Source organism: Oncorhynchus keta, chromosome 2 (genome assembly GCF_023373465.1).
Source record: "Oncorhynchus keta strain PuntledgeMale-10-30-2019 chromosome 2, Oket_V2, whole genome shotgun sequence".
Taxonomy (NCBI): domain Eukaryota; kingdom Metazoa; phylum Chordata; class Actinopteri; order Salmoniformes; family Salmonidae; genus Oncorhynchus; species Oncorhynchus keta.
In genome coordinates, this window is record NC_068422.1 from 55,206,734 (window position 1) to 55,495,091 (window position 288,358).

At 43.1% G+C, this 288,358-nt stretch overlaps 2 protein-coding genes across 4 annotated transcripts; both read left to right on the top strand.

Annotated features, from left to right (window-relative positions):
• The first annotated feature begins 13,720 nt into the window (after positions 1-13,720).
• On the top strand, positions 13,721-212,642 carry kif6 (kinesin family member 6). 3 transcript variants are annotated; one of them, XM_035800834.2, is made up of 21 exons: positions 13,721-13,888; positions 23,085-23,194; positions 26,175-26,249; positions 45,066-45,213; positions 46,213-46,322; positions 51,135-51,264; positions 71,083-71,289; positions 71,664-71,807; positions 73,099-73,185; positions 105,869-105,972; positions 109,747-109,852; positions 119,434-119,593; positions 130,273-130,464; positions 160,376-160,478; positions 161,832-161,887; positions 187,431-187,481; positions 188,450-188,534; positions 190,006-190,141; positions 195,297-195,388; positions 206,668-206,783; positions 211,995-212,642. In XM_035800834.2, the coding sequence occupies exons 1-21, from the start codon at positions 13,727-13,729 to the stop codon at positions 212,009-212,011; spliced, it is 2,391 nt and encodes a 796-aa protein (XP_035656727.2). In that variant the 5' UTR covers positions 13,721-13,726; the 3' UTR covers positions 212,012-212,642. The 3 variants fall into 3 exon arrangements, with proteins under 3 accessions (XP_035656727.2, XP_052334755.1, XP_035656733.2); XM_035800840.2 differs by lacking the exons at positions 13,721-13,888; positions 23,085-23,194; positions 26,175-26,249 and adding an exon at positions 26,827-26,971; XM_052478795.1 differs by lacking the exons at positions 187,431-187,481; positions 188,450-188,534; positions 190,006-190,141; ... (1 more) ...; positions 206,668-206,783; positions 211,995-212,642 and adding an exon at positions 164,247-166,729.
• Positions 212,643-236,834: 24,192 nt separating this feature from the next.
• Positions 236,835-265,384, top strand: kcnk17 (potassium channel, subfamily K, member 17). The gene is made up of 5 exons (XM_035742321.2): positions 236,835-237,050; positions 244,929-245,043; positions 245,537-245,703; positions 250,691-250,859; positions 264,669-265,384. Exons 1-5 carry the CDS (start codon positions 236,835-236,837, stop codon positions 264,878-264,880), a joined length of 879 nt encoding a protein of 292 aa, XP_035598214.1. The 3' UTR covers positions 264,881-265,384.
• The last annotated feature ends 22,974 nt before the right edge of the window (positions 265,385-288,358 follow it).

Consider the following 288,358-nt stretch of genomic DNA (forward strand, 5'->3'; position numbering starts at 1 on the left):
AACAAGAACATGCTAATCCATAGGCTGCGCTCCTAGTGGTCAGTGATTTGAATGCATGATAACAAATCCGTTTTACCTCATTTCTACCAGCATGTTACCTGCGCCACTAGAGCAAGAGGGGGGGAAAGTACGGCCCGCCGCGCACTTCAATCCGCCCCGTGAGACATTTACAAAAATCCCTTTTTCTCCCCAATGTCATGGTATCCAATTGGTAGTTATAGTCTTGTCCCATCGCTGCAACTCCGTACGGACTGCTGAACCACTCGGGAGGCCCCCGCAAATGGATTTGAACAAACAATTGGTCCCCCCAAAAATGCGGACCCTCCGTTGAATTTAAAAATGACGATGTTGCCCTCAAGACAAAACGTTTGCCCACTCCTGCACTAGAGGGATAAAAACTATAGTTCACCTTTACTCCACATACAGAGATGGATACGAAGCTCTCCCCACCCTCCATTTGGCAAATCCAACCAAACCTCTATCCTCCTGAATCCTGCTTACAATCAAAACTCAAACAGGAAGTACAAATTACGCACTCAAAATGGAAGTGGTCCGATTAAGCTACAGGACTGTTTCGCTGGCTCAGACTGGAATATATTCCGGGATTCATCCGATGGCTTTGAGGAGTTTACCACATCAGTCACCAGCTTCTTTAATAAGTGCATCGACAATGTTGTCCCCACAGTGACCATATGTAAATATCCCGACCAGAGGCCATGGATTACAAGCAACATTCACACTGAACTAAAAGCTAGAGTTGCCACTTTCAAGGCAATATATTTAAAAAATCCTGCTTCGACCTCCGATGAACCATCAAAAAGGAAAAGCGTCAATAGAGGACTAAGATCGAATAGTACCAGACCGGCTCTGATGCTCATCGGATGTGGCAGGGCTTGCAAACTATCATGGATTGTAAAGGGAAACCCAGCTGAGAGCTGCCCAGTGACACAAGTCAACCAGATGAGCTAAATGCCTTCTATACTCAATTCGAGGCAAGCAACACTTAACCATGCGTGAGATCACCGTACACCTGGAGCTGTGTCAGCGTTCATAAGCCGAGCCCGCCACAGGAGTTGCTAGAGCTCGATGGGACAAGGAAATCTTGGCCTGCCAAACCCTCTCCTAACCCGGACGATGCTGGGCCAATTGTGCGCCACCTCATGAGTCTCCCAGTCACTGCCAGCTGTGACACAGCCTGGGATCTAACCCGGGTCTGTAGTGACGCCTCAAGCGTTCCAAGCGACTGTATGATCACACTATCCATAGTCGATGTGAGTAAGACCTTTAAACAAGTTAACATTCACAAGGCGCAGCGGTCTAAGACTCTGCATCCTAGTGCTAGAGTTGTTAATACAGACCCTGGTTCGATCCTGGGCTGTATCACAACCGGCAGTGACTGGGAGTCCCTTAGGGTGACGCACAATTGGCCCAGTGTCGTCCGGGAGGGTTTGGCCGAGGTATGCCGTCAAAAAATATGCCAAGTTAACCTATCTAGATGACTCCTGGCCCATTGCACTCACATCTTTAGCCATGAAATGCTTTGAAAGGCTGGTCATGGCTCACATCAAAACTATCATCCCAGAAACACTTGGCCCACTCCAATTTCGCATACCGCCCCAACAGATCCACAAATGACACAATCTCTGTTGCGCTCCACACTGCTCTCTCCCACCTGGACCAAAGGAACACCTACATGAGAATGCTGTTCATTGACTTACAGCTCAGCGTTCAACACCATAGTGCCCTCCAAGCTCATCACTAAGCTAAGGACATTGGGATTGAACACCTCCCTGCGCAACTGGATCCTGGACTTCCTGACGGGTCGCCCCCAGGTGGTGAGGGTAGGCAACAACACATCCGCTAAGATGACCCTCAAAACGGGGGCCTCTCAGCAGTGTGTGCTCAGTCCCCTCACCCATGACTGTGTGGCCACACACAACTCCAACACCATTATTATGTTTGCTGGCAAAACAATGGTGGTAGGCCTGATCACCAATGATGACGAGACAGCCTATAGAGAGGAGGTTCAGAGACCTGTGGTGCCAGGACAACAACCTTTCCCTCAACGTGCGCAAGACAAAGAAGCTTATCGTGGACTACAGGAAACAGAGGGCCGAACACCCCCCCATTCACATCGACGGGGCTGTAGTAGAGCAGGAAGTTCCACATCACTAAGGACCATTTCATGGTCCAATCACACCAACACAGACGTGAAGAGGGCACGACAACGCTTTTTCCACCTCAGGAGGCTGAAAATATTTGGCATGGGACCTCAGATACTCAAAAAGTTACACAGCTGCACCATTGAGTGCATCTTTACTGGCTGCATCACCTGCCTCTGCTGTTCAGGTGTCTGCTGTTCAGGAACAGCTTCTGCTGTAAGTCTGCTGAACAGTTAATGAAATGACTTCCCGGGCAATTTACATTGACCCCCTTTATTATTAATTTCTTTATCATAATTGTTTTGCATTGAATCCCTTGCACTGGCTCTATGCACATTCTGTAGACGCTACCCACACACTCTCACATACTACACTGACAGTCCATCATACACATGCTCACACACGCTCACACACACATACATGCATATTGACGCCACACACTCACACAGACACACTTTACATAAACAGCTGCTATTATATACTGTATCCTGAATGCCAAGAATGTGCAAAGCTGTCATCAAGGCAAAGGGTAGCTACTTTGAAGAATATCAAATATAAAATATATTTGAATTCGTTTAACACTTTTTTTGGTTACTACATGATTCCATATGTGTTATTTCATAGTGTTGATGTCTTCACTATTATTCAACAATGTAGAAAATAGTAAAACTATAGAAAAACCCTGGAATGAGTAGGTGTGTCCAAACTTATGACTGGTACTGTAGGTGTGTGGTTCTAAGGAAAGGCAAACAATGGATTAGGATCCATTATAAGATTTTAATACATACTAATACATCATGCAACTATGGTAAAGAGATTACAAGCAACATGTGGCATGCTGTTCTTACAATGGATGTATAACATGCAAACACTCAGATATTCACACAGCAGGAATACGTTTACAAAACATTAGGAACTGCATTTTCCATGACATACAGTATACTGACCAGGTCAATCCAGGTGCAAGCTTTGATTCCTTATGAATGTCACTTTTTTTAAGCCTTGAGACAATTGAGACATGGATTGTGTATGTGTGCCATTCAGAGGGTGAATGGGAAAGACAAAATATTTAAGTACCTTTGAACGGGGTATGATAGTAGGTGCCAGACGCACCAGTTTGTGTCAAGATCTGCAATGCTGCTGTTTTTTTCACGCTCAACATTTTCCTGTGTGTATCAAGAATGGTCCACCACCCAAAGGACATCCAGCCAACTTAACACAACTATGGAGAGCATTGGAGTCAACAGGGTCCAGCATCCCATTCGACAGTAGAGTTCCAAAGGTTGGGCCAAAGTTCCAAAGGCTGGGCCTAATATAGTGTGTAAGAGGTCATACAATAAGTTTTGTAGTGATTCCTATGTTTTTGATGTGAAGATTATCTGTTGGTCCGTGGTGTGTAATGAGGACCAAACAGACAATGCACGTGACACATTTATGAAACTGCTTATTCCTCTTGCTAATAAGCAGGCACCCTAGAAGAAAGTGAATTGTAAGGCATTGAAAAATGGTATGGTTGAGAGGGATGAGGCACAACCGATTGGCAAACTTATTGCAAATTGAGAAATCATGTGACTAAACCCAATAAAAACAATAAGAAACTACACTATGAAACCAAGATAAATGAAATAAAGAATGACAGCAAAAAGCCTTCGAGCACCTTAAATTAAATTCTGGAAAAAAGGCAAACTCAGCTCCATCATTCATTGAAACAGATGGCTCATTAATCACAAAACCAACGGGTATTGCCAACTACTTAAATTATTTTTTTATTGGAAGATTAGCAAATTTAGGCATAACATGCAAGCAATAAATGCTGACACTACACATCCAAGTATAACTGACCAAATTATATATTCTGTGAAGTTAGTGTGTGAAGTTTTTGTTGTCTATCAACAATGGCAAGCCACCGGGGTCTGACAACTTGGATGGAAAATTACTGAGTATAATAGCGGACGATATTGCCACTACTATTTGCCACATCTTCAATTTAAGCCTACTAGAATTTGTTTGCCCTCAGGCTTGGAGGGAAGCAAAGGTCATTCCACTACCTAAGAATAGTAAAGCCCCCTTTACTGGCTCAAATAGCCGACCAATCAGCCTGTTACCAACCCTTAGTAAACTTTTGGAATAAATTGTGTTTGACCAGATATAATGCTATTTTATAGTAAACAAATTCACAACAAACTTGCAGCATGCTTATAGAGAAGGACATTCAACAAGCACAGCACTTACACAAATGACTGAGAGAAATTGATGATATAAAGATTGTGAGGGCTGTTTTGTTAGACTTCAGTGCGGGATTTGACATTATCGATCATAACTTTATCATAACTACCACTAAACCTTGTATGTTTAGTGGTAGCACCTGTTCATGTTAATTAGCTTGTCTTTATTAGACAGCCGGCCCGCCTGGTTGTTGTGCGGGATTATTTCATTGTAACCTTCGGCTCTGTTGTAAAGGTACGTGTTTGTGATTTTTTCCCATTGTATTTTTTGATTCCCTGTGTTTGGGAACGTAACTTTTGTGAGCACCCTGTGGTGCGTTGGTGCTATTAAAAGACGCACAGCATTGAACTCTGTCTCCTGCATTTGACTCCACACCCACGACACCCGGAGCATTACAACTTGCTGCTGGCAAAACTAAATAGTTATGGCTATATTGTGGAGAAAGAGTTACCTGTCTAACAAAACACAGAGGGTGTTCTTTAATGGAAGCCTCTCCAACATAATCCAGGTAGAATCAGGAATTCCCCAAGGCAGCTGTCTGAGCCCATTACTTTTTTCAATATTTACTAATGAATTGCCACTGGCTTTGAGGAATGCCAGAGTATCTACGTATGCAGATGACTCATCACTATACTACAGCAATTGAAATGACTGCAACACTGCAACAAAGAGTTGCAGTTAGTTTCAGAGTGGGTGGCAAGGAATAAGTTAGTCCTAAATATTTCTAAAACTAAAGACTAAACCTCAAGTAAATCTTCTAATAAATAATGTGGAAATTGAGCAAGTTGAAGTGGCTAAACTGCTTGATGTTAGCCTGGATTGTTGATACAACAGTAACTAAGATGGGGAGAAGTACAGTATATCACAAAAGTGAGTACACCCCTCACATTTTTGTAAATATTTGAGTATATCTTTTCATGTGACAACACTGAAGAAATGACACTTTGCTACAATGTAAAGTAGTGAGTGTACAGCTTGTATAACCTTTTTGGATTTAGGGGCGCTATTTTAATTTTTGGATGAAAAACGTTCCCGTTTTAAACAAGATGTTTTGTCACGAAAAGATGCTCGACTATGCATATAATTGACAGCTTTGGAAAGAAGACACTCTGACATTTCCAAAACTGCAAAGATATTGTCTGTAAGTGCCACAGAAACCCAGATAAAAATCCCACCAGGAAGTCCTGCATTTTTTGAAACCGCCTCATGCCAATGACTCCTTATATGGCTGTGAATGAGCTACGAATGAGCTTACGTTTTCCACGTATTCCCCAAGGTGTCTACAGTATTGTGACGTCTTTTTACGCATTCCCATTGAATAATAGCCATAAGGGAGCATATTTAGCAAGTGGTCACATGGTGTCTCCCGCAGAAAACCTTGCGTAAAATACTGAGGTAGCCATTTTTCCAATCGCTTCTTATGAGAAACCAATTGCCTCAAAGGATATATTATCGAATATATATATGTTAAAAACACCTTGAGGATGGATCCTAAACAACGTTTGCCGTGTTTCTGTCGATATTATGGAGTTCATTTTGAAAAAAGTTTGGCGTTGTAATGGTAGCATTTTCCGGTCGATTTCTCAGCCAAGCATGATGAACAAATGGGAGCTATTTCGCCTACAAAAATAAATAAAAAAATAGAAAAAAGGAACATTTCCTATCTAACTGGGAGTCTCCTGAGTGAAAGCATCCGAAGTTCTTCAAAGGTAAATGATTTATGTCACGCCCTGGTCTTAGTATTTTGTGTTTTCTTTATTATTTTGGTCAGGCCAGGGTGTGACATGGGTTTATTATGTGGTGTGTTTAGTCTTGTTTTTTGTTGTAGGTATTGTGGTATAGTGGGGTTTTCTAGAAAAGTCTATGGTTGCCTGAAGTGGTTCTCAATCAGAGGCAGGTGTTTATCGTTGTCTCTGATTGGGAACCATATTTAGGCAGCCATATTCTTTGAGTGTTTCGTGGGGGATTATTCCTGTCTCTGTGTTAGTTTGCACCAGTATAGGCTGTTTCGGTTTTCACGTTACGTTTCTTGTTTTGTATTGTTCGTGTTTATTCGTTCATTTAAACATGTATCAAAATTACCACGCTGCATTTTGGTCCGATCCTTCTACACCTCCTCTTCAGAGGAGGAGATAGAAGAAAACCGTAACAATTTAATTTGGTTGCTTTTCTTATTTTCCTGAAAATGTTGCCTGCTGCCAGCAGAGCTAGCATAGCATTATGCCATGATAAACTTACACAAATGCTTTTCTAGCATTGGCTGTAACGCATATTTTGAAAATCTGAGATGACAGTGTTGTTAACAAAAGGCTAAGCTTGTGTTTGAATATATTTATTTAATTTAATTTGCGATTTTCATGAATAAGAAAAGTTACTAGGGGTATTTATGTCCGCTGCGTTATGCTAATTTGTTTGAGGCTATGATTATGATCCCGGATCCGGGATTGCTCGTCGCAAGAGGATAACAGTGTAAATTTGCTCGGCCCTCAAAATAACTCAACACACAGCCATTAATGTCTAAACCGCTGACCACAAAAGTGAGTACACCCCTAAGTGAAAATGTCTAAATTGAGCCCAGTTAGCAATTTTCCCTCCCCGGTGTAATGTGACTCGTTAGTGTTACAAGGTCTCATGTGTGAATGGGGAGCAGGTGTGTTAAATTTGGTGTCATCTCTCTCACACTCCCTCATACTGACTGGTCACTGGAAGTTCAACATGGCACCTCATGGCAAAGAACTCTCTGAGGATCTGAAAAAAAGAATTGTTGCTCTACATAAAGATGGCCTGGGCTATAAGAAGATTGCCAAGACCCTGAAACTGAGCTGCAGCACGGTGGCCAAGACCATACAACGGTTTATCTGGACAGGTTCCACTCAGAACAAGCCTCGCCATGGTCGACCAAAGAAGCTGAGTGCACATGCTCAGCGTCATATCCAGAGGTTGTCTTTGGGAAATAGACGTATGAGTGCTGCCAGCATTGCTGCAGAGGTTGAAGGGGTGGGGGGTCAGCCTGTCAGTGCTCAGACCATACGCCATACACTGCATCAAATTGGTCTGCATGGCTGTCGTCCCAGAAGGAAGCTTCTTCTAAAGACGATGCACAAGAAAGCCTGCAAACAGTTTGCTGAAGACAAGCAGACAAGAGGACATGGATTACTGGAACCATGTCCTGTGGTCTGATGAGACCAAGATAAACTTATTTGGTTCAGATGGTGTCAAGCGTGTGTGGCAGCAACCAGGTGAGGAGTACAAAGACAAGTGTGTCTTGCCTACAGTCAAGCATGGTGGTGGGAGTGTCATGGTCTGGGGCTGCATGAGTGCTGCCGGCACTGGGGAGCTACAGTTCATTGAGGGAACCATGAATGCCACCATGTACTGTGACATACTGAAGCAGAGCATGATCCCCTCCCTTCGGAGACTGGGCCGCAGGGCAGTATTCCAACATGATAACGACCCCAAACACACCTCCAAGACGCCCACTGCCTTGCTAAAGAAGCTGAGGGTAAAGATGATGGACTGGCCAAGCATGTCTCCAGAACTAAACCTAAGCTCTGTGATGTCGTCGTGGAGGAGTGGAAGAGGACTCCAGTGGCAACCTGTGAAGTTCTGGTGAACTCCATGCCCAAGAGGGTTAAGGCAGTGCTGGAAAATGATGGTGGGCCCAATTTGGACAATTTGGGCCCAATTTGGACACTTTCACTGAGGGGTGTACTCAGTTTTGTTGCCAGCGAATTAGACATGAATGTGTTGAGTTATTTTGAGGGGACGGCAAATTTACACTGTTATACAAGCTGTATACTCACTACTTTACATTGTAGCAAAGTGTCATTTCTTCAGTGTTGTCACATGAAAAGATATACTCAAATATTTGCAAAAATGTGAGGAGTGTACTCACTTTTGTGATATACTCTATGTATATGATAAGACGCTGCTCTACCTTCTTGATAGCACTGTCAATAAGGCAGGTCCTACAGGCCCTAGTTTAGGCCCTACTGTTCAATCGTGTCGTCAGGTACCACAAAAAAGGACTCAGGAAAATTACCATTGGTTCAGAACAGGGCAGCATGGCTGGCCCTGGAATGTACAGAGAGCTAATATTAATAATATGCATGTCAATCTCTCCTGGCTCAAAGTGGAGGAGAGATTGACTTCATCACCGCTTGAATTTCGGAGAGTTGCATGTTGAATGCAGCGAGCTGTCTGTTTGATCTACTGGCGCACAGCTCGGACAACCATGCATACCCCACAAGACATGCCACAAGAGGTCTCTTCACAGTCCCAAGTCCAGAACAGAGTATAGAAGGTGCACAGTACTAAATAGAGCCATGACTACATGGAACTCTATTACACATGAGGTAACTCATGCAAGCAGTAAATCTAGATTCAAAGAACAGATTCAAAAAACACTTTACGGAACAGCGGGGACCGTGAAGCCACTCAAACATAGGCGCACACACACACACACACACACACACACACACACACACACACACACACACACACACACACACACACACACACACACACACACACACACACACACACACACACACGATAGCATATGCACTATACACACACATACACATGGATTTTGTACTGTATATACAGTATGTGGTAGTGGTGGAGTAGGGGCCTGAGGGCACACAGTTTTAATGTATTGTTCTGTTTTAAAAATTGTATAAACTGCCTTAATTTTGCTGGACTCCAGGAAGAGTAGCTGCTGCCTTGGAGCTAATGGGGATCCATAATAAATACAAATACCTGGAATGCATTTCAATAACAGGTGTGCCTTGTCAAAAGTTAGCTCGGTGGAGAGCTGGCACAGGAAGCACTGGGCCGTGGAGGCGCACTGGAGGTCTGGAGCATAGAGCTCACACAACGAGTCTTGGATGAATACCCCCTGTAGCACGGAAAGTGCGGGGAGCTGGCACAGGCCGAGCTGGGTTGTGCTGGCGAACTGGGGATACCGTGCGTAGAGCTGGCGCAGGATATCCTGGACCGAGGAGACGCACTGGAGACCAGGACCGCTGAGTCGGCACAATCCGTCCCGGCTGGATTCCCATTCTAGCACAGCAAATGCGAGGAGCTGGCACAGAGCGCACCTGGCTGTGAATGCGCACTGGAGACACAGTGTGCATCACCGCATAACACGGTGTCTGACTGGTCACACACTCCCCACGGTAAGCACGGGGAGTTGACTCAGGACTAAACCCTGACTCCGCCAATCTCCCTGTGTGCCACCCCCCCATTTATTTTTTTTGGAGCTGCCTCTTCGGCTTCCGTCGATGACTTTACACCTCGTATCGTCGCCGTTCCACTTTTGCTGCCTCCATCTGCTCCCTTGGACGGCGATACTCTCCGGCCTGCATCCAGGGTCCTTCTCCATCCAGGATTTCCTCCCATGTCCACTCCTCCTGGCCACGCTGCTTGCTCCGTTTTTGGTGGGATCTTCTATAATGGCTCTCGTTGGTAGAATGAAGAGTGAGTGCTGCCAGCATTGCATGATAGGCGTACATCGTCTTTCTATTGATGACACCAAAACAAAATAACAAAGACAAAAAAACGAAAGCGCACAGGTCTGTAAGGCTAAGAAACTAAACAGAAAACAAGATCCCACAACCTAATGGTGGAAAAAAGGGCTGCCTGAGTATGATCCCCAATCAGAGACAATGATAGACAGCTGGCTCTGATTGGGAACCACACTCGGGCAAAAACAAAGAAACAGAAGACATAGAATTTCCCACCTGAGTCACACCCTGACCTAACCAAACATAGAGAATAATAAGGATCTCTAAGGTCAGGGCGGGACATTCACAGAGTTCAAGTAACAGACATCTCAACATCAACTGTTCAGAGGAGACTGTGAAGCAAGCCTTCATGGTCCAATTGCTGCAATGAAACCACTACTAAAGGACACCAATAAGAAGAGACTTGCTTGGGCATTAGACTGGTGGAAATCTGTCTTTTGGTCTGATGAGTCCAAATTTGAGATTTTAGATTCCAACCGCCTTGCCTTTGTGAGATGCAGAGTAGGTGAATTCTGATCTCTGCGTGTGTGGTTCCCAACGTGAAGCATGGAGGAGGAGGTGTGATGGTGTGGGGGTGCTTTTCTGGTGACACTGTCTGTGATTTATTTAGAATTCAAGGCACACTTAACCAACATGGCTACCACAGTATTCTGCAGCGGTACACCACCCCATCGGGTTGCTCTTATTGGGACTGTAATTTGTTTTTCAACAGGATAATGACCCAACACACCTCCAGGCTATGCAAGAGCTATTTGACCAAGAAGGAGAGTGATGGAGTGCTGCATCAGATGACCTGGCCTCCACAGTCACCCGACCTCAACTCAATTGAGATGGTTTGGGAGGACCACAGAGTGAAGGAAAAACAGCCAACAAGTGCTCAGCATACGGGGGAACTCCTTCAAGACTGTTGGAAAAACATTCCAGGTGAAGTAGGTTGAGAGAATTCCAAGTGTGCAAAGCTGTAATCAAGGCAAAGAATCTCAAATATATTTTGATTTGTTTAACACTTTTGTGGTTAGTACATGATTCCTTATGTGTTATTTTATAGTTTTGACGTCTTCACTATTATTATACAATGTAGAAAATAGTCAAAATAAAGAAAAACACTTGAATGAGTAGGTGTTTTCAAACTTTTGACTGGTACTGTACATGTGAAAATAGTAAATGTTTTAATTACGTCACTTCTTTTTTGAGCCGACTTCGCCGTCGGTCACACACACGCACGCACGCACGCACGCACGCACGCACGCACGCACACACACACACACACACACACACACACACACACACACACACACACACACACACACACACTAACACACACACACAGTGACAGTAACAATGGTATTATTGGTGCTACCACTGGTGCCACGTGCCAAATAACACCCTATTTCCTACGAGCCCTATGGGCGCTGATGAAAAGTAGTGCGCTATATAGGTAATGAGGTGCCAGTTGTGATGCAGCTTGAGTGGTAGCTAGCTTCCTGGCAGGATATACTGTATTTGAGAGGCATCCAGGGTTCAGGTGAAATACCAAAATCATCAATTCAAACACTGAAACCGGAGATGGAAATGTGTCAAGGCTACAACCAGACATACTGTAGTAACAACACATTTACACAAACACACACCAATAGTTGTTCCCCTCAAATGTCATACTTTAAACAATATACTGTATGAAGTCAAAACAGTCATACTTCCCCTGATTCTAAAACTATATTCTCAACTTTGCACTATCCCAAAAATGTACAGAATCAAATCAGGCACAAAGTGTTTAGGAGATCCAGAATGGCTGGTCACGGTTCTTGTCGATGACTGAGTAAGAGGGACTTAATCGGTTGGGTACAAGGCTGCGACCTCATGGTTTCTCTTTGCATTCAACAGAGTATATATTTGTTCAGTGCTCCTCTTAGGTTTTTTTCTACACACAAAGGTGGTAAGTAGCCTAGAGGTTAGAGTATTGGGACAGTAATCATAAGGTTTCTGGTTCAAATACCTGAGCCAACAAGGTGAAATATCTGTTGATACATCTTTGAACAAGGCACCCTAATTTGCTCCCTACTACTATGGCTGACCCTGTAAAACAACACATTTCACTCCACTTATCTGGTGTATGTGCAGGCACCTCAAATTCACATGAAATGAAGCAAAACCAGCTCTCTGACAATCTCTGACCTAGTTCAAGCATCCTGTTCCCAGGATGCATGAATTAGTTCCATTCACAATAACCGAAGCATAGCCCAGGGAGTTGGGTGATGATGAGGTAACAGAGGGGTGGGTTAACAGAATGCCACATTTATAATGCACTGAAGATTAATTTAGTATAGAAATCCTGGGGAATGTTTCGAACAACCCCATAACAACAATGTTTAGCCAGTATATTTGTTAAAACAACTAATATACCTACATTTGCACACCACCTGCTGTTTCACTACCAGAAACCACACTTTAAAAATGTGTATTGCTAAGTGAATACATTGTGAAGTATCAGGTGAGTAATGTTAACACTACGTTATCTCCTCATCATCCATATGCATCATTATCCTTTGAATGAGTCAGTTCAGCCTGTTCACAGACACTAAATAGACAATATCCTCACACATAAACAAAAATAGAAAGGTAGTCTTGTCGCACTATTCTCTTATATCACACAGCTTATCAACATAACGCAGTTTAACATAGTGCACTTTGTTTTAACACATTTGACAGGTTTTGCACTCATTCATCACTGCTTGCTCTATCAGAAAGTAGGATGGCCCTCTGACTAAACGTAGGTCGAAACATGTCATTTTATTTATTTGTAAAGCCCTTTGCAAAAACCCACATTACTAGAAATCTTTACTAACCCATAGAAGTAGAAGTTGCCATACCCAATCGCAAGGATGGCTAACTGGAAATGATGAATATTGCTCCAGTTCTCTACAAATGTATGTATTGGTGCATTTCGGGCAGTTCAGAGTGTTGATTGAGGACCTCTGCTGAGGAATGTGCTTGTTTTTTTTATTTGTTGTATTCTCTTTTTATAAAAGTTAGGTTTGATGAGATATCCTGTAAGAGCTTTTGTGCACAAGCCCCTTCAGTGTCATAAATGTAAAATATTTGGTCATGTGTCAAGTGTGTGCAGAAGGGAAGAGTATTTTATGGCAGATTAAGTGAAATGCTGCAATTGTGGAGGTGAACATGTGCCTGAATTCCTGGAGTGCCATGTTAGGGTGAAAGAGACAGAGTTGGCAAGGGGTGGGGTGTCCAGCATGTCTCCTATCTGGAGGTGTGAGAAGATTGGAAGGAACGAGTGGCGGGGAAGTAATGGTAGGAGAGCCACCACGACTAGTGAAGGTTTCTCATCAACCAGGGGAAAGTGAAACGCTACATGTTAAAAAGGTGGACTTTGTATTATTTATTGCAATGGTCATAAACTGTACAGTACAAGCGGAGAAGTATAAGAAAATTGTAATTATTGTGAACGCAGCTGAACATTTTTGGCGTCTTCGTGATTTCAGTCGAATGTTCTGCCATCACAGGAGCCTGAGGCTGTATAGGGATCTATTTTGGAATGGACTGTATTGAAGATGTGGGATGTTTTTTGTTAGTTGATTTGTCTAATTTCGTATGATGTCGTTTTCCCCAATACAATGGTTTTTATTTTCACATGTAATACCCCGTCCAGCTGGAGGCGGTAATGCACCATTAACGTTTGATACCATCCGCCGTTAAACCCGATTGAAGAAGATACAGATGGCCAATCACATTCCCTGTGCATTGCCCCTCGACATCACGTGACTCCTCACCTGGCAACAACCGCGACAACAAATGTGGAGCAGTCATCATACAAGTTTGTTTACCCAGACGTTATCCAAATGTGAATGCGTTTGCATGAAAACATATGATTCCCAGATCACAGTTGAAGAGAAAATGGTAAAACAGAGCATCCAGATCTTTGCCCGCGTAAAACCCACTAAGAAACCGGCCTCGGTAAGTGCATCTTATTTTGTGCAAGGTTAATTTGGGTCACAGCATAGGCTAATTTGTGAAGTAACGCGTTACTTCGTGGAGTTGAGTTTAACAGTAATTGACTATGCATAGGTCAGCTTGCTTTATCCCTCTGCGGTATTCACATGGTTACTTAGCCAAGCCAGCTACTTAGCTAGCAAACAGGTTTACCAGTCAGTCAGAATTGCCTGTTTCTGCTCAACTTCGACTAACATGGATAAAGGCAGGCTAACGTTATAGTTAGTTAGCTAATTAATTTGCTAGCTATCATACAGTAGGCGTATGTTAATAATTATATATTGAATATAAGTAGACATGCACTCATAATTGACTGTAGCGCAAATAAAGAAACCACAAGCTACCGGTGGCTGAAAACACAATCATCGTGGGATGAACAAGTGACGAATTTCCGGCCAAGGGTGGTCCATTTAAAAATCATTCCTCGCCCCGTGCCCTGCAAGTGTTTATCTTTATTTTTTAATATTAACACCAATCAATACAGGAAGTATATGTGGGAACAGGAGTGTGTATACTCGCCAGACATCATGAAACGTCATCAGAAGTGTTCACTTAATTTGAGGGGATAGGGTGTTGGGATGGGCATTCCGGCTCTTTTCAGTGAACCGATCCGTTCAACTCAGCTCACCAAACGGCTCCCAAACGGCTCTTTAAAAAAATTGTTTTTGTATTTTTTCAAGTCAAAGTTTGCGATAAGTTGACTATGATTGGTGTTAAAACAATTCTCATTAAAATATTAAATGAAATCATACTCTACTTTAACCACAATGTTTTTAAAAATGCATTTGTTTGTTATGAAAAAGAATGCTATTAAACCTTTGCATTTAAAGTATAACTTTTTAATGTTTTTAAACAAAATGCATAAAAATCCAACCATTCAAAGCAATTACAATCTGAACAGCATAATAGAATATTGCACCATATCAAAGAAAAATAAATAACAATGCTCAAAACTTCAGCATCCCACTTAAAACATTAAACTGGCCCCTCTTTTCTCTCTCTTCTTTATTGCCATGTTATAACCAGCAGCACACAGCAATGCTGACCATATTTTGTTTTTATGAGAGATTTTACAAGCTGCCTCACTTTCGAGGGGATGTTGCAGTTTATTCTCTCAGTAATTATTTGTCCTCTCAGAGGGAATGGATGTGGACACTGCAGTCTCCCTTTCACGACTTTAGTAAGCCGTGAGAAGACAGAGGCCTTGTTCTTCCACCAGCTCAGAGGATTTGCAGATCTTTGGAGGAGGGGCTCCTCCAAATAGGATCAGACCTCCATTATGGCATCTGCTGAGGGATTCCTTCGTGGTGCATCCCCAGTTGCTCTCTCGTCAAACAGCATCCAAACAGCAGACATTTGTGGCACTACTGCTGGTGCTTCTGCTCCATCTGCTCCCTCTTCTTCCTGTTGCCCTAGTGCCTGAGCCAGCTGACTGCTGGGGCTGACCCTCCCTGCTGCTGAGGTTATTCTTTGAAGAGCCTCATCAATCGCTCTGGTTTCACTGAAGGCTAACTTATTAAACCTGTGGTGAAGTGCAGCAGTTTCTGATAGCATGTGATTATATTCCATTCTGTGGAACTTTCTGTCCATTGATGAACGTAGGGTGTCCGTCAACTCTGTCACATGTCCTGTGGTTACATCTGCTTCTCTCTGGTGGCTGGCTGTGATTTGCTGCAGACCCTTTACACAGGAGTATCATTTTTGAGGCTGTCACATAGCTGAAAAGAGAGAACAGTAACTTATTAGTTCAAGTTCATGTTTTGTCTACTGATACTACATTCTCATCTACTGCTCATATACATATATAATACTGGATTAAATAATGATGTAGTAATAACTGCTTACTACTCTCCACTGATCTCCACAGTGACCTGCTCAAAGGGTTCCAGGACTCTGCACACCTCCTCCACCACCTCCCATTCCTCTTGGGTCAGAGCATCAACAGGTGCATTGACAATGGCCAGGGTAGATATGATGGCATCCTTTGACTCAAGAAACGGCTTCAACATATATAATGCTGAATTCCACCTTGTAGTGCAGTCTTGTTTAGTCCTCAGCGCAGGCATCCCCATCTGACGTTGTGTAGACTTGAGTTTTTCAGCACCTACTGTGCTGTGGAAGTATTCCACAGCTGCTTTCACTTTGTCCACAGTGGGCTTCATCACCTTCAGACCATCTCTTACAATCAGGTTGATTGTGTGGGCAAGACATGGATGATGGGTCCAGTTGAACATTTTCATGGCTTTGGTTATGTTAGCTGCATTGTCGCTAACACAACAGACCACTTTTCAACCTACTTGCCATTCTCTGGCCACTCTCAATAGTTCCTCTGCCAAGTTCTCTGAGGTGTGTCTGTCGCTGAACTCAAAGCAGTCCAGAAGACAGCTAGACATCGAAAAATCTTCAATGAAGTGACATGTAACTGACATGTAAGAAGAAGTTACCCTTGATGTCCAGCAGTCAGTGGTTAGGCAAACTGCAGTAGCTTTTTGGACTCTTTCCCGCACTGAAGCCTGTGTGCTCTCGTACAGTTGTGGAATAAGTGCAGTTGTGGAATAAGTGAAAACCCCAGGGAAGGATACCTTCCTTCCTCACTCTGCCTTAGCCCTGCAAGTGTAAACTCATCAGATGTCATGATAGGTCATCAGAAGTGTCCACTTAGTTTGAGGGGAGAGGGTGTGTCTGTTAAGTTTTTGGAATGCAGCCCTTGTCTCATACTGTCACGGTTCATGAATCCACTGCCTCTCTTTCTCTCTCTCTCTCTCTCTCTCTCTCTCTCTCTCTCTCTCTCTCGTTTGTGTGGGCGTGGTTCCCAATCTCGGCCTGATTGTCTGCGCCAGCTGGAACCACTTATCTTCCCTTTATATGTTCTGTAACCAGTGTTTCTTGTTGTCAGATCTGTTACTTCCCTGAGGTTGTGTCGTGTGTCTGTGCTCTTCTCTCGCCGCCCTTGTGTGGATTATATGCTGTGCTCCTTCCTACCCATCCGGACACACTCCCCTGGATTTCTCAGCACGCTATCATTGGAAGATGCGCCCTAGTCCCTGGGTCGGATTCCGTCTGAGTACAGTCTGTCTGTCCTGTTGCTGTTGTAACTGTATTCATTAAACCATCGTTGCTTGCATCTTGCATCCGCCTCTGTATTGTCACAGAACGATCTGACCATACCATGGATGCAGCGAGTTCAACGAGTCTGACCGAATTCATTTCCCGCAGTATCACGAGAATGGATCAACAAGAGGAGAACATCTCCAGCACAGATCGGGCAGTACAAGCCCTTGCGACGCAGGTATCCCAGCTGATCCAACAATTACAACATCTGAGGGGTTCCGCTGCGCCACCTACACCGGCAGTTCAACCCGCCCCGCCAGAGCCGGATTCCCAGCTAGAGCCACGGCTACCGACACCAGAGGGTTATTCAGGTGATCCTGACTATTGCAGAGCCTTTCTTACGAGATGTTCCATGCATTTCTCGTTGCAGCCACGGACCTTCAACCGTGAACAGTCTAAGGTAGCATTCATACTCACACTGCTATCAGGCAAAGCGGCTCTTTGGGGAACGGCGGTGTGGGCGAACCAGGACCCATGCTGCACCTCTTTCCAGACACTCTCCGAGGAGATGAGAAGGTCTTCGATCGGGCCGTGGCGGGTAGGGAGGCGGCCAGACTACTCGCTGACCTTCGCCAAGGAGACCGTTCAGTATCGGAATACTCCATCCAATTCCGCACTCTGGCCGCAGAGTGTCAGTGGAACGAGGAGGCGCAGTGGGACATGTTCCTGCATGGGCTGGAGGACCGGATCCAGAAGGAGATTTATGTTCTGGACCTTCCCAGGAGTTTAAATGGACTAGTGGAACTAGCCTTGAGGGTCGACGCTCGTCTGAGTCGTATTGGCCGCCGAGCATGCCCTAACAGACCATATAACGACACGGAGGGCGGGCATGCCAGCGGCGGGAACACGGCCAGTTCAGCCTCCGCTCACAAACCCATGCAGCTGGGGGAGAGCTCGCCTCTCCCGGGAAGAGAGGGAGAGGCGGAGATCCCAAGGACTCTGTCTCTACTGTGGTAGAGCGGGCCACTTTATCCACTCCTGCCCGGTAAAAGATCAGGCCCGGTAGTAAACATGAGGCTACTATCGGGTGGTGTCACCACAGAGAAGACCTCATCATCTACTCTCCTCCCGGTAAGACTAAGATGGGCCACCCACACGCACGACACCCAAGCCTTACTGGACTCAGGAGCAGAGGGTAATTTCATGGACTTCAAGCTCGCTCACAAACTCCAGATTCCTATCACCTCACTCACGCACAAGATATCCGTCATCGCTCTCAATGGTCAAGAACTCCCCAACATTTCTCACACCACTGAACCTATCACACTCATCACTTCTGGCAATCACACTGAGACACTATCATTTCTACTCATGGACTCACCCCTTGCACCATTAGTTCTCGGCCACCCTTGGCTCACCCAACACAACCCCAGAGTTGACTGGGGTCATAATTCTATATCCATGTGGAGTAACAAGTGTCTTGAGTCCTGTTTAGTGTCTGCCTGTTCGTCTGTGTCTGATTCTGTGTTTCTAGAGGAGGCAGTGGATTTGTCTAACGTGCCCGTTGAATACCTCGACCTGAAGGAGGTGTTCAGTAAGTCCCGTGCTGCTTCTCTTCCTCCGCATCGTCCCTATGACTGTGCAATAGAATTATTGCCAGGTGAGTCTCCGCCTAAAGGCAAGTTATATTCACTCTCTGTTCCTGAGAGGGAGGCTATGGAGAGATACATCTCTGATTCTCTGGCATCTGGATTCATTCGTCCTTCCTCTTCTCCAGCGGGGGCGGGGTTCTTCTTTGTGGGAAAGAAGGACGGATCTCTGCGTCCTTGCGTTGATTACCGTGGGTTGAATAACATCACAGTGAAGAATACCTATCCCTTACCGTTGATGTCCTCAGCCTTTGAAAGGTTACAGGGAGCATCCGTGTTCACTAAGTTGGATTTACGTAATGCATATCATTTGGTTCGCATAAGGGGGGACGAATGGAAGACCGCGTTTAACACCCCAGAGGGCACTTCGAATATTTGGTCATGCCTTTTGGGCTATCCAACTCCCCAGCGGTTTTCCAGGCACTCGTCAATGACGTGCTGAGAGATATGATTGATCAGTTCATATATGTTTACCTGGATGACATACTGATTTTTTCTTCTTCTCTCCAGGAACACGTTCAGCACGTCAGACGAGTGCTTCAGAGGTTGTTGGAGAATGGACTTTTTGTCAAGACGGAGAAATGCATTTTTCATGCACAATCCGTTCCATTCCTAGGTTACATCGTCTCGACTGAAGGTATTCGCATGGATCCTGACAAGGTTAAGGCTGTGGTGGATTGGCCAAGCCCAGATTCCCGTAAGGCCCTACAGAGGTTTCTGGGATTCGCCAATTTCTACCGGCGTTTCGTTCGCAACTTTAGTCAGATAGTCGCTCCTCTTACCGCCTTAACCTCCCCAGAGTGCCGTTCAGGTGGTCCGATACAGCCGAGGCTGCATTCGCCAAACTCAAGAGCCGCTTTGTTTCGGCTCCCATCCTCATAGCTCCCGATCCCTCGCGTCAGTTCGTAGTAGAGGTGGACGCTTCAGAGGTGGGGGTAGGTGCGGTACTTTCCCAACGTTCCTCTTCTGACGACAAGATGCACCCTTGTGCGTTCCTTTCCCATCGGTTATCACCTGCGGAACGCAACTACGACATTGGCAACAGAGAGTTGTTGGCAGTGAAGTTAGCACTGGAGGAGTGGCGCCATTGGTTAGAGGGTTCGGGGGTACCTTTTATAGTTTGGACCGATCACAAAAATTTGGAATATATCAGAACCGCCAAGCGACTCAACTCCAGACAGGCGCGGTGGGCACTCTTTTTCGGACGTTTTGACTTCTCTCTCTCGTATCGCCCGGGTTCCAAGAATGTCAAACCCGATTCCCTTTCTCGCATTTTTGACCATTCCGAACGCCCATCCACTCCCGAGTGCATCCTACCCGGGACCCTAGTGGTATCCACACTCACATGGGAGGTTGAATCGAGGGTCAAAACGGCCTTAGAAGGGGTAACGCCTCCGCCCGGTTGCCCGCCTAATCGGTTGTTTGTGCCGGAGGGGTGTCGGTCCGATGTTATTCGGTGGGGGCATTGCTCCAACGTAGCGTGTCATCCAGGAGTCAGCCGCACTAGCTTTTGGTTAAGCAACGCTTTTGGTGGCCACTGATGGCTCGTGACATTCACAGTTTTGTCTTGGCTTGCTCGGTTTGTGCCACTGGGAAGACTTCTAATCGACCCCCAGATGGGTTACTCCAACCGCTGTCGGTCCCTTCGAGACCCTGGTCCCACATCGCGCTAGATTTTGTTACCGGCCTCCCGCCCTCCCAGGGCAAGACGGTGGTGTTGACCGTGGTGGACCGGTTCTCGAAGGCGGCTCATTTTATTCCCTTGCCTAAATTACCATCTGCCAAGGAGACAGCGGTAGCTGTCGTGGATCACGTCTTTCGCTTACATGGCCTGCCGATGGACGTAGTTTCTGACAGGGGGCCCCAATTTGTGTCCAAGTTTTGGCAAGAGTTTTGTAGGTTACTGGGAGCGAGTGTCAGCCTGTCTTCAGGGTTTCATCCCCAGAGCAACGGTCAAACGGAGAGGGCCAACCAAGATTTGGAGAGAGTGTTGCGATGTTTGGTTTCTAAGAATCCCTCTTCCTGGAGTCAACAACTCTCTATGGTTGAGTACGCTCACAATTCGTTGCCAGTGGCAGCTACGGGTCTCTCTCCGTTTGAGTGTAGTTTAGGTTACCAGCCACCTATCTTTCCCAGTACGGAGTCCGAGGTCACTGTTCCTTCCGCTCACGCTTTCATCCAGAGGTGCCGTCACGCATGGAGCAGAGCCCGTGAGACTCTTCTCCGGGTGGGGGCGCGCACCAAGGCTAAGGCCGATCGCCACCGGTCGAAGCCTCCGGTATACGTTGTTGGCCAAAGAGTGTGGCCAACAACGATTATTGCAACTACCCACAGTAATTGTGTGCTGCTCGTTGAGTAGGCCATCAAGCCTTAAACCACACAACAAACATTGCCCTGGATTTGAGTATTCAATGGTCTTCCCCATCAGTGTTCTCCCCTAATCACGAGAGTGCCTTTTATGTCCTTTAGACGTTGTGTGTGTGTGTGTGTATATTTTGATAAAAATACTTTGAATAGAAGTGTGTTTTCATTCCAATAAGTTAGCTAGGCCTATTCATTTTCTCTTTACATTCCAATTCTGGCATGTCCCATGTTTGTGTCTAATTTCTAGGAAGATTTGAACTCAATTAACCTTACATTTTCACCATCATTGTAATGGACTAGTTAGCTAGCCCATTTAGTTGATTAGTGATTCATTTACATTTGTCTCTCAGGGAAAAAGGGCAAGCCTGTAATGAGAACTGACATCTGGTTTATAATTTGGTAAATCTATACAATTATTTTCAAAATAAACATTGAACATCTGTCGTCAAATCATAAAAGCAGGTGAGCTGGTTCTACTCTGGCTATTTTCTGGTGTTTTTGTGGTGGAAAACTGAGCGCGTCAAGCATTACACGCCAACCCTGTTACCCATAGATAGGCTAGAAATGGATAACAAGTTCAATTTTGGTATTTTGTTAAGCTTGCATTCAATTAGCTTTCCATGTTCCACACAACAAGCTTCCATTCATCCTGTCACAAGAGGAGTTATGGCTGATTTAAAGAATAAGTCGTCAACCCTTTCACTTTAATTGTCCCCTTTTAACCTCTTGAGATGGGAAAACATGTTTATGGCAGAAGGTGACATACAGTGTCTTCCTAAAGTATTCAGACCCCTTGAGTTTTTCCATATTTGTTGCATTACAGCCTTATTCTAAAATTGATTAAATAAAACAATCTACACACAATACCCCAATTTAAAAACAGGTTTTTAGAAATGTTACCAAATTTATACAAAAAATAGAAGACCGATATACCTTATTTACATAAGTATTCAGACCATTGCTATGAGACTCGAAATTGAGCTCCGGTGTATCCTGTTTCCATTGATCATCCTTGAGATGTTTCTACCTGTGGTAAATTAATTTGATTGGACATGATTTAGAAATGCACACAACTGTCTGTAAAAGGTCCCACAGTTGACAGTGCATGTCATAGCAAAAACCATACCATGAGGTCAAAGGAATTGTCTGTAGAGCTCAGAGACAGGATTGTGTCAAGGCACAGATCTGGGGAAGGCTACTAAAACATTTTGCAGCATTGAAGGTCCCCAAGAACACAGTGCCCTCCATCATTCTTAAATGGAAGAAGTTTGGAACCACCAAGACTTCTTAGAGTTGGCCTCCTGGCTAAACTGAACAATCGGGGGGAAAAGGGCCTTGGTGAGGGAGGTGACCAAGAACCCAATGGTCACTCTAACGGAGCTCCAGAGTTCCTCTGTGTTGATGGGGGAACTTTTCAGATATGAATTACACATGCTACCAAAATGTGACTTGCAGCACTGATGTGGCCTGTAAACCAGGAGTTTCAGACCATTGCATTAGGGTGTAACTAAGCCTTAAAATAATTGCCTAATGGTAATGTAGAGACTCACTTGGTGAAGGCTACAGGACTGAAAAGCCAATGAATACAACAATCACATCTCTTTTGCTAACAATACAGTTATGGATGGTAATAATTCACTCGAAAGGCAAGGCACACTGGGAAATATACAAACAAGGTCCAAGAAATTCTCAAATTGAATTGTATGTTCACTCAACCTAAAATTCAAAGTTGAGTGAACATATAATTGAACTTAAGAATGAGGCCTGTGTTGGTTCAGCTATATAAAATATTGAGCAAACTCACAATAGACTCACAATTGTACATTGAATCAACCCACCCACGTAATGTATAAATGCCTCATGAGTTTAGTACAACCGCTTTAACCTAAACTTTTCCATTGTTTGTTTTTGTCATCATTTGAGTCTACACTGCATGTGGGGACAAGCACTGTGTGACCACAATGCATTTCTATTCTCTGAAATAGCCCTATGTCTATTGTTAACAAGCTAGCCTTGCAACAACTGTTTAGGCCTAGCTACAATACGTAATGATGTCTGACAACGCAAGAATAACAAGCTAACACTTCTTCCTTCAGGTATACTGTGTGGACAATGGGGAGCCGGCGGGTTCCATACTGGAATTCCTTGTACCCAAGGACCTGGCTGACGGCTTCATAAACAACAAGAAGGAGACCTACAAGTTCAGGTGAGCATCGGGCAAACACACATCACATGCATCATGGATCATGGTATTTCTATTGTCATTAGGCTTAGAACCTAAAGGCTCAGGTGTAGGGGCTTAGGTTATGACTTTCAACATGTTTTCTACTACAGCGACATGCTGTGGTAGAATGAAGTTGAATGAAAATGCATTTTAGCTGACACTGATATATGGTTGTCACTGTATGGTCATGTTGGGAAGGATTTAACCACTAGCTCTAACCCTACCCCTGCGTTTAAGCCTCACTCTAAATAGTTGCTCATCAATTCCTTCTGGTTGTTAGCGGGATATCCACAGAACTACATAAGGGCAGAGTGTCTGTGCAAAAGCATTTGCCTGGCTACCAAAACTCCTTGGTCTGGCCAAACGCTACGCCACGAACACGGATGTTAGTTTCTTCTTCGCAATGAGTCTGGATCTGAGTACCTCCCACGACCCTTCACCGAATGCAAAAAAAAAATATATATATATATATATAGTCCGTCAGATTGGTCCAGAAAACAATGGTTTGGCTTTGATCATTGGCTTTGATACTCTGATTGGGTCGTCTTTAACCAATTGCAAATGACTTTGTTTTGTAAAATGCCCCTCGTCACCACAAACAACTTCAATGATGACAGTCTCAGACTAAAGTATATAGTGAACGACAGAGCAGTGGAATAATTTAGTGTGTGTAACAGGCAACAAAAGCATAGACATACTTCTCTTTTCACATAGGCCTACCTAATGGCAAAGATACAATGTCTGATTCACTGTGGCGGTGAAGCCTGCTGTCCTTATAATACAGGGAGAGCCCTTCATGCCACGCTTCCAAGCCCTCAATTCAAAGTTCTGTAGTCAGCCGTGGCTATTGAGAGGCCTCTTAACCACAACAGCCTTTTAATAGATTGCGGAAGTTCCCTTGCGCCTGTTGGAATAAAATCCCTCATGGAAGAGCATTAGGGGCGGACTGCTCCCGATAGATCTTTCCCATCTTCCCAGGGACATTATTTGGGGTGTGGCTGGCTTTGAAGATGACTTAGCCTAACTATGCCCACAGTTTGGAAAATAATTTAAAGGGGTAAATGAGATTGCTACAATGATTTTGGGACTTTTATATAAGTAATATGTTTATTCTTGAATAATATAAATTAGAAATACACTGTATAAAGAAAAGTATGCGGACACCCCTTCAAATGAGTGGATTTGGCTATTTCAGCCAGACCTGTTGCTGACAGGTGTATACAATTTTGCACACAGCCATGCAATCTCCATGTACAAACATTGTCAGTAGAATGGCCTTACAGTGACTTTCAATGTGGCACAGTCATAGGATGCCACCTTTCCAACAAGTCAGTTAGTCAAATTTCGGACCTGCTAGAGCTGCTCTGCTAAACTGTAAGTGCTGTTTTTGTGAAGTGGAAACATCTAGGAACAACAACAGCTCAGTTGCGAAGTGGTATCCCCACACAAGGTCACAGAACGCTACTTGCACACTCATCTTCTGCACATCTATCACCCCAGTGTTGAATTTGCCATACTGTAAAAATTTTGCCACTATGGTCTATTTATTGCCTCACCCCCCTTATCCTACCTCATTTGCACACACTGTATATAGACTTTTCTATTGTATTTATTGACTGTATGTTTGTTTATTCCATGTGAAACTCTGTGTCGTTGTATGTGTCGAACTGCTTTGCTTTATCTTGGCCAGGTCGCAGTTGTAAATGAGAACTTGTTCTCAACTAGCCTACCTGGTTAAATTACGGTGAAATAAAATAAAAAATAAAATGGGACCGCCGAGTGTTGAAGCGCGTAGTGTGTAAAAATGGTTGTACTTGGTTGTAACACTCACTACCGAGTTCCAAACTGCCTCTGGAAGCAACATGAGCACAAGAACTGTTCGCCGGGAGCTTCATGAAATGGGTTTCCAAGTCCGAGGAGACCCTCACAAGCCTAAGATCACCATGCTCAATGCCAAGCGTCGGCTGGAGTGGTGTAAAGCTTGCCGCCATTGGACTCTGGAGCAGTGGAAACGCATTCTCTGGAGTGATGAATCACAGTCTGACAGAGCAATCTGGGTATGGCAGATGCCAGGAAAACGCTACCTGCCTGACTGCATAGTGCCAGCTGTAAAGTTTGGTGGAGGAGGAACAATGGTCTGGGGTTGCTTTTCATGGTTCGGGCTAGGCTCCTTAGTTCCAGTGAAGGGAAATCTTATTGCTTCAGCATTCAATTATATTCTGTGCTTCCAACTTTGTGGGAACAGTTTGGGGAAGGCCCTTTCCTGTATCAGCATGACAATGCCCCCGTGCACAAAGCGAGGTCCATACATAAATTGTTTGTTGAGATCGGTGTGGAAGAACTTGACTGGCCTGCACAGAGCCCTGACCTCAACCCCATCGAACACCTTTGGGATGAATTGGAACGCCGACTGCGAGCCAGGTCTAACATCAGTGCCTAACCTCACTAATGCTCTGGTGGCTGAATGGAAGCAAGTCGCAACAGAAATTTTCCAACATCTCATGGAAAGCTTTCCCGGACGAGTAGAGGCTGTTATAGCAGCAACAGTGGCATAGCTCTGTCTATGAATTTTAGAGTGGTTACATTTATCTATCCCCATCCCTCAGCTGTTTACCAAATCAGCGGCTGGTGACCGATTGCCCCTTAAGGAGTACGTTCTTCAGTTCACGTTTTGGGTTTATTTAATAAGATATTTGTCTCAAATATTGTCTCAAAATCCTTTTTTTGCTTGTCCTTTGTATTGGCCTAATGGAGATCATGGGCTGGTTTCCTGGACTTCGATTAAGCCTACATCTGGACTAAAAAGCATGCTTAGAGGAGAATCTCTACTGAACATTATTTTCAGTCCAGGCTGTAACCCCGGCTCAAAGTGTTAATTTACTGCTGTGCATAGAAGTAATGATTTCTCCTCTATTTAAAGTACAGTGTGTGGAAACTCATTTATTTTCCCACTTCCCTTCAGGTTCCAAGAGGTGTTTGATCAAACAGTCAAGCAAGAGGACATATTTGAAGCCATCGCCAAGCCAGTGGCAGACAGGTGAGACACCCTTTAACTTGTTTTAAACTTCAAGTTTAGAGTGAATCTTTGAAATGTTTTGTTCTAATTTCATGCTAACCACTTTAACAAGCTACTGTGTTGGATATCTGACATTCTTGAAGGTAGACCTAATAACTGGACGACCAAAAGAAAACTACCAACAATTGTAGGCAGGCACTGTTTTGGCAGTGTGAATCCCTATTGGGGTTTTTCAACACAAGTACAGTTGCTTTCTCCATTGTCTGTGCTCCATTCTATTCTACACTGTGCTTCCCAGTCAAGATTACTACTTAGACTTATAGATACAGGTGAAATGTTTAAGGTGGGCCTAACTTCTCCACCAAAAAGAGGTTGAAAACCGACAAAAAAACAACTGAAAACCACTAATGACAGATCTAGGATCAGCTTCCTTTACCTCAAACCCTAAAAAATGAAAGGAAAACTGATCTTGAGACAGTGCTCAGGAACAATGTTCACCTACACACCATTTGTTCACCCCTAGGGCCTCTCTTCAATGTTGCAGCAAGGCCCGGACCACACAGACTTCTCCAGGCTTGTTGACGGGTAGCATGTTGCTCTGACCGTAAGCTGAGCTAGTGCGGAGATGAAAATGAAGGGAGGCTGGGATTTTTGGTCCAAACCACAAAGTGGTGAACTAGCAGATGGGGTCGCACACTCTGCTATCCTGTGCATGCGAGAAGCCTCTCGCCGCAATGCAGCAGGTATCCTTCGCCGAAGCTCATCATCATCATTTTTGCGCTACTATATGTAGATTTCCCAGTTTTTGGGCTACCCCTCCCTAATTTATAGTGCTCTTCAGTAATAGTTGTGACTAGGGTTGCAAAGGGAGGGTATATTACAGGAAATGTTTGACGTTTACCAGTAAACTACCATTTCTGTACTATTTTTCACATCGTTTGTAACATCTGTTTTTATTTATCTTGTACATAATGTTGCTGCTTCCGTCACTTATGATCGAAAATAACTTTTGTGATTACTCACCTCGAACTGGACAAAGATTCTTTCTTTAACGAGTCCGACGCGAAGGAGATACTGCTTTCTCGGGAAAGGGTCCAAATCCCCATCATTTGCGTGAAGATAAGACGGAGAAAAGGGGTCGGAGGTTGGGCTGCCTTCTGAGAATTTGTAGGCGAGTGCGTAAACCCCTCTACCATCAGTCCTATTAGCCAACATGCAATCATTGGATAACAAAATGGATGAGCTCTGATCAAGGATATCTTACCAATGGGAAATGAAAAACTGTAATATATTATGTTTCACAGAGTTGTGGCAGAATGACGACATGGATAACATACAGTTGGCGAGGATTTCGTTCCTTCGGCAAGATGGAACAGCTGCGTCCGTTAAGACAAGGGGTTGTAGTCTGTCTATTTGTTAATAACAGCTGGTGCACAAAATCTAATATTAAGGTTTTGCTCACCTGAGGTAGAGTACCTCCTGATAGCTGTAGACCACACTATTTACCAAGACGTTTCATCTATATTTTTGAACAATCCGATGCTGGCACTAAGACGGCACTCAACAAGCTGTATAGGGCCATAAGCAAACAATAAATGCTCATCCAGAGGCGGCGCTTCCAGTGGCCGGGTACTTTAATGCATGGAAACTTAAATCCGTTTTACCTAATTTCTACCAACATGTTAAATGTGCAACCAGAGGGAAAAAAACTCTAGACCACCTTAAATCCACACACAGAGACTCGTACAAAGCCCGCCCCCCATTTGGCAAATCTGACCGTAACTATCCTCCTGCTTTCTGCATACAAGCAAAAACTAAAGCAGGAAGTACCATTTGACTCGCTCAATAAGGAAGGGGTCAGAGGATGCAGATGCTAAGTTACAGGACTGTTTTGCTAACACAGACTGGAATATGTTCCGGGATACTTCCGATGGCATTGAGGAGTACACCAATTCAGTTACTGGCTTCATCTGAGGAACCATCAAACAGGCAAAACGTCAATACAGGGTTATTGAATTGTACTACACCAGCTCCGATGCTTGTGGAATGTGGCAGGGCTTGCAAACTGTTACGGACGACAAATGGAAGTACAGCCGCAAGCTGCCCAGTGACACAAGCCTACCAGACGATTTATAAATGACTTATATTCTCTCTTCGAGGCAAGCAACTCTGAAGCATGCAGGAGAACATCAGCTGTTCTGGACGACAGTAGCCGATGTGAATAAGACCTTTTAAACAGGTCAGTATTCACAAGGCCGCAGGGCCAGACAAATTACCAGGACGTGCTCTCTGAGCATGCACTAACCAACTTACAAGTGTCTTCACTGACATTTTCAACCTCTCCCTGACCGAGTCTGGAATACCAACATGTTTCATGCAGACCACCCTGTGCCAAAGGTAACCTGCCTAAATGATTACCGCCCCATAGCACTCACGTGCGTATGGCCCAGTACATCACTGGGGCCAAGCTTCTTGCCATCCATGACCTATATTCTAGGCTGTGTCAGAGAAAATGTTTTTGTCAAAGCTTCCAGTCATAGACTGTTCTTTCTGCTACTGCACGGCAAGCGGTACCGGAGTACCAAGTGTAGGACCAAAGGGCTCCTTAACAGCTTCTACCCCCAAGCCATAAAACTGCTAAACAATTATTCAAATGGCCACCGGACTATTTACATTGACACCGCCCAACCTTTACCCATACCTACATGTACAAATTACCTCGACTAACCTGTACCCCTGCACTTTGACGTTACCCCCTGTATATAGTCTCATTATTGTTATTTTATTATTACTTTTAATTTTTTACTTTAGTTTATTTAGTAAATATTTTCTTAACTTGAACTGCATTGTTGGTTTAAGGTCTTGTTTGTAAGCATTTCACGGTAAGGTTGTATTCGGCCCATTTGACAAATACAATTTGATTTGATATGTAATCATGTAGTAAGCAAAAAAGTGTAAAACAAATCAAAATATATTTTCAATTCTTCAAAGTAGGCACCCTTTGCCTTGACAGCTGTACCTACTCTTGGCATTCTCTCAACCAGCTTCACCTGTAATGCTTTTCCAACAGTCTTGAAGGAGTTCCCACATGTTGAGCACTTGTTTCCTGCTTTTCCTTCACTCTGTGGTCCATCTCATCCCACACCATCTCAATTGGGTTGAGGTCGGGTGATTGTGGAGGCCAGGTTATCTCATCAAATCACGTGCGCCGAATACAACAGTGAAATGCTTACTTACAAGCTCTAACCAATAGTGCGAATAAAAGGTGTGTGTGTGTGTGGTGTGTGTGTGTAAAGAAATAAAACAACAGTAAAAAGATGTTTGAAAATAACAGTAGCAAGGCTATATACAGACACCGGTTAGTCAGGCTTATTGAGGTAGTATGTACATGTAGGTATGGTTAAAGTGACTATGCATATATGATGAACAAAGAGTAGCAGTAGCGTAAAAAGAGGGGTTGGCAGGTGGTGGGACACAATGCATATAGCCTGGGTTGGCCAATGTGCGGGAGCACTGGTTGGTCGGGCCAATTGAGGTAGTATGTCCATGAATGTACAGTTAAAGTGACTATGCATATATGATAAACACAATGCAAATAGTCTGGGTAACCATTTGGTTAACTGTTCAGGAGTCTTATGCCTTTGGGGTAAAAACTGTTGAAAAGCCTTTTTGTCCTAGACTTGGCACTCTGGTACTGCTTGCCATGCAGTAGTAGAGAGAACAGTCTGTGACTGGTGTCTTTGACAATTTTTAGGGCCTTCCTCCTTTTTAGTTTCCTGAGGGGGAATAGGCTTTGTCGTGCCCTCTTCACGACTGTCTTGGTGTGTTTGGACCATTCTAGTTTGTTGTTGATGTGGACACCAAGGAACTTGAAGCTCTCAACCTGCTCCACTACAGCCTGCTCCAACCTGCTCCACTACAGATGACAATGGGGGTGTGCTTGGTGCTCCTTTTCCTGTAGTCCACAATCATCTCTTTAGTCTTGGTTATGTTGAGGGATAGGTTGTTATTCTGGCACCACCCCGCCAGGTCTCTGACCTCCCTATAGGCTGTCTCGTCGGTGATCAGGCCTACCACTGTTGTGTCGTCTGCAATCTTAATGATGGTGTTGGAGTCGTGCCTGCCAAGCAGTCGTTGGTGAACAGGAAGTACAGGAGGGGACTAAGCATGCACACCTGGGGAGTTCCGGTGTTGAGGATCAGCGTGGCAGATGTGCTGCTACCTACCCTCACCACCTGGGGGCGGCCCGTAAGGAAGTCCAGGATCCAGTTGCAGAGGGAGGTGTTTAGTCCCAGGTTCCTTAGCTTAGTGATGAGCTTTGAGGGTACTATGGTGTTGAACGCTGAGCTGTAGTCTATGAATAGCATTCTCACATAGGTGTTCCTTTTGTCCAGGTGGGAAAGGGCAGTGTGGAGTGCAATAGAGATTGCATCATCTGTGGATCTGTTTGGGTGGTATGCAAATTGGAACGGGTCTAGGGTTTCTGGGATGATGGTGTTGATGTGAGCCATTACCAGTCTTTCAAAGCACTTAATGGCTACAGACGTGAGTGCTACGAGTCTGTAGTCATTTAGGCAGGTTGCCTTTGTGTTTTTGGGCACAGGGACTATTGGTGGTCTGTTTGAAACATGTTGTATTACAGACTCATTCAGGGACATGTTGAAAATGTCAGTGAAGACACCTGCCAGTTGGTCAGCACATGCCCGGAGCACACGTCATGGTAATCCGTCTGACCCCGCAGCCTTGTGTATGTTGGCTTGTTTAAAGGTCTAACTCACGTCGCCTCACGTCGCCTACTCTGTGTGTGGAGTACAGGTGATCTTGTGTTTTTCCCTCTGGTTGCACAGCCCAGTGCGAATGTTGCCTGTAATCCATGGCTTCTGGTTGGGGTATGTACATACAGTCACTGTGGGGACGACATCCTCAATGCACTTATTGATAAAGCCAGTGACTGATGTGGTGTATGTCATTGGAAGAATCCCGGAACATGTTCCAGTCTGTGATAGCAAAACAGTCCTGTAGTTTAGCATCTGCTTCATCTGACCACTTTTTTATAGACCAAGTCACTGGTGTCGTCTGCTTGAATTTTTTCTTGTAAGCAGGAATCAGGAGGATAGAGTTATGGTTGGATTTACCAAATGGAGGGCGAGGGAGAGCTTTGTACGCGTCTCTGTGTGTGGAGTACAGGTGATCTTGAATTGTTTTCCCTCTGGTTGCACATTTAACATGTTGATTTGGTAGAACTGATTTAAGTTTCCCTTAAGTTACCTCTTCTTCTTATTGGTGTCCTTTAGTAGTGGTTTCATTGCAGCAATTCGACCATGATGGCCTGATTCACGCAGTCTCCTCTGAACGGTTGATGTTTCTGTTACTTGAACTCTGAAGCATTAATTTGGGCTGCAATTCCTGAGGCTGGTAACTATTATCCTTTGCAGCATAGGTAATTCTGGGTCTTCCTTTCCTGTTGTGGTCATCATGAACGGCAGTTTCATCATAGCGCTTGATGGTTTTTGCGACTGCACTTGAAAAAAAATTCTAAGTTCTTGAAATGTTCCATATTGACTGACCTTCATGTCTTACAGTAATGATGGTCTGTCATTTCTCTTTGCTTATTTGAGCTTTTCTTGCCATAATATGGACATGGTCTTTTACCAAATAGGGTAAAAGACTGTGTACCCCCCTACCTTGTCACAACACAACTGATTGGCTGAAACGCATTAAGAAGAAGGAAAGAAATTCCACAAATTAACTTTTAACAAGGCACACCCATTAATTGAAATGCATTCCAGGTGACTACCTGGAAGCTGGTTGAGATAATGCCATGAGTGTGCAAAGCTGTCATCAAGGCACAGGGTGGCTACTTTGAAGAATCTCAAATATAAAATATATTTTGATTTTAACTCTTTTTTTTGCCTACTACATGATTCCACGTGTGTTATTTCATAGTTTTGATGTTTTCACTACAATGTAGAAAATAGTTAACATAGATGAATAGGTATGTCCAAACTTTTGACTGGTACTGTATATATAATCTCAAAGTGGTCTGAGAAGAACAACATTGGCAGGGCAATTCAGGTGTAGCCAAGAAATATATTGGGCCTATTTAGCCTAGTGCACAAACCTCAACATTAGCCAATTAACCAGTTTTTAGTTGGTTAGTATTGCTTATGCTTTTTAAGTCATGTTTTTAAAATTCAATTCGGAGGGGTAGATCTCAGCTTTCATTTGGACTTAAAGTGATCTTGACTCAGAAAATGTTGGTAACCACAGATGTAGGCTAGCCTATTAGATAACTGGCTTGTTTTCATACGATATATGTTACAATTTGGGAATTGGACAATTTAGAGTATTATCAATGACTCACATGAACTCAGCAAAAAAGAAACGTCCTCTCACTGTCAACTGTGTTTATTTTCAGCAAACTTAACATGTGTAAATATTTGTATGAACATAACAAGATTCAACAACTGAGACATAAACTGAACAAGTTCCATGGACATGTGACTAACAGAAATGGAATAATGTGTCTCTGAACAAAAGGGGGGGGATCAAAATCAAAAGTAACAGTCAGTATCTGAGCCTGCAGGAAGGGTGAGGGAGGAGGATGCCACCAGCTGCATTAAGCACTGCAGTGCAACTCGTACAGGCAGTTGTTGTTGCCATCCTGTACCTGTCCCGCAGGTGTGATGTTGCCGGATGTACTGATCATGTGCAGGTGTTGTTACACGTGGACTGCCATGCCTACAAGCCCTCAGTCCAGCCTCCCTCAGCCTATTGTGGCAGAGCAGGTGTGATGTTCGGATGATCAGCTTTCCGTCCTGTCTCTCTGTAGCGCTGTTTTAGGAGTCTCACAGTACAGACATGGCAATTTATTTCCCTGGCCACATCTGCAGTCCTCATGCCTCCTTGCAGCATGCTTTTGGCACGTTCACGCAGATGAGCAGGGACTCTGGCTAACTTTCTTTTGGTGTTTTTCAGAGTCAGTAGAAAGTCTTATTTCGTGTACTAAGTTTTCATAACTGTGACCTTAATTGCCTCCCGTCTGTAATCTGTTAGTGTCTTAATGACCGTTCCACAGGTTCATGTTCAGTAATTGTTTATGGTTCATTGAGCAAGCTTGGGGAAACAGTGTTTAAACCCTTTACAATGAAGATCTGTGAAGTTATTTGGATTTTTACAAATGGTCTTTGAATGACAGGGTCCTGAAAAAGGGACGTTTCTTTTTTTGCTGAGTTTAGATATTTTTAATTGATGGCACACTTAGTGGTCAAATCAGCAGAATTACCGCTGATATAAAATGTTATTCTTATCATTGTCAATCTCTCAAATCAAGTATTTTCAAACTTGGCAGAGGTTGGCTACTCTTCTTACATGGTGTCTGAGCGTTTTTCCCTTGTCCTAAGGTTAGGCTAATTCAGGGTTTGCTCCCCAAGGGAGAAAGGCAAAGACTAGAGCATTTAATTGGAATTTTCTGCGATCAAATGTAGGTCTTGATTTTGTTATCTGAAAGATGTTTCTCTCTCTCTTCCTTTCTCCTCCCCTGCCCTGCTCAATTTCTCTCTCTCTCCCTTGTGCTCTCGTCCTAATTCCACCTCTTACTCATAATAGGGGTATTTATGGAATATGCAAGTGCTTTTAATTATCGTCAGCATTAGGAGACATAAACAACGTGTGAGATGTCTGTGTTGACTCAGGGCTCAAATATCTTTGACCTGACTCAGACCATAGCCTTCTGTCTTCGGTTACTCTTCAAAAAGTTACCAGCATATAGATTCTGGCTTCAGGGCGAGGATGTAGCCCCATGTCATTCTGGGGCACTGATTCAAACCATGGGTTGTCTTTCTCCAATGTGAGACATTTCTTCAGCTGTTGAATTCAAATTTTCGATTCACATTTACAGCAATCTAATGGAATATTCTATATTCCTGAAGGTCTTAACCTTTTTAAATCCAGTCTCACCAGTGTTTAAATCAGAGGTGTGAGTAGCCCTGTTGATGTATTGCCCCCCCATTGGTGATGAATGGTGATGGAATAAGAAAATGATGACAATGTATGGACACATTGAAGTGGTCAGCAAATTCATTAAGTGTTGAAGAGCCATGGATGACACAACATACGCATTTTCTTACTTCATATGTATCACACCTACATTTGGATGCGTTTTTACTTCTCATTTCCAGAATTGGTAAACTAGGCTATTGCTGAGAAGTGTTTCTCTCAAGATTATTACATGTAGCCCCCAAAACACATTTTTTTTTACAGGTGGAGGTGGAGTGGTAACGTTCGCCACTAGAGTAGTACCCCGGGGTTCAATCCCCAAATCCACCCTTCCTAATGTTCTCCCACTTGCCTGTCTTCCCCTCTGTTTCCAACTGTCTAAATAAAGTTTAAATGTAAAAAGGAATATACAGACCAAGAGGATGGATGGTCACAAGCCATCAAACAAAGCCGAGCTGCTTGAATTTTAGCTCCAGGAGTGCCATAAAGTCACCCAACATCAATGTGAAAGACTGGTGGATAGCATGCCAAGACGCATTACATTTACATTTAAGTCATTTAGCAGACGCTCTTATCCAGAGCGACTTACAAATTGGTGCATTCACCTTATGACATCCAGTGGAACAGCCACTTTACAATAGTGCATCTAAATCTTTTAAGGGGGGTGAGAAGGATTACTTTATCCTATCCTAGGTATTCCTTAAAGAGGTGGGGTTTCAGGTGTCTCCGGAAGGTGGTGATTGACTCCGCTGTCCTGGTCGTGAGGGAGTTTGTTCCACCATTGGGGGCCAGAGCAGCGAACAGTTTTGACTGGGCTGAGCGGGAACTGTACTTCCTCAGTGGTAGGGAGGCGAGCAGGCCAGAGGTGGATGAACGCAGTGCCCTTGTTTGGGTGTAGGGCCTGATCAGAGCCTGGAGGTACTGAGGTGCCGTTCCCCTCACAGCTCCGTAGGCAAGCACCATGGTCTTGTAGCGGATGCGAGCTTCAACTGGAAGCCAGTGGAGACAGCGGAGGAGCGGGGTGACGTGAGAGAACTTGGGAAGGTTGAACACCAGACGGGCTGCGGCGTTCTGGATGAGTTGTAGGGGTTTAATGGCACAGGCAGGGAGCCCAGCCAACAGCGAGTTGCAGTAATCCAGACGGGAGATGACAAGTGCCTGGATTAGGACCTGCGCCGCTTCCTGTGTGAGGCAGGGTCGTACTCTGCGGATGTTGTAGAGCATGAACCTACAGGAACGGGCCACCGCCTTGATGTTAGTTGAGAACGACAGGGTGTTGTCCAGGATCATGCCAAGGTTCTTAGCGCTCTGGGAGGAGGACACAATGGAGTTGTCAACCGTGATAGCGAGATCATGGAACGGGCAGTCCTTCCCCGGGAGGAAGAGCAGCTCCGTCTTGCCGAGGTTCAGCTTGAGGTGGTGATCCGTCATCCACACTGATATGTCTGCCAGACATGCAGAGATGCGATTCGCCACCTGGTCATCAGAAGGAGGAAAGGAGAAGATTAATTGTGTGTCGTCTGCATAGCAATGATAGGAGAGACCATGTGAGGTTATGACAGAGCCAAGTGACTTGGTGTATAGCGAGAATAGGAGAGGGCCTAGAACAGAGCCCTGGGGGACACCAGTGGTGAGAGCGCGTGGTGAGGAGACAGATTCTCGCCACGCCACCTGGTAGGAGCGACCTGTCAGGTAGGACGCAATCCAAGCGTGGGCCGCGCCGGAGATGCCCAACTCGGAGAGGGTGGAGAGGAGGATCTGATGGTTCACAGTATCGAAGGCAGCCGATAGGTCTAGAAGGATGAGAGCAGAGGAGAAAGAGTTAGCTTTAGCAGTGTGGAGCGCCTCCGTGATACAGAGAAGAGCAGTCTCAGTTGAATGACTAGTCTTGAAACCTGACTGATTTGGATCAAGAAGGTCATTCTGAGAGAGATAGCGGGAGAGCTGGCCAAGGACGGCACATTCAAGAGTTGTAGAGAAAAGAAAGAAGGGATACTGGTCTGTAGTTGTTGACATCGGAGGGATCGAGTGTAGGTTTTTTCAGAAGGGGTGCAACTCTCGCTCTCTTGAAGACGGAAGGGACGTAGCCAGCGGTCAGGGATGAGTTGATGAGCGAGGTGAGGTAAGGGAGAAGGTCTCCGGAAATGGTCTGGAGAAGAGAGGAGGGGATAGGGTCAAGCGGGCAGGTTGTTGGGCGGCCAGCCGTCACAAGACGCGAGATTTCATCTGGAGAGAGAGGGGAGAAAGAGGTCAGAGCATAGGGTAGGGCAGTGTGAGCAGAACCAGCGGTGTCGTTTGACTTAGCAAACGAGGATCGGATGTCGTCGACCTTCTTTTCAAAATGGTTGACGAAGTCATCTGCAGAGAGGGAGGAGGAGGGGGAGGGGGAGGAGGATTTAGGAGGGAGGAGAAGGTGGCAAAGAGCTTCCTAGGGTTAGAGGCAGATGCTTGGAATTTAGAGTGGTAGAAATTGGCTTTAGCAGCAGAGACAGAGGAGGAAAATGTAGAGAGGAGGGAGTGAAAGGATGCCAGGTCCGCAGGGAGGCGAGTTTTCCTCCATTTCCGCTCGGCTGCCCGGAGCCCTGTTCTGTGAGCTCGCAATGAGTCGTCGAGCCACGGAGCGGGAGGGAGGACCGAGCCGGCCTGGAGGATAGGGGACATAGAGAGTCAAAGGATGCAGAAAGGGAGGAGAGGAGGGTTGAGGAGGCAGAATCAGGAGATAGGTTGGAGAAGGTTTGAGCAGAGGGAAGAGATGATAGGATGGAAGAGGAGAGAGTAGCGGGGGAGAGAGAGCGAAGGTTGGGACGGCGCCATACCATCCGAGTAGGGGCAGTGTGGGAAGTGTTGGATGAGAGCGAGAGGGAAAAGGATACAAGGTAGTGGTCGGAGACTTGGAGGAGTTGCAATGAGGTTAGTGGAAGAACAGCATCTAGTAAAGATGAGGTCGAGCGTATTGCCTGCCTTGTGAGTAGGGGGGGAAGGTGAGAGGGTGAGGTCAAAAGAGGAGAGGAGTGGAAAGAAGGAGGCAGAGAGGAATGAGTCAAAGGTAGACGTGGGGAGGTTAAAGTCGCCCAGAACTGTGAGAGGTGAGCCGTCCTCAGGAAAGGAGCTTATCAAGGCATCAAGCTCATTGATGAACTCTCTCCGAGGGAACCTGGAGGGCGATAAATGATAAGGATGTTAAGCTTGAAAGGGCTGGTAACTGTGACAGCATGGAATTCAAAGGAGGCGATAGACAGATGGGTAAGGGGAGAAAGAGAGAATGACCACTTGGGAGAGATGAGGATCCCGGTGCCACCACCCCACTGACCAGAAGCTCTCGGGGTGTGCGAGAACACGTGGGCGGACGAAGAGAGAGCAGTAGGAGTAGCAGTGTTATCTGTGGTGATCCATGTTTCCGTCAGTGCCAAGAAGTCGCATGAAAGGTGTGATTGAAAATCAGGGTTATTCCATCAAATATTTATTTCTGAGCTCTTCCTAAGTTAAAACACTTATTTTCTTTGCATTATTCAAGGTCTGGCAACACTATCTTTTTTTGTTATTTTGACCAGTTGTCATTTTCTGCAAATAAATACTCTAAATAACAATATTTTTATTTGGAATTTGGGAGAAATGTTGTTAGTAGTTTATAGAATAAAACAAAAATTATAATTATATCCAAATACATACCTAGAAATAGTAAAACCAGAGAAAGAGCTATATACAGTTGAAGTTGGAAATTTACATACACCTTTGCCAAATACATTTAAACTCAGTTTTAGACAATTCCTGACATTAAATCCTAGAAAAAAGTCCCTGTCTTAGTTCAAATAAAAGACCACCACTTTAGTTTAAGAATGTGAAATGTCAGAATAATAGTAGAGAATTATTTATTTCAGCTTTTATCACATTCCCAGTGGGTCAGAAGTTTACATACACTAAATTAGTATTTGGTAGCTTAGCCTTTAAATAGTTTATACACCTGCTGGAGCGCGTGCTCTGGATGGGTGTTGCCATCGTGACCAGTGAACTGAGATAAGGCGGAGCTTTACCTAGCATGGACTTGTAGATGACCTGGAGCCAGTGGGTCTGGCGACGAATATGTAGCGAGGGCCAGCCGACTAGAGCATACAAGTCACAGTGGTGGGTGGTATAAGGTGCTTTAGTGACAAAACGGATGGCACTGTGATAAACTGCATCCAGTTTGCTGAGTAGAGTGTTGGAAGCAATTTTGTAGATGACATCGCCGAAGTCGAGGATCGGTAGGATAGCCAGTTTAACTAGGGTAAGTTTGGCGGCGTGAGTGAAGGAGGCTTTGTTGCGGAATAGAACGCCGACTCTTGATTTGATTTTCGATTGGAGATGTTTGATATGAGTCTGGAAGGAGAGTTTACAGTCTAGCCAGACACCTATGTACTTATAGATGTCCACATATTCAAGGTCGGAACCATCCAGGGTGGTGATGCTGGTCAGGCGTGCAGGTGCGGGTAGCGAACGGTTGAAAAGCATGCATTTGGTTTTACTAGCGTTTAAGAGCAGTTGGAGGCCACGGAAGGAGTGTTGTATGGCATTGAAGCTCGTTTGGAGGTTAGATAGCACAGTGTCCAAGGACGGGCCGGAAGTATATAGAATGGTGTCGTCTGCGTAGAGGTGGATCAGGGAATCGCTCGCAGCAAGAGCAAAATCATTGATATATACAGAGAAAAGAGTCGGCCCGAGAATTGAACCCTGTGGCACCCCCATAGAGACTGCCAGAGGACCGAACAGCATGCCCTCCGATTTGACACACTGAACTCTGTCTGCAAAGTAATTGGTGAACCAGGCAAGGCAGTCATCCGAAAAACCGAGGCGACTGAGTCTGCCGATAAGAATATGGTGATTGACAGAGTCGAAAGCCTTGGCAAGGTCGATGAAGACTGCTGCACAGTACTGTCTTTTATCGATGGCGGTTATGATATCGTTTAGTACCTTGAGCGTGGCTGAGGTGCACCCGTGACCGGCTCGGAAACCAGATTGCACAGCGGAGAAGGTACGGTGGGATTCGAGATGGTCAGTGACCTGTTTGTTGACTTGGCTTTCGAAGACCTTAGATAGGCAGGGCAGGATGGATATAGGTCTGTAACAGTTTGGGTCCAGGGTGTCTCCCTTTGAAGAGGGGGATGACTGCGGCAGCTTTCCAATCCTTGGGGATCTCAGACGATATGAAAGAGAGGTTGAACAGGCTGGTAATAGGGGTTGCGACAATGGCGGCGGATAGTTTCAGAAATAGAGGGTCCAGATTGTCAAGCCCAGCTGATTTGTACGGGTCCAGGTTTTGCAGCTCTTTCAGAACATCTGCTATCTGGATTTATGTACAGGAGAACCTGGAGAGGCTTGGGCGAGTAGCTGCGGGGGGGGGGTCGGAGCTGTTGGCCGAGGTTGGAGTAGCCAGGCGGAAGGCATGGCCAGCCGTTGAGAAATGCTTGTTGAAGTTTTCGATAATCATGGGTTTATCGGTGGTGACCGTGTTACCTAGCCTCAGTGCAGTGGGCAGCTGGAAGGAGGTGCTCTTGTTCTCCATGGACTTCACAGGGACTATTCGATGCTATTGCAGTCCGCCACAGGATGTTTTTGTGCTGGTCGATTGCAGTCAGGTCTGGAGTGAACCAAGGGCTATCTATATCTGTTCTTAGTTCTGCATTTTTTGAATGGAGCATGCTTATCTAAAATGGTGAGGAAGTTACTTTTAAAGAATGACCAGGCATCCTCAACTGACGGGATGAGGTCAATGTCCTTCCAGGATACCCGGGCCAGGTCGATTAGAAAGGCAATCTACACACAATACCCCATAATGACAAGAAAAACAGATTTTTTTTAAATGTTTGCAAATGTATTAAATATTAAACCCAGAAATACCTTATTTACATAAGTATTCAGACCCTTTGATATGAGACTCGAAATTGAGCTCATGTGCATCCTGTTTCCATTGATCATCCTCGATATTTCTTCAACTTGATTGTAGTCAACCTGTGGTAAATTCAATTGATCGGACATGATTTGGAAAGGCACACGTGTCTATATAAGATCCCACAGTTGACAGTGCATGTCAGAGCATAAACCAAGCCATGAGGTCGAAGGAATTATCCGTAGAGCTCCGAGAATGGATTGTTTCGAGACACAGATTTGGGGAAGGCTACCAACAAATGTCTGCAGCGTTGAGGTCCCTAAGAACACAGTGGCCTCCATTATTCTTAAATGGAAGTTTGGACCAGGCAGTCCTGAGGCATGGTCCCAGGGCTCAGATCCTCTGAGATGGGAGAATTAGAGGGAGCATATCTAAGATCTCACAGGAGAATTACACCAGATTTGACAGACTGACCCTCGCAGCTCAGCAAATAGACTATTGCAGCTTAGATACAGGAGACTGAGATAGGGGGGCTAGGTTACATCCACAATTAGTCCCGCACAGGGACAACTAGGCAGGAAACCCCAAACACCTTGACAAAGCACAGCCCCCCACACCAACGGGCCACAAACTTACTACCATGCGACAAGGCCGAGTATAGCCCACGAAGATCTCCCCGCTGCACGAGCCCGAGGACAGGAAGGTTGGAAGAGCGAAGAGCAAGCCAGTGAGTCAGCCACCGTAATGGGCTCAGAGGTAGAGAATCCCAGTGGACATAGTTGGCCAGGCAGAGATCGCAAGGGTATTTCGTCATTCCACACGGCATTTCACAACGACTGACGTTAATGCCACATGACGATAGTCATTCAGCTCCGCTGGATTGTTCTTTTTTAGAACGTGTCGGGATCTCAGATGTCTTCAAGAGTGAGGGAACCGTGTGTTCTGATAGGGAGTTGATAGGGAGTTGTGTACAAAAGATGTCTGCCAGCTCATCTGACCATTCCTTCAGTAGACTTTGTTGGATTTGCTTCTCTTGAAGACCTGTCTCACCTCCTCCTCCTCAGCACCCCCACTCCATCCAGGGACTGGAGCTCCAGTTTTTCCATCAGGCTTTCTGTTACAGTGGAGAAGTCGTGATTATCAAAACAGATAAAAGTGATGAGTTCATTGACAAACTGTTCCTCTTCCTTCAAGTTTTTCCCGGTGGTTTTCTAGACTTTGCTAGGCCTGCCTGAGATTCCCTGTGTGGAACATGTTTTCCACTTTCTTTTTGTAGTTGTCCTTAGCCTGGGCTATTTGTTGTTTTACTCTCCTCTACAAGGTTGTCATGTCCTGTTTGTTGCCAGCAGAAAAAGGTGTGTGTTTAAGCTCTGCAGAAATGGCTTGTTATTTGGATAGCATTTCACCATCTTTGTAGGGGCTAACATGCCCTCAGAGAAATGGATATAGACAGTCACTACTCATACTGACTCAAGGGTATAATCCATTTTAAAACTGTCCTAGTTTGTACAGGACAAACAGATTTGCAGGCTTTCTCTTACCATATCTTGACTGCCCTTTCCTTAATCTTTTCCTGTTTCACTTTCTTTGAATGTTGGCAGTAATTGAATAGTGGTCCGATGTGCTCACTGGGGGCTTCAGTAACTTATATGCCCCTTTTCATTATTGCCGTAACACAAATCCAATTGATCTCCCCATGGGCTACAAGTGACATTGTTCATAGTTCGGTAGGACAGTGTGAAGTGAGAAGGAGTTAAAATACAGTATAAATAAAGAGGTGTGGAGGAAAATAGAGAGAGTAGAGAGGAGCAGGTCTAAGGGATGGTGAAGTGCCCTAAGAAGGGCTTTGTCCGTCTCCAGGAAGACCGTCGTGTAAACAGGAAGAAGTGTTTGGAAACACCCAGGCTTAAGTGGTTGAGCCCAGGCCGCATCATTAGGCCTGTCGTTATGACACAGAACCAGTGTCCGTCTTTCCTCTTTTCCCCATAGCAGGCATGAGTCACTCTTGTTAGGGATAAGCTGTTTCTATTTATTGCCTCTATTTCCTATTTAGTGCACTACTTTTGACCAGGGCCCATAGGGTTCTGTTCAAATGTAGTGCACTTTATAGGGAATAGGGGGACACTTGGAACGCAGACCATAGTGTCTGCCCAACAACGTTCATCCCAGCCAGAGCAACCCACCCTTCTAATGAATGAATGGATGTATTTTTTTGTATTGACTGATGAATGAGACAATTTTTTCCTTTTTTGTAGATGGTACAGCATGTTTTCATAGAAGGCGTACAGGAGCGGAAGAGCTAATGCTCAACGCTCTAAAATAAGAGTTTGAATGTCCCAAACAAAACTAGCTTGAGGCTGAAATCTTTGGAAAGATTTCAATTCAATGATTCAGAGTGTAATACTGTTGCTATAGGCCTATAAAGCGTATTAACTGATATATGGTTTCTTACATTTGACATCATGGAGAGGACAGAATGTATGCCTTTGCAGTCATTTGTAATTTCGCAATGAAGAGCCCGGTTTTCTGCCAACCTACCCCAGACCTTTCTTTCCTTTCCACGGACCTTCATTAGCAATCCATTTGGAATTACATTTCATTCAATTACAGGTTCCCATTCCATGTCGCTTTTCTGCACGTGTGGTGTCTTGTTGAATGCCAAACCAAAATATAGTCTCACCAAGACACCAACCAGACACAAAACCCTGCTGACTGGGTTTGGGCCCTCCTTCACTCAACCAAGACATTCCTGCTCACCGGCAGATCAGTCTGTCTGTGGCCATCGCTGTGTGTCTTTCGCTACAATATTTTCCTGTAGATTTATAGTGTCAGCTTCAATTCAATCAAGTGTCGGGGAGTTTTAGGTTGGTTTCCTCTTAACGGTGGGATAACGTTGGCTTGACAGGGATGGTCCCTCCCTATCTGCCACTTAAACCAACGTGTCTTGAGTGCCTGAGGCTGGTCTAGCGGGTAATGCCACCGCCTGCAGCACATACAGATTTATGATCTTAATTTGAGCCAATTTGCTACAGCAGGAAAATAATCCTGCAGGAACAGTGAATTATTATGTGGATTATAATTAATGGACATTTTTGTAGGGGTTGATACATCCAAGCGGAAATTACAAACATCAGAAGCCTTTTTAAACCTCAAATGTACTAAGTTTTACACTACTGTTCAAACGAGTGGGGTCACTTAGAAATGTCCTTCTTTTTGAAAGAAATGCACATTTTTGTCCACTAAAATAACATCAAATTGATCATAAATACTGTGTAGAAATTGTTAATGCTGTAAATGACTATTGTAGCTGGAAATTGAATATCTACATAGGCGTAAAAGGCCCATTATCAGCAACCGTCACTCCTGTGTTCCAATGGCATGTTGTGTTAGCTAATCCAAGTTGATCATTTTAAACGGCTAATTGATCATTAGAAAAGCCTTTTGCAATTATAGTAGCACAGCTGAAAACTGCTGTGCTGATTAAAGAAGCAATAAAACTGTCCTTCTTTAGACTAGTCAGTATCTGGACTAGTATCTGGAGTATCAGCATTTGTGGGTTCGATTACAGGCTCAAAATGGTTAGAAACAAAGAACTTTCTTCTGAAACTCGTCAGTCTATTCTTGTTCTGGGAAATTAAGGCTATTCCATGCGAGAAATTGACAAGAAACTGAAGATCTCGTACAACACTGTGTACTACTTCCTTCACAGAACAGCGCAATCTGGCTCTAACCAGAATAGAAAGAGGAGTGGGAGGCCCCGGTGCACAACGAGTGTCTAGTTTGAGAAACAGACGCCTCACAAGTCCTCAACTGGCAGCTTCATTAAATAGTACCCACAAAACACCAGTCTCAACGTCAACAGTGAAGAGGCAACTCCTGGATGCTGGCCTTCTAGTTCTTCTGTCCAGTGTCTGTGTTCTTTTGCCCATCTGAATCTTTTATTTTAATTGGCCAGTCTGACATATGGCTTTTTCTTTGCAACTCTGCCTAGAAGGCTGTTGAAGTTGAGACTGATGTTTTGTGAGTACTATTTAATGAAGCTGCCAGTTGAGGACTGTCGAGGCGTCTCTTTCTCTGTACTTTATAGAATAGTTACACCATTGTATTTGCATCTCATAATGGTGGGCAAATGTTTATTTGGGTTCTGTTTTACCTGCTAGTTAAAAGAACATTACACTTTCGATCTAAAGTTTGTGAGATGTTTTCAGATCTCCAAAGTTGACGGATGTCAAGTTGAAACCACGTCCCATCACATTGGTTGTGTAGATCCATGTAGCCTATTTGTTTCAATCCCAAATGAATGGAAAAAATAAGGACCACATTAAACTAGGAAATTAGAGAGCACTCATATTTTCAATTTAGTGGTTAAGTGAGGCATATAGCTCGATCTACACAATCAATGTCATTAGATGTGGTTTCAGCTTGACATTAGTCTACTTTTGAGGTCTGAATACATCTGACAAACGTTCATTTTTTAGTGAAATGCCCCTTTAAGTTCTCTCTCCAGAAGCCAACTTGAGCTTTATGTTGTTTTTTGTTTGTCTGGGCAGTATGTGGGCAGGATACAACAGTATCAAATCAAATCAAATTTGATTGGTCACATACACATGGTTAGCAGATGTTAATGCGAGTGTAGCAAAATGCTTATGCTTCTAGTACTGACAATGCAGTAATATCTAACAGGTAATCAAACAAAATCACAACAACTTCCATATACACACAAATGTAGGGATGAATAAGAATATGTATATATAAATATATCAATGAGCGATGGCAGTGCGCCATAGGCAAGATGCAGTAGATGTTATAGAATATAGTATATACATATGAGATGAGCAATGTTGTACCACAGTATAACAACACCTTGCTCTTTCCACTCTTATGATTTAAAGTCACCAGAATAGTATTTTGTATACGATTACCTGAATAGTTACTGTGAAGTGTGTTTATACCTTGTTCTTGATCTTTCTGGACAGTGTATTGTCGGGATACAATGGTACCATCTTTGCCTATGGCCAGACTGGTAGCGGGAAGACCTTCACCATCACAGGAGGCGCTGAGCGCTACAGTGACCGGGGCATCATCCCTCGCACGCTCTCTTACCTCTACCAGCACTTCAGCCAGGTCAGCCGTGTGATGTGCCTAATGCTGTGTAATTTTGGATTATGCAGATTTATTCCTTTAGGGGAAACATTTTCCTTCTACTTACATTTTCACTTTGGACAACATTTTCCCCACACAAAAAAAGCTGTGCTGTGAGCTAACACACTGAAAAATTCTAAGTAGCGGGTGTTTCGATACTGTACCTCGCGATTTGCATTGTGTGTGGTGCATGTAATCTCTTGTGGACAGAGGTAGGTAACATAAATTATATCTAATGTGGAACTTTTATTCGGGTGTAGTGATTTTTTTTTTGACACTGATCATTTGGACAAATCACGATTTCGCCAGTGCTTGCATCTTTCAAATTTTGCAAGGAGAGGGGACATGTGACCCATAGACTTGCCCAAAACTTGCAGAGAGAGGGGGTGGAGCTACCTCCCTACTTCTGCTCCTTGTTCTAGTATCACGTCTCCCCCAGAACATAAATTGAGCTTCTGACGCAATTATGCAAGATTTTAGTTGTGAGTTGCCAATATTAATCAGTCTGTAACTCCAGTTGAGACTGCTTTTATCATATAACTGCTTTGGGTGCCTGTAAATAAAATACACCCATTTTCAGTCAAGTTTAGGCTATTGCACACATTCACTAGTGTGTAGGCCAGCTTTCAGCCAGAGGATGTGAGTGACATAAATGCAGAAAATGGCATGATATCCAATTTAATCATACCAGAAGAAGCCAAGAATTAACTTGTTAATTTGCTTTTGATATATTGCCTCTGTAGCTAGATAAGAGAGAGATACAAATCTAACAATCATTACTAACTTATATTTGCAACTAAATGAGTTTGGATATCCCATACACTATAACAATTTTATTAGCAGTGGATAATACTTTTCATTTTTTATTGTTTACATACCTATATTATGTATGGCTTATGAATGCGTTATGTCCGTATCAAGATCCCTTCAAATGTGTTACCATAACCACCATAATGGGTCATTGTATTGTCTTGTCTACAGGACAGCAGTATGGTGTACACCACCCACATCTCTTACCTGGAGATCTACAACGAGGTGGGCTATGACCTGCTGGACCCCCGGCACGAGGCCTCTCGCCTGGAGGACCTACCGTCAGTACCTCCTTCTTTCCTTTACTTTACTCTAATTAGGCTTGTACACTTAAAGAAGTCCTCCAGGTGATTTTTGAACTTTTCCTGTTGATAAGTATAAATACAGTAAAGTACACACACGAAAGGGTAAAAATGTTTTTTGAGCAAAATAGTGTTTTTTTTAGACACAACTGCAAACTTCATGGAGTAGGGCATTCAAGGAGTTGGGCTGATGGGAAGACGTGATGTCATTGAACTCCCCACTTGCTTAACAAACAATAGAAGAGCAAAGAAGAACAAAAGAGGGAAGGCCCAACCTCCCCACTTGTGTTATGTCATGACTTACCTAGACCACCTATTGAGATGTCCCCTTTGTTAAGTCAATCAGGTGTTAAAAAAGGTGAAAAGAGACAGGAGTGCCATTCAATACAGGCTTGGTACATCCATGACCTTTACATTTATATTTAACCATTGAGTCTTGAAGAATTTATAAATGCCTCATGAGCTTTGTTCAACTGTCATATCCCATCAGATCTCAAAATGTACACCTGTTTTAGTACATTGTTTGTAAACAATGCAATTGTAAGCAAACACTGTCGGCTAAAACAATACTTTTCATCTCATGGACGGGCAGTCCTTGTATCCATAGCTCTGTCTCTGAATTTGAGTGGTTACATTTATCCATACCTCTTGCTCGTCTGTTTAACAAAACAGTGGCAGTGGACCGCTTTGTTGTTTTCCCAATTCCAGAATGCCCCTTTAATACAAACTATACATGTCTACCTAACATCTACTATACTGTGTTCTCTTTCTCTATTAGGTTATTGTGTGTGTTTTATATATATATATACACACACACACACACACACACACACACACACACACACACACACACACACACACACACACACACACACACACACACACACACACACACACACACACACACACTACCGTTCAAAAGTTTGGGGTCACTAAGAAATGTCCTTGTTTTCCATGAAAACATACAAGAAAGTTGTTGCAAAATGAATAAGATGTATAGTCAAGATGAAGACACGGTTATAAATAATGATTTTTATATTGAAATAATAATTGTGTCCTTCAAACTTTGCTTCCATCGAAGAATCTTCTATTTGCAGCAACTACAGCCTTGCAGACCTTTTGACATTCTAGTTGTCAAATTGTTGAGGTAATCTGAAGAGATTTCACTTCTTACGTACCATACGGTCAAGCTGCTCCCACAACAGCTTAATAGGGTTGAGATCCGGTGACTGTGCTGGCCACTCCATTATAGACAGAATACCAGCTGACTGCTTCTTCCCGAAATAGTTACTGCATAGTTTGTAGCTGAGCTCATTGTCTTGTTGTAGGAGGAAATTGGCTGCAATTAAGCACCGTCCGCAGGGTATGGCATGGCGTTGCAAAATGGAGTGATATCCTTCCTTCTTCAAGATCCCTTTTAAACTATACAAATCTCCCACTTTACCACCGCCAAAGCACCTGCAGACCATCACATTGCCTTCACCATGCTTGACAAATGGCGTCAAGCACACCTCCAGCATCTTTTCATTTTTTACGCGTCTCACGGATGTTCTTCTTTGTCATCCGAACACCTCAAACTTAGAATGGTCTGTCCATAACAGTTTTCTCCAATCTTCCTCTCAAAGATTGTACTTTTTGGAGAAATGTCATCTGGTTTGATGAAACAAAAATAGAACTGTTTGGCCATAACGACAATCATTATGTTTGGAGGAAAGAGTGTGAGGCTTGCATGCCGAATAACACCATCCCAAACATGAAGCACGGGGGTGGCAGCATCGTGTTGTGGGGGTGCTTTGCTGCAGGAGGGACTGGTGCACTTTACAAATTAGATTGCATCATGAGGGTGGAAATTATGCGGATATATTGAAGCAACATCTCAAGACGTCAGTCAGGAAGTTAATGCTTGGTCACAAATGGGTCTTCCAAATGGACATACATTTTCTACAGGATTGAGGTAAGGGGCGTTGTGATGGCCACTCCAATACCTTGACTTTGTTAGCCGTTTTGCTACAACTTTGGAAGTATGCCTGCCAGAGCCGCTGTCTGTCCGGAGCTGCCAGAGCCACCTGTCTGTCCGGAGCTGCCAGAGCCGCCCGTCAGTCCGGAGCTGCCAGAGCCGCCCGTCTGTCCGGAGCTGCGTGAGCCGCCCGTCAGTCCGGAGGCGCCGGAGCCGCCCTTCACTCCGGAGCGGCCAGAGTCGCCCTTCACTCCGGAGCGGCCAGGGTCGCCCTTCACTCCGGAGCGGCCAGGGTCGCCCTTCACTCCGGAGCGGCCAGGGTCGCCCTTCACTCCGGAGCGGCCAGGGTCGCCCTTCACTCCGGAGCGGCCAGGGTCGCCCTTCACTCCGGAGCCGCCAGGGTCGCCCTTCACTCCGGAGCCGCCAGAGTCGCCCTTCACTCCGGAGCTGCCAGAATCGCAGACCCTCAGTCCAGAGGCTCCCCTCAATCCAGAGGCGCCCTTCAGACCAGTGGCGCCCTCTACGAGGGTCTTCAGTCCAGGGCCCGCTGTCAGGGTCCCCGCTTCAGATGCGCCACCTAAGTGGGCCAAGACTGAAGTGGAGCGGTGTCCACGTCCCGCACCCGAGCCGCCGCCGTAAAGAAGGCCTACCCGGACCCTCCCCTTTAGAGTCAGGTTTTGCGGCCGGAGTCCGCACCTTTGCGGCCGGAGTCACGCCCTGGCATCTATTTTGGTTAGGCCAGGGTGTGACAAGGGTGGGCATTCTATGTTCTTTTTTCTATGTTTTTGTATTTATTTGTTTTTGGCCGGGTATGGTTCTCAATCAGGGACAGCTGTCTATCTTCAGACGAAGAGGAGAGTTGTTATAGCATGTTCTAACAGAAACCGCATTATATTGTCAGCTCATATCTGCATGAAGCTGGATTCAATGCTCTCGTCTGCATTAAAATCAAATATCTACGTAGGTTGGATGTGACCGCAGAGATGAGGTGCGCACTGTCGACCACACCCCTTGACTTTGAGAAGCTCCTACGAGACATGCATCAAGCACACCCATCTCATTAGTGGTGGTGAGAAGATACATTATGTTAGACTAATTTGCAATTGACTGTCATAGCCCCACATTAGAAATATGTGATGGTGAGTTGAGAAGACAGAAATACTGTTAGATTTCAATTGACTACCATAGCCCCAAATAAAATAGTTAACATGGGCTTTTAATTACACATTTTTTTCACATGGTTGGGGTTGTGTTAATTTTCAGATACTCTATCAAAATGGGGTCGTGGGCCAAAAAGGTTTCGGAAACCATTGTCCTACAGTGTTCGCTGTCATTGCATTCTGACTCAGTATTCATGTCCATTTTGACATTTGTGAATGTTTTAATGAAGAATCAAAATGCATTTCACAAGTGAAACAAGGTCCCGCAATGAAAACCCATTTCCAACTATTTCCAAGGTACGATCATTGATTGGTGTCAGCAAGCATTGGTTGGAGGTACTATCCACTATCGGGACACAGTAATATCCAGTGGGAGCTAAGAAGGATAGCACCCCAGTAAAGTCATCATGACCGTTGATGACCGAACATTAGCAAGGAAGGTCAAGAACTATCCTATATTACCTACCTCATCCCCATACTGTACTGTATCTCTACTTGCTCATTCATCTTCTGCACATCTACCATTCCAGTGTTTAATTGCTATATTGTAATTACTTCTAAACCATGGCATATTTATTGCCTTAACTCACCTCATTTGCACTCACTGTATATAGACTTTTTGTTTTCTTTTGTTCTACTGTATTATCGACTGTATGTTTTGTTTATTCCATGTGTAACTCTGTGTTGTTGTATGTGTATGTATCTTGGCCAGGTCGCAGTTGTTCTCAACTAGCCTACCTGGTTAAATAAAGGTGATTTAAATGTTTTATTTTTTTTTATTGTGTGACGTTGTATTAACAACATGTCAATCACCCATTTGCATGATTTCAATCTTTCACTCAGCCCTCTCATCCTCTTCGACCCTGTCAGTCAATCAATCCTGTGGGATGTTTTTGCTGGTTGTGGCCTAGGATGTGACACCCAGCATCTGTACGAGCCATCTCTATTTGATGTCACTTGATGTGGGCAATAACTCATCACTGTTTGTTTTTCAGAGGCTGCATCCGAAATGGCACCCTGTTCCCTACATAGTGCACCCATAGAGCTCTGGTCAAAAGTAGTGCAGTATACATTAAAGGGAACATGGTACCATTTGGAACGCATACAGATTGTGTCTGTCTATCACATTAGAATCTGGGAATGGGGTAGATACAGCATGTGTACAGCAGGCTAGGGCACTGGGCTGTAGCTGTAGCCCAGTGACTTGGACTGTGTTCCAAATGGCACCCTGTTCCCTATGTAGCACATTACTTTTGAACCAATAGTGCACTATATAGGGAAAATTAGTGTACTATATAGGGAGTAGGGTGCCATTTGGGACATAGCCTTGCAGATGCAGTTTGTTTGGATTGAAGGCTGGCCTCTGGGAGGGGGGAATGATGTAACCTTATTAAATAGCCTCAATGTTGAGTTATTGTCATTAGGCCAATTTTTTATGATGTATAAATCACAGCTACTTAAGATATCACAAATTCAAATAAAGCTAAAATTACAGTAAGCAAAAAGGAATATGTTATATACTCACATTACTCACTATGGATCCCTTTTGGAGTTTGAGTTTTGAACAGATATTATGAACAAGCCCTCTTTTGTTGATTGGAGGCACTTTTTTCGTATAAACATTATCTCAGGCTGGTGAAATTTGTGTGTGTGCTTGCCATCTTGACTCTACAGGAAAGTTACCATCATGGAAGACCCGGACCAGAACATACACCTGAGAAACCTGTCACTCCATCAATCAGCCAATGAGGAGGAGGCTCTCAACTTGCTCTTCCTGGGAGACACCAATCGCATGATTGCAGAGGTAAGGAGTTGGAAGCAAGGGCTTGGAGGACGTCATGGGATAACGTCTCGCCAAAACCCTAAAAAGGCCTTTTCACAATGCTAGCTAGCCTGTGGTCACACAAGAATTTATTAACCCTGGGCTAAGGATTCACACTTGTATTCCAAAGTCCTGGACACAATGTTATAAGTAATGAGACTTTTATTAGCACCTTATTTCCTTTTGCTTCTAGCCTAGCATTTGATTTCCAACATTGATAGTTTGTGTAAATCTTGCTGTCTGACCTACGAAACAATGTTTCACTTTTGAAATTCGATCAGAGAATACAGAGAATGCTGACCACAAACGAAACATCAATACAACTTTTCTGATCCAGGTGAAATCTTGCAAAAATATTTAATGGATTTATCCAATTAAATGTAAATAGAAAAGTTATAAAAACAAACAAATGGTGTGTTTGCCCCCCTTCCAGAGAGTTTGTAGCTTTATTTGGCTAAATTAGAAGACGTTAGCCAGCCTGCACAACAACCATTTTTGTTAGGCATTGCAACCAATATTTTTGCACGGATGAAGTAGTATGAATTTACTTAACAAAATAACTTGCAGAATGCATTACAGGCATCACCAATATATGTAAATTAGGTGACAGTGCAGCATTTTTGATTGGACAGGGTGCTTTCTGGGCATTGTTCTTAACCCTGTTTCACACTGGCTATTTCGGCACTGTGTTTCTGGGGCTAGCCCCGAAAATCCGGTGCTAACCCTGCTCTGGAGCAGAGCTGGCTAGCCCTGGGCTAAGGTTGGCGCAAGCCCATTTTAGAATGTGAACACTCGCTTAGTTGCGGCCTAAAATCTCCCTAAGCCCAGGGCTACGGAGGTTCTTAGCCCTGGGATAAGGTGCAGTGTGAATATGCCTAAAGGGACCTAATAGTAACGTTGCCTAATGTCTTTAGGACCATGGAATTACATTTGTGACTTAAAATCAAGCAAACTTTTTTAATTTGAGAACAAAATTCTTATTGCAATCCAAAATACTGATATAGAAAGCAAAACATTAACCCAAAAGTATTGATAGCCAAATAAATAATGTTGCAAGGAAATATTTTTGAAAGGCAAGAACAAATTAATTATAAATTAATGCAAAAATATATATCTTTGAAACCTTTTAAATGATAATGCAATTGCGATGAAAAGCTTCCATCGTTGCTTTTTTTTGGTTATGTTACCCTGCCCTTTGCTTTCGCTGCCTTCTCTTTGCAAAGTTTTCACACATTAATTGATGCAATGACAGTTCATCCTCATTTTTTAAATCCGAGCTAGCGGCTTAAAATGATTGGCCAGTACACCTAAACTCAGCAAAAAAAGAAACGTCCTCTCACTGTTAACTGCGTTTATTTTCAGCAAACTTAACATGTGTAAATATTTGTATGAACATAACAAGATTCAACAACTGAGACATAAACTGAAAAAATTCCACAGACATGTGACTAACAGAAATTGAATTATGTGTCCCTGAACAAAGGGGGGATCAAAATCAAAAGTAACAGTCAGTATCTGGTTTGGCCACCAGCTGCATTAAGTACTACAGTGCATCTCCTCCTCATGGACTGCACCAGATTTGCCAGTTCTTGCTGTGAGATGTTACCCCACTCTTCCACCAATGCACCTGCAAGTCCCCGGACAGCCCTAGATGCCTTCAATTGCCGAATTTATAGGCATGCCCAATTTAGGCATATTTTTGGACAACGTGATATTTCGCTCCAGAGTCAGAACTTGAAATATAATGTAGGTCATTAAATAATCGAAAGAAAAACATGTTTATTTATTAGCGCAGTGGTTATAAGTATTTGTGAAATCATTGTCAAATGCACAAGAGTTACTGTTGCATGTAGGTCTAGATTATTTATTGATCAACTCTAAACCATTTGCAAGTGGCGTAGAAACCACTGACTCCACTGACATTTTTCTATTATCGCCACACCTGCTGGTAACTCTTAACTGGTTTTAATAAAGCTCATGAGGTGTCATAAATATCTGTCGACTAGGTGAGACTCACGACTAAAGAGGCTTCATGCATTGTTTTTTTTTACCCATAGGAGTAGGAGTAAAATGTCTCTATTCTCAGTATTTTCAACCAATTTTCTACTCTGAGACGCTTTGTGGATTCTGGCCTTGGATTGTGCAACATTTGCCCACTATTTTGCACACCATGTCATGCCCTGACCTTAGAGATCCTTATTAGTCTCTATGTTTGGTTAGGTCAGGGTGTGACCCTGTAGTCATGGCTCTATCTAGTACTGTGTGCCTCCCATAGTCTGTTCTGGACTTAGGGACTGTGAAGGGACCTCTTGTGGCATGTCTTGTGGGGTATGCATGGGTGCCAGTAGTTCAAACAAACAGTGCATTCAACATGTCAATACCTCTCACAAATATAAGTAGTGATGAAGTCAATCTCTCTTCTACTTTGAGCAAGGAGAGATTGACATGCATATCAATGTTAGTGCTCTGTGTACATCCAAGGGCCAGCCGTGCTGCCCTGTTCTGAGCCAATTGCAATTCTCCTAAGTACCTCTTTGTGGCACCTGACCACACGACTGAACAGTAGTCCAGGTACAATGAAACTAGAGCTTGTAGGACCTGCCTTGTTGATAGTGTTAAGAATGCAGAGCAGCAGTTTATTATGGTCAGACTTCTCCCTGTCCTAGCTACTGTTGTATCAAAATGTTTTGACCATGACAGTTTACAATCCAGGGTTACTCCAAGCAGTTTAGTCACCTCAACTTGCTCAATTTCCACATTCATTACAATATTTAGTTGGGGTTTAGTGAATGATTTGTCCCAAATACAATGCTTTTTGTTTTTGAAACATTTAGGATGAACTTATTCCTTGCCACCCACTCTGAAACGAACTGCAGCTCTTTGATATGTGTTGCAGTCATTTCAGTCACTGTAGTAGCTGACGTGTATAGTGTTGAGTCATCCGCATACATAGACACACTTATTTTTACTCAAAGCCAGTGGCATGTCATTAGTAAAGTTTGAAAAAAGTAAGGGGCCTAAACAGCTGCCATGGGACATTTTTTATTGTACCTGGATTTTGTTTGAAAGGCTTAAATTGAAGATATGGGAAATAGGAGTGGCGACATCGAAAAATTGACAAGAAACTAAAAATCTCGTACAAAGCTGTGTTCTACTCCCTTCACAGAACAGCGCAAACTGGCCCTAACCAGAATATATATAATAATAAATAATATAACAACTCAGCGACACAATGGTAGGGATTAAAAGATCTGTACTTGGGTCACTGATAAGTCATTGTATCAACGCATCCTTAAAATGCTGTGAAAGGATCCAGGAACCCAAATTATTTGGGTGGATCCCATCCCCCTTGAAATGTGAGCTTTGTTTCCAGAAGGTATCAAAATTGTAAATAAATGTTACACCCACAGAGCTGCAATGGTCTCTTAGCCAGTTATGGAGGGTTGAAAGTCTGCTGAACCGTTCAATGCCACGATTTAGTGTGGGCAGATTTCCAGATATTATGGGGCATTTGTTGGTGTCAAGTAGTGACCCAATCAGTTATTTTAAAATCAATCTCCAGCTATTCTCAACTGTCCTTCATAATGTAATTCGACCCCACATCAACCATGACAGTATCAGCCCCCAGTGACTGACGCACAGCCCCAAGTACAGATACAGTGGGGAGAACAAGTATTTGATACACTGCCGATTTTTGCAGGTTTTCCTACTTACAAAGCATGTAGGGCTCTGTAATTTTTTTTATCAAGGGACACTTCAACTGTGAGAGACGGAATCTAAAACAGAAATCCAGAAAATCACATTGTATGATTTTTAAGTAATTAATTAGCATTTTATTGCATGACATAAGTATTTGATACGTCAAAAGGCAGAACTTAATATTTGGTACAGAAACCTTTGTTTGCAATTACGGAGATCATTCCAAGATGGCGTAGCAGTAAGTCGTCCTGTCGTATCGTCTCTCTGTATATATCGTCTCTTTTTCGTTTTAGATATTTTTCTTCGCATATCTTTAAAAACATTTTTCTAAACCTAAGCTTCCAAATACTCTCCTGCAACCCGCCTCACCCAATGTAGCTACTTTTCCTAAAGTATTCATATTTACTTCGGAACCGGAACCCCTCAACTGAAGCTAGCCAGCTAACCACCAGCTATGCTAGCGGTCTTCAGCTAACCGGTCATCAGCTAACCTTTAGCTCGGAAAGCTCTCGCCAGTTCGAACAACGCGACGCTAACCAGAGCATAACGGACCTATTTATTTTTTATCCCCGGATTCCCACCGCAAACGGAACATTTTTCAGCTGGATCTTCACAACTAGCTATCGAGCTAAACCGCAACCCTGGTTGATTACTCCTGGCTAGCGTTTCCACCCACGTAGCTTGAAGCTAGCCCGGCCAGAGCTCCTGTGCTGCCACCGTAGCATACTCCTGGGCTACAATACCAGGACCCACGACCGGTCTATCGATGTCACCGCATGAAGAGGAATAAACAGATTCACCCCATCGCGACGTCCCCCAAAGGCTAACTCTCTAGCCCTCGCTATCTCCTTGCTTGCTAATTCGGCATGCTAACTGCTAGCTTGTTTAGCCCAGGTCCGCTAACTACTACCTTGTTTACCCCGGCCTGCTAATCTGGTAGCTTGTTAGCACAGGCCTGCTAACTGTCTGCATCGCCGCGTCCCAAACACACAGTGGCCCATATGTACTTTCTATCTCTTCCCGATAAAAAAAAAAAAATGTTTATACCTTCCGGAAACCTGCCTCACCCAATGTGATACGGAATCGCTATTATTTTTAATTTTTAGAACACACTCAAGAACCTCCAGAAGCTAACCAGCTAACTAGCTACAAGCTATTTAGTCATTGTTAGTTTTTTAACCTGGATAACACTCGCCAGTCCAGCCCCCCTGCCCCATCCATCGCTGCCCCCTGGACTCTGATCACTTGGCTACATAGCTGATGCACGCTGGACTGTCCATTAATCACGGTACTCCATTCTGCTTGTTTGTTTTATCTGTCGGCCCCGTTGCCTAGTCAATGCCATTTTACCTGCTGTTGTTGTGCTAGCTGATTAGCTGTTGTCTCACCCACTGTTTTAGCGAGCTTTCCCAATTCAACACCTGTGATTACTGTATGCCTCGCTGTATTCGCCGAATAGCAGCACTGTAGAAACTATTACACTCAACGGAACGACTTGATTAGTGTAGTGTCAACAACGCAGCCACTGCCAGCTAGCCTACAAAGTCAACAACGCAGCCACTGCCAGCTAGCCTACTTCAGCAGTACTGTATCATTTTAATCATTTTAGTCAATAAGATTCTTGCTACGTAAGCTTAACTTTCTGAACATTCGAGACGTGTAGTCCACTTGTCATTCCAATCTCCTTGCATTAGCGTAGCCTCTTCTGTAGCCTGTCAACTATGTGTCTGTCTATCCCTGTTCTCTCCTCTCTGCACAGACCATACAAACGCTCCACACCGCGTGGCCGTGGCCACCCTAATCTGGTGGTCCCAGCGCGCACGACCCACGTGGAGTTCCAGGTCTCCGGTAGCCTCTGGAACTGCCGATCTGCGGCCAACAAGGCAGAGTTCATCTCAGCCTATGCCTCCCTCCAGTCCCTCGACTTCTTGGCACTGACGGAAACATGGATCACCACAGATAACACTGCTACTCCTACTGCTCTCTCTTCGTCCGCCCACGTGTTCTCGCACACCCCGAGAGCTTCTGGTCAGCGGGGTGGTGGCACCGGGATCCTCATCTCTCCCAAGTGGTCATTCTCTCTTTCTCCCCTTACCCATCTGTCTATCGCCTCCTTTGAATTTCATGCTGTCACAGTTACCAGCCCTTTCAAGCTTAACATCCTTATCATTTATCGCCCTCCAGGTCCCCTCGGAGAGTTCATCAATGAGCTTGATGCCTTGATAAGCTCCTTTCCTGAGGACGGCTCACCTCTCACAGTTCTGGGCGACTTTAACCTCCCCACGTCTACCTTTGACTCATTCCTCTCTGCCTCCTTCTTTCCACTCCTCTCCTCTTTTGACCTCACCCTCTCACCTTCCCCCCTACTCACAAGGCAGGCAATACGCTCGACCTCATCTTTACTAGATGCTGTTCTTCCACTAACCTCATTGCAACTCCCCTCCAAGTCTCCGACCACTACCTTGTATCCTTTTCCCTCTCGCTCTCATCCAACACTTCCCACACTGCCCCTACTCGGATGGTATCGCGCCGTCCCAAACTTCGCTCTCTCTCCCCCGCTACTCTCTCCTCTTCCATCCTATCATCTCTTCCCTCTGCTCAAACCTTCTCCAACCTATCTCCTGATTCTGCCTCCTCAACCCTCCTCTCCTCCCTTTCTGCATCCTTTGACTCTCTATGTCCCCTATCCTCCAGGCCGGCTCGGTCCTCCCCTCCCGCTCCGTGGCTCGACGACTCATTGCGAGCTCACAGAACAGGGCTCCGGGCAGCCGAGCGGAAATGGAGGAAAACTCGCCTCCCTGCGGACCTGGCATCCTTTCACTCCCTCCTCTCTACATTTTCCTCCTCTGTCTCTGCTGCTAAAGCCACTTTCTACCACTCTAAATTCCAAGCATCTGCCTCTAACCCTAGGAGGCTCTTTGCCACCTTCTCCTCCCTCCTGAATCCTCCTCCCCCTCCCCCCTCCTCCCTCTCTGCAGATGACTTCGTCAACCATTTTGAAAAGAAGGTCGACGAAATCCGATCCTCGTTTGCTAAGTTAAACGACACCGCTGGTTCTGCTCACACTGCCCTACCCTGTGCTCTGACCTCTTTCTCCCCTCTCTCTCCAGATGAAATCTCGCGTCTTGTGACGGCCGGCCGCCCAACAACCTGCCCGCTTGACCCTATCCCCTCCTCTCTTCTCCAGACCATTTCCGGAGACCTTCTCCCTTACCTCACCTCGCTCATCAACTCATCCCTGACCGCTGGCTACGTCCCTTCCGTCTTCAAGAGAGCGAGAGTTGCACCCCTTCTGAAAAAACCTACACTCGATCCCTCCGATGTCAACTACAGACCAGTATCCCAGTATCCCAGACCAGTATCCCTTCTTTCTTTTCTCTCCAAAACTCTTGAACGTGCCGTCCTTGGCCAGCTCTACCGCTATCTCTCTCAGAATGACCTTCTTGATCCAAATCAGTCAGGTTTCAAGACTAGTCATTCAACTGAGACTGCTCTTCTCTGCATCACGGAGGCGCTCCGCACTGCTAAAGCTAACTCTCTCTCCTCTGCTCTCATCCTTCTAGACCTATCGGCTGCCTTCGATACTGTGAACCATCAGATCCTCCTCTCCACCCTCTCCGAGTTGGGCATCTCCGGCGCGGCCCACGCTTGATTGCGTCCTACCTGACAGGTCGCTCCTACCAGGTGGCGTGGCGAGAATCTGTCTCCTCACCACGCGCTCTCATCACTGGTGTCCCCGAGGGCTCTGTTCTAGGCCCTCTCCTATTCTCGCTATACACCAAGTCACTTGGCTCTGTCATAACCTCACATCCTATCATTGCTATGCAGACGACACACAATTAATCTTCTCCTTTCCCCCTTCTGACGACCAGGTGGCGAATCGCATCTCTGCATGTCTGGCAGACATATCAGTGTGGATGACGGATCACCACCTCAAGCTGAACCTCGGCAAGACGGAGCTGCTCTTCCTCCCGGGGAAGGACTGCCCTTTCCATGATCTCGCCATCACGGTTGACAACTCCATTGTGTCCTCCTCCCAGAGCTCTAAGAACCTTGGCGTGATCCTGGACAACACCCTGTCGTTCTCAACTAACATCAAGGCGGTGGCCCGTTCCTGTAGGTTCATGCTATACAACATCCGCAGAGTACGACCCTGCCTCACACAGGAAGCGGCGCAGGTCCTAATCCAGGCACTTGTCATCTCCCGTCTGGATTACTGCAACTCGCTGTTGGCTGGGCTCCCTGCCTGTGCCATTAAACCCCTACAACTCATCCAGAACGCCGCAGCCCGTCTGGTGTTCAACCTTCCCAAGTTCTCTCACGTCACCCCGCTCCTCCGCTCTCTCCACTGGCTTCCAGTTGAAGCTCGCATCCGCTACAAGACTATGGTGCTTGCCTACGGAGCTGTGAGGGGAACGGCACCTCAGTACCTCCAGGCTCTGATCAAGCCCTACACCCAAACAAGGGCACTGCGTTCATCCACCTCTGGCCTGCTCGCCTCCCTACCACTGAGGAAGTACAGTTCCCGCTCAGCCCAGTCAAAACTGTTCGCTGCTCTGGCCCCCAATGGTGGAACAAACTCCCTCACGACGCCAGGACAGCAGAGTCAATCACCACCTTCCGGAGACACCTGAAACCCCACCTCTTTAAGGAATACCTAGGATAGGATAAGTAATCCTCCCCCCCTAAAGATTTAGATGCACTATTGTAAAGTGGCTGTTCCACTGGATGTCATAAGGTGAATGCACCAATTTGTAAGTCGCTCTGGATAAGAGCGTCTGCTAAATGACTTAAATGTAAATGTAAATGTAACAGTATTGAGTCAAGCAACAACTTTGTCAACTCTCCCCAAGGATTAACACAAAGAATGTTAAGGAAATGTCATGTCCATCTTCTGTCTCTTCAAACTTTACAAATAAATATAACTTGGAGCTATTGTTCTTGGCCATATATGCATAGATTGACGTGCTTAGAAAATGTTTGTTTTTGCTTTGGTTATGTTGCACTGCAGCTATCTAGAAATGACCACATTAAATTGTGTGACTTGCTACCTAGCTTCTTAGCCTGTTAGCTAGCTAACATAGTTAGGTGCTGAAGATAATAGTTCAGGAGATACAATTGACACATTTAACTTCTGAAATTAGCAATCAAGCTAGTTTATATAGTAACAAACAAGTTGCTAGCAAGTTATCCAGCCCACTCTGGGTCTTCCATTCCTGTGGCGGTCCTCGTGAGAGACAGTTTCATCATAGCGGTTAATGGTTTTCGCGACTGCACTTGAAGATAATTTCAAAGTTCATGAAATTTTCCGTATTGACTGACCTTCATGTCTTAAAGTAACGTTGGACATTTTTCTTTGCTTATTTGAGCTATTCTTGCCATAATATGGACTTGGTCTTTTACCAAATAGGGCTGGCTATCTTCTGAAAACCCCTCCTAACTTGTCACAACACAACTGATTAGCTCAAACACATTAAGAAGGAAAGAAATTCCACAAATTAACTTTTAACAAGGCACATCTGTTAATTGAAATGCATTCCAGGTGACTACGTCATGAAGCTGGTTGAGAGAATGCCGAGAGTGTGCAAAGCTGTCATCAAGGCACAGGGTGGCGATTTGAAGAATCTCAAATATAAAATATATTTTGATTTGTTTAACACTTTTTTTGGTGTTATTTCATAGTTTTGATGTCTTCACTATTATTCTACAATGTAGAAAATAGGAAAACGAAAGAAAAACCCTTGAATGAGTAGGTGTTATACATTTTTGACCGGAAGTGTAACCAAATAAAAAATTATAGGCAAAGAGGGAAGCGTTTCATCGCAATCATTGCAATGGTTTCATTTTTTTTTTTTTGCATTCATTTGCAATTAATTTGTTTTAGCCTTTCAAAATGATTTATTTGCAATATTTAGCTCTCAATACGTTTGAGTGAATGTTTTTCTGTCCATCAATTTCTTTGTTTGGAGTACTAAGAATTTTCTCATTCAAAAGGTTTGCTTGGTATTAAAAGGACAAAAGTAATTCCATATAGGACGTCCACTGTTTGCTTGGTGCTGCCTGATATTAAATTGCATTATTTTCGCCCGCTGTCTACACAACCTACCCCACAATTTCAAAGTGTATACTACATCGCTAGTGAATAGAATTAGCTAGTGAATTTCTGAAACAAATGTCTGAAAGCAGTGTAACTCAACCTCAGAGCAAAACCCCTGAGCAAGCCTCTTCTGTATCCCAAATCAAAATAACATTTTAATTCATCACATGCACCAAATACAACAGGCGTAGGCTTTACAGTGAAATGCTTACTTACGATCCCTTCCCCAATTATGCAGAGTTAAAAAGTATAAAAATTAGAGGAATAAAAACATATATTTTATAAAATGATCACATAGGGTATATGGGTGTCATTTGGGACACAATCTCTGACAATCATTATGAATCTTCTGTATTATTGACAAATGCACTATGTATACCTTATGACAGTGTCGTATAGTCTAATTTTAGATGCTCTGTAGTCTCTGGAATCACTTTTTCCTTAGCAAAAGCCCTGAGGTCCCACTGTCCTTATGTTCACAACCTGTTGGACCTGGGTTTCGAACCGGAAACCTTCTGGTTGCTGGTCTGCTTCTCTAACCTCAACAAACTGGCTATGGGGGATTACTGTATTGGGGAACTCATATTGGGCACAAGGATACTCTTTCAGTGTTCCGAGCTCGACAACCTAGAGTCACTGTCTTAAGTTGTAAAATTCATTGTTTCTTGTTTTAGTCCTCTGGCGATCAAGCACAGCTGGGGAACACTGTGTATAACCCATGTGTCCATTCATAACAGTCCACCCACACACATAACCTTTTGTTAAAGGTTCCTCTTTGGGGCTTGATCCTTCATTAGAAGCCCCTCGTGCTTCAAGGAACCCAAATAATCGCTGACATCAATTTATCCACATCAGACCACTGTGTTCCAGTTCCTCAAATTCTTTCTTTCATTCTTTATTTTCGTTCCCTTGTTCTCTCACTCTTGAGTACTCGCGCTAACACTCAGAAGACCATGATCTCATTGGCTCTGAGATTTGGTAGCTACATTTTTTTATTTTTTACATCGGATATGAAATACACATTTTAACCACCCTCCACCCCACCAGGAAGTCTTTCCTTTCATCTGTTCTCTGTCCGTCCCTCTATCCCTTCGTCCCTCACCTCTGGTCAGCCCACATGCGGGCCTCGCACCTTTAACGCCATAATCACTCCCCCTCACTGCTAGTAGGATTTACTGTTCAGTACTCTTCTCCTGGTGATCCTCACAAGCTGCATGCTGTCAGGGGGTCCTGCTCTTGTTTTTTAAAATATTTTTTTTACCCAAGCCCAAAGGCCCTCATTCACAGCTTGCCGACTCAGACCCATGCGCTCCATGTGTGGTCGACGTGTGGTCAGTGTTTGGTCAATGTGCGGTCAGAGGCACACAGAGGTGGTGCAGGGTCAGCTCGCTAGTGGACAAACATACATTGGTCTGGTGGGTTTGAGTCATCCCTTCGTGTTGCTGTTTTCCAGGAGAGGAGATATATTTGGGTAAAATAGGAGGTATAGAGAGGGGGGAATAGGTGAGAGAGAGTGGAAGAGGGAGGGAGTAATGAGTTAGTTATGTGACATTGGAAGAGGGAGATTGGTGAGGGAGTGGAAGAGAGACTGAAGATGATGAAATCGAAATTACCTTCCAGCTAGAGATATGGCAATGGATTGGGCAAAGAGACAGAGAGGCAGTTCCTATCCTTTCCTATTTTCTATAGTGGAGAGAGAGTGTGATAATGCAGTCAGTCGGAGTCAAACCAATGTTTGCAGTGGTATAATCTAGCGGTCGATTTATGATTTTTCAACACAGATGCCGATTATTGGAGGACCAAAAAAAGCCAATACCGATTAATCGGACGATTTTATATACAGTGCCTTGCGAAAGTATTCGGCCCCCTTGAACTTTGCGACCTTTTGCCACATTTCAGGCTTCAAACATAAAGATATAAAACTGTATTTTTTTGTGAAGAATCAACAACAAGTGGGACACAATCATGAAGAGGAACAACATTTATTGAATATTTCAAACTTTTTTAACAAATCAAAAACTGAAAAATTGGGCATGCAAAATTATTCAGCCCCTTTACATTCAGTGCAGCAAACTCTCTCCAGAAGTTCAGTGAGGATCTCTGAATGATCCAGTGTTGACCTAAATTACTAATGATGATAAATACAATCCACCTGTGTGTAATCAAGTCTCCGTATAAATGCACCTGAACTGTGATAGTCTCAAAGGTCCGTTAAAAGCGCAGAGAGCATTATGTTTGAAGCATGAAATGTGGATAAAGGTCTCAAAGTTCAAGGGGGCCGAATACTTTCGCAAGGCACTGTGTATATATATATTTGTAATAATGACAATATTCAATGAACAATGAACACTTATTTTAAAGTAATATAATACATACAGTTGAAGTCGGAAGTTTACATACACTTAGATAACACATTTCTTGTTAACAAACTATAGTTTGGCAAGTCGGTGAGGACATCTACTTTGTGCATGACACAAGTCATTTTTCCAACAATTGTTTACAGACAGATTATTTCACTTCACTGTCACAATTCCAGTGGGTCAGAAGTTTACATACACTATGTTGACTGTGCCCTTAAACAGCTTGAAAATTCCAGAAAATGATGTCATGGCTTTAGAAGCTTCTGATAGGCTAATTGACATAACTTGAGTCAATTGGAGGTACCTGTGGATGTATTTTAAGGCCTACCTTCAAACTCAGTGCCTCTTTGCTTGACATCATGGGATCATCAGTAAAAATATTGTAGACCTCCACAAGTCTGGTTCATCCTTGGGAGCAATTTTCAAACGCCTGAAGGTGCCACGTTCATCTGTACAAACAATAGTATGCAAGTATAAACACCATGGGACCACGCAGCCGTCAAACAGTTCAGGAAGGAGACGCGTTCTGTCTCCTAGAGATGAACATACTTTGGTGCGATAAGTGCAAATCAATCCCAGAACAACAGCAAAGGACCTTGTGAAGATGCTGGAGGAAACGGGTACAAAAGTATCTATATCCACTGTAAAACGAGTCCTATACCGACATAACCTGAATAGCCACTCAGCAAGTAAGAAGCCACTGCTCCAAAACTGCCATAAAAAAGCCAGACTACGGTTTGCCACTGCACATGGCGACAAAGATTGTACTATTTGGAGAAATGTCTTCAGGTCTGATAAAACAAAAATAGAACTGTTTGGCCATAATGACCCTCGTTATGTTTGGAGGAATACAGGGGGAGGCTTGCAAGCCCAAAGAACACCATCCCAACCGTGAAGCACAGGGGTGGCAGCATCATGTTATGGGGGTGCTTTGCTGCAGGAGGGACTGGTGCACTTTACCAATTAGATGGCATCATGAGGCAGGACAATTATGTGGATATATTGAAGCAACATCTCAAGACATCAGTCAGGAAGTTAAAGCTTGGTTGCAAATAGGTCTTCCAAATGGACAATGACCCCAAGCATACTACTAAAGTTGTGGCAAAATGGCTTAAGGACAACAAAGTCAAGGTATTGGAGTGGCCATCACAAAGCCCTGACCTCAATCCTATAGAAAATGTGTGGGCAGAAATGAAAAAGTATGTGCAAGCAAGAAGGTCTACAAACCTGACTCAGTTACACCAGCTCTGTCAGGAGGAATGGGCCAAAATTCACCCAACTTATTGTGGGAAGCTTGTGGAAGGCTACCCGAAATGTTTGACCCAAGTTAATTAATTTAAAGGCAATGCTACCAAATACTAATTGAGTGTATGTAAACTTCTGACCCACTGGGAATGTGATGAAAGAAATAAAAGCTGAAATAAATCATTCTCTCTACTATTATTCTGACATTTCACATTCTTAAATTAAAGTGGTGATCCTAACTGACCTAAAACAGGACATTTTTACTAGGATTAAATGTCAGGAATTGTGAAAAACTGAGTTTAAATGTATTTGTCTACTGTGTATGTAAACTTCCGACTTCAAATGTTAATAAAATCAATTTGGTTCAAATAATGAAAAAACAGTGTTGGAGAAGAAAGTACAAGTGCAATATGTGCCATGTATAGAAGCTAATGTTTAAGTTCCTTACTCAGAACATATGAAAGCTGGTGGTTAAATATTCCCAGTTAAGAAGTTTTAGGTTGTAGTTGTTATAGGAATTATGACTCGTTGACTATTTCTCTCTGTGCCATTTGTATTTCATATACCTTTGGCTATTGGATGTTCTAATAGTCACTTTAGTATTGCCAGCCTAATCTCAGGAGTTGATCGGCTTGATGTCATAAACAGTGCTGTGAATCAAGCATTGCTAAGAGCTGCTGTCAAACGCAATAAAGTTAGAATGAATGTTTACGAGCCTGCTGCTGCCTTCCACCGCTCAGTCAGACTGCTCTATGAAATATCTGTCCCGACTTCTACCGGCGGTAACTCCTCTCCCTGTTCGGGCGGTGCTCGGCGTCGCCGGTGCATGTACCCTGACTCTGCTTGCAATAAACGCAAGAGAAGTGACACAATTTCCCTAGTTAATATTGCCTGCTAACATGACATTATTTTAACTATGCAGGTTTAAATATGCAGGTTTGAAAAAATATATACACTGCTCAAAAAAATAAAGGGAACACTAAAATAACACATCCTAGATCTGAATGAATGAAATATTCTTATTAAATACTTTTTTCTTTACACAGTTGAATGTGCTGACAACAAAATCACACAAAAATTATCAATGGAAATCAAATTTATCAACCCAACGAGGTCTGGAATTGGAGTCACACTCAAAATTAAAGTGGAAAACCACACTACAGGCTGATCCAACTTTGATGTAATGTCCTTAAAACAAGTCAAAATGAGGCTCAGTAGTGTGTGTGGCCTCCACGTGCCTGTATGACCTCCCTACAACACCTGGGCATGCTCCTGATGAGGTGGAGGATGGTCTCCTGAGGGATCTCCTCCCAGACCTGGACTAAAGCATCCGCCAACTCCTGGACAGTATGTGGTGGAACGTGGCGTTGGTGGATGTCCCAGATGTGCTCAATTGGATTCAGATCTGGGGAACGGGCAGGCCAGTCCATAGCATCAATGCCTTCCTCTTGCAGGAACTGCTGACACACTCCAGCCACACGAGGTCTAGCATTGTCTAGCACTGACCGTTTGAGCAGACACATGTACATTTGTGGCCTACTGGAGGTCATTTTGCGGGGCTCTGGCAGTGCTCCTCCTGCTCCTCCTTGCACAAAGGCGGAGGTAGCAGTCCTGCTGTTGGGTTGTTGCCCTCCTACGGCCTCCTCCACGTCTCCTGATGTACTGGCCTGTCTCCTGGTAGCACCTCCACGGTCTGGACACTACGCTGACAGACACAGCAAACCTTCTTGCCACAGCTCACATTGATGTGCCATCCTGGATGAGCTGCACTACCTGAGCCACTTGTGTGGGTTGTAGACTCCGTCTCATGCTACCACTAGAGTGAAAGCACCGCCAGCATTCAAACGTGACCAAAACATCAGCCAGGAAGCATAGGAACTGAGAAGTGGTCTGTGGTTACCACCTGCAGAACCACTCCTTTATTGGGGGTGTCTTGCTAATTGCCTATCATTTCCACCTGTTTTCTATTCCATTTGCACAACAGCATGTGAAATGTATTGTCAATCAGTGTTGCTTCCTAAGTGGACAGTTTGATTTCACAGAAGTGTGATTGACTTGGAGTTACATTGTGTTCCCTTTATTTTTTTGAGCAGTGTATGTTTTTCCCCTGTCTGTTTTTGTATGTTTATGGGGTTGGTCTGGTCTAGATGTTTTAATGTTTATGGTTGCCTAGATTGGTTCTCAATCAGAGGCAGCTGTTTATCGTTGTCTCTGACTGGGGACTATATTTAGGTAGCCATATTCCTTGGGTATTTCGTGGGTTATTGTCTATGTGTTGTTGCCTGTGTCAGCACTCAGTTTATATAGCTTCACGTTCGTTTTGTTATTTTGTAAGTCTGTTTAGTGTTTCTTCGTTTTATTAAAAGAAGAATGTATTCAAATCACGCTGCGCCTTGGTCTCCTCCTTACAACAAACGTGACACGGAGATTGTTTGTGTGTAATGTGCATGTATAATGTTGGTGTGCGACGGGTTTTGTACCCACTTTTGTATATTTTTGTTTTTGGAGTTTTATCAGCATTTATTAAACAACTCTGTTTTTACCAAGTTCATTCTCCTGTGCCTGACTTCCCTGCCACCAACACACGGCCATTACATATATGCAACACAGGACAAGATAGTGCCCCCTAGCTTCAAGAGGTTTTAACTATTTTTATGTTTGGAAAAATAACCTTCCCAAAGTAAACGGCCTACTTCTCAGGACCAGATGCTAGAATATGCATATAATTGACAGATTAGAATAGAAAACACTTTAAAGTTTCCAAAACTGTCAGAATATTGTCTGTGAGTATAACAGAACTGATATTGCAGGCGAAACCCTGAGTAAAATCAAACCAGGAAGTGGCTTCTATTTTGAAAACTCCATGTTCCATAGCCTCCCATTGCTCCATTTAAAGGGATATCAACCAGAGATCAACCATTTTCCTATCGCTTCCTCAAGGTGTCAACAGCCTTTAGACATAGTTTCAGGCTTTTATTTTGAAGAATGAGCGTGAATTGTGTGAATTGTGCGCAAAAGAGAAAGGTGGCCATAGTTTGTCCCGGTCCTAGTGAAAAGCCAACTGTCTCGGTTGATATATTATCGAATAGATATTTGAAAAACACCCTGAGGATTGATTATAAAAAACGTCTTGCATGTTTCTGTGGACATTATGGATATAATTTGGAATTTTTGTCTGCGTTGTCGTGACCGCTCTTTCCGGTGGATTCCTGGGCATAACGCACCAAACTAACGGAGGTATTTGGATATAAAAAACATCTTTATAGAACAAAAGGAACATTAGACAACAAACTGGGAGTCTCGTGAGTGAAACCATCCGAAGATCATCAAAGGTAAACGATTCATTTGATTGCTTTTCTGATTTTCGTGACCAAGTTACCTGATGCTAAGTGTACTTATTGTTTTGTCGAGCGATAAACTTACACAAATGCTTGTATTGCTTTCGCTGTAAAGCATAATTTCAAAATGTGAGACGACAGGTATTGCACCTGGGATTTCATGAATATGAATATTTTCTAGTAATATTATTTGAATGTGGCGCTATGCTATTCAGCGTTGCTGATGACAATTATCCCGGATCCGGTATGGGTGGTTCAGAGGCGTAGTAATATCATCAATCATGTGTAGGTTGTTAACTAGTAATTATGTGAAGATTAATATTGTTTATGTGGTAAGTTTAATGCTAGCTAGCACCTTACCTTGGCTCCTTGCTGCACTCGCGTAACAGGTGATCAGCCTACTTCACAGTTTCCTCGTGGAATGCAATGTAATCTGCGTCCATAAATGCTGATTACCGATTGTTATGAATACTTGAAGTTGGCCATAAGCAGCGGCTTAGACCGCTGGTGCACCCCTGGTGACATGAGGAATATTTTAACTGGTGTGCTGGTTTTTGCATCACTGATTATTTGGACTAATCACAATTTTGTGGTGGTGTACCTACATGTACACTCTTTGACTTTTGGAAAGGGGAGGGCTTAATTCGGCCCATGGACTTGGCTGAGATGATATCAGAGTGGGTGTGGGTGTGGACTCCAAAGAGGATGGTTCCACCACTTGCACTAGGCCAAACTGTGTCTGTCTGTCTTGTCTTGTTCCCTGACTCTCTGGGCCCACCGCTATTTTTAACCCTCAGAAAATCACCCTCAGCATTTTTGTACATCCCCAACCAGATGTTTATTGCTCGTCATTCACACATGTCAGGGCTTTGATGTTGTCCTTCCCACTGAGGGGAAAGGAGGGATAGGGAGAGAGAGCATGCCCTTGTGGTGATGATGTACTAGCTGGTGTATACACTGAGTATACAAAACATTAGGAACACCTTCCTAATATTGAGTTGCGCCCCCTTTTGCCTCAGAACAGCCTCAATTTGTTGGGACATGGACTCTAGAAGGTGTTGAAAGCGCTCCACAGGTCAACAATTCCTTCGACCCCACAGGTCAACTGCTTCCCGCAATTGTGTCAAGTTTGCTGGTTGTCCTTTGGGTGGTTGACTATTCTTGATACACACGGTAAACTGTTGAGTGTGAAAAACCCAGCAGCGTTGCAGTTCTTGACACAAACCTGTGCGCCTGGCACCTACTACCATACCCTGTTCAAAGGCACTTCCATGTTTTGTCTTGCCCAACCTCTGAATGGCACACATACACAATCCATGTCTCCATTTTTTTTTATATATTTTACCTTTATTTGACCAGGAAAGTCAGTTAAGAACAAATTCTTATTTTCAATGACGGCCTAGGAACAGTGGGTTAACTGCCTGTTCAGGGACAGATTTGTACCTTGTCAGCTCGGGGGTTTGAACTTGCAACCTTCCGGTTACTAGTCCAACACTCTAACCACTAGGCTACCCTGCCGCCCCCAATTGTCTCAAGGCCTAAAAATCCTTCTTTAAGCTGTCTCCTCACCTTAAACTTCACTGTTTGAAATGGATTTAACATGCGAAATCAATAAGGGATCATATCTTTCATCTGGTAAGTCTATGTCATGGAAAGAGCAGGTGTCCTTAATTTTTTGTATATAGTGTAGATTACGGAGGTATAATAAGAACTGGAGCCTGCATTCAAGATGTCCGCCCATTGTTTGCAAGGTAATCTACTCACGTTCGCATATGCCGATTCATGGACCGTCTATATACGGGTTGCATCCGGTTTATTCGGACCAACATCACATGCCCATTAACACTTGGGAGCTGCAACGACATCATCATCCAAAAACTAGGCAGACATTAGATACATTTTTAAGGTTGATATCTGTGAATGATGAAGAAAAGTAATCGGCCTCTGCGACAGTTATAATTCATTGGATGTTTTGTTCACAAAGATGATGAATAAAGTGTTTTATTAGGAATTTTCTAGTCTGACTTATCTATGTGGCTGTGAATGGAAATTGTCTTTCTGGGCTGAGCGTCAGTTGAACTGCAGTACCGAGGCAAAACTGTAGGAGCAGTCGAGACCATGCTTCTCGACCAGAACCCTGGTCCCTTGATATAGACGGGGAAATACACCGTCCCCTGTCTTTTGATCTGGTATAAGCAGAAGTCGTCTTTGTAATGTCAAACTGATTTGCTTTCATGGAGGACTGGCCTGAATTGTGAGGATGACCATGGGTGGCTTTTGACAAACAAAAAAATATTCCTCATGTCGTACTCCGGTGGGAGAAGTTTGATCCAAATTGGATGTTGGTACTTTACCGTATTTTTTGAATATTACATTAATCCTATACATTTAAATTGCCAATTTTGGTGCAATCAATTATCTTAATTTCTCCAAGAAATTAACTTAATTAATTAATTAATTACATTTCAGCAAAATAATGTTTCAGGAATGCAAATCTTACCAATTTCATAGCAATCTGAGATGGTGGGTGTTGTGGCTTGATGAAATGACATGGGAATGTCTGTAGTAAGATGGTAAGATACCTCTTTCTCAATTCGTCTTTCTGCGATTCCTCGCTCTTATCTCCTTGCCTCCTGTTTAACCATATTGGAGAAGGTCCAATGTCCCTCTACGCAGAACTTCTCATCAAATGCCTTTTGTAAAGGAGGTTAGGAGAGAGGATGCAAAGAATTGAGGAAAGATGAATTTAGAAAGAGCTTGTGTCAATGTCTGGACAGTCATTTCAGGCATTTCGTGTTGTGGGGGTGTTTTTCGACAGTACCTACTAGAGAGCACATTGCAGAAATTATTGGCGTTTAGGCCTAGATGCAAAGTGTGGGTACCATCACTATGCCTGCCTCTCTCTCTGTCTCCCTTCCCTCTATCTCCTCTCTCTCGCCTCTTCTTTCTCTGTGTCAGTTTGCATACCTTTTATTTTGATGAGGAGTAAATACTTATATTGGGTATACAACCACTCTACCTCCCCCTCTCTGCCCCTTTTCTCTACTTCTTCCCTCCCCAGACCCCTATGAACCAGGCATCCACGCGTTCTCACTGCATCTTCACCATGCACGTGTGTGGCCGTGAGCCAGGCTCGGTCACCGTGCGGCGTTCCAAGCTACATCTGGTGGACCTGGCGGGCTCAGAGCGGGTGGGCAAGACAGGCGTGTGTGGGCAGCTGCTCACAGAGGCCAAGTACATCAACCTGTCACTGCACTACCTGGAGCAGGTCAGAGTTCAGAGGTCACATGGGGTTTAAATAGGGAGGGGAACAAGGTCATACAAGGGGGAGAGCAGAGAGGAGGAGGAGGAGGGTTGTTGTGGGTTTTACGCATACTCCCTCACAGACATAGAAGATGTGTCCAGGTGTCGTAGAAAAGTTCCTAGCCATTCTATGTTTGATGTCATCCTTCTGAATGCACCTTAAATCTCTGAACAATTCATAGTTGGAGTATTTCTGTCCATCAGCCGAAATGCTTGTTTTTGCACTTGTTGCCTCTTAATGAATAAAATAGCATAAAAGAATGCGGAACCTGTATACGTCTGATCTAGTACTCAAATTCCTCTTCGTCTTCCCCTTTCTTCCCTCTCTCTCTGAGTCAGGTCATCATTGCTCTCTCAGAGAAGAACCGCTTGCACATTCCCTACCGAAATTCCATGATGACGTCGGTGCTGCGGGACAGCCTGGGAGGGAACTGCATGACCACCATGATCGCCACTGTGTCTGTGGACAAGAGAAATGTTGATGTAAGTGTTCCCCATTCACCATGGGCCAAATCCTATAGTTTGTAACCAGCGAACATTTGGTGCAGATTTCGCATTGACATTAAAGACCCAATTCTTTATTCTGAAAAGCGTCTGCACCTTTAATGCATGATTTATAGAAGTCAACCTTTTGGATTTCAAGTTAGGTTGTGGAAAAAAACATGGAAACAATTGGGTAAACGAGGGACAACAAAATGACAATGCCTTGCAACATTTACCTGGAGCTAACTCTGCAGATAGCACTACTGGGTGATTTGAAAAGTCATAGTCAATCAATCAATATTATAATAATACTTTTACCAAAAATGTCAATCTATAATTTACAATCTGTAGAAACTCTGAGAATAGAAAGGTTATTTTGTGAAACATCATTTGAAAAATATATGGCTAATAGAAATCCAATATGGATGGTGTTAAGAGATATAGATGGGGGGGGGTTGAATGGAGCTGAAGGGCAGGACTAATAACAACAAGATAACTAATGTAAAATGTATATTGGTTCAGAACGTTTGTGAAACAGCACAGTTAAAAATATATGGCAACTTGAAATCAAACTGGATAGTCTTCAGAAATAGATTGGAGGGGTTGAAGGTAGCGGAAGGACAGGAGTAAAAACAAACAAAATATAACAATTGTAAAATAGATTGTGTCCTTTAAATGTATATAGTATGCATAAGCTGGAAGTAAGTGTTGTTGTTCATTAGTTTACTCCAATTAGTGGAGGGGTTGTAGGGTTTGTGGAAAATTGTAAAGGAAAATATATTTACATTTATAAAAACCTGTTTTCGCTTGGACATTATTGGTTATTGTGTGTAGATTGCTGAAAAAATGATTAAAAAAAAAATATATATAATTATAATCTTATTTTAGAACAAGGCTGTAACGTAACAAAATGTGGACAAAGTCAAGGGATCTGAATATATTTACTTTTTCTATGGGGGTTTGGAAATGATGCAGACCATTACGATGATAGAAGTTACAATCTATCTACAATATTAAAGCTGATCTACCCCCCCACAAAAAAAAATATATGACAATGCCTCCATCTACAGAGCATAGTATTTATGACCTTAAATGCTGTCGCAGGGACAGTTTTTGTCTTTAGTTGGATGGGGTTAAGATCAAGTCTGTGTTAGGGAAAGCTTGAATTATTTGTTTAGTTCATTAAGGAACTGTAATTGGAAATGAGGAAATTATAGCCATCCAGATTCAACTATCTCACCGTCTCTCTCTTTCCCTCCTCTCTTCCTCTCCTCTTTCCTCTGTCTATCAGGAATCCATCTCCACATGTCGCTTTGCCCAGCGGGTCGCCCTGATCAGGAACGAGGCTCTGCTGAATGAAGAGATGGACCCTGCCCTGGTCTGTCTGTCCGTTCATCCGTCTGTCTCTCAGTATTTGTCTGGTCTGTCTGTCTGTCTGTCTGTCTGTCTGTCTGTCTGTCTGTCTGTCTGTCTGTCTGTCTGTCTGTCTGTCTGTCTGTCTGTCTGTCTGTCTGTCTGTCTGTCTGTCTGTCTGTCTGTCTGTCTGTCTGTCTGTCTGTCTGTCTGTCTGTCTGTCTGTCTGCCCATTCGTTAGTCTGTCTGTCACTGTTGGCCTGTCCATCCATCCATTCTTACATTTGTCCATCCTTACATTTGTCCTTCCTTGTGTTTGTCCATCTGGTGTGTCCTCTCCTGGCCTCCGTCACCCAGGATGAGTCCCCCCTTCCTCGTCTGTGTGGTATTTAGACTGTTGCACAGGGCTGTTTGTGTTCTAGTGCTGTGTGTATGCTAGAACGCATTTTTCAGCCCAATACCTCAAGTCACAACCTTTTCTTTGGATATAGCCAGTTGGTGAAGGAACATACTACAGCGTGTGTACACATGAACACACACACACAGGCTTGCCGCTTGATGAAGATTAATTAGAGGCCATATTTTCTGGTGGTGCTGTTTCAATGACAAACAGATGTATGAAAAGAGACAATGTGCGCTCATTGATTGCTTTTCGAAAAACCTTGAGGGGATATTTTGGTGCTCCAAGTAAAAAAAAAAAACTGTACAGAATTATATAGCAATTCAAGTCTTCTTTCTGTGGAAACAGTAGGTCAATTGGGGTACTGTGGATGATCTGTGCTCCCCCCACAACCTTGAAACTATAAGTATATTTTCAACCCTCTCTTTCTCTCATTTCCCTCTCTTCCCCCTCCTTCCCTGTTTCTCGCTCTCTATGTTGCCCCTGTGCTTAAAACAATGACGTCAATTATGCATCTTTAAATAGGCATATCTGTTGGCAGACCCGGTTGTCTCTTCATAGGCGTCTGCACCCTGCCCAAAGGACAAACCTGGAGGAAACACTGACCATGATATCCCCTCCTGTATGCTATGAGGATATAGCTGTGTGTATTATTGTACGGGGCTTGGCTGGCATTACCAAACCCTGCAGAGGTATTTTTAAGAGAGTCTGCGGCTGTCCGTTAATTGAGCTGGTGTCTGGGCTGGCTGGTTTAAGTTGAGTAGTAGCTGCCCTTTCAGCTCTGGGTAGTAGTGTACTACTCTGCAGGTCTTTTCTCCAGAGAAAGCTTTCTCACTCACTCACTCACTCACTCACTCACTCACTCACTCACTCACTCACTCACTCACTCACTCACTCACTCACTCACTCACTCACTCACTGGCTGGACACACTCACTCACTCACTCACTGGACACACTCAATCACTCACTCACTGGACACACTCACTCACTGGACTCACTCACTCACTGGACTCACTCACTCACTGGACTCACTCACTCACTTACTCACTGGACTCACTCACTCACTGGACTCACTCACTCAATGGACTCACTCACTCAATGGACTCACTCACTCATTCACTCACTGGACACTCACTCACTCACTGGACACACTCACTCACTCACTGGACTCACTCACTCACTGGACTCACTCACTCACTGGACACACTCATTCACTGGACACACTCACTCACTGGACTCACTCACTCAATGGACACTCACTCAATGGACACACTCACTCAATGGACTCACTCACTCACTCACTCACTCACTCACTCACTCACTCACTCACTCACTCACTCACTGGACTCACTCATTCACTGGACTCACTCACTCACTGGACACACTCACTCACTGGACTCACTCACTCGCTCACTGGACTCACTCACTGGACTCACTCACTGACTCACTCACTGACTCACTCACTGGACTCACTCACTGGACTCACTCACTGACTCACTCACTGGACTCACTCATTCACTCACTCACTCACTCACTCATTCACTGGACTCACTCACTCACTCACTCACTCACTCACTCACTCACTCATTCACTGGACTCACTCACTCACTGTTTTCACTCACTGGACACACCCACTCTCTCACTCACTGGACACACTCACTCACTAGACACACTCATTCACTGGACTCACTCACTCACTGGACTCACTCACTCATTGGACTCACTAACTCATTGGACTCACTCACTCAATGGACACACTCACTAAATGGACACACTCACTCACTGGACTCACTCACTCACTCAATGGACTCACTCACTCAATGGACTCTCTCACTCAATGGACTCACTCACTCAATGGACACACTCACTCAATGGACACACTCACTCACTGGAGTCACTCACTCACTGGACTCACTCACTCACTCACTGGACTCACTCATTCACTCACTGGACTCACTCACTGGACACACTCACTCACTTACTCACTGGACACACTCACTCACTGGACACACTCACTCACTGGACACACTCACTCACTGGACTCACTCACTCACTGGACTCACTCACTGGACTCACTCTCTCACTCACTCACTCACTGCACTCACTCACTCAATGGACTCACTCACTCACTCAATGGACTCACTCACTCACTCACTGGACTCACTCACTCACTCAATGGACTCACTCATTCACTCAAGGGACTCACTCACTCACTGGTCTCACTCACTCAATGGACTCACTCACTCATGGGTTACTCACTGGACTCACTCACTCAATGGACTCACTCACTCAATGGACTCACTCACTCAATGGACACACTCACTCAATGGACACACTCACTGGACACACTCATTCACTGGACACACTCACTCACTGGAAACACTCACTCAATGGACTCACTCACTCACTGGACTCACTCTCTCACTCACTCACTCACTGGACTCACTCACTCACTCACTCACTCACTCACTCACTCACCACCACACACTCACTCAATGGACACACTCACTCACTCACTCACTCACTCACTGGAATCACTCACTCACTGGACTCACTCACTCACTCACTGGACTCACTCATTCACTGGACTCACTCACTGGACTCAGTCACTCACACTCACTCACTCACTGGACTCACTCACTGACTCACTCACTGGACACACTCATTCACTGGACTCACTCACTCACTGGACTCACTCAATGGACTCACTCACTCAATGGACTCACTCACATTCACTCACTGGACACACTCACTCACTGGACACACTCACTCACTGGACACACTCACTCACTGGTCTCACTCACTCACTGGACTCACTCACTCACTCACTGGACTCACTCACTCAATGGACTCACTCACTCAATGGACTCACTCACTCATTCACTCACTGGACATTCACTCACTCACTGGACACACTCACTCACTGGACTCACTCACTCACTGGACTCACTCACTCACTCACTGGACTCACTCACTCAATGGACTCACTCACTCAATGGACTCACTCACTCATTCACTCACTGGACACTCACTCACTCACTGGACTCACTCACTCACTGGACACACTCACTCACTGGACACACTCACTCACTGGACACACCACTCACTGGACTCACTCACTCACTCACTCACTCACTCACTCACTCAATGGACTCACTCACTCAATGGACACACCACCTCATGGACTCACTCACTCACTCACTCACTCACTCACTCACTGGACTCACTCACTCAATGGACTCACTCACTCAATGGATTCACTCACTCATTCACTCACTGGACACTCACTCACTCACTGGACACACTCATTCACTGGACACACTCACTCACTGGACTCACTCACTCACTGGACACACACACTCAATGGACTCACTCACTCACTCACTGGAAACACTCACTCAATGGACTCACTCACTCAATGGACTCACTCATTCACCAGGCACTCACACTCACTCACTCACTGGACTCACTCACTCACTCACTCACTGGACTCACTCACTCACTCACTCACTCACTCACTCAATGGACACACTCACTCAATGGACTCACTCACTCACTGGACTCACTCACTCACTGGAATCACTCACTCATTCACTCACTCACTGGACTCACTCACTCACTCACTGGACTCACTCATTCACTGGACTCACTCACTCACTGGACTCAGTCACTGGACACACTCACTCACTCACTGGACTCACTCACTGGACACACTCATTCACTGGACACACTCACTGGACTCACACTCACTCAATGGACTCACTCACTCAATGGACTCACTCACTCACTGGACACACTCACTCACTGGACACACTCACTCACTGGACACACTCACTCACTGGACACACTCACTCACTGGACTCACTCACTCACTGGACTCACTCACTCACTGGACTCACTCACTCAATGGACTCACTCACTCAATGGACTCACTCATTCACTCACTGGACTCACTCACTCACTGGACACACTCATTCACTGGACACACTCACTCACTGGACTCACTCACTCACTGGACACACACACTCAATGGACTCACTCACTCACTCAATGGACTCACTCACTCAATGGACTCACTGACTCAATGGACTCACTCACTCAATGGACTCACTCACTCAATGGACACACTCACTCAATGGACACACTCACTCACTGGACTCACTCACTCACTGGAATCACTCACTCATTCACTCACTCACTGGACTCACTCACTCACTCACTGGACTCACTCATTCACTGGACTCACTCACTCACTCACTGGACTCAGTCACTGGACACACTCACTCACTCACTGGACTCACTCACTGACTCACTCACTGGACACACTCATTCACTGGACACACTCACTCACTGGACACACTCACTCACTGGACACACTTACTCACTCACTCACTGGACTCACTCATTCACTGGACTCACTCACTCATTCACTCACTCACTGGACTCACTCACTCACTCACTGGACTCACTCATTCACTCACTGGACTCACTCACTGGACACACTCACTCACTCACTCACTCACTGGACTCACTCACTCAATGCACTCACTCACTCAATGGACACACTCACTCACTGGACTAACTCACTCACTGGACTCACTCACTCACTGGACACACTCACTCACTCACTACTCACTGGACTCACTCACTCACTCACTCACCACTCACTCACTCAATGGACACACTCACTCAATGGACACACTCACTCACTGGACTCACTCACTCACTGGAATCACTCACTCACTGGACTCACTCACTCACTCACTGGACTCACTCACTCACTGGACTCACTCACTGGACTCAGTCACTGGACACACTCACTCACTCACTGGACTCACTCTGACTCACTCACTGGACACACTCATTCACTGGACACACTCACTCACTGGACTCACTCACTCACTCACTCACTCAATCACTCACTGACACATTCACTCACTGGACACACTCACTCACTGGACACACTCACTCACTGGACACACTCACTCACTGGACTCACTCACTCACTGGACTCACTCACTCACTCACTGGACTCACTCACTCAATGGACTCACTCACTCAATGGACTCACTCACTCATTCACTCACTGGACATTCACTCACTCACTGTACTCACTCATTCACTGGACACTCACTCACTCACTGGACTCACTCACTCACTCACTGGACTCACTCACTCACTGGACTCACTCACTCAATGGACTCACTCACTCATTCACTCACTGGACACTCACTCACTCACTGGACACACTCATTCACTGGACACACTCACTCACTGGACACACTCACTCACTGGACACACCACTCAATGGACTCACTCACTCACTGGACTCACTCACTCACTCAATGGACTCACTCACTCAATGGACACACTCACTCACTGGACTCACTCACTCACTCACTCACTCACTCACTCACTGGACTCACTCACTCACTGGACTCACTCACTCATGGATTCACTCACTCACTCACTCACTGGACACTCACTCACTCACTGGACACACTCACTCACTGGACACACTCACTCACTGGACTCACTCACTCACTGGACACACACTCAATGGACTCACTCACTCACTCACTGGACTCACTCACTCAATGGACTCACTCACTCAATGGACTCACTCATTCACTGGCACTCACTCACTCACTCACTCACTCACTCACTCACTCACTGGACACACTCACTCACTCACTCACTCACTCACTCAATGGACACACTCACTCAATGGACACTCACTCACTCACTGGACTCACTCACTCACTGGAATCACTCACTCATTCACTCACTCACTGGACTCACTCACTCACTCACTGGACTCACTCATTCACTGGACTCACTCACTCACTCACTCAGTCACTGGACACACTCACTCACTCACTGGACTCACTCACTGGACACACTCATTCACTGGACTCACTCACTCACTGGACTCACTCAATGGACTCACTCACTCAATGGACTCACTCACTCACTGGACACACTCACTCACTGGACACACTCACTCACTGGACACACTCACTCACTGGACACACTCACTCACTGGTCTCACTCACTCACTGGACTCACTCACTCACTGGACTCACTCACTCAATGGACTCACTCACTCAATGGACTCACTCACTCATTCACTCACTGGACACTCACTCACTCACTGGACACACTCATTCACTGGACACACTCACTCACTGGACTCACTCACTCACTGGACACACTCACTCAATGGACTCACTCACTCACTCAATGGACTCACTCACTCAATGGACTCACTGACTCAATGGACTCACTCACTCAATGGACTCACTCACTCAATGGACACACTCACTCAATGGACACACTCACTCACTGGACACACTCACTCACTGGAATCACTCACTCATTCACTCACTCACTGGACTCACTCACTCACTCACTGGACTCACTCATTCACTGGACTCACTCACTCACTCACTGGACTCAGTCACTGGACACACTCACTCACTCACTGGACTCACTCACTGACTCACTCACTGGACACACTCATTCACTGGACACACTCACTCACTCACTGGACACACTCACTCACTGGACACACTCACTCACTCACTCACTGGACTCACTCATTCACTGGACTCACTCACTCATTCACTCACTCACTGGACTCACTCACTCACTCACTGGACTCACTCACTCACTGGACTCACTCACTGGACACACTCACTCACTCACTCACTCACTGGACTCACTCACTCACTGGACTCACTCACTCACTGGACTCACTCACTCAATGGACACACTCACTCACTGGACTCACTCACTCACTGGACTCACTCACTCACTCACTCACTCACTCACTCACTCACTGGACTCACTCACTGGACTCACTCGCTCACTCACTGGACACACTCACTCACTGGACACACTCATTCACTGGACACACTCACTCACTGGACTCACTCACTCACTGGACACACACACTCAATGGACTCACTCACTCACTCAATGGACTCACTCACTCAATGGACTCACTCACTCAATGGACTCACTCACTCAATGGACTCACTCACTCAATGGACACACTCACTCAATGGACACACTCACTCACTGGACTCACTCACTCACTGGAATCACTCACTCATTCACTCACTCACTGGACTCACTCACTCACTCACTGGACTCACTCATTCACTGGACTCACTCACTCACTCACTGGACTCACTCACTGGACACTGGACTCACTCACTCACTGGACTCACTCACTGGACTCACTCACTGGACACACTCATTCACTGGACACACTCACTCACTGGACACACTCACTCACTGGACACACTCACTCACTCACTGGACTCACTCATTCACTGGACTCACTCACTCACTCACTGGACACACTCACTCACTAGACACACTCACTCACTCACTGGACTCACTCACTCACTGGACTCACTCACTCATGTCACACTCACTCAATAGACACACTCACTCACTGGACTCACTCACTCAATGGACTCACTCACTCAATGGACACACTCACTCAATGGACACACTCACTCACTGGACTCACTCACTCACTGGACTCACTCAATCACTCACTCACTCACTGGACTCACTCATTCACTCACTGGACTCACTCACTGGACACACTCACTCACTCACTCACTGGACTCACTCACTCACTGGACTCACTCACTCACTGGACTCACTCACTCATGGACACACTCACTCACTGGACTCACTCACTCACTCACTCACTCACTCACTCGCTCACTCACTGGACACACTCACTCACTGGACACACTCACTCACTGGACACACTCACTCACTGGACTCACTCACTCACTCACTGGACTCACTCACTGGACTCACTCACTCACTGGACTCACTCACTCACTCACTGGACACACTCACTCACTGGACTCACTCACTCACTGGACTCACTCACTCACTGGACACACTCACTCACTGGACACACTCACTCACTGGACTCACTCACTCACTGGACTCACTCACTCAATGGACACACTCACTCACTGGACTCACTCACTCACTCCACTCACCACACACTCACTCACTCACTCACTCACTGGACTCACTCACTCACTCACTGGACTCACTCACTGGACTCACTCACTGACTCACTGGACTCACTCACTGACTCACTCACTGGACACACTCACTCACTGGACTCACTCACTCACTGGACTCACTCATTCACTGGACTCACTCACTCACTGGACACACTCACTCACTGGACTCACTCACTCACTGGACACACTCACTCACTCACTGGACACACATTCACTCACTGGACTCACTCACTCACTCACTGGACTCACTCACTCAATGGACTCACTCACTCACTCACTCACACTCACTCACTCACTCACTCACTCACTCACCACACACGCACTGGACACACTCACTCACGCACTGGACACCCTCACTCACTCACTGGACACACTCACTCACTCATTCACTGGACACACTCATTCACTGGACACACTCACTCACTGGACTCACTCACTCACTCACTGGACTCACTCACTCACTCATTCACTCACTCATTCACTGGACACACTCACTCACTCACGCACTGGACACACTCACTCACTCACTCATTCACTGGACACACTCATTCACTGGACACACTCACTCACTGGACACACTCACTCACTGGACTCACTCATTCACTCACTGGACTCACTCACTCACCACTGGACTCACTCACTCAATGGACTCACTTACTCACTGGACTCACTCACTCAATGGACACACTCACTCACTGGACTCACGCACTCACTCACTGGACTCACTCACTCACTCACTCACTCACTGGACTCACTCACTCACTCACTACCACTCACTCACTCACTCACTGGACTCACTCACTCACTGGACTCACTCACTCACTGGACACACTCACTCACTGGACACACTCACTCACTGGACTCACTCACTCACTCACTGGACTCACTCACTGGACTCACTCACTGACTCACTGGACTCACTCACTGACTCACTCACTGGACACACTCACTCACTGGACTCACTCACTCACTGGACTCACTCATTCACTGGACTCACTCACTCACTGGACACACTCACTCACTGGACTCACTCACTCACTGGACTCACTCACTCAATGGACACACTCACTCACTGGACTCACTCACTCACTCACTCACTCACTCACTCACTCACTGGACTCACTCACTCACTCACTGGACTCACTCACTGGACTCACTCACTGACTCACTGGACTCACTCACTGACTCACTCACTGGACACACTCACTCACTGGACTCACTCACTCACTGGACTCACTCATTCACTGGACTCACTCACTCACTGGACACACTCACTCACTGGACACACTCACTCACTGGACACACTCACTCACTCACTGGACACACTCACTCACTCACTGGACACACTCATTCACTCACTGGACTCACTCACTCACTGGACTCACTCACTCACTGGTATCACTCACTCACTCACTCACTCACTGGACACACTCACTCACTCACTCACTCACTCACGCACTGGACTCACTCACTCACGCACTGGACACTCACTCACTCACTCACTGGACACACTCACTCACTCATTCACTGGACACACTCATTCACTGGACACACTCACTCACTGGACACACACTCACTCACTCACTGGACTCACTCACTCACTCATTCACTGGACGCACTCATTCACTGGACACATGGACTCACTCACTCACTCACTGGACACACTCACTCACTCACTCATTCACTGGACACACTCATTCACTGGACACACTCACTCACTGGACACACTCACTCACTGGACACACTCACTCACTGGACTCACTCATTCACTCACTGGACTCACTCACTCACAAACTGGACTCACTCACTCAATGGACTCACTCACTCACTGGATCACTCACTCACTCACTCACTCACTCACTCACTCACTCACTCACTCACTCACTCACTCACTCACTCACTCACACACACGCACTGGACACACTCACTCACTCATTCACTGGACACACTCATTCACTGGACACACTCACTCACTGGACACACACTCACTCACTCACTGGACTCACTCACTCACTCATTCACTCACTCATTCACTGGACACACTCACTCACTGGACACACTCACTCACTGGACTCACTCACTCACTCACTGGACTCACTCACTCAATGGACTCACTCACTCACTGGTATCACTCACTCACTCACTCACTCACTCACTCACTCACTCACTCACTCACTCACTCACTCACGCACTGGACACCCTCACTCACTCACTCACTGGACACACTCACTCACTGACGTTCACTGGACACACTCATTCACTGGACACACTCACTCACTGGACACACTCACTCACTCACTGGACTCACTCACTCACTCATTCACTCACTCATTCACTGGACACACTCACTCACTGGACACACTCACTCACTCACTCACGCACTGGACACAGTCACTCACTCACTCACTGGACACCCTCACTCACTCACTCACTGGACACACTCACTCATTCACTGGACACACTCATTCACTGGACACACTCACTCACTGGACTCACTCATTCACTCACTGGACTCACTCACTCACAAACTGGACTCACTCACTCAATGGACTCACTCACTCACTGGACACACTCACTCACTGGACACACTCACTCACTGGTCTCACTCACTCACTGGACTCACTCACTCACTGGACTCACTCACTCAATGGACTCACTCACTCAATGGACTCACTCACTCATTCACTCACTGGACACTCACTCACTCACTGGACACACTCATTCACTGGACACACTCACTCACTGGACTCACTCACTCACTGGACACACACACTCAATGGACTCACTCACTCACTCAATGGACTCACTCACTCAATGGACTCACTGACTCAATGGACTCACTCACTCAATGGACTCACTCACTCAATGGACACACTCACTCAATGGACACACTCACTCACTGGACTCACTCACTCACTGGAATCACTCACTCATTCACTCACTCACTGGACTCACTCACTCACTCACTGGACTCACTCATTCACTGGACTCACTCACTCACTCACTGGACTCAGTCACTGGACACACTCACTCACTCACTGGACTCACTCACTGACTCACTCACTGGACACACTCATTCACTGGACACACTCACTCACTGGACACACTCACTCACTGGACTCACTTACTCACTCACTCACTGGACTCACTCATTCACTGGACTCACACATTCACTCACTCACTGGACTCACTCACTCACTCACTGGACTCACTCATTCACTCACTGGACTCACTCACTGGACACACTCACTCACTCACTCACTGGACTCACTCACTCACTGGACTCACTCACTCACTGGACACACTCACTCAATGGACACACTCACTCACTGGACTCACTCACTCACTCACTCACTCACTCACTCACTCACTCACTGGACTCACTCACTGGACTCACTCACTCACTCACTGGACACACTCACTCACTGGACACACTCATTCACTGGACTCACTCACTCACTGGACTCACTCACTCACTGGACACACACACACTCAATGGACTCACTCACTCACTCAATGGACTCACTCACTCAATGGACTCACTCACTCAATGGACTCACTCACTCAATGGACTCACTCACTCAATGGACACACTCACTCAATGGACACACTCACTCACTGGACTCACTCACTCACTGGAATCACTCACTCATTCACTCACTCACTGGACTCACTCACTCACTCACTGGACTCACTCATTCACTGGACTCACTCACTCACACTCACTGGACTCAGTCACTGGACACACTCACTCACTCACTGGACTCACTCACTGACTCACTCACTGGACACACTCATTCACTGGACACACTCACTCACTGGACACACTCACTCACTGGACACACTTACTCACTCACTCACTGGACTCACTCATTCACTGGACTCACTCACTCACTCACTGGACACACTCACTCACTAGACACACTCACTCACTCACTGGACTCACTCACTCACTGGACTCACTCACTCAGTAGTCACACTCACTCAATAGACACACTCACTCACTGGACTCTCTCACTCAATGGACTCACTCACTCAATGGACACACTCACTCAATGGACACACTCACTCACTGGAGTCACTCACTCACTGGACTCACTCACTCACTCACTCACTCACTGGACTCACTCATTCACTCACTGGACTCACTCACTGGACACACTCACTCACTCACTCACTGGACACACTCACTCACTGGACTCACTCACTCACTGGACACACTCACTCAATGGACACACTCACTCACTGGACTCACTCACTCACTCACTCACTCACTCACTCACTCGCTCACTCACTGGACACACTCACTCACTGGACACACTCACTCACTGGACACACTCACTCACTGGACTCACTCACTCACTCACTGGACTCACTCACTGGACTCACTCACTGACTCACTGGACTCACTCACTGACTCACTCACTGGACACACTCACTCACTGGACTCACTCACTCACTGGACTCACTCACTGGACACACTCACTCACTGGACTCACTCACTCACTGGACTCACTCACTCACTGGACTCACTCACTCAATGGACACACTCACTCACTGGACTCACTCACTCACTCACCACTCACTCACTCACTCACTCACACCACTCACTCACTGGACTCACTCACTCACTGACTCACTGGACTCACTCACTGGACTCACTCACTGACTCACTGGACACACTCACTCACTGACTCACTCACTGGACACACTCACTCACTGGACTCACTCACTCACTGGACTCACTCATTCACTGGACTCACTCACTCACTGGACACACTCACTCACTGGACACACTCACTCACTGGACACACTCACTCACTCACTGGACACACTCATTCACTCACTGGACTCACTCACTCACTCACTGGACTCACTCACTCAATGGACTCACTCACTCACTCACTCACTCACTCACTCACTCACTCACTCACACTCACTGGACACACTCACTCACTCACTGGACACCCTCACTCACTCACTGGACACACTCACTCACTCATTCACTGGACATACTCATTCACTGGACACACTCACTCACTGGACACACACTCACTCACTCACTGGACTCACTCACTCACTCATTCACTGGACGCACTCATTCACTGGACACACTCTCTCACTCACTCACGCACTGGACACACTCACTCACTCACTCATTCACTGGACACACTCATTCACTGGACACACTCACTCACTGGACACACTCACTCACTGGACTCACTCATTCACTCACTGGACTCACTCACTCACTCACTGGACTCACTCACTCAATGGACTCACTCACTCACTGGACTCACTCACTCACTGGACTCACTCACTCAATGGACACACTCACTCACTGGATTCACGCACTCACTCACTGGACTCACTCACTCACTCACTCACTCACTCACTGGACTCACTCACTCACTCACTCACTCACTCACTCACTGGACTCACTCACTGACTCACTCGCTCACTCACTGGACACACTCACTCACTGGACACACTCACTCACTGGACACACTCACTCACTGGACTCACTCACTCACTCACTGGACTCACTCACTGGACTCACTCACTGACTCACTGGACTCACTCACTGGACTCACTCACTGGACACACTCACTCACTGGACTCACTCACTCACTGGACTCACTCATTCACTGGACACACTCACTCACTGGACACACTCACTCTCTGGACTCACTCACTCACTGGACTCACTCACTCAATGGACACACTCACTCACTGGACTCACTCACTCACTCACTCGACTCACTCACTCACTCACTCACTCACTGGACTCACTCACTCACTCACTGGACTCACTCACTGGACTCACTCACTGACTCACTGGACTCACTCACTGACTCACTCACTGGACACACTCACTCACTGGACTCACTCACTCACTGGACTCACTCATTCACTGGACTCACTCACTCACTGGACACACTCACTCACTGGACACACTCACTCACTGGACACACTCACTCACTCACTGGACACACTCACTCACTCACTGGACACACTCATTCACTCACTGGACTCACTCACTCACTGGACTCACTCACTCACTGGTATCACTCACTCACTCACTCACTCACTCACTCACTCACTGGACTCACTCATTCACTCACTGGACTCACGCACTGGACACACTCACTCACGCACTGGACACCTCACTGGACTCACTCACTGGACACACTGGACTCACTCATTCACTGGACACACTCACTCACTGGACACACTCACTCACTGGACACACTCACTCACTCACTGGACTCACTCACTCACTCATTCACTGGACGCACTCATTCACTGGACACACTCTCTCACTCACTCACGCACTGGACACACTCACTCACTCACTCATTCACTGGACACACTCATTCACTGGACACACTCACTCACTGGACACACTCACTCACTGGACACACTCACTCACTGGACTCACTCATTCACTCACTGGACTCACTCACTCACAAACTGGACTCACTCACTCAATGGACTCACTCACTCTCACTCACTCAATCACTCACTCACACACTCACTCACTGGACTCACTCACTCACTCACTCACTCACTCACTGGACACACTCACTCACTCATTCACTGGACACACTCATTCACTGGACACACTCACTCAATGGACACACTCACTCACTCACTCACTCACTCACTCACTCATTCACTCGCACTCACATTCACTGGACACACTCACTCACTGGACACACTCACTCACTGGACTCACTCACTCACTCACTGGACTCACTCACTCAATGGACTCACTCACTCACTGGGACTCACTCACTCACTCACTCACTCACTCACTCACTCACTCACTCACTCACTCACTGGCTGGACTCACTCACTCACTCACGCACTGGACACTCACTACTCACTCACTGGACACACTCACTCACTCGTTCACTGGACACACTCATTCACTGGACACACTCACTCACTGGACACACACTCACTCACTCACTGGACTCACTCACTCACTCATTCACTGGACTCACTCATTCACTGGACACATTCTCACTCACTCACTCACGCACTGGACACACTCACTCACTCACTCATTCACTGGACACACTCATTCACTGGACTCACTCACTCACTGGACACACTCACTCACTGGACTCACTCACTCACTGGACTCACTCATTCACTCACTGGACTCACTCACTCAATGGACTCACTCACTCAATGGTACACTCACTCACTCACTGGACTCACTCACACACACGCACTGGACACACTCACTCACTCATTCACTGGACACACTCATTCACTGGACACACTCACTCACTGGACTCACTCACACTGGACTCACTCACTCACTCATTCACTGGACTCACTCATTCACTGGACACACTCACTCACTGGACACACTCACTCACTGGACTCACTCACTCACTCACTGGACTCACTCACTCAATGGACTCACTCACTCACTGGTATCACTCACTCACTCACTCACTCACTCACTCACACTCACTCACGCACTGGACACCCTCACTCACTCACTCACTCACTGGACACACTCACTCACTCGTTCACTGGACACACTCATTCACTGGACACACTCACTCACTGGACACACTCACTCACTCACTGGACTCACTCACTCACTCATTCACTGGACTCACTCATTCACTGGACACACTCACTCACTGGACACTCTCTCACTCACGCACTGGACACAGTCACTCACTCACTCACTGGACACCCTGGACTCACTCACTCAATGGACACACTCATTCACTGGACACACTCATTCACTGGACTCACTCACTCACTCACTGGACTCACTCATTCACTCACTGGACTCACTCACTCACAAACTGGACTCACTCACTCAATGGACTCACTCACTCACTGGACACACTCACTCACTGGACACACTCACTCACTGGTCTCACTCACTCACTGGACTCACTCACCTCACTCACTGGACTCACTCACTCAATGGACTCACTCACTCAATGGACTCACTCACTCATTCACTCACTGGACACTCACTCACTCACTGGACACACTCATTCACTGGACACACTCACTCACTGGACTCACTCACTCACTGGACACACACACTCAATGGACTCACTCACTCACTCAATGGACTCACTCACTCAATGGACTCACTGACTCAATGGACTCACTCACTCAATGGACTCACTCACTCAATGGACACACTCACTCAATGGACACACTCACTCACTGGACTCACTCACTCACTGGAATCACACATTCACTCACTCACTGGACTCACTCACTCACTCACTGGACTCACTCATTCACTGGACTCACTCACTCACTCACTGGACTCAGTCACTGGACACACTCACTCACTCACTGGACACACTCACTCACTGACTCACTCACTGGACACACTCATTCACTGGACACACTCACTCACTGGACACACTTACTCACTCACTCACTGGACTCACTCATTCACTGGACTCACTCACTCATTCACTCACTCACTGGACTCACTCACTCACTCACTGGACTCACTCATTCACTCACTGGACTCACTCACTGGACACACTCACTCACTCACTCACTCACTGGACTCACTCACTCACTGGACTCACTCACTCAATGGACACACTCACTCACTGGACTCACTCACTCACTCACTCACTCACTCACTCACTCACTCACTCACTCACTCACTGGACTCACTCACTGGACTCACTCGCTCACTCACTGGACACACTCACTCACTGGACACACTCATTCACTGGACACACTCACTCACTGGACTCACTCACTCACTGGACACACACACTCAATGGACTCACTCACTCACTCAATGGACTCACTCACTCAATGGACTCACTCACTCAATGGACTCACTCACTCAATGGACACACTCACTCAATGGACACACTCACTCACTGGACTCACTCACTCACTGGAATCACTCACTCATTCACTCACTCACTGGACTCACTCACCACTCACTGGACTCACTCATTCACTGGACTCACTCACTCACTCACTGGACACACTCAGTCACTGGACACACTCACTCACTCACTGGACTCACTCACTGACTCACTCACTGGACACACTCATTCACTGGACACACTCACTCACTGGACACACTCACTCACTGGACACACTCATTCACTCACTCACTGGACTCACTCATTCACTGGACTCACTCACTCACTCACTGGACACACTCACTCACTGGACACACTCACTCACTCACTGGACTCACTCACTCACTGGACTCACTCACTCAGTGGACACACTCACTCAATAGACACACTCACTCACTGGACTCACTCACTCAATGGACTCACTCACTCAATGGACACACTCACTCAATGGACACACTCACTCACTGGAGTCACTCACTCACTGGACTCACTCACTCACTCACTCACTGGACTCACTCATTCACTCACTGGACTCACTCACTGGACACACTCACTCACTCACTCACTGGACTCACTCACTCACTGGACTCACTCACTCACTGGACTCACTCACTCACTGGACACACTCACTCACTGGACTCACTCACTCACTCACTCACTCACTCACTCACTCACTGGACACACTCACTCACTGGACACACTCACTCACTGGCACACACTCACTCACTGGGCTCACTCACTCACTCACTGGACTCACTCACTGGACTCACTCAAGGGACTCACTGGACTCACTCACTGACTCACTCACTGGACACACTCACTCACTGGACTCACTCACTCACTGGACTCACTCATTCACTGGACACACTCACTCACTGGACACACTCACTCACTGGACTCACTCACTCACTGGACTCACTCATTCAATGGACACACTCACTCACTGGACACACTCATTCACTCACTGGACTCACTCACTCACTCACTGGACTCACTCACTCAATGGACTCACTCACTCACTCACTCACTCACCACTCACCACTCACCTCACTCACCACACACGCACTGGACACACTCACTCACGCACTGGACACCACTCACTCACTCACTGGACACACTCACTCACTCATTCACTGGACATACTCATTCACTGGACACACTCACTCACTGGACACACTCACTCACTCACTGGACTCACTCACTCACTCATTCACTGGACTCACTCATTCACTGGACACACTCACTCACTCACTCACGCACTGGACACACTCACTCACTCACTCATTCACTGGACACACTCATTCACTGGACACACTCACTCACTGGACACACTCACTCACTGGACTCACTCATTCACTCACTGGACTCACTCACTCACTCACTGGACTCACTCACTGGACTCACTCACTCACTGGACTCACTCACTCACTGGACTCACTCACTCAATGGACACACTCACTCACTGGACTCACTCACTCACTCACTGGACTCACTCACTCACTCACTCACTCACTCACTCACTCACTCACTCACTCACTCACTCACTCACTCACTGGACTCACTCGCTCACTCACTGGACACACTCACTCACTGGACACACTCACTCACTGGACACACTCACTCACTGGACTCACTCACTCACTCACTGGACTCACTCACTGGACTCACTCACTGACTCACTGGACTCACTCACTGACTCACTCACTGGACACACTCACTCACTGGACTCACTCACTCACTGGACTCACTCACTCACTGGACACACTCACTCACTGGACACACTCACTCACTGGACTCACTCACTCACTGGACTCACTCACTCAATGGACACACTCACTCACTGGACTCACTCACTCACTCACTCACTCACTCACTCACTCACTCACTCACTCACTCACTCACTGGACTCACTCGCTCACTCACTGGACTCACTCACTGGACTCACTCACTGACTCACTGGACTCACTCACTGACTCACTCACTGGACACACTCACTCACTGGACTCACTCACTCACTGGACTCACTCATTCACTGGACTCACTCACTCACTCACTGGACACACTCACTCACTGGACACACTCACTCACTGGACACACTCACTCACTCACTGGACACACTCACTCACTCACTGGACACACTCATTCACTCACTGGACTCACTCACTCACTGGACTCACTCACATTCACTGGATCACTCACTCACACACTCACTCACACACTCACTCACTCACTCACTCACTCACTCACTCACTCACTTACACACGCACTGGACACACTCACTCACGCACTGGACACCCTCACTCACTCACTCACTGGACACACTCACTCACTCATTCACTGGACACACTCATTCACTGGACACACTCACTCACTGGACACACACTCACTCACTCACTGGACTCACTCACTCACTGGACTCATTCACTGGGCACTCATTCACTGGACACACTGGACTCACTCACTCACTCACGCACTGGACACACACTCACTGGACTCACTCATTCACTGGACTCACTCATTCACTGGACACACTCACTCACTGGACACACTCACTCACTGGACACACTCACTCACTGGACTCACTCATTCACTCACACTGGACTCACTCACTCACAAACTGGACTCACTCACTCAATGGACTCACTCACTCACTGGTATCACTCACTCACTCACTCACTCACTCACTCACTCACTCACTCACTCACACACGCACTGGACACACTCACTCACTCATTCACTGGACACACTCATTCACTGGACACACTCACTCACTGGACTCACTCACTCACTCACTGGACTCACTCACTGGACTCACTCACTGGACGCACTCATTCACTGGACACACTCATTCACTGGACACACTCACTCACTGGACTCACTGACTCACTGGACTCACTCACTGACTCACTCACTGGACACACTCACTCACTGGACTCACTCACTCACTGGACTCACTCACTCACTCACTCACTCACTCACTCACTCACTCACTTACACACGCACTGGACACACTCACTCACGCACTGGACACCCTCACTCACTCATTCACTGGACACACTCATTCACTGGACACACTCACTCACTGGACACACACTCACTCACTCACTGGACTCACTCACTCACTCATTCACTGGACGCACTCATTCACTGGACACACTCACTCACTGGCCACACTCTCTCACTCACTCACGCACTGGACACACTCACTCACGCACTGGACACCCTCACTCACTCACTCACTGGACACACTCACTCATTCACTGGACACACTCATTCACTGGACACACTCACTCACTGGACACACTCACTCACTGGACTCACTCACTCACACACTGGACACACTCACTCACTGGATACACTCACTCACGGGACTCACTCACTCACTCACTCACTCACTCACTCACCACTCACTCACTCACTCACTCACTCACTCACTCACTCACTCACTCACTCACTCACTCACTGGACACACACACACACACACACACACACACACACACACACACACACACACACACACACACACACACACACACACACACACACACACACACACACACACACACACAGTGGTGAAATAAAGGTTGTAGTGGACTTTGCCTCGCAGATGATCAGAATGTTGTAATTTGTGTTGGTTAGAGCTACCTTTTTGGCCCTACTATGCCCCTTCAGACACGTTGCAAGTTGGACTCTCCTATCTGTTAAGTGCAGTTATACATTGTGGGGAATAACCTGCTTTTGTACAGTTGACAGTTTTGTACAGTTCCATGTATTTTAGTGAAGGGATGGAACCCAGGATTTACTAGGGGATAATTGAAAGGCACACATTTTGGTGTTGGAAATGGTGGGCTGCGAGTTGGAGAAAGCAGGACAGTTTAGACAGTAACTTTGGCAACCCAAAACCAAATCTTATGTAAGTGATACTTGGACTAATGCAAGTGGTGGATCCTCTTTGGTTGCAGATAAGTCCATTCCCCCATCGTGCTTACTGGTGAGAGCCAAGAATAGTCTGAGAATTAAGTTAAGGTTAAGTTAATACCTTCAGAAATTATTCATACCCCTTGACTTATTCCACATTTAGTTATGTTATAGCATGAATTCAAAATGGATACAAAATGTTTTTATACATCTCACCCATCAACACAAAATACCCCATCATGACATGTTTATATAATCTTTTTGCCAATGTATTGAAAATAAAATACAGAAATTTACTGTAATTTACATAAGTGTTCACACACCTTAGTCAATACATGTTAAAATCACCTTTTGGCTTCGATTACAGCTGTGAGTCTTTCTGGATAAGAGCTTTCCATACCTGGATTGTGCAATATTTGCCCATTATTACGTTCAAAATTCCTAAAGTTCTGTCATATTGGTTGTTGATCATTGCTAGAAAACCATTTTCAGATCTTGCCATAGATTTTCAAGACAATTTAGGTCTAAACTATAACTAGGCCACTCAGAAACATTCAATGTCATCTTGGTAAGCAACTCCAGTGTATATTTGGCCTTGTGTTTTAGGTTAAGGTGAATTAATCTCCCAATGTCTGTTGGAAAACAGACTGAACCAGGTTTTCCTCTAGGATTTTGCCTGTGCATAGCTCCATTCCATTTCTTTTTCATCCTAACGATTACAAGCATAACATGATACAGCCACCACTATGCTTGAAAATATGGAGAGTTGCAGTCAGTAATGTGTTGTATTGGATTTGCTCCAAACATACTATTAAGGAGAAAAAATGCTCTGCCATATTTTTTGCCCTCTGTAATGGGACTTTTTTTTAAAGTCACCATTGGCCTCATGGTGAAATCCCTGAGCGGTGTCCTTCCTCTCCGGCAACTGAGTTAGCAAGGACGCCTGTATCTTTGTTGTAACTGGGTGTTGTCATACACCATCTAAGTATAATTAATAACTTGCTCACAGGGAAATGATAGGTCTTCTGTTTGTTTTTTTCCCATCTATCAATAGGTGCCCATCTTTGGAAGGCATTGGAAAACCTCCCTGGTCTTGCTGATTTAATCTGTGTTTGAAATTCACTGCTCGACTGGTGGACCTAACAGTATGTTTGGTAGTCTTGTAACAGTATGTTTGGTAGATAGGTAGTCATTAAAAAATCATGTCAAACACTATTATTGCACACCGAGTGAGTCCATGCAACTTAGTATGTGACTTAAATACATTTTTACTCCTGAACTTATTTAGGCTTGCCATAACCAAAGGGTTGAATACTTATTGACTCAAAACATTACATTTTTTATTGATTTGTAAACATTTCAAAAAACTTAATTCCACTTTGACATTATAGGATACTGTGTGTAGATCAGTGACACAAAATCTCAATTTAATCCATTTTAAATTCAAGTTTGTGACGCAACAACATTTGACAAAAGTCACGGTGCGTACTGTCATTGTGGACATGACGTCGTCGACGCACTTATTAATGAAGCTGGTGACTGATGTGGTTAACTCCTCTGTGCCATCGGATGAATCCCAGGACATATTTCAGTCTGTCTACTTCAGAAACAGTCCTGTAGCTTAGCATCTGCTTCATCTGACCACTTCCGTATTGAGCACGTCACTGGTACTTCCTCTTGGAATTGTTGCTTGTACGACCTCCCGAATGGTGCAGTGATCTAAGGCACTGCATCGCAGTTGCTAGCTGTGCCACTAGAAATCCTGGTTCAAGTCCAGGCTCTGTCACAGCCGGCAGTCGGGAGACCGATGGGGCGGCGCACAATTGGCCCAGCATCGTCCGGGTTAGGGGAGGGTTTGGCCGGCTGGGATGTCCTTGTCCCATCGCGCTCTAGAGACTCCTGTGGCGGCCCGGGTGCATGCACGCTGACACGGTTGCCAGGTTCCCGGTGTTTCCTCCGACACATTGATGTGGCTGACTTCCAGGATTAAGCGGGCATTGTGATTGGGTCGTGTTTCGGAGGACGCATGACTCTCCACCTTCTCCTCTCCCGAGTCCTTACAGGAGTTGCAGCGATGAAACACGACTGTAAATACCAATTTGACACCTTGAAATTGGGAAGAAAAAGGGGTAAAAGATAAAAATAATTGTTGCTTGTTAGCAGGATTCAGGAGGATAGAGTTATGGTCAGATTTGACAAATGGAGGGCTATGGATTGTAAGATGTGATATATGGTTAAACCACATTTTAAGATCGTAGATATTTTACACATGAATATATGTGGCATGTTAAATATTATTAGACTACATTTGTAAGATCATTGAAGAGCTCTTGCACATATGAACATAATTCTATCCACTGATGCTGCAGACATACATTTCCATTCAAAAGTTTGGGGTCACTTAGAAATGTCCTTGTTTTCGAAAGAAAAGCAATTTTTTGGTCCATTAAAATAACATCAAATTGATCAGAAATACAGTGTAGACATTGTGTTGTAAATGACTATTGTAGCTGGAAACGACAGATTGTTTTCATGGAATATCTACATAGGCCCATTATCAGCAACCATCACTCCTGTGTTCCAATGGCATGTTATGTTAGCTAATCCAAGATTATAATTTTAAAAGGTTTTAAATTTAGAAAAGCCTTTTGCAATTATGTTAGCACAGCTGAAAACTGTTGTTCTGATTAAAGAACCAATAAAAGTGGCCTTCTTTATACTAGCTGAGTATCTGGAGCATCAGCATTTGTGGGTTGGATTACAGGCTCAAAATGGCCAAAAACAAAGAACTTTCTTCTGAAACTCATTAATCTATTCTTGTTCTGAGAAATTAAGGCTATTCCATGCGAGAAATTGCCAAGATACTGAAAATCTCGTACCACCCTGTGTACTACTCCCTTCACAGAACAGAGCAAACTGGCTATAACTAGAATAGAAAGAGGAGTGGGAGGCCCCGGTGCTCAACTGAGCATGAGGACAAGTATATTAGAGTGTCTAGTTTGAAAAACTCACAAGTCCTCAACTGGCAGCTTCATTAAATAGTACCCGCAAAACACCAGTCTCAACGTCAACAGTGACGATAAGATTGCCGTTTTTCTTTGCTTATTTGAGTTGTTCTTGCCATAATGAAAACTTGGGCTCCCGAGTGGCGCAGCGGTCTAAGGCATCACTGGGTCGAATCTGACACCCTGGTTCGATTCCAGGCTGTATCACAACTGGCTGTGATTGGGAGTCCCATAGGACGGCGCACAATTGGCCCAGCATCGTCTGGATTTGATCAGTGTAGGCTGTCATTGTAAATAATAATTTCTTCTTAACTGACTTGCCTAGTTAAATAAAGGTGAAATAAAATCAAATATGGACTTGGTCTTTTACCAAATAGGGCTATCTTCTGTATACCCCCTACCTTTCATTAAGAAGAAAAGAAGATGAATTTTTAAGAAGGCACACCTGTTAACTTCTTCGATATAGGGGGCGCTCTTTTAATATTTGGATAAAAAAACGTTCCCGTTTTAAACAAGATATTTTGTCACGAAAAGATGCTCGACTATGCATATAATTGACAGCTTTGGAAAGAAAACACTCTGATGTTTCCAAAACTGCAAAGATATTATCTGTGAGTGCCACAGAACTGATGCTACAGGCGAAACCAAGATGCAATTTCAAACAGGAAATGCCCCAGATTTTGAAGGTGCTGCGTTCCAGTGTCTCCTTATATGGCTGTGAATGCGCAAGGAATGAGCCTACACTTTCTGTCGTTTCCCCAAGGTGTCTGCAGCATTGTGACGTATTTGTAGGCATATCATTGGAAGATTGACCATAAGAGACTACATTTACCAGGTGCTCGCTTGGTGTCCTCCGTTGCAATTATTGCGTAATCTCCAGCTGCGTGCATTTTTCCATTTGCTTCAGAGGAGAAACCCAACTGCCACGAATGACTTATCGTGGAATAGATATGTGAAAAACACCTTGAGAATTGATTCTAAACAACGTTTGCCATGTTTCTGTCGATATTATGGAGTTAATTTGGAAAAAAGTTTGGTGTTGTAATGACTGAATTTTCTGGGTTTTTTCTTAGCCAAACGTGAACAAAACGGAGCGATTTCTCCTACACAAATAATATTTTTGGAAAAACTGAACATTTGCTATCTAACTGAGAGTCTCCTCATTGAAAACATCCGAAGTTCTTCAAAGGTAAATGATTTTATTTGAATGCTTTTCTTGTTTTTGTGAAAATGTTGCCTGCTGAATGCTAGGCTTAATGCTATGCTAGCTATCAATACTCGTACACAAATGCTTGTGTAGCTTTGGTTGAAAAGCACATTTTGAAAATCTGAGATGACAGTGTTGTTAACAAAATGCTAAGCTTGTGAGCCAATATATTTATTTCATTTCATTTGCGATTTTCATGAATAGTTAACGTGGCATTATGCTAATGAGCTTGAGGCTATGATTACGCTCCCGGATACGGGATTGCTCGACGCAAGAAGTTAACCTCTAGCCTCGAGCAATCCCGTATCCGGGGTGTCTGGAATTGTAGCTGTCACATGGTTGTGAGTCTGGGTGGTAGATGTAAATGAGGAGAAATGGAGTGACATGTTAAAGTGGATATTGTCTGTCAACACCTATTGAAAAGCTGGTATGGTATGTCTTTGGCATAAAAATGGGTGTAATTGTCCCACTGAAAAGGAAAACTATCCCTTAGGTATTCCGAAGACTGAGACAGGGTTTCCTCTAACACAACAGATATATTTTATTTTTGGCCTAAATTAAAAACTACATGATTGGGTCAAATCCAATACAACACGAATACATAGTGAAACCTTCTGTATTTTCAAGTATTCTAGTGGCAGATTCATGCTATGGGTATGCATGTCACTGGCAAGGACTGAGGAGTTTATCAGGATCAAAATAAAATAATGAAATGAGCAAAGCCTAGGCAAAAGCCGAGGAAAACCCTCCTCAGTCTTCTGAAAATCTAACCCTGGGATAGTTTTATTTTTCAGCGGGACAATTACAAAATGTTTTTTTGTCAAAGACACACCTGAATGGCTTTCCAAGAGGTGTTGAGTATTTCTGAGTGGTCCAGCCTCCGTCCTCACTTACATTTGCTTCATAATTTTAGACAAAGTTTGAATATTGCTGTCCATCAATGACTCTCATACAGATGTACTGAGCTTGAGCAAGTTTGACAAAAACAATAGATAAATCTTGTCCTAAGAGTTGTGCAAAGTTAAAACTCACAATTGTCCAAGTGTTTGCCTCTTAGATTTTCACCTTTTCACTTTTCTAACTCTGTTTCCACGTTATTCCCAATTCCATCCCTGGTTATAAAGCTATGTATTTTATCGATATACGTATGAGATGTGCGTTATTGGTTCTTCATGAGAGAGGATTGTGTCCAAGACAGTTTTCCCCTCTGTGGTGGTCACTCAAGTTCCTTTTTATCTTAGTTTACCTATCAGCAGTCAGGCAGTAGCAGCATTCCGTTCCCCTCCCCCTGTCTGACCAGAGAGGGGTGATTTGCACATACCCATAACTCAAACAACCAGCCCTGCAACCAGACCTGTGTTCAAACACTACTTGAAATAATTTCAACTACTTGAAATAATTTCAACTACTTGAAATGGTTTTGATTGAGCTATTCTGTTGCAATGAAATCAATAGAATACTCACAAAACTGCAAACCCTGCCCATCTGGCATACGAGGGAGGCTAAAATATAATCTACAAGTATTTGAAAGATGGAAAGTAGTATTTGAACCGAGGTCTGCCTGCTACAGTCAGCCAGAGAGAGAGAGAGACATGTGTGGGAAATGGGTGTTAAAAATTCCTGAAGTTCCCCTCGTCTCGCCATCATTAAAGAAGGGAGGGGAAACGGACGATAGTGCTTGTTGGTGATGGATTCCGGGGTCATATTCATTATTGAACACGTAGCAAAAACATTTAGCAACCGGTTACAAAAAGTTTGTTTTTGTTTTCCAAGTTCAGGAAGTCCTTCTCCGTTTCTGTCCGTTTTTCCATTTTGTGTTTAGCGAACACGATCCAGTACAGGGCAGCGAAGGACATACTCAGCGTCATTGTCTGAAGGGTGGTGTTCAGTAGGCACAAAACTGAGTGAAACATGCCAGTTTGTTTGAAAGTGTTCCCATAATAGCACCTTACAGGGAATTTGGGGGGTGTAGCCCAACATGTAGCCATTATACCAAGAGGCTCGGACCCCAGTTGAGGTCACTGGTTGTTGTACTAAGGTCACTACAATACTGTGATTTGATCAAATATTATCCCATAGGCCTATCACAAATAACACATAGATGTGTATGTACAGTCGTGGCCAAAAGTTTTGAGAATGACACAAATATTAATTTTCAGTCTGCTGCCTCAGTTTGTATGATGGCAATTTGCATATACTCAAATGTTATGAATGAGTGATCAGATGAATTGCAATTAATTGCAAAGTCCCTCTTTGCCATGCAAATGAACTGAATCCCCCCAAAAACATTTCCAATGCATTTCAGCCCTGCCACAAATCAAAATCAAATGTATTTATATAGCCCTTCGTACATCAGCTGATATCTCAAAGTGCTGTACAGAAACCCAGCCTAAAACCCCAAACAGCAAGCAATGCAGGTGTAGAAGCACGGTGGCTAGGAAAAACTCCCTAGAAAGGCTGTGCCGGGTGGAGATTATAACAGAACATGGCCAAGATGTTCAAATGTTCATAAATGACCAGCATAGTCAAATAATAATAATCACAGGCAGAACAGTTGAAACTGGAGCAGCAGCACGACCAGGTGGACTGGGGATAGCAAGGAGTCAACATGCCAGGTAGTCCTGAGACATGGTCGTAGGGCTCAGGTCCTCAGAGAGAGAGAAAGAGAGAAAGAGCGAATTAGAGAGAGCATACTTACCGTAATTTCCGGACTATAAGCCGCTACTTTTTTCCCACGCTTTGAACCTCGCGGTTTATACAATGACGCGGCTAATTTATGGATTTTTCCCGCTTTCACAAGATTCATGCCACCAAAAAACTGAGCACCGTCACATAATGTGACGTAAATCAAACTTCCCATCATTCTGATTACGGTAGTCATTTTGTCACCCTTATCATGGCAAAGACACGGAGAAATGCATATGATGCAGCTTTCAAGTTGAAGGCTATCGATCTGGTTGTTGGAAAAGCAAATAGAGCTGCTGACAGAGTGGAGCATTGTCAAGAAATCCACTATCATCAACGGGTTTTGAAAGGCTGGACTGCTGCGTGTTGAAGAGGGCAGCGATCCAACATCAGATGAAGCAATTCTGAGGCTATTCAACTCTGACACCGAAGGAGATGACTTCAGTGGTTTCAGTGCACAGGAGGAGGAAGATAGTGACCAATGACTACTGTTTACTGCTATTTTTCTATTATTTTGTTACAAGCCGTGTTTCTTTTAAAGGCTGTGTAAAGTTAATTTGTTTCAATGTACCGGTAGGCACCTGCGGCTTATAGACATGTGCGGCTTATTTATGTACAAAATACATATATATTTTTTAAATTAAGTGGGTGCGGTTTATATTCAGGTGTGCTTAATAGTCCAGATATTACGGTAAATTCACACAGGACACCGGATAAGACAGGAGAAGTACTCCAGATATAACAAACTGACCCTAGCCCCCCGACACACTACTGCAGCATAAATACTGGCGGCTGAGACAGGAGGGGTCAGGAGACACTGTGGCCCCATCCGATGATACCCCCGCACAGGGCCAAACAGGAAGGATATAACCCCACCCACTTTGCCAAAGCACAGCCCCCACACCACTAGAGGGATATCACCAACCACCAACTTACCATCCTGAGACAGGGCCGAGTATAGCCCACAAAGCCCACAAAGATCTCCGCCACGGTACAACCCAAGGGGGGCGCCAACATCAGTGACTCAACCCACTCAAGTGACGCAACCCTCCGAGAGACGGCATGAAAGAGCACCAGTAAGCCAGTGACTCAGCCCCTGTTATAGGGTTAGAGGCAGAGAATCCCAGTGGAAAGAGGGGAACTGGCCAGGCAGAGACAGCAAGGGCAGCTCGTTGCTCCAGAGCCTTTCCGTTCACCTTCACACTCCTGGGCCAGACTACACTCAATCATATGACCCACTGAAGAGATGAGCCTTCAGTAAAGACTTAAAGGTTGAGACCGAGTTTGCGTCTCTCACATAGGTAGGCAGACCATTCCATAAAAATTGAGCTCTATAGGAGAAAGCCCTGCCTCCAGGTGTTTGCTTAGAAATTCTAGGGACAATTAGGAGGCCTGCGTCTTGTGACCCTAGTGTACGTGTAGGTATGTACGGCAGGACCAAATTAGAGAGATAGGAGCAAGCCCATGTAATGCTTTGTAGGTTAGCAGTAAAACATTGAAATCAGCCCTTGACTTGACAGGAAGCCAGTGTCGGGAGGCTAGCACAGGAGTAACATGAGGACCAGCTGACATCATGTACATTGCCCTAAATATTTCACCTAACCTTACACCTGAGTAACTGTCACTGAAGTTACTTTCTGGCCACTTGTGTGCAATTTCTGTATAACACTTTTAGGCTGAGTGCATCAAGTTTCAAAGAGTGTTTGCATGACAATAGCCTTCTGTTGCACCAGCCTGACCTAGTGATATGTAGCTATGTGCTGACATCATGGATGACATGGCCTCGGCCAGGCTTTATTCTGGGCCTATGGGAGACGAATTTGGCCTTGCGGTAGCAGCGTGGGTTCAGGCTCCGAAATAGAACCAAACCATTCCCAGTGACCAATGACCAGTGGTCAAGCTTTGAGGGCACAGCTGGGAATATCACATAAGCTTAATGGGTAAAAAGAGATTGGGAGCGGCTTTTGGTTCTCTTGTCACTTTGTCTGACCGTCTGGTTTCCTCAGGCTTTTGTAAGATGTCATACTGCTTTATTAAGGTCTGTTCATCTGACCTTTGCCCTTCACTTTCAATGACCCTAGGCTTCTGATAACTGTCGAGAGCAGTTGCAAAATTGTCAAATAGTTGTTGCTCTTGATTGTGTTTCTCTACTGCTGCTGGAATAGTTAGTGTCTGAATCTGCCTTGTGATTTGGGTCACACTTTATTTGGATAGCCTGAATTGCTCTACAGATGGTCATACTATCAACAAACTATCTGTTGATAAGCAACTGCTTACTAAGGTTAGGGTAAGTAGATAGTTGAAGTCTGTAGAGCATCTACAGATGGACTATCCAAATAAAGTGTTACCGTGATTTGTCCCCAAAGACTGGTCACACACACACACACACACACACACACACACACACACACACACACACACACACACACACACACACACACACACACACACACACACACACACACACACACACACACACACACACACACACACACACACACACCCATCCGCTGGAGATTACACTGTCTAGATATTATTGCTTAGCATCAAAGTTGAAGTCATGTCTAGCCAGGTCATCCCTGACCCTTAATAACCTCTTAGCCCCTGCAATAGACCAGAAGATTCAGGAGATTTATCCCTAATCGCCCAGGTTGCCCTAATGTGGAGGCCTGGGCTGAAGCACAGATGGGAACAGACTGTAGAAATAGAATAGTAATAAATGAGGAATGCCCTCCATGTGTTTCAACAAAATAGTGCTGAGTGATAAGTGCTTTTTTTGGTCTGTTTTTGTTTCAGTTTGATTATTGAAAAAATTATCACGGTTTTTGATTTCTGTTTCCATTATACATTTTTTTACACTAAATGCACATATCGGGGGCAAACGACCTGCCCTCCAGGACACCTACAGCACCTGACGTCACAGGAAGGTAAACAATACCATCAAGGACAACAACCACCCAAGCCACTTTCTGTTCACCTCGCTACATAACCCTACACCTTAGAGGCTGCTACCCCATATACATAGACTTGAAATCACTGGCCACTTTAATGGAACACTAGTCACTTTAATAATGTTTATATATTTTTGCTTTACTCATCTCATATGTTTAACATGTTTTCTATTCTACTCTATTTAGTCTATGCCACTCTGACATTGCTCATCCTAATATTTATATATTCCTCAATTCCATTCTTTTACTTTTAGGTTGTGTGTATTGTTGTGAATTGTTAGATATTACTGCACTGTTGTAGCTAGAAACACAAACATTTCACAATAACATCTGCTAAACATGTGTATGTGACAAATACAATTTGATTTGATGCATTATGTGAGTTGAATGCTGTAACAACACAGAATAAACCCACTTATAAAAGTCCCATGATGTTAGTGACTGCCCATTACTGCTTATCACTTATTAACAATCATTTATTCACATTACTTTAATAAAATATTTCAGTTGTGTATATATTACATTTGTTTTATTTGATTACTTTATTTTAATTCCAAGTCATCTCATCTCTATAAAGCTGCTGCCTATGCTGGGGTTTGCTATTTATTTCTGAAATATAGCTGACGATAGCTTTAACTAATAATAATCAAGCCAAACATGCAGCCTTTGCTATCACAGCTAGTGCAAATTTCAGGAAATTAGGTAATGCAACAGGAAGTAGATTCCACTTGATCCTTTTTGATTTCTGCATTTTGTGACGTCTGAAAAATATTGTGGATACGTTTAAAGATTCGAATCAGTGTTTACATTATATTTATCCCATTTTCAGTTGTAACAATTAGACGAGGAAAAGTCCTGTTCTTTTGCAAATGAGAGAAGTCTGGTCCAAAAGGTGGTTTGAGAAGTCATGTCTCTACATAGCGAGAGATTTGGCCTTTTTATATTTAGAGTGTGTCTCAAATGACACCCTATTCCCTATATAGTGCAGTACTTTTTTACAAAAGCCTTGTGGGCCCTGGTCCAAAGTAGGGATTAGGATGCCATTTGGGACGCACACGTATAGCACCAGCCCAGTCAATGTTTCCTGAAGGCAAGCGGCACATAAGCGCTGTCCCAAATGGCACCATATTCCCAACATAGTGCACTACTTTTGATAAGAGTCCTATGGGCCCTGGTCAAAAGTGGTGCACTATATAGGGAACAGGGTGCCATTTGGGTCATAACCATTGGCTCCGCAGGCTTTGACCAAACGCGTGCAGACCGAAACAGGAGATTTTATGTGTTGTCTTTCTCCCGTAATAGGTTAATGCTATTTTATGTTTTGGTGAGGTATCAGAGCTTCCTGTGCTTTCTCGCTAGAACATCCAGTTGTCTGGAATTGGTTAGACTGTCCTTAAATAACATGTCACCACAAGTTCATTTAAGTTTATTCTGTCATCAATTGGCAGTGGCAAAATGTTGTGTGTGTATGGGCCAACGTGGCTCTATTTCTAAGTGGGTGAATGAGCTATCTCCTGCTCTGACAAAAATTGTGTGTGTATGTTCTCCTGCTGACCTGTGTGTGTGTTCTTTTGTGTCTTCCAGCTAATTGTGAGTCTGAAGAGGGAGATCCAGTGCCTGAAGGAAGAGCTCTCTATGGTGACCGGGGAGAAAAGAGAGGACCAGCTAACTCAAGAGGAGATTCATAAGTACGCTCCATTCATACTTGCCTAGAGTCAATTATATGTCATTCAAATCCACCGAATGAAAGCCTCATAGACTAAAATCATAGGCTGCCTCCCAAATTGCACCGTATTACCTTTATAGGACCCATAGGGCTCTGGTCAAAAGAAATGCACTATATAGGCAGGGCTCTCCCACTCTGTTCCCCAGTTGTAGCTAACCTGATTCAGCTGATCAACCAGCTATTTATTAGAATCAGGTGCGCTAGATTAGACTTGGAGTGAAAACTTACAGGACTGTAGCTCCCTAGGAACAGGGTTAGAGAGCCCTGAAATAGGGAAAAGGGTGCTATTTTCGATGAGTCCATGATGTTTAGGGGTGTTCATAGCATGTGTCTTCAACTCAGAAAACTATAGCAGGAATTAAATCGAACCCAGCCTAGAAAAGTTTACACAGTTTCTTAGCTTACACATTTAGAGTATCATGGAAGAAGAAAAAATGCTCAATGTTGCAAAATACATTTACAAAGTTCTGGAGAATGCAGCATCAGGCATTCGGCCAGTGCCGCATTGGTTGTGTGTCTGTAATGATCTGAGCAGCAGTTAGACCTCACTGAGGCAGTCATCTCAGGACAGTGAGAACAGGAACAGTGCTGTGCTGGCCTCTGTCCTGCTTCCAGGATGTTTACACCACGCACCAGACAGAGAGAAATTCTTATTTTACACAGCTATTTATTCTAGCGAGTTTTAGCCGCACAGTATATGATGATTTTGACTGTTATTTGGGACTGTTCAATAGTGCCAATGTAGCTAGTAGTTGCCAAGATGTTAAAGCCACATTATCTTCTGCTTACTTTGAACTTCAGGAGTTCCCCCAAAGGACTGTTCTTGGCAATCTGGGCCGGGTTTAATAAAATATATTTATGGGTAAATTGTTTAAGTTAAGGAAACGTTTAAAGTGACCCTAGCGCTCTCAACAGCAGGAAGACCTGGGTAGTGTTCATTAGGACATGCGCAGATTTGATTTTTTATGCTTTGGAATGTAAAATGAAAATGAGTTTCTTAATGGTTGAGTCCGGGTATTTTCGCGATGTGCTCCAGTCCGCTTTTTTCCATTTGGTGCCTAATGAACTCGACCGTGGACTGGGCCCAGTGTTCAGACCCCAAGGGTTTCACCTAAACTCCTGGCAACACTTCCCTCCTGTTCTGATCTCTTTACCTCTCCCAGCTTCCTCGATCCAATGTTTTTACAATTTCCCTTCTCTCCTCGGCTGATTATCCCTGATTTCCCCTATCTGTGGTCAAACTCACGCAGGGGGAAACGTAATGATGTCTGCTGTGACCGCACCAACCGACGGCTACCTTTTCATTTACTTGTTTCTTCACTTATTTCTGCATTAAATTGATCCGCCCAAGTCAAATCATCCTCCAAGCAAACTTTTCCTGGCTTTTTTGTTGTAACATTTCCAGATCTACGAGCATACAGTTGAAGTCGTACGTTTACATATACTTTAGCCAAATACATTTAAACTCAGTTTTTCACAATTCCTGACATTTAATCCTAGTACAAATCCCTGTCTTAGGTCAGTTAGGATAACCACTTTATTTTAAGAATGTGAAATGTCAGAATAATAGTAGAGAGAATGATTTATTTCAGCTTTTATTTCTTTCATCACATTCCCAGTGGGTCAGAAGTTTACATACATTCAATTAATATTTGGTAGCATTGCCTTGAAATTATTTAACTTGGGTCAAACATTTCGGATGGCCTTCCACAAGCTTCTCACAATAAGTTGGGTGAATTTTGGCCCATTCCTCCTGCCAGAGTTGGTGTAACTGAGTCAGGTTTGTAGGCCTCCTTGCCCGCACACGCTTTTTCAGTTCTTCCCACACATTTTCTATAGGATGAGGTCAGGGCTTTGTGTATGCCACTCCAATACCTTGACTTTGTTGTCCTTAAGCCATTTCACCACAACTTTGGAAGTTTGCTTGGTGTCATTGTCCATTTGGAGACCCATTTGCGACCAAGCTTTAACTTCCTGATTGATGTCTTGAGATGTTGCTTCAATATATCCACATAATTTCCCTCCTCATGAAGCCATCTATTTTGTGAGGTGCACCAGTCCCTGCTGCTGCAAAGCACCCCCACAACACGATGCTGCCACCCCCATGCTTCACGGTTGGGATGGTGTTCTTCGGGTTGCAAGCCCAAGTCCAAACATAATGATGGTCATTATAGCCAAACAGTTCTATTTTTGTTTCATCAGACCAGAGGACATTTCTCCAAAAAGTGCGATCTTTGTCCCCATGTGCAAACTGTAGTCTGGCTTTTTTATGGTGGTTTTGGAGCTGTGGCTTCTTCCTTGCTGAGCGGCCTTTCAGGTTGTGTCGATAAAGGACTCGTTTTACTGTGGATATAGATACTTTTGTACCTGTTTCCTCCAGCATCTTCACAAGGGCCTTTACTGTTGTTCTGGGATTGATTAGCAATTTTTTGCAAAAGTATTTTCAAAAGTATGTTCATCTCTAGGAGACAGAATGTGTCTCCTTCCTGAGCGGTATGACGGCTGCATGGTCCCATGGTGTTTATACTTACGTACTATTGTTTGTACAGAAGAACGTGGTACCTTCAGGCATTTGGAAATTTCTCCCAAGGATGAACCAGACTTGTGGAGGTCTACAAAAAAAATTCCTGAGGTCTTGGCTGATTTATTTTTTTGATTTTCCCATGATGTCAAGCAAAGAGGCTCTGAGTTTGAAGGTAGGCCTTGAAATACATCCACAGGTACACTTCCAATTGACTCAAATTATGTCAATTAGCCTATCAGAAGATTCTAAAGCTATGACATCATTTTCTGGAATTTTTCAAGTTGTTTATAGGCACAGTAATCTTAGTGTATGTAAACTTCTGACCCACTGGAATTGTTGATACAGTGAATTATATGTGAACTAATCTGTGTCTGTAAACAATTATTGGAAACTTGTGTCATGCACAAATTAGATGTCCTAACCGACTTTCCAAAACTATAGTTTAACAAGAAATTTGTGGAGTGGTTGAAAAATGAGTTTTTATGACTCCAACCTAAGTGTATGTAAACTTCCCGACTTCAACTGTTTATTGGTCATACTGTATGGTTGCTGGTGTGACACCTTTCGGTTTCTCAATACATAAGCACATGTACACATCATGCAGTACTAAGTTAGACCAAGGATGATCTTTTGCTCCCTTCAATATTAGCATTTGCATTGAGGAACATTCTGAAAATCCAGTTTGAGCTTAGCACTTAAAATATATGTGATGACTTGCAGGGCCTTCAAATAAGAGCACCTGGTTTGTTTTAGGTCCTTACACCTATGAACTTTGCAGGTTTTTGCAAAAGCAATGTTTTAGCGGAAATGGAACTGTGCATTGTCTTGAGTACATTGGATCTTTGCCCCGCGTCTTTTCCTGTGGCCAGTTCCAATGCTTGACGAACCAATGTTTGGACTATCATCTAGCGATGGTTTATCCCAGTGGAACTGTTGCACACATTTAAGTAAATAGTTGTCTTTGACTCTACCCAATCTTTAAACATAGCTGTTGAGCTCAAACATAGATTTTAACCCTTTGATTTGCTCAAGTTTTAAAAGAAACTAATGGAGAACTTGGAGAAAGGTTGCGAAATGCTTTAGTGCTGTAAGCGTTTGTAGTATTGTGGTAGTATTGGGTGTGTTTGCGTCAACATGTATTCTTTGTGCACACGTGCGTGTGTACATTTTGTTCTTTATGCTGTTCTTCCATGTTTTTTTTATTTCTCCCAGGATGGAGGAGCTGGTCAAGGTCTTTCTGGAAGACCCTGATTGTGAGGTCACACTGGCATTGGGACCTGACATGAGAAAAATCCATTACTGTTTCTCTCTGCTAAAGGTACTTTTAACTGGTTATTTGTGGCTGGATATAGGCAGGCAGTCTCTCTCTCTCTCTCTCTCTCTCTCTCTCTCTCTCTCTCTCTCTCTCTCTCTCTCTCTCTCTCACACACACAATTTCTCTCTGCTCAGCATTTCTCGTCACCCACTTCTTTTAGTCTTAAACTCTCTTTTGATATGTTTGTATTACCTCATTACATTTGTTCTCTCCTCCTCCCCCGCCCCCCACACAACCACTATCATCATGTATCTCACAGTGTATACCCATCATTATCATTCCCACAGGGATGTTTCCTCAGGTCTACAGTCGTGCCCAAAAGTTTTGAGAATAACACAAATATTAATTTCCACAAAGTTTGCTGCTTCAGTGTCGTTAGATATTTTTGTCAGATGTTACTATGGAATACTGAAGTATAATTACAAGCATTTCATAAGTGTCAAAGGCTTTTATGGACAATTGCAAAGAGTCAATATTTGTAGTGTTGACCCTTCTTTTTCAAGAGCTCTGCAATCTGCCCTGGCCTGCTGTCAATTAACTTCTGGGCCACATCCTGACTGATGGCAGCCCATTCTTGCATAATCAATGCTTGGAGTTTGTCAGAATTTGTGAGCTTTTGTTTGTCCACCCGTCTCTTGAGGATTGACCACAAGTTCTCAATGGGATTAAGGTCTGGGGAGTTTCCTGGCCATGGACCCAAAATATCGATGTTTTGTTCCCCGAGCCACTTAGTTATCACTTTTGCCTTATGGCAAGGTGCTCCATCATGCTGGAACAGGCATTGTTCATCACCAAACTGTTCCTGGATGGTTGGGAGAAGTTGCTCTCGGAGGATGTGTTGGTACTATTCTTTATTCATGGCTGTGTTCAAAATTGTGAGTGAGCCCACTCCCTTGGCTGAGAAGCAACCACACACATGAATGGTCTCAGGATGCTTTACTGTTTGCATAACACAGGACTGATGGTAGCGCTCACCTTGTCTTGTCACCTCGTCATCAGAGAAAATGACTTTACCCCAGTCCTCAGCAGTCCAATCCCTGTACCTTTTGCTGAGTGTCAGTCTGTCCCTGATGTTTTTCCTGGAGAGAAGTGGCTTCTTTGCTGCCCTTCTTGACACCAGGCCATCCTCGAAAAGTCAGATGGTAAGGGTAGGCAACAATACATTTGCCATATTGATCCTCAACACTGGGGCCCCTCGGGGGTGTTTGTTTAGTCCCCTCCTGTCCTCCCTGTTCACCCATGACTGCGCGGCTAAACACGACTCCAACACCATCATTAAGTTTGCTGACGGCACAACTGTAGTAGGCCTGATCACCGACAACGATGAGACAGCCTATAGGAAGGAGGTCAGAGACCTGGCAGTGTGGTGCCAGGACAACAACCTCTCCCTCAATGTAAGCAAGACAAAGGATCTGATTGTGGACTACTGGAAAAGGCGGGCCTACAGGCCCCATTAACATTGACTGGGCTGTAGTGGAGCAGGTAGAGAGATTCAAGTTCCTTGGTGTCCACATCACCAACAAACTATCATGGTCCAAACACACCAAGACAGTCATGAAGAGGGCACAAGAACACCTTTCCCCCTCAGGAGACTGAAAGGATTTGGCATTGGTCCCTAGATCCTCAAAAAGCTGCACCGTCGAGAGCATCATCACCACCTGGTATGGCATCTGATCGTAAAGCGCAACAGAGGGTTGTGCGTACGGCCAAGCTTCTTGCCATACAGGACCTATATACTAGGCGGTGTCAGAGGAAAGCCCAAAACATTGCGAAAGACTCCAGTCACCCAAGTCATATACTGTTCTCTCTGCTACTGCACGGCAAGCAGTACCGGCGCACCAAGTCTAGGACCAAAAGGCTCCTCTTAACAGATTCTACCCCCAAGCCATAAGACTGCTGAACAATTAATCAAATGACCACCCTGATTATTTTACATTGACCCCCCCATTTATTTTTACACTGCTCCTACTCACTGTTTATTATCAATGCATAGACACTTTACCCCTACCTACATGAAGATATTACCTTGAGTACCTGTCACCCCCCACATTGATTCGGTACCGGTACCCCTTGTATATAGGCTCATTATTGTTATTTTTTTGTGTTACTTTGTATTATTTTTTACTTCCGTTTATTTGAACTGCACTGTTGTATTCGGCGCATGTGTCAAATAAAGTTTGATTTGATCAACACCATCATCCCAGACACCCTGGACCCAGTCCAATTCGCATACCGCCCCAACAGATGCACAGATGATACCGCCCCAACAGATGCACAGCAATCTCTATTGCACTACGTACTCCGCACTGACCTTTCCCACCTGGACAAAAGGAACACCTATGTGAGAAAGTTGTTAATTGACTTCAGCCCAGCGTTCAACAGCATAGTGCCCTCCAAGCTAATCACTAAGCTCGGGACCCTGGGACTGAACACCTCCTTCTGCAACTGGATCCTGGACTTCCTTTTTGGCCGCACCCAGGTGGTGAGTGTAGGCAACAATACATCCACCATGTTGACCCTCATCATAGGGGCCCCTCAGTGGTGCGTGCTTAGTCCACTCCTGTACTCGCGCATGACTCCAACGATATTGTTACGTTTGATGATGACATGACGTGGAGGAAGTTAGTGAGGAAGGGAGCAAGTCAGTGACCTGCAGTGTGGTGGAAGGACAACAATATTTTCCTCAATGTCAGCAAGACAAACAAGCTGATTGTGGACTACAGGAAACAGAGGGTCGAGCCCACCCCCATCCACATTGACATGTCTGTAGTGGAGCGGGTTAAGAGCTTCAATATCCTCCCTGCCATCTAGGAACTCTATATAAGGTAGAGGAAGGCTCCCAAGTCATAGACTGTTCTCTCTGCTACAAAACGACAAGGACCCTGAACAGCTTCTGTGTACATACATTATATATACAAAAGTATATGGACACCCATTCAAATGAGTGGATTCTGCTATTTCAGCCACACACGTTGCTGACAGGTGTATACAATCCATGCAATCTCCATAGACAAGCATTGGCAGTAGAATGGCCTTACTGAATTGGTCAGTGATTTTGAACGTGGTACCTTAGTGGAACGTGGTACCTTTGTCAAACGAGAGATCAGGATCTAGAATAAAGCCGAGGTCCTTCACAGTTTTTTTTGAGACAACTATACAACCATCAAGATTAATTGTCAGATCCAACAGAATATCTCTTTGTTACTTGGGACCTAGAATTAGCATCTCTGTTTTGTCCGAGTTTAAAAGTTAACACTTTTCCGCCATTCCCTTCCTTATGAAAGGAAAGTTAACATTATGTTTCCGAATGACGTCACCAAGAGGTAAAATATATAGTGAAAACAATAGTGGTCCTAAAACCGAACCTTAGGGAACACCGACAATTTGCAGAGGACAAACCATCCACAGAGGCAAACTGATATCTTTCCGACAGATAAGATCTACACCAGGCCAGAACTCGACCAATTTAGGTTTCCAATCTCTCCAAAAGAATGTGGTGATTGTTGGTATCAAAAGCAGCACCAAGGTCTAGGAGCACGAGGACAGATACAGAGCCTTGGTCTGACGCCATTAAAAGGTAATTTACCACCTTCACGAGTGCAGTCTCAGTGCTATGATGAGGTCTTAAACCAGACTGAAGCGTTTCGTATACATTGTTTGTCTTCAGGAAGGCAGTGAGTTGCTGCACATCATCTTTTTCAAAACTATTTGAGAGGAATGGTAGATTCGATACAGGCCGATAGTTTTTTATATTTTCTGCGTCAAGGGTTGGATTTTTCTAGAGAGGCTTTGTTACTGCCACTTTTAGTGAGTTTGGTACACATCCGGTGGATAGGGAGTTGTTTATTATTTTCGACATAGGAGGGACAAAACTTGAGTGTCTCCCTTGATCCTAGGTCCTGGCAGTGTTGTGCAGACTCAGGACAACTGAGCTTTGGAGAAATACATCGATTTATAGAGAAGTCTGTAATTTGCTTTCAAATGATCATGATCTTTTCGGCAAAGACGTTCATGAATTTATCACTGCTGAAGTGAAAGCCATTTTCTCTTGGGGAATGCTGCTTTTTAGTTAGCTTTGCAACAGTATCAAAAATAAATGTTGGATTGTTCTTATTCGACTCAATTAAGTTGGAAAAATAGGATGATCGAGCAACAGTGAGGGCTCTTCGATTACTGCATACTTTCCACGCTAATCGGAAGACCTCCAGTTTGGTGTAACGCCATTCCCGTTCCAATTTTCAGTTCTCAGGTATTTTCTGTATACCAGGGAGTTTCTTATGACAAATGTTTTTTGTTTTTAGGGGTGCGACTGCATCTAGGGAATTACGCAAAGTTCAGTTTAGTTCCTCAGTTAAGTTTTTAACCAATTTTTGTACTTGGGTAGGTGGAGGGAGGGCATCTAGGAATCTTTGGGTTGTCCGAGAATTTGTAGCACGACTTTTGATGAACCTTGGTTGGGGTCGAGCAGAATTATTTGTTGCGATTGCAAACATAATAACATAGTGGTCCGAGAGTCCAGGAGGAAAAAACAATATTTATTCCACGGGACAACACTAGGTCCAGAGTATGACTGTGGAAATTAGTATGTTGGACAAAACCCACTGGGTCAATGATTGCTTCGAAAGCCTTTTGGAGTGGGTCTGTGGACTTTTCCATGTGAATATTAGTCACCAAAAATGTGAATATTATCTGCCATGACCACAAGGTCCGATAGGAATTCAGGGAACTCAGTGAGGAACGCGGTATATGGCCCAGGAGGCCTGTAAACAGAAGCTATAACAAGTGATTGAGTTGGCTGCATAGATTTCATGACTAGAAGCTCAAAAGACAAAAATGCAGTCTTTTTTTTTGTAAATTAAAATTTGCTTTTGTAAATGTTAACAACACCTCCGCCTTTGCTGGATGCGCGGGGGATTTGGTCACTTGTGTAACAAGGAGGAGGGCCTCATTTAACACAGTAAATTCATCAGGCTTAAGCCATGTTTCAGTCAGGCCAATCACATCAAGATTATGATCAGTGATTAGTTAATTGACTATAACTGCCTTTGAAGTGAGGGATCTAACAATAAGTACCCCTATTTTGAGATGTGAGATATCACAATCTATTTCAATAATGACAGGAATGGAGGAGGTCTTTATTCCAGTGCGATTGCTAGAGCAAACACTGCCATGTTTAGTTTTACCCAACCTATATTGAGGCACATACATGGCCTCAATGGGGGTAGCTAAACGGACTACACTGACTGTGCTCGTGACAGACTCCACTAAGCTGGCACTAAGCTGGCAGGCACCCTCGGCCTGGGGCTCCATGCAAGATCTCACCTCGTGGACTTGCAATGATCATGAGAACGGTGAGGAATCAGCCCAGAACTTCACGGGAGGATCTTGTCAATGATCTCAAGGCAGCTGGGACCATAGTCAACAAGAAAACAATTGGTAACATACTATGCCGTGAAGGACTGAAATCCTGCTACATCTGCAAGGTCCCCCTGCTCGAGAAAGCACATATACATGCCCATCTGAAGTTTGCCAATGAACATCTGAATGATTCAGAGGACAACTGGGTGAGTGTTGTGGTCAGATGAGACCAAAATGGAGCTCTTTGGCATCAACTCAACTCAACTCGCCGTGTTGAGAGGAGGAGGAATGCTGCCTATGACCCCAAGAACACCATCCCCACCATCAAACATGGAGGTGGAAACATTATGCTTTGGGGGTGTTTTTCTGCTAAGGGAAGAGAACAACTTCACAGTATCAAAGGGACGATGGACGGGGGCCATGTACTGTCAAATATTGGGTGAGAACCTCCTTCCCTCAGCCAGGGCATTGAAAATGGGTCGTGGATGGGTATTCCAGCATGACAATGACCCAAAACTCACGGCCAAGGCAACAAAGGAGTTGCTCAAGAAGAAGCACATTAAGGTCCTGGAGTGGCCTAGCCAGTCTCCAGACATTATTCTCATAGAAAATCTGTGGAGAGAGCTGAAAGTTTGAGTTGCCAAACGTCAGCCTCTAAACCTTAATGACTTGGAGAAGATCTGCAAAGAGGAGTGGGACAAAATCCCTCCTGAGATGTGTACATACCTGGTGGCCAACTACAAGAAACGTCTGACCTCTGTGATTGCCAACAAGGGTTTTGCCACCAAGTACTAAGTCATGTTATGCAGAGGGGTCAAATGCTTATTTCCCTCATTAAAATAAAATACTTTTTTTAACATTATAGCGTTTTTCTGGATTCTTTTGTTGTTATTCTGTCGCTCATTGTTCAAATAATCCTACCATTAAAATTATAGACTGATCATTTCTTTGTCAGTGGGCAAACATACAAAATCAGCAGGGGATCAAATACTTTTATCCCTCACTGTATGTGAATCAGTCCGTCATGGTCAAATTGCTGCAAAGAAACCACTATTAAATGACACCAATAATAAGAAGAGACTTGCTTGGGCCAAGAAACACGAGCAATGGACATTAGACCAGTGGAAATTTGTCCTTTGTTCTGATGTGTCCAAATTAGAGATTTTTGGTTCCCAACCGCCGTGTCTTTGTGAGACGCAGTGTGGGTGAACGGATGATCTCTGCATGTGTATTTCCCACGTAAAGCATGGAGGAGGAGGTGTTATGGTGTGGGGGTGCTTTGGTGGTGACACTGTCAGTGTTAGAATTCAAGGCACACTTAACCAGCATGGCTACCACAGCATTCTGCAGCGATACGCCATCCCATCTAGTTTGGGCTTAGTGGGACTATCATTTGTTTTTCAACAGGACAATGACCCAACACACCTCCAGGCTGTATAAGAGCTATTTTACCAAGAAGGAGAGTGAAGGAGTTTGAGAAACAGATGCCTCACATGTCCTCAACTGGCAGCTTCATTAAATAGTACCTGCAAAACACCAGTCTCAACGTCAACAGTGAAGAGGCGACTCCGGGATGCTGTCCTTCTAGTCGGAGTTGCAATGAAAAGCCATATCTCAGACTGGCCAATAATAATAAAATATTTAGATGGGCAATAGAACAGACACTGGACAGAGGAACTCTGCCTGAAAGGCCAGCATCCCGGAGTCGCATCTTCACTGTTGACGTTGAGACTGGTGTTTTGCGGTTACTATTTAATGAAGCTGCCATTTGAGGACTTGTGAGGCGTCTGTTTCTCAAACTAGACTCTCTAATGTACACTGCTCAAAAAAATTAAGGGAACACTTAAACAACACAATGTAACTCCAAGTCAATCACACTTCTGTGAAATCAAACTGTCCACTTAGGAAGCAACACTGATTGGCAATACATTTCACATGCTGTTGTGCAAATGGAATAGACAACAGGTGGAAATTATAGGCAATTAGCAAGACACCCCAATAAAGGAGTGGTTCTGCAGGTGGTGACCACAGACCACTTCTCAGTTCATATGCTTCCTGGCTGATGTTTTGGTCACTTTTGAATGCTGGGGGTGCTTTCACTCTAGTGGGAGGATGAGATGGAGTCTACAACCCACACAAGTGGCTCAGGTAGTGCAGCTCATCCAGCATGGCACATCAATGCGATCTGTGGCAAGAAGGTTTGCTGTGTCTGTAAGCGTAGTGTCCAGAGCATGGAGGCGCTACCAGGAGACAGGCCAGTACATCAGGAGATGTGGAGTAGGCCGTAGGAGGGCAACAACCCAGCAGCAGGACCGCTACCTCTGCCTTTGTGCAAGGAGGAGCAGGAGGAACACTGCAAAATGACCTCTAGCAGGCCACAAATGTGCATGTGTCTGCTCAAACGGTCAGAAACAGACTTCATGAGGGTGATATGAGGACCCGACGTCCACAGGTGGGGGTTGTGCTTACAGCCCAACACCATGCAGGACGTTTGGCATTTGCCAGAGAACACCAAGATTGACAAATTCTCCACTGGCGCCCTGTGCTCTTCACAGATGAAAGCAGGTTCACACTGAGCACATGTGACATAGTCTGGAGATGTCGTGGAGAACGTTCTGCTGCCTGCAACATCCTCCAGCATGACCGGTTTGGTGGTGGGTCAGTCATGGTGTGGGTTGGCATGTCTTTGGGGGGCCGCACAGCCCTCCATGTGCTCGCCAGCGGTAGCCTGACTGCCATTAGGTACCGAGATGAGATCCTCAGACCCCTTGTGAGACCATATGCTGGTGCGGTTGGCCCTGGGTTCCTCCTAATGCAAGACAATGCTAGACCTCATGTGGCTGGAGTGTGTCAGCAGTTCCTGCAAGAGGAAGGCATTGACGCTATGGACTGGCCCGCCCGTTCCCCAGACCTGAATCCAATTGTGCACATCTGGGACATCATGTCTCGCTCCATCCACCACAGACTGTCCAGGAGTTGGCGGATGCTTTAGTCCAGGTCTGGGAGGAGATCCCTCAGGAGACCATCCGCCACCTCATCAGGAGCATGCCCAAGCGTTGTAGGGAGGTCATACAGGCACGTGGAGGCTACACACACTACTGAGCCTAATTTTGACTTGTTTTAAGGACATTACATCAAAGTTGGATCAGCCTGTAGTGTGGTTTTCCACTTTAATATTGAGTGTGACTCCAAATCCAGACCTCCATGGATTGATAAATTTGATTTCCATTGTTCATATTTGTGTGATTTCTTTTTGTCAGCACATTCAAAAATGTAAAGAAAAAAGTATTTAATAAGAATATTTATTTCATTCAGATCTAGGATGTGTTATTTTAGTGTTCCCTTTATTTTTTTGAGCAGTGTACTTGTCCTCTTGCTCAGTTGTGCACCGTGACCTCCCACTCCCCTTTCTATTCTGGTTAGAGACAGTTTGCGCTGTTCTGTGAAGGGAGTTGTACACAGCGTTGTACAAGATCTTCAGTTTCTTGGCATTTTTTTGCATGGAATAGCCTTCATTTCTCAGAACAAGAATAGACTAACAAGTTTCAGAAGAAAGTTCTTTGTTTCTGGCCATTTTGAGCCTGTAATCGAACCCACGAATGCTGATGCTCAGATACTCAAGTAGTCTAAAGCAGGACAGTGTTATTGCTTCTTTAATCAGCACAGCAGTTTTCAGCTGTGCTACTATAATTAAAAAAGGTTTTTCTAATGATCAATTAGCCTTTTAAAATTATAAACCTGCATTAGCTAACACAACGTGCCACTGGAACAGTGATGGTTGCTGATAATGGACCTCTGTATGCCTATGTAGATATTCCATTAAAAAATCTGCCCTTTCCAGCTAAAGTAGTAATTTTCAAAATTAACAATGTCTACACTGTATTTCTGATCAATTTGATGTTATTTTAATGGACAAAAAAAACGCTTTTCTTTGAAAAACAAGAACATTTCTAAGTGACCCCAAATTTTTGAACGGTAGTGTAACTTAGGGTTGAGTTTGAGATGGTTAATAATGTGAAGGGTTTTCAGGAGGTATGGGGGTCAGGGTGGATTGAGAATGTACTGCTAGAGAGTGCGGGTTGAATGTACATTTGTGTTTGGATTGTGGAATGTGTCTTGCAGTTTATTGAACTGTGTAATGTGGTTGTGTTGATGTTGGGTGGTGTGCAATTCGTTTTTAGAGGGGATTAATTTTGTGTTTTTGTTATTTGTGTCCCCTTCTACAGGTAATGATACGAGAGAGGTTGTCTATTGGAGACGAGGGAGGCGACCACCCAAGCCCTCCCCCACCTGTGGTAGTCCCCGACCAAAAAGACAGCCCCCAGGTCCAGCCTGCAGACCTGACCAAGCTGAGGGAAATGTTGACTCAGCGCGATAACGAGATCAGTATCCTTCCTATGCTGTAAGTTCATCTCTGTCATCTGTTTGTGACTACGAATTGGAGAATGTTCTGGCAAGCACATTTTCTATTTCTGTTGAAGTCATTATTGTTGAGCCAATCAAAAAACAATTAAGCTCAAGGAAAGGCCACTTTCTCCCCGATCACCAAAAGGGTCCACCTGATTGTGGACACCCAGTTCCTACTTTTCACGTGCTTACTCTTTGCTGCTAAGTTTATTTAGTTATTTGGCATTTATTTAGCCTTTATTTAACCAGGTACAGTGCCTTTAGAAAGTTTTCATACCCCTTTATTCTACATTTTGTTGTGTTACAGCCTGAATTCAAAATGGATTAAGTAGATTTTTAGATTAAGTAGTTTTTGTCACTCACCTACACAAACTGAAATCATGTGTTTAGAAATGTTTGCACATTTATTGTACATTAATACAGAAATATCTCATGTGCATAAGTATTCACACCTCTAATTCAATAAATGTTAGCATCACCTTTGGCAGTGGGTAAGTCTCTAAGAGCTTTGCATACCTGGATTGTACAATATCTGCCCATTCTCTCAAACATTCTTCAATCTCTGTCAAGTTGGTTGTTGATCATTGCTAAGACAGCCGTTTTCAAGTATTGCTGTAGATTTTCAAGCCAATTTTTAATCCTCTAGGATTTTTCCTCTGCCTTGCTCTATTCCGTTTTACCCCATTTTTCTCCCCAAATGTTGATATTTTCTCATTGCTTCAACTCCCCAACGCTCTCGGAATGTGAAGGTCGAATCCTGCGTCTGTTGAAACATGACCCGTCAAACTGCGCTTCTTAACACCCACCTGCTTAACTCAGAAGCCAGTGGCACCAATGTGTCGTAGGAAACACTGTTCACCTGACGACCGAGGTCAGCCTGTAGGCACCACAAGGAGTCGCTGGAGGGCGATGATTATGCGCCGCCCTATGGGACTCCTCATCACGGCCATTTGTGATACATCCCGGAATCGATGTCTGGTCTGTAGTGACGCCTATAGCACTGCGATGCAGTGCCCTTGACCATTGTGCACCTTGGGAGGCCTATTCCGATGACAAGTATACCCATAACATGATGCAGCCACCACCATGCTTGAAAATATGAAGTGGTAGTCAGTGATGTGTTGTGTTGGATTTACCCCAAACATAACGCGTTGTATTCAGGACATAAAGTTAATTTCTTTGCCAAATGACTACTTTAGTGCCTTATTGCAAACAGGATGCATGTCTGTACAGGCTTCGTTCTTTTCGCTCTGTTATTTAGGTTAGTATTGTGGAGTAACTGTCACGACCTTCTGCCGGAGTCGGTCCCTCTCCTTGTTCGAGCGGCGTCTGGCGGTCGACGTCACCGGCCTTCTAGCCATCGCCAATCCACTTTTCATTTTCCATTTCTTTTGTCTTTGTTGTCTACACACCTGGTTTCAATTCCCCCATTACATGTTCATTATTTAACCCTCAGGTTTCCCCCATGTTTGTGTGCATGTTTGTTTTATTGTTCATGCTGTTACTGACGGCTGGTATTTTTTTGCCGGGTTTTGTTATTACGCCCGTTTATGTCGTGGTACTGGTATTTTTCACGCACCATAGTATTGTGTTTATACTGGTGTTATCTTGTATTCAATACCTTGTCCACACATCTCAGCTCTCCTGCGCCTAACACCTTTCAGCAGTTACCCACAGCCTTGACAGTAACTACAATGTTGTTGATCTATTACAGCCATTAAGCTCTGTAACTGTTTTAAAGTCACCTTAGAGCCCCACAGTGGAGGTGTGATAATACCCATAAAACCTAGCGGTCAAACAGGGATATGGTTCCAAACTTTTTTCCAACATACATTTTTTAGAAACACTTAAAATAAAGGCTGTGTTTCGTGTAGGTTTACCATGACGTGATGTTTTGATAACCATGTAAACCGACATCGGTCAATTTGTTGTTTAATAACCCAATAAACAAGAACTAAATGTTTTTTTTATAAAACATTTTTTATTTATCCTTTATTTATACAGGTTTTTCTCATTGAGAAAACATCTCTTTTTCTAGAGAGACCTGGTCCATCCAAAGTGTAATGAATAACTTCACCATTCTCAAAGGGATAATCCATCCTCCCTGGTCTTTGTGGTTGAATTTGTGTTTGAATTTCACTGCTCACCTGAGGGACCTTAGAGATAATTGTATGAGTGCGAGATGAGGTAGTCATTCAAAAGTAATGTTCAACACTATTATCAAATCAAATTTTATTTGTCACATACACATGGTTAGCAGATGTTAATACGAGTGTAGCGAAATGCTAGTGCTTCTAGTTCCGACAATGCAGTAATAATCAACGAGTAATCTAACCTATCAATTTCACAACAGCTACCTTAAATGCAAATGAGAGCATGTTCTCAGTCAACTTACCTGGTAAAATAACGAATAAATAAAATACACACAAGTGTAAAAGAATGAAGAATATGTACATAAAAATATATGAAGGAGTGATGGTACAGAACGGCATAGGCAAGATGCAGTATATGGTATCGAGTACAGTATATACATATGACATGAGTAATGTAGGATATGACTTTGGAGGATACCATGGTGTTAAATGCTGAGCTGTAGTCGATGAACAGCATTCTCACATAGGTATTCCTCTTGTCCAGATGGGTTAGGGCAGTGTGCAGTGTGGTTGAGATTGCATCGTCTGTGGACCTATTTGGGCGGTAAGCAAATTGGAGTGGGTCTAGGGTGTCAGGTAGGGTGGAGGTGATATGGTCCTTGACTAGTCTCTCAAAGCACTTCATGATGACGGAAGTGAGTGCTACGGGGCGGTAGTCGTTTAGCTCAGTTACCTTAGCTTTCTTGGGAACAGGAACAATGGTGGCCTTCTTGAAGCATGTGGGGAACAGCAGACTGGGATAAGGATTGATTGAATATGTCAGCTGGTCTGCACATGCTCTGAGGACGCGGCTGGGGATGCCGTCTGGGCCTGCAGCCTTGCGAGGGTTAACACGTTTAAATGTTAGACTCACGTCGGCTGCAGTGAAGGAGAGTCCGCAGGTTTTGGTAGCGGGCCCTGTCAGTGGCACTGTATTGTCCTCAAAGCGGGCAAAGAAGTTGTTTAGTCTGTCTGGGAGAGAGACATCCTGGTCCGCGACTGGGCTGGTTTTCATTTTGTAATCCGTGATTGCCTGTAGACCCTGCCACATACCTCGTGTCTGAGCCGTTGAAATGCGACTATACTTTGTGTCTATTCTGATGCTTAGCTTGTTTGATTGCCTTGCGGAGGGAATAGCTGCACTGTTTGTATCCTGTCATGTTTCCGGTCACCTTGCCCTGATTAAAAGCAGTGGTTCGCGCTTTCAGTTTCGTGTGAATGCTGCCATCAATCCACGGTTTCTGATTTGGGAATGTTTTAATAATTGCTGTGGGTAAGACATCGCCGATGCACTTGCTAATGATCTCGCTCACCGAATCAGCGTATTCGTCAATGTTGTTGTTTGACGCAATGCAGAACATATTCCAGTCCACGTGATCTTGAAGCGAGGAATCAGATTGGTCAGACCAGCGTTGAACAGACCTGAGCATGGGAGCTTCCTGTTTTTGTCTCTGTCTATAGGCTGGAAGCAACAAAATGGAGTCGTGGTCATGTTTTCCGAAGGGAGGGCGGGGGAGGGCCTTATTTGCATCGCGGATGTTAGAATAACAATGATACAGGGTTTTACCAGCCCTGGTTGCACAATCGATATGCTGATAGAATGCATTCTCATTTGCTTACCAAACGAGATACCTTGAGCTTATAGTGACACTGGCCTCCTTATATTACCCTCATGTACTTTAGTATGAAGCAGAAGCCAGGTTTGTACCTTTTCTATATTTTAGTAATCTACATCCCTCTGTACAATGTGTTCACACATTTTTGATAGTCGAAGAATTCCACGTACTATTAGAGATATTTAACATTAAGTAAGTCTGCCAGTCTTTAACTGTATGACTGTCGTTAACCTACAGCAATATTTCCACAAACACATCTATAATCAAATCAAATATATTTATATAGCCCTTCTTACATCAGCTGTTATCTCAAAGTGCTGTACAGAAACCCAGCCTAAAACCCCAAACAGTAAGCAGGCAGAACAGTTGAAACTGGAGCAGCAGCACGGCCAGGTGGTCTGGGGACAGCAAGGAGTCATCATGCCAGGTAGTCCTGAGGCATGGTCCTAGGGCTCAGGTCCTCCAAGAGAGAGGAGGAAAGAGAGAAAGAGAGAATTAGAGAGAGTATACTTAAATTCACACAGGGCACCGGATAAGACAGGAGAAGTACTCCAGTTATAACAGACTGACCCTAGCCCCCTGACACATAAACTACTGCAGCATAAATACTGGAGGCTGAGACAGGAGGGGTCAGGAGATACTGTGGCCCCATCAAATTATACCCCAGGACAGGGCCAAACAGGCAGAATAAAACCCTACTCACTTCGTCAAAGCACAGCGCCCACACCACCAGAGGGATATCTTCAACCACCAACTTACCATCCTGAGACAAGGCCGAGTATAGCCCACAAAGATCTCCGCCATGGCACAACCCAAGGCAGGGCGCCAACCCAGACAGGAAGATCACGTCAGTGACTCAACCCACTCAAGTGACGCACCCCTTCTAGGGACGGCACGGAAGAGCACCAGTATGCCAGTGACTCAGCCCCTGTAATAGGGTTAGAGGCAGAGAATCCCAGTGGAGAGAGGGGAACTGGCCTGGCAGAGACAGCAAAGGTGGTTCGTTGCTCCACAGCCTTTCCGTTCACCTTCACACTCCTGGGCCAGACTACACTCAATCATATGACCTACTGAAGAGATGAGTCTTCAGTAAAGACTTATCCTCTCTGGGATATTCAGGACGGTAGCGGACGGTAGCGCCCACCCCGCCAACAGCCAGTGAAAGTGCTGGGCGCCAAATTCAAAACAACAAAAATCTCATAATTACAATTCCTCAAGCATACAAGTATTTTACACCATTTTAAAGATTAAATTCTCGTTAATCCAGCCACGGTGTCTGATTTGAAAAAGGCTTTACAGCGAAAGCACCACAAAGGATTATGTTAGGTCACCACCAAGTCACAGAAAAACACAGCCATTTTTCCAGCCAAAGAGAGGAGTCACAAAAAGCAGAAATAAATCAAATGAATCACTAACCTTAGATGATCTTCATCATTTGACACTCATAGGACTTCATATTACACAATACATGTATGTTTTGTTCGATAAAGATCATAGTTATATCCAAAAATCTAAATTTAAATTGGGGTGTTTAGTTCAGTTGTTCCAAAACATGTGTTGATTTTGCAGAGAGACACATCAATTTAAAGAAATACTCAATAAACATTGATAAAATATACAACTATTATTCATGGAACTTTAGGTACCCTTCTCCTTAAGGCAACCACTGTGTCATATTTCAAAAATACTTTACAGAAAAAGCATACCATGCAATAATCTTATTACGGTGCTCAGAGACAACACCAGCCAAAGAGATACCCGCCATGTTGTGGAGTCAACATTAGTCAGAAATAGCATTATAAATATTCATTTACCTTTGATGATCTTCATTTGAACGCACTCCCAGGAATCCCAGTTCCACAATAAATGTTTGAATTGTTCGATAAAGTTCATAATTTATGTCCAACTACCTCCTTTTGTTAGGGCGTTTGGTAGACAAATCCAAACGTGCGTTCAAGTTCACCCAAAAGGTCGGACGAAATGTCCAGAAATGTATATTACAGGTCGTAGAAACATGTCAAACGATGTATAGAATCAATCTTTAGGATGTTTTTATTATAAATCTTCAATAATGTTCCATCCGGAGAATTCCTTTTTCTGTAGAAAAGCAATGGAACTCCAAGCTAACTTTCACTTGACCATGCGTCACGAGCTCATGACAATCTGACAGACACCTGGCTCAATCCCCTCTCATTTGGCCCCACTTCACAGTAGAAGCATCAAACAAGGTTCTAAAGACTGTTGACATCTAGTGTAAGCCCTGGGAAGTGCAAAATGACCCCATAGACACTGTATATTGGAATGTCAATGAGTTGAATAACTCCAAACCTCAGATTTCCCACTTCCTGATTGGATTCTTCTCAGGTTTTCGCCTGCCATATGAGTTCTGTTATACTCACAGACAAATTTCAAACAGTTTCAGAAACATCAGAGTGTTTTCTATCCAAATATACTGCATATTCTAGCTTTAATGGCTGAGTAGCAAGCAGTTTACTCTGGGCACCTCATTCATCCAAGCTTCTCAATACTGCCCCCCAGTCACCAAGAAGTTAAATGTTGAGACCGAGTCTGCGTGTCTCACATGGGTAGGCAGACCATTCCATAAAAATGGAGCTCGATATGAGAAAGCCCTGCCTCCAGCTGTTTGCTTAGAAATTTTAAGGACAATTAGGAGGCCTGCGTCTTGTGACCATAGCGTACGTATAGGTATGGACGGCAGCACCAAATCGGCAGGACCAAAACGGAAAGATAGGTAGGAGCAAGACCACGTAATGCTTTGTAGGTTAGCAGTAAAACCTTGAAATCAGCCCTTGCCTTAACAGGACTACGATAAAATCGATGTCCGTGTCCTGGTTTAGTACATTCGGGAGCAGCTTAGTAATGTCATTTACTCGAACTCCAGGACAACTCATAGGGCATTGTTTTTGCATCAGGAACAGTAACATTATTACCATGGAGCTACCCAAAATCACGCCTGGCAAGAAGGCTGCTCATGTGGCTGCTGATTTTTTCCAAGAAAGAGACAATATTTTGCGAATACTTATCAGTAATCCTCCACCGCATGTTTACATTATCAGCGAGATCTCAAGGATTCCCTCAACTACCCTACTAATTGTGTAATATTTACTTGCACGTCAAGGTGGTGATTCCCTGTCTTCTCAGTAATACCCCCCATCGTATTGGCAGGGCTGTGAGTGACACAGTCCAGTCAGTCCACTCTGTTTCCATAAACTCCACAGTGCGTTCCCTCATGCTTGGAGCTCATAGGATATAGTGTACTGTGCTCTCGAAGATTTGTATGCACTTTGCTTTAAAGTGAAATGTGATTTTTTTGGAAGGGGTTAGTAAAGTGGGTTCTGACTTTCCCTGAGAATGTCGAAGAGAGCTTTTTCCAATAATGGAATTTGTTGTGGAACCGGTCAAGCGAGTGTAAGCATACTACATCAGACACCATATAAATAAAGGAGACAAATGGATTTCACTTTGTGTTTTTTAATCCTGGTCCTGGGGACCGAAAGGGGTGCACATTTGAGTGTTTTGCTTAGCACTACACACCTGATTCCACGAACCAAAGGTTTGATGATGAGTTGATTAGTGGAATCAGGTTTGTAGTGCTAGGGTTTCTGAGCCCTTTCCTACTTACTGTTGACTTGCACGGGTGACTTAGTCTGGCAAACGCTTGTCTTGTCCCCTCCTGGTGACCTTGTAAATGAACCATACTGACACTATCCACAGAAGCCACTTGTGAAAAGTGGATTTTGGCTCTGAGCTTTTTGATGTGTATTTGCTTTGCCCGGCAGCGTGTCCTGGAAGTTGGGGATTCATTGGTTTCAACAGGTATTTAATAAAATCAAATTTTTTTGGTCACATAATTCAAGAGCAGCAGTAAATTAACAGTAGCGAGGCTATATACAGGGGATACTGGTACCAAACCTCTGGTACAGCATTTAATTGAACTCGTAATGCGGCTTTCCTTTATCTTCAATTGATTATATCGGGGACTATGTTGTTAGCAATGATTTAGGTGTGTTGATATGAGATTCTGTTTGACCATTACTCATTGTAGTTGAGTTACGTTCAGGTCCATGAGAGTTATGATACTGTTTTGGTTCCATTTAATTTGTTTTACACTGTTGTTCCCGATTACATCTACATGACAGCTAAATGAGTAGTACATTGCAGACGCCCTAAATAGGGGGCCATTTATCATCCTGACATAAACCTGGACATTTAGATAGACGATTTACATCTCTCAATCAAACAAGCTATCTATGTAGACTAACCTAATTTTGGTAGGTGTGAAAACAAGATGTTTGAAAATCTGATGAGGCAAAACTAGAACGGGCTCAGGGAACCAAATAATGTGGTGACTGTAAATTACTGGATGTCATCCCAGGCATCAACAGCACAGTACTCTTTTGTTAAACCACAGGCAGTTTTTGAAAATAAGCAATTTTCCTTGTGTACTTTACTACAAGCCTTTGATTAAATCGGCCTAGTGGTTAGAGCGTTGGACTAGTAACCGAAAGGTTGCAAGTTCGAATCCCCGAGCTGACAAGGTACAAATCTGTCGTTCTGCCCCTGAACAGGCAGTTAACCCACTGTTCCTAGGCCATCAATGAAAATAAGAATTTGTTCTTAACTGACTTGCCTAGTAAAATAAAGGTAAAATAAAAATATTGAATGTATATTTTGATGGAATGCAACCTGGTGCTTGTGTCGTTAAAAAAAAGGACAGCGCCTAAATCTTGGAAGATCTTTTTATTTTTTGCTTTAGTCTTGAGTTATTTGAGCAGTCAGCACTTTATAGGTTAAAAAAAAGTGTACTTGACAGTCTGTATTTTATGGATTTACCTTCCCTGGCCCTGTTTCCTTTCTTTTTGGCAGTGCAGGGAACAGATGTGTATTCCCGTTGTGCAGTAAGCATGTCAGCCTATGGACAACCATTTCATTTGGCAAATCAAGGGGCTTGGGTTTTTCTTTTCAAGGACAGCCATTAAAAATAAAAATGAATGTATTGTTCATTTTGCATCTCTGTGCCTGTATATGCATAAACTACATATAGACTGTCAGCTTACAGTGTGTAAGTGCAAGGTTCTCCAAAACATTTGATTGATCCCAATGGATTGGGTTTGAAGCAGATGGGACAGAGGGAAACCATTACAGTAAATTTAACTAATGGGTTGAATAAGTTTGTGCTGTTCTGTTGCCAGGTGGAACATGTCGTGGGATTGGAAGTGTGAACAGGATCGGCGTGTTTTTGTCTTTCACTCCCCACTCTTTTGCACTCACTCACTCACTCTGTCATACACACACACACAAATGTGCGCACACACACACATTTGTACGCAAACATACACTCACAAATGTGCGCACACACAAATGCACTCATGCACAAATGTGAAGAAAAAAAATACTCTCATCAGGAGAAGAGGCTCTGGAATCTTGACACGCTCTCTCCAGCCTTCACGGCTCCTATTCTCTCCGGTAAGTCATACCAGACAAGGACTGCATCCCAAATTTACATTTAGATTTGAGTAATTTAGCAGATGCTCTTATCCAGAGCAACTTACAGTTAATACATTCATCTTAAGATAGTCTCAACTAGCTATCACATCACACATTTCCTCCAGTCGTAGTAAGTACATTTTTCTCAATAAAGAAGTTATCAGCAAAGTCAGTGCTAGTGTAGCAGTATAGCTTCTGTCCCTCTCCTCGCCCCTACCTAGGCTCGAACCAGGGACGCTCTGCACACATCGACAACAGCCACCCTCGAAGCACCGTTACCCATCGCTTCACAAAAGCCGTGACCCTTGCAGAGCAAGGGGAAGAACTACTTCAAGGTCTCAGAGCGAGTGATGTCACCGATTGAAATGCTAGTAGCACTGAAAGTGACAGACAATCCTAACTAGCTAGCCATTTCACATTGGTTGCACTAGTAGGAAAAGACCCGTGCAAGTTAAAACTGTTTATCGGGCAGAATAAGACTGAGATGTCTTATTTAAGATACTCTTTGACGAGGTAGGTTTTCAGATGTTTTCACCCCCCAATGGTGCACCAAAGACCAGGGGTGGCAGAACGGAGTTCCCAAATGGCACCCTAATCTTTTGGATAATATTGACGGTCCCAAATAGCACCCTATTCCCAGGACATCTCACTGAGCCGGTAAGGTCAGAGAACGCATGTGTCAGCCTGGCCCATATTAAAGACGACAGCGTGCTCGTGCCATTTCCTCCATGTCAAAGGAAACCATTGTTATTGCCCCTGTTGTCTTGAAGTATGTGTTGTAAGGGGAGCCGCATGTCATCTTTATCTTCATGTGATGTCCCTCACAGTGCAAGGCAGACCGACAAAATATGTTTTGTCCTTTTCTGGAAACGTAATTTCGTTTTTCTGTGATATATTGACAGATGGAAGTTCCCTTTCTCTAAGACAGAATGACTTGTACCATTTGTGTTGAAATTGGAGTATCTATTTTGTCCCATTCCTTACCTCCAAATGCCATATAGGCCTATACCTTGACTTTAAACCTGACTGTTATCTCTACCTCAAACCAGACTGATGAGATATTTTGTTACACATTTGTGAGGATAGACATTTCCTCTCATGGCTCAGACACACTACGGCGATGAATTGATAAAACCAGCTGGTAGCCATCAGCTTGCAGTGTGTTATAGCAACCACCTGCTGGATGTCAACAAATGTGAAAATTAACTGAAAGTGACAGACAATCCTGGTCAAAGGCACTCAGCCCGTAGCTCTGGGGTGTTTCTTCTCTTACTTGCTATGTATGGTACCCACCACCCGGCTAACTCAGGTGTGCGATTTCAGTTTTTTTGTTTAAGTTACCCATTAACCATTTCTTCCCAAAGAGGATGTCTATACATGTTCTTTAACCTAAGCATCACAGATATCCTGGTGAGCATTCTGAAGAAGGAGAAGAGGAGATCTAAGGACGCTGCTGCTCAACTGGCCAACATCTCCAATGGCCGTTCCTTGGACCCCCAGAGTCCTTTGAGGTTATACACAGCGTCACTGGCAGGAGACACAGAGGCAGTTGAGAATGACCATGGAGTGCCACCCACTCTTTATGGGGAAAGAGGTATGCTGATTCACTGTCACCATCAGGTCAGGATGCAAATCCAGAAGTATGATAATTCATTTAAAAATATATGATTGTTTTACCTTATGACTGACCATAACCTTACATGATATTTACATTTGTTTTTTATAAATGTTCACTTCCCAGTATAGCCAATTTGTACTTTGCAAGTTGGCCATGTAGTGGGAATGCTTACTCGCATTCTAACAGAGACTCATGCTTACATGGTGTTTTTAACATGCTTTTATCACACGCACATTTGTGCAGAGAAACGAAACAGTTGTACGATTTTGTGTATTCCTTTTAAGTTCGTTTTAAGTTTTATTAGAGATATTTACAGGATAGGCATGGTATACATCGAAAGGCTTACTTGCAGGTTCCTTCTCAACAATGCAACAAAAATAAGAAAATATAAGAATACGAACGTGATGTAAATGACGGTAGAATAGAATAATTATATTAGCATAAGTAAAATATAGGAAGGCACAATTTATAGTCCAATATTTCCATGTGTATAAATTGAGCAGTATAATTGCAGTCTGGTAGCAGCAGTTGTGATGTGTGTGTGTGTGTAGCACTGAGTGTACAAAACATTAAGAACATAACGTAAACATGACATGGACTGACCAGGTGAAAGCTATGATCCCTTATTTAAGTAACTTGTTAAATCAACTTCAATCAGTGTAGATGAAGGGAAGGAGCCAGGTTAAAACATTTGTTTTAAGCCTTGAGATAATTGAAACATGGATTGTGTATGTGTGCCATTCAGAGGGTGAATGGGCAGGACAAAATATTTAAGTTCCTTTGAAAGAGGTATGGTAGTAGGTGCCAGGCACACCGGTTTGTATCAAGAACATCAACGCTGCTGGGTTTTTCACACACAACAGTTTCATGTGTGTATCAAGAAGGACATTCAGGCCAATTTGACAGAACTGTAGGAAGCATTGGAGTTAACATGGTGCAGCATCCCTGTGGAACGTTTTTGACACATTGTAGAGTCCATGCCCTGACGAATTGAGGTTATTTTGAGGGCAAAAGGTGAAGGTGTTCCTAATGTTTGGTACACTTTGTGTGTGTGTGTGTGTGTGTGTGTGTGTGTGTGTGTGTGTGTGTGTGTGTGTGTGTGTGTGTGTGTGTGTGTGTGTGTGTGTGTGTGTGTGTGTGTGTGTGTGTGTGTGTGTGTGTGTGTGTGAGTACATATGTGTGATGAATCAGAGCAGGTGGCCAGTCCAGTTCAACTGTTCAGCAGTCTGATGGCTTGTAGATATAAACTTGAGGTTCTTTTGAGGGCAAAAGGTGAAGGTGTTCCTAATGTTTGGTACACTCAGTGTGTGTGTGTGTGCATGAGTGAGTACATATGTGTGATGAATCAGAGCAGGTGGTCAGTCCAGTTCAACTGTTCAGCAGTCTGATGGCTTGTAGATATAAACGGTCTCTTAGCCTGTTGGTATCAGACCTCATGATCCGATACCGTCTGCCCGATGGGAGTGAACATCTCGTGGCTGGAGTGTGTGTGATGCTGTTTTTGTTTTTGTTTTGTTGACGTTGAGTTAGAAGCTGACTCATCATTGTTGGTTATCAGGCCTACAACTGTGGTGTTGTCAACAAACTTGATGATGGAGTTGGTGTCGTGCAAAAATCGCACAGTCATGGGTGAACAGGGAGTACTGCAGAGAACTGAGGTCTCACAATTGGGGGCCCGTGTGTGGAGTCAGTGCGAAGGAGGTGTTGTTGCCAATCCTCCTGTGGTCTGCCCGTCAGGAAGTCCAGGATCCAGTTGCAGAGGCTGGTGTCGGGCTTGGAGGGAACAATAGTATTGAATGCTGAACCTGTAGTCAATGAATAGCGTTCTCACATAGGTGTTCCTCTTGTCCAAATGTGAATAGAAATGGAAATGGCATCTTCTGTGGATGTGTTGGAGCGGTAGGTAAATTGGAGTGGTTCCAGTTTGACTGGCATGTTGGCCTTGATGTGGGCCATGACCAGCCTCTCAAAGCACTTCATGATGACCAAGGTGAGTGCAAGAGGTGATAGTCATTTGGGCATGTCACCTTGTTTTTCTTGGGCACTGGGATGATGTTGGTCTCCTTAAAGCAGACTGCAGCCGGGGACAGGGACAAGTTGAAGATGTCCGAGAAGACGCCCGCCAGATGGTCAGCACACACTCTGAGGACGCAGCCAGGTACGCCATCTGGGCCAGCTTGCTTTGTGACTCATCACTCTTTTGAGAGTTTTCCTCACGTCAGCCTTGGAGACCGATAGCACATAGTCATCCAGAGCAGTGATAGTCTTCCTGGATGGCTCAGTATTGTTTGCCTCAAAGCTAACATAGAATGTGTTAAGGTCATCTGTTAGGGAGGCTTCAGTGGGCACCGCACAGCTGGATTTGCCTTTGCAGTCTGTAATAGTCTGTAGTCCCTGCCGAATACGACGCGAGTCTGAGTTGTCGATCATCAATTCAAGTTTGAGTCTTTTTGCATCCCTAATGGATTTGTGGAGCTCGTACCTGCTTGACTAGTACTCCATGTGCGCCACCGACATTGAATGCTGCAGTACTGGCTTTCACCAGTACACACAATACCCTATAATGATGAAGCAAAAACAGGTTTTTAGACATTTCTTTACATGTATAACAAAAAGAAAACTGAAATATCACATTTACATAAGCATTCAGACCCTTTACTCAGTGCTTGTAGCACCTTTGACGCTACAAGCTCGGCACACCTGTATTTGGGGAGTTTCTCCCATACTTCTCTGCAGACCCTCCAAAGCTCTGTCAGGTTGGATGGGGAGTGTTGCTGCACAGCCATTTTCAGGTCTCTCCAGAGATGTTAGATGGGGCTTAAGTCCGGGCTCTGGCTGGGCCACTTAAGTGACATTCAGAGACTTGTCCCAAAGCCACTCTTGCAATGTTTTGGTTGTGTGCTTAGGGTCGTTGTCCTGTTGGAAGGTGAACCTTCGCCCCAGTCTAGGGTCATGAGTGCTCTGGAGTAGGTTTTCATCAAGGATCTCTCTGTACTTTGCTCCGTTCATCTTTCCCTCGATCCTGACTAATCTCTGTTGCTGAAAAACATCCCAACAGCATGCTTCACCGTAGGGATGGTGCCAGGTTTCCTCCAGACATGACGCTTGGATTTCAGGCAAAGAGTTCAGTCTTGATTTCGTCAGACCAGAAAATCTTGTTTCTCATGGTCTGAGAGTCCTTTAGCTGATTTTTCTCCAAGTGGGCCTTTTACTGAGGAGTGGCTTCCGCCTGGCCACTGTACCATAAAGGCCTGATTGGTGGAGTGCTGCTGAGATGGATGTCCTTCTTGAAGGTTCTCTCATCTCCACAAAGGAACTCCGAAACTCAGTCATAGTGACCTTCGGGTTCTTGGTCACCTCCCTGACCAAGGCCCTTCTCCCCCGATTGCCCAATTCGGCTGGGCAGCCAGCTATTGTAAGAGTCTTGGTGGTTCCAAACTTCTTCCATTTAAGAATGATTGCGGCCACTGTGTTCTTGGGGACCTTCAATGTTCAATTTTTTGGGGCAGCCTTCCCCATATCTGTGCTTTCGACACAATCGTGTCTCAGAGCTCTACAGACGATTCCTTTGATCTCATGGCTTGGTTTTTGCTCCGACATACACAGTGTGTGGGACATAATATAAAGACAGGTGTGTGTCTTTCCAAATCATGTCCAATCAATTGAATTTACCACATGTGGACTCCAATCAAGTTGTAGCAACATCTCAAGGATGATACATGGAAACAGGATGACCCGAGCTCAATTTTGAGCCTCATAGCAAAGGGTCTGAATACTTATGTAAATAAGGTATACGTTTTTTCTATTTTTCTATACATTTGCTAAAAAATGTAAAAACCTGTTTTCACTTTGTCATTATGGGGTATTGTGTGAAAATTGTATTTATTATTTATTTAATCATTTTTAGAATACAGCTGTAACGTAACATAATGTGGAAAATTTCAAGGGGTCTGAATACTTTCCAAATTCATTGTATATTCTGCAATATTGATGGATGATTCCTGAGAGGATGAATGTTTGAACATGTATTCCATTCAGTATTCTCAAAACAATCCTGCAGCATTAGGTCTGCCTTCTCTGTCCAGCGCCTCACTATTCTCTGTGTCGGTGGCTCCCTCTTGAGCTGCTGCTTGTAGGCAGGGAGTAGGAACAGAGAAACATGATCTGATTGGCCAAAGTGGGTGCGGGGGATGGCTTAGTACGCATTACGGATGTTTGTGTATACATGTTCAAGCACGCTGGATCATCTGGTGGATCAGGATACATGTTGGTGATATGTGTTTTAGACAGGGTTGGTTAATGTCACACAGCATTCCCTGATGTCCCTCTGCGATTGAGGCCTTGCTCTGAGTTCACAAAGTTTAATTTCCAGAGATTGGACATGAGCCATCAAAATACAAGGAAGAGGTGGCCGAGTTTACCCGTCTTTTCAGTCCAGCTTGGAGTCCTCCTTTCCTTCCTCTTCTTCGTTGCCGGCGTTGCCTTATGTCATTTCGTCCAGGAGCAACAGTTTAGCCCACTGTGCTTGAAACAAAGGAGTGAATGAAGTATTCCAGATCTGGTAAGCTGGGAGATAAGTATGTAGCTTCCGATTCATGATCCAGAACTATTTGTCGGTTGTAGGGAATTATTGCACAAACATTCTGGGCAGCAAAGTAATAATTAATGCAAAAATTGCCATAAAAAAGCTAATGTGCTGACCACACTGCCCGTGTCGCGTGCGTGAGTGTTGCAAAATAAATGTACACGTACATGTTATTCAATCATTGCATCCATACTGTTCGGGCACGTCAACGATCGTCTGCATAGCCAGACGCTAAAGTATAACTTGGATCTATTTGTGTTGATTGACGCGCTGCAAATCCTGAGGTTCACACTCCAGTCCAGTTGATGGTCGTAATGCACCTTAAAGTTGTTTGCCAACCTCCATATAAAGTCTAAAGAAGAAGAAGGAGTGAAACAAACTCGGTTTACCCTTTTATCTGTGGATAAATTGTCGGAGTAGAGGACCTTGTGCATTTCAGGTAAAATAACACATTGTTTACATTCTAGGACAAATTAGCTAGCAACAGCAAGCTGTCTAGCTAAATTGCCATGCATGTTTAATGCTTTTCGACCTGTCCCCAAATGAATATAGTTGTTTCAGAGTTTGTTCAACCTGTGTGTTCTGATCGTATCTGGTTATGGGTGGACAAAATCAACATGCGCGCAATGGCGCACACAGACGCATGTGCAGACGCACGTGCGCCCGGTTTAGCCAGCATGTAAGTCAAGCAGGAAACAGTAAGACACACGCCCTCCTCATCACCACCATCTTAATTTTATGGGAAGAATGCTGCTGTATGTTATGAGGACTATCAAAGGCATTCCTCACCAAGTGGTACTAGTTAAAGCTCTGCATGACCCTATCACAGATAAAGTCTAGCTGAAGTTTGTAGTGACTGTTTATAGCAAACCAAAATATGGATTACAGTTTCTCCTGGTCCATAGACTACTTTCAGGGTGATACTGAACATTCCCTTTAATTTCTTTCCTATTTCTTAAAAATTTTGTCACTTGAGGGAGACTGGCTCAGTGCTAGTGCTTCAGTCCGACAGGCACACATTGCCAAGAACGGCATGGGATCGAATCCTGCCCCATACACCACTTTCCTCCTGTTATCCCCTCTATATCTGTAACCCACTATACTTTCCATCTAAGTAACTGAAAAAAAATTGCAAGGATGGTGCTCCGTAAAAAAAACAAGAAGACTATTGTAAAATCACAAAAGTTGCCCATTGAGCAACCTGTTAGTGTTCACCTCAAGAGATTTTAGATGTTAAAGGTATCCAGTCAGACTAAAGATATTTGAGGGCTTTTCACACAACTGAGCTGAACTGAGCCGATCCAAACCAAGCTGTACTGAGCTGCCCTAGTTACGCATCCACCGTTGTTTTTGGAACTGTGCTGAAAAGATCAATGTGAAAAGAAAATATCAGAGCCAGCACAGTTTGGTTCAGGTCAGCACAATAGTGCCAATTGCTCCTTACCATATCTCTGCAAGTATAAACGGGGCACATGCTGACCCATAACAGGGCTCAGATGCATGATGTCGCTATATACAACTCACTGTCTAGCCAGCCAGCTGGCCTAGTGGCTAAGCCCACTGATTTCTGCATGATAAAGGAGGCTCTTGTGATCATAATGAACCATTGAAGCAAATATAACATCACAGTTCCATGGAGGTGAACTCTATTAAACGGGATGCTCTGTATATTAAACAGGGGACAGGAAATGAATAGGACATAAATGTGGTCTCGCTGATTGTCAGTGTGCCTGTCGAGGTTGTCTTTGGAGAGACGTTAAATGCATAACAAATCCTCTTCTTCAGGATTTACTGTATGGCGAACAGTCAACCACTCAACGTCCCACCGCTACACTATATATAAATAGTGTCATCAGACGGATCACATTCATGCATGAGGAATTTCCTCTTTGGAATTAGCATGCTTTGGAATTAGCATCTGAGTTTATCCCAGATTTCATCCTATTCCCTGTATAGTGCACTACTTTTGAACTACTTTTTGAGGTCAAAGGTAGTGCACTATATAGGGAATAGGGTGGCATTTGGAATGCACACCCATAATAGGTAGCCCAGACCCAGTAATGATTTTGCTTTCATTGGACTGCAGTTCTGCCTATAGATGGGTTAACTAATACCGGGGGAATTAAAACGGGGTGGTTGCCTAAAGTCGAGCTATTGAGCTTCTCCTTAGGAGAGCTCCCTCCTCGCTGGTGGCAGGTTTGTTTGGCTTTGCCTGTTTAATTTAAGTTTAGCGGTGACTTTAGCGTGTTGATAAAACTGAGCCTCGATAATAACTGTGATCATAGCCCTGGGTGCCGCATGCGAGCCAGCAACTCATCAAACTGACTCAGAGCTCCTGTCTCCACAAACTGCAGCGCTGTCTCATTGGGCTCCTCATCACCATTTTTGAGTAATGATCCTTGGTAATAGGACCATTGAGGGTAATTGCAAACAGGGTTCTTGAAAGAAGAGCCTATTCAAAAACAAACGCATCTTGTTAGGGAGAGAATCAATCACTCATTGAGGAGCGATCAGTGTATATGAAGTGGTTGATAAGTAATGTCTGTGTGGCACGCTGAGCTCTCAGAACAGCATGCGCTCTAACTCGTATTACCTCAGATTTGACTGGTAGAGCTCAAGGCAGACCTCGTTGCCCCCGCTCCTCTGCCCTTTTGACCCCGTTATTGGCGTTCTCCATTGCTATGAGAAACGATGACCCCTGTTTATATTTAATTGACCTGTCACATAGACACTTGCCTGACTCTCAAACTGCATGTGCAACTGCTTCGAGAACCACATTCTCCCAAAACGTTCAGCTGAACTGTCTTTTGGTGGGAGGGAGGAAGAGAGAGAGGAGTGGCGGTTGAAGAGTATTTGATAGAGCTGTCCACTTATGGTGGGGCTATCTGCTCAAGTATTTACATTTTTGTCTGTGTAGGATGTTTTAGATGGAGGCCATAAAATCAACTAAAAAGGTTTGTATCCATCAGTGGATCTCCAAATGTAGCCTAGGGCTGTGGCGGTCATGACATTTTGTCAGCTCTGATTGTCAATTAAATGACTGTCGGTCTCACAGTGATTGACCGTTAATTAAAATAAATACATCTGGCAACTCCTGGCTTCCACATTTCCGACAAGCCACTGATGCAGACTTTTGGAACATCTACATTTTAAAAAGTCTAATAAATCCATGTATTATCACCTTCACCATCACTATACATCCAATATTTATTTTAGACCGGTCTAAAGAATTATGATATGAAGAAAATGTAGCCTGTTTCAGAAGAACAGAATAGCATACTCTGAATTGTCCTTGTTAGGTCCTGATCTGCCCATGCCAAATGTGACTCACCACCTGGATTCAGTCTTATGTAGCAACATTTGAAATTGTGTTTTTACATTGTATAAAGGTAGAGTCTCAGAGCTACAAAATGGTATATCATAAACTGCATTTGTGGAACAATGGGAAAGTAATTTGGCTTTGAAAGTTGATCAACTTGTAAACTCACTTTTGAAAAATGGCCTTTGAATGTTTTGGTTTCTAGTGAAAATCTCCTCTTTGTCTCCAACCATTCAACATCGTCCACACCCTCTTAAACTTTAGCCCCACATATCTCGTTTCGCTCTCGGAGCGCACACTTGACGCTATGGCCAATAATTTGTTGACCTCTGGATATCAACAGCCTAACCAGCTCTGCTGGCAACAATTTCATTACGCTTTTTTGCAGATGTATACTGACACCGGCCATATTCAACGGGTGTTGTACACACGTCACGTAACGTTAGCTAACGTTAGCTAGTTAAACAACAATGAACAGTTCCAACAGTGCCACAGTGCTGGGAGCTAACCAATCAGGTTAAATTTTAGCTACCTAACATTAGGCTCTAACTAGAAAAGCAAACGGCTCTGGAAAACAAATTATAACGTCAGCTAGCTAGCAAACAGGAAACTTCAGCTTAAGACATATACAATGAACCTAGCTCGGTAACAACGTTTAAGATCACACATGTCATGTAACGTTAGCTAACTAGCCCGCCAGCTAACGTTAGCTAGTTAATCAATAATGAAGTACCAACAATGCCTTAGTGCTGGGAGCTAACCAACCAGGTTCAATGTTAGTTAGCTAACATTAGGTTGAGGAAGGCCATAAAAATTGTCAGACTCCAGCCACCCTAGTCATAGACTGTTCTCTCTGCTACCGCAGGGCAAGCAGTACCCAAACGAAAAGTATATGCATTACGGATGCATATCCCTGTCAGGAATGCCATACCATGGTTGCCCTTAGTTTGAAGATGTAATCCGAAGACAGACAGGTGTTTTTTCCATCTCTTTAGCTATCATACTCTTATTTCCTCTGATTTCAAACCTTGATCCTCCAGGAAAGTGGAGAGCAACCCTTATGCAGTTCCACTACACAATACATTTTTTGAAAATCCGTGTTTATCAGGATTACTAATACCGACTGATGAGCTCAAATAGACAGAAGCCTTCTATATGGCAGACCAATCCGAACTCCTCCCTTGGCATGTCCAGCCCACTCATTATCTCAGCCAATCATGGCTAGTGGGAAGGTTGCTGGCTTTTTCTGTGGCTTATCCAACAAGGCTCGTAATTTAACAATTGTATTTGTATTTACAGATGGCATACACGTTTATTATTAAGGCATATGAAAGTTCACATGTTCAAGAAGGCATTTCTGCCAGAAAACACATTTTGATAAAAACATGTTTTACTTTCAAATGGCTCTCCTGTGAAGTCCAGACTTGCGACATATGACTAGTTTCCTGAAATGAGTCACAAATGGCTGTGGCTACACTCGTTCATTTAGCAGACAAGATTTGCTTAGATTTCTTTGGCATTATTGTATTGTATCAAGAATAGAATTAAAGCTGAATAAAATAGAAAGGATATTTTCTCCAAACTATTTGAAGGAGTGCACACATGCAGCTGTTCTGTGTTGAGCGGTTATCAAATAAATAAGTACTCCTATATGCTTAATTTACTCCTATATGCTTAATGTAAATCTAGTTGTTCTACAAACGTTTGGCTATACATTTGGATTTTTAATACATTGTAAGGCTACATGATGCAACACTAATGATGATTTGAAAAAAGTCACTTGAAAAGGTATGAGCTGTGCACACTTCATCAGTCTCCCATTCACAATTTAGCAAGCACTTGATATTCCCTTACATTTTACGGCGGCATCCCCTTTGTGTGGCTATAATGCATCCTAAAAAAGTCCATGCCTTTTGCTGCGTTGTGCACTTCGCCCTGAGTGCTGCACGCTCCGAAGCACCTCTCAATCACATGGCGCTCCATCATGTAAGCGGGTCTTTCTCACAGGCTACAAGTGAAGACAGACACATCGGGGACGCAACTCCACGCGTCCTTATTCAATTCCGAGGTGCATATTGAAGATATTGGATGATCTGTCCACATTTAGTTTTTGTCAGCCAACAAAATAAGTAGAACTAACTTTTAAAGGCAGTTAAACGGTCCTTAAAAAAAGCAGCAGCTCGCATTCACTCCACCAACATGCATGTTACACCTGATTTTAAACTGTTGCTGATCATTTACATAAGAAGCAACCACAATTAATTAAGTGCTACAGCTTGACTGATATAGGCCAAATGTAATTAAACAGTTGGATTAAATGAATTGTACATTTCAGCAATTAGCTTCTTGAGGTTTGACAATGACAACTCATCCTTTATTTTGAATCCAATGAGAAACAAATAAAAATATTTTCCGCCATGAAACCCATGGCTAAAATGTTGGCACAATGCATACGATAGATCAGGAAATACAGTGTATGTTCATGCTAACAAATAGTGTACCCTTATGTGCTATAGTGTTACACAGTAATATTTACAGAAGGGAGCTGTGTACGGCTGGGAGGCCCCACCATCCGACAATATAAAGAGCCAACATTAAAATTACTCATACACTGACTATACAAAACATTAAGAACACCTGCTCTTTCCATGTCACTTGTTAAATCCACTTCAATCAGTGTAGATGAAGGGGAGGAGAGCGGTTAAACAATGATTTTTAAGCCTTGCGACATTCAGAGGGTGAATGGACAAGGCAAAATATTTAAGTGTCTTTGAACAGGGTATGGTAGTAGGTGGAGCACCGGATTGTGTCAAGAACTGCAATGCTACTGTTTTTTTGTTGCATTCAACAGTTTCCCGTGTGTATCAAGAATGGTCCACCACCCAAAGGACATCCAGCCAACTTGACACAACTGTGGGAAGCATTGGAGTCAACATTGGCCAGCATCCATGTGGAACGCTTTCTTCACATTGTAGAGTCCTTGCCCGGACTAATTGAGGCTGTTCTGAAGGCAAAAGTGTAGTCTTTGGTTTGAGATGGCAATTCTGTCTGAGATAAATGGAAAAATTAATTGTAAAATATATCTAGGAAAATAGAAATACTGTATCAACAACATAAAACTATAGGTTAAATGTGCATACTGTGGCATTATAGCTTACAAATGTTGTATTAAGTAGTTATATGGGATTTTTATTGGCAAGTAAAGACTCATCTATAATGTAACTTGTTGCGAGCATAATCCCTTTGACTTGGCTGCAAGACATGGATCGCTTAAAGACGTACAGGGCTTTTTTTGCCATTTACATGCAAACTCCCCCCTTTATATTCAATTTTGAGATACACTTCCTCTTATGTTGAGTAATAGATATTTACATGTTGTGGCCCACTCAAAGTGAATGGAAAGTGTTTTACCTGAAGGATTCCACTGATTATAATATTATTGTTGACTTTATACTAATCCTGTTTTTGTATACTCAGCAAAAAAAGAAACGTCAACTGCGTTTATTTTCAGCAAACTTAACATGTGTAAATATTTGTATGAACAGACATGTGACTAACATAAATGGAATAATGTGTCCCAGAACAAAGGCGGGGTTACAATCAAAAGTAACAGTCAGTATCTGGTGTGGCCACCAGCTGCATTAAGTACTGCAGTGAATCTCCTCCTCATGGACTGCACCAGATTTGCCAGTTCTTGCTGTGAGATGTTACCCCACTCATCCACCAAGGCAGCTGCAGTCCTGTGCAGGTGTTGTTACATGTGGTCTGCCACTGTGAGGACGATCAGCAGTCTGTCCTGTCTCCCTGTAGTCTCCCTGTAGCGCTGTCTTAGGCGTCCCGCAGTACGGACATTGCAATTTATTGCCCTGGCAACATCTGTAGTCCTCGTGCCTCCTTGCAGCATGACAGGCAAGTTCACACAGATGAGCAGGGACCCTTTCTTTTGGTGTTTTTCAGAGTCAGTAGAAAGGCCTCTTTAGTGTCCTAAGTTTTCATAACTGTGACCTTAATTGCCTACCATCTGTAAGCTGTTAGTGTCTTAGTGTCCACGGGTGCATGTTCATTAATTGTTTATTAATTGAACAAGCATGGGAAACATTTCCGCTCCCTTACTTTATTCAATTTGAGAATACACATAACTGGTAAAACTATTTATGTGAAATTAATTCTGATCAATTCTAAATAGACTATGACCACAAAAAATGACCACAAAAATTCCATGATAAAATAATAGAATGACAAACCAAACAAATATGTATAGCAGCCTAGAGGTAGGTAAATGGTGGTTTCTTCCCTGGGTTCTCTGACGGTGGCGAGAAAAATTAAGAATTGCAGGCTACGTGTGTGCACTGCGGAGTCCCGTCGGAGGCTTGACCACTTCGGCCAATCAAAACATCTTATGCATTGTGTCTGTCTTGACGTTCATAAAACTCCACGGACCCCCTCTTGTGCAGTGGAACAAAGAATGATTATATGACCACTTGCACTTGGTTATGGCAACACTGTTCTGCTGAAGACACAAACCAGAGTGGACACCGCAAAGCCCAAGGAGCCTGACCCGCTCTGGCTATTGGTTGAGACGCAGGGCCCGTAATAGCTTGGTATGTCAGGGTGGGAAATTGGAAATGTGAATTGGGCCAAGTTGGAGGTAATAATTAATTTAGGTTATAGTTTATTGAGCTGCATGAAAACACCACCAATAGCTTTATTTATAGCTGCTATAAAACAAATGTTCCTAAATTCTACATAGTAATGATTTATGTTTACTACTTGGTCAATTGATTTGATAGTATGTTTAATCTACGCAAATACATTTTATGATTTGATAGTTCACCTCTCTGTTTTCTTTTATTCTTGTCAGGATTTGGCCAGGGTTGTTCCGGTTTTTGGTCACTAGATGCCCCCATTGTGCTTTTTGACCTTTTGTTTTCCCTTGATCCCCATTATTATTTGCACCTATGCCTCGTTTCCCCTGATTGTATTTAAACCCTTAGTTTTCCTCAGTTCTTTGCTCTGTGTTTGTATGTTAGCACCCATCCATAGTATTCTGTGAACTCTTGTTGATCCCGGTGGACTCTCTTGTGGAATTCTGTTTTTTGTTCTTGTTTATTTATTTTTGAGTATCTTTTGAGGCTTTTTATGCTATACCTACCACCTTGTGGATTTACCTTTTTGTCTTGGAGGATTACCTTTGTTCTTGTGGAATTCCTTTTGAGATTGTGGAGTTACATGTTTTCCTGAAGGACTTCACTTTTTTACTTCATTAAATACACCGTCTCAAGTACTGCTGTGTCTGCCTCATCTTCTGGGTTCTGCCGACTATTCGTGGCTCAGTTGGTTAAGTGACTGTTTCTCACTCCGGAGACCCGGGTTCGTAACCGGGTCCTGACAATTCTGTCATTTTGCGTTTAAATAACGCAAAAACAGTGTTGGATAAGAATGTTCAAGTGCAATATATGCCATGTAAAAAATGTAACGTTTAAGTTCTTTGCTCAGAACATGAGAACATATGATAGCTGTTGTTCAATATCCCCAGTTCTTCGATATTCCCAGTTCAGAAGTTTTAGGTTGTAGTTATTATCGTAATTGTGACGCGTCGACTGTTTCTCTCTATACCATTTGTATTTCATATATCTTTGACTTTTAGATGTTCTTATAGGCACCTTAGTATTGCCAGCCTAATCTCGGGAGTTGATAGGCTTGAAGTCATAAACAGCCCTGTGCATCAAGCATTGCTAAGAGCTGCTGGCAAAACACAGTAAAGTGCTGTTTAAATGAATGCTTATGAGCCTGCTGCTGCCTAACACCGCTCAGTCAGACTGCTCTATCAAATATCAAATCATAGACTTAATTATAATATCATAAATACAGAAATACGAGCCTTTGGTCATTAATATGGTCAAATCCAGAAACTATCATTTCGAAAACAACACGTTTATTCTTTCAGTGAAACACGGAAGCGTTACGTATTTTATCTATTGGGTGGCAACCCTAAGTCTAAATATTGCTGTTACATTGCACAACCTTCAATGTCATGTCATAATTATGTAAAATTCTGGCAAATTAATTACGGTCTTCACACAATTCGCAACGAGCCAGGCGGCCCAAACTGTTGCATGTACCCTGACTCTGCTTGCATTGAACGCAAGATAAGTGACACAATTTCCCTAGTTAATATTGCCTGCTAACATGAATTTCTTTTAACTAAATATGCAGGTCTAAGAATATATACTTCTGTGTATGTTAAGCGGAATGACACAGGGGAACCCAAGAGCTGACTCAGATGAGGAAACAGAGATGAATGAAGCAAAATATTTATTGTTACACAGAGATATGGAGTGCAATTCCGGGGGAAGCTCGGATGAGTTGCAGAAAAAACAGGTGTGGAGACTGAGGTTGGAGTAGAACAGGATAAACAGGTCCTGAGGGGAATCCAAGGTGGTTGGGTGGTGAGATGTGGAATGGGAGACAGGACCCAGAGACAGAGCGGTAAACTGCAGTGAGAGGATAAACGATGTCAGGCAGGGAAGCAGGCACAGCAGAGTAACAGGATCTTGAATAATCATATATGGCTAGAATCATGAACTGACTGAGCAGAGATTAAGATCTGGCAGATTGGAATTGGCAGGACTGAGTATTTGTAGAGGTCTTGATTATGGGACGAGTTGTAGGTGGAGGAGCGCGTCCAGGAGCATGCAGTTATACTTCTCCATCTTGGCGTCGCCATGGATTGCGTTGTCCAGACAATGGACCGCTGGGAGAGACAGGGAGTTCTTCAGGCGCCTCCTGGCAGTCTTTGACCACCCGCCCGAGGACAGAGCGGCGGGTGAGCACCTCTACCATCTGAGGCAGGAGACGAGGAGCGCCCAGGAGTTCGCCCTGGAGTTTAGGACCCTGGCTGCCGGCGCGGGATGGAACAACAGGGACCTGATCGACCATTACCGCTGCAGTCTGCGCGAGGACATCCGTCGGGAGTTGGCCTGCAGAGACACCACCCTCACATTTGACCAGCTGGTGGACCTGTCCATCCAGCTGGACAACCTGTTGGCTATTCATGGACGTTCAGATTGGGGTCTGATGGTTCCATCCTCCCGCACTCCCTCTCCGATACCCATGGAGCTGGGAGGGGCGGTGGTCAGGGAGACCGGAGGGGGTTCCCGCTCGTGCACCATCTGTGGCCGCAGAGGTCACAGTGCCGGTCAGGTTGGTTCCTCTGGGAATCGAGGCAGCAGGCAGGGCGCTCTGGCATCACCCCAGGTGAGCCGGCACCATTCTCACCCAGAGCCCTCTGTTGCGCATATGTTTTTGTCTATTACGTTTCCTGAATTTTCCCCGCATTCCCAGCATAAGGCACTCGTCGATTCAGGCGCGGCTGGGAATTTTATTGATAGTGCTTTAGCCTATAGTTTAGGGATCCCTATTTTTCCTGTGGATGTGCCCTTCCCCGTGCATGCCTTAGATAGTCAACCATTAGGGTCAGGGTTAATTAGGGAGGTCACCGCGCCTTTGGGCATGGTGACGCAGGGGGGTCATACGGAGAGAATTAGTCTCTTCCTTATTGACTCCCTTGCATTTTCCATGGTGCTGGGTCTACCCTGGTTAGCTTGTCATAACCCCACTGTTTCTTGGCCACAGAGGGCTCTCACTGGGTGGTCGCGAGAGTGCTCAGGTAGGTGTTTAGGGGTTTCCGTTAGTGCTACTACGGTGGAAAGTCCAGACCAGGTCTCCACCGTGCACATTCCCCCTGAATTTTCCCGATACTGACTCTCTTTTTTGTGAAGGAGGGAGGTCTATGCCCGAATATTGACTACCGGGGTCTGAATCTGATCACTGTGAGGTATAGTTACCCACTACCGCTCATAGCCACTGCGATAGAGTCAATGCACGGGGCACGCTTCTTCACTGGTGCGTATCCGAGAGGGAGAAAAGTGGAAGAAGGCTTTCAGTACCACCTCTGGGCACTATGAGTACCTCGTCATGCCGTACGGTTTGGTGAATGCGCCATCAGTCTTCCAAGCCTTTGTAGACAAGATTTTCAGGGACCTGCACAGGAAGGGTATAGTGGTGTATATTGATGACATTTTGATATACTGCGCTGCACGCGCAGAGCATGTGTCCCTAGTGCGCAGAGTTCTTGGTCGCCTGTTGGAGTATGACCTGTACGTCAAGGCTGAGAAATGCCTGTTCTTCCAACAGTCTGTCTCCTTCCTAGGGTATCATATTTCCACTTCAGGGGTGGAGATGCAGAGTGACCTCATTGCAGCTGTGCGTAAGTGGCCGACTCCCACCACGGTAAAGAAGGTGCAGCCGTTCTTAGGGTTTGCCAACTACTACCGGAGGTTTATCCGGGGTTTTGGTCAGGTCGCGGCTCCCATTACTTTACTGCTGAAGGGGGGCCGGTTGCGTTTGCGGTGGTCAGCTGAGGCAGACAGGGCTTTTAGTCACCTGAGGGCTCTGTTTTCCTTGGCTCCCGTGTTGGCCCATCCGGATCCCTCTTTGGCGTTTGTAGTGGAGGTGGACGCGTCTGAGGCTGGGATAGGAGAGGTGCTCTCTCAGCGCTCGGGTATGTCATCTAAGCTCCGCCACTGTGGCTTCTTCTTCTCTGCCACACCCTTTTCTCATCTGGACTGACCACTGCAATTTGGAGTACATCCGGGTGGCGAGGAGACTGAACCCTCGCCAGGCAAGGTGAGCCATGGTTTTCACCCGTTTTGTGTTAACCCTTTCCTACAGACAAGGCTTTCACAACGTTAGGGCAGACTCATTGTCCCGGCTGTATGACACAGAGGAGCAGCCCATGGATCCCACTCCCATACTCCCGGCTTCTTGCCTGGTTACACCAGTAGTGTGGGAGCTAGACGCGGACACAGAGCCCGCTCCCCTTCAGTGTCCGGCTGGGCGTCTGTACGTGCCGTTGGCTGTCCGCGACCGGCTGATCTTTTGGGCCCACCCTCACCCTCCTCTGGTCATCCTGGTATCGGTCGGACGGTGCGCTGTCTTAGTGGGAAGTACTGGTGGCCCACTTTAGCTAAGGACGTGAGGGTTTATGTTTCCTCCTCGGTGTGCGCCCAGTGCAAGGCTCCTAGACACCTGATCAGAGGAAAGTTACAACCTTTACCGTTCCACAACTGCCATGGTCGCACCTGTCGGTGTATTTCCTGACTGATCTTCCTCCTTCACAGGGTAACACCACGAATCTGGTCGTTGTGGATCGTTTTTCTAAGTCCTGTCGTCTCCTCCCGTTGTCTACGGCCCTACAGCCTGCGGAGGCTCTATTTACACACGTCTTCCGGCACTACGGGGTGCCTGAGGATATAGTGTCTGATCGAGGTCCCCAGTTCACGTCGAGGGTCTGGAGGGCGTTCATGGAACGTCTGGGGGTCTCGTTCAGCCTTACCTCAGGTTTTCACCCCGAGAGTAACGGGTAGGTGGAGAGAGTAAATCAGGATGTGGGTAGGTCTTATTGCCAGGACCGGCCGGGGGAGTGGGCAGCGTTCATGCCCTGGGCAGAGATGGCCCAGAATTCGCTCCGCCACTCCTCCACTAACCTTTCTCCCTTCCAGTGTGTATTAGGGTATCAGCCGGTTCTGGCTCCTTGGCATCAGTCAGAACGAGGCTCCTGCAGTGGACGACTAATTCCGGCGTGCGGAGGAAACATGGGAGGCCGCCCATGTCTACCTTCTGCGCGCCGTACTGCGGCAGAAAGTTGGCGCAGACTCAAATCAAATCAAATAAAATTGTATTTGTCACATACACATGGTAAGCAGATGTTAATGCGAGTGTAGCGAAATGCTTGTGCTTCTAGTTCCGACAATGCAGTAATACCCAACAAGTAATCTAACTAACAATTCCAAAACTACTGTCTTATACACACACAAGTGTAAGGGGATAAAGAATATGTACATAAAGATATATGAATGAGTGATGGTACAGAGCGGCATAGGCAAGATACAGTAGATGGTATCGAGTACAGTATATACATATGAGATGAGTATGTAAACAAAGTGGCTAGTGATACATGTATTACATAAAGATGCAGTAGATGATATAGAGTACAGTATATATGTATACATATGAGATGAATAATGTAGGCTATGTAAACATTATATTAGGTAGCATTGTTTAAAGTGGCTAATGATATATTTTCATTTCCCATCAATTCCCATTATTAAAGTGGCTGGAGTTGAGTCAGTGTCTTGGCAGCAGCCACTCAATGTTAGTGGTGGCTGTTTAACAGTCTATTGGCCTTGAGATAGAAGCTGTTTTTCAGTCTCTCGGTCCCAGCTGTGATGCACCTGTACTGACCTCACCTTCTGGATGATAGCGGGGTGAACAGGCAGTGGCTCGGGTGGTTGTTGTCCTTTCCTTGATGATCTTTATCGCCTTCCTGTAACATCGGGTGGTGTAGGTGTCCTGGAGGGCAGGTAGTTTGCCCCCGGTGATGCGTTGTGCAGACCTCACTACCCTCTGGAGAGCCTTACGGTTGTGGGCGGAGCAGTTGCCGTACCAGGCGGTGATACAGCCCGCCAGGATGCTCTCGATTGTGCATCTGTAGAAGTTTGTGAGTGCTTTTGGTGACAAGCCGAATTTCTTCAGCCTCCTGGGGTTGAAGAGGCGCTGCTGCGCCTTCTTCACGATGCCGTCTGTGTGGGTGGACCAATTCAGTTTGTCTGTGATGTGTATGCCGAGGAACTTAAAACTTACTACCCTTTCCACTGCTGTTCCATCGATGTGGATAGGGGGGTGTTCCCTCTGCTGTTTCCTGAAGTCCACAATCATCTCCTTAGTTTTGTTGACGTTGAGTGTGAGGTTATTTTCCTGACACCACACTCCGAGGGGCCTCACCTCCTCCCTGTAGGCCGTCTCGTCGTTGTTGGTAATCAAGCCTACCACTGTTGTGTCGTCCGCAAACTTGATGATTGAGTTGGAGGCGTGCGTGGCCACGCAGTCGTGGGTGAACAGGGAGTACAGGAGAGGGCTCAGAACGCCCCCTTCTGGGGCCCCAGTGTTGAGGATCAGCGGGGTGGAGATGTTGTTGCCTACCCTCACCACCTGGGGGCGGCCCGTCAGGAAGTCCAGTACCCAGTTGCACAGGGCGGGGTCGAGCTTAATGATGAGCTTGGAGGGTACTATATGGTGTTAAATGCGGAGCTGTAGTCGATGACAGCATTCTCACATAGGTATTCCTCTTGTCCAGATGGGTTAGGGCAGTGTGCAGTGTGGTTGAGATTGCATCGTCTGTGGACCTATTTGGGCGGTAAGCAAATTGGAGTGGGTCTAGGGTGTCAGGTAGGGTGGAGGTGATATGGTCCTTGACTAGTCTCTCAAAGCACTTCATGATGACGGAAGTGAGTGCTACGGGGCGGTAGTCGTTTAGCTCAGTTACCTTAGCTTTCTTGGGAACAGGAACAATGGTGGCCCTCTTGAAGCATGTGGGAACAGCAGACTGGGTTAGGGATTGATTGAATATGTCCGTAAACACACCAGCCAGCTGGTCTGCGCATGCTCTGAGGGCGCGGCTGGGGATGCCGTCTGGGCCTGCAGCCTTGCGAGGGTTAACACATTTAAATGTTTTACTCACCTCGGCTGAAGTGAAGGAGAGGCCGCATGTTTTGGTTTCAGTGCCAATGTATTGTCCTCAAAGCAGGCAAAAAAGTTATTTAGTCTGCCTGGGAGCAAGACATCCTGGTCCGTGACGGGGCTGGTTTTCTTTTTGTAATCCGTGATTGACTGTAGACCCTGCCACATACCTCTTCTGTCTGAGCCGTTGAATTGAGATTCTACTTTGTCTCTATACTGACGCTTAGCTTGTTTGATTGCCTTGCGGAGGGAATAGCTACACTGTTTGTATTCGGTCATGTTTCCGGTCACCTTGCCCTGATTAAAAGCAGTGGTTCGCGCTTTCAGTTTCACGCGAATGCTGCCATCAATCCACGGTTTCTGGTTTGGGAATGTTTTAATCGTTGCTATGGGAACGACATCTTCAACGCACATTCTAATGAACTCGCACACCGAATCAGCGTATTCGTCAATGTTGTTGTCTGATGCAATACGAAACATATCCCAGTCCACGTGATGGAAGCAGTCTTGAAGTGTGGAATCAGATTGGTCGGACCAGCGTTGGACAGACCTCAGCGTGGGAGCTTCTTGTTTTAGTTGCTGTCTGTAGGCAGGGATCCAAGGTTTTGTCAGCCCTGGTTGCTCAATCGATATGCTAATACAATTTAGGGAGTCTTGTTTTCAGATTAGCCTTGTTAACATCCCCAGCTACAATGAATGCAGCCTCAGGATGTATGGATTCCAGTTTGCAAAGAGTCAAATAAAGTTTGTTCAGAGCCATTGATGTGTCTGCTTGGGGGGGATTATTTACGGCTGTGATTATAATTGAATAGAATTCCCTCGGTAGGTAATGCGGTCGACATTTGATTGTTAGGAATTCTAAATCAGGTGAACAGAAGGACTTGAGTTCCTGTATGTTTTTGTGACTACACCACGTCTCGTTAGCCATAAGGCATACGCCCCCGCCCCTCTTCTTACCAGAAAGATGTTTGTTTCTGTCGGCGCGATGCGTGGAGAAACCAGCTGGCTGCACCGACTCCGATAGCATCTCTCCAGTGAGCCATGTTTCCGTGAAGCAAAGAACATTACAGTCTCTGATGTCCCTCTGGAATGCTACCCTTGCTCAGATTTCATCAACCTTGTTGTCAAGAGACTGGACATTGACGAGAAGTATACTGGGGAGTGGTGCACGATGTGCCCGTCTCCGGAGTCTGACCAGAAGACCGCTTCCTTTCCCTCTTTTACGAAGTCGTTCTTTGGGTCGCCGGCTGGGATCCATTCCGTTGTCCTGGTTGAAAGGCAAAACACAGGATCCGCTTCGTGAACGTCATAATCTTTGTCGTACTGATGGTGAGTTGACGCTGCTCTTATATTCAGTAGTTCTTCTCGACTGTCTGTAATGAAACCTAAGATGACCTGGGGTACTAATGTAAGAAATAACACGTAAGAAAACAAAAAACTGCATAGTTTCCTAGGAGCGCGAAGCGAGGCGGCCATCTCTGTCGGCGCCGGAAGACTGTCACCGCAGTGAGGGTCTGGCTATCGACCCGAATTCTGCCACTCCTCCTGCCCTGTCGGTCGCTGGATCTGCGGTTTGTGGGGCCATTTAAAGTCCTGAGGAGAGTGAACAAGGTATGTTACAGGTTACAGCTTCCCCCCGATTACCGCATCAACCCCTCGTTCCATATGTCTCTCCTCAGGCCGGTGGTGGCTGGCCCGCTCCAGGAGTCTGAGGTGCGGGATGTTCCTCCGCCCCCTCTGGACATCGAGGGGGCCCCGGCGTACTCCGTTCGTTCCATACTGGATTTGAGATGTCGGGCGAGGGGCTTTCAGTACCTCGTGGACTGGGAGGGCTATGGTTCGGAGGAGAGATACTGGGTCCCGGTGGCGAACGTGTTGGATCCTTGTATGCTGCCAGATTTCCACCGTCTCCATCCGGATCGGCCTGTGCCTCGCCCTCCGGGTCGCCCCCGAGGTCGGTGCCGACGTGAGGCAGGGAGGGTGGGGTACTGTCACGACTTCCGCCGATGTCGGTCCCTCTCCTTGTTCGGGTGGTGTTGTGCATTCGACGTCACCGACCTTATAGCCCTTACTGATCCGTTTTTCATTTTCCATTGGTTTTGTCTTGTCTTCCTTCACACCTGGTTCCACAATCCCATCAATTACATGTTGTGTATTTAACCCTCTGTTTCCCCTCATGTCCTTGTCAGAGATCGTTTGATTGTATGTGATGTGCAAATATTATGTTGTTGTGCGACGGGTTTTGTACTTTAGTTATTTTGTATATTTAGTTTTTTTAAAGTTTATTCAGCACTTGTTAAATGATTCTGTTTATATTCTGCGCCTGATTTCCCTGCCACCAACACGCACCTTTTACAGATTATGTGAAGATTGATTGTTTTTTATAAGATAAGTTTGATGCTAGCTAGCAACTTACCTTGGCTCCTTGCAGCCACAAGTTCCTTTTTACGCTGCACTCGCGTAATAGGTGGTCAGCCTGCCACACAGTTTCCTCGTGGATTGCAATGTATTCGGCCATAATCGGCGTGCAAAAATGCAGATTTCCGATTGTTATGAAAACTTGAAGTTGGCCCTAATTAATCGCCCATGTCGATCGGCCATCGGTCGACCTCTAGTAGTGTCCAGATGGAAGTCACTCCTCAGTAAAAGGGCCATGACAGCCCGCTTGGAGTTTGCCAAAAGGCACCTAAAGACTCTCAAACCATGAGAAACAAGATTGGTCTGGTCTGGTCTGGTCTGATGAAATCAAGACCGAACTCTTTGATCTGAATGCCAAGCGTCAGGTCTAGAGGAAACCTGGCACCATCTCTACGGTGAAGCATGGTGGTGTCATCATCATGCTGTGAGGATGTTTTTCAGCGGCAGGGACTGGGAGACTAGTCAGGATCGAGGGAAAGATGAACAGAGCAAAGGTACAAAGAGAGATCCTTGATGAAAACCTGCTCCAGAGCTCTCAGGATCTCAGACTGGGGCTAAGGTTCACCTTCCAACAGGACAACAACCCTAAGCACACAGCCAAGACAACGCAGGAGTGGCTTCTGGACAAGTCTCTGAATGTCCTTGAGTGGCCCAACCAGAGCCCCGGACTTGAACCCGATTGATTATCTCTGGAGAGACCTGAAAATAGTGGTGCAGCGACACTCCCCGTCCAACCTGACAGAGCTTGAGAGGATCTACAGAGAAGAATGGGAGGAACTCCCCAAATGCAGTTGTGTCAAGCTTGTAGAGTCATACCCAAGAAGACTCAAGGCTGTAATCGCTTCCGAAGGTGCTTCAACAAAGTACTAAGTAAAGGGTCTGTATACTTATGTACATGCAATATTTCTGCAGTTTTTTTTTATACATTTGCAAACATGTCTAAAAGCCTGTTTTTGCTTCATCATAATGGAGTATTGTTTGTAGATTGATAAGGCTGTAACTGAACAAAATGTTGAAAAAGTCAAGAGGTCTGAATACTTTCCGAATGCACTGTATATGAGTGCATTCTAAGGGAAAGAATGCCCTCATGCCAGGGAATCTTCTACTCAACCTCAACTACCTCAGTGTGTGCTGTATTACACCTGTGTGCTGTATTACATCAGATGGCTAACATCTTCCTGTTGTGTGTAAGAGAGCACACCGGTCTCTTGAGCAGCAATATATCACTATTAACAGTCTGCAGTCACATGCAGTGTTCCATAGGGGTCAGTGTTGGAGCCTTTTTAATCTATATTCTTTCGATTGCAGTCACATACAGTGTGTCGCCCACATACAGTGTGTTGCTGAGTTACAGTAGTTCACTTCATTTTTGTGTTGTTTTGTATCCATTTTCTTATAAATATAAATTATTACTGTCTTATATGTAAAACAGAATCCCACAATTTGATGTGTACACTTCTTCACGTGATTTCCTGCTTCTTAATAAAACCTAATTGAAACGAAACTGCCAGAGAGGCAGTTTTTACATTATGAAATTGACAACTAACGTGTGCTTGGCACTTATGCTGATTTATAAAATATATATAATCCACCCAGTCTTTAATTGACTTCAAGCCATGAAAAAGTCAAATTCTAACAAAAGGAAAGAATAATTAATCCCGCACAAAGATTGTGACCTTCGGTTATGTAGTAGAGGAACATGTTTGTTTCAGGTCGTGTATTCTGTTGTACTATTTTCGTCCCCCGTGTTTGAGGCAGTTTGGTTGTGAGCACCCAGTTTTGCGTTTAAGTGCATTAAAGAGCACAGCATTGCACTCTCTGTTTCCTGCGTCTGACTCCACACCCACGACACCTTTTTTTTTACTGTAGATGTTGATTTCCTTTAACCAATGCTGGTTTACTGTTTCATATGATTGAAAACCAAGCCCTGTGTAGGCTACCTTTATTTTAGGCCTATCATGTCGGTCTCCTTTCTTCAGCTGTCATCAGTAATAACACCTCTAAATATGCGGTGAAATTAAGTGCTCAGTCATTCCCATTAGACAAATATATAACATTAAATTAGACAGCATAACAAGCTGCTAAAGCCCCACCCCCCAACTACAATAACAAATAGACAAACATTTAGTATTGATACAGTTGTAACATCCATCGAGTGGTGAAACTGTACCTGACCTCCAGGAACGTAGGTTTCTGTGTTTTCAATTGCAGTCTAGACCCTGCGATCTGTTCTGAGCTGTCATACGCTTGGCCCCTTCTTACCTTCTACTCCGGCTTAATTCGTCTTTTAAGCAACATACGACTGTATCTTCTTCCGCGCCACCCATATTGGTTTTATAGTGCATGAAGAAGAGAGATGGACAGACGGGGTGTTCCTGCTATGTGGCAGGATTATGATGACTTGCGGTCTCTGCCTGCTGGGATGTCATGACATTTCAGAGAGTGGAATTACATCTGCGAGGCAGGTCCATTCTTTGCTCTAAGCCCTGCTCGCATGTAATAGCAGGTACCGATTAGCAGGTATAATATGATATTGTTGCCATCTAATGCACATTGAAATGTAATAAATCAACACTGCAGAGCTCTCCCTATCCTCTGTCGTGCCTTGATTGTATTACTGTTCATGATATCTGGAGATGTGCATGTACACCCTGGCCCATCTACTGTTGCTAGCACCAATTCTGACTTGTGCTCTGATATCTGTTTCACTGATTTCTGCTCTCGTAAAAACCTGGGTTTTCTGCACGTTATACTAGAAGCTTATTACCTAAAATGGAGAAATTGAAGGTGTGGATTCATAGCTCCAATCAAGATGTTTCGGTCATTTCTGAGACGTGGTTAAGAGAGTGTTTTGCATACTAATGTTAACCTTTCTGGTTATAAACTTTTTCCGGCAAGACAGATCTTCCAAAGGTGGGGAGTGACAATCTTTACCAAGGATCACCTTCAGTGCTCGGTTGTCTCCACAAAGTCTGTCACCAAACAATTTGTTCTGCTAGTTTTAAACATTAAACTTTCAAATAGCTCTTCATTGTCTGTTGCTGGGTGTTATCGTCCTCCATCAACACCGGCCTGTACCCTACCTGCCCTAAGCTCTCTCCTGGCCCCTTACACAAAGTCAGAATTTTTCCTGCTAGGTGACCTAAACTGGGACATGCTTATACCACTTGACCAAGTCCTATAGAAATGGGACTCCCTAAATCTTTCTCAGATTTGTACCAGTCTCACAAGGTATGACTCCAAACACCCAGAAAAGGCTACTCTCATCGATGTTATCCTCACAAATAATCCTGATAGGTATCAGTCTGGTGTTTTCTGTAATGACCTTAGTGATCACTGTTTTACAGCCTCTATTTGTAATGGCTGCTCAGTGAAATCACCTGTCCTGATTTGTCATAGATGCTTGCTAAAAAACTTTAATGAGCAAGCCATCTATCCTTCATGATCTGGCCTCAGTAAATTGGTACAGAATCAGCTTGATCCCTGTCTCTGTCGAAGACGCTTGGACCTTCTTTTTGATACAGTATTTTCAGTGGTATTGTTAACAAACAAGCCCCTATAAAGAAAATGAGAATTAAAAACAGGTTCAGCCCCTAGTTTGACTGTGGTCTAACCCCAAGAAGTTCTGGAAAACGGTTAACCTCATAGTCCGCCCCATCTTAATGTTGATGATGTGGTTGTTTCTGACGCACTTCATGCGGTCAGGCTATTTGACTACAGCCTCAAGCTCATTACCATAACGACTAACGTTAGCGATTTCTAAAAATCGCAAATGAAATGAAATAAATATGCCTGCTCTCAAGCTTATCCTTTTTTCTTAACAATCATGTCGTCTCAGATTTTCAAAATATGCTTTAGAACCAGAGAAAATCAATAATTTGTGTAAGAGTGGTGATAGCTAGACTTTAGCATTTAGTGCGTTAGCATTTAGCACGCAACATATTCACAATTTAAAACCAGCAAAGGGATCAAATAAAATAATTTACCTTTGAAGAACTTCAGATGTTTCAATGAGGAGACTCTCAGTTACATAGCAGATGTCCAGTTTTTCCTGAAAGATTCTTGTGTAGGACACATCGTTCTTCGTTTGTTACTATGCATTTGGCTACAGAGCGAAACTAACCGAAAATTCAGTCACCTACAAGTCTATAGAGAAGAAAGTTAGAAGAAAGAGAGAAGTTAGAGAGCACTCTTAAATTTACACAGGACACTGGATAAGACAGGAGAAATACTCCAGATAGAACAGACTGACCCTAGCCCCGACAAATAACCCAACTTTTTTCCGAACTTAACTCCATAATATCGACTGAAACATGGAAAACGTTGTTTTAATCAATCCTCAAGGTGTTTTGTCATATATCTCTTCATTGAAATGGCAGTCCTAGAAGCCTTCTTTGTTCTCTGATTCGGATGGAAAAATACTGGTAGCTGGTTTTTGCGCACAGCAATTTCCACGCAGACACCGTGCGGGACACTTGGCAATTGTAGTCTCTTATGGTCAATCTTCCAATGATATGCCTACAAATACGTCACAATGCTGCAGACACCTTGGGGAAACACTAGAAAGTGTCCGTTCATTCCTGTCGCATTCACAGCCATATAAGGCGATCATGGAAAACGTACCTTCAGAAATCCTGTTCATTTCCTGGTCGCTCAAACATCTTGGTTTTGCCTGAAGCTTTTGTTATAAGGCACTCACAGTGAAAATCTTTGCAGTTCTGGAAACGTAAGAGTGTCTTCTTTCCAAAACTATCAATTCCAAGCATAGTCGAGCATCTAGAACTGGAGTAATATGATCACATTTTTTGGTTCTAGTCAAGATTCGTGACAAAATATTGCGCTTAAAATGGGCACGTCTTTTTATCCAAAAATGAAATAATGCCCCTAGTGGACTAACAGGTTAAAGACCTGGAGAATAAACGCTCCTTCTCACAGCTACCCATGTCCCTTAATGTTGATGATGTGGTTGTTTCTGACAAGAAGCACTTCATTAAGTCAGGGTTCCACTTCATTAAGTCAGGATTCCTATTTGACTCAGCCATGCCTCCTTGCCCGTCCAACATTTCCTTATCTCCCACCCCTTCTAATGCGACTAGCCCCGATTCGCCTCCCTCTTTTCCCCCTTGCCCCGCTACAAAGTTTCTCCCTGCAGGTGGTCACCGAGTCCAACGTGCTAAAGGAGCTCCTTAAACTTGACCCCCAAAAACATCTGGGTAAGATGGTTTAGGAGGGCCAAGCACGACCCTTTCTTCTTTAAGTTTGCTGCCCCTATAATCGCCAAGCCTATCTCTGACCTTTTTAGTTAGTTTTTTTAACCCGTCTCTCCTTTCTGGGGAGATTCCCTAGGAATCTTTGTGTTGTCCAGAATTTATGCACAACTTTTGCTTGGAAGGCAGCCATTTTGCCTTGTTTATCAAAAGTGAGTAAGAGTATGACTGTGGCTGTGAGTAGGTCCGGAGACATGTTGGGCAAACCCCACTGAGTCGATGATCGCTTCGAAAGCCTTTTGGAGTGGGTCTGTGGACTGCTCCATGTGAATATTAGTCACCAATAATGTCAATATTATCTGCCATGACTACAAGGTCCGATAGGAATTCAGGAAAAAGTTATGAACGCTGTATATGACCCAGGAGGCCTGTAAACAGTAGCTATACAAATTTATTGAGTAGGCTGCATAGATTTCATGAATAGAAGCTCAAAAGACGAAAACGTAAATGTTTTCAACACCTCCGCCTTTGCGGGATCCGCGGGGGATATGGTCACTAGTGTAACCAGGAGGTGAGGCCTCATTTAACATAGTAAATTCATCAGGCTTAAGCCATGTTTCAGTCAGGCCAATCACATCAAAATTTTGATTGACTATAACTGCCTTGGAAGTGAGATCTAACATTAAGTAGCTCTATTTTTAGATGTAAGGTATCACAATCTCTTTCAATAATGGCAGGAATGGAGGAGGTCTTTATTCCATTGAGACTGCTAAGGCGAACACTGCCATGTCTAGTTTTGACCAAACTAAGTCGAGGCACAACACGGTCTCAATGGGGATAGCTGAGCTGACTACACTGACTGTGCTAGTGGTAGACTCCACTAAGCTGGCAGGCTGGCTAACCGCCTGCTGCTTGGCCTGTACCCTATCTCATTTTGGAGCTAGTGGAGTTAGAGCCCTGTCTATGTTTGTAGATAAGATGAGAAGCACCCCTCCAGCTAGGATGGAGTCCGTTACTCCTCAACAGGCCAGGCCTGGTCCTGTTGGTCCTGTTTGTGGGTCAGTTTCAGAGAGAGGGCCAATTATCTACAAATTCTATCTTCTGGGAAGGGCAGAAAACCGTTTTCAACCAGCAATTGAGTTGTGAGACTGCTGTAGAGCTCATCACTCCCCCTAACTGGGAGGGGGCCAGAGAAAATTACACGATGCCGACACATCTTTCTAGCTGATTTACACGCTGAAGCTATGTTGCGCTTGGTGACCTCTGACGATTTCATAGTAACATCGTTGGTGCCGACGTGGATAACAATATCCCTATACTCTCCAATTTTAGCTTTAGCCAGCACCATCTTCAGATTAGCCTTAATGTCGGTAGCCCTGCACCCTGGTAAACAGTGTATGATTGCTGGATGATTCTTTTTAAGTCTAATACTGCGGGTAATGGAGTCGCCAATGACTAGGGTTTTCAATTTGTCAGAGCTAATGGTGGGAGGCTTTGGCGTCTCAGACCCCGTAACGGGAGGAGTAGAGACCATAGACGTCTCAGCCTCTGACTCCGACTTGATGTTGGCGACTCGCTGTCTGTGAATTATATATTCACAGTGTGGTAGCATATCATACTGATTTTACTAATTGCATTAGTACTTTACAAAGTTAGAGGTGCTCTATTTGATAGATTCCCCCGCTCCCCCTACCTCAGTATTCTAGTGGGGAGACCTGTGGTCAACCTACCCCTGCCCCCCCTCGCCATCACGTACTTCTTAGTGGGAGACCTTCCCAGGCAGTAGCCTGCCTAGCTCACAAACTAGAATCAGAGCGCCCACTCCGACAAGGTTAATTAACCACAGTCCCACATAGTCACATGATATCATTGGCGTGACATGCAAATGAGCAATAGAAAACCGATTGCGCAAATATCACCGTTACAATTGTTTTGGTGCCGGTTCCCCATGCCGCCCCCGGCAAGATGCCGCCCGGGGCGGCTGCCCATGTTGCCTAATACCTAAATTCACCAATGGGCGACATATTCTAAAATGAAAACAATTTGCACATTTTCCCACCAGAGATATATTTTCATCAAATTGACTTTTGCAGATAAAAAGCTGTGCGCTATGACATAATGCACATAAAAATACCTTTTGCGGTTAAATTCCTGAATAAAAAAAAATACAAGTTAAATGGGTTTCCATCGCATTTTCAACTCTACTGATGGTTTTGTCATCAAATATTGTGGTATATAGCGAGTGTGCCCACTCTGGTATTGACACGCGTGCTCTTGCCAACAGCTCGCAGATACTGTATAGTCTACATGAGATTATTATGGACAAAAGAGCGAGTTTATTTTTATTTGTCAAATGGGCAGCCTAGCGTTCAGTGATCATGTCACCAGAATAAGACCCGTGATATTTTTCGAAAAAGAACATCAAGCTCATTTCACCACCCTGTGAAATGTGTCATCATTTATTTAGTCTGTAGCCTAAAAAACTGCATGCGTGACCTGAACTTTACTTCGATATGATTGTTATTATATTAATATTTGCGCATAAAAGTATTTCCACTGACATTTCAAGCATTATTGAATTTAGTTTTGTCGACATTTCATTTACCGACCAATGTTCTGTTTCCACCAAGCCTGTCGTGAATTTTTTAAATCAGAAGTATACTTTATTCGCATAAAAAGGTTGGATGGAAACCTGGTTAGTGACTATGACTGCCATGTGGGTATACTGTTTAAAAATTATGGGCATTCATGATTCTTTCTCCCTCCATTCTTCTTCAGCGTCCAAGCTGTCGATGGGCAAACAGGAGGCTTTTGAGATCTTCAGGAGAGACCATGAAGACCGGCTGACCATCGAGGACAACAAGGCCCTGCTCAAACAGAGGTCAGAGGGCAAGGGGAGGCCTTGTTGGGAACGTCAATTTCAGTTTACCAGTTGTTCCTAGTTTTTAATCTGAAAGTTTGCTACGGTTGATAAACCCTGAAAATAGATCGATAGCACTTGAACAGACTTTGAACTTATCCTATGTGCATAGAAATTGATAGTAACTTTATTTGTCCTCTTGTGAACTGAGTTGTACCTCTGTGAAACGTGAGAAATATTTTGAGTGTACCAGGATAACAGTAACCAAACTAATTTGCAGAATGTTGCTGGGTAGCGTGCTCAAGGACAGTTTAGGTCTGTACAAAACAGAGCAATATGCTTTTGGAGATGTTTTGCTGTCTGTCCACTCTGTTTGGGGTCATTGGGTCAGGATATACTCCCCTCCATATGTATTTTGACAGTGAAGCTAACATTTTTATTTTGGCTCTATACTTCAGCATTTTATGTTCGAGATGTATCAAATTAGTCAATAGTACAGAATGTCACCTTTAATTTAAGGGTATTTTCATACAAATCTGTTTTACGATTTAGAAATGAAAGCACTTTATGTATCTAGCCCCCCATTTGAAAAGTTTGAAGTGTTTGGACAAATTGACTTATAGTCTATCAAAGTAGTCAAAAGTGTAGTATTTGGTCCCATAGTTCTTGCAAGCAATGACTACATCAAGCTTGTGACCATATGAAATTGACCAAATTAAACATTTGCTCTCAAATCCAAAATTATGCATAGAGACAAATGTAAATGTTTTGCCTCACTGTCTAAATACAGGGGGAGTGTACATGAGTTCACTCATCTTGTTGATAGACAAGGACACTGAATAGTAGGCCCATACCTCCAACGGCATATCTTTTAGTTTTTCATTTTCTCTCCTCGCCGATCCCCCATTTTTGGTACAGACATGAATTGAAGGGGAGCGGAGCCCTGTTAAATGTGATGGTAATGGCTTTCTGTGTTCTTCCCTTCACAAGCACATTCTCTCACATATAGTCAAACTCACAGACACACACGTTTGTTTTACTGTCCTTGTGGGGACCAAACAATTGATTACCATTCAAAATATTTTTTTTCCTAACCCCTAACACTAAGCCTAACTCTTAACCTAACCCTAACCTTAACCCCAAACCTAACCTTAACCGGAGACTCCAACTCCTAAACCCTAACCCTAATAGTAACCCTAAACCTAAACTAGACCTTTTCCTTATAGGGACCGGCGAAATGTCCCCACTTTGTTTTACTATCCTTATGAGGACTTCTCATGAACTATCCCTTTATCCTGACATGGCTCAGGTACAGAAAGAGAAACAGGGTTTTGCAAGAAATGTTTGCCTACTGATATCTTTGTTTCTGTGTAGGTTTGCTGAGGCTAAAGCATATGGGGAGGAGGTGAATGAAGCCAGAAACGGAGTCAGTAAGTCACATACAAGCACCATATGCTAGCACAACCTTATAGCCACTCATTAAAATATTATTCTTGTAAGTCATGACTCACCGCATACAAATTCGATGTATACGTACACTATATAAACAAAGTATGGACACCCCTTCAAATGATAGGATTCGGCTATTTCAGCCACACCCGTTGCTGACAGGTATTTAAAATCGAGCACACTGCCATGCAATCGCCATAGACAAACATTGGCAGTAAAATGGCCCTACTGAAGAGCTCAGTGACTTTCAATGTGACACCGTCATAGGATGCCACCTTTTCAACAAGTCAGTTCGTCAAATTTGTGCCCTGCTACAGCAGCTCCGGTCAACTGTAAGTGCTGTTACTGTGAAGTGGAAACGTCTAGGAGCAACAACAGCTTGGCCACGAAGTGGTAGGCAACAGAAGCTCAAAAAATGGGAATACCGAGTGCTGAAGCGTGTAAAAATTGTCTGTCCTCCGTTGCAACACTCACTACTGAGTTCCAAACTGCCACTGGAAGGAACGTCAACACAATAACTGTTCATCGGGAGCTTCATTAATAACCTGTTATGGTATAGGGGCAGCATTTTCACTTTTGAATAAATAGCGTGCCCAATTTCAACTTCCTGCTACACATGCCAGGAATATATGATATGCATATTATTAGTAGGTGTGGATAGAAAACACTCTGAAGTTTCTAAAACTGTTTCAATCATGTCTGTGACTATAACAGAACTTATGTAGCAGGCAAAACCCTGAGGACTTACTGTTCAGATTTTATTTTTTGCCTCTGACCGTTCCTTCTGATGTCTTTGCCAAGGGATATTTGATAGGAACCATTTTACAGTTCCTACGACTTCCACTGGATGTCACCAGTCTTTGGAATTTGGTTGAGGTTAATAATTTGTGCAACGAAGAAGAAGCACATCCTGGAACAAGGTTACACTGTTGAGAGTTGCGCAAGACGAAAAAAAAGGATAGTGGTTTGTTTACTTGCTGTATTGAATACAGATTGCCCGTCTACAATTTGTTCAATTATAAACGTTTAAAAATACCTAAAGTTGTATTACAAAAGTAGTTTGAAATATTTTGGCAAAGTTTATAGGCAACTTTTGAAATGTTTTGTGTTTTGGTAAGCAGTTTTTTTCTGGATAAATGGATGGAATTAATCGGAAGAAATGGACCAATTGTGATGTTTATGGGACATATTGGAGTGCCAAAAAAAGAAGATCAAAGGTAATGCATGTTTTATTTCAGCGTTTTGTGTAGCGCCTGCAGGTTTGAAATATGCTACCCTCTTTATTGACATTGTGCTATCATCAGATAATAGCTTCTTAATGCTTTCACTGAAAGCTTTTTAAAATCTGACATTTTGGCTGGATTCACAACGAGTGTAGCTTTAATTGAGTATCTTACATGTGTGATATAATACATTTTTGATTTTATATCATTATTTGAATTTGCCGCACTGCAAGCGTCCCCTATACCATAACAAGTTAAATGGGTTTCCATGGCCGAGCAGCCGCACAAAAGACTAAGATCAACATGTGCAATGCCAAGCATCGGCTCAGTGGTATAAAGCTGGCCTCCATTAACCTCTGGAGCAGTGGGTTCGCATTCTCTGGATTGATTAATCAATCACGCTTCACCATCTGGCAGTCCGACGGACGAATCTGGGTTTGGCGGATGCCAAAAGCGTACCTACCTCAATGCATAGTGCCAACTGTAAAGTTTGGTAGAGGATAGTAATGTTCTGGGGCTATTTTTTCATAGTTAACGGGCTAGGCCCGTTGTTCCAGTGAAGGGAAATCTTAACGCAACATTCTCGATTACAATGACATTCTAGACCCGTGGTTCCCAAACTTTTAACATAGTCCTGTACCCCTTTAAACCTCCATTCAACCTCCAGCTGCCAAACTGTAACGTTTGTAGAGGGGATACACCACATAAAAATGTGATTCACATTTCTTTTCTATTTTTGTATATATATTATATATATATATTATATAATGACATATGTAATATGGTTCCCAAATTTAATATATATATATTATATATATATAATATATATATATATTATATAATATATATATATAATATATAATATATTCTTTTATATATATATATATTTATATATATATATATATATTACATATATATATATAATATATATATATATATATATATATATATATATATATATATATATATATATATACAAAAATAGAAAAGAAATGTGAATCACATTTTTATGTGGTGTATCCCTGACGGCATTGTACGCGTACCCCAGTTTGGGAATACCTGTTCTAGACCATTCTGTGCTTCCAATTTTGTGGCAACAACCCCTTTCCTGTTTCAGCTGTTCACAAAGCAAGATCCATACAGAAATTGTTGGTCGAGATCGGTGTGGAATAACTTGACTGGCCTGCACAAAGCCCTGACCTCAACCCCATCAAACACCTTTGGGATGAATTGGAATGCCGACTGCGAGCCAGGCCTAATCACCCAACATTAGTGTCCGACCTCACTAATGCTCTTGTGGCTGAATGGAAGCAAGTCCCCGCAGCAATGTTCATCTATTTGAAAGCCTTCCCAGAAGAATGGAGGCTGTTACAACAGCAAAGGGGGGACCAACTCCATATTAATAACCATAATTTTGGAGTTAGATGTTTGACGAGCAGGTATCCATGTACTTTTGCTTATGTTGTGTGTTTGCCCTGATTTCATGCTCTTCCATTTGGGAATATAGCATTTTTACATAGCACTTTTATACTATTTATGATTGCCAAGTGCATCCTCACTTGCATGCTAATAGTACCGTTTTGTTGGTAGAAAGACCTTCTGTGTGTGTGTGTGTGCGTGCGTGCATCTGTGCAAGTGTGTGTGATTGCTGCCATGCATGTTTCTGAGAGGAAGTGAGTGTGTGGACTATGCTGCCTCCATAGCATATCCAGGGGTTGATGGTTCAGAGTGCATACTATAAATTGCATGCCGGAAATCGTTTTACAGTCAGTGTTTCATTGTCACCACTACCATTATCCTAATAGTAAACATGTCCCTGATGCAGGCTCGTGTAACACTGTTAATTTACCTTTACATGAACTTTCCTGGAAACCCCAAGACACTATCCATGTTACGTACCAAATGGCACCCTATTCCCTATACAGTCCACTACTTTTGACCAGAGCACTATGGGTCCCGGTTAAAAGCAGTGAATAGGGTGCCATTTGGGATGCAGCCTATGATTCCTAATAGTGAACAGAAAAAAACAGAACATTCTGCTATGGGGGCCCTGTTTCTCTGAAGTGTCCAAGTGTCGCTCAGCACATTCCAGAACTTTTCCAGGACTGGCGAGAAAGGGTGGCTCCCCTGAAGGCTGTTTTATGAGAGCTCAGTTAAGCACGCCCCTGCCTTCTCTGGGTTATGTCCCTGACAGGTAGGCTTCGGGTGCCATAAAGCTCCCTGGCACGGTCCCCGCTTTTTAATATCCATTTAATATCCATTTTCCTCTATGTAGCTGGAAAAGTACTAACAACCCTCTTTTTCAAATGGTCCTTAGCTGCACCAGATGCCAGACACCAAGTCCGGCATCTGGTGCCAAGGAATCCACCCCAAGTTTTAGAGCACTTTTCTTTCCGTAATCCCTTGGAAATGGATTACCTCAAACCTGTTCAAACAGCCACGAGCTACTGTGTGTTTTTATGACTTACTTTTGTCACAGTATAAAACATAAAACCTACTATGTGGTCTAAAACGTGTACACACAACCCTGTTCTAGAATGTTGGACCATTGGCTTTCATATTATTCAGATTCTAAACTATTCCACGTAGACATACTATTGTGGCTCGGTAGCTATGGCTGTGTAGGGTGAAGTTGCACCTGAACACTGATCTTGGGTCAGATTTGCATTTTCCCCACTAAGGGTCCAGGATGAGGGGAAGCTGATCTTAGATCTGTACCTAGGGAAACTTCACCCAGCAGTGAATTGGGCTTTACACCACACAGCCAGCAATGATTTAGGAGTGATGACCGGAAATGAAAGGGATGCCGAGTTTCAGCACCAACAGCATCCTCTTCTCCAGTATTAATGCAGTGTGATTGCCTCACATTTACAGTGCCTTCAGAAAGTATTCACACCCCTTGACGTTGTTGTGTTACAAATTGGGATTAATGTCAAAGTGTAAGAAATACCCCCAAAAAAGGAATATTGATTAGATAAGTATTCTACCCCCTGAGACAATACATGTTAGAATCACCTTTGGCCTCATGGTGAAACCCCTGAGCGGATTCCTTCCTCTCCGGTAACTGAAGAAGGACACCTGTATCTTTGTAGTGCCTGGGTGTATTGATGCACCATCCAAAGTGTAAATAATAACTTCACCATGCTCAAAGGGGTATTCAATGTCTGCTTTATTTTTATTTTTACCTACAGTATCTACCAATGGGTACCCTTCTTTACAAGGCATTGGAAATCCTCCCTGGTCATTGTTGTTGAATCGTTTTTTTAAATTTGATGCTTGATTGAGGGACCTTACAGATAATTGTATGTGTGGGGTATAGAGATGAGGTAGTCATCTCAAAAATCATGTTAAACACACAGAGTCCATGCAACTTTTTATGTGACTTGTGAAGCAAATTATTACTCCTAAATGTATTAAGGCTTGCCATAACAAAGGGGTTGAATACTTATTGACTAACGCTGAGCAATTAGTGCTTTTTGAGTTCGTTTTGGTTAGATTATTAAAAGATAATCACTGTAATAAAAAAAGAAGACAAATGCACTTTGCATTATGTGGGTTGAATACTGTAACAACACAGAATAAAACAATTAATAAAAGTCCCATGGTGTTAGTGACTGCCCATCATTTATTTAACATAATTTATTCACATTACTTTATTTTAATACAATATTTGTTTTATTTGATTACTTTATTTCAGATCTTTACCACCTTCAGTGCTCGGTTGGCTCCCCCAAGTCTGTCCCCAACCAATTTGATTTGGTGGTTTTAAGCATTTCAAATAGCTCTTTGTTGACAGTTGCTATCGTCCTCCATCAGCACCGGCTTGAACCCTACCTGCCCTAAACTCTCTCCTGGCCCCTTACACTAAGTCTGAATTTGTCCTGCTAGGTGGCCTAAACTAGGACATGCTTAATCCACCTGACCAAGTCCTAAAGCAATGGGAGAGTTCTCTTGAGAGATAATATGGTCGGCATTTGATGGTGAGGAATTCTAGGCCAGGTGAACAGAAGGACTTGAGTTATTGTATGTTGTTACAATTACACCATGAGTGGCTAAATCATGAAACATTCACCCCGCCCTTCTTCTTACCAGAGAGATGTTTGTTCCTGTCAGCGCGATGCACTGAAAATCCCATTGGCTGTACGGACTCCAACAGCATGTCCCCAGCTAGCCTGGTCTCCGTGAAAGAGAGTATGTTACAATTCCGGATATCTCTTTGGAAAGCTACTCTTGCCCTGATTTCATTGACTTTGTTAACTAGGGACTGGACATTAGCAAGTAATATACTCAGAAGTGGTGGGTGGTGTGCGTGCATCCAAAGCCTCACTAGAAGAACGCTCCGGCACCCTCTCCTCTGACGGCGTTGTTGTGGGTCTGTTTCTGGAATCAGTTCAAATGCCCTTGGTGGTGCAGACAAAGGATGCGCTTTGGGAAAGTCGTATTCCTGGTTGTAGTGCTGGTAGTCCTGGTAAGGTGACATCTCTCTGATATCCAATAGTTCTTCCCCGCTGTATGTTATGACACTTAAGGTTTTCTGGGCTAACAATGTAAGAAATAATACATTTAAAAAACGAAATACTGCACAGTTTCCTAAGGACTTGAAGCAAAGCTGTCATCTCTATCAGCGCCATCAATATGCAAACATAACACACCCACATCAAACCACACCCCCAAGTCAGGTCTCGTTTGCTTTCAGTCATGGCTACTAGCATTTCTGAAGGAGCAATCTTCAAAACGAGACCAAGTCAGGAACTGCAGTCGGCCTTTAACATAGTTTAGTTTAGTTTAGTTAGAGCATAGATGTGATCTAATTGTTAAATTGAGTTCACACACATTATGTCCGAAAGTAACTGTCGAGTGTTTCCAGATTCATATGAAATATGACCAATAATGAATTACAATATTTAAATAGTTTTTCTTCCAAGAAATGGTAATTAAGTAGTAAAAAGCAGCTTTTCTGTGTTTGAATGTTGGCGGTGCACCCCAACAACAGGAATGATGTGGGCGTATATCTTTCATAAAAAATATTAATAACAAGTTAACAGCTGATTGGCTCAGCCAATGAGCCAACCTCGCATCACACATATTTGAAAAAGTCTGTTTCAAGTTTGAGGTGGGGTTTTGGAATAGTTTTTTTTTTCTCAAATCTATGCTTTGGCCACAAATACGAGTATAGGACGAGTCAACCAAATTATTTGGGTATGAGTTAACAGAATATTAGCTTTTATATATGGGTCGTTCTACAGAAGTGGTGTACATTGGGGGTTGGAAGAAAATGTAAATGTGTTTCCTATTTCTCCCAAATTTTCTGCCAAACCTCTTCGAACACTACCATCCTGAATTATTGGCACCCTAGGAAAATATGAACAATAAAGGCTGTGAAAAAATGTAATCGTTGTTTATCAGCTGAATTCCTTACCACGCAAAATGTCTTCACAACTGAAACACATTGAAAATTTGCAATAAAGGGAGAACCATGCAGAGCAGTGATACTTCTGATTAACCTTATATTACAGGTACATTTTTGAAAGTCTATTTTCATACCAAATTTAACAAAATAGTCAAAACATGATTTTTATTTACCAGATTTTCCAAACTTTAAATTTAATTTAGAGAATTATAATCCCTATTGCTTTCAGTAAAATGTTAAATGTATAAATCAAAAAACTTGTTGATTGAATTACCTATGCATCTAATTAAATATATTGTTAGGTGTTTTAATGAGCACTTTAATTATCTTTATGTTGGCAGAATAAAGATAGGTAAAGTGATTTTGGTGTGTGTCAATCATAGAGATAATTTAAGCACTCTAGATGGTTATAACTTGTTTTATACTGAGAAAAAATATAAACGCAACATGTTTTATGAGCTGAAATAAGTGATCCTTGACAAATCACAAAAAAATCTATTTCTCTCAAATTTTGAGCACAAATTAGTTTACATCCATGTTAGTGAGCATTTCTCCTTTGCCAAGATAATACATACCAAGAAGCTGATTAAACAGCATGATCATTACACAGTTGCACCTTATGCTGTTGTCAATAAAAGGCCAGTATAATATGTGCAGTTTTGTAACGCAACACAATGCCATAGATGTCTCACAATGCCATAGATGTTTTGAGGGAGCGTGCAATTGGCATGCTAACTGCAGGAATGTCCACCAGAGCTGTTACCAGAACATTACATGTTTATTTTTCTAACATAAGCTGCCTTCAATGTCATTTTAGAGAACTTGGAAGTATGTCCAACCGGCCTCACAACCACAGACCACGGGTAACCATGTGCAACCGCTTCTAGGAGTAGTGGGTGGAGGAGTCAGGCGCAGAGAGCAGGTAGTTCAGAACGTGGATCTTTATTCCAAAGACAGTGGAAACGGACATGCCAAACACAAGGGCGCATAAAATACCCAGTCCAAACAAACAGGACTAAACTGTCCGGAAAAATAGAATCCACAAATAATCCAACACCATGAACAGAAAACAAGCCCACACAAAAGTTGGCGGGCCTAGTGCCCTTAAATAGCCCACAAACAAAACTAAACTCAAAACAGGTGTAACCAATCAGACCAACTAACAGAAACAAAAAAGGGAATCGATGGCAGCTAGTAGGCCGGCGACGACGAGCGCCGAGCGCTGCCCGAACAGGAAGAGGCACTATCTTCGGCGGGATTCGTGACACCATGCCAGTCCAGAGCCTCCACATCAAGCTTCTTCACCTGCGGTATCATCTGAGACCAGCCACCCGATTAACTTTGGGTTTGCACAACTGAAGAATTTCTGCACAAACGGTCAGAAAGTACCTCAGGGAAGCTAATCTGCGTGCTCGTCGTCCTCACCAGGGTCTTGACCTGACTGCAGTTTGGCTTTGTAAACGATTTCAGTGGGCAAAATGCACACCTTCGATGGCAATTGGCAACCTGGAGAAGTGTGCTCTTCACACATGCATACTCACCAGACATGTCACCCATTGAACATGAAGATCCAAGAAGGCCCAACCAGAGCCCGGACTTGAACCCGATCGAACGTGACTGGAGACGCTCCCCATACAACCTCCTCATACAACCTGAGAGTTTGAGAGGATCTTCAGAGAAGAATTGGAGAATCTCCCCGAATACAGGTGTGCAAAGCTTGTAGCGTCATACCCAAGAAGACAAGAGGCTGTCAAAGGTGCTTCAACAAAGTAGTGAGTAAAGGGTCTGAATACTTATGTAAATTTGATATTTGAGCTATTTATTTTTTATAAATTAGCAAACATTTCTAAAAACCTGCTTTGTCATTATGGGGTATTGTGTGTAGAGTGATGAAGGGAAAAAACAATTGAATCAATGTTATAATAAGGCAGTAACGTATCAAAATGTGGAAAAAGTGAAGGGGTCTGAATACTTTTCGAATGCACTGTATATCGAATTGGCACCACATGCTAAAATATCACAATATTTATTTTTAAAGGAAGTATACTGCTTCTCAAATTATGTGGGAAACTTTGATGGGGGATGAGGGCCACAAAAAAAGTAACTCATCATGAGCGGCCGCAGTGGTTCGTGGGCCTGCGTACCCACATCCATACCAATTATTACAAGGTTAGATATCTGGCCGCTAGACTAACTTACCAATCTAAAAATGTAACTGACATGGGCTAATTGAGTGACTGCTGATGCACAACCAAATGTCTAAATTGCATATTGTGTAATTCTATTATTCTAACTCTCAACAGTAAGTTGAGACCCCGACTGAGTTCCAAAAAACAAACAAAAAAACAATTAAATTATTATTTGTATTTTTTTGTTGTCCTGCTGGTGTAGACTAATGCATGCAGTGTGGAACAAGAACCTTGAATATGACAATAGCTAAGTTTGCATGTGTTCTCACACAATAGCACAAGAAGCAAGTTTGCCATATCTCCAGTACACTCCTATACAGTTTGATCTTTGTAGCGTTTGTGTGTGTATGAGTACAATGGAATATTTTTTTGTTTCTCTCTCTGTATGCGTGCGTGCCCTGATCAGAAGGCAGTTCACCACAAACCCGCTCTTTGGCTGTGCTGAAAGTCACCTGCTAGGGTTTGGTGGCATGCACCCATCACTCACTCTGAAGTGCCAGTGTACACTTAGCACCCTGGAATTTGGGGGTATCATCAGCGTTTTACAGTGGTTTTTCTGAGGTGTTGACACAGCTGTACACCAGAGGCGTCAATCACAAAAAAAATATTGTGATCTTGTCCAATGACGCCATTATGGAATTTTAAAGTTTGAAACATAGACAGTAGAAGCTAAGTTTCTTGGCTAGCTGTGTTGCAAAAATCATCCAGGTAGTTGGATAATCTGGTTCAGTCTGGATGACTTTTCAGGCAGGTTTATGGTCAGAAATGAACAGGTTTTGCCAAGCCACTGCACGTTTCTAAATCAATTCTATCCAAAACACCCTGCTGTGCAAATCAAACACACTGAATTGAATATTGGCCTTTGTATTGGTATTTCATCAACTAAGGCACTGAATTCAAAAAGAATCCTGTCCCACGACCCACATTGTATTGCAATTGTGTAAAAATATATTATAAGAATTACTCAAGACAAAAAAGACCAAACAAGGGGAACAGAATTAGATATTCTCACATGTTATTATAATATTGGAATTGCATTTTCCTACATGAAGGGCAGTGTTTATAGTGGAATGTAGTTACTTGCTTCTCCCTAACGGAAATGTGTGCCATAATATATTTAGCTCTGTGTGTTTTCCTTGCCGTTGAGGATGAGGAGCCGGGACATTTTAGACTACCTGTGCCTCATTGTGGATGCAGAACAAAGAAAAAACGTAGCATAATGTAGAAAGAGGCTTGGGTAAGGTTCGCCTCATGAGTGTACGTGGCGTGAGGGTCAGTTACGGGGAGAAAAGAGTGAGGAAGAGATGTAGCTAGCTGAGACAGGGGTGCCTCAAGATTCCCCGGTTACCGGTGTTGTTCTTGGCCACAGCAATGTTTTTTTCTGGAATCAAATCCTGCCAGAGACACACATGTTCCAAGCCCCCCGGCCCCAAAAGCACGGGGACAAAGCTCTATTTTGAAGAGGGGTGGGTGATGTATGTCTTCTGAAGGAGAAGAAAAGGTGCGGGCCAGTCGGAAAAAAAACGAGCGTCCCCCGATCTCTTCGCCAGATGTGTAGGGATTTATGTGGTGCTCTCCTACTTTGCAGTAGGACAAATCCTATCTGCCCCCATCCTCTCCCACTTCTTGCGCCAAGGGGGTAGTGGCTCTATGTTTTTTGGGGACAGATCACAAGATATATCAGGAGAGGAATGCAACATCATGTCAATTGTGGCCCCCGCTGCTGTAGTCTCTCCTCAACATTTTACAATCTTTTAATATGGATAAATGATCCTCTCAGCAGATTTCATGAAATGATCTACAGTATGTTTGATGTTAACGTAACTTACTGTCATGTTATGAATATTGTTATGTATTGTCTTGAAATAGAAATAGCTTCCAGGCTTCTCTTGGAAAATCTTGGAGATGTAAATGTATGCACTGACGCAAATGCCCCCATTGACTTATGCATCTGTGATGAATATTCAAAGCTTTGTAGGCCTATGTGTGCATGGTGTTGGGGCCAATAACTCACTGTGGTCTTTCGTGCGGCTGTTCACCTTTAACCTCCAGGCCACAGGAATTGGCAAATATTTGTGGAGACTTTCAGCTGGTAAGCTGTCCTTTATGATGACTGCGCGTCTCCCGACACGGCAAGGGGACCATGCAAGGGTTTGGAAGGGGCCCTGGTGCTTTTCAGGCCCATGTACAGCCCCAAATCTGGCTGGGGAGGGAAGTGGAGGAGGGGGATGAAGTTTGCCTCTTTAGGCAGCCAAGTGGTTTTTTCAGAAATATAAAATCTCATCATTGTGAAGAACCAGGGACAGCAAAGCAGTCTGCCTGTTAATGGAACACTGAAGAGTCCACACACTGTGTATAACACAGAATTATACACAGCTAAAAACGTCAGTCAATCTGTGTAAATTATTGATTTTAGCTTTTTCCACGTCAAGTAAAGAGGATGTTCTTATAGCCACTTACACACAGAACACAAAACAATAGTTCCTCAAAATATTTAGTCGGCAGAAACATGAAGATTGTCATCATTTGTTTATTTTTTTTCTCAAAACTGCTATCTCTTTCCCAGTGTGCAAAGCTGGTTGAAATAATGTCATAATGACCAGAAAATATGCAATTACAAAGAGATTACAGTACAACTGTTTGGAATCTGGTTGTAACGACGTCATTGCAACTAGTTTTGCCTGCTGGGCTCCCTTTTTCTATCTTGGTGTAGTGTTGCAGGATATTAGATAATCACTTGACCACTTTACTCTTATTGACCTGAGAATCCCTGATTGATTCTCAGATGCTCCCCGCCATACAGACTCTTAAGCAATTTAACTTGCAGTAGGCTATTTGCCTGTTTGCATTTTGTAGCATTTCACGTCGTTGTCAACACCATCTTCTTAACCTGTGGTCGTATGGTCTACTTACTCATTGATACAGCCTGTATAATGGATCTTGAAGGATGACTCAGCCTCAGCTGTGTAGGAGTTGTTGATGCAGTAAGCGCAATGTGTTTCAAGAGCACTGTGCTACTCTGCTTTATATCTTAAAATATATCTGCTGTACAGTATATTATATAGCTATCGGTAGGCAATTTAGTCACAAACCTCTCTGATAAATCCCAAATTCCATTATATATTATTTGAAATGTACACTATTTGCAAAGTAAATTGTTACTTTTTCTCTCAACAAAAATGTATGCCCGCATGCATGACTGTAGTCACTTTGGATGACAGCGTCTGCTAAATGGCATATGTTATATGTCAGCATGCTACTGTATCCAACATAGTAAGACCTCCCTACTCATCATGTTGTTCTCAGTGCGTGCAACATGTTAAATCATTCATTGATGAATGGTATGTGTTGTGACTCCTACTTTCTGGACTCTACAGCTAAGACGGGCTGACTTTTAACCCCTATGGATTTTGTATTACCTTTGAAGGAATTATTGGTCGTGTTCCTCAGACGAACACATGCCAGACCTTATAACGCCTGATAGGTAATTTTGCGTATCAACTAACCACATAATTTGTTATAGCAATCTGGTACCCGATGGCACAGTCGATAACATGGCATGCAACGATTGATGCATTCAACATCTGAGCAGGGGAACACGACCATTACCTTAATTACGAGTCATGAAAGGTTTGCGCTTCAGTAGGAATCCTAATTTTAAGCACTTCAGCAGTGTTTTATTTATGTTTCTCATCTTTGCCCCGTACAATGGCTATTGGATGGTGGAGAGAATTATATCATGGAGACAGGGAGGCGACTCACGCACCTGTATGAGGCCTCTTGGACTTCGGTGAAAACCTCAAGCCAAAGTCCTCTCAGCATAGCAAATACCATTATTTCCATTCTTCCTCTCTCTTCTTCTTTCTGTCACTGCTCTTTTCCAACAACCTCTGCATGAGTCTTATCTAAAGCCATATCTAATTCATTTCATACACCGCTATAAGCTCAGTGTGAATTTGGAAATGCGAGCTCCTCTTCTTCCTCTCTTTCTCTGTGGAGAATGATATAACTTCTCATCCCTCTGGCTATATTTCCCATAGTACCTGTCAGATAGGGATGTCGAGGTGTAGAAAAAGTTAGTAAACGAGTGCTTAACGTCACTTGAGATGACTATTAGCGAGTACATGAACTAATTTTGCATAATGTTTGCGTTGATGTTCACCATATACATATACATACTGTACAGGGGTGGCAGGTAGCGTTGGGCCAGTAACCCGAAAGGTCGCTGTTTCAAATCACAGAGCTGACTAGGTGAAAAATCTGTTGTGCTCTTTGAGCAAGGCACTTAACACTAATTGCACCTGTCGCTCTGGATAAGATGACTAAAATGTGATAAATGATTAAAACGTAAACAAAGGTGTGTAAAAAGAGCTTACGTGTGCTACATCCCCATGCAAAGCAACACACTACAAATACAGTCGTGGCCAAATGTTTTGAGAATGACACGAATATTAATTTTCACAAAGTCTGCTGCCTCAACTTGTATGATGGCAATTTGCATATACTCCAGATTGTTATGAAGAGTGATCAGATGAATTGCAATTATTTTCAAAGTCCCTCTTTGCCATGCAAATGAACTGAATCCCCCAAAAACATTTCCACTGCATTTCAGCCCTGCCACAAAAGGACCAGCTGACAACATGTCAGTGATTCTCTCATTAACACAGGTGTGAGTGTTGACGAGAACAAGGCTGGAGATGCGTGCAGTACTGATTGATGCGTGCATGCTGATTGAGTTTGAATAACAGACTGGAAGCTTCAAAAGGAGGGTGGTGCTTGGAATCGTTGTTCTTCCTCTGTCAACCATGGTTACCTGCAAGGAAACACATGCCGTCATCATTGATTTGCACAAAAAGGGCTTTACAGGCAAGGATATTGCTGCCAGTAAGATTGCACCTAAATCAACCATTTATCGGATCATCAAGAACTTCAAGGAGGGCTGTTCAATTGTTGTGAAGAAGGTTTCAGGGCGCCCAAGAAAGTCCAGCAAGCGCCAGGACCGTCTCCTAAAGTTTATTCAGCTGCGGGATTGGGGCACCACCAGTACAGAGCTTGCTCAGGAATGCCTCACTGCACGCACAGTGAGGCAAAGACTTTTGGAGGATGGCCTGGTGTCAAGACGGGCAGCAAAGAAGCCACTTCTCCCCAGGAAAAACATCAGGGACAGACTGATATTCTGCAAAAGGTACAGGGATTGGACTGCTGAGGATTGGGGTGAAGTCATTTTCTCTGATGAATCCTCTTTCCGGTTGTTTGGGGCATGCCTAAGAACACAGCCATGAATAAAGAATGGTACCAACACATCCTCCGAGAGCAACTTCTCCCAACCGTCCAGGAACCGTTTGGTGCCTTTTCCAGCATGATGGAGCACCTTGCCATGGCTCAGGGAACAAAACATCAATATTTTGGGTCCATGGCCAGGAAACTCCCCAGACCAAAATCCCATTGAGAACTTGAAGACAATCCTCAAGAGGCGGGTGGACAAACAAAAACCCACAAATTCTGACAAACTCTAAGCATTGATTATGCAAGAATGGGCTGCCATCAGTCAGGATGTGGCCCAGAAGTGAATTGACAGCATGCCAGGGCGGATTGCAGAGGTCTTGAATAAGAAGGGTCAACACTGCAAATATTGGCTCTTTGCATCAACGTCATGTAATTGTCAATAAAAGACTTTAACACTTATGAAATGCTTGTAATTATACTTCAGTATTCCATAGTAACACCTGACAAAAATATCTAAAGACACTGAAGCAGCAAACTTTGCGGAAATTAATATTTGTGTCATTCTCAAAACTTTTGGCCACAACTGTACACTCCTCTCTTCACCATACTGAGCACCACGTAACCCAAACTCTTACCTTACCCCTTACCCTAAACTGGGTTCATATCCTAACTACAATCTCACCCCTTACCCTAAACCGGGTTCGTATCCAATCCCCAACCCGACCCACCCCATACACTGATGCAGCACACTATTCCCCTTCCTTGAGCCCAATTCCACCCATTATGATTTTGTTTAGTCCGATGTTATTTTGTTTTGACTCCTTTTTATATCTTTTCCTACAATTGTTAAGCGACTTTGGGTCCTTGAAAAGGGATATATAAGTCCCATGTATTATTATTATTCTTCAGTAGCGGAGTTGGTGTAGAATGAGTTCAACTGGCAAACCACAACACACAGTACGAATCTGTATACTTGTTCTCCTTTTCATTTGCATTTTATTCCTAATCCTCCATACATCTCTATCCCATTTCTATAGTCCCAATAAACCACTAAGTAGTTTGAGGGGGATGGTGGAAAATATTGAGCAAAAAAACAGAACGCAAGTGAAAACAAATGTGTTGCCCCTGTTCCGCTGCCACCAGCGAGGTGACGACCTGTCCTAAGGGGCACATTCAAACCTCCTGCAGGTTGAGTTCAATAACTACAGGCGTATGGTGAGATTCTGGGGGAAGCTTTGAATCGGTCAGTAGCCTTCAGAGTAATATGAAAATAATGCTATTGCTAAATTGATTTAGATATTATAAAGTGTTTTGATAACTTTCAAATGGAATAACAGATCCATGCAGGACGAACAACCCTTTACATGATACCATAGAAGCAATGTACTGCTAATATAACAATGTGCACCTTTAATTTTTCATTGTCATTCCCTGCCGAAACAGATACTGTGCCTATCGGAGCATGGCGTTTGTAACGCCAGGGTAGTGGGTTCGATTCCCGGGACCACCCATACGTAGAATGTATGCACACATGACTGTAAGTCGCTTTGGATAAAAGCGTCTGCTAAATGGCATATATTATTATTATATTATTACCTTGGCAAACATGTCAGAGTGGTTATACCTTCCTGTGTGGTGTCCAGTTTACGACAGGAGTCCCGTATACAACAGGAGTTCAATGCTCTTGGTGCAGAATTCACAGGGTTTCTCCCTCCGGTTAAATGCGGAAGACACATTTCAGTTTAATGCATTCAGTTGCACAACTGACTAGGTATCCCCCTTTCCTCTTTCCCATGTTGACTGATACCTTTCAATAATATAAAAAGACTACAAGTAAAAGTTGTGTCTAGTAAAATTGTAATGCACATCAAGTTTCCCTGTGCTGGCTCCATACATGTTTCTGTGAACACATACACACACAAAGTAACTTTTCTATTACCATTGGCAATTAAAATATAAATAAAATCCAGAAAATCACATTGTAGGATTTTTTATGAATTTATTTGCAAATTATGGTGGAAAATAAGTATTTGGTCACCTACAAACAGGCAAGATTTCTGGCTCTCACAGACCTGTAACTTCTTCTTTAAGAGGCTCCTCTGTCCTCCACTCATTACCTGTATTAATGGCACCTGTTTGAACGTGTTATCAGTATAAAATACATCTGTCCACAACCTCAAACAGTCACACTCCAAACTCCACTATGGCCAAGACCAAAGGACACCAGAAACAAAATGGTAGACCTGCACCAGGCTGGGAAGACTGAATCTGCAATAGGTAAGCAGCTTGGTTTGAAGAAATCAACTGTGGGAGCAATTATTAGGAAAAGGAAGACATACAAGACCACTGATAATCTCTCTTGATCTGGGGCTCCACGCAAGATCTCACCCCGTAGGGTCAAAATGATCACAAGAACGGTGAGCAAAAATCCCAGAACCACACGGGGGGACCTAGTGAATGACCTGCAGAGAGCTGGGACCAAAGTAACAAAGCCTACCATCAGTAACACACTACGCCGCCAGGGACTCAAATCGTGCAGTGCCAGATGTGTCCCCCTGCTTAAGCCAGTACATGTCCAGGCCCATCTGAAGTTTGCTGGAGAGCATTTGGATGATCCAGAAGAAGATTGGGAGAATGTCATATGGTCAGATGAAACCAAAATAGAATGTTTTGGTAAAAACTCAACTCGTCGTGTTTGGAGGACAAAGAATGCTGAGTTGCATCCAAAGAACGCCATACTTACTGTGAAGCATGGGGGTGGAAAAATCATACTTTGGGGCTGTTTTTCTGCAAAGGGACCAGGACGACTGATCTGTGTAAAGGAAAGAATTAATGTATCGTGAGATTTTGAGTGAAAACCTCCTTCCATCAGCAAGGGCATTGAAGATGAAACGTCTTTCAGCATGACAATGATCCCAAACACACCGCCCGGGCAACGAAGGAGTGGCTTCGTAAGAAGCATTTCAAGGTCCTGAGGTGACCTAGCCAGTCTCCAGATCTCAACCCCATAGAAAATCTTTGGAGGGAGTTGAAAGTCCGTGTTGCCCAGCAACAGCCCCAAAACATCACTGCTCTAGAGGAGATCTGCATGGAGGAATGGGCCAAAATACCAGCAACAGTGTGTGAAAACCTTGTGAAAATGTTTGACCTCTGTCATTGCCAACATAGGGTATATAACAAAGTATTGAGATAAACTTTTGTTATCGACCAAATACAAATTTTCCAACATAATTTGCAAATAAATTCATTAAAAATCCTACAATGTAATTTTCTGGATTTTTTCCCCATTTTGTTGTCATAGTTGAAGTGTACCTATGATGAAAAAAAAATGTGTTGGAGAACTTGCACAATTGGTGGCTGACTAAATACTTTTTTGCCCCACTGTATCTGACAAACAAACATATATAATACATTGCCTTCGAAAAGTATATAAGTCCATATAAGGTCCCACAGTTGACAGTGCATGTCAGAGCAAAATCCAAGCCATGATGACGAAGGAAGTGTCCGTAGAGCTCTGAGACAGGATTGTGTCGAGGCACAGATCTGGGAAAGGGTACCAAAACATTTCTGCAGTATTAAAGGTCCCCAAGAACATAGTGGCCTTCATCATTCTTAAATGGAAGATGTTTGAAATGACCAAGACTCTTGCTAGAGCTGGTTGCGCGGCCAAACTGAGCAATCGTGGGAGAAGGACCTTGGTCAGGGAGGTGACCAAGAACCTGATGGTCACTCTGACAGAGGTCTAGAGTTCCTCTGCGGATAATCTTCCACAAGGACAACCATATCTGCAGCACTCTACCAATCAGGCCTTTATGGTAGAGTGGCAAGACAGAAGCCACTCCTCAGTAAAAGGCACATGACAGCCTGTTTGGAGTTTGGCAAAAGGCACCTAAAGACTCTCAGACCATGAAAAAAAAGATTATCTTGTCTGACCAAACCAAGATTGAACTCTTTGGACTGAATGCCAACCGTCACATCTGAAGGACACCTGGCACCATCCCTACGGTGAAGCATGGTGGTGGCAGCATCATGCTGTGGGGATTTTTTTCATTGGCAGGGACTGGGAGACTAGTCAGGATCTAGGCAAAGACGAACAGAGCAAAGTACAGAGAGATCCTACATGAAAACCTGCTCCAGAGTGCTCAGACTGGGGCGAAGGTTCACCTTCCAAACGGACAATGACCCTAAGCACACAGCCAAGACAACACAGGAGTGGATTCGGGACAAGTCTCTGAATGTCCTTGAGTGGCCCAGCCAGAACCTAGACTAGAACCGGATCGAACATCTCTGGAGAGACCTAAAAATAGCTGTGCAGCAACGCTCCCAGTCCAACCTGACAGAGCTTGAGAGGATCTGCAGAGAAGAATTACATTTGCAAACATTTGTAAAAACCTGGTTTTTGCTTTGTCATTATGGTGTATTGTGTGTAGATTTATGAGAGGTATGAAACGATTTAATCAATTTTAGAATAGGGCTGTAACATAACAATGTGGAAAAAGTCAAGGGGTTTGAAGTCACTGTATGTTGAAGTTTGAACAGGTCAGACTAAACCTATCACATTCTGTATGCCTCATCGACGACCGTTGGTAAGCAGGCTAAAGGTGAAGCTGGAGGTGAGGTCTTTTCCAGAGCCCAATTCATGGGCGTAGCAGCGTAGATCACTTTTCTAGCCCTTCGTCAAAGATAGTGGTTACACACACATTATAATGGTGGTAATGATTAGCCTGGTGGAAGCAGCTTGATCGCTGTGTTCAGCTTTCTATTTCACACGCACAAAATAAGCATCAAATCATGTTAGTTTACATAAATTATGTTTCACAATTGGGTTATCAAATATATAAAAAATAATGAAGTGGGTTACCTTCTGTATTTGTACAAATAATGAGCCTGTGAAAGCTGCTAGCCAGATACTTGCCAACTGACTGTTCCATTCATAGGAATGCTCACAGAGAGAGCATGTCTACATCATGCTGATGAAGGCCCCTTGCTGGTCTGCTCTATGCTGCATGTTCGGCTACAAACTGGACATCTCTCGAACAGCTTTTTGCCTTTATTTAACTAGGCAAGTCAGTTAAGAACAAATTCTTATTTACAATGACGGCCTACCCCGGCCAAACTCAGACGGTGCTGGGTCAATTGTGCACCGCCCAATGGGACTCCCAATCACGTCCGGATGTGAAACAGCCTGGAGCAGGCAATCTCATGAGATGGTGTTGACTGGGAGGGCATGTGACAGGGTGATATAATAGACAGCCAAGTGGTATATCGTGACCGACCAAAACATTTATTTTTGTTGCATTGGATAAAATCTGAGTCTCAGCGCAAGCAAATGGTATTGTAAGGGCCGACGCTGGAGATAAGAAGCAGGTACGGGGGAGTTGAACATTTAATGCTGAACAGGTCAGGAACTGCGTCAGCACACGGGTATACAAAGACATATGAACATTAATGCTGAAGCAGGGAACCAGGCGGATATAGGAGAGGTAATGACAGAGGTGATTGAATCAGGTAAGTCCAATAATTGCTGATGCGTGTGACGGGGGGAAGGCAGGTGTGCGTAATGATGGTGGCAGGAGAGCTTAATGCTGGGGAGCCTGGTGCCTTCGAGCACCAGGGAGGGTGAAAGTTGATAAAGCTTTGAAAGTTGATAAACTTGCAACCCCACTTTTGAGAAAATGTCCCTTGAATGTTTTGGTACACCTACTGGAGAGCTCTTCTTTGTCTACACCAGTGGTTCCCAAACTTTTTATAGTCCCGTACACCTTCAAACATTCAACCTCCAGCTGCGTACCCCCTCTTGCACCAGGGTCAGCGCACTCTCAAATGTTGTGTTTTGCTGTCATTGTAAGGCTGCCACACACACACACTATATGATACATTTATTAACCTTTATTTAACTATGCAAGTCAGTTAAGAACAAATTCTTATTTACATTGACGGCCTACTCCTGCCAAACCCAGATGACGCTGGACCAATTGTGTGTCACCCTATTGGACTCCCAATCACAGCCGGATGTGATGCAGACATGCACACATGTTCATGAAATACAATAGATGACCGTAATCACCCCAGACACACCTGGCTAACCTGATGGGTCATGTAATCCTCTGGCGGAGTCTTTTGTTTAGACATGTAGCTAGCTAAACAATGAACCTAATGGTGCTTTCAAGACAACTTGTGAGAACTGACGCTGGAGATGAGAAGCAGGTACAGGGAGTGAACATTTAATTGGAACAGACATGGAACAAACAAGGAACAGCATCGGCACCAGGTAACATAAGGACAGACAATAAACAATGCAGCAGCGGGGAACAGAGCTGAGAGCTAACAAACATAGGAGAGGTAATGACCTTGGTGAATGAGTCCAGTTGAGTCCAATAATTGCTGAAGCGTGTGACGGGGGAAGGCAGGTGTGCGTAATTATGGTGACAGGAGTGCGTAATGCTGGGCAGCCTGGTGCCCTTGAGCGCCAGTGGGAGAGAGCGTGAGCAGGCGTGATACAACTAGGAACTTGGAAAAATACAAGGTCACATCATGACGTCAGTGATCTTCAGGTCGGGAAGTAAGAGCTCTAGAAAGAAGTCCTGAGTTGGAATTCCAAGTTGGATGACCTTTCAAAATATTTCCCAGTAGTTTTGAACACACTGAAGTCGAAAGTCTGAAGCTGTGTTCGAATACCCATACTAAAAAACGTTATACTACCTACTTAATGAGTATATACTACATACTGTTAGTTCATTTTAGTATACTGTTAACGAACGCCATCTTTTCAGTTGAGCATACTAGAGCTTCACCTGTCTACCGGAAGTTGATGCTGTTGCTGTGCAACCTCTTGCTAGCTTGTTAGTTTAACAAATGACTAGCTAAACAAGTTACGATTTCGGGTGTGTTCATAAATTCAATCTAAAGTGTGCTCTGGGTGTTCGTAGATCCAGAGCGTTGTCAGATTACCCGCTTGTAAATTCAAAGCATTTCACTCTCGGAGTGTTCAGAGCGCACACTGGACGCTCTGGCCAAGGAGTAGGGTTGATCTGAGCGTTCAGCGGTGGTCAATCACCCAAGCTAACTGGCTAACGTTGGCTAGCTAATTCCAGACACAAATGAGAGAACACCTCACTCTGACCATTTTACTCGCCCTAGCAGAGCTGGTTAGGCTGTCTTCATGTTATCCAAAGCTTTGTTGACCGTAAATGCGACTTGTTAGTGAAGAGCACTTTTCGGCAGTCCTGTCTGGTCCAGCGATGGTGGGTTTGTGCCCATAGGTGATGTTGTTGCCGGTGATGTCTGGTGAGGACCTGCCTTACAACAGGCCTACAAGCCCTCAGTCCAGCCTCTCTCAGCCTATTGTGGGCAGTCTGAGCACTAATGGAGGGATTGTGCATTCCTGATGTAACTCAGGCAGTTGTTTTTGCCACCCTGTACCTGTCCCGCAGGTGTGATGTTTGGATGTGTGTACCGATCCTGGGCAGGTGTTGTTACACGTGGTCTGCCACTGCGAGGTCAATCAGCTGTCCATCCTGTTGCCCTGTAGCGCTGTCTTAGGCGTCACACAGTACAGACATTGCAATTTATTGCTCTGGCCAGAACTTCAGTCTTCATGCCTCCTTGCAGCATGCCTAAGGCACATTCACGCAGATGGGCAGGGACCCTGGGCATCTTTCTTTTGGTGTTTTTCAGTCAGTAGAAAGGCCTCTTTAGTGTCCTAAGTTTTCATAACTGTGACCTTAAATGCCTATCGTTTTTAAGCTGCTAGTGTCTTAACGACCGTTCCACAGGTGCATGTTCATTAATTGTTTATGGTTCATTGAACAAGCATGGGAAACAGTGTTTAAACCCATTACAAGTTTGACTCGAGTCCAAGTCATATGACTCAAGTCCACACCACTGGTAATTTCTGGGATTGCAAATTTTTTCTGAAATAAATAAGAAATATCAAGTGAACTTTACTCCACTTCTCAAAAAGGTTGGGGAAGAATTAGATAGATGGCGGGATTGACCTAATTGGGTGGGTCAATTGTGTAAAGATGAAAAAAATCGTATGCATTGTACTGTTCTGTAATTTTCACGTTAGTTTTTAATTAGATATTTTTTTACTTTACTTCCTTAACTCTATTTCTTGAACTGCGTTGTTGGTTAAGGGCTTGTAAGTAATCATTGCACGTTGTATTCGGGGGCAGGTGACAAATAAAATGTTATTTGATTCAAAATCTACCAGTGATAAACTGTAGCTGGAGAGAAAGTGGGTATAAGGTCTAATTTCTTACATGTACTCTGTTCTTCAAGCTCTGATGGGGAATGATGAAGCTCTGAAGGCTTCCATAAAGTGGTATGATGACCTTGATCTCATTTTTAGGCTAAGCAATGGGGAAACATCTTTTTAGATGCTCAGCTTCTTTCATTTAACACAAGGCACAAGTTGATGCAAATCAATATTTTACATAGAGTCTACTTTACACCAGATAGACTGTATTAGACACATTCTAGGGAGAGAAGGGTTTTGTATGATGTGCTCCCATGTAGCCTGTTGTTTTGTGTATGTGGAGGGAAAGGGGAGTGGTGGGAATAACTTGCCATTATCTGATTGTCATGTTTTGCTGATGATTGTTCAATTGTAAAAAAAAAATATATATATATATATATATATATACAGTGGGGAGAACAAGTATTTGATACACTGCCCCGATTTTACAGGTTTTCCTACTCACAAAGCATGTAGAGGTCTGTATTTTTTATCATAGGTACACTTCAACTGTGAGAGACGGAATCTAACAAAAAACAGACCAAAATCCAGAAAATCACATTGTATGATTTTTAAGTAATTAATTTGCATTTTATTGCATGACATAAGTATTTGATACATCAGAAAAGCAGAACTTAATATAATATCCCTACAAAGATTTTCTATTGGGTTCAGGTCTGGATTCTGGCTAGGCCACTCCAGGACCTTGAGATGCTTCTTACGGAGCCACTCCTTAGTTGCCCTGGCTGTGCGTTTCGGGTTGTTGTCATGCTGGAAGACCCAGCCACGACCCATATTCAATGCTCTTACTGAGGGAGGGAGGTTGTTGTCCAAGATCTCGCGATACATGGCCCCATCCATCCTCCCCTCAATACGGTGCAGTCGTCCTGTCCCCTTTGCAGAAAAGCATCCCCAAAGAATTTTTCCACCTCCATGCTTCACGTTTGGGATGGTGTTCTTTGGGTTGTACTCATCCTTCTTCTTCTTCTGCCAAACACGGCGAGTGGAGTTTAAACCAAAAAGCTCTATTTTTGTCTCATCAGACCACATGACCTTCTCCCATTCCTCCTCTGGATCATCCAGATGGTCATTGGCAAACTTTAGACGGGCCTGGACATGCGTTGGCTTGAGCAGGGGGACCTTGCGTGCGCTGCCGGATTTTAATCCATGACGGCGTAGTGTGTTACTAATGGTTTTCTTTGAGATTGTGGTCCCAGCTCTCTTCAGGTCATTGACCAGGTCCTGCCGTGTAGTTCTGGGCTGATCCCTCACCTTCCTCATAATCATTGATGCCCACGAGGTGAGATCTTGCATGGAACCCCAGACCGAGGATGATTGACCGTCATCTTGAACTTCTTCCATGTTCTAATAATTGCGCCAACAGTTGTTGCCTTCTCATCAAGCTGTTTGCATTTTGTCCTGTAGCCCATCCCAGCCTTGTGCAGGTCTACAATTGAACCCTGATGTCCTTACACAGCTCTCTGGTCTTGGCCATAGTGGAGAGGTTGGAGTCTGTTTGATTGAATGTGTGGACAGGTTTCTTTTATACAGGAAACTAGTTCAAACAGGTGCAGTTAATACATGTAATGAGTGGAGAACAGCGGGGCTTCTTAAAGAAAAACTAACAGGTCTGTGAGAGCCGGAATTCTTACTGGTTGGTAGGTGATCAAATACTTATGTCATGCAATAAAATGCTAATTAATTACTTAAAAATCATACAATGTAATTTTCTGAATTTTTGTTTTAGATTCCGTCCCTCACGATTGAAGTGTACCTATGATAAAAAATGACAGACCTCTACATGCTTTGTAAGTAGGAAAACCTGCAAAATCGGCAGTGTATCAAATACTTGTTCTCCCCACTGTATAGTATCAATCATGCCCACAGTCATGCCTATTTGCCCACTAACACGGAACAGCTGGCAGCACCCATCTAAATGACCAGAGCATGCAATAAGTGTGAAATATTAAGCCCATTTCTCTTTAGAAACAGCATACCTACCCAATTGATTAATTAGCATGCAGAGCCTCAGACTATGCAAAAATATAACATTTTATTGTAACGTCGCTCTTCGTTTGTCGAAAGAGAGTCGGACCAAAATGCAGCGTGGTGGTTACTCATGACTTTAATGGAAAAAGTGACACATGAAATAACTAACAAAATACAAAACAACAAACGGAACGTGAAACCTAATTACAGCCTATCTGGTGAAACTACAAAGAGACAGGAACAATCACCCACGAAATACACAGTGAAACCCAGGCTACCTAAATACGGTTCCCCATCAGAGACGACAAGAATCACCTGATTCTGATTGTGAACCGCCTCAGGCAGCCAAGCCTAATACAACACCCCTACTCAGCCGCAATCCCAATGACTACAAAAAAAAACAATACGAAATACAACAAAAACGCATGTCACACCCTGGCCTGAACAAATAATTAAAGAAAACACAAAATACTAAGACCAAGGCGTGACATTTATAGTATGTGACATTTTGAAAATGTTGTATGCTTTAATTGCCAGGATGTCATACTCTTTTCGGCTTTTAATTTCTAATTCGCTGCACACTGTTGAGGAAGAAAAGCATCATTTCAGACCACATGTGTTTGACAACAGCTGATAATCAACTGGTAATTCGATTAGAGGACGGGCTGTAGCCAAATGAACAAATGGTGGGAAATGACACATTTGCCCATTAGATGATGCGTTCTCAGTATAGGTAAGCCTAGTATGTTGATATTTGGTGCTTAATGCATACATGTTTACTGAACAGTGGATTCTAAATAGTATGAAGTATGATTAGTACTTACACAGGGAAATGTAATTTTTGTAAGTAAGTAGGCAGGACAGATTTCAGACACAGCCAACGACTCATACAAGACATTGTCGCCAATGTTATGTTGAAAGAACGAGACTTCTTTTTATACGGCTTGGGTTTTTTCCAACTCAAACATTGTACAGACTTAGGTTCTCTTGGTTGATGAATAAAGGCCCACTACAGTTAGTTGAGTTGGTTAGTTTACATCATACACTTACTTGCCTGGTATGAATGCCAGTTGGATAACAAGTGTTTGTAATGGCGGAATGATGAATTGTAAATAACCTTGACCTTTTAAAATAACATTTTCACATATCCCCTTTCTCGCTCTCTATCTTGTCTCTTCATCTCGCTCTTTCTCTATCCCCCTCCTCTCTTTCTACTCCCTTCCTATCTCTTCTTTCTTTTTCTCGCAGATAAACTGAAGAAGCAGTTGGAGTTGCATAGGATGCAGAGAGCCGCTCACGGTACATTGTCTTCCTAATGGTCAGAATGTGCATTTCTCCTCATCCGCAGTTAATTAGTTAGCCCAGAGCCAAACAATAGGAGGATAGTTTGGTCACACTGCCCATAATGGTAATTCAACCTTAATGGAAGTAAGTTTGCCAATGAAATATTCTTGATTCAAAACCTACACCCTAGCCCCATCTATTCACTTGTGAATCCAAGATGGCTTTTAGCAGACATGTGCTAAGGGAATAGAGGAAAAACAGACATTGTGGGAAGTTTTCATCCAGCAGAACTTAATTATAATTCTCTTGGACCAATGATTTAGTTGAATGTGACTGAAACAATGCCTGGACCAATTGAACCGAAATCAGCATATTCAATGGGCGTACATGACCACAATTGTTAGCCCCTATTTAAAAATAATGTAGTAGAGACCTGCGAATCTGAATTCCAGAGGACTGGAAACACGACTGGGTGGCAGAACTTTGACTGTACGTTTCATCCCCGTCGACTGACGAGAGGTCTGACGAGAGCAAGTCGGTTCCAAGTTTACAAACATTTCCCTCGCGTTCAGACGCCAAAGGTTTGTCTTGTTATTTGAGTTCCGAAGCATCAGAGAACACTCGGAACAGGCAGGCTTCCATTATTCGAATACAGTATGTTGACTTCTCAGGAAATTACGGCCATGAGCAAGCACACACACTCTACATTCTTCTGATTCTATTCTAGACATGTTTTGAAACATGTCTTTGTGTGTGTGTGTGTGTGTGTGTGTGTGTGTGTGTGTGTGTGTGTGTGTGTGTGTGTGTGTGTGTGTGTGTGTGTGTGTGTGTGTGTGTGTGTGTGTGTGTGTGTGTGTGTGTGTGTGTGTGTGTGTGTGTGTGTGTGTGTGTGTGTGTGTGTGTGTGTGTGTGTGTGTGTGTGTGTGTGTGTGTGGAGACTGAGAGAAGAACATAATTTATTTCATTTCCCCACATATACATAGGTGTCACTGTTAGCCCAGCAGAGGTAGAGGAGGTAGACCCTGTGGAAGAAAACATCCGCAGACAGATGGATGAGGAGAAGAAGAGGTAAGTAAAGTAGGCTGCAGTATGTGTATTTCAGAAACACAGACAAATGGGTTGATGTGCTTGTATGTGCCATTACACACATTATACAGTGCCTTCAGAAAGTATTCACACCCCTTGACTTTTTTCCCATTTTGTTGTTATAAAGTGAGATTAATATTGATTTAATTGTCATTATTTTGTCAACGATCTACACAAAATACTCTGTCAAAGTGGAAGAAAGAAATCTAAAATGTGTAAAAATATACGAAAATAAAACCATGTATCTTGATTACATAAGTATTGAACCCCCTAACACATGTTAGAATCACCTTTGGCAGCGATTCCATACCTGAATCTTGCAATATTTTCCCATTATTCTTTTCAAAATTCTTCAAGCTCTGTCAAATTGGTTGTTGATCATTGCTAGACTGGATTTGCCCCAAACATAACACTTTGTATTCAGGATAAAAAGTGTTTGCAGTATTACTTTAGTGCCTTGTTGCAAACAGGATGCATGTTTTGGAATATTTGTATTCCTTTTCAGTTTGTCAATTAGGTTAGTATCGTGGAGTAACTACAATGTTGTTGATCCATCCTCAGTTTTCTCCTATCACAACCATTAAACTCTGTAACTGTTTTAAAATCACCATTGATTGGTCTCTTGGTGAAATCCCTGAGCGGTGTCCTTCCTCTCAGGCAACTGAGTTGTATCTTTCTAGTGACTGGGTGTATTGATACTCCATCCAAAGTGGAATTAATAACTTCACCATGCTCAAAGAGATATTCAATGTGTGCTTTTTTTTTACCCATCCACCAATAGGTGCCCTTCTTTGCGAGGCATTGGAAAACATTCCTTGCCTTTATGGTTGAATCTGTCTTCGAAATTCACTGCTTGACTGAGGGACCTTACAGATAATTATATTTGTGGGGTACAGAGATGAGGTAGCCATTAAAAACTCTGTTTAAACACTGTTATTGAATACAGAGTGAGTGACTTGTTAAGCAAATGTTTACTCCCAAACTTAATTACTTATTGACATTTCAGAATTTGTAAAAAAAAATATGTTTTAACGTAATTCCACTTTGACATTATGTGATATTGTGTTTAGGCCAGTGACAAAAATGTTTAATGTAATAATTTTTAAATTCAAGGTGTGTGAATACTTTCTGAAGGCATTGTATGTGCATTGGGTGCATATGTTGTGAGGTCCATTGTAATTGCCAGTATTTCATAATTCCTCATAAAGTATAGAGCCTAACACATACATGGATCAAAGGTTATGAACCAAGGTATGTACTGGAGTGTTGGAGCGTCTGAGTTTGTAGCTCCACTTTACTTGACTTTGATTCTCAGATCTAGAACCCCATGAAAAGTAATGTTTCACTTAATGTGCTTTATAACAAGTCAATCTGTCCACATAGATACAGAAGTATGGATTACTAGATATACAGTCATTGCATTCAATACCCTTGGTTTCTTGTCTCTTGTCAGTTACAAGAGCACATTTGGCCATCTGAAAACACTGAAGATGGAGATTGAGCACCTGCAGCTGCTGCTGGAGCGGTCAAAGGTGAAGCTCCAGAGAGACTTCCAGGATTGGTGGAGCCAGGAGGCCGCCATGCTACAGGTGACCTTACTACCTCTCTTTGTCAGACGTCGTGGGATGCCAAGCGTAATCACTTTTAGGAGTGATGTATGTGTGTGTCTCCTCGTGTCTATGTCTCTGTGTGCGTGTGTACGTGTGTGCGTGATCACTCCAATTGAGTATGCTGACGTGTACCTATAGTATTGTCGTGGAAATATTCAGTCAATAATATTTCTCAAACACCAGAGCCAGGGAGTTCAATTAGACTTTATTACACAGTAATATAAGCCGAGCTGGTTCATGAAGCAAGTCCTTTCCAGTCTTGGCACATACTTCTTACATACTTCTTATACATGTTTCCTCCTTACCCATAGTAACTCCCCTTAATGTTATGGCCTAATATGTGCCGTTGCTATGGTTACGCTTGGGTCATTCCAGAACATGGGTGTCCCTTACAGATGAGTTGCTATGGTCCTACATGCATGAACCTGTCTGTATTTTTGAACTATTGGTGTGGCTCTACAGTTTCCATGCCCAAATATGAAACCAAACTAAATTTAGTGTGCCTTGCGGGATGTCGCAGAATTCTATGGCCATTGTTACCGTTAATGCTAATCAGTGCTAGTTTGACCACCAGAGGGCATCTTTGAGAAGCATTTGATAGCCTTCAATAGTGGCTGTACTAGAGAATGTAAAATCTGTTTTTGTAAGAACATAGTATATGGGATTGATTTTAAGAAATGTTGTTTAATTAATTGTATTAATATTATGGTGTTTCTATTCCAAGAAAAACTCAAATGAAACCCTCATGGTTTCCGTTAGGATGGAATGGAAAATAATGCACTGTACAACGTGAAGGTTGGGTGTAGGCCCCAGTACTAAGAGCATAACATTTCCACACCCTAATTGTAGTCTAACCAATACCCAAATGGAGATTCAGTGAAAAGAAAAATCTCATTGATTTATCAAGACCAGTCCCCATGCTTGTCTCGGAGCAGCGTGAAACTGTGCTGAAATAGTTGACCCCATTGGGTAGGCTATTGCTTCAAATCCTATTGCTTCTAACTTCAATATGCTTTTTAAGTAAATAAGACCTACACCACTTTTAACAGCACATTACTCAACACTAGTGAGACTCATTTCGCCTATGGTAGGTCTTCAGTATATCGAAAAATGTTTGTCTTTTTATGATGTGACTCTCCACCAATAATTACATTTAGAGGATTGGAGGATTCAAAATTAAAGGACATTTTTCGTTATGGCAAATCTGATCTGTGAGAATATCTAAGGGGCTTTTATATAATTCTAAATTAATTAATAATAATAATCACTTTGTTTAAAAAATTACTATATTTTGGGGATTATTTTGTTTTCATTTAACCAAGCGTGAGCGAGAAAATAGCCATTCTTGTACATGGGGTGAGACATTCTCAATCATTTGTAAATAAAGCCAGTTTTTTATTTAGAATTATTTCTGTTTTTAGAGGGAGAGAAACCAATAGCCGCCTCATAGGTCTCCCGGTGGCGGCGGGCACGTGTATCGAACCAGCATCTGTAGCAACGCAGTTTGCACTGAGATGCAATGATTATTTACAGGCTCTAACCTTTAATGCAAAAAAATATATTTGGTGAACAATAGGTAAGTAAAGAAATAAAAACAACAGTAAAAAGACAGTTACAAACAGTAGTGAGGCTATGTACAGTAGCGAGGTTATAAAAGTAGCGTGGCTACATACAGACACCGTTTAGTCAGGCCAATTGAGGTAGTATGTACATGTAGATATGGTTAAAGTGACTATGCATATATGATGAACAGAGAGTAGCAGTAGAGTAATGAGGGGTTGGCGGGTGGCGGGAAACAAAGTCCGGATAGCCAATGTGCGGGTGCACTGGTTGGTCAGGCCAATTGAGGTAGTATGTACATATGTACATGAATGTGTAGTTAAAGTGACTGTGCATATATGATAATCAGAGAGTAGCAGCAGCGTAAAAGAGGGGTTGGGTGGGGGCACACAATGCAAATAGTCCGAGTAGCCATTTGATTACCTGTTCAGGAGTCTTATGGCTTGGGGGTAAACTGTTGAGAAGCCATTTTGTCCTAGACTTGGCACTCCGGTACCAAATGCCATGCAGTAGTAGAGAGAACAGTCTATGACTGGGGTGGCTGGGGTCTTTGACAATTTTTAGGGCCTTCCTCTGACACCGCCTGGTGTAGAGGTCCTGGATGGTAGACAGCTTAGCCCCAGTGATGTACTGGGCCGTACGCACTACCCTCTGTAGTGCCTTGCGTTCGGAGGCCGAGCAATTGCTGTACCAGGCAGTGATGCAACCATGCTCTCCATTGTTGCAGCTGTAGATCCTTTTGAGGATCTCAGGACCCATGCCAAATCTTTTCCGTCCCCTGAGGGGGAATAGGCTTTGTCGTGCCCTCTTCACAACTGTCTTGGTGTGTTTGGACCATCCAAGTTTGTTGGTGATATGGACACCAAGGAACTTGAAGCTCTCAACCTGCTCCACTACAGCCCAGTCGATGAGAATGGGGGCGTACTCGGCACTCCTTTTCCTGTAGTCAACAATCATCTACTTAGTCTTGGTTACGTTTAGGGATAGGCTGTTATTCAGGCACCACCCGACCAGGTCTCTGACCTCCTCCCTATAGACTGTCTCGTCATTGTCTGTGATCAGGCCTACCGCTGTTGCGTCGTCTGCAAACCTAATGATGGCATTGGAGTCGTGCCTGGCAATGCAGTTGTAGGTGATCAGGAAGTACAGGAGGGGACTGAGCACGCACCCCTGGGGGGCTCCAGTGTTGAGGATCAGCGTGGCAGATGTGTTGCTACCTACCCTTACCACCTGGAGGTGGGCCGTCAGGAAGTCCAGGATCCAGTTGCAGAGGGAGAAGTTTAGTCCCAGGATCCTTAGCTTAATGATGAGCTTTGAGGTTACTATGGTGTTGAACGCTGAGCTGTAGTCAATGAATAGCATTCTCACATAAGTGTTCCTTTTGTCCAGGTGGGAAAGGGCAGTGTGGAGTGCAATAGAGATTGCATCATCTGTCCTGCTAATTGCCCATCCTAGAAATGTTGTTTGCAGAATTCACAACCTGCTACGCTAATGAAAAAAAGTGAATAATATTAATAATAATGTTTCACTCTTCCACATGTTAAAGGTTCCAAATGATAAAGTTGTTTTAATCAATTAGTATATTTGAGTTGAACCACAATATTTGTTGTATTATTTGGTCTGTCTTTGCTGGTGGATTAAACTGAAATTGCAACCAATCATGGCTGTTTGTGATACAGCCAACCTAACTAAGAAATACATTTGATGAAATAATTCTCCCCCTACCCTCCTTCGAAGCAAGTCTATTGTCCTGCTAATAGCCCTGCTAATAGCCATGATGGCGCTGTACAACGTAACCCTGTGTGTTTGAGAGCGTTTTCCAGTAAGCAGCAATTTGTTTACCTTCATTAGCCTACTTTGTTCCAATATTTCTGTCATTCAGATATTTATTCCCATAATAATTCGTTATGGATCCATAATTAAATAAATATCTGCATTTTGAAAGAGTATTTTTATCATTATTTTAACCACTGCTCTAGAGTTTTCCATGTATGGCAGACCAATCCAAACTCCTCTCTGAATGTCCATCCCACTTCGGCGGAAGTCGGCTCCTCTCCTTGTTCGGGCGGCGTTCGGCAGTCGACGTCACCGGCTTTCTAGCCATCGCCGCTCCATTTTCTCATTGTTCCATTTGTTTTGGCTTGTTCACCTGCACACCTGGTTTACATTCCCTAATCACACTGCATGTATTTATTCCTCTGTTTCCCCCTTCTCTTTGTGTGAAATTGTTTTGTTACGTGTTTAGTGTGATGCGCCAGACTGTTTTTTCCCCTGGGTATTGTATTTTGACCCGTTGTATGTATTTGTCATACATTTGTAAATTTGTGAGTGTTTTCGCGCTTATTGACTTTTACCTGTGGCTGGAGGATTTTGGAAGCAGTTACGTCTGTCTTTTGTGCTTTTGCCAAATAAAAGTGCGCCTGATCACAACTCACTGCTCTCCTGCACCTGACTTTGTACCAGTTGCGCACAACCTTGACATGCTGCCTTTTTAGGCTCATAATTTAACAATTTTATTCTTATTTTACAGATGGCGTAAAAGTTTGTTATTAAGGCACATGAAAGTTTACATGTTCGAGAAGGCATTTCTGCCCCCCCAAAAAACTATTTTGATTAAAAGAAAAGTCAACGTTCAAGCGGCTCTCTCGTGATGTAGTGGCCCACGATATTTGCCTAGGTTCCTGAATTTGCCCTTATAAGTAACAACATTTGATATTGTGTTTTTTACATTGGATAAAAGTAGAGACTCAGAGCTAGAACATGGTATATCATACACTGAAATTGAGGAACAATGGGAATGTAATTCTGCTTTGAAAATTGTGTCGTTATCATATCTTGTGGAAGGATGAAATAGTATGAATAAATGAATCAAAATAACGTTTTTTATGAGAATATGTAAATCATTATTTGAATATGTTGGTAACCCGTTGTATAAAAGTGATAATGATCTAACACCATGGCAATATATACTCCAAACACTGGCTTCTTGGGCATTCTCACTTAAATGCACAACAATACACACATCTAAATGTAAAAGAATGTAATTAAGATATATATAAATATTTGGACGAGCAGTTATGGCAATTTATGTCAGCTGTTATGACCGTGTCATAACATGTCATATCACTGGGTGTCAAGTCAAGTGTTAGCCAAGTTTGTTATTAAGGCACATGAAAGTTTGTATGTTCCAGAAGGTCTTTCTGACCAGAAACACATTTTGATTTGATAAAAACAACTACGCCTAGCTTCTTGAAATGGGTGACATTTGTGATTGAACAGTGTGCGGGTCTCCATCTCTCCTATGATTCTTATTCTGAAACCTACACACTTCTAACAGACTGCCTCCTGAGTGGCGCACGGTCTAAGGCACTGCATCTCAGTGCAAGAAGTGTCACTACGGTTCCTGGTTCGAATCCAGACTGTATCACATCCGGCTATGAGTTGGAGTCCCATAGGGCGGCGCACAATTGGCCCAGCGTTGTCCGGGTTTGGTTTGTGATAGAATACATGAGGACACAGGAATGCTTGTGTGTATAGGTTTACCTGTCTCACTCACATCATCCCTTCTCACCAGGTCCCAGAGTCAGAGGGCATGGCTAGGGGTCAAAGTTCAATTCGGACCAATCAGAGCTCCGAGTCGTCCTCTCCTAGCCATCCAATGACCAGGTGAGTCCACTCTGTATTCATTATATTAATAACTGACCTGGGATGTATTCAGTGAAGTGAAACATTAAACATTTTGCAGATCGAAATAGATGACACAATTCTTATACCACCTGACAAATGTTCATATACAGTGGAGTCGGAAATTATTTACACCTTTTATAAAGATGAGCAATAATGACTGTTTAAAATAATTCAGAAACTGAGCTATATTTTATGTAAAGAAAATTGGGAAATTATTTTATACTAATAAAATTGCTCAGAGAAAGAGATGTTGCTCTAGCCAGCAGCATACCACCCTGCATACCACTGCTGGCTTGCTTCTGAAGCTAAGCAGGGTTGGTCCTGGTCAGTTCCTGGATGTGAGACCAGATGCTGGTGGAAGTGGTGTTGGAGGGCCAGTAGGAGGCACTCTTTCCTCTGGTCTAAAAAAAAATATTATCCTAATGCCCCAGGGACACTGCCCTGTGTCGGGTGCCGTCTTTCGATGGGACGTTAAACGGGTGTCCTGACTCTCTGAGGTCATTTAAGATCCCATGACACTTAGAGTAGGGGTGTTAACCCTGGTGTCCTGGCTAAATTCCCAATCTGGCCCTCAAACCATCACGGTCACCTAATAATCCCCAGTTTACAATTGGCTCATTCATCCCCCTCCTTTTCCCTGTAACTATTCCCCAGGTCGTTGCTGCAAATGAGAAAGTGTTCTCAGTCAACTTACCTGGTAAAATAACAGATAAATAAAATTTTGTTAAACGAGTAATCACATTTTTTTTCTCAAAGGTACGTTATCTGATGGGACCAGCTACAATTTTTAGTTCAGTCACATGCAAGTAAATTGATGCTTTTCACTGGCTGATTCGCATTTTGTGCGTGAGAACCCATTTAAATTAACGCTTGCTTATGTTCGCAAGTATGGCCCCCATGTTTATATTGGAGAAAGCAATACATTTAAGGAGTGACGCATTTAAGTTGATAATGGTGTGGTTGGTTGTGAGAAAACTTGTCCAATAAATAAATGGACTATATTTTTTGTAGTGTTACAGGTTTTGTTTTTTCTCCATTTTCACTTTTCAATTTCAAGGTTGATTCTGTTTAAGTGTGAACGTGCACTGATTGCAATCATCCACGTTGGTCAAGATGTCTTGCAGCTGTTGCCACGTTAATCAGTTGTTAGCTATTATTTAAGAGCTGCAGAGCCAATGCTCCACTTGGCAGGTGTTTAACCTCTAGCGTCGAGCAATCCAGTATCCGGGAGCGTAATCATAGCCTCAAGCTCATTACCATAACGCAACGGTTCCTATTCATGAAAATCGCAAATGAAATGAAATAAATATATTCGAACACAAGCTTAGCATTTTGTTAACAACACTGTCATCTCAGATTTTCAAAATATGCTTTTCAACCAAAGCTACACAAGCATTTGTGTAAGAGTATTGATAGCCTAGCATAGCATTAAGCCTAGCATTCAGCAGGCAACATTTTCACAAAAACAAGAAAAGCATTCAAATAAAATAATTTACCTTTGAAGAACTTCTGATGTTTTCAATGACGAGACTCTTAGTTAGATAGCAAATGTTCATTTTTTCCAAAAATATTATTTGTGTAGACGAAATAGCTCCGTTTTGTTCAGGAAAAGACTGGAAAATGCAGTCACTTACAACGGCAAACTTTTTTCCAAATTAGCTCCATAATATCTTTGCAGTTTTGGAAACGTCAGAGTGTTTTCTTTCCAAAGCTGTCAATTATATGCATAGTCGAGCATCTTTTCGTGACAAAATATCTTGTTTAAAACGGGGGAAAATTAAAATAGCGCCCCCTATATCCAAGAAGTTAAGTCTTCCTCTTTAAGTTTGGGAAAACAAAACCTTTTCTTGTATTCTCCCCTTACTTTTAACTCCATATTATAAGTTAATGTGGGTTTTTATTTTGGTTAGCCTTTTCTATGGCAAATTTAGTGAACACTCATGCTGGGTGCCTTTTAGGATCCAGTTGCTTGTTGCTAGTCAACTTTCAGTGGCCACCCCCATGACCCCATGTCTTTGAGAACCCCTCCTAAAACACCACCCTTTTCACTTTGGTGCATTTGTTAGTTCCCTTTTTTTGTGAGCAACAACGTAAAACATTTGTCTTAGTGGGAATGTAACGGGGGTCCTGGAAACAGACTGTATCTCAAAAGTTTAAAGTGGCATCCTTTCCTTGTCACCTTTCTTTCATTTGCACTGATTAGAAATGAAAGGATAGTTCATCCAAAATGTGTTTCGGTCAAATTCTTCTTACCTTGTTGTCTGTAGGCCAGTAGTGACAGAATCCACAATAATCGGTTACATTTTCACAGCTAGTTCACGCTCAACATTCCCACTGCATAAAAACAGCACGTGTAGCAACCATAAAATGAAGGAATATTTTACTTTCTCATGGTTTTCTCACTGAGGTTTTCCCTGCTGGTACAAAATAGCTGCTCAAAGTAAACGTCTTATTCTTAAAGGGGAATTTCACCCTGGCTCTGCCAGGGCATATGGTCATTACTATATTAACAGTATTACGTTTTTATCATAAACATCACAATTATCCAAACCACAAGCTAGAATTTTCACATGATAATTTCACTGGTAGAATCGGGAAGTTTTGACTTCCTGTTTATTCGTCTGCTCATAGCGAACCACAAAGTCCGTCATTCATAGCGAATTCAGATACCTCCCGCTAAGGTAGATGTGGCATGCCCACAAACTTGGACAATGGCATTGTGTACTTCGAATGAACAACACACAGCAATCTCAGAACTTCTTTAGGCATTTTTTAATATTCTTTTTTTACAATGTTTGTTTTTCAGTAACGTATGTCATCCTGCCTGTGTGTGGTTCTGTACCTAGCTGTGCTAATTAAAAACAAATGTGAAAAGTAGTTATCTTTCACCGTTCTACCTACCAGAGATTTACCCCAATGCTGCCAGTGGCTTGCGGCTATCAAGAATGAAGCGACTTACTGTGACCAAAGATTTTCAGGGGAATTTTCAGGCTGAACTGATGGGGAATCCATTTTCGACGACAGCTGAGAAGTGATGAGATACCATCTTTTTTTTCTCCTTCACAACATTACGGAAGATTCAAGATTAGAGGTAACCTAATGTTAGTTAGTCCAGCTAGGCTAGCAAGATATCTAAGTTATCGTGACAGTTGTCGTGACATGACTATAATTAATGTGATGACTGTTATTAATCAAATAATTACTTACTATGTTTAATTGTTATTAGATTCAATTAATCATGTAACAATTAACTCATTAGGAAAAAAGTTGTTTAACGAATTTCCGTCTCCTGAATTAACTCAAGAATATATAGATTTCATAAGTCACTAATGAATAATTTCCTAATATCAGTCTCATTCTGAACATCGCAGACTTCGTGAATCTGCACAAACCCGAGTCTTACTAATCATTCCGTACCACACAAATTGATTTGATTATTTATTTACTAACAAACTAAATGATAACATAGTACACACACACTGTATAGGTTATTGATTAGAAACCAAATATGATGACAACAAGTTCCTAGTGGACTAACACAATATGACACTTGTTACACAAGATGGAGAGTTAAAGAGAGAGAGAAAGAGAAGCAACACTTGGATACATTTGGGAACTACACTCAAAATAGCCCTAATACCTTGCCCCGATACTGCCGCTCTTTTGGGAAAGAAGTAATGTATGTATTTACGTGTTGAATGTCTTTGTCACGTATCTCTGTTGGGCCCAGGCTTTTGTGGAAAAGGTTCAGCTTTGTGAGGAGGGTCGATTGGACCTTCTCCTTCGGAGGGCCTTCTTTGTTCTCAGGTGTAAGTCTCAGATTGCCCACAAGAGGTTACAATGTCCTTCTTCTCAGTTGTCTGTTTACTTGCACTCATTCTGGAAGAGTGGTCTTCTGAGGATGGCTAATCAGCCGTGTCGATGATCCCCAGAGTGGCGATGAGAGCAGTGTAGGCGACAATGATTTGAAGAGAATAACCAGATGGTCATACTTAAATTCACTTTCTAAGATACAGTACTTAGAACAGCTACTCAACTGTAATGTTGATTGTTAGAGGTTCCTTTTGTCTTCTTCAACCTCGTGCTGATTCTCAGGATTGGGACTAATGTGGACCTAGCTGCAACTTGTAGTCCGTCTAGTCTGATTTGTTCATTCTTAACGCAATCCTTTATAGCCCTGGGTAAAAAGAGGGCATTTACCATTTACGTCATGCTGACACACTCTCTGGGCTACCTTGGGCGTGGCTAGTTACGAGGCAAGGTATCATAATTTACTATGATCTTGTTAGAGAACTAACATCACAATCTTATCGTCACAAAAACATTATCTTTATCCTTTATATTTTCTACACAACTTAAAGGATGTAAACCAGATGTACACAGTGTAAAAGCTCTTCAAGTTACAATGTTTTTGTTATAATGTCTTTATACCAATTTATAGATATTAATTTTCCATATTCCGTCTCTCATCATTCCCAACATTTGGATGTTGAAATATATTGTCCCAGTGTTCATTGTTTGACGTTAAAGGTTTGGGCAGCAAACTCTTCTGTAACAAAGAGACATTCCATTTGCCCAAAGTAGAAACCAAAAGGAATCGTCTGCTGCCTACAATTTATGATCGAAGTGAGGTGTCATAAAACCCACTGTAACCTGATCCTTGGATCCTCACAGGAGAGTCATGACACTAATGTTACAGTCCTGCCATCAGCTAAATCATATACAGTGCATTCGGAAAGTATTCAGACCCCTTGAACAGTTCTCTGCAGTTGTGCGTCTTTACCCCTGAGACACACTCGGACTCACTGAACTACACTGTTCATACAAAACAATGGTGTATGTTACTTTTACCATATAACATTCTTGTTGAATACCCAGTTCTCTTGAGTTAGCATTAAATAGTGTACACTCCCCTGTATATTAGATTTTGAGAAATAAATATTCTAAATATATCTGGATGTCTAGCATCTGTTTGATTGCTACGGAGCCCTGTACAGCTGTACAGCTGATATAAATATGTTCTGTGAATCCATAAAGGCAGACAAATTTAGAATATTGATTGAAAATATCCATATTTCTTTTATGGTGGTTCTACATTAGGGCTCTCCAACCCAGTTGCTAGAGAGCTACCATCCTGTAGGTTCTCACTCCAATCTTAATCGAGCACACCTGATTCTAATAATTAGCTGGTTGTTACACCAAATAATGTGATTTACCCAAAGATTTTTGCCAACATCTTGTGTATTTCAAGTCTTCCCTCATTAATTGAGACAGCTGGGTGTCCACACCAAAGTGCTGCATGTCATGATGACAGAGTCCTGTCTCGATCAATGAGAGAAGACTTAAAATAGACACGTACACATTATTGGATTACTTCATGGAGCAAAAAAAGTATTTATTTTAATAATGGAGCATTTTCTTAATTCAAACTGACTCCCTGCAACTGGACACAGACATTTTATGCGACTCTTTTTTCCCCCGAATTGAGGACAAAGACGGCATCACTAAGATTGGTATAAAATTCTCTGTGCTACACCAAATAGTTTGCATCCTGTAACTCCTTGTAATGGATACCAAAAATCTTTGGTGAAATCACATTATCTGGTGTAACAATCTGTAGCTAAGAGAACTTGTGTTCATTATGAAATTGCCATTCACAAAGAAACATGCATTAAGAAAATACAGTATGAGCAATGTAGTAAAGTTCAGGGAATACTTGTAAAGCTGTGGGAGGAGTGTTTTTGTGATCAAACAGCCATTCATCTCCTCGTGAGTTATTTGCTTGAAATCCCGCATAATGTCTTATACAATGACACGCAGGAAAAGGAATTCTGTTTCTGTATCCAGAATCCACTCCGGGAAGAAGCCCAGAAACCATGGTATTGTCTGTATGACAAAAACATGTAATAAATTAAACTCTATTGTAGTTTGAATGACAGTTGAACTGTGCCAGCATAACAACAACATTAGGGTAGACTAGTTGAATATGCATACATGTGCACAGGCACAGAGATTACATTTACAACAATATTTAGCCTAATAGAAAGAAATATGGCATAACCCTCAACCTTTACACAGGGAACAGACAGTACAAATGTACCTAGGTAGGTAAACTCAGGAAAAAAAGATACGCCCTCTCACTGTCAACTGTGTTTATTTTCAGCAAACTTAACATGTGTACATATTTGTATGAATATAACAAGATTCAACATCTGAGACATAAAATCAACAAGTTCCACAGACATGTGACTTTCACATTTAATAATGTGTCCATGAACAAAGGGTTAAAGGGTTCAAATCAAAAGTGACAGTCAGTATCTGGTGTGGCCACCAGCTGCATTAAGTACTTCAGTGCATCTCCTCCTCGTGGACTGCACCAGATTTGCCAGTTCTTGCTGTGAGATGTTACCCCACTCTTCCACCAAGGCACCTGCAAATTCTCAGACATTTCTGCAGGGAATGGCCCTAGCCCTCACCCTCCGATCCAACAGGTCCCAGAAGTGCTCAATGGGACTGAGATCCGTGCTCTTCACTGGCTATGGCAGAAAACTGACATTCCTTTCTTGCAGGAAATCCCGCACAGAACGAGCAGTATGGCTGGTGGCATTGTCATGCTGGAGGGTCATGTCAGGATGTGCCTGCAGGAAGGGTACCACATGAGGGAGGAGGATGTCTTCCCTGTAACGCACAGCATTGAGATTGCCTGCAATGACAACAAGCTCAGTCCGATGATGCTGTGACACACTGCCCCAGACCGTAATGGATCCTACACCTCCAAATCGATCCCACTCCAGAGTACAAGCCTCGGTGTAACGCTCATTCCTTCAACAATAAACGCAAATCTGACCATCACCCCTGGTGAGACAAAACCACGACTCGTCACTGAAGAGCACTTTTTGCCAGTCCTGTTTGGTCCAGCGACGGTGGGTTTGTGCCCATGGGCGATGTTGTTGCCGGTGATGTCTGGTGAGGACCTGCCTTACAACAGGCCTACAAGCCCTCAGTCCAGCCTCTCTCAGCCTATTGCGGACAGTCTGAGCACTGATGGAGGGATTGTGCATTCCTGGTGTATCTCGGGCAGTTGTTGTTGCCATCCTGTGCCTGTCCCACAGGTGTGATGTACCGATCCTATTGTTACACATGGTCTGCTACTGCGAGGATTATCAGCTGTCCGTCCTGTCTCCCTGTAGGGTTGTCTTAGGCGTCTCGCAGTACAGACATTGCAACTTATTGCCCTGGCCACATCTGCAGTTCTCATGCCTCCGTGCAGCATGCAGCATTTCAATGTTTTTCAGAGTCAGTAGAAAGGCCTCTTTAGTGTCTAAGTTTTTATAACTGTGACCTTAACTTCTTGTTGACAGGGGGTAGGTAGTATTTTCACATCCGGATGAAATGCATGCCCAAATTCAACTGCCTGCTACTCATCCCCAGAAGATAAGACATGCATATTATTAGTAGATTTGGATAGAAAACACTCTGAAGTTTCTAAAACTCTTTGAATCATGTCTGTGAATATAACAGAACTTATTTAGCAGGCGAAAACCCAGAGGACAAACCATTCAGATTTTTTTTTTAAGGTCATTCTCTTTTCAATGTTTTTCATTGGGAATCCAGATTTCTAAGGGACCTTCTTGCAGTTCCTATCGCTTCCACTGGATGTCAACAGTCTTTAGAAATTAGTTGTGTAATGAAGAGGTACGGCCATCTTGAACGAGGGTCACTTGAAGTGTACTGTTAGATAGAGGTGCGTGACCAGAAAGCTAGCTACAGTTTGTTTTCCTCCTGTATTGAACACAGATCATCCCGTCTTCAATTTGATTGATTATTTATGTTAAAAAATACCTAAAGTTGTAAATTACAAAAGTAGTTTGAAATGTTTTGGCAAAGTTTACAGGTAACTTTTGAGAAGTTTTGTAGTCACGTTGCGCAAGTTGGAACCTGTGTTTTTCTGGATCAAATGCGCCAAATAAATGGACATTTTGGCACATTTGATCCATTTTATATATCGATGGAATTAATCGAACAAAAGGACCATTTGTGATGTTTATGGGACATATTGGAGTGCCAACAAAAGGAGCTCGTCAAAGGTAAGGCATGAATTATATTTTTATTTCTGCATTTTGTGTCGCTCCTTCAGAGTTGAAATATGGTTTCTCTCTTTGTTTACGGAGGTGCTATCCTCAGATAATAGCATTGTTTGCTTTCGCCGAAAGCGTCCCACATATCCCAGAGAGGTTAACTTCTTATGGGCAGGTGGGACGGTAGCGTCCCACGTGGCCAACATCCGGTGAAATTGCAGAGCGCGAAATTCAAACTATAGTATTATAAATATTTAACTTTCATAAAATCACATGTGTAATCAAAATAAAGCTTAACTTCTTGTTAATCCAACCGCTGTGTCAGATTTCAAAAAGGCTTTACGGCGAAAGCAAACCATGCGATTATCTAAGGACAGCGTCCCGCATACAAACACATGAAAAACATATTTCAACCAGGCAGGTGCGACAATAGCGAAAAATGCCTTACCTTTGATGATCTTCTTCTGTTGGCACTCCAAAAGGTCCCAGTTACATTGCATCCTTTCGTTCAATAATGTCCTTCTTTATATCCATAAAAACTCAGTTTAGCTGGTGCGCTTCAGTCAATAATCCACCCAGTTTCCCTCCATCAAAATGCATACAAAATGCAAAAACTTCAATTTCTGGCTAATTTTTCAAAAAACCAGCCTGAAACTCTTTCTAAAGACTTTTGACATCTAGTGGAATCCCTAGGAACTGCAATCTGGGAGGTCTTGGTCCTATAATAAAAGTGATAGCAATTGAAAATAGGGGTAGGCTGATTTTTGGGGGGGGGTGGTTTGTCCTCTGGGTTTCGCCTGCCATATCAGTTTTATTAAAGTCACATACATAATTTGAACAGTTTTAGAATCTTTAGTGTTATCTACCAATTATATGCATATCCTAGCTTCTGGGCCTGAGTAACAGGCAGTTTACTTTGGGCACGCTTTTCATCTGGACGTCAAAATACTGCCCCCTACCCAAGAGAGGTTAATTGCCTACCGTCTGTAAGCTGTTTGTGTTTTAACGACCGTTCCACAGGTGTATTTTCATTAATTGTTTATGGTTCATTGAACAAGCTTGAGAAACAGTGTTTAAACCCTTTACGATGAAGATCTGTGAAGTTATTTGGATTTTTACAAATAATATTTGAAAGATAGGGTCCTGAAAAAGGGATGTTTATTTTTTCGTTGAGTTTAGGTTGGCAGACATTGTCTACATACAGCCATTTCTATCAGGCATGCTTAGGCAAATATTTGTATACTAAAGGTAAAACGATTTAGTTGCTGATATTACACATGTTTGCTAACAAGTTACAAACACGAGGTGTGACTCGTGTGATAAGTTAGCAGGCGCCAAGCTAACAAGCCAACTCCAGTCATGTGCTAACGTTTGCTGGTTAACCTAGCTTTACTTGGCTGGTTGCAATGTTGTAGCTTGCTGTTTAGCAGCCATATCTACAACTAAAAGGAGAAGACATTTTACAACCGAGATACAAAAGATCTCTAACTGTAAAACCTCTTCTATTTTTAGTCATAGATATGGCTACCTGTAGTTGTTTAGCTAACTTAGCTACATAGCTAGCTACCGAGTTAAGTTAGCAAACAGAAACATTTGTTTTCCCCCCACTGTTACACAGTAGTATGTTTGCAGGCAATACTCAATATGAGTTTCAATAGATAAACTAAAGTTAATTGGTGGCTTGCAGAAAAAATGACGTCGGCTGTAGCTGAGCTTCTAACAGCTTAATCCAACACTTAGTTTTGAATCCTCATCGCTATATTCCAGTTGAAACATGTATGGTTGAATGTCACCATGTAGCTCATAGAACATACCAAAATGCTCCATGTTCAAATGTGTGTTGCTGAGAGGAATCACTTGAAACCATTGCCTCTGTTCAGTTCATTCAGTTTTGCCCAAGGATTGTGTTGTTTTCAAATGTGGCCGCCTTGGGGAAGGATGGAGGCCAGAACAGGAAGCACCGCCCAACACAAGTTGTTGTCTTTCAGAGACTGGAAAAAATGCTTATATATTTAACAATGAATCTGGCGATAGGAACATCGCTGAAAGACGCACAATGCCTGTATTGAACAAGGACAACCATATCTATGCACACAAAAGTGTAGAGTGCGATCACTATATAATATGAAGGCTTCACGAAATGCCACCTCCCTCCCCATCAATACACCAGAAGCTGTCATAAGGTGTACCATTCAGCGTGTGAAACCCCAGACCTGCCTTTCTCCTGGGCAATGTGTGAACCACATCTCACTGTCGTAGAAATGCCTGGGACATGATGAAAACAAGCCCTGATTCCCCCAGGGTGAAATTCCCCTTTAAATCATCTCATCAACCTTAATCATCTCTTTTGTTACTGTATAAACACTGTTTTTATCAAACTATTTCAAAGGAAAAACATCCTGCATTGATAAAGGTTAGTTCTCTGGCTCCAAGTTTGTGTCAAGCCTTTGATGACAGTTGGTCTGTAGAATATTCACGCAATATAATGTATCTAAATCAGTGTTAGCAGGTTCCTTCCTATGTGTCTGCCTATGGGTAACACATATGGAATCCTGTAGTAACCAAAAAAGTGTTAAACAAATCTAAATATATTTTATATTTGAGATTCTTCAAGCCTTGATGACAGCTTTGCACACTCTTGGCATTCTCTCAACCAGCTTCATGAGATAGTCACCTGGAATGCATTTCAATTAACAGGTGTGCCTTGTTAAAAGTTAAATTGTGGAATTTCTTTCCTTCCTAATGCGTTTGAGCCGATCAGTTGTGTTGTGACATGGTGAGGATGGTATTCAGAACATTGATCTATTTGGTAAAAGACCAAGTTCATACAAAGCGAAAACAGGTTTTTAAGCATTTTTGCTCATTTATCAAATAGAAAAATGCCAGGGTTGTGGGTTATATTCCCATGGTGTTATATATATTTTTTTACATCTGCTCACTATTGTAAGTCTCTCTGGTTAAGAGCGTCTGCTAAATTACTAAAATGTGTGAGTGTAACAAAGAGATGCCTGTGTATGTAGAGGGGTGGGATTGATAAAATTGTTTAATTTTAAGCGATTTAGTGTGTCTTACTGTGTGTGTGTGTGTGTGTGTGTGTGTGTGTGTGTGTGTGTGTGTGTGTGTGTGTGTGTGTGTGTGTGTGTGTGTGTGTGTGTGTGTGTGTGTGTGTGTGTGTTCCAGAGCCCTGTCCTCCACTGAGCTCTCAAAGTCCTTCTTCCCTCTGACTGGAGACCAGCAGACAGACGCAGACATCCTGGGCTTCATTAGGGCCCGACACAACCTGCTAAACAGGACAGGTACTGTACACACTATTTAAATACATCCTTTGGATCCACAATTTACATTATATTAAAGCACTCTGCCTCTATATACACCAACTAGTAAAGAGTGTGGTTCTTGGTTTAGGGTGAAGTTGCTCCGAGACGCTGATCTTGGGTTAGTTTTGCATTTTGCAAAGGTTAGGATTGGGAAGCGGAAGCTGATCCTAGATCTATACCTAGGGGAAACTTCAACCCAGAGCATGGTCCTCTGTAGTACTGCTGACAGCGACACAGAGCCCAGTCTAGTTCAATACTGCTCTCTCCTGGTGAGGAGATGCCACAGCAGCAAGTTGCCAGTCCTCACTCTCTGCAGCCTGGGACTGCCAGGCCTATAGGCTCACTTCTAAGCCAGGCACAAGCCAGGCAAACTTTGCATTTCCTTGTAAATTAGGACTGCACCCACACTTTAAGATCAAACAAGTCACTGACAGGTTGTGGAATGAGTTATTAACTATAAAATAGTTATTTTATAATGAGTGCAGCACTAATTTAGGTTAACATTTTCTATCTGCTTAAAACATAATGGTATTACTCAAAATACTTGCAGCGTCCTTGTTAACAAGATGGCAGAGATCATTTATGTGCATCTAAAATAAATGTACTTATAACACGTATATAACCAATCCATGTGACCAAACCAAACGTGAATTGCTGCATTCCAAAGATCTTCTCTAATCTGTATAAAGCGTTACGGTTGTTTTTCATATTAAATCATCTTTGCAATGATATGCAAAAATGGTGTGCAATGGTGTAGAACTATGTCTCCCTCAGATAAGCATACTCAGATACTAGTGAATTCCGAAAGTATTCAGACCCCTTGACTTTTTCCACATTTTGTTATGTTACAGCCTTATTCTAAAATGTATTAAATACATATTTTCCCCATCAATCTACACATAATACCCCATAATGACAAAGCAAAAACAGGTTTTTTAGATGTTTTTGCCCCCCAAAAACCACCAAAATATGAAATACCTTATTTACGTTTGTATTCAGACCCTTTGCTATGAGTCTCAAAATTCAGGTGTATCCTGTTTCCATTGATCATCCTTGAGATGTTTCTTCAACTTGATTGGACTCCACCTGTGGTAAATTCCATTGATTCAACATGATTTGGAAAGTTACACACCTGTCTATATATGGTCCCACAGTTGACAGTGCATGTCAGAGCAAAAACCAAGCCACGAGGTCGAAGGAATTGTCCTTAGAGCTCCGAGACAGGATTGTGTCAAGGCACAGACCTGGGGAAGGGTACCGAAGTATCTCTATAGTATTGAAGGTCCCCAAGACCACAGTGGCCTCCATCATTCTTAAATGGAAGAAGTATCGAACCACCAAGACTCTCCCTACAGCTGGCCGGCTGGTCAAACTGAGCAATCAGGGAGGTGACCAAAAACCCGATGGTCACTCTGAAAGAACTCCAGAGTTCCTCTCAAGTCTTCCAGAGCTTGAAAACTCCCCAAATACAGGTGTGTCAAGCTTGTAGCATCATACCCAAGATGACTAATCGCTGCCAAAGGTGCTTCAACAAAGTACTGAGTAAATGGTCTAAATAGTTATGTAAATGTGATATTTCAGTTGTTTTTATTTTTTTATACATTTGCAAAAATTGCTTGTCATTATGGGGTATTGTGTGTAAATTGATGAGAGGATTTTTTTTTTTATCCATTTTATAATTAAGCTTGTAACTTAATTAACAAAATGTGGAAAAAGTCAAGGGGTCTGAATACTTTTCGAATGCCCTGTATACACTGATCGTACAAAACATTAGGAATACCTGCTCTTTCCATGACATACTATAGACTGACCAGGTGAAAGCTATGGTCCCTTATTGATATCAACTTCAATCAGTGTAGATGAAGGGGGGGAGACAGGTTAAAGAAGGATTTTTAAGCTTTGAGACAAATGATACATGGATTGTGTATGTGTGCCACTCAGAGGACATCCAGCCAACTTGACACAACTGTGGGAAGCACTGGAGTCAACATCGGCCAGCATCCCTGTGGAATGCTTTTGACACCTTGTAGAGTCCATGCCCGAATGAATTGAGGCTGTTCTGAGATCAAAAGGGGGTGGAACTCAATATTAGGAAGGTGTTCTAATGTTTTGTATATGCAGTATATTTATTACGTTAGTGTGTGGCAGTGTACGGAACAGACCATCAGTCCCTCTTGCTTTACTTTCCTAGAATTCCCACAACCTCCGCAGCCCTCGTCTTGAAAGGTCTCGTCGCACTCATAAAACTGTCACACGCTAGTTTCTAGACAGACACGCTGGACTCCAATGTTCCCTCAATTTTTTTTCCAGCACTTAGCAAATTTCAGTTCTTGTGAGCGGAAACTTGAACGTTGTGAGCATTCTGTGCAATTTCTGTCACTTTTACTGTGAACACTGAGGCTGTACACTGCTAGAGAAAAAGGTGCTATCTAGAACCTAAAACAGTTCGGTTAACCCTTTGAAGAACCCTTTTTTGGTTCTACATGGAACCTAAAATAGTTCTACCTGGGACCAAAAAGGGTTTTCCTATGGGGACAACCGAAGAACACTTTTGGAACACTTTTTTATAAGAGTGTTCCCGCTTACAGTTTTACATAGTGGCTAATTGGTTTGGCCTTAATGGCCACATTTACTCTTAAATCTCTACCCGGTACAGCCAGAAGAGGATTGACCGCCCCTCGAGCCTGGTTTCATTCTAAATCCCAATTCAACAAACATATTATTATTATTATATATTTGCTGTGCGTGCTGCCCAAATTGTGGGCCCTTCCAACTGTAGGTAATGCGATATAAAACAATCCATAACTTGTTTTTTTTCAAGAATCTAGTGGTACATATGTGAGTGTGCATCTCTGTGTGTCTACGTATGGGTCGGACTCTACACAAGCACCTATGGACTAAAGCATGTCTGTCTATAGTTTATGTCTCAGCTAGGTAAGAGATGGTGTTATTAATGGTGAAGGCTGGTGTCTTACCTTGTCACAGGAGCAGAAAGGCTGCTGTTTAAACACAGACACGGGCCTAAGTGTGCTAAAGAGGTGTAATCTGTCACTCTCAATTACACGGGAAAAAACAAAAGAAAATCTCAACCAAGGGTTAAGGTATAATTAAATTGGTGGTACATGGGACGACTAAGGACCATCGCATATATGTGAATTAGAGTTCAGAGCAGTCTGACCCAGTTGGATGCGTTTCTAACCGATTCCTCTGGAGAATCTTGTCACCTTACCTGCTATCATTTCACTTTTGTACACACCGCAAATGAGCATTAACCGCAATGGTATAAATTGGCAGCCAAGTGGGGGAAAATATAGTTCAAACTTCCCATGTCCTAAATCTCAATTGTTTGAATATGCCTCCCCTGAAATGTTATTTATTATCAGATTTTTATTTTGCAATCAGTTCCCACATCAGCTGTGACAATACTGTATTGTAAACAACAAAGAGTTATACTTTATTGACAGACATGTTTTTGCTTTTCCCCTACGGTCCCAGCAGCTGGACATTCTGTGAGTGTTAGAGCATGGCGCTTGTAACGCCAGGGTAGTGGGTTCGATTCCCGGGACCACCCATACGTAGAATGTATGCACACATGACTGTAAGTCGCTTTGGATAAAAGCGTCTGCTAAATGGCATATATTATTATATTATTATTATATCATAATAACAAGCTTATAACATAAACTCCAGCCACCCCCCTACTGCTTCAAGTCCCCAACTATGGAGAAGAGTAATGAAAGCGCTATACAAATTACATGTATTATTATTATTAGCATCATATGTATTAAAGCCAGAAGAGGCAGTCTGCTATTGGTACATACATTTTTGGACTTTGAACTGAATTATATACAGCCATTGAGAATTGAACAATGTAACTTGTAAATGCCTTGTAAGCTTACTTCATGATTTAGTTTAATTGCCTCACCCCATCAGGAGATATGTGTGTTTTATGTCATTGTAAACAAACACTGTATCACTTCTAAACATCTTTACAATTATTAGTAGTATTTTATTTCGATCTCATGGATGGTCAGTCCTTGCATCCATATATTTGTCTATGAATTTGAGAGTGGTTACATTTCTCCAGCCCCATTCCTTAGCTGTTTACCAAAAAGAGTGACAGGTTTCCCGCTTTGTTGTTGTTTAAATCCCAGATCGCTCCTTTATTAATACATTATAAACAGGTGGCTCATAAAGTGTTACCCGATCAGCTGGTAGACTCCAGCATGACAATGTTAAAAAGAAAAAGGCTATTGCAACCTCTTTGCAATAAGGAATTGAGACAAAGCTCAAGAGAAGTTTCAAGTGTTTAATACCAAGGATACAGTCAGCTGAGTGCATCCATTTAGAAAGATCACAACACATTTTATACTCTTCCCTTGTAGGTGTCACTGCCCCAGCTATACATTTTATGACCCCGATGAGTTTCCCTCTTTTCCCCTGTGGAATGTCCATGGTCCTCTCTTTGTTTAGCCAAATGTCAGAATCACACCCAGTCCATCTTCTGTTCTGGGCCTGACACTGCTCTCTGATCCGAGGCCATTTCCTCTTATCTGATTAGGTTATGGTTTCTAAATTAGCATACACACAGTTTCATGGCCTAAATTCCATTAATACTCACAGTAATCATTCACTACACAGGATACAAACAAACTACAGTTTAACTTGAAAAGTTACATTTTAATAGAATCCATCAGTAACAAGGCTAAAAGGAGCTAATGTCATGCCCAGGTCACGTCAAAAAGGTGACCAGGTGGGTCTAGAGGCAGGGAACTTTCAACATTAATCACTCAGGTGTGCAAACAAGGGGACACTTTCTCCTCCTTTCTGTCGCTCTCTTTCTCTCTCCCCTTTCCCCTTTTCTCTCTTTCCCTTTTTCTTCTCTCTCAATCATGCAACTAACTCTGTCATAAGTAGAATTGGTCTTGAACCTACAGAAACTATAAAGTGTAAAAACTGAAGCTTTTAATCAATGTTCTAAACATTTATTTTATTAAATAAAATAATTTTACTCCCTCTCCCTCTAAACCTATCAAACAAACATACCCCATATTAGTCAGACAATAGCAGTTGTCAAACAAAGAATATGATTGGTATAACAAGACCTATTGTATGGAAAGCATTTGATATGGGGTGTCATGGGATCTAAGCCCATTTATACTTCATTGTCTTGTATGTTTTGTGTTTCAGGGCCACCTCTGCCATGACCAAAAGGCTTGTCTTGTGGCTGCATCCCGAGCAGAAGTGAAGGAGTGCCACCCGGGAACATCTGAATGTGTTCGACACATAGGATCTATGCGATTGGTGCCTAATGAACTTAACCCAGATGCTCTCACATGTCCACATGAGACTCAGGCCTCAATTATGTTAGAATGGATGTTGGTTGGATGAAAGGGAACTGGAGGAAGACTAAAATTCACTCACTCACTCTCACACACACACACACACATTCTCTCTCAGACATACAAACACACACACTCACCACTCTCTCACTCACACAAACACTAGTGGTGTGTGGGTCATCCCTGTTAGTGAGCATTTCTCCTTTGCCAAGATAATCCATCCACCTGACAGGCGTGGCATATCAAGGAGCTGAACTTCTTCGGGATCGGTGCCCCTTCCATGGGACGGTTGAGCAAACATAGCATGAGGTTGTAAGTAAGAAGAAAATTTCCCAGGACATAGACATATCTGATATTGGCAGAAAGCTTAAATTCTTGTTAATCTAACTGCTCTGTCCAATTTACAGTAGCTATTACAGTGAAAGAATACCATGCTATTGTTTGAGGAGAGTGCAGTTTTGAACATGAAAAGTTATTAATAAACGAATTAGACACATTTGGGTAGTCTTGATACAACATTTTGAACATAAATGCAATGTTTCATTGGATCAGTCTAAAAATGTGCACATACACCGATGCCATCTAGTGGCCAAAATCTAAATTGCATCTGGCCTGGAATACTACAATATGGCCTTTCTCTTGCATTTCAAAGATGATGGTACAAAAAAAATACAAAATAACGTTTTATTTTAAATGTTTTATTATCTTTTACCAGATCTATTGTGTTATATTCTGCTACATTCCTTCACATTTCCAAAACCTTCAAAGTGTTTCCTTTCAAATGGTACCAAGAATATGCATATCCTTGCTTCAGGGCCTGAGCTACAGGCAGTTAGATTTGGGTATGTCATTTTAGGCAAAAATTGAAAAAAAGGGGCAGATTCTTAAACAGGTGCATATTGTGCTGGGGACATTGTGTCACAGAACACAATGCCAAAGATGTCCCAAGTTTTGAGGGAGCGTGCAATTGGCTTGTTGACTGCAGGAATGTCTACCAGAGCTGTTGCCGCTTCCAACATCGTTTTAGAGAATTTGGCAGTACGTCCAGCTGGCCTCACAACCACAGACGACATGTATGGCTATGGACAACTAACACAATTGCTTTCTATCGCAAGCACAGAGATACCGTAACGAGATCCTGAGGCCCGTTGTCATACCATTAATCCGTCTCCATCACCTCATATTTCAGAATTATAATTCACGGATCTGTACACAATTTACATTTACATTACATTTAAGTCATTTAGCAGACGCTCTTATCCAGAGCGACTTACAAATTGGTGCATTCACCTTATGACATCCAGTGGAACAGCCACTTTACAATAGTGCATCTAAATCTTTTAAGGGGGGTGAGAAGGATTACTTTATCCTATCCTAGGTATTCCTTAAAGAGGTGGGGTTTCAGGTGTCTCCGGAAGGTGGTGATTGACTCCGCTGTCCTGGCGTCGTGAGGGAGTTTGTTCCACCATTGGGGGCCAGAGCAGCGAACAGTTTTGACTGGGCTGAGCGGGAACTGTACTTCCTCAGTGGTAGGGAGGCGAGCAGGCCAGAGGTGGATGAACGCAGTGCCCTTGTTTGGGTGTAGGGCCTGATCAGAGCCTGGAGGTACTGAGGTGCCGTTCCCCTCACAGCTCCGTAGGCAAGCACCATGGTCTTGTAGCGGATGCGAGCTTCAACTGGAAGCCAGTGGAGAGAGCGGAGGAGCGGGGTGACGTGAGAGAACTTGGGAAGGTTTAACACCAGACGGGCTGCGGCATTCTGGATGAGTTGTAGGGGTTTAATGGCACAGGCAGGAGCCCAGCCAACAGCGAGTTGCAGTAATCCAGACAGGAGATGACAAGTGCCTGGATTAGGACCTGCGCCGCTTCCTGTGTGAGGCAGGGTCGTACTCTGCGGATGTTGTAGAGCATGAACCTACAGGAACGGGCCACCGCCTTGATGTTAGTTGAGAACGACAGGGTGTTGTCCAGGATCACGCCAAGGTTCTTAGCGCTCTGGGAGGAGGACACAATGGAGTTGTCAACCGTGATGGCGAGATCATGGAACGGGCAGTCCTTCCCGGGAGGAAGAGCAGCTCCGTCTTGCCGAGGTTCAGCTTGAGGTGGTGATCCGTCATCCACACTGATATGTCTGCCAGACATGCAGAGATGCGATTCGCCACCTGGTCATCAGAAGGGGAAAGGAGAAGATTAATTGTGTGTCGTCTGCATAGCAATGATAGGAGAGACCATGTGAGGTTATGACAGAGCCAAGTGACTTGGTGTATAGCGAGAATAGGAGAGGGCCTAGAACAGAGCCCTGGGGGACACCAGTGGTGAGAGCGCGTGGTGAGGAGACAGATTCTCGCCACGCCACCTGGTAGGAGCGACCTGTCAGGTAGGACGCAATCCAAGCGTGGGCCGCGCCGGAGATGCCCAACTCGGAGAGGGTGGAGAGGAGGATCTGATGGTTCACAGTATCAAAGGCAGCCGATAGGTCTAGAAGGATGAGAGCAGAGGAGAGAGAGTTAGCTTTAGCAGTGCGGAGCGCCTCCGTGATACAGAGAAGAGCAGTCTCAGTTGAATGACTAGTCTTGAAACCTGACTGATTTGGATCAAGAAGGTCATTCTGAGAGAGATAGCGGGAGAGCTGGCCAAGGACGGCACGTTCAAGAGTTTTGGAGAGAAAAGAAAGAAGGGATACTGGTCTGTAGTTGTTGACATCGGAGGGATCGAGTGTAGGTTTTTTCAGAAGGGGTGCAACTCTCGCTCTCTTGAAGACGGAAGGGACGTAGCCAGCGGTCAGGGATGAGTTGATGAGCGAGGTGAGGTAAGGGAGAAGGTCTCCGGAAATGGTCTGGAGAAGAGAGGAGGGGATAGGGTCAAGCGGGCAGGTTGTTGGGCGGCCGGCCGTCACAAGACGCGAGATTTCATCTGGAGAGAGAGGGGAGAAAGAGGTCAGAGCACAGGGTAGGGCAGTGTGAGCAGAACCAGCGGTGTCGTTTGACTTAGCAAACGAGGATCGGATGTCGTCGACCTTCTTTTCAAAATGGTTGACGAAGTCATCTGCAGAGAGGGAGGAGGGGGGGAGGGGGAGGAGGATTCAGGAGGGAGGAGAAGGTGGCAAAGAGCTTCCTAGGGTTAGAGGCAGATGCTTGGAATTTAGAGTGGTAGAAAGTGGCTTTAGCAGCAGAGACAGAGGAGGAAAATGTAGAGAGGAGGGAGTGAAAGGATGCCAGGTCCGCAGGGAGGCGAGTTTTCCTCCATTTCCTGGAAGCTGAAAATGGCCCAGTTCTTCCATGGCCTGCATACTCATCAGACATTTCACCCATTGAGCATGTTTGAGATGGTCTGGATCACCTTGTACGACAGCGTGTTCCATATCGCACAGCCATTGAAGAGGAGTAGAGCAACATTCCACAGGCCACAATTAAGTCTGATCAACTCTATGCAAAGAAGATGTGTTGCGCTGCATAAGGCAAATGGTGGTTACACCAGATATTGACTGGTTTTCTGATCCACACCCATTTTTTAAAGGTATCAGTGACCAACATATTCATATCTGTAAATCCAGTCATGTGAAATACATAGATTAGGGCCGAGTGAATTTATTTCAATTGACTGATTTCGTTATATGAACTGTAATTCTTTAAAATTGTTGCATGTTGCATTTGCATTTCTGTTCAGTAAATATGTGAAAATCTGAGGCCTGCACCTGACCTGGCAATATAGAAAATGCACTGTGGGCTACAGTTACAGATGGTCCCCCAAAAATTTGACAGGGGTGCAGGATTTATTTTGCCTGATTTAGAAATGTTTCTGCTTATAATTTCCAATAGTTTTGTAGATAATTTGTTAGTCAATGTGTCTATAATTAGATACATGCAGCTTCTCATCTGTCATTCATTATATGTTGCCCAAGAAGACTAAATAAACCTTTGCTCACCAGAATGTCATAAATCGATAGAGTTCATGCTTCAATCTAGTTTGCATCTGCACCTTTCATCTCGCCTTCCTTCGTGGAGAAAACACGTTTAGGGACCAGGTACAAAATGCAATAACTAAAAAAAGTTTTTTTACATTTTCATTTCCAATTTTGCAAATGACATCAGTTTAACCGGTTGTAAGGAAATAGAAAGCTGTTAAAACCTGTTGAGGTTCAGTGTTCCCATTTGGGAACGACCCCCTCCCACGTTCAGCTGGAAGGTGGCGCATGGAACGCAAAAATATTCTTAGAAATATTTAACCTCCACACATTAACAAGTCCAATAGCTCAAATGAAAGATAAACACCTTGTTTATCTACCCAGCAAGTCAGATTTCTAAAATGTTTTACGGCGAAAACATAGCACATATTTATGTCAAACCACCACCGAATACACAGCTAATTTGCATAGCCAAGTTGAACAAAATATGCAATCAACAAACCCAGGATTAAAAGAAAAATAATTCACTATCCTTTTGAAATCTTCATCAGATGACAGTAATATAACATGTTACACAGTACATTTATGTTTTTTTCAATAATATGCTATATATATCCATAAATCTCTATTTACAATGACGCATTGTTCAAAAAATGCTACTCAAATGTCCTGAGAAATGACGATAGCTCCGGCAGATAACGTCAGATAACAAGCAATACACATCATAAACTTTGACTAAATATGCATGTTCTACATATATATAGAAAGATACACTTCTTCTAAATGCAATCGCTGTGTTAAATTTATTTTTAACGTTACAGAATTCGTTCACTAGGCTATAATATGAGTCGGCGCTCAGAAATTAGCATTATGGCTCCTCTATCTTGGAGTCCACAGAAACCCAAATTTACCACATAAATATTCCCTTACCTTTTATGTTCTTCCATCAGAAGACCTGGAAGGAATTATACTTACCAAAAACAGCGTTTAGTTTTGAAGTCTGTGTCTTTCGGTTATCAAACACGACATATTTAGGTTGAAATGCAGCCGAAATTCAAGTGGATGCGCACCAAAACGTCAAAAATTACATATTATATGTCGACTAAACTTGTCAAACTATGTTCAGAATCAAGCTTTAGCATGTTATAAAGGTGGAAAACAATCCTGAGCATGAACAGAAACACACGCATCGTTTAGTCAATCTTGGAAGAAAGAGAGCACCTGAGCCGAGCGCGCATGAGAGTAACCTGTTTTTTTGCGCGACCGGAAGGTTTCAGCCCGCCAGAAGTCTCGTGAACGCGCGATTCTCACAATGAGAAGCCCCATTGAAAGCAGACATCGCGCTGAAGACAGAGAAACTGTTCCTGGGTCTGTAGCTGCTTGGGAAGGGTGGGAGCGATGACGTCAAAGTTGGGCCAAATTTTCTGATGACAAGAGAGAGTTTGGGAGAATGGCTGCCCTGAGAGTTCTGCTTTACATACAGACATAATTTAAACGGTTTTAGAAGCTTTAGAGTGTTTTCTATTCTATTCAATAATAATTATTATATGCATATATTAGCAATTTTTGACATATTTATTTTCTGTTTACTATGGGCACGCAATTACTCCAAAGGGGGCAGTAGTCAGCCCTATCTTTAACATTAAAATGACCCAACATGTTTCTGTTAAGATTTCAGTTCGATTTGAATGTATATTTTATGTGTTTGAAATACTATAAGCTTTTGTGTTGCTGATAAAGATTGCACCTCTACAGATGGTATCTAACTGGCTATGCATGCCATCGATAGAATGCAAATTAAGAAATCTTGTGAAATAAAAATAAACTATACCATGAAACAAAGATGAATGATAATAAAAAGCTTTGGGGCAACTTAAATTCAATTTTGGGGAATAGAGCCAACTCGGCTCCATCGTTCATTGAATCAGGTGGCTCATTTATCACAAAACCCACTGATATTGCCCACTACTTTAATTACTTTTTCATTGGCAAGATTAACAAACTTAGGGATGACATGCTAGCAACAAATGCTGACACTACACATCTAAGTATATCTCACCAAATTATGAAAGACAAGAATTGTACTTTTGAATTCTGTAAAGTCAATGTGGAAGAGGTGAAAAAATTGTTGTTGTCTATTAACCTTGATAAGCCACCAGGGTCTGACAATCTGGACAGAAAATTACTTAGGTGTGGCAATATCGTCCGCTATTATCCTATTTGCCACATCTTCAGTTTAGGCTTACTAGAAAGTGTGTGCCCTCAGGCCTGGAGGGAAGCTAAAGTCATTCCACTACCCAAAAACAGTAAAGCCCTCTTTACTGGCTCAAATAGCCGACCAAACAGTCTGCCACCAATCCTTCTGGAAAAAAATGGTGTTTGACCAGATACAATGGATAACAAATTGACAACAGACTTTCAGCACGCATATAGGGAAGGACACAACAAGCACGGCACTTACACAAATGACTGATGATTGACTGAGAGAAATTAATGCTAAAATGATTGTGGGGCCTGTCTTGTTAGACTTCAGTGCAGCTTTTGACATTATCGGTCATAGTCTGCAGCTGGGAAAACGTATGTGTTATGGCTTTACATCCGCTGCTATAATGTGAATAAAGAGTTACTTGTCTAACAGAACACAGAGGCTGTTCTTTAATGGAAGCCTCTCAAACATAATCCAGGTAGACGCAGGAATTCCCCAGGGTAGCTGTGTAGGCCCCTTACTTTTTTCAATCTACATGCCAGTGTGTCTGTATGTGGATGACTCAACACTATACACGTCAGCTATTACAGCAACTGAAATGACTGCGACACTTAACAAAGAGCTGCAGTTTGTTTTGGAATGGGTAGCAAGGAATAAGTACTAAATATTTCCAAAACTAAAAGCATTTTATTTAGGACAAATCATTCACTAAACCCTAAACCTCAACTAAACTAACTAAACTGCTTGGAGTAACCCTGGATTGTAAACTGTCATGGTAAAAACATATTGATACAACAGTAGCTAAGATGGGGAGAAGTCTGTCTATAGTAAAGCGATGCTCTGCCTTCTTAACAACACTATCAACAACACAGGTCCCATAGGTCCTGGTTTTGTTGCACTTGGACTACTGTTCAGTCTTGTGGTCAGGTGCCACAAAGAGGGACTTGAGAAAATTGCATTTGGTCATTTAACTCATATGAACTGTTGGCTACAATTCCCTTGATGTGCCATAGGCATATTTGAAATCCCCATCTTGTGACTGTTGAATGTGTATAGTGCCTAACAATCATCACACATAACGCTCTTTTAGCACTTCACCAACTCTTTCCCAACCGATACTTGTCTGGCCCTCCCTTCTCTTTATTTAATTGAATTAAACAACATTGTCCTCTTTGCCTCCATGGAACAATCAACAATGTTGTTGAACCCTCCTCAGTCTTCTATCACAGGGATTTAACTGTTTTAAAGTCACCATTGGCCTCACGGTGAAATCCCTGAGCGGTTTTCTTCCTCTCCGACAACTGAGTTAGGAAGGGAGAATGTATCTTTGTAGTGACTGGGGGTATTTAGGGTTACAGATGGAATAAACAAACAAACAATCGATAATACAGTAGAATAATCTACAGTGGGGCAAAAAAGTATTTAGTCAGCCACCAATTGTGCAAGTTCTCCCACTTAAAAAGATGATAGAGGCCTGTAATTTTCATCATAGGTACACTTCAACTATGACAGACGAAATGAAATCCAGAAAATCACATTTTTATGATTTTTTATGAATTTATTTGGAAATTATGGTGGAAAATAAGTATTTGGTCACCTACAAACAAGCAAGATTTCTGGCTCTCACAGACCTGTAACTTCTTCTTTAATAGGCTCCTCTGTCCTCCACTCGTTACCTGTATTAATGGCACCTGTTTGAACTTGCTATCAGTATAAAAGATACCTGTCCACAACCTCAAACAGTCACACTCCAAACTCCACTATGGCCAAGACCAAAGAGCTGTCAAAGGACACCGGAAACAAAATTGTAGACCTGCACCAGGCTGGGAAGACTGAATCTGCAATAGGTAAGCAGCTAGGTTTAAAGAAATCAACTGTGTTAGCAATTATTAGGAAATGGAAGACATAGAAGACCACTGATAATCTCTCTCGATCTGGGGCTCCACGCAAGATCTCACCCCGTGGGGTCAAAATGATCACAAGAACGGTGAGCAAAAATCCCAGAACCACACGGGGGGACCTAGTGAATGACCTGCAGAGAGCTGGGACCAAAGTAACAAAGCCTACCATCAGTAACACACTACGCCGCCAGGGACTCAAATCCTGCAGTGCCAGACGTGTCCCCCTGCTTAAGTCAGTACATGTCCAGGCCCGTCTGAAGTTTGCTAGAGAGCATTTGGATGATCCAGAAGATTGGGAGAATGTCATATGGTCAGATGAAACCAAAATATAACTTTTTGGTAAAAACTCAACTCGTCGTGTTTGGAAGACAAAGAATGCTGAGTTGCAAAGATAACCATCCCTAATGTGAAGCATTTGGGTGGAAACATCATGCTTTGGGGCTGTTTTTCTGCAAAAGGACCAGGACGACCGATCTGAGTAACGGAAAGAATGAATGGGGCCATGTATCATGAAATTTTGAGTGAAAACCTCCTTCCATCAGCAAGGGCATTGAAGATTAAACGTGGCTGGGTCTTTCAGCATGACAATGATCCCAAACACACCACCCTGGCAACGAAGGAGTGGCTTCGTAAGAAGCATTTCAAGGTCCTGGAGTGGCCTAGCCAGTCTCCAGATCTCAACCCCATAGAAAATCTTTGGAGGGAGTTGAAAGTCCGTGTTGCCCAGAAACAGACCCAAAACATCACTGCTCTAAAGGAGATCTGCATGGAGGAATGGGCCAAAATACCAGCAAAAGTGTGTGAAAACCTTGTGAAGACTTACAGAAAACATTTAACCTCTGTCATTGCCAACAAAGGGTATATAACAAAGTATTGAGAAACTTTTGTTATTGACCAAATACTTATTTTCCACCATAATTTGCAAATGAATTCATAAAAAAATCCTACAATGTGATTTTCTGGATTTTTCCCCCCTAATTTTGTCTGTCATAGTTGAAGTGTACCTATGATGAAAATTACAGGCCTCTCTCATCTTTTTAAGTGGGAGAACTTGCACAATTGGTGGTTGACTAAATACTTTTTTGCCCCACAATATATACAGCATGTGCAAATGAGGTAGGATAAGAGAGGTAAGGCAATAAATAGGCCATGGTGGCAAAGTAATTACAATATAGCAATTAAACACTGGAGTGGTAGGATGTGCAGAAGATGAATGTTGCGAAATAGGAAGCCTATTCTAGATTTAACTTTGGAATGGAGATGTTTAATGTGAGTCTGAAAGGAAAATGTACAGTCTAACCAGACACCTAGGTACTTGAAATTGTCAATATATTCTAAGTCAGAACCGTCCAGAGTAGTGATGCTAGACGCAGGTGCGGGCAGTGATCGGTTGAGAATTGAACCCTGTGGCCAATAAGAATGTTCTGATTGACAGAGTCGAAAGCCTTGGCCAGATTAATGAATATGACTGCACAGTAATGTTTCTTATCGATGGCGGTTAAGATATCGTTTAGGACCTTGAGCGTGGCTGAGGTGCACCCATGACCAGCTCTGAAACCAGATTGCATAGCAGAGAAGGTATGGTGAGATTCGAAATGGTCGGTAATCTGTTTGTTGACTTGTCTTTCGAAGACCTTAGAAAGGCAGGGTAGGATAGATATAGGTCTGTAGCAGTTTGGGTCAAGAGTGTTCCCCACCTTTGAAGAGGGGATTTACTGCAGCTGCTTTCCAATCTTTGTGAATCTCAGACGACACAAAAGAGAGGTTGAACAGGCTAGTAATAGGGGTGGCAAAAATTTCGTTAGATCATTTTAGAAAGAAAGGGTCCAGATTGTCTAGCCCAGCTGATTTGTAGGGGTCCTGTGTTAGGGATGGCTGTTTAACTGTCTGAGACCTTGAGATAGATGCTGTTTTTCAGTCTCTTGGTCCCAGCTTTGATGCACCTGTACTGACCTCGCCTTCTGGAAGGTAGCGGGGTAAACATGCAGTGGCTCAGGTGGTTGTTGTCCTTGATTATCTTTTTGGCCTTCCTGTGACATCGGGTGCTGTATGTGTCCTGGAGGGCAGGTAGTTTGTCCCCGGTGATGCATTGTGCAGACCGCACCACCCTCTGGAGATCCTAGTGGTTGTGGGCGGTTCAGTTGCCATACCAGGCGGTTATACAGCCCGACAGGATGCTCTCAATTGTGTATCTGTAAAAGTTTGTGAGGGTTTTAGGTGACAAGCCAAATTTCTTCAGCCTCCTGAGTTGAAGAGGCTCTGTTGCACCTTATTCACCACACTGTCTGTGTGGGTGGACCATTTTAGTTTTTCCATGATGTGTACGCAGAAGAACATAAAACTTTACACCTTCTCCACTGCTGTCCCGTCTATGTGGATAGGGGGGGGGGGTGCTCCCTCTGCTGTTTCCTGTAGTCCACGATCATCTCCTTTGTTTTGTTGACATTGAGTGAGAGGTTGTTTCCTAACACCACACTCCGAGTGCCCTCACCTCTTCCCAGTGTGCTGCCTTGTTGTTGTTGGTAATCAGGCCCACTACTGCTGTGTCGTCTACAAACTTGATGATTGAGTTGGAGGCGTGCATGGCCACACAGACATGGGTGAACAGGGAGTACAGGAGGGGGCTGAGCACGCACCCTTGTGGGGCCCCAGTGTTGAGGATCAGTGAAGTGGAGATGTTGTTTCCTACCTTCACCACCTGGGGGCGGCCCACAGACACATGGCATGTGATGATGCCCAACCACCCTAAACACCTTTCAACTGTCCTCAAAGTAGGGTTGCAAAGGGAGGGTATATTACTGGAAATGTACCAGTAAACTACCAGAATGTTGGTATCGTTCAAAGATTTTATGTAATCTATGACAAGACATATTTTGGGTACTTCAGATTATCACTGTTGTCTGTAATGATCTCTGGTCCTCTGTGCTGAACAGTGAATGCTCACCTCAAACTGGAAGAAGCTTTTTCATTTAATGAGTCCAATGCGAATGATATACTGCTTCCTTGGGAACAGACCCAAGTCCCCATTATTTCCGTGAAGAAAAAGATAGAGAAAAAGGTGGAAGAGGTTGGGCTGCCTTCTGAGAATTTGTGGGCGAGCCAGTAAATGCAATAATTGGAAAATAAAATCCATGACCTACGATAAATATTATCCTACCAACGGGACATTAAAAACTGTAATATCTTATGATTCACCAAATCGTGGTTGACAACATCATCCCCACATTGATCGTACGAACATATCCCAACCAGAAGCCGTGGATTACAGGCAACGTCCGCATCGAGCTAAAAGCTAGAGCTGCCACTTTCAAGGAGAAACATCAAACAAGCAAAGCGTCAATACAGGACTAAGATTGAATCATACTACACCGGCGCTCGTCGGATGTTGCAGGGCTTGAAAACTATTATGGACTACAAAGAGAAACCCAGACGTGAGCTTGCCAGTACAGGAAAAGACGGCCCAAACAGGCTCTCATTAACATTGACAGGGTTGTAGTGGAGCGGGGCGAGAGTTTCAAATTCCTTAGGTTGTTGGTGATGTGGACACCATCATGGTCCAAACACACCAAGACAGTTGTGAAGAGGGTACAACAACACCTTTTCCCCCTCAGGAGACTGAAAAGTTTTGGCATGGGTCCCCAGATCCTCAAAAAGTTATATAGCTGCACCATCAAGAACATCCTGACCGGTTGCATCACTGCCTGGCATGGCAACTGCTCGGCATCTGACCGTAAGGCCTTACAGAGGGCCGTGTGTATGTCCCAGTACAGTTCAAGCTTCCTGCCATCCAGAACCTATATACTAGGCGGTGTCAGAGGAACGACCAACAAATTGTCAAAGACTCCAGTCACCCAGGTCATAGACTGTTTTCTCTGCTACCACACGGCAAGCGATATCAGAGTGCCAAGTCTAGGACCATAAGGCTCCTTAACAGCTACTACCCCCAAGCTACTACCCCCCCACCATTTGTTTTGTACACTGCTGCTACTCACTGTTTATTATCTATGCATAGTCACTTCACCCCTACCTACATGTACAAATTACCTACATGTACAAATTACCTCGACTAACCTGTACCTCGACTAACCTGTACTAACCTGCACATTGACTCGATACCGGTACCCCCTGTATATAGCCTCGTTATTGTTATTTTATTGTTTTACTTTTGACATTTTTTTACTTTTGTTTATTTGCTAAACATTTTTTTAACTCTTTCTTGAACTGCACTGTTGGTTATGTGCTTATAAGTAAGCATTTCACAGTAACGCTTACACTTATTGTATTCGGCGCATGTGACAAATAAAGTTTGATTTGATTTATACTCTAAGAGTTTTATGCTCTTAGTCTTTCAAAATACTTTTCACGAACTCCAGGTGTCCTGTCATGTGCCTTTTTATCAGGAGTTGCTTCCGCCTGGCCACTCTCCCATAAAGCCCAGATTGGTGAAGTGCTGTAGAGACTGTTGTCCTTCTGGCAGGTTCTCCCATCTCAGCCAAGGAACTCTGTAGTTCTGTCAGAGGGGTCATTGGATTCTTGGTCGCCTCCCTGACCAAGGTCCTTCTTGCCCATTGCTCAGTTTGGTTGAACAGTGAGCACTATTCAGAGTCTGGATAATTCCATATTTTTTCAATATCCAAACAGATGGAGAACACTGTGCTCTTCGAAACTTTTAACACTTTCAATAATTTTATTCCTCATCTCAATTCTCTTGATCTACGGACAGTTCCTTGGACTTCATGGTATAGTTTCTGCCCTGACATGCACTGTCAGCTGTGGGACGTTATATAGACAGGTGCATTTCTTTCTAAATCCGAAAACATTTTGACAGCTACTCATTCATGGTGTTTTCTTTATTTTTACTATTTTCTATATGGTAGAATAATATTGAAGACATCAAAACTATGAAATAACACATATGGATTAATGTAGTAACCAAAAAAGTGTATATTTAGATTCTTCAAAGTAGCTACCCTTTGCAATGATGACAGCTTTGCACACTCTTGGCATTCTCTCAACTAGCTTCATGAGGTAGTCACCTGGAAGGATTTTCCAACAGTCTCGAAGGAGTTCCCATATGCCTAGCACTTGTTGACTGCTTTTCTTTCACTCTGCGGTCCAATTCATCCCAAACCATCTCAATTAGATTGATGTTGGGTTATTGTGGAGGGCAGGTCATCTGAATTCAGGCTGTAACACAACAAAATGTGGAATAAGTCAAGGGGTATGAACACTATCTGAAGGCACGGTATATGCATACATGTTTTAAAAGTTATTCAAGTATAAATGACCAAAGTTACGATAGATTGCCTTAGATTTTTCCATTAGTTACCAAAATTACTGAATATTCCAGTAACTTTTGTAAATTACCGGTAGCTTTGCAACTCTACCTCAGACATCTCGTTGGTGGCAAAGCAGCCTTTTTGCATGGCTCCGTGCAGATTTGTTTGACAGATGACTCTGAGGACAGAGATTTACATTCTGTCTTGGAGAAATAATGAACTTTGCCCATGTCACCATCTCTCCCTGTCACATCTTCCCTTGCTTAGTCATACCGATTGAATTACCACCTCCATTTTGAGTGCCCCTGAATTCTGACCTGTACTGCTATGCTTATTTATCTACAGAGTGTCTTTAATTCTATAAGCGGCAATCAGCAGTAGAAACAGTAAAAAGAAGCCTCCCCATCCCTGGTTCAGTAAAAAGCTGAGGGATGGGGCTGGATAAATGTAATCACTCTCAAATTCATAGACCGAGCTATAGATGCAAGGATTGACCATCAAAATTATAGTTTTAACCATTTTGAGGCATGTGTGTTTATATTTTCCTAGTTAACAAACATTGGAGGAAAACAAGCTTACGTTTTGGGTTCTGATAGGATATGACAGTTTAAGCTCATGAGGCATTTATAAGATCTAACAATCAATAGGTACGTATCATTAATTTATGAGTCCAAAAATAGACGTAGCAACTTCTGATTGCCCCTTTCAATCTCATAATAATAATAATTTTCCCTGAATTAATGGGTAAGCGTATTGTACTAAATGTTGAAGACTATGGAAAACGCCCTTTAAACCAACTAATCCCTTTGAAAACGACCTATGAGTCAGAAACATTTATTCTAGTGTTAAAATTGACTACAAAGTGGAAATAGGTCAATTTTGCTCATAAAGTCTGTCTCGTCTAAAAGGAAGTGTGGGACCTGATTGCGTCACAACGAGTAAATGATGGTTGAGTTTGGATTGCAATTATGTCAATAATTCATGCTGATCTGAATTCTAATCAAGCCTGCCTTTCTGCGAACGATTGGAATCATGATTCAGGTATGCTCGTTATGTTTGCCTGCTCACCCTGGATTTGCCTTGTTAGCAGCGCATTAATTTTTACTCTGTCCAACGGCAAACTCCGGACACGGCACAGGCGGAGACGTGAAACGAACTTCCTCAGCCGAGAGGAACACTGTCAAGTGGCAGAGAAATGCAGCTGACAGTGGCCTTGCAAGATGAAGGACATAAGACAGTCCTTCGACTCCTGCTAATCTTAGCCTAAAAACAGACTTTCAGAGAATGACTCTATAACTGGTAAATCAATAGTCGCTGATATTTCAGTCAGATGGCTATCTGGGGCTCTGGCTGCCGCCAGATAGCCATTACACATTTCAATAAAAACATTTCCACATCCTGTGTTTCTTTTTTAGTGACTAGTCCAAATGAATTATTTTAGGAGGGTGACCGGATGTGCATTTTGTAAAATGTTTACCTACACAAAATTAATAGGCCTTCTCTATAGACATGCATGAAAATGCAATCAAACAATACATTATAATAATGTAATACCTTTGGTTTATATCGGTGGTTGTTTGTGTTATCTCGATCACCCACTGGAGTTATATTTTACCCACTTTTCTTATCACTACATCACTGCCCCCAACGCGTTCAAAGGATTACGGCCATTTGAGACTGAATTCCCTATATGGATTGACCATGCTTCTGGCTCTGGTTCGACAATGCATGCTTCCAGCAGGATGCACAGCCAACTATGGTTTGCATGTCCTGCTGAAGGACCGTACCTAGCAGAATAGGTGGTTGGAGTTCATTGGTTCCCAATGGGGGTGAGGTTACCGGTAGCTAGTAAAGAACAAGAAGGCTCGCACACTGTTAAAGCTCCAAATTCACTTTTTTATTGAAAACGCTTGGATCCGAAACTGATCTTCGTCAGGTCAGACAAACAAGGTCACTAATGTATATGAGCAGTAGATGAGAATCTTGTATCAGTAGACAAAACATGAACCTGAACTAATAAGTTACTGTTCTCTCTTTTCAGCTATGTGACAGCCTCAAAAATTATACTCCTGTGTAAGGTTCTGCAGCGAATCACAGCCAGCCACCAGAGAGAAGCAGATGTAACCACAGGACATGTGACAGAGTTGATGGACACCCTACGTCCATCATTGTACAGAAAGTTCCACAGAATGGAATATAATTACGTGCTAACAGAAACTGCTGCACTCGACCCCAGGTTTAAGAAGTTAGCCTTCAGTGATGCCAGAGCGATGGATGAGGCTCTTCATGAAGGAATCAAAGGAATCCCTCAGCAGATGCCATAATGGAGGTCTGATCCAATTTGGAGGAGCCCCTCCATAAATCTGCAGATCCTCTGAGCTAGTGGAAGAACAGGGCCTCTGTCTACCCACGGCTTAAAGTCATGACAAGGAGACTCTGCATAGTGGCCACATCTGTGCCATCTGAGAGGGTCTTCTCGAAAACGAGACAAATAATTACTGAGAGAAGAAACCACATCAGCCTCTCGAAAGTGAGGCAGCTTGCATTTCTGAATGCAAATATCTCATAAAGGTAAAATATGGTCAGTATTGCTGTGTGCTGCTGGTTATAACATGGCAATAAAGGAGAGAGAAAAGAGTGACCAATTGTAATGTGTTAAGTGGGATGCTGCAGTTCTGCACATTGTTATTTATTTTTCTTTGATATTGTGCAATATTCTATTATGTTGTTCAGATTGTATTCGTTTTGAATTGTTACATTTATATGCACTTTGTTTATATACAGTCTTGGCCAAAAGTTTTGCGAATGACACAAATATAATTTTTCACAAAGTCTGCTGCCTCAAGTCTGTATGATGGCAATTTGCATATACTCCAGAATGTTATGAAGAGTGATATGATGAATTACAATTAATTGCAAAGTCCCTCTTTGCCATGCAGATGAACAGAATCCCCCCCAAAAACATGTCCACTGCATTTCAGCCCTGCCACAAAAGGACCAGCTGACATCATGTCAGTGATTCTCACATTAACAAAGGTGTGTTAGAGTGTTGACGAGGACAAGGCTGGAGATCACTCTGTCATGCTGATTGAGTTCGAATAACAGACTGGAAGTTTCAAAATGAGGGTGGTGCTTGAAATCATGGTTCTTCCTCTGTCAGCCATGGTTACCTGCAAGGAAACATGTGCCTTCATCATTGCTTTGCACAAAAAGGGTTTCACAGGCAAGGATATTGCTGCCAGTAAGATTGCGCCTAAATGAATCCTTTATCGGATCATCAAGAACTTCAAGGAGAGCGGTTCAATTGTTGTGAAGAAGGCTTCAGGGCGCCCAAGAAAGCCCAGCAAGCGCCAGGACCGTCTCCTAAAGTTGATTCAGCTGCGGGATCGGGGCACCACCACTACAGAGCTTGCTCAGGAATGGCAGCATGCAAGTGTGAGTACATCTGCACGCACAGTGAGGTGCAGCCTTTTGGAGGATGACCTGGTGTCAAGAAGGGCAGCAAAGAAGCCACTTCTCTCCAGGAAAAACCTCAGGGACAGACTGATATTCTGAAAAAGGTACATGGGGTAAAGTCATTTTCTCTGATGAATCTCCTTTCCGATTATTTGGGTGATCCGGAAAAAAGCTTGTCCAGAGAAGACAAGGTGAGTGCTACCATCAGTTCTGTGTCATGCCAACAGTAAAGCATCCTGAGACCATTCATGTGTGGGGTTGCTTCTCAGCCAAGGGAGTGGGCTCACCCACAATTCTGCCTAAGAACACAGCCATGAATAAAGAATGGTACCAACATATCCTCAGAGAGCAACTTCTCCCAACCATCCGGGAACAGTTTGGTGACGAACAATGCCTTTTCCAGCATGATGGAGCACCTTGCCATAAGGCAAAAGTGATAACTAAGTGGCTCGGGGATCAAAACATCGATATTTTGGGTCCATGACCTGGAAACTCCCCAGACCTTAATCCCATTGATAATTTGTGGTCAATCCTCAAGAGACGGGTGGACAAACAAAAACTCACAAATTCTGACAAAGTCTTTGACATTTATGAAATGTTTTAAATACTTCAATATTTCATAGTAACATCTGACAAACATATCGAAAGACACTGAAGCAGCAAACTTTGTGAAAATTAATATTTGTGTGATTCTCAAATCTTTTGGCCATGACTGTACATTAAAAAATACTTTACAATCCTTTTTTACATTTATTTCAATTTGTGGGATGCTGCAGTTTTGCAATTACATTTATTTTATTTTATGGTGCAATATTCCAATATTATATTATGCTGTTGAGATTGTATTTGTTTTTTGAATGGTTCGATTTATATGCACTTTGTTTGTATACATTCAAAAGTTATACTTTAAATGCAAATGTTTAATAGCATTCTTTTTTTATAACAAACCAATGCATTTTTTAATACATTGTGGTTAAGGTAGAGTATTATTTCATGTAATAGTTTAATTAGAATTGTTTTAACACCAATCAGTCAAATTATCGCAAATTGTTTCACTTTAAAAAACAACGTATTTGTAAAGGATTTCCTCCTCTTCTTCCGAAGAGGAGAGGCGAAAAGGATCAGAGGACCAATATGCGGCGTGGTAAGTGTCCATGGTTCTTTTAATGCGAAAATGGACACATGAACAATAAAAACAAAAACAATAAACGTGGAATGATCGAAACCCAAAAACAGTACCGTGTGGTGAAAACACAGACACGGAAACAAACACCCACAGACACACAGTGAAACCCAGGCTACCTAAGTATGATTCTCAATCAGAGACAACTAATGACACCTGCCTCTGATTGAGAACCATTCTAGGCAGAAACATAGAAATACCCAAATCATAGAAAAACAAACATAGACTGCCCAGCCCAACTCACGCCCTGACCATACTAAATAATGACAAAACAAAGGAAATAAAGGTCAGAACGTGACAGTATTGGTAGCCAAAAGAGCCTGCTCTTTTGGTGAGCTGAGCCTGAATGCCCATCACTAGTATGTAATGTGTTGTCATAAAGAGTTTCATTTTAAAGATATATTCACTTGGACATTCACTTGATGAAGACAACAGGACTGATAGCCATTGAATACAACAACCATGTTTCTGTTGCTAACAAATACAATAATTGGTGGTACAACTACAATTCACTAGAAAGGCCCAATAGGAAATATGCAAATAAGGAAGAATAAATTCTCAAATTGAATTATATGTTCCCTCAACCTAAAATTCAAAGTTGAGTGAACATACAATTCAACTAGGTAATGTATGTTGGTTCAGTTATATGCCTCTTTTGGTTCCAAACCCCTCCTTTGGACCAATACCCATTATCCCCAACTCAAACTCCCTAACCAGTGACATGAGGCGACCAGATGAGCTAAATAACTTCTATGCTCACTTCGAGGCAAGTAACACTGAAACATGCATGAGAGCATCAACTATTCCGGACGACAGTGTGATCACGCTCTCTGCAGCCAATGTGAGCAAGACCTTTAAACAGGTCTACATTCACAAGACTGTAAGTCGCTTTGGATAAAAGCGTCTGCTAAATGGCATATATTATTATTATTATTATTATTATTATTACAAGGCCGCAGGGCAAACGGATTACCAGGAAGTGTACTTCGAGCATACGCTGACCGACTGGCAAGTCTTCAAGTCTTCCAACTGTCTTCACTCACATTTTCAACCTCTCCCTGTCTGAGTCTGTAATAACAACATGTTTCAAGCAGACCACCATAGTACCTGTGTCCAAGAACACTAAGGTAACCTGCCTAAATGACTACCGACCCGTAGCACTCACATCTGTAGCCATGAAATGCTTTGAAAAGCTGGTCATGGCTCACATCAACACCATTATCTCAGAAACACAAGACCCACACACATTTGCATATTGCACCATCAGATCCACAGATGATGCAATGTCTATTGCACTTCATACTTCCCTTTCACCCCTGGACAAAAGGAACACCTAATGTTGAAGTCGGAAGTTTACATACACCTTAGCCAAATACATTTATCCCAGGAAAGATTACCTGTTTTAGGTCAGTTAGGATCACCACTTTATTTTAAGAATGTGATATGTCAGAATAACAGTAGAGAGAATGATTTATTTCAGCTTTTATTTCTGTCATCACATTTACAGTGGGTCAGAAGTTTACATACACTCAATTAGTATTTGATAGCATTGCCTTTGAATTGTTTAACCTGGGTCAAACGTTTCAGGTAGCCTTCCACAAGCATCCCACAATAAGTTGGGTGAATTTTGGCCCATTCCGCCTGACAGAGCTGATGTAACTGAGTCAGGTTTGTAGGCCTCCTTGCTCGCACATGCTTTTTCAGTTCTGCCCACATATTTTCTATAAGATTAAGGTCAGGGCTTTGTGATGGCCACTCCATTACCTTGACTTTGTTGTCCTTAAGCCATTTTGCCACAACTTTAGTAGTATGCTTGGGGTCATTGTCCATTTGGAAGACCCATTTGTGACCAAGCTTTAACTTCCTGACTGATGTCTTGAGATGTTGCTTCAATATATCCATATAGTTTTCTTTCCTCATGATGCCATCTATTTTGTGAAGTGCACCAGTCCCTCCTGCTGCAAAGCACCCCCACAACATAATGCTGACACCCCCGTGCTTCACGGTTGGGATGGTGTTCTTCGGATTGCAAGCCTCCCTCTTTTTCCTCCAAACATAACAATGGTCATTATGGCCAAACAGTTATATTTTTGTTTCAGCAGACCAGTGGACATTTCTCCAAAAGGTACAATCTTTGTCCCCATGTGCAGTTGCAAACCGTAGTCTGGCTTTTTATGGCGGTTTTGGAGCAGTGGCTTCCTCCTAGCTGAGCGGCCTTTCAGGTTATGTCGATATAGGACTCATTTTTACTGTGGATATTGTCACGCCCTGGCCTTAGTATTCTGTGTTTTCGGTATTATTTTGGTTAGGTCAGGGTGTGACATGGGGATTTATGTGGTTTGTTTTGTCTGGGGTTGTTTGTAGATATGGGATTGTGGTTAGAGTAGTACTCTAGGTATGGTTGCCTAGAGTGGTTCTCAATCAGAGGCAGGTGTTTATCGTTGTCTCTGATTGGGAACCATATTTAGGCAGCCATATTCTTTAGGTCTCTTGTGGGTGATTGTTCCTGTCTTTGTGGCACCAGATAGGACTGTTTCGGTTTTTCACGTTTCTTGTTTTGTAGATTGTTGTATTTTCATCTTTATTAACCTGTTACTCCTATCCCCTACTTTTTCGAACATTCTGTTAAAAATCGCGCAACATTTCAGCGCCCTGCTGCTCATGCCAGGAATATAGTATATGCATATGATTAGTATGTGTGGATAGAAAACACTCAGACGTTTATAAAACTGGTTAAATCACGGCTGTGACTATAACAGAACGTGCGTTTCATCGAAAAGTGCAGGAAAATCTAATCACTGAAAATGGAAAAATATATCCATGCGCGACTTGAACCCATTGATAAAGGTGAACCACATTTAATGGGGCTGAGGTTGCAATACCTACAGCTTCCACACGTTGTCTAGAGTCTTGTCATTTGCCTACTATTTGTTTCTTGGTCAAACAGACGCAAGGCAGCGCATTTCTTCCGGTCTCCGACCGGATATTTTGGTTGAGATTTACCCGGACATTATTTCCAGACGGACAGCTAAAGAATATACTTCGCCTCGTGATCAATTTGATCGCTTATTAACGTTTACTAATACCTAAAGTTGCATTACAAAAGTATTTCGAAGTGTTTTGTGAAAGTTTATCGTCAACTTTTTTAATAAAAAAAAAATGACTTTACGTTATAAGACGCTATTTTTTTCCGTTTTATCACACAGTCTTCATAGATCGATATCTAGGCTATATATGGACCGATTTAATCGAAAAAAAGACCCAATAGTGATTATGGGACATCTAGGAGTGCCAACAAAGAAGATGGTCAAAGGACTTTTTATTGTAACTGAACACTATAACAAAATAACAAAGAGAAATAAAAGAAACCGAAACAGTCCTGTCAGGTGTAAAACACTAAACAACTACCCACAAAAACCATGTGGGAAAAGCTACCTAAGTATGGTCCCTGACAGCTGTCCCTGACCAAACCAAAATAGAGACATAAAAAGCTCTAAGGTCAGGGTGTGACATAACCATCATGAAACAAAAGAAGGACAGCGTCTGGACAGGGGAAACAAAACATTAATAGACAGATTTTGGCGCCCTCGAGCGCCAGAGAGGGGAAGCGGGAGTAGGCGTGACATAGTGTTTCTTGTTTTTTCAAGTGTACTGTGAGCCTGCGGCTACCGTTTCTCAGTAGAGTATTATGTTTATCCTTAACCACTGATTCCTCGTCTGGTCTCTTCTCTGCACCTGAGTCCAATCTTACCACGTCACACGTAGAAAAAAAAGGTGCTAAGTAGAAGCATACGGGGTTCTTTGGTTTGTCCCCATAGGTGGACCCTTTTTGGTGCTGTGTAGAACCCTTTGCAGAGTGTTCGATCTAGAACCATCTATGTAGGGTTTTTCAAAGAAACTCCTGTATATGGTTTTACCAATAACCATTTTTTCATCTAAAGGTTCTTCATAGAACGATCTGTGAAGAGTTCTACCAAGAACCCTTTTATCTTTGGAACCCTCTATAAACAATTCCACCAGCTTTATTAGCCTTTAAAATAAATTGTATTATTCATTACAATACAAATCATGTCTTTATTTGAGGGCCTTATACCATTATACCATAACATAGTGGTGTTAGGAATCTCCTGGTTTACAAGCCACATCAGGCCTACAAGTCACATTATGCTGGCTTGCAAAGTGATGGGTAATTTCTATTGGAACTCAACCAGAGTTAGGATATCCAACAAGTGGAATTGTTAATCGCCTGCAACCTGCATTCAGAATAAATGCCAGTGTAGGAAAGATTGAATACTAGACTACCTCAAGCATATAAACTGGAACAACCGTCTCAGTAGCGGTTGCAATAAATCCAATTACTAACAGATTGGATTCGTTTAGAAGACGTATCAACCAAGCAATGTTCATGCAAAAACACATATATTACAATAAAACAAACAATTCTGAAAATCGCCCTGCAACAGAGCATGCTGGCAAATATTATATATGGTTCAATGTAGAACACCTTCCAATGAATACTTCTTGCCTTCCAAAGAATCCTCAAAGAAACCTTTCTTCAAAAAACTATTCTTAGGATGATAAAGGTTCTAGGTAGAACCCTTTGCCTTACAAAGAACCCTTGTCTTCCAAAAAAGGTTATTCTGATCAAAACAGTTCTTGGTAGAACCCTATCCCCCCCAAAATAACCCTTTTTGGAACCCTTAGTTCTAAGCTTGTGCTGGTGACGCTCTGCTAATCATCAAATGGGAGGGGAGAAGTTAGGGGGCACACGTAGGTAAAAGTGGGGCCCTGCCTTGATTGGGTAACTGATCATTTAATTAAATGCATAATAAATAAGTGACTGGTCTGATCAATTGTGTGAGTCATATTCCCAAGAACAGAAAAAAAGGTGATCTTGCATGGAGCCCCAGACTGAGGGTGATTGACCGTCATCTTGAACTTCTTCCATTTTCTGATAATTGTGCCAACAGTTGTTGCCTTCTTACCAAGCTGCTTGCCTATTGTCCTGTAGCCCATCCCAGCCTTGTGCAGGTCTACAATTTTATCCCTGATGTCCTTACACAGCTCTCTGGTCTTGGCCAATGTGGTGAGGTTGGAGTCTGTTTGAGTGTGTGGACAGGTGTCTTTTATACAGGTAACGCGTTCAAACAGGTGCAGTTAATACAGGTAATGAGTGGAGAACAGTAGGGCTTCTTAAAGAAAAAGTAACAGGTCTGTGAGAGCCAGAATTCTTACTGGTTGGTAGGTGATCAAATACTTATGTCATGCAATAAAATGCTAATTCATTACTTAAAAATCATAAAATGTCATTTTCTGGATTTTTTACAGACCTTTACATGCTTTGTAAGTAGGAAAACCTGCAAAATTGGCACTGTATCAAATACTTGCTCTCCCCACTGTACGTGTGTTGTGTAACATGAAGTCCTATGAGTGTCATCTGATGAAGATCATCAAAGGTTAGTGATTCGTTTTTGCTTTTTTGTGACTCCTCTCTTTGGCTGGAAAATGGCTGTGTTTTTCTTTGAGTTGGTGGTGACCTAACATAATCGTTTGTGGTGCTTTCGCTGTAAAGCCTATTTGAAATCGGACACTGTGGTGGGATTAACACGTGCAACTACTAAAGGACACCAATAATAATAAGAGATTTACTTTGGCCAAGAAAAACGAGAAATGGACATTAGACGGTGGAAATCTGTCCTTTGGTCTGATGAGTACAAATTTGATATTTTTGATTCCACCTTCAAGAGAAGGTGAACGGATGATCTCCGCATCCATCTGCATCATGGATCCCACCGTGATGCATGAAGGAAGTGTGAATGTTTGGAGGTGCTTTGCTGGTGACACTGTCAGTGACTTATTTAGATGTCAAGGCACACTTAACAAACAAGGCACACTTAACAAACCAACCCATCTGGTTTGTGCTTAGTGGGTCTACCATTTGTTTTTCAACAGGACAATGACTCATCACACCTCCAGGCTGTGTAAAGGATATTTGACCAAGAAGGAGAGTGATGGAGGGCTGCATCAGATGACCTGGCCTCCACAATCACCTGACCTCAACCCAATTGAGATGATTTGGGATGGGTTGGACCGTAAAGTGAAGGAAAAGCAGCCAACAAGTGCTCAGCATATGTGGGAACTCCTTCAAGACTGTTGGAAAAACATTCCAGTTGAAGCTGGTTGGCTACTTTGAAGAATCTCAAATATAAAATATATTTTAGTTACTACATGATTACATATGTTTTATTTCATAGTGTTGATGTCTTCATTATTATTCTACAATGTAGATAATACAAATAAAGAAATACCCTTGAATAAGTAGGTGTTTTAAACAAAAATGTGAGAATCACACAACAGAACACTTCAACTGGAACGACACTCAGTAATGGTTGCACAAAAATAACTGTGTGCCAACCACATGGGGCCAATAGGGTAATTTTTCTGGGATCAGTGTCTTGACCTTTTTACTATTGAGCCTCCTTTCCCCTAACCTGCAACACAGGCCCCCGTATATCCCTACATCTCTTCTCTCTCTATTTCCCTCACTCTGTGCCAGTCTACCTGGTCAGATTTGCATGCTAAACCTTGGGAGGTTGAAACAGGAGTGTGTGCGGGTGGGGATTAATTTGCCTGCAACGCATTGAAGGGGAAGGGAGAGCCAGGCTGGCTTGATTCTCACCACTTGTCTACTTAGTTTGTTCGCTGAGGTAGAATAACCCTGTCAGAAGTCTTTAGGCAGCCCCAAGCCCTTGGTGTCAACATGGCTTGTCTCAGTGGGTTCAGCCTGTCTCGCATCCCCTCTATCCTGATGTTGGCGGTACTGTACGTGGCCTATGTGTTGATCGGAGGACTGATCTTCTGGAAGCTGGAAGGAGGTCTGGTGCGGCAGGAAAAAGCCCGTATACTTGAGGAGAAGAGATCACTACTAGACACATACCCCTGTCTGAACCAAGAGGCCCTGGATGCTATAGCTCAGGTGAGTCAGTGTGAGAGCGAGATGGTGCAAACATGTGTCCTTTGTCCTGATCTTCTCTGCATTCTGATTGTGCACAAGTTTTTAGACAGTTAAAAAACACATTGTGATCTGATTGAGATTGAGACCATTTAAAACATAATTATCTTGACCTCGAAAATCATTGACAGGGGGCAAATTTGATGTATGGCATCAATATGTCTTAAAATAATTAAATAAATACATATTAATTTGAAAGAATATCTGTCAAGAAATGTGAAAACAAGAAGGGACCAGAAAATCTGGTCACAACTGTTGTCTACGAAGTATGTGACAAATACAATATTATTTGACAGAGTGGAAGGATAAGAGAGATATTTTAATACCATGTGCAAATGTGACAAAACTTGATCACACAGTTATTGGATCACCTTGATCAGATCACAAAAACCATATGTTAGCATAAGGTGTAAACATGACTTGAGTTAATGGCAGATGTGTTTGGGAGAATATTCAATATTCAACCTCCAATTAAGATTTTTGATGTAGCCTTTTTCCATATTGCATTTCTTTTTAAATGATTAATTTTCTTAATATTATTTATATATTTATATTTATTTAAGACAGACTAGGCACATATGAGAGGCAGTTAATAAATTACTAATGAAAGCAGAGTAGAGTTCTGGCAGTGTTACCCACTCAGCCACAATAAGACAATGTATTTACATTTCTACATACTGCCAAATGTCGAAAAAACAAATTACGATAGACAAGATGGGCTCTTTTTGTGTCTGTAAAATTAATTAATTAATTAATTAATTGAAATATTGATATAATAACCATCATATTGAACTTGGTGTTTATTAGGCTACACATTAAATAACTTATGATGAACTTCACAGTGTACTGAAAGTGAAATGTGATCAGCTTGATGCTCCTGTCCAATAAATATCAAAGGTTTTATTCTGGTGACATGATGATCGATGCTTGGCTGCGTTTGACAAATAAAAATAATCTTGCTCTTTTGTCCATCGTAATCTCATAATATTGGCTATCCTATCCGCACTGTATCTGCTAATTGTTGACTGGAGCATACTTGCTAATGTCAGAGTGGGCACACTCGCTATACAGTATATCACAACTGTTTTTTGTGAGAAAACCATCAATAGAGTTCAAAGGTATTTTTATATGCACTACATCACGCACAGCCTTGTATCTGCAACAAGTCAAATTTAATCTGAATCTCTGGTGGGAAAATGCGCATACTGTTTTTATGCAGATTTTAGAATATTCAATATTCACATGAGAATCTGTTGCCGATTGGATGGAAACCTAGTTACTGGCCCATTTACAAGTTAAATTGAGGATAATACAAGTCTGTCAAGAGGTGCTGACTCACTGCTGGATTGTTGACTGATGTTCAAAAGGCAAGGAGGGAATCCTTTCCCATGCAAATTGGGCTACTTTTAACAATGCACTGCTTTGCCTGAGTGTCAACCCTTGACCTACATGGTCCATGTTAAGATCGCCTGGGTGTTCCCAAGTAATCCATTTTGTGATGGAAGAACTCTCTTAAACTTTATAAAAGGTTACAAAATGTTCTTGAATTATCATTTTTTATTCAACTTTAAATGCTTTAGCTGTGCATTTATGTAAAGTGGTGGGTAGTTTTAAGGGGATTGATGTTGGGCATCTGTGGACAGGTAGGTCTGCAGCGGGTTCAAGCAGTGGCAGATATGTGTGCAGTAGCGTTGCGTAGGTAAAATCAGTAGGGAAGCCATATTACAACCTGTGTTGTGATAATTGCATTGTTTATTCTATATATAACCTGTTAGTTCATATGCCAGATATACAGTGCCTTCGGGAAGTATCCAGACCCTTAACTTTTTCCACATTTTGTTAGGTTACAGACTTAATCTAAATTATATTTTAAATTTCCTCATCAATCTATCCACAATACCCCATAATGATGAAGCAAAAACAGGTTCTTAGACATTTTGCGAAATGAATTTTTTTTTTAAAACTGATATTAAATTTACATAAGTATTCAGACCCTTTACTCAGTATTTTGTTGAAGCACCTTTGGTAGCGATTATAGCCTACATTCTTTTTGGGTAGGATGCTACAAGCTGGCATACCTGTATTCAGGCCAAAGAGTTCAATCTTGGTTTCATCACACCAGAGAATCTTGTTTTTCATGGTCTGAGATTATTTTACTGGGGAGTGGATTCTGTCTGGCCACCCTACTATAAAGGCGTGCTGCAGAGATGGTTGTCTTTCTGGAAGGTTCTCCCATCTCCTCAGAGGAACTCTAGAACCATCGGGTTCTTAGTCACCTCCTTGACCAAGGCCCTTCTCCCCCGATTGCTCAGTCTGACCAGGCGGCCAGCTCTAGGAAGAGTCTTGGTGGTTCCAAACTTCTTCCACTTAAAAATGATGGAGGCCACTGTGTTTTTGGGGACCTTCAATGCTGCAGACATTTTTGGTACCCTCCTCCAGATCTGCCCCTCGACACAATCCTGTCTCACCGCTCTACGGACAATTCTTTCGACCTCATGGCTTGGTTTTTGCTCTAACATTTTTTTATTTAATCTATTTTAGAATAAGGCTGTAACGTAACAAAATGTGTAAAAAAGTTAAGGTCTGAATACTTTCCGAAGGCAGAATAAAACGTTTGTTTCATCACAAAACAGGAGAGCATCATCTGTCCAGTAATATCCACAAAGCATATTGTATTTAACAAACTGTTACATAACCTACAGCATGGTCAAACAAGTTCTTGTTTCCGAAATGTTCAGACTACTAAACAACTGTTGATTTAGAACCATGAAGAGTTTACCGCAAGTCTCAAAGAAAACAGGAGCTGCCTCCACTATTCCAGCACTATTTCAACCAAAAACAATTTCGTCCAATCAATGTAAGATAAATATGTGAGTGGGTGTGCGTGTGCGTGCATGCAGGTAGAAAAAAACATGTTGACTCACCCTACTTGTGGAGGAACACTAATGCCATCCTCCTCTCTTTCATGTGACCAAAACGGTCTATGACCGCCATACGGTATACGCTTTTAGTTTTGTTGTCCTGGGCTACCTGGCTAAAATGCTTGCTCGCTAGCCTAACTTCCTTTCATGGGCAACGATGTGCCGGGTAGTTAACAGTAGCCTACTATATCTAGGTACATATTGAACATCCATCCTCTTAGACCAGGGGCACAATGTATGAATTTATCGTTGGATCAGAATCACCGTTATAATCATTGGCCAGTATGGAGAATTATGTAAAACCACAAGTCTGAATCCCTATCTCCATCCAGGGCTATTTTAGTGAATGGACAATTTTAGCTACCTAGCTTGCCACCAGAGGACAACACAACGAGATGCAACAATTTTACGTTTTTCCTGTCAATGACGTTTTGCTTTTGATGTGAAGACAAATCCAAACTGGCTTCTCTTGACACTTTATTTTTATGCGTCAGGACCATTCACAGTTGATCTCACTCAGTTTAGCTCAAAGCTGATTGGTTATTATTTTATTGCTTTTATTATCAAGTGAGGCTAAATGTTCCCTGGCTTCCCTTACTATTGAATTCAATGCTACAGGCAGCAATAATGTCATACATTCAGCTTCTTGCAAATTGAAGGAAAAATATTTTCTTCTTGGTAACATCTTTGGGCCTCCATGTGTACGGTATATGTGGAGTAACTGTCAAATGTGTGATGCTCCCTGCGAAGACGTTTATGTAATAGGCTGTGTCAACATCTTCATTCTGACACAGCTCCGAGACATACCTCACTACAAGGGATTTTCAGGTCTAATGTACATCATCTTCTTGACAACTGTGGTCCATTGACCTAAAAGTCCAGAATGAGCACAAGCGACCGTAAAGAGATGAAACAGTGGTTACAGTCTGTCCACCAAGTAAGCAAACTGTTATATAACCTTGACTTATGACAGAGTTAGCGTTGCTGTCTCGAGTAGGGGCCTTGAAAGTTGACCACTAGATTGCAGGGTTAGATTCTAGCTTTTCTTATCTAAGCAGAATGTGTTTGCTCTGTAAAGGGGAGACTGTTTACTCTGTAAAGGGGAGACTGTTTACACTAGTTGACCTCATGCCTTAGAGTTTGGTTAGTAGACAAAATAGCTAGCTGAGCAGCAAGAAGTGGGACGGGAATTAAATCAAACCTCTGAGGGAAACCTGCCCCACAGACAAAATACAAGTTAATCTACGGTTGAGTAGGCCTAAATACATGTTTTTATGTCCCAATGTTATTCCTCCTTAAAAGTAAATAAATGTGCCAGGGGCTGGTTAAGTGGAAGTCCTGCTGCCTCCATTTGTCCGTGGAGGCATAGAACTTGAACATATCTGAAATATATACAGTACCAGTCAAAATTTTGGACACACCTACTAATTCAGGGTTTTTCTTTATTTTTACTATTTTCTACAATGTGGAATAATAGTGAGGACATCACAACTATGAAATAACACATGGAATCATCTAGTAACCAAAAAAGGGTTAAACAAATTCAATTATATTTTATACTTGAGATTCTTGAAAGTAGCCACCATTTGCCTTGATGACAGCTTTGTACACTCTTGGCATTCTCTCAACCAGCTTCATGAGGTAGTCACCTGGAATGCATTTCAATTAACCTGTTAGTCCACTAGGGGCATTATTTCATTTTTGGATAAAAAGACGTGCCCGTTTTAAGCGCAATATTTTGTCACGAAAAGATGCTCGACTATGCTTGGAATTGATAGTTTTGGAAAGAAGACACTGACGTTTCCAGAACTGCAAAGATTTTCACTGTGAGTGCCGTTGAACAAAAGCTTCAGGCAAAACCAAGATGTTTGAGCGCCCAGGAAATGAACAGGATTTCTGAAGCTACGTTTTCCATGATCGCCTTATATGGCTGTGAATGCGACAGGAATGAACGGACACTTTCTATCGTTTCCCCAAGGTGTCTGCAGCATTGTGACGTATTTGTAGGCATATCATTGGAAGATTGACCATAAGAGACTACAATTGCCAAGTGTCCCGCACGGTGTCTGCGTGGAAATTGGTGCGCAAAAAGTCAGCTACCAGTATTTTTCCATCCGAATCAGAGAAGAATGCAGGCTTCCAGGGACGGCATTTCAATGAAGAGATATATGACAAAACACCTTGAGGATTGATTCAAACAACGTTTTCCATGTTTCAGTCGATATTATGGAGTTAATTCGGAAAAAAGTTTGACGTGTAGGTGACTGAATTTTTGGTTAGTTTCGGTAGCCAAATGCATAGTAACAAACGGAACGTTGTGTCCTACACAAGAATCTTTCAGGAAAAACTGGACATCTGCTATGTAACTGAGAGTCTCCTCATTGAAACATCTGAAGTTCTTCAAAGGTAAATTATTTTATTTGATCCCTTTGCTGGTTTTTGTGAATATGTTGGTCCTTCTGTAGCTCAGTTGGTAGAGCATGGCGCTTGTAACGCCAGGGTAGTGGGTTCGATTCCGGGACCACCCATACGTAGAATGTATGCACACATGACTGTAAGTCGCTTTGGATAAAAGTGTCCGCTAAATGGCATATATATTATGTTGCGTGCTAAATGCTAACGCTAAATGCTAAGCTAGCTATCACCACTCTTACACAAATTATTGATTTTCTCTGGTTCTAAAGCATATTTTGAAAATCTGAGACGACAGGATTGTTGAGAAAAGGATAAGCTTGAGAGCAGGCATATTTATTTCATTTCATTTGCGATTTTTAGAAATCGCTAACGTTGCGTTATGGTAATGAGCTTGAGGCTGTAGTAACGCGACCGCATGCGGGATGGGGCGGACTATGAGGTTAACAGGTGTGCTTTGTTAAAAGTTATTTGGTAAAAACCAAGTCCATATTATGGCAAGAACAGTTCAAATAAGCAAAGAGAAACAACAGTCCATCATTACTTTAAGACACAAAGGCCTTTGAAAGTTTCTTCAAGTGCAATTGCAAAACCCAAGAAGCGCTATGATGATAATGGTTCACATGAGGACCACCACAGGAAAGGATGGCCCAGAGTTACCTCTGCTACAGAGGATAAGTTCATTAGAGTTACCAGCCTCAGAAATTGCAGCCCAAAGTTCAAGTAACAGTATTCGTCGCCAGACCCATTGGCTCCAGGTCATCTATAAGTCTTTGATAGGTAAAGCTCCGCCTTAGCTCACTGTTCACGATAACAACACCCACCCGTAGCACACGCTCCAGCAGGTATATCTCACTGGTCATCCCTAAAGCCAACACCTCCTTTGGCTGTCTTTCGTTCCAGTTCTCTGCCGCCAATGACTGGAACGAATTGCAAAATCGCTGAAGTTGGAGACTTATATCTCCCTTACTAACTTTAAACATCAGCTATCTGAGCAGCTAACCGATCGCTGCAGCTGTACACAGCCCATCCAATCTATCTACCGTATTTACTTTTTGCTCTTTTGCACAGCTGTATTTCTACTTGCACATCATCATCTGCACATCTATCACTCCAGTGTTAATTTGCTAAATTGTATTTACTTTGCTACTATGGCCTTTTTATTGCCTTACCTCCTCATGCCATTTGCACACACTGTATATAGACTTTTTTCTATTGTGTTATTGACTGTACGTTTGTTTATTCCATGTGTAACTCTGTTGTTGTTTGTGTCGCACTGCTTTGCTTTATCTTGGCCAGGTCGCAGTTGTAAATGAGAACTTGTTCTCAACTGGCTAAATAAAGGTGAAATAAAAATAAATAAAAAACAGACATTTTCACATCAACTGTTCAGAGGAGACTTGAATCAGGCCTTCATGGTCAAATTGCTGTGAAAACAACTACTAAAGGACAGAAATAATAAGTAGAGACTTGCTTGGGCCAAGAAACATGAGCAATGGACATTAGACTGGTGGAAATCTGTCCTTTGGTCCGATGAGTCCAAATGTGAGATTTTTGGTTCCAAACGCTGAGTCTTTGTGAGACGCAGAGTAGGTGAACGAGTAATCTCCGTATATGTGGTTCCCATTGTGAAGCATGGAGGAGGAGGTGTGATGGTGTGGGGGTGCTTTCTGGTGACACAGTCAGGGATTTATTTAGAATTCAAGGCACACTTAACCAGCATGGCTACCGAAGCATTCTGCAGCGCATTCTGCAGCGATACGCCATCCCATCTGGTTTGTGCTTAGTGGGACTATCATTTTTTTTTCAACAGGACAATGACCCAACACACATCAAGACTGTGTAAGGGATATTTGACCAAGAAGGAGAGTTATGGAGTGCTGCATCAGATGATCTGGCCTCCACAATCACCCGACCTCAACCCAATTGAGATGGTTTTGGATGAGTTGGACCGCAGAGTGAAGGAAAAGCAGCCAACAAGTGCTCAGCATATGTGAGAACTCTTTCAAGACTGTTGGAAAAGCCTTCCTGGTTGGGAGAATGCCAAGATTTTGCAAAGCTGTCATCAAGGCAATGTCAGGCTACTTTGAAGAATCTAAAACATAAAATATATTTAGATTTGTTTTACACTTTTTTGGTTGCTGAGTGATTCCATGTGTTATTTCATAGTTTTAATGTCTTCACTATTATTCTACAATGTAAAAACTAGTACAAATAAAGAAAAACCCTTGAATGAGTGGGTGTGTCCAAACTTTTGACTGGTACTGTTTATATAGGCCGGGATTCAATCCGATTCTCGTTCAAATCACATTATAGCATACTTGACATTTAAAAGGTGATTTCCGATTGAGCTCTACAGATTTGACAGAGAATGCAATCTCCACAAACGTCAGGGATGATGCCTTTATTAAAAGTCACGTTGTCAGCTGTCCAGTGAGCTGCACTAGGAATTAAATCCCGCCCATAATGGTTATGAAATTCTCTCGTATGTCCATATGTATTGTTCTAGGTATTTCGAGATTCTTCCAAGGTTGGGCTTAGTCTGAAAGGGAACCAGACCATGGACAGCTTCTGGAAGTTCACTAGCTCTTCTGTGTTTGCTGCCACTGTGGTCACCACTATAGGTGAGTTTTAAAGGGACAGTTCACCGAAATTAAAAATGTATCTGGCATCTTAAATGGATAGTTCATCAAATTACTAATGTACCTCATCTTAAATGATAAATTATTGATTTCATTTATTAGATAATTAAAAGTAGTAGGCTGCTCTACCCGGAGACAACATCACACATATTTTAAAGGGAAAGTTCACCCAAAGTTAAAACAAATTACAAATCTACCTAATTTTAAAGGAGTAGTTCACCCCAGTTAGAAATGTACCTAATATTAGAAAAATAGTTCACCCCAAATTACAAATGTACCTCATCATGTAGCGTTCTTAATGCCCTGTCTTTATTTATGCCTCACATTCATCATAGCCAGGATATTCCTGTGCTATGTGCTTCTGCCTGTATTATAATTTAATACTACAATTGTTGTTCGTATTGTGTGTTCATCATAGAAACACATAGACCAAATAATTCCCAATTGTTGAGCGCATTTGTTCTCCCTGTTCTAGGCTATGGCAACATGAGCCCCAGTACAACGGCAGGTCAGATCTTCTGTGTGTTCTTTGCTCTGTTTGGGATCCCTCTGAACATGGTGGTGCTGAACAGAGTAGGCAAGTACATGCTGGCCATAGAGAGGAACGCCTCCGATTTCATCCAGGGAAAGACCAACCACAGGGTAAGTGCTCTACCTATAGACTGAGATGGTAACTCTTTATTTTACAGCCTGGTATTTACCAGCTGTGTTGTATTCTTTGGAGGTAAGTACCAGGAATTATCAATTGTTACCACATAGTTACTTCGGGCTAGATTCTATCAGATGTACACTAGCCGACACCCGCAAAGCTATTGTTGTTTCGGCGGTGTCGGAAGTGGAACTGCGTAAGAACTATGAAATCCACAAGCGGCTCCTTGTGTTAGCTTATCGCGAACATGCCATTGGATGCAACAAAACCACCTGATTTTATTATCCAACAAATTCCATCCAGTTGCGTCAGAAGTTCATGCAGCCACGTTACAAGTTCAAACACTCAAATGTGTGATGTTCTATCGTCGCAACACCTCAATTAGACTGATAGGCAGTAAACATGCATTAGCATAAACTTCCTATCGCTGTTTGAGCTTCTAACACTGTACGGATAATAAGGAAGAGAGTGATTTGTGACACACAAAATCCACCGCTCACCTATTTGTCAGTGCATACCGCAGTTACACTTCCAACAATGCCAGAATATTCGCTATGAAGATGTCTACCAATGCTGTTTAACGCTCGATATGATTGAATTGAGGCCTTAGTTAATACCATGTACATATCAGGTAAGGTCAGCTTTAACCAGACTGTATTATAAAGCATTATCAATCAGAGTTCTGGATTTAAATTGCAAAGTAAACTCAGTTTAAGTAACGTTCACAAAAATGATGAACATTTGTGTCTGATAGCCACAGACCGAAAAGGAGTGTGTTCCCTCTACCATTTTGGGTATAAGAGAACACAGAAAATGGTTAACTACCAAAATATGCACACTAAAAGGGTCATCCAATGGGAAAGTAATTATGCTTTGAAAGTTGATAAGCTGGCCCTTGAATGTTTGGGTACCTACTGGAGAGCTCTTCTTTGTCTAGACCCATTCAGAATTGTTCACAACCTCTTAAGCTTTAGCCCCACCCATCTCTTTAAGGGTTGATCTGAGCGTTCTGACCTAACAACAGAAGTCAAGCACCCAAGCTAACTGGGTAACGTTGGCCAGCTTGCTAGCTACTTCAAGACACAAATGAGAGAACAGCTCATTCTGACCATTTTACTCACCTTAGCAGAGCTGGTTAGGCTGTTTACATGTTATTCAGAGCGTTGGTGACTGCAACCGTGATGCTGGCAACATTTTACGCTTTTTCATAATCCCAACTCATGACGTTACTACCCTGCATGAGTCTTCAGGTAGCTATCTAACCAGGTTCAATGTTAGCCTCTCTGGCGCAGGCGTGCCGCTAGCGACCCACCTTGACAACATCCGGTGAAATTGCAGAGCGCCATGTTCAAAATACAGAAATAGTCATAATAAACATTCATAAAAATTGTCATACAAAGTGTTATACATCGGCTTATAGACAAACTTCTTGTTAATCCAGCCGCTTTGTCAGATTTCAAAAAGGCTTTACGGCGAAAGCATACCATGCAGTTATCTGAGGACAGCGCCCCGCGGAAAAAAGCATACAAACATTTACCAACCAAGTAGAGGAGTCACGAAAGTCAGAAATAGTGATAAAATGAATCACTTACCTTTGAAGATCTTCATTTGGTTGCAGTCACAAGAGTCCTAGCTACACAATAAATGTTTGTTTTGTTCGACAAAGTCCCTCTTTATATCCCAAAAACTCAGTTTTGTTGGTGCGTTTTGTTCAGTAATCCACTGGCTCAAAGGCGGTCAAAGCATGCAGACGAATACATCCTACATCCACCTGGCTCATTCAGCTCCCATTCAGCCCCACAACACAGTAGAAGCCTCATTCAAGTTTCTAAAGACGGTTGACATCTAGTGGAAGCCCTAGGGAAGTGCAACTTCATCCATATCCCACTGTGAATTCAATAGGGGCTGGGTTGAAAATCGACCAACCTCAGATTTCTCACTTCCTGTTTGGATTTCTTCTCAGGTTTTTGCCTGCCATATGAGTTCTGTTATACTCACAGACATCATTCAAACAGTTTTAGAAACTTCAGAGTGTTTTCTATCCAATACTAATAATACTGTGCATATATTAGCAACTGGGACTGAGGAGCAGGCCGTTGACTCTGGGCACCTTTCATCCAAGCTACTCAATACTGCCCCTGCAGCCATAAGAAGTTAATGCAACCGCTGTGTCAGATTTCAAAAAAGCTTTACCGATAAAGCACACCATGCTATAATCTGAGTACAGCTCTCAAAGACCAAAACAACCCAAACAGATATCTGCCATGTTGTGTAGTCAACAGGAGTCAGACATAGCATTATAAATATTAACTTACCTTTGATGATCTTCATCAGAATGCACTCCCAGGAATCACAGTTCCAAAATAAATGTTGTTTTTTCGATAATGTCCATCATTTATGACCAAATACCTCCTTTTTGTTTGCGCGTTTAGCCCAGTAATCCAAATTCATGACACGCAATCACTAGGTCCAGATGAAAAGTCAAAAAGTTCCATTACAGTCCGTAGAAACATGTCAAACGATGTATAGAATCATTCTTGAGGATGGTTTTAACATAAATATCCAATAACGTTCGAATTAGAGAATTCCTTTGTCTGTAGAAATGCAATGGAACTTAAGCTAACTATCACGTAAACGCACGTAGTCAGCTCATGCCTCTCTGGCAGACCTCTGACTCATTCCCCTCTCATTCTCCCCTCCTTCACAGTAGAATAATCAAACAAGGTTCTAAAGACTGTTGACATCTAGTGGAAGCCTTAGGAAGTGCAATTTGACCCCATAGACACTGTATTTGATAGGCAAAGAGTTGAAAAACTACAAACCTCAGATTTTCCACTTCCTGGTTGGATTTTTTCTCAGGTTTTTGCCTGACATATGAGTTCTGTTATACTCACAGACATCATTGAAACAGTTTTAGAAACTTCATTAGTAGATCCAAATCTACTAATAATATGCATATATTAGCAACTGGGCCTGAGTAGCAGACAGTTTACTCTGGGCACCTTATTCATCCAAGCTACTCATCCATAACAAGTTAATAAGCACAACTAGACACAAAGATGAAATGAAAACTCAGGGACTGCGCTCGTTATTCGTTCTCGTTGACAACCTTGAAATAGGTTTTTCCTACCCTTTTTTTTGCAAGTACAAGTAAAAGCCAAATTGGATTTATACCAAAACATCATACAACTGATCATACTTCCAACCTACAAACCCTGATAGATAAACATGTCCACCAAAATAATACCAAAATATACGCTTGCTTTATCAACTTCCAAAAAGCATTTGATTCTACTTGGCATACAGGACTGTTCTACAAAGTTATTGAAAGTGATGTAGGAGGTAAAACATATGACAATTAAATCAATGTATACTGGCAATACATGCAGCATTAAACTTGGCAAGAAAATAACAGAATTCTTTAACAAGGGGCGGGGCCTTCGTCAGGGTTGCAATCTGAGCCCTGCACTCTTCAATATTTGCATCAACAAATTGACCACTAATCAAGAAAAATCCTCAGCCCCTGGTGTTAGTCTCCACAATTCAGAAGTTAAATGCCTACTCTTCACAGATTACCTATGCCTGCTGTCAGCCACAGCACATGGCCTACAACAGAGCCTGGACCTGCTAAACCCCAAAAATACAAAAATAACGATTTTCCAGATCTCAGGGAATTAGACCAAAGTTTTCAATTGGTACAAAATATATAGAGTACTGCACAAACTACAATTACTTTAAAAACAAGCTCAACTGGACACCTTAATGGGGCAGTGAGTGGACTGAGAAAGAAAGCACGCAGGCCATTCTACGCCATTAAAAAGCTAATTCAAATTGAAATACCTATTAAAAATTGTTTAAAACTAATTGAATATGTCATTGGACCAATTGCACTTTATGGCTGTGAGGTGTGGAGTCCACTTGCAAAACAAGATTTCATCAAATGGGACAAACACTGTAAGATTCTCCTACATGTCCAGAAAAAAACTACAAACAATGCATGCAGGGCAGAATTAGGCCAATATCCACTAATAATAGAAACTCAAAAAAGAGCAATAAAGTTTTGGAAACATCTAAAATACAGTGACTCCATCTCATATCATTACCAAGCCTGCAATGCAAAGAGCAGTGCAAAGAAAATAGTCCCCTCATCCAGCGGGTCCTGGGGCTGAGTTCACAAACCTGTTCTACTAACACACTGAAACCTCAGGACCAGAACATCCAATCAATCAGAATAAACCAAATTACAACACAGTCAAAACAAATCTACATTGCTTATTGGGAAACACAACCTTGCCATTGAGAAGGATAGAGAGGAAAACCCGGCTCCCTGTAGAGGAAAGGCTGTGCAACCACTGCACAACAGCAGAACCTGAGATGGAGCTGCATTTCCTGACAAAATGTGAAAAATCTAAAACTCCCCAAATTTGAAACCCTTATTAAAAGGTTTCAAAGACCTCTCTGGTGAGAGTAGGCTACCCGTCCTGTTGAGGGAGGACGCAGAGAGCTGTGGGTTGGCAGCGCTCTACATTGCTGCCTGCCTTAAGTTGAGGGACAGTGTCTGACAGACCAATCAACCTGCACATGTACTCAACGGTATGCTTATTGTTAATGTATGGTTATTTTGACCCTTGGTTATTGTTGTTACTGTTGTCCCGTTGACAATTTTGATTCTCATTTTCTTCATATTGTAAATATCCAAACTAAGCTTTGGCAATATGTACATTGTTACGTCATTTTTTTGGGGGCGCCAGAATATAATGGACTCTGTCTGTATGCAGTATTCATAAATCAGTTAGCAAGTACCAGTGACCGTCCAACTTGTCATTTGTTACCTGTTTGTCCTAAAATGTGTGTGAATCTGAAATAGCACCCAATTCCCCTACATTGCACTACATTTACCAAAATGAGTGCCTTACAGTATATAGGGAATGGGCCATTTGAGATATTGACTCTGTCTTCCCTTCTTTCTGTCTCCATTAGAAGTTAACCAGGTTCATGATCCACCTGTTGTCCTACCTCTCTGGAACAGCACTCTTCTTTGTGATGCCCATGGTGGTGTTCAAACAGCAAGAGGGCTGGAGCTACTCACAGGCGATCTACTATTGCTTCATTTCACTCAGCACCATTGGCTTTGGAGACTACGTCGCAGGTACACGACTCAATATGTAGGAACATGGAAGCTCCAGAAAAAGACTGGCCGTACGGGCAGTTCCGGGGTAACCCTTCATTTTACATTTTACATTTTACTATGTAAATACATAGCAACAAAATCTACATTTGTAGTAAAAATGTCTTCTTAAATATACCAAGCAAGTAAGTACTACATACTTAATTAGTAAATACAAAGTATTTTTTATTACATGGGTAAGTAAGATGGTAAATACAGCTAAGTATCAGCGAATAACTATGTAAATACCTAATCACGTCACTATTTTACTATAATACATAAGAAACACCAAGGAACATAAAGTCACAAAATGTAATCATGAAGTAATAAATGTTTGTCCCAAAAGTGAGTAAAAAGTAAGAAACAGCTTATTGCTATATACAGTGGGGCAAAAAAGTATTTAGTCAGCCACCAATTGTGCAAGTTCTCCCACTTAAAAAGATGAGAGGCCTGTAATTTTCATCATAGGTACACTTAAACTATGACAAACAAAATTAAAGAAGAAAAAGTCCAGAAAATCGCATTGTATGATTTTTAATGAATTTATTTGCAAATTATGGTGGAAAATAAGTATTTGGTCAATAACAAAAGTTTATCTCAATACTTTGTTATATACCCTTTGTTGGCAATGACAGAGGTCAATTTTTTTCTGTAAGTCTTCACAAGGTTTTCACACACTCTTGCTGGTATTTTGGCCCATTCCTCCATGCAGATCTCCTCTAGAGCAGTGATGTTTTGGGGCTGTTGCTGGGCAACACAGACTTTCAACTCCCTCCAAAGATTTTCTATGGGGTTGAGATCTGGAGACTGGCTAGGCCACTCCAGGACCTTGAAATGCTTCTTACGAAGCCACTCCTTCATTGCCCGGGCGGTGTGTTTGGGATCATTGTCATGCTGAAAGACCCAGCAACGTTTCATCTTCAATGCCCTTGCTGATGGAAGGGGGTTTTCACTCAAAATCTCACGATACATGGCCCCGTTCATTCTTTCCTTTACACGGATCAGTCGTCCTGGTCCCTTTGCAGAAAAACTGCCCCGAAGCATGATGTTTCCAACCCCATGCTTCACAGTAAGTATGGTGTTCTTTGGATGCAACTCAGCATTCTTTGTCCTCCAAACACGACGAGTTGAGTTTTTACCAAAAAGTTATATTTTGGTTTCATCTGACCATATGACATTCTCCCAATTTTCTTCTGGATCATCCAAATGCTCTCTAGCAAACTTCAGACGGGCTTGGACATGTACTGGCTTAAGCAGGGGAACACGGCAGGATTTGAGTCCCTTGCGCCGTAGTGTGTTACTGGTGGTAGGCTTTGTTACTTTGGTCCCAGCTCTCTGGAGGTCATTCACTAGGTCCCCCCGTGTGGTTCTGGGATTTTTGCTCACCGTTCCTGTGATCATTTTGACCTCACCGGGTGAGATCTTGCGTGGAGCCCCAGATCGAGGGAGATTATTAGTGGTCTTGTATGTCTTCCATTTCCTAATAATTGCTCCCACAGTTGATTTCTTCAAACCAAGCTGCGTACCTTTTGCAAATTCAGTCCTCTCAGCCTGGTGCAGGTCTACAATTTTGTTTCTGGTGTCCTTTGACAGCTCTTTGATCTTGGCCATAGTGGAGTTTGGAGTGTGACTGTTTGAGGTTGTGGACAGGTGTCTTTTATACTGATAACAAGTCCAAACAGGTGCCATTAATACAGGTAACGAGTGGAGGTCAGAGGCGCCTCTTAAAGAAGTTACAGGTCTGTGAGAGACAGAAAACTTGCTTGTTTGTAGGTGACCAAATACTTATTTTCCACCATAATTTGCAAATAAATTCATTAAAAATCCTACAGTGAGATTTTCTGGATATTTTTTCTTCTCATTTTGTCTGTCATAGTTGAAGTGGACCTATGATGAAAAGTACAGGCCTTTCTCATCTTTTTAAGTGGGAGAACTTGCACAATTAGTGGCTGACTAAATAATTTTTTCCCCCACTGTAAATACATAGTGATACCAGTCTCTGTCAAATTAGTACCTAAGGAACACCAATGAACATAGGCTAAATTATAATTTATTTATCATGGATGTTCAGTCCTTGCATCTATAACTCTGTCTATGATTGAGAGTGATTACATTTCTCCAGACTCATCCCTCAGCTTTTTACTGAAACGGGTGGGGAAAACGCTTAGTCTCTACTGCCGAATTCAGCTTTAAAAGGACTGATTTTGGAGTTTTGATAGAACGGTATTTCCTTGCATTTGAAAAGCCTATTGAACATGGGGTTTTTATTGTATTGAACTGAGAAGGGAAATTACAACAAAGTCATTGAATCATTATTGCTCTAAACCATTTCTTATTTCTATTGCAGAATAAATTCAACAATAGTTTCATTTAACTTTTGGTTAATGTATGAATACTTACTTGTGTAAGGTTTAATGAGAGAGGGGTAACTAGGTTGTTTTTTTTAATCACACTTTAGATTGTGACCATTATTGATTAATACCGGTAAACGGGATCCCGGGACTGTCCCAGGATCACTCTTCACATTTTCCGAAAAACATTGATGACAAGAACTGTGAAATTAAAACATTTTCCTACAATGTTGGGCTAATGGAATTTCACAAAATACACAATATGCGCAGGAGCAGATAGGATTTATTTTTATTGCACATTATCCAAACAGGATAAATACGCAATTTTTTTACAGCGTATTTACTCAAAGTCACCATAAATTCAAAGCACACACATAATTGACGCTGCTGGATTGCAATTTAGAGTTCTCATCAAAACTGAAAATTCGAACCCCGTCCGACCCCTGTGAGCTGAAGCCCGAGCCTAGGCCTGGTCCGACATCATAGAAATTAAATGAGCCCTAACCTGAAAAAATATACAGATGTATCGAAAACAGTTGATTTAAACTAGTGTAGAGAACCACACAGCGGAGGCAGAAGTCAGAGTGAGGCGATAAGGCCTAGAAAAAGGAAAAAAATGAAAACTCACCTTTGTTATGATCAACTGAATGATGAACATACAGTTGAAGTCGGAAGTTTATATACACTTAGGTTGGAGTCATTAAAACCAGTTTTTCAACCACTCCACACATTTCTTGTTAACAAACTACAGTTTTGGAAAGTCTGTTAGGACATCTATTTTGTGCATGACAAGTAATTTCTCCAACAATTGTTTCCAGACAGATTATTTCACTGTATCACAATTCCAGTGGGTCAGAAGACCCGTAATAATAAATGCACACTAACACGAAAGCCGATACAACAGAGCCCAGGTACTCACACGACCAATGGACATGGAACAATAATCAAGAAGGACAATGGGGAACAGAGGGCACATATATACACATACTAATCAGGGGGAATGGGAACTAGGTGTGCGTAATGAGACAAGGCAGTCCGGGGTTGGTGGTAATGATCCAGTTCAGTGATGCCTAGTAGGCTGGTGAGTAGACCTCCGGAGCTGGTGAACAGAATGAGCAGCAGTACCTGGGGAATCCATGACATCATCTTTATTCTAGTTTGTTAATATAGCCTTTAGCTGGTATCGATGTACATTTTTGTCCTACTTTTTTATTTTTCATCCCAGCCCTCACCGCAGGAGGCCTTTTGCCTCTTGGTAGGCCATCGTAAATAAGAATTTGTTCTTAACCTCTTCAACCTATGGGGGCACTATGTCATTATTGGATTTTAAAAAACGTGCCCATTTTAAGCGCAATATTTTGTCACGAAAATATGCTCGACTATGCATATAATTGGCAGCTTTGGAAAGAAAACACTCTACCGTTTCCAAAACTGCAAAGATATTTTCTGTGAGTGCCCCAGAACTGATGCTACAGGCGAAACGCAGATGAAACTTCAAACAGGAAATGAGCAGGATTTTTGACGCTCTGATTTTCATTGTCTCCTTATATGGCTGTGAAAGCGCCACGAATTAGCCTGCCATTTCTATCGTTTCTCCAAGTTGTCTGCAGCATTGTGACGTATTTGTAGGCATATCATTGGAAGATTGGCCATAAGAGACTACATTTACCAGGGGTCCGCCCGGTGTCCTTTGTTGAAATTGTTGCGTAATCTCCAAGCTGCTCGCATTCATCCATGTGATTGAGACAGAGAGGAGACTTCCAGAAATAATAATATAATAATAATATATGCCATTTAGCTGACGCTTTTATCCAAAGCGACTTACAGTCATGTGTGCATACATTCTACGTATGGGTGGTCCCGGGAATCGAACCCACTACCCTGGCGTTACAAGCGCCATGCTCTACCAACTGAGCCACAGAAGGACCACTGAAATGATATATCATGAAGAGATATGTGAAAAACACTTTGAAGATTGATTCTAAACAACGTTTACCATGTTTCAGTCGATATTATGGAGTTAATGTGGAAGAAAGTTTGGCGTTTGGATGAATGAATTTTCATTTTTTTTTGGTAGCCAAACATGACGCTGAAAACGGACCGATTTCTCCTGCACAAATAATCTTTCAGGAAAAACTGAACATTTGCTATCTAACTGAGTCTCCTCATTGAAAACATCCAAAGTTCTTCAAAGGTAAATGATTTTATTTGAATGGTTTTCTGGTTTTTGTTAAAATGTTGCCTGCTGAATGCTAACGCTAAATGCTAACGCTAAATGCTAACGCTAAATGCTAACGCTAGCTAGCAATACTGTTACACAAATGCTTGTTCTGCTATGGTTGAGAAGCATATTTTTGAAAATCTGAGATGACAGTGTTGTTAACAAAAGGCTAAGTGTAACGTCGTTCTTCGTTTGTAGAAAGAGAGTCGGACCGAAATGCAGCGTGGTTGTTACTCATGATCTTTAATGAAGGAAAACGGAACGATACATGAAATAACTCAAAAATACAAAAACAACAAACGGAACGTGAAACCTATTACAGCCTATCTGGTGAACACTACACAGAGACAGGAACAATCACCCACGAAATACACAGAGAAACCCCGGCTACCTAAACACGGTTCCCAATCAGAGACAACGAGAATCACCTGACTCTGATTGAGAACCGCCTCAGGCAGCCAAGCCTATACAACACCCCTACTCAGCCGCAATCCCAAATACTACAAACCCCCAATACGAAACACAACATTAAACCCATGTCACACCCTGGCCTGACCAAATATATAACGAAAACACAAAACACTAAGACCAAGGCGTGACACTAAGCTTGAGAGCTAGCATATTGATTTCATTTAATTTGCGATTTTCATGAATAGTTAACGTTGTGTTATGCTAATGAGCTTTCTGATAGATTTACACAATCCTGGATACATTTTTTTTCTGAGCTAAACGTGACGCACAAAATGGAGCGATTTCTCCTAAACAAATAATCTTTCAGGAAAAACTGAACATTTGCTATCTAACTGAGTCTCCTCATTGAAAACATCAGAAGTTCTTCAAAGGTCAATTATTTTATTTGAATGGTTTTCTGGTTTTTGTGAAAATGTTGCCTGCTGAATGCTAACGCTAAATGCTATGCTAACGCTAAATGCTGTTACACAAATGCTTGTTTTGCTATGGTTGAGAAGCATATTTTTGAAAATCTGAGATGACAGTGTTGTTAACAAAAGGCTAAGCTTGAGAGCTAGCATATTTATTTAATTTCATTTGCGATTTTCATGAATAGTTAACGTTGCGTTATGATAATGAGCTTGAGGCTGTATTCACGATCCCGGATCCGGGATGGCTCGACGCAAGAAGTTAACTGACTTGCCTAGTTAAATAAATAAAATAATATAATAATAATAATAATAATAATAATATGCCATTTAGCAGACGCTTTTATCCAAAGCGACTTACAGTCATGTGTGCATACATTCTACGTATGGGTGGTCCCGGGAATCGAACCCACTACCCTGGCGTTACAAGCGCCATGCTCTACCAACTGAGCTACAGAAGGACCATATCACAACATTTTGGTAGCATGTTATACAAGTGGATTTTTCTCATCACTCAGGTAGTAAGTAGCCTGTCCTACTTCCGACCAAAAGCCTGTGACTTGTCTGATAATCAATCAATGTGATTTTGATTCACTGAATCTGTCTGTATATTTGGTTAATTGATTCCTGACTGGACAAGTGGAAGTGGTAGCTCATTTTTTTGTTTGCTCATCTATCACTGATCAGAAACATTTACCATGAAATAATGTAGCCTAAATCAAGTGTATTATTTCTCTATTGTCTCACGTAGTAGAGACATATACAGTAACCTTAAATAGAGCCTAGGATATTTTCCCATCGTCCCAATCCCACTGTAAACCAAAATCCTGACTCCTGTCTCGCATGACAATTCCTAACTTTACTCTGTAATCCACAGGTTGCATTATCAATGCACGTCTCGCCTATGCATGTCACAATACTGCTATAACATTTCCCCATATGCTGTCTCGTATTGCTGCCCATGTTTTGGTACTACTATTGGAGAGCCCTTCTTTGTCTACACCCATTCAGCATTGTTTCACAGCCTCTTAAACCTTAGCCCCACCCGTCTCTTTATGGGTTGATCCGTGCGTTCTGTACTAACTTGCCAGACATGAGAGGGAGAGAGAACAACTCACTGAACATTACTCGCGGTGGTTTCGCGTTCAGAGCGCACACTGGACACTCTGGCCAATAAGTAGGGTTGTTCTGTAAGCTCTGACCTCACAACTACAGTCAAGCACCCAAGCTAACATTGGCTAGCTACTTCATGTTATCCAGAGCGTTGGTGACTAACTGTGCTGCTGGCAACAATTTAATTTCGCTTTATTGCTGACACCAGACATATTCAACAGATGTTGAGCGTTCAAAAATGCATTAGTTATTCTGCGCTCTGGCACACTAAGAAAATGGTATTTTGATAAGAAACGTAACGTTAGCTCGATAGCTAGCTAGGTAAACAATGAATCCCAAGGCATGACGTGACGTTAGTTAGCGAGCCAGCCAGCTAACGTTAGCTAGCTAACAGTACACATTAATTTGCAATTAAAATACTTTGTATAAATTAGAGTGGAGTCTTTTAAGACATGTAGCTAGCTAGCTAAACATTGGACCATAATCACAACGTCACTACCCTGCACGAATCTACAGGTAGCTAACCAACCAGGTTCTATGGCTATAACTAGTCAAGCAAATGTGTCTGAGATATGAAGAATAAGATCATACACATAACGTTAGCTAGCGACCCAGCCAGTTTACGTTAGCTAGCTAACTTGAAATGAAACCACTGTGTCAAAATTAGAAACGTGTAATATCTGTAAATCTTACCAATATACATCATAATTGGACGTGTCTCCTGTCCTGTCTGATGCCATGCATGTTTGACGATGTAATCCAGACTTTGAAAAGGTTGAGGACAAGCAAGAGTGGGGACTGTAAATACACATTATTCTCCACATAATTTTCGAAATATTTAAGTACCCAGAAACTTCTGGTGATTGGTGTGTGCACATATACACTATATATACAAAAGTATGTGGGCAACTCTTCAGATTGGTGGATTCTGCAATTTCAGCCACACCCGTTGCTGACAGGTGTCTAAAATCGAGCACACAGCCATGCAATCTCCATAGACAAACAACAGCAGTAAAATGGCCTTACTGTAGAGCTCAGTAATTTTCAACGTGTCAAATTTCTGCCCTGATAGAACTGCCCGAGTCAAGTTTAATGGAATGGATCTCTTAGGCCAACAGCCACACACAAGCCAAAGATCACCATGTGCAATGGCAAGCATAGGATGGAGTCATGAATCACACTTTACCACCTTTACCACCTACAATTCTGATGGATGAATCTGGGTTTGGCGGATGCCAGGAGAATGCTACATGCCCCAATGCATAGTGCCAAATGTAAAAGTTGGTGGAGGAGGAAAATTGGTCTGGGCTGTTTTTCATGGTTTGGTCTAGGCCCCTTTAGTTCCAGTGAAGGGAAATCTTAATGCTACAGCATACAATGACATCCTAGACAATTCTGTACATCCAATTCCAATCCAATCCAATTCTGTACATCCAACAGTTTGGGTAAGGCCCTTTCCTGTTTCAACATGACAATGCCCCTGTGCACAAAGTGAGGTCCATACAGAAACGGTTTGTCGAGATCGGTATGGTAGAACTTGACTGGCCTGCACAGAGCCCTGACCTCAACCCCTTCGAACACTTTTGGGATGAATTGGAACGCTGACTATGAGTCAGTCCTAATTGCCCAACATCAGTACCCAACCTCACTAATGCTCTTGTGGCTGAATGGAGGCAAGTCCTTGCAGTATGGTTCTAACATCTAGTAGAAAGCCTTCCCAGAATAGTGAATGCTGTTATGGCAGCAAAGGGGAAACCAACTCCATATTAATGCCCATGATTTTGGAATGAGATACTCGATGAGCAGGTGACCACATACTTTTGGCCATGTAGTGTAGCTAACGTTAGCAAACAAAATTGTCCAGCAGCTCACGTTAATGTTAGCTAACATTAGATACTTTGGGTAACTTTATCTGCAATCAGAGGCTAGCTAGCTAGTTAGCAAGGTGTAAAAAGCATACAGAGCCTTCAGAAAGTATTCACACCCCTTGACCTTTTCCACATTTTGCTGTGTTAAAGCCTGAATTTAAAATAGATTAAATAGAGATTTGTTGTCACTGGCCTACAGACAATAACCCATCATGTCAAAATTACGTTTTTCAAAATGTTTAAAAATGTATTAGAAATGAAAGGCTGAAATGTCCACTTTTATGGCAAGCCTTTAATAAATTCAGGAGTAAAAAATTGCGTAATAAGTTGCATGGACATGATTTCTGAATGACTACCTCATCTTTGTACCCCACACATACATGTCGCGGAAGAGGATGACTTACATTTTACATGCTGCTAAGCAACTGTGCTATTTTGTTAGTTTTTTGTGTTTGTAACTTATTATTTAACTTATTTTGTTCATAATGTTGCTGCTACCGTCTCTTATGACCAAAAATAACTTCTGGACATCAGAACAGCGATTACTCACCTCGAACTGGAAGAAGCATTTTCCTTTAAAGACTCTAACGAGAAGGATATACTGCTTTCCCGGGAACAGGCCCTCTGAGAATTTGTAGGCGAGCGAGTAAACTCCCACTGCCATCCGTTCTATTGGCTAACGTGCAATCATTGGAAAATAAAATTGATGTCCTACGATCAAGATTATCCTACCAACAGTACATTTAAAACTGTAATATCTTATGATTGTGGTGTGGCTGAACGACGACATGGATAATATAGAGCTGGTGGGATTTTCCATGCACAGGCAGAACAGAGAAGCTGCATCTGGCAAGACGAGAGGTGCGGTGTCTGTCTATTTTTCAATAGTTGGTGCGCGATGTCTAATATTAAAGAAGTCTTGTGGTATTGCTTGACTGAGGTAGAGTACCTTATGATAAGCTGAAGACCACAGTATCGACCAAAATAGTTCTCATCTATGTTATTCGTAGCCGTCTATTTACCACCACAGACCGATGCTGGCACTAAGACCGCGCTCAACAGCAAACAAGAAAATGCTCATCCAGAAGCGGTGCTCCTCGTGGCCGAGGACTTTAAATGTCACCTACGGTAGACCTACAGTATATCGGAAAAATATGACGTGAATCTCAGCCAGTAATTACATATCGAGGATTGGAGGATTCTAAATTATAACCAAAAGCCGCCTCATGGGTCTCCTGGTGGAGGCCGGCATGGGTATCTGTTGTTGCAAAGCATTTAGCCAAGCATTTTGCATTGCGATGTGGTGACTTAGACAGCTGCGCCACTGGGGAGAACCCATCCACAAATAGTCAAAATACAGAGAGGTGTTGATAAAGGTATATTGTCCTGCTAATAGCCCATAATGTGCTATTATAATACTGTACATGGTGTCCAAGTCAGGATAACCAAAACATTTATTTATTAAAGACTATCAGAAAGAATGCTGGTACTTATTTATTTTGATCCAAAGCCATGAAGGAGCGAGTCACTCAGCTCTATGTAGGTGCCGGCTATATGATAGTGCCATCAACTTGATAATATATAACGATATTTTGGAGGTTATTTTATTTTCAAAAAAACAAAGGTGAGAGATTGTAATCTGAATAAAGGCCAAAATAATATTTGTAAAGGCCAAAACATTTATTTCTGTTTTTAGAGGGAGAGAAACTCTGGGCCAATTGTGTGCCACCCTATGGGACTCCCAATCGTGGTTGGATGTGATACATAAAAATAATAATACTTAACTTAGAACCTAACTTAGAAATACATTTGATGATAGAATTCTCCCCCTACCATCCATCTAGGCAAGTCTATTGTCCAGCTACTTGCTAGAACAGCAGGAATGTTACCTTTAGTCAGCTCCATTATTAGTGCAATGCCCCTTAAGAACGAGTTCTTATTTACAAGGGCAGCCTACTCCTTCCTCCCCATCGGGGAATTGAACCCCAGTGTGCCCGCGCACAACACAGGGATTATTTTGCGAAATAGCTAAATAGCCCAGCACTGTAGCCTACTCCCGACCGTCACGTTGTACGAGTAGGTATTTTCCATTCCATCCTAATGGAAACCCAGAGGGTTTTTCTTGGAGTAGAAACAACATAATATTAAGCAAATTAATTAAGCAAGCAACAGTCAAAAGTTTGGACACACCTACTCATTCCAGGGATTATCTTTATTTTTTACTATTTTCTACAATGTAGAGAATAATAGTGAATACATCACAACTATGAAATTACACATGGAATCAGTTAAGAACAAATTCTTATTTACAAGGACAACCTACTCCGTCCTCCCCATCGGGGAATTGAACCCCAGTCTCCTACGTGCCCACACAACACAGGGACTCATTTGCTAAATAGCCCAGCACTGTAGCCTACTCCTGACCATCACGTTGTAGAGCGCCATATTTTCCGCTCCATCGTAAAGGAAACCCAGAAGGTTTTTTGTTTATCTTGAATAGAAACGCCATAATATTAATCAAATTAATTAAGCAACATTTCTTAAAATCATTTCTATATGCTATGTTCTTACAAAAAAAAGGTTTTAAATTCTCTAGTACAGCCGCTATTGAAGGCTGTCAAATGCTTCTCAAAGATGCTCTCTGGTGGTCAAACTAGCACTAACTAGCATTAATGGTACCAGTGGTTGGCACTTAAAAAGAATCCTAGAGTGTCAACTAAAGATTTACAGGAATCTCTGGAACATGCTGACATCTCTGTTGAGTAGTCTACGATATGTAAAACACTAAACAAGAATAGTGTTCAGAAGCCACTGCTGTCCAAAAAAACGTTGCTGCACATCTGAAGTTCACAAAAGAGCACCTGGATGTTCCACAGCGCTATTGGCAAAATGTTCTGTGGACAGATGAAACTAAAGTTGTGTTGTTTGGAAGGAACACACAACATTATGTGCGGAGAAAAAAAGACACAGCACACCAACATCAAAACCTCATCTCAACTATAAACTATGGTGGAGGGACTATCATGGTTTGGGGCTGCTTTGCTGCCTCAGGGCCTGGACAGCTTGCTATTCTCCATAGGAGAATGTGAGGCTGTCTGCCAATTGAAGCTGAACAGGACATCCCCCAGAAGTAAACACAGAAGTAAATCAACAACAGAATGGCTTCAACAGAAGAAAATACGCCTTCTGGAGTGGCACAGTCAGAGTCCTGACCTCAACCCGATTGAGATGCTGTTCCATGACCTCAAGCAGTTCACACCATACATCCCAAGAATATTGCTGTTGTAAAGGGGAATGGTCCAAAATTCCTCCTGACTGTTGTGCAGGTCTGATCCGCAACTACAGAAAACATTTTGTTAAGGTTATTGCTGTCAAAGGAGTGTCAACCAGTTATTAAATCCAAGGGTTCACATACTTTTTCCACCCTGCACTGTGAATGTTTACACAGTGTTCAATAAAGACATGAAAATGTATAAATGTGTGTGTGTTATTAGTTTAAGCAGAAAGTATTTGTCTATTGTTATGACTTAGATGAAGATCCGATCAAATTGTATAACCAATTTATGCAGAAATCCAGGTAATTCCAAAGGGTTCACATACCTTTTGTTGCCACTGTACATACATACTGTATACACTCACTGGCCAGTTTATTTGGTTCACAAAAATAGACTGCTCCTACAGACAGTGAGTCATGTGACTGTGGCTTGCTATATAAAGCAGGCAGACAGGCATCAGGCATTCAGTTACTGTTCAATTCAACATTAAATGGGCAAAACGAGTGACAAACCCAATTGAGATGGTTTGGGATGAGTTGGACCGCAGAGTGAAAGAAAAGCAACCAAGTGCTCAGCATATGTGGGAACTCCTTCAAGATGGTTGAAAAAGCTTTCCAGGTGAAGCTGGTTGAGAGAATTCCAAGAGTGTCCAAAGCTGTCATCAAGGCAAAGGTTGGATACTTAATCTCAAATACAAAATAGATATTGATTTGTTTAACACTTTTTTTTCAACATTATACACGTCAGCTACTACAACGAGTAAAATCACTGCAACACTTAACAATGACCTGTAGTCAGTTTCAGAATGTGTGGCAAGAAATAAGTCAGTCCTAAATATTTCAAAAACTAAAAGCATTTTATTTGGGACAAATCATTCTCTAAACCCTAAACCCCAACTAAATCTTGTAATTAATAATGTGGAAATTGAACAATTGTTATGCTCATACATATTGATGCAACAGTAGCTAAGATGGGGAGAGGTTTGTCCATAATAAAGCGTTGCTCTTCATTCTTAACATCAATGTCATCAAGGCAAGTCCTAGTTTTGTCGCATCTGGACTAATGCCAAGTCGCGTGGTCAGGTGCCACAAAGAGGGACTTAGGAAAATTACAAGCACAGCTGTCCCTTAAATATACAGGTAGAGTTAGCATTAATAATATACATGTCAATCACTCATGGCTTAAAGTAGAGGACAGATTGACTTCATCACTACTTCTTTTTGTAAGAAGTATTAACATGTTGAACGCACCTAGCTGTATATTTAAAATACTAGCACACACCCATCATACCCAACAAGACTTGCCACAGGTGGTCTCTTCAATCTCCCAAATTCCAGAACAGACTATGGGATGCACAGAGTACTACACAGAGACATGGCTACATGGAACTCTATTGTACATCAAGTAACTCACACAAGCAGTAAAATCTGATTTTTTAAAAACGGATAAAAATACACCTTATGGAACAGTTAGAACTGTGAAGTGTCACACACACAGGTGCAAACACACCTATGCAAATTATAAACACGTACACCTGATTGTGTGTTGTAGTATTGGCCAGAGGGCACACCACTTACTGTATTGTGAAATCTGTATTGTGTCCATGTGAGATGTTCTTCACGTGTTTGATATTTTTTTGACATGCATATGTGGGCTTACTTGTCTGTTTTATGAGCTAGCGCTAGCACACACATGTTTACTCAAATGCTTGTTTCAAAGAATCCTAAAGAAATTGAAAGACATACATGTGGTATTTATTATTTAACTAGTATTTTATTATGTAATTCCTAAATACATTTTGGCAAAAAAAATGTTTAATTTACCTTGCTTAATCACATGAGAGAAACTATCTGATAATGACTTCAGTAGAGTTGTTATCAAATATCACACAAATGAGGTTACGATGCCATCTTATCACGGTGGTCAGGCCATATTTGTGCTGTTTCTCCCCTAATATCCTGGTGAAGGCTATAGGCTGAAACACTTTGATTTTAATAATAAACCCAAAGTGTCTGCCAAGTCAATCTATATTGTCTTCCAAGAGTTGCTGAATATTTTGTTCACATTTTCTGCTCGGTTCTATAGACAGTAATCCCGACCATTACTATCCAGAGTGGTACAGCGTCCTCATGGCGTCCTGGATCTTCTTCGGCCTGGCCTGGTTGGCCCTAGTCATCAACCACACCAGCGACATCCTGGAGCGGCTCAACACCCACCTCAAACACTGGTGGAGCCCTGAGGAACCTAGCAACGCAGGACCGGTGGATGAGGTCAAGGAGCCCCCGGTGGACGGTTAAAAGAAATAAAGAGAAAATAAAAACTGTTGGTGATGTCATCCAGACAAAGAAAGAGGTGGTTGCATCTAGACGCTGGTCTTAGGGTCAGTTTAGCATTTTCCTCATTAATGGTAAGGATTGGGGTTAGGATTGAGGGAGGGGAAGAAGATTCTAGATCTGCATCTAGGGGAAACTAGCAGTGGGTCAGACCTGGGATTGAACATGAAGCAAGCACGGGATCATGATGAGCAGCAATGGGTTGGCAGTTCTTCTGGTAGTGCTAAATGTTAATGCAAACATACTGGGACCATGTCTATGTTCCCTCAGCCCCATGTTCCATCAGCCCAATGTTCCTCTCAGTCCTATGTCCCCTCAGCTCTATGTTACCTCAGTTCTATGTTCCCTCAGTTGTATCTTCTAAACGAGGGATCAGCAACCCAAATGAGAGGAAGAAACATTTTTGAAATTCTTTCAATATGGAGTATTTTTGGGTCTGTGCAGAATGTAATCTTGCTTAACCCATAACTAAAGTATTGCATACTTTGTCAGATGCACGATTAAGTTCTGGGTTCATATGCGTTAAGAGAATAGATAGAAAAAGGATCGGAACCAGAATGAAGAGCTCCACCCACTCTCTTTGAAAGTAATGGGCAAGTCTACAGGCCAAAATTCCCTCCCTTACGAAATTCAAAAGATGCTATCATCTGCAAAATAGTGATTTGTCCAAAGCTCCGGAACTAATGCTACACATTTTCATTATCTCACGCATCCCATTGTATCATGACAGATCTACTGTATCATTTATGTTTAGGTAGTCCACAAGAGATTACACAGAATGCACACCTGTTTAAGAGGGGGGTGAAATGGAAGAGAGGGCCATTATAGACAAAAACTTGATGTTATGTGATAAGAAATATTTCACATAGCATATATTCTTCACACCCATGATGGACACAGGTATTTTGCCCTTAACAAAAAAACAGGCTTCTGGCAAACCTTTGGCCAATTCGCTGCAAATTTGTGGCAAGCTCATACATGCAAATGAGTTTTGTGGCAAACTGTTGAGGCTAGTTTGGGCAAACAATTCTGTGAAACTTGTGGTGAACATTCTACTGTTTGCTGCAAAGTTTGAATATGCAAATTAGATCAGTTTTTTTGGTTACTTTGAGTTAACAACATTTAAATGCTGTATCTACATAAACCAAAGGACATATAACTTTAAATTAACTTGCGTCTCACAAATAAAACTAAACTAAACATACTAAATGTACTAAATATACTAAATAGTCAGCTGTTACAAAGTTGCCTTGATGTTGCTATGCTTCTCACGGAAACTGACATTCTATATATTTCTCATGAAGGAAACAATGTTTCTGCCATGTATAAATGCTATATAAACAAACAATGTAGCTATCATAAGCTGGGACTTACTAAATCTACCTTTGCATGTGTGGACAACTGTTCCTAGAGAGCCACATTATACAAGATGTTTCTCCAGCCAAGCCTCAGCACAATTGATTCAAACTAATCAACTAATTATGATATTAAATTTAGACTGGGGACTGCATCATTAGAGACAGATGTCTAGTAGTTGTCTCCTTTTCCTGACGCAGGTGTGTAAGGCTTGGGTGTAGGAAAAGCAACATCAAATTGAGTTATCCAAAATTAATTATTGGTAATTTACATCTCAAAGCTATATATGCAAGATCCTTTACCAGATGAGCACATATTTCTCTGTCCTCAGATTGATTGAAGGCCTCAATCTGTCTTTTTGCCTTCTAACTGATTGCTTCTAGGAGGAGAGAAGGAACTGTACATGATCAAGATGAGCTAGATACTAGTTTAAAGCAATAAAATATCTAATCGTTACAAAGAAAGATTCTATGGGCTACATTTATGAGAATAATACATGCATCTTATCAAGCTTCAAGATGATACACTCATTTGTCACTCAAGAAAGGGGTTATGAGTTATTGCACCACAAACATATTTCAAAAGTGTTGATGCATTCTCCTTCCAATACAGCCTCTTCCAACACCACGGGTAGGGGAAGGGTATTCATCTGCAAAAGTGAAGTTTTGGTTTGATGTCAAGTCAGCTTATATTATTGCAACTTTAGCTGTTGTGCTAGCTAACATGCTACTGAACAGTGACACTAGAATATTTACATGCATATTGATATTAATAGACAGCAACACACTGTATTCACCTAAATAGTGTTTCGGCAAACCATTAGTTAGCTAGCTAGTTATCACATGAATTGTAAAAAATATGATAGCTAAAGTTAGCTAGCAAAGCGGTAACCAGTCAATGATGTTGACAGATTGAAACTGGTATCAACAAAATTTATTTCACTCAAACAAGGCTCATAAAACATGACATTGGTAACTAAAGCTTAAATTAGCTAACATTGTTATTTTAGGAAGCTTAATAAATAAGTTAGACACTCACCGGGCAACTTTGGTAGCTATATAGATTGGTTTCCATTTTTCAACAGATTTTTTTAATCCCATGATTGGTTGTCAATGGTTACTGGTCTTGGAACTCATGTGTTTACCAGAAACGGCTTCTGGTAAACTGTTTGCCACTAGTGGCAATACATATTATTATTGCCAAAGGTTTGCCACAGATTCCCCACTAGTGGCAAACATTTGCAAACTTCTGGCAACATTTTGTGGCAAATTTGCGGGAAGTTTGCAGCAACAAATACATTTTTGTAAGGGTGGTAAGTTGATCAACTGTTGCATGATTAAATAAATAAGGACCATCAATAACAGATGCATGTTTATTGTAACACATCATATTTCAAAAAGCGTGATGGTCAGGCCAGGTCATTACCTGAAATATACATTTAATTTTGACCTTCTGCCAAGGACATTATTCTTCTGAAATTCTTTGTCGGTCCAATGGCCTTGCTTATTTATGCCAAATTGGATCAAAGATAAATTACTCTAAATGTGTTTCTGGTCACCAATGGTTCAATATTTCAATGGGTCATAGGCCATATCATTTTACATACAGTGTATTTAAGCCAATCATTATAAAAATTACTTGAGTTGTTGCTGAAATAAAACATCTCAGAAAATGCAATTCGGGCTGCTGAAATATTGGCAAAAGGTCAAGGTGATAGTGATTGAACATGTGCAGTAGGTCCCATATGTACCGTTACATATGTAGGAGCTAAAATAATCAGCATTTGTAACCTTATAACAATAAGCATTTGTGCTCATTTTGATAGAAATTGGTTTAGTGGGTACTGATGCCAAAACTATAGTTTGTTAACAAGTAATGTGTGGAGTGGTTTAAAAATGAGTTTTAATGACTCCAAGGGCTGAGAGAACATAGGTTTAGGGAACATAGAGCTGAGGGAACATATTGTGGACCACAAAATACTGGCATTTGCTTATGTTAGATTTTCTGGGGTTTACTGCACTCTGATTACTCAGAGTAATTTGAAAAATGAATCCAAACTTTCCTTAGTACTTCTACATCTCAAAAGAACATACAAATATACCTTCGCTGAAGAGCACTAGTGTGAACAAGTTTTAGATTCATTGATATCCAATTTTCCAACATTTGACACTGGAACAAATTCCAGAGAGGCTTTTTTAAACTAATTCAGTTCAGCTTGTAACTTGTAACGTTGTGGCATTATCCTTCATGTTTATCAAAATGATTGACTTGGCCAGGAGAGCTTTGGGACTAAAGTACATTAAGAATATTGGGTCAAACCTTATTAAAGGCCCACAAGTCCAGTAGTGTCTTCTGTGAAAAATGTTGTGGGTCAACCTGACTTTTTGGTTCTCGCTCTTTTGCCCTTTTTAGTCATAGTTCTTCCCTCACCCCCCTGACCACACAGAGTAACATACAGTTGAAGTCGGAAGTATACATACACCTTAGCCAAATACATTTAAACTCAGTTATTCACAATTCCTGACAATTAATCCTTGTAAAAATTCCCTGTCTTAGGTCAATTAGGATCACCAATTTATTTTAAGAATGTGCAATGTCAGAATAATAGTAGAGAGAATGATTTATTTAAACTTTTATTTCTTTCATCACATTCCCAGTGGGTCAGAAGTTTACATACACTCAATTAATATTTGCAGCATTGCCTTTAATTTGTTTAACCTGTTTCGGGAAGCCTTCCACAAGCTTCCCACAATAAGTTGGGTGAATTTTTGCCCATTCCTCCTGACAGAGCTGGTGTAACTGAGTCAGGTTTGTAGGCCTACTTGCTCGCACATACTTTTTCATTTCTGCCCACACATTTTCTATAGGATTGAGGTCAGGGCTTTGTGATGGCCACTCCAATACCTTGACTTTGTTGTCCTTAAGCCATTTTGCCACAACTTTAGTAGTATGCTTGGGGTCATTGTCCATTTGGAAGACCTATTTGCAACCAAGCTTTAACTTCCTGACTGATGTCTTGAGATATTGCTTCAATATATCCACATAATTTTCCTCTCTCATGAAGCCATCTATTTTTTGAAGTGCACCAGTCCCTCCTGCAGCAAAGCACCCCCACAACATGATGCTGTCACCACTGTGTTTCACGGTTGAGATGGTGTTCTTCAGCTTGCAAGCTTCCCCCTTTTTTCCTCCAAATATAGTGATGGTCGTTATGGCCAAACAGTTCTATTTTTGTTTCATCAGACCAGAGGACATTTCTCCAAAAATGATTATCTTTGGCCCCATGTGCAGTTGCAAACCGTTGTCTGTTTTTTTATGGTGGTTTTGAAGCAGTGGCTTCTTCCTTGCTGAGTGGCCTTTCAGATTATGTCGATTATAGGACTTGTTTTACTGTGGATATAGATACTTTTGTACTTGTTTCCTCCAGCATCTTCACAAGGCCCTTTGTTGTTGTTCTGGGATTGATTTGCAATATTCGCACCAAAGTACGTTCATCTCTAGGAGACAGAGCACGCCTCCTTCCTGAGCGGTATGATGGCTGTGTGGTCCCATGGTGTTTATACTTGCATACTATTGATTGTACAGATGAACGTGGTACCTTTCAGGCATTTGGAAATTGCTCCCAATGATGAACCAGATTTAAGGAGGTCTACAATTTTTTTTCTGAGGTCATGGCTGATTTCTTTGGATTTTCCCATGATGTCAAGCAGAGGCAATGAGTTTGAAGGTAGGCCTTGAAATACATCCACGGGTACTCCTCCATTTGACTCAAATGATGTCAATTAGTCTAACAGAAGATTCTAAAGCCATGACATTTTCTGGAATTTTCCAAGCTGTATAAAGGCACAGTCAACTTTGTGTATGTAAACTTCTGACCCACTGGAATTGTGATACAGTGAATTATAAGTGAAATAATCTGCCTGTAAACAATTGTTGGAAATATTACTTGTGTCATGTACAAAGTAGATGTCCTAACCAACTTGCCAAAACTATAGTTTGTTAACAAGTAATGTGTGGAGTGGTTTAAAAATTAGTTTTAATGACTCCAAGCTAAGTGTATGTAAACTTCCGACTTCAACTGTATTTACCCACTCGGTAGTACAATATGGACCTCAGAGATACATTCATTTTGGGAATGGAGGTTGTTCAAACACTTTGAAAGTCACTAAACAACGGCATCAAATATTTATATAAATATTGATAGGGTATTTTGATGTTTTCTAATAAGGATTCCTTTAAATATTGGATTTGTTTTTAGAACACGTAAGCAACCTTTACGCTTGCCGGTAGCCTACAGAAGTTTTTTTGTGTCCAACTTTTTTGTTGTTGTTGCATTATTCATGTCATGGCCCATTTGGTTGCCCATTTGGTTGACCATTTGGTTGACCGGTCAGTCCTCAACTCTGAGGGTCTACATATTGTTTAATGATGAACCTGTCCAACAGTTAAACACGTGCTTTGAATTGATGTGGAAAGATGCTCATGAATGATATGAATGAATTACATATTTGACTTATTTTACTACGGCACATTTTCAAGTAAAGTGATGTATGTTACAGTAAATTACTAGCCCCCGGCTGATTGTATTTTCCAAATTATACAGATTATTATTATTATCATGATCATCATCAAATTCATATCTTTCCATGATTTCTGGTACATTTTTCACATGCTTCAAACGTGAACATGTATCTTCGTAATTGATACATGCATTAAATGTACAACATCTGAAGATACAACTATCAGCAATATTTTAATACTTTATTTTTTATATTTAAAACAGTCAACTGTATGCCAACTGTTTACCCGTGAGGCCTTTTTGACAGCGACAGCCTCTTGATATGAAGTGGAATGCTAGAATGCTCAGTTCATTTTGTGCTGTAGTCAGTGGTATAAAGTACTTAAGTAAAAATTCTTTAATGTACTACTTAAGTAGTTTTGGGGGGTATTTGTACTTTACCTTACTATTTATACTTTTACTGCACTATATTCCTGAAGAAAATAATGTACTTTTTACTCCATACATTTTCCCTGACACCTAAAACTACTCATTACATTTCAAATAATATGCTTAGCAGGACAGGACAATGTCTAATTCACACACATCAAGAGAACATCCCTGGTCATCCCTGCTGCTTCTGATCTGGCAGACTCACTAAGCATAAATGCTTCATTTGTAAATTATGTGTGCCCCTGGCTATCCGTAAAAAAATAAAGAAAATTGTTGCTTAATAAACTCAGCAAAAAAATAAACGTCCTCTCATTGTCAACTGCGTTTATTTTCACCAAAATTAACATGTGTAAATATGTATGAACATAACAAGACTCAACAACTGAGACAAACTGAACAAGTTCCACAGACATGTGACTAACAGAAATGGAATAATGTGTCCCTGAACAGATGGAGGGGGGGTAAAATCAAAAGTAACAGTCAATATCTGGTGTGGCCACCAGCTGCATTTAGTACGGCAGTGCATCTCCTCCTCATGGACTGCACCAGATTTGCCCGTTCTTGCTGTGAGATGTTACCCGACTCTTCCACCAAGGCACCACCTCCAATCCAACAGGTTCCAGATGTGCCCAATGGGATTGGCTGGTGGCATTGTCATGCTGGATGGCCATGTCAAGATGAGCCTGCAGGAAGGGTACTACATGAAGGAGGATGTCTTCCCTGTAGCGCACAGCGTTGAGATTGCCTGCAATGACAACAAGCTCAGTCCGATGATGCTGTGACACACCTCCCCAGGCCATGACGAAGTCTCCAGCTCCAAATCAATCCCGCTCCAGAGTACAGGCCTCAGTGTAACGCTCATTCCTTCGACGATAAACGCAAATCCGACCATCACCCCTGATGAGACAAAAAAGTGACTCGTAAGTGAAGAGCACTTTTTGTCAGTCCTGTCTGGTCCAGCGACGGTGGGTCTGTGCCCATAGGCAACGTTGTTCCCGGTGATGTCTTGTGAGGACCTGCCTTACAGCAGGCCTACAAGCCCTCAGTCCAGCCTCTCTCAGCCTATTGCGGACAGTCTGAGCACTGATGGAGGGATTGTGCGTTCCTGGTGTAACTCAGGCAGTTGTTGTTTTCATCCTGTACCTGTTCCGCAGGTGTGATGTTCGGATGTACCGATCCTGTGCATGTGTTGTTACACGTGGTCTGCCACTGCGAGGACGATCAGCTGTCCATCCTGTCTCCCTGTAGCTCTGTCTTAGGTGTCTTACAGTACGGACATTGGGATTTATTGCCCTGGCCACATCTGCAGTCCTCATGCCTCCTTGCAGCATGTCTAAGGCACGTTCACGCAGTTGAGCAGGGACCCTGGGTATCTTTCTTTCTGTGTTTTTCAGAGTCAGTAGAAAGGCCTCTTTAGTGTCCTAAGTTTTCATAACTCTGACCTTAATTGCCTACCATCTCTTAGCTGCTAGTGTCTTAACGACTGTTCCACAGGTGCATGTTCATTAATTGTTTATGGTTCACTGAACAAGCATGGGAAACAGTGTTTAAACCCTTTAGAATGAAGATCTGTGAAGGTATTTTGATTTTCACAAATTATCTTTGAAAGACAGGGTCCTGAAAAAGGGATGTTAATTTTTTTGCTGAGTTTATAAGGAATATGAAATTATTTATACTTTTACTTATATGTATAAAGTGCTTATTCAACAATATCTTTGTAGGTGTTTACAACGTGTTTACAGATGTATACTAATGTCAGGTAGTGGGAGACAGCCACTAGGTGGTGCACAAATATTATAATGCTAACAAAAGTCATCTAGCACTTCCACTCTAATGAAAAGCAAATACAGAAACGCCTGTGGAGTTTAGAGATATATTTCTCACAGCAGAACAGACCACCATCAAATACATATGTCAAATCATTTTAAAGTTGAGGTGCACATCATTTAGCTTAGCTGATGTGCAGGGTTGGTGCAGTTGGCACTTTTGCAACAATTTGACATGAAGATCTGCACCAGAGAAAATTGAATCACGGACACGTTGAAGTAAAAATATTGTTTTGAAATGGAATGTATTGTAAAGACATTAAATGTTACACTGTACTGCATTTTTTCCCCATCTTTGCCCTTTTTTCCTTTTGCATGATGAAAAAGTCCTTGTTCAGTAGATTATGATTTAACTGGGTTTTAGATGTGGTTTTAAAGATAAGTTTTGTAGGGACCCAGACATCAATTAAGCATGCATGCTTTCTTGGAGACGTTGGTATAACCGTTGCTTAAATTTCACACTAAGTATCTGCTTGCATCATTTCTGAGATGAATCAAATTGGCACACGCCGTATACACGCATATTTCACATTCTAAATCACACCCTCCCTGAAACCGTGTGTGAAGGAACAATTGTTAAAACTGCCTGGAAAATGCCCTCCATCCAACTTTCATGGTGACAATAACATCCTTTAATTGCTGTATAATTTGGAACTATTGGAATCTGGCAACATCAGTTTCTAAAAGAAAGAGAGAGCACATTTCAGCAAACATTTTTGTAGGTGTTAACCAAAATATGCTGAATGTTCTAATATTGATTGTATTAAAACATGTATAAAGGAAAATCAGAAATATCATATTCATATAAGTATTCAGACCCTTTAATCAGTACTTTGTTGAAGCACCTTTGGCAGAGATTACAGCTTCGAGTCTTCTTGGGTATGACGCTATAAGCTTGGCACACCTGTATTTGAGGAGTTTCTCCCATTCGTCTCTGCAGATTCTCTCAAGCCCTGTCAAATTGGATGGGGAGCGTCGCTGCACAGCTATGATCAGGTCTCTCCAGAGATGTTTGATCGGCTTCAAATCAAATTTTATTGGTCACATACACATGGGTTCAAGTCGAGGCTCTGGCTGGGGCACTCAAGGACATGTTGGAAGGTGAACCTTTGCACCAGTCTAAAGTCCTGAGTGCTCTGGGGCAGGTTTTCATCAAGGATATCTTTGTACTTTGTTCCAGTCATCTTTCCCTCAATCCTGGCTAGTCTCCCAGTCCCTGCCGCTGAAAAACATCCCCACAGCATGATGATGCCACCTCCATGCTTCACCGTAGGGGTGATGCCAGGTTTCCTCCAAAGGTGACGCATGGCATTCAGGCCAAAGAGTTCAATCTTGGTTTCATCGGAGCAGAGAATTTAGTTTTTCATGGTCCTTTAGGTGCCTTTTGGCAAACTCCAAGGGGGCTGTCATGTACCTTTTACTGAGGAGTTGTATTCGTCCTGCCACTCAACCACAAAGGCCTGATTGGTGGAGTGCTGCAGAGATGGTTTTCCTTCTGGAAGGTTCTCCCATCTCCACACTCTGAAGCTCTATCGGAGTGTCCATCGGGTTCTTGGTCACCTCCCTGACCAAGGCCCTTCTCCCCTGATTGCTCAGTTTGGCCAGGCAGCCAGCTCTAAGGAGAGTCTTGGTGGTTCCAAACTTCTTCCATTTAAGAATGATGGAGGCCACTGTGTTTTTGGGGACCTTCGATGCTGCAGAAATGTTTTGGTACTTTTCCCCAGATCTGTCCCTCGACACAATCCTGTCTCAGAGCTCTACAGACAATTCCTTCAACCTCAAGGCTTGGTTTTTGTTCTGACATGCACTGTCAACTGTGGGTCTTTATGTAGAAAGGTGTGTGCCTTTCCAAATCATGTCCAATCAATTCAATTTACCACAGGTGGACCACAGGTGGACTGAATACTTATTTAAATAAGGTATTTCTGTTTTAAATTTTTCATAAATTAGCAAACATTTCTAAAACCCTGTTTTAGCTTTGTCATTATGGTGTTTTTCTCAGGTATTCCCACACATACAAATGTAAGCAAGTATTGAAATTATTGTTTTAGTCAAATATTATATTTGTGATCAATTTGCATTCAATTTACAGTCTACAAATTATTTGTAATAATGGATGTGTTTGTAAATTCACTCTGGAGTGACAGAGTGTGCTCTGGGCATTCGTAAATTCCGAGCGTTGTCAGATTGTCCTTTTGTATATTCTTAAATTCAGAGTGTTTCACACTTGGAGTGTTCACACTGGTCACTCTGGCTAAGGAGTAGGGTTGATCCAAGCATTCTGACCTCACATGGCAGTCAAGCACCCAAGCTAACTATAGTTGGCCAGCTTGCTCGCTACTTCCAGACACAAATGAGAGAACATCTCACTCTGAAAAGGTTTGCATGGAGTTAATGACATTCTCACACTAAGCTCAGTTTTTATCAATTCCAAATCTTGCAGGAAAACTGGCAGAGCTGGTTAGGCTCTTTGTGTTATCTAAAGCGTTGGTGACTGTAACTGTGCTGCTTTTTACCAACGTTCACTGACACCGGTCATATTCAACGGGTGTTGCACATTGGTAAATTCATCAGTTATTTTGCTCTCTGACATAGAACAGAGTGCTCTGAAATCGGAGTAGATAGCCAGAGTGAATTTATGTTCCGGCCCCACGACCATCTGCTCAAGAAAAGGTTTGCATGGAGGTAAGGACATTCTCACACTAAGCTCAGTTTTTATAAATTCCAAATCTTGCAGGAAAACTGGCGCACTCATGTTTTGGGGTATATTCTGTACATACGCAATTTATGTACATCTGTCCCCAGAACTCCGGATTGCAATATTGGGGGTTCAATTCCACTCTCTCGGACAGTTCACTCTCCCTCCTGTTTCATTATGCAGTCCTGCAGGCTACCAATGGCTAGAGTAGTATACGTGCTTATCAACGTCAGGGTCGCTACACCATAAAGGGCTCCTGAGTGGCGCAGCAATCTAAAGCACTGCATCTCAGTGCTCGAGGCATCACTACAGACCCTGGTTCGATTCCAGGTTGTATCACAAACGGCTGTTATTGGGAGTCCCATAGGGCGGTGCACAATTAGCCCAGCGTCGTCAGGGATTGACAGGGGTAGGCCATCATTGTAAATAAGAATTGGTTTTTAACTGACTTGCCTAGTTAAATAAAGGTTCAATTGAAATAAGAAAGGCATGCTCAGGCAAGATAGTGCTGTATTATGAGAACGAGTAGAAAGAAGATAATATGTGACGAGTTCTGTTCAGTAGGGTAGAGAGAGTGCAGAGAAAGGTCATTACAAGAGAAGTTTGAAGGAAAGGGACAGTGAAAAGCGAAGAAATGCCAATTGCTTAGGGGCAAAAATGTTACTTGTCTAGAAAGGGTCGGACTAGTAACAAATTATTTACTGTATATGTACTTTCATTTGACAGGGGTTATCCTCTCAGCAACAATTGGCGAAAAAAAAATCAGGGAGTCCAAACATGAGAGTTAAGAGAAGAAGTGAGAGCTGAAAAACAGAAAAGGATGGAGGTGTGAGTTGCATACCTGCATACCCAGTTCAAATCAGATTTTACTTGTCACATGTGCCGAATACAATAGCTGTAGACAGTGAAATACTTACTTACAAGCCCTTAACCAACAATGCAGTTTTGAGAAAAATAAGTATTAAGTGAAGAATTAAAAATAACAAATAATTAAAGAGCAGCATTAAAATAACAGTAGCGATGCTACCTACAGGGTGTACCGGTACAGAGTCAATGTGCAGGGGCATAGGTTAGCAAGGTAATTTAGGTAATATGTACATGTAGGTATAGTTAAAGTGACTGCATAGATAATAAACAGAGAGTAGCAGCACTGTAAAAGAGGGGGGAGGGGGGCAATGCAAATAGTCTTGGTAGCCACTTGATTTGCTGTTCAGGAGTCTTGTGGCTTGGGGTAGAAGCTGTTAAGAAGCCTCTTGGACCTAGATTTGGTGCTCCGGTAAATGCTTGCCATGCGGTAGCAGAGAGAACTGTACATGACTAGGGTGGCTAGAGTCTTTGACAATTTTTATGGCCTTCCTCTCACACCACCTGGTTTTGAGGTCCTGGAAGGCAGGAAGCTTGGCCCCAATGATGTCCTGGGCCGTACGCGCTACCCTCTGTAGTGCCTGTGGTCGGAGGCCGAGCAGTTGCCATTCCAGGCAGTGATGCAACCGGTCAGGATGCTCTCGATTGTGCAGCTGTAGAACTTTTTGAGGATCTAGGGACCCATGCCAAATCATTTCAGTCTCTTGAGAGGGAATAGGCTTTGTCGTGCTCTTTTCACAACTGTCTTGGTGTGTTTGGACCATGATAGTTTGTTGGTGATGTGGACACCAAGGAACTTGAAGCTCTCAACATGCTCTACTACAGCCACCGTCGAAGAGAACGGGGGCATGCTCGGTCCTCCTTTTCCTGTAGTCCACAATCATCTCCTTTGTCTTGATCACGATTCCATTACCAGTCAACTAGGTACTGGAATCCCCTGCCCAGTGGTCAAACCTTCAGGTGGAGCCTCACCGTGTACGCCGGTTGGCTGTTAATGAGATGGGGAAGAGGGGTGAGCCTCGAAACAGGATATAAAGGGTTTCATTTTATTATAGACACATGAAAAGTTGGATGTAAACAGAGCGTACGGGGAAACAGATGACGAACAGCAGAGGGGCTAATAATCTTGGAGATGGGGAAAGATCCAATAAAAGGTGGGAAAGTTTGCGGGACAGCTCTCGAGTGGACTGCCGTACTCTCTGCCCACGACGATACCGGGGACCCGCGGCAGCAGTGGACAAACATCTGGACCAAGGGTAAACTGACCCCTTCCTCTTTCTCCAGGAAGAGCGGGGGCTGATAACCCAGGGAACACTGGAAAGGTGAGAGCCCTGTGGCAGAGCAAGGGAGGGTGTTGTGTGAAAATTCAACCCACACGAGTTGCTGCCTCTAACTGGTGGTGTTGGTTGAGACAAAGCAGCGAAGAGTCTTGATTGAGTCTTGATTGTCTCGCTCCTACTGGCCTTTGGACTGAGTGTGGAACCCGGTGGACAGGCAGGGCTATAGCAGCATGCTAGCGCATCCGGCGTGATATTCTTGGATCCCGGTCGGTTGGAGAGGGGGAAGTTAAACCGGGTGAAAAGCAGGGCCCACCTAGCTTACCTGGAATTGAAACGCATGATGGTGCGGAGATATTCCAGATTCTCGTGATCCGTCCACACAATGAGCAGATGTTCCACCCCCTCCAACCAGTGTCTCCACTCCTCCAATGCTATCTTCACAGTGAGAAGCTCACGATTCCCAACATCGTAATTCCTCTCCGTGGTGTTGAGGCGATGGTCAGGATGAACCAATATGGGAGCTGTGGTGAAGCGTCGCTTGAGGTCCCGGAACACCCGGTCCGCAGCTGGGGACCACATGAACTGAACATTGGGAGAGGTGAGTGCAGACAGAGGGGAAGCTGTAACCCCGCATAAAGTGGCGACAAACATTGCCAAATCCCAGGAAATATTGCAGCTGCACTCTGGACGTAGGCTGGGGTCAATCCATCACCGCTCTCACCTTCCCGGGATCCACCTGTACATTCCCCGCAGTGATGATGCAACCAAGGAAGAGTATGGTGGAGCAATAGGATTTGCCTTTCTCCACTTTCACAAAAAGCTGGTTTTCCAGGAGGCACTGGAGGATCTGTCGGACGTGGAGTGTTCTTGGTCTGAGTGGGAGAAAACGAGGATGTCATCGAACGAACCGGTTCAACATGTCGCGGAGAACATCATTGACCAGGGCTTGGAACACAGCTGGATCATTGGTAAGGCCAAATGGCATGACCTGATATTCATAGTGACCACTGGTCGTATTGAAGGCAATCTTTATTTATACATTTTTGTCATTTATTTTTTAGGGGTGGATTAGCTTTAATATTGCAGATAGATTGTTGCTTCCATCAATGTAATTGCCTGCATAATTTCCATAATTTCTTTGGGTAAGTATATCTATATACAGTGGGGAGAACAAGTATTTGAAACGCTGCTGATTTTGCAGGTTTTCTTACTTACAAAGCTTGTAGAGGTCTGTAATTTTTATCATAGGTACACTTCAACCGTGAGAGACGCAATCTAAAACAAAAATCCAGAAAATCACATTGTATGATTTGTAAGTAATTCATTTGTATTTTATTGCATAACATAAGTATTTGTTATATCAGAAAAGCAGAACTTAATATTTGGTACAGAAACCTTTGTTTGCAATTACAGAGATCATATGTTTCCTGTTGTTCTTGACCAGGTTTGCACACACTGCAGCAGGGATTTTGGCCCACTCCTCCATACAGACCTTCTCCAGATTATTCAGGTTTCGGAGCTGTCGCTGGGCAATATGGACTTTCAGCTCCCTCCAAAGATTTTCTATTGGGTTCAGGTCTGGAGACTGGCTAGGCCACTCCAGGACCTTGAGATGCTTCTTAAGGAGCCACTCCTTATTAGCCCTGGCCGTGTGTTTCGGGTCGTTGTCATGCTGGAAGACCCAGCCACGACCCATCTTCAATGCTCTTACTAAGGGAAGGAGGTTGTTGGCCAAGATCTTGCGATACATGGCCCCATCCATCCTCCCCTCAATAAGGTGCAGTCGTCCTGTCCCCTTTGCAGAAAATCATCCCCAAAGAATGACGTTTCCACCTCCATGTTTCACGGTTGGGATGGTGTTCTTGGGGTTTACTCATCCTTCTTCTTCCTCCAAACATGGTGAGTGGAGTTTAGACCAAAAACCTCTATTTTTTTCTCATCAGCCCACATGACCTTTTCCCATTCCTCCTCTGGATCATCCAGATGGTTATTGGCAAACTTCAGACAGGCCTGGACATGCGCTGGCTTGCGTGCGTTGCAGGATTTTAATCCATGGCGGCGTCGGTTGTTACTAATGGTTTTCTTTGAAACTGCGGTCCCATGTCTCTTCAGGTCATTGACCAGGTCCTGCCGTGTAGTTCTGGGATGATCCCTCACCTTCCTCATGATCATTGATGCCCCACGAGGTGAGATCTTGCATTGCCAACAAAGGCTATTTAACAAAGTATTGAGAAACTTTTGGTATTGACGAAATACTTATTTTCCACCATAATTTACAAATAAATTCATTAAAAATCGTACAATGTGATTTTATGGATTTTCTTTCTCATTTTGTCTGTCATAGTTGAAGTGTACCTATGATGAAAATGACAGGCCTCTCTCATCTTTTTAAGTCGGTGAATTTGGACAATTGGTGGCTGACTAAATACTTGTTTGCCCCACTGTGTCAGGATTTGGCCAGTGTTGTTCCGGTTTTGGTCACTAGATGCCCCCCTTGTGCTTTTAGACCCTTTTGTTTTCCCTTGTTCCCAGTTATTATTTGCACCTGTGCCTCGTTTCCCTTGATTGTATTTAAACCCTTAGTTTTCCTCAGTTCTTTGCTCTGTGTTTGTAGTTAGTATGTTAGCACCCAGCCATGCTGTGAACTTTTGTTTCTCTAGTTGGATTTTCTTGTGGTACTGTGGTTTTGTTCGTGTTTATTTTTGTTTATTCTTTTGATGTTTGTTTTTTCCCCTGCTGTTCTTACCACTTTGTGGATTTTCCTTGTGTCTTGGAGGATATACATTTTTTCTCTTGGAATTACTTTTGACGTTGTGGATTTATATTTTTGCCTGAAGATCTTTTCCTTTTTTCTTTATTAAATCACCATCTCTAGTACTGCTGTGTCTGCCTCATCTTCTGGGTTCTGCCGACTATTAGTGGCTCAGAGTACTAAGTAACTGTTTCTCACACCAGAGACCTGAGTTTGTAACCAGGTCCTGACACTGTACATATATATATATACATAACCATTCATAAATGTATGCACATATTGTGGCAGACGGCAGGGAGAGGTGAGGGAGTGGTGATTGAGGGGAGATATCGTGCAGTCCGCTGGCTCCACGCATGAGCCCCAACAAGGCGAGGCTGTGAGTCGTTAAGCAGGGAGTGCTTGGGGATAAAGGAGGAAGCAGCCTGCACAAAGGGGCAGAGTAAGGAGAGAGCAAAGAGTGTTATGATGAGTGGGAGAATAGAGAATAATATCTGTGAGATTAGATATTGTGACCTGGACTGTCGGCTTACCCCCCTTGTGTACCGAACCGGATTGGCTGAGGACCCAAGTGTTAGGATTACCCCTGGAGAACAGACAATGAGAACGGCTTGTAGACTGTGAATTAATTGGTGAATTCCCCCTTCTTCCCCAGTGTACCAAAATTCCTAATAAAATCCCCATTTGCATTCTAGTTGTGCTATTGGTGCATGTTTTGTTATTGAACTTGGTGGCATGGAAACCCCACACCCTTGAACCTGTTACATATTGTGGAGAATGTGGTCAGCCCAAACCAAGCTCAATAACTAAACAGACACAGAGCACAATGGAAGCATTGGTGTAACAGCTGGAGGAGGTGAACAGCACAGCAGGCTATGCATCAGTAGCTGCTGGAGGAACAGCGTCGGCAGGCCGCTCTCCTGCAAGCTGAACTCAGCCAGCTGACAGCTGCCCAGGCCAGCATAGCGGTAGGCGCAGCAGTCTCTCGTTCCAAACCCAGTAGGTTTATACTGAAGCTGACAGAGGCTGACGACATCGAGGCCTACCTACAAGCCTTCGAGAGGACGGCGGCGAGGGAGAAATGACCGCATGAGCAATGGGCCAAACTGCTCGCACCCTTCCTGTCAGGTTTTCTGTGCCACACCTATCAGGATCTGACGGTTGACCAGGCGATACATTACAAGGATCTGAAAAAGGAAATCCTGATCCGGTACTGTTACATCTTGATTAGCAGGGCACAAGTTTCCATGATTGGGCGTATGATCTGACAGCTGACGCTCACGACCATCGAGAAAGTGGTTATTGGTAAATGTATACACCCTCTCCCGTTTGATGCTAAAAAGTTAGTCAGCCAAGCTGACCCGCAGAGTACAAATCAGCTGGTGGAACTGGTGGAAGGACAACAGGTGGCTTCGAAGGTCCTGCACAGCGGACAACCACTGAAGGCGGAACTCTCCACTCGTCCGAAGGAGCGAAAAGGGAGGACCACACTGGGACCACAGCAAAAGGATAGGGGGACACCAACAGCCAGCTCCCCCAAATATTCCCCCCTGAACCGTGACAGCAGGAAGTGCTACGAGTGTGGCGAGCCTGGAACTGTCCAAATCGCCATGTCCCGATGCCTTCGGCCTCAGCCAGTGAGGTAGCCCCTGGGCGTCCCTGCAGCTTACTGACGGCATGGTGGGCTGAGGAGAGTGGTCCTTCCCCTGTCACTCCGGTAAGAGCCAATGGAAAGGACACCATGGCAGTTTTAGACTCCGGGAGTATGGTGACCCTGATCCAACCTGAATTCACCCAGTCCCCAAACATGACTGGCACCATGGCCATCACGTGCATACACTGTGAGACCAAGGACTACCACACTCCTCCACCTACAGACCACAAAGGGACAACATATGGGACCAGTGGGAGTCGTCCCAAATCTGCCTGTGCCAGTCCTTATCAGAAGGAATTTTGCGATGTTCCTCCACCTGTGGACCAGTATGTCCAGAGACGTGGGGAACCAGAAGGGAGGAGGATGCTGGAGAGGTGGGAGGGAAACCAGAAGGAGGGTTGCCCGGATGTGTGGATTCCAGGAAGTGGACCCCCAGGCATCAACCAATCACCTCTCGGAGGGGGACTCTGTTGAAGCCAGACTAGAGGTGGTTGGTCTGGTAGTCATGTTCCCAATGAACCATGAGGTGGCACCATGGTCCACCTCTCTAGCGGGCCGGGTTCGGCAAGGCCCAACTGGAGAATTCAAACCTGGCCAGGGCTCTTCAGCAGGTGACCGTAGTGGACAGAAAGCCCGTGGAGGGGATGAATCAAATGACCTACCCCCATTTCTCTATAATGAAGCTGCTTTATCAGGTTGTGAAGAAGAATGACGAATGTCTGGAGTTGTTGCTGGTGCCCCGTCCCTTTGTACCATCTGTCCTGCAGTTGGCGCACTCCCACCTTATTGGGGCTCACCTACGGGTGGAGAAGACCATAGACAGGATCAAGGCACGATTTTACTAGCCAGGGGTGAAGAATACTGCCGCAGCTGCACGGAGTGTCACCAGGGGGCGCCAAACCCTAATTTTCGCAGGCGCTTAACTTCTTCGGGCTTGGGGGCAGTATTTGGAAGTTTGGATGAATGAGATGCCCAAAGTAAACGGCCTCTTACTCAGGCCCATACGCAATGGTAGTATTGGGTAGGAAACACTCTAACATTTCCAAAACTGTTAAAATAATGTATGTGAGTATAACAGAACTGAATATAAAAGGAATTCCTCCCCGATTGCAGTTCCTAGGGCTTCCACTAGATGTCAATAGTCTTTAGAAATAGTTTCTGTCTTGTTTTTGATAAATGAGCTAGATTTGGTAGTTTTTCAAAGTTGCTCCCATTTTGGCTGTAGTGTAGTGTTGCGCGTTCCCAGCGAGTGAGGGTACTTTGTTATTTATCTCCGGTAATGGTCTCCATTATTCTCCGTCTTTAAATTGTATTGTTTATTTACATAATAGGGTACCTGAGGATTGATTAGGAATGTTGTTTGATATGTTTGGAAGAAGTTTATTGGTAACTTATGGGATTCATTTGCATGCATTTTGAATGAGGGAAACCAGTGGATTATTGAGTCTAGTGCACCAATGAAACACAGAGACCGAGCCGGTGGAGGTGCCAATGGGGGAGCAGTTGAGCCAAGCCCAGAAGCAGGAGCTGAGGGAGTTGGTTGGCCGAAACCAGGATGTGTTCTCCAGTGAACCAGGACAAACAGATCTGGCACAGCACCATCACCGAACCTGGGAAAAAAGGTGAAGTTGAGACCCTACTGCATACTGAAAGCAAGGAGAGAGGCTGTCAGGACCGAGGTAAAAACGATGTTGGAAGCTGATATAAACGAAGACTCTAATAGTGAGTGGCGCAGCCCCATGGTGTTGGTGCCGAAACCAGATGGCACCATTCGATTCGGTAATGATTTTAGAAAGGTAAATGAAATCTCAAAGTTTGTCACCTACCCCATGCCCCGAATTGATGAAATGTAGTTTACCAAAAAAAATATGGACATACTCGGTATACATATCCAGAAAGAAATTATCTCACTCCAATATATTTTAATAGAAAGTTAGCAAAAATAGATAAGATCTTGCACCATGGAAAGGTATTGGTGGAAAAAATCACCCTGTTTAACTCTTTATATCACAGTTTAAAAGTTACAAGTTTTATAGATTCAATACATAATATCAAAATTTGGTTTTAATCCAGAGAGGTTAGAACAAGTATCTTGAACCTCTATGAGGCTGTGGATGGATTATAATTGTGGTTTTAAAAGAGAACATGAATCATCAGCGTACAATGGCACCTTTGTTTAAGCCATGGATTTCTAATCCCTTAATATTATTGTTGGATCTAATTTTAACAGCTAACATTTTGATGGCAATAATAAATAGATATGCTGATAGTAGACAACCTTGTTTTACTCCTGTTCACATTCTGAGATGTAGCCATTATTTACTATTTTACACCTGAAGTTACTGTACATAACTTTAACCCATTTTATAAGAGATTCTCAAAATTAATATTTTCCAGGCATTTTTATATGAACTCCAGGCGTACTTTATCAAAAGCCTTTTCAAAGTCAGCTATGAAAACCAGGCTTGGTTTCCTCGATATTTCATACTATTCTATTATTTCCAGTACTTGACTTATTATCTACAACGTATCGTCCATGTAAAAAACCTGTCTGATTAGGATGAATAATATGACAAAACCTTTTAAATTCTATGCACCAAGCATTTAGCTAGAATTCTTTGCATCACAACACTGAAGTGTAAGCCATATAAACCACTTGGATCCTGTTTCAGTAATAATGAAATCAGACCTTGTTACGTGTCCGATAATCTACAGTTTATATATGAGTGGTAAATAAAACATGCTAATAATGGTCCTCTGAGTATATAAAAATAAGTTTGGTATACTTCCACTGGTATGCCATCCAGCCCTGGAGTTTTCCCAGACTTAAAGGCTTTAATTGCATCAAGGAGTTCCTCCTCTGTAATGTGGCCTTCACATGAGTATTTCTGTACAGATGTTCAATTTACATGATTAATAGGGAAAGAAATCATACAATTAGGTTAGTGGAGATGGAGGAGACTGAAACGAAAACAAAGTACTTTACTTCCTCTTTCAAAATATTGTTCCTCTTTCAAAATATCATTTGGTGAGTCATGAGTGACTCCATTTGTTACAAGTTTCAATAAAACATTTTTGGTAGCATTTCTATGTGGAAGATTGAAAAATAATTTGGTGCATTTCTCTCCCATATTCTATATTACACTGGATTTTTCTTGACTAAGTTCCTCCATTTCATTTCTCTATGGTACAGTTTTAATTGCTATCTATCTGTACTGTTAGGCCTTCAATTTCCTTTATTAATATGCTCTTCTGACCTAAATTGCTTTTGTTTTGTTGAGTACTGAATTGCAAAGCCTCTAAAGGCACATATAAAAGTGTCCCATACAAAAAGGGGATCTGCTGTACCTATGTAACATCAGGAAAAAGTCCATTTTATATTATTCTGTTCTAGCTATAAACAAGTTATCATCCAGTAGGCTTTGCTAAAAAATGTTCAATATCCTCACCCACATGGAATTTCTGTAAGAATAATATATACAGTGGGGCAAAAAAGTATTTAGTCAGCCACCAATTTTGCAAGTTCTCCCACTTAAAAAGATGATAGAGGCCTGTAATTTTCATCATAGGTACACTTCAACTATGACAGACATAATTAGGAAAAAAATCCAGAAAATCACCTTGTAGGATTTTTAATGAATTTATTTGCAAGTTATGGTGGAAAATAAGTATTTGATCAATAACAAAACTTTATCTCAATACTTTGTTATATACCCTTTGTTGGCAATGACAGAGATCAAACGTTTTCTGTACGTCTTCACAAGGTTTTCACACACTGTTGCTGGTATTTTGGCCCATTCCTCCATGCAGATCGCCTCCAGAGCAGTGATGTTTTGCGGCTGTTGCTGGGCAATTTTTCAATTAAATATACCTTCCGGCAACACGCCTCACCAAATGTGATATGGATCCGCTATTTTGTAGACCTTATAGCCAGAACCTCCATCAGAAGCTAATTAGCTACTAGCTATTTAGTCATTGTTAGCCACTGCTAGCGGCCTTTGCCTTTTGCACAGACACCGGACGCTTTTAGCCTGGATAATACTTGCCGGCCTGCCGGTATTGGACTGTTTTCTCCACTACAACACCGGATTCCTGCCGTAAACCCTGGACCATTACTCCTGATCATCACAGCAAACTAGCTGCCACCAAGTGGCCCAGCCCCGATGCTAGCTTTGAGCTAGGCCCACCTCCTGGCCTGCTCAGTGATCACTCGGCTACACAGATAATGCCTCCCGGACTCTTCACTAACGTGACTAGAATCCACTACTCCACCGGTTTCTTGCCGCAAGCTCTGGACCTTTGCATCGGATCATCGCTGCTAGCTAGCTGCTACCGAGTGGCTATAGTGGCTAACGCCCTTGTCCCGAAGCAAGTACCAGTTAGCCGTTCCATCACGACACGTCTGCCGACATAACTCCATCCGCTGTGCCCTCAACCGGAGCTGATGCTTCTATCTGCCCAGCTTTTCTGGATGCCGTGTCTCCCGCTTGCTAGCGCAGTAACGACTACCCAGCGGCTCCCCTGTTTCATCTATTGCCGTTCACAGGACCCTATGATCACTTGACTACTTAGCTGATGCCTGCTGGACTGTTCGTTACAGTAATTCACGGTACTCCATTTTGTTTATCTGTTCGGCACCAGCCAAGAACTCAGGCCCTGTGTGTAGTTAACTGACCCTCGCTGCCCATTCATTGCCATTTTACCTGTTATTGTCTTAGCTAGCTCTCCCAATCAACACCTGTGATTACTTTATGTCTCTTTTATTTTATTTTTTATTTCACCTTTATTTAACCAGGTAGGCTAGTTGAGAACAAGTTCTCATTTGCAACTGCGACCTGGCCAAGATAAAGAATAGCAGTGTGAACAGACAACACAGAGTTACACATGGAGTAAACAATTAACAAGTCAATAACACAGTAGAAAAAAAGAAGGGGAGTCTATATACATTGTGTGCAAAAGGCATGAGGAGGTAGGCGAATAATTACAATTTTGCAGATTAACACGAGTGATAAATCAGATGGTCATGTACAGGTAGAGATATTGGTGTGCAAAAGAGCAGAAAAGTAAATAAATAAAAACAGTATGGGGATGAGGTAGGTAAAAATGGGTGGGCTATTTACCGATAGACTATGTTCAGCTGCAGCGATCAGTTAGCTGCTCAGATAGCAGATGTTTGAAGTTGGTGAGGGAGATAAAAGTCTCCAACTTCAGCGATTTTTGCAATTCGTTCCAGTCACAGGCAGCAGAGAACTGGAACGAAAGGCGGCCAAATGAGGTGTTGGCTTTAGGGATGATCAGTGAGATACACCTGCTGGAGCGCGTGCTCCACCCAACTCCAGATAGCACATTTTCTGAAAGAGCTGCAAAACCTGGACCCCTTCAAATCAGCAGGGCTAGACAATCTGGACCCTCTCTTTCTAAAATTATCCGCCGCCATTGTTACAACTCCTATTACCAGTCTGTTCAACCTCTCTTTCATATCGTCCGAGATCCCTAAAGATTGGAAAGCTGCCGCTGTCATCCCCTCTTTAAAGGGGGTGACACTCTAGACCCAAACTGTTACAGACCTATATCCATCCTGCCCTGCATTTCTAAAATCTTCGAAAGCCAAGTTAATAAACAGACTGACCATTTCGAATCCCACCGTACCTTCTCCTCTGTGCAATCTGGTTTCCGAGCTGGTCACGGGTGCACCTCAGCCACGCTCAAGGTACTAAACAATATCATAACCGCCATTGATAAGAGACAGTACTATGCAGCCATCTTCATCCAAATGGCCGAGGCTTTCGACTCTGTCAATCACCACATTCTTATCAGCAGACTCAACAGCCTTGGTTTCTCAAATGACTGCCTCGCCTGGCTCACCAACTACTTCTCTGATAGAGTTCAGTGTGTCAAATCGGAGGGCCTGTTGTCCGGACCTCTGGCTGTCTCTATGGGGGTACCACAGGGTTCAATTTTCGGGCCGACTATTTTCTCTGTATATATCAACGATGTCGCTATTGCTGCGGGTGCCACCCGTTTTGTCACCACCACCGTCACCCACCACTGCAACCTGTGTGCT

What these genes read in the sequence shown, in the direction of transcription:
- kif6 (XM_035800834.2), top strand. Translation starts at nt 13,727, where the DNA reads ATGTGGAGCAGTCATCATACAAGTTTGTTTACCCAGACGTTATCCAAA. An exon ending in CCAATCGCATGATTGCAGAG is followed by an intron (nt 51,265 to 71,082) that starts GTAAGGAGTTGG and finishes TTCCCTCCCCAG; the next exon opens with ACCCCTATGAACCAGGCATC. An exon ending in CCTAGCCATCCAATGACCAG is followed by an intron (nt 195,389 to 206,667) that starts GTGAGTCCACTC and finishes TGTGTGTTCCAG; the next exon opens with AGCCCTGTCCTCCACTGAGC.
- kcnk17 (XM_035742321.2), top strand. Translation starts at nt 236,835, where the DNA reads ATGGCTTGTCTCAGTGGGTTCAGCCTGTCTCGCATCCCCTCTATCCTG. An exon ending in CCCTGGATGCTATAGCTCAG is followed by an intron (nt 237,051 to 244,928) that starts GTGAGTCAGTGT and finishes GTATTGTTCTAG; the next exon opens with GTATTTCGAGATTCTTCCAA. An exon ending in CTTTGGAGACTACGTCGCAG is followed by an intron (nt 250,860 to 264,668) that starts GTACACGACTCA and finishes TCGGTTCTATAG; the next exon opens with ACAGTAATCCCGACCATTAC.